Source organism: Gouania willdenowi, chromosome 13 (genome assembly GCF_900634775.1).
Source record: "Gouania willdenowi chromosome 13, fGouWil2.1, whole genome shotgun sequence".
Taxonomy (NCBI): Eukaryota; Metazoa; Chordata; class Actinopteri; order Blenniiformes; family Gobiesocidae; genus Gouania; species Gouania willdenowi.
Window position 1 is genome coordinate 14996245 of NC_041056.1, and position 288358 is coordinate 15284602.

The following is a 288358-nucleotide window of genomic DNA, read 5'->3' on the forward strand; positions in this document are numbered from 1 at the left end:
TTATGATAGCCATATCTCAGAAAAAAAAATTAAAAAAAATGTATGCCTTACTAGCCTTACCTCAAAAAAAAAAATAAAAAATTCAATATTCTTATTAGCCTTACGTCCGTTTTTATTTTGGGTGTTTGTCATATTTTTGCCATTTTCATTTTTGATACATTATATATATTAAGACTATTATTATATGTATTCAAACTTACATATATATTGGATATATTTAAACCTTCAAACATGCATAATTAATAATACTGAGGCTTTTTTTTTTAAATTTTACATAGACATTCAGACTTTCATTATATGTATTTAAACATATATATATATATATATATATATATATATATAATCAGACTTTTATTACATATCTAAAATACCATTTAGATATTCAGACTTCCATTTTATATAATTAAACATTCTTATATATACTGTACTCAGACTTTTATTATATATTTCATCTTCATGTGTCATGTCATAGGAACATGTTGTATGTAAATGTGTATGAAATAAAGTTCACACAACATCAAAAAATTCAGACAATCTTTACTTAAAAAATGAAAAACAAGTATTCAACCGAGAAAAATGAGCGAACATGTCAATACAATTCAACAGCAAGGCAACGAGCTGAGTGATCAACATGGAAACACTTTGTATGTGCTTTCATTTAACCTGATTCTTCAGACTTTCAATGTTTCATGGTAATAAACTAAGAGCTTGAGCTAAATGAGAGGGATTCGTTTCAAATTTGAAGTTTATGAGAAAAACAAAAGGTTGTTTTAATAGTTTGTTGGTTGCATGTGATTCAGACTTGACCAGAGACAACTGTTCTAATGGTGGGGGCCACAGAAATGTGATTATTGATCCGAGGGCCATATTATCATTTAGAATAATGAGCAGTCCGAGCATTAATATGGGACAGTACAAAAGGTTTGTGTTTTTGTTTTGTACTTGTCTTGCATGTTTTTGTTGTCACTTTGTGCATTTTTGTTGTCATTTAGATTGTATTTTTGAGTCATTTTGTATACTTCTGTAAAACTCCCTGTTTTTTGTGTATTTTTAGTCATCTTTTCTATGTGTTTTTTTTTTTTTTGGTTAATTTTGCATATTTCTGTTGCCATTATCTATATTTTTGTTGTTCTTTAATATTTGTTTGATGTTTATATTGTCCTTTTGTGTATTTATTTTTTTATTTTTGCAAATCTATGTTTTTTTGTGTGTTTTTTTTCTTTTCTCCACTGACTTTGGGGGCTGTTACCCTAGTCTGGACACTATTGAAACATATTAGAACACTGGCAGTGTTAGAAACCTTCATATCAAAACAAAGACACTGGTGGCTGCTTGTCACAAGCACTCACGTTTAATCTATGACTATTATTCTCTTGCACTAAATGTGCAGCTTAAAGCATCAGGCCAAATATAAACAGCATTTTCCCTCCACTATGAGTACACCATCGACAGTGTAATGATCTCAGAAGCAACATCAGCACAGCTAACTTTATTTTGCAGTCTTCACTTTTTCACAACAGAATTCAAAACAACACTTTACAGAGAACCAGACCATGCGGGGCCTCAAACCAGGGTAGGGGTCAATTATATTTTTCAGTTACAATTACAATTACAATTACCCATGTTCAATTACAATTACAGTGACCAGCATTTTTTCCCAATTACAAATAAATGACAATTATTTGTATCCTCAGCAAGTCAATTACAAGTGCATTCTCAATTACTAAAGTTCAATTATTATATATCTAATAATAACGGGTCTGTAAAAATACACTAAAAACAAATATCTACTAATTTCTTTTCTAACTATTGGTTACCTTGTTAGGCTTTCTAATCAATGAAAATATAGGTTTTAATATTTTTGGTGTGGGCGACAGCTTTTTTTACCCAATTTTTTTAAATGATAAAATGTGGGGGATGCTTGATATGAAACATATTGTTAAGTACATATGTGTAGAACTGTACATAGAACTGTAAAATGGTTCCCCGGTTTTGGGTTAAAATTACAACTGACAATTTTAATAGAATTTTCATGGCAATTAGAATTACAAAGTCAATTATCTGAACTCAATTACAATTTAATTACGATTACGACAGCAACAGATTTTTAAAATTACAATTATGATTACGCCATAATGGTAATTAATTATCAATCATGCGATCACAATTATAATTGACCCCAACCCTGCCTCAAACAGAGGTAGAACATAAAAAAAGGATAAAGTAAATAAATAACCATAAATTCAACCAGAGAACAGATAATTCATCAGTCAATATAACTGTACAACAAAAAATCGACACCTTTTACTAACTTTGTCATTTGGAATGTATTAGTATAGCATTACACAGAGTTTTAGTAACTTTTTCATCCAAGAAATATCACATCTTTGACGACACAGATAAAGTTTTCCGCACCACGACTTTACAAAGAAGCAACTCATGCGAGAACACCTCTGGCCTTGTGTACACACACTCTGCTCAACACATACTGCATTCACTAAAAACGGGGAATTGAACATGTGTGCAATTTGTGAGTTTGTGCTCTTGCTGTGGTTTTTCAGCTGAGGCTCAGCCCAGGGTTCCTCCTACGATGGAAGCGACCACAACTCCCAGCACCACACAGCATATAATAATCATGATTTTCTTCTACAACATCCAGAGCAGCAGGAACAGGAAGCAGAGGAAAACAAATAGCATTAGAGACTTAATCTCAGATAAAAGAGTGTTTGGGATGGAAGGATGAGGAGAAGAGCAGCTGAATCAAGTGAGGCGATGAAGCATTAAAACACTTTTTAACCCTCCCATCCTTAGGGTCAATTTGACCCCATTTAACATTTATCATTCAAAAAATAATCATTGATTTTATTATTTTTTTTGCTTCATATTTCTTGACAATTCCTAATCTGATGGGTAAAATTGATTAAGCATAAAATTATCATGATGATTTTTTTCCAACATGCTGAACACATATTGGTGTTCCTCTGGGGTCAATTTGACCCCCAGCTGTTTTAGCTGTCAAGTAAAAATTGTTAGTAATATTTGAGGATAATAGGAGGATTAATCAAACTAGAGCCGGTGTCCGTTTTAGCCCCCGTGCTGCATAAACTCGCCCTTTTATATGTAATGTGCCAACATGCAGATTACCTGAGTATCAATATAAAACATAACTAACAAGTGTTTGGTTAAAAGAATCACATCAGCTTTGGCTGCAGTCTGGTGAAGGTCAGAAATTAAGGAAACCCTCGGCTACAACTAAGGATTCCACAGGACTTTTTGACTGAGTGCATTTGAAAAAGTTAAGCTATGCTAACCAAGGCTAATACATTTAACAAAGAGGATTTCATTTGTTATGAATTTATAGCATTTCATTTTCTGTCATGTATGATACCTCAGTGATAAGTTGATACAATCGTTTTTCTTTTACTTCATTAAGGAAAACAATGTTTCTCATTTCAGGTTATTAGAATTATATTCTATATTTTTAATCATAATTTTTATTTAGGTCTACATTACATGTATTGTGTAAACTCTGATGGGAGTCAGAATACTCACATTATTTACACATGTTCACCTTTGCTACACTGTCTGTTACAGCAGTTTATTTTACATAAGCAATAATAATGAAGATGAAGTAGATAAACCCACGTTTATCACCCAATTAGCTCCACCCCCATTACTTCAGTATTATTCTGAGCCTTTTTGGCTGCCCTGCCTTTGGCTAATCAGCTTTATTAATCAAAGCCACAACTCAGTAAACAGGCGACCAGACCTAACCAATAACTGTGACTCCTTTAAGGACTTAAGATGGGAAAAAAACTGTGCGCTGGATGTGTATGCAATGAAAATAAAGATTAAATTGATCCAAATAATTTATTTGAAATATTTAGATAATTAGCTGCTGTTCTTTGTTTGGAAAAAAAAAACTCACGTGCAAAGCTTCTCAATAATGCAATTCATGCACATGTAAAAAAAACAAACAACAACAAACAGATGGAAAAGAAACGGGAAACACAGAGGTGTGTCAATAACATTCATGCGCTCTTACAGTACTGACATCACATCCCAGAGCCCAGTGAAACAGTGTACACAGACAGTTATTATTCTATTCTTTGAACTGTTTCTAAGTGATGACGCTAACTGAGGCCCACAGCGAGCGAAACAATGAGGACGACCACACACGCTGCAACACAACCTCCTATCAGCATCACCTTCTGTATAAGAAAACCACAAGAGCAAAGAGTCACACATCTAATCAGTGAATGTTAGAGAGCAATAATAAGTGAGTGTGAGAGAGAGAGAGAGAGAGAGAGATAGAGATAGAGATAGAGATAGAGATAGAGAAAGAAAGAAAGAAAGAATTTCTAATATTAGCTAAGCTAATATGAAACTTCATGTGCAAAGAGCTCTAAATAGCAAAGGTATCAAAGGATATAAGTTACAGATAAATCAAATCAAATATTTCTGTGGATTATTAAAATGTTTGATATTTATTCAAATATTTCACTATCAGATTTGGAAATTTCCAGGTCTTTGATCTTTGTGAAATGTGTGAAGCATCAGTAATGTTGCATCACAGCCACTAGATGGCGGACTTGTTCCACCAGGTGAAATGAACATCTCCATGACTGCAAGAACTGTAATAACTAAGATATAAATAAAACAAAGGTTGACATATTTACAGGTACATTGTGTGGACAAATGCCACATCTTTACAGTCCTGTGTTTATGTGCTTGTTACAATCTGTGGAATTAATAAACTACTAAATTGTCTTCATTTTGGCTCTTTGTGCTGTACAGACTGTTATAGGAATTGGGTTTGATCCCAGATCCTCAAATTAAATCTGATTTCAAACACTACATTTAATAAGTAGGGGTAGAGGTGGGACAATATTTAAAATTCACGAGATGAGACAATATACGATACTGGGCTTATGGTATTGATAAAAGATGATATTTTGGAAAAAAAAAAAGAAAAGAATTGTGGTTGGAAAAAAAAAATTATGCTTTCATTTGATTTCAACTCTGATCATACTTACATATTTACACTGGGTATGACCTTTAAATATAACTTTGAATATAAAATAAGCACTAACATAACTAAGACCAACTTATTTCGCATTTAAAGTGCAAAAAGTGCTACTCTGCAAATCAAGACATTCTCCAATAAATATTCCTGTACATCTGAGCAGAAGCTTTGCAGAACACATTCTTTAAAACATAATTTTAATTTCGCAATATCATAATATATCATCCCACCCTTATTAATAGGACATAAAATCCTCACATGCTGATGTGGCCTCAGAGATACAGTGGGGCAAAAAAGTATTTAATCAGCCACCAATTGTGCAAGTTCTCCCACTTAAAAAGATGAGAGATTCCTGTAATTTTCATCATATGTATACCTCAACTATGAGAGACAAAATGAGAAAAAAAATCACATTGTAGGATTTTTAATGAATTAATTGTTAAATCCCTCAGTAAAATAAGTATTTGGTCACCTACACACAAGCAAGATTTCTGGCTCTCACAGACCTGTAACTTCTTCTTTAAGAGGCTCCTCTGTCCTCCACTCGTTACCTGTATTAATGGCACCTGTTTGAAGTCGTTATCAGTATAAAAGACACCTGTCCACAACCTCAAACAGTCACACTCCAAACTCCACTATGGCCAAGACCAAAAAGCTGTTAAAGGACATCAGAAACAAAATTGTCAACCTGAACAAGGCTGGGAAGACTGAATCTGCAATAGGTAAGCAGCTTGGTGTGAAGAAATCAACTGTGGGAGAAAATGAAAGACATACAAGACCACTGATAATCTCCCTCGATCTGGGGCTCCATGCAAGATATCACCCCGTGGGGTCAGAATGATCACAAGAATGGTGAGCAAAAATCCCAGAACCACAAGGGGGGGCCTAGTGAATGACCTACAGAGAGCTGGGACCAAAGTAACAAAAGCTACCATCAGTAACACACTACACCGCCAGGGACTCAAATCCTGCAGTGCCAGACGTGTCCCCCTGCTTAAGCCAGTACATGTCCGGGCCCGTCTAAAGTTTGATAGAGAGCATTTAGATGATCCAGAAAAGGATCGGGCGATTGTCATATGGTTAGATGAAACCAAAATAGAACTTTTAGGTAAAAACTCAACTCGTCGTGTTTGGAGGAGAAAGAACACCATACCTACTGTAAAGCATGGGGGTGGTAACATCATGCTTTGGGGCTGTTTCTCTGCAAAGGCACCAGGTCGACTGATTTGTGTTAAGGAGAGAATGAATGGGGCCATGTATTGTGAGAATTTGAGAGAAAACCTTCCATCAGCAAGGGCATTGAGGATGAAACATGGCTGGGTCTTTCAGCACGACAATGATCCCAAACACACCGCCCGGGCAACGGAGTGGCTTCGTAAGAAGCATTTCAAGGTCCTGGAGTGGCCTAGCTAGTCTCCAGAACTCAACCCCATAGAAAATCTTTGGAGGGAGTTAAAAGTATGCTCTAGAGGAGATCTGCATGGAGGAATGGGCCAAAATACCAGCAACAGTGTGTGAAAACTTTGTGAAGACTTACAGAAAACGTTTGACCTCTGTCATTGCCAACAAAGGGTATATTACAAAGTATTGAGATTAACTTTTGTTATTGACCAAATACTTATTTTCCACCATAATTTGCAAATAAATTCATTAAAAATCCTACAATGTCATTATCTGGATTTTTTTTCTCATTTGTCTCTCATAGTTGAGGTATACCTATGATGAAAATTACAGGCCTTTCTCATCTCTTTAAGTGGGAGAACTTGCACTGACTAAATACTTTTTTGCCCCACTGTACACAAAACACTGAAAGCAGATGGTCCACACATTATCACAGGCTTGTTTGTGATATAAAAATGAATACATCACATACCAATAAATATAAATTAATGGGAAAGGGCAAACCATGCACACACTTACTACACTCCACTGTAAAGCAGCAAGCATTGGAAGCTGTGCACCATGTGCTGATGCCTTGTTTTTAAACACTCACCCTTTTGGCTTTTCTCTGGAATTTCACAGCCTTCTTAGTGTCTGACACCGCTCTCTCCACATAGTCTACTGAGTGCTCCACATTGTACTCAATGCGGTCTATCATTTCACCCTTTGGAAAGGTTTGGTTGGAGAGGAGTGGATGAAGAGGGTGAGAGAGGTGGGAGGAAAAGGAGAGGAGAAAAGGGAGAAAGAACAGGAGTGTTTAGGTCACCCGTCTGCTGGACTTTTTGAACTTTTTGCATTTGGGGATTTGCTCTTTAGCTTTGTCCACATAATCCTGGGCATCCAAAACGCTTCGCTCAATGTTGTTCACCAGCTCACCCTGCATGGGAGAATAAAGTGTAGAGTGGAGAGGTGATTAAAGCAGGAATCTGACTAAACACTAACACTCCTCACTACATGCATTCACAAAAATGTATTTCTTCAGTCTATAAAATGTAATCCCATTCTTGGTTTTTTACTGTATGGCTGTGTTCGAAATGGCATACTCTGTATTCTGCACTACAAACTCACGAGTATATACTGTCTACTATATACTAAGTATGTTAGTACGATTAGGATGGTGACCATTCTCACTGAAGTATACTGCAATGTTTCCCAAGATGCATTTCGAACCTACAATGACAAAAACCTGAAGCACACTGAGGCTAAATATCTCTGTTGATTCTCCACATTTGAAAGTCCTGAAAGCATTTTAAGTGAGAAAGTGACCGAGTAGAATATCAACATGTGGTCATTTGATCAATAAACCTTGCAGAAAACACATTTCATACCGACATTTCGGAGATTTTCGGAGACCTGCCATTGTGCTACAAACAAAACTTCTGGTTAACTTCAAAACAAGAGCCCTTTTTACAAAAGTGTTAAAAAATACTAATGGAAGACAAGAATAGATGCTTTTATTTTGTTTTGTTAGATTTTTTGCTTGAAGCCAGGCCCAAGACTATTTTAAGTTCCGCTCGTAATGCATCATGGAGTGGTTGAGTATGAGTAGTGTGCCTACCGTGCATATTTAAAAATGTCCTGATATAGTGCACATCCGGGTATTTCTCGCGTACTCAATCTTTGCATACGATCTAATGTGAATGCACTACATAGTCATTTTGACATCAGAAATGGTATGATTAATACTAATTTTGAACACAGCCATTGTATCGCACAGAAAAGTCTATTTCCTGCATTAAGGCTTTGCCTTTTGGCGATTTTTGACCAAAAATCCCAGACCTAAGGATTACAACTAAAGCCAGCTTTTAAACTATCCACAGTGACAAAGATTAGCCAAGGTTTGCAAATGATCAAGTGAGAGATTAAGGGTGAATTACCTTGTAGTGTTTAAGGAGAGCAGCGATCTCTGTTCATCAGAGCTTAGAAGAGGCAGTGATAGGGACAGAAAACAGAAAAACAAGGCAAGAAAAGCTGAGCGGGGAAGAATTAACGAGTTGATGTGGTACTGAGAAAGCAACAGAAGGGTTAGTTCACAAAATATTTGGGGGGAAATATGTACGGGGGGAAAAGAAAATACACAATTATAACTTTGTAGTGGTACTGCTGCATGTTCCCATTATATCCCAGATCAGTTGTTGGAAGTCCTTCTGTCATGTGAGTGTTTGTGAAATCACTTACAGCAACTCATTTACCTGGAACTGTGTGTTTTACTGGGGGGGATTGCAAAATCTGAATAAATGTTTTTGGTGAATAATATAAAATATTATAATTTCTCGACCCAAAATCTAACATTAATGTAAGGCTAACGTATATTGTTTGGTTGTGACAAGATTTTCTGGATGAATCGCCAACTTGAAATACCAAGTTGTTGCTCCAAAACTGTGCATTGTTGATCAGAAACTCCAAAGCTAAAAATAAGCTCTTGCCCTTTTAATAAATAAATGTTTGCATCAAGATATCTAGATGGTAAATAAATGGAAAAAAAAGGAAGAGTGAGCTGATTTTGGAGAAGCAGCAGCAATGACAGCTGCCTGATAAAGTAGTTAATGATTGGACTTTTGTAAACATTACGCTGATAAACCTCTGTAGCTTTTTAAGCCTTTGTTCTGCAAGCAAACATGTGTTTTATCGAGTGAACAGTGGGTGAAACTATCAGGTTGTTCCTCACCTGGCTCTCCACCAGCCTGGCCATGTCCATGAACATGTCGTGAAGCTCTCTGATGCTGTTCTCCAGTTTTATGATCTCAGTGTGCCGCGTCTCAATCTCATTCATCGCTTGCTCGGTGATATTATCCATAATTATCTAGTAAAGTGTGATTAAACATGAGTTTAGAGAAGGGAAAACTGTACTCTAAATCATGTTTGGCCTCCAGGTTTCAGTTACTCACCCCAGAGGTAAATATAGCTGGGTTATCACTCTCTAACATGCTCTCCAGCTCCTCATTTGTTGTGTTTCTCCCAGCTAAGAGGAAACACACACACATACACGGACTTCATCATTAACCATAGTAGAGTTAATATATAGGGATGGCAGCCTACGCACATGTAACTTTTCATTTAAGGCATTCCATTTCATAGGATTTCAGGTTGAAAAATGATGAGCAAGTTAAAGGTGGAGTCGACAATCCTGTTCAGAAATGTGTGGTCATACATATGTGCTCAGAAAAAAGAACAAAAATACTCAGAGCTACTGTATGTAGCAGCAGAAATCCTGTCATTCGGTCCAAATGGAAAGAACAATCAGACACCTTTATGTCTTGTCCTTCCCATGCCCACCTTTATAGTTCTTCTCCTACATGTACACTCATTTAGTGACACCGTTCTTGGAAATATTGAGCATAAATGAGGATGTGAAGTGCCAGAAAAGTGATGTGGAGGTTTCTGTTTGTCTATTGGACAGCTCTGTATTCGTTTTGCTTTGGGGGTTTTGTAATTTTTTATATCAGATGCACACATACGAGAGGGGGTGGAGCTGAGATGAGGTCAGATCATGCTAGCTTTTCAACGTTACAGACTGCATATATAGATAATTAATTTATTTGCATCACATAATTTGCACACACCTACAATATAATCGAGGTAATGATTGCTGAGCTTGTCTGCAGAGCTGCTCCATTACTGCCCACTGATACTCGAGTCAATGTCTGAGGTCATCAGCATCATCTCCAGTCTTCTCTCTGCACATTTCAAAAGGCTGCACAATGTGATGACATTAGCGTGTATCACTCGTGGCATTGAGGGCAAACATTAAAAAAACAACAGGGAGACAATAATGAGTCAAGTATTAAATTCCAGCAGATGAATAAGAGCATTTTCGCTTTCATTAAATAATAATTATAGGAATGCGTTACATTTATAAAGTACTTTACTTTCAAAGATATCTCAAATCTCTAAGGTACATAAAACATTTGGAATGATGGTTAAAAAAAAAAAAAAAAAAACTTAAACGTTATATATTTTTAATTTTTATTACAGTGTTTTTATTTCTTTTAAAGGCTGAAGCCAGTGGCACTATTTGATCAGTTTTAGATGAGATCAGAAGGACATTTTTATTAATGAGGAGCTGAACACAACACCCATTGTGAGGAGTTTAATCCTCAGCGTGAGGAGAAAGGATGAGTTGTTGGAGCGTACTGAGGTGTGAGGGGTGAGCTGTTGTTTAAGACAGGCAGATTTTATATTGAATTCTTGCTGAAATGAGGAGCAGCAGAAAGGAACAGAAGAAGACTGTGAATTTTCCCTTAGATTTTACCTATGAGACAAACACATATTGTAACCATTGATAATAAAAAATTGCCATCAATGCACGGTCTCTGTTCAGGACACAACAGAGAAATTCCTTCAGTTTTAGATCAGAGAACACACAACAAACCCTAATCTGTAATGTTTAAAACAATTTTAGAGTTATATGAAACTTTGAGATGATTTAACCCAATAATGCAATTATTGATTGTTAAAAGCACATGTAACAATGTTGAACAATAAGCTTTTAATAAGCATGTTACAGGTGGAAACCAATAAGTAAATAGGACTAAAGGTTATGTTGTGGTAAACAGATACTAGTAACAGCATAAAAACCCAGGTTTGACTGGAAACTATTTCTTATTCTGAGTTTCCGTATTCTCAGTGTACCTGGGTTTGATTTCTCTGGTTTCCTCCAAGAGGGGAATTAAAATGCGTTATTCCAAGGAAAGAACTGGAGAATTTAGCTATCACTGATTAATTGACATTGACATTAGTCAGTAATATAGCCCAGGCCTCCAATATGTAACATTTTTGCTGTTTGGAGATTTTATTTCTCTGTGTTGAGCTTTCGGCTTTATGAGATGACACTTTAGAATCAGCAGTAGTGATTATAAAACAACAACACTGGGATAAGTATACAGGTTAATTGTTTACAGTTACATTTAGCCTTTACTTAATTATCCATGTTTACTGTTTGACATTTGAACAACTTTATTTTTGAATATTTATTTATAGAGTTTGCACAAGTTTGCTTTTTCTTATTTCTCGCTGGCTTTAGAGTTCTTATGTTTACGATTACTAATTAAACTTATTATAGTAGTGTTTTGCTTCTTTTTCTTGAATAATATTTTGGAATAAGAGTTTAATATATATCCTGTGTATAACAATGTTCTTCTTTCATATATTAGTAATATATTTGCTCTCTTATTCTACTAGTTAGAATAATTTGAGACACATTTCACGTTAACCGCTCCAAAGCACAGAGCAAAGATCAGTATAAATGGAGGCATAAACAGGTCCTCAAAATGATTGTAGAGACAAGCAGAAAGGGGATCAGGGACGGTTTATGCACCTTGGCTAAAGCCATTGTCAGAACTTCTACACTGTGGCTTAACACCACAAAGCAACTGATCCTGGTGGAGCCAACCATTCCCTTAGAAAAGAGATGAATCCTACAAAGATAAATGAAAAGCTGGTGGAGGATTACAGGAGGAACCACTGGAGAATCAGGTGTATGAACTGGGCTCAACAGGCACAAGTAGAAGAGCCACTGGCAAAAAATGGAGGCTGCAAAGAAAGCATCCAGATTGCTCTGGGGCGAGAGGGGAGCACACAATCCTAAAACACATCTCTGTGTCTGACCAACCTCAGCAGAGTCGCTTGCATTAAGGTATTTTTTCTAACACTGGAAAGATCCAGTGAATCCAGGAAATAATGAATGTGTCCAAGTCTGAGCATGAGAGTGTAAATAGAGAGGAGGGATCATTTGATAAAGTGCTTTAGATGTTATTAAATTCTATCTAAAATATAAGCTTTTAAGAATGCTAAAACAAAGTATATAAGTATATTTATCCTTTAGAAAACAAGTAAAATAAACAAATACAAAAAGGTTTTGTGATTAATGTAAATTGTCCGCTTGTTCTATGTTACAAATGAAAATACACGACAATAAATAGTCATAGGAGGTTTTGAGTAATTCTGTCAGTATAAATAGGTTTTCTGAGGAAACTATTCTGACCTACACTTCAAACTTTATCAAGCTGAGCTTTTTTTTTTACATCCAGCTGTGCCTCCTGCAGCTGTGGCTCATATACTTTTAGAGGTAACTAAAGGAGATGTATTCATGACCTAATCAGCATGTGTGTGACGGATCCCAGTGGTTGGTTGAGGACAACCTGATGCTGAACACTAACTTTTCCCACAAAAAGAACATTATCCCATGTTTCTACAGGATATGTGGGAGCTTGTTAATGCACTTCAAAAAAACCTAAAACACACAGATAATCTTTGATAAAAACAAATTTGCAAAGCAAATAAAATGAATACATTTTCTTTCTGATCAAAATGTCCATGAGGTTTATTCTTCAGGCTTTACAATCCTCTGGTGTCCAGCAGTGACATTTAGTTTGACAAATGAGAGGATGAGACGAGCACACTGATCAATGTCCTCTCCTCCTGCCCTCGCTGTGAAAACCACAACAATGAAGAGAGTCAGAGTGGAGCATCACAGAGCAGCCACAATGACTCACAAACACAAACAGGGTGCCACCCTACCCTGTTTATCTCACGTCCCACACACGCACACACACACACACACACGCACGCACTCTTTTTTTTAAGCCATGACAGGCTCTGAGGGTGGCTCTTATTTGTTACCATGGAGACCCAAACCCTGAGAAACCACCAACGAAGCCTGGTCGGCTCCCTCCACCCACATCGTTTACTGGTTTTAAATCTGTAATACCACATTTCCAAACTCAGGTTAACTGAAAACAAATAACTTAAGACAGAAAACACCATAGAATCCTCATGTGTGTACATATCAAACCAAAACAGTTGATTATTCTGAGTTTGATCATTCTTCTTCACACTGAAGTCATGCTAAAGTGACTAAGTCCATCTGCTTTGTTTTACTGTCAGAAAATGTTTTTTTTTTTTTTTTTTTTTACATCAGAGTGTCCAGTGCAGGTCCTGGAGAGCCCTGTCAGATTCTGAGTATAGCTAGAATGTTAGCTTCTAACCTGAACGCTGGTGTAGAATCATTATTGGGGAAACTAGAATTAGTAAACACCCACACACCGTAAAAGGAGTCGACAAGAGATAAAGACAAGGATTGTTGGAACAAGAACTAGAAGAGAACAAAGCCCTGGAAGACACCACCATCATGCTGTTATCACAAGACCAGCAAATGGTAAAGAGTGGGGTGTCAAACCCCCACCTCTGGACTCTGAACTGTATGTGGAAAAGCACCAGAGGAACAAGGGAGTCAGTTAGAGTAAGAGGTCTTTGACATTCAGAGCAGTCTGCTGTAAAGGAAGCAGAGAACCTCGAATGAGCTTGTAATTTTACATGTGTCAGGGTTAGTAATTTTAACATGTATCAGGGTTACTGATTATGTTAATAAATCAACAGCAGCATTAAAAGTTCTACGCTGACAGCCCCTATCCAGCATGTGTAAGATGCTGCCTTGGTGCACCACAAGTACAGTATGTACCAGATGTAAAGGGCAGCTCAATCTAAGGCTTTCTGTGGAGCTGCATTAGATAGATAGATAGATAGATAGATAGATAGATAGATAGATAGATAGATAGATAGATAGATAGATAGATAATTTGTACTTAAATTTGTATTAGGAATTAAGTGTTTACTGTTGCGTGTGGCAGGCTGCTGTGTTTCCTCTCTCTCTGGTCTCCCTCCTCCCTCTACCTGAGTGGCTGCAGCACACCTGATTGCTGTTGGCACTCAGGGTGAGGGAGATTATATAGGTTGGCAGCAGAGCAGAGAGTTCCTTTTCCCCCTTTTATTATTTTTTTTTCCACGTATGTTAAGATTGCTGGGTTTTGTTATTTTAGCTTGGCTGTAGTCATCAGTGGTCCTGTTTTCCAGGTTTTGTTTCTTGGTTGATTAGTTTGTTTTGGCTGAGGTCGCTTTAGCCGGGGTGGTGGTTGATCCGATGGCCCATGGAGCGGTTAGTGATGTCCTTCACCCCTCTTTTGAGTCTTTGGCTGGTGCCTGCAGCCATTTTAATTTTGTCGGTTTATGTTTTGATTAATTTTTGGTTCTTTAGCAATAAATCTTGGAAACACAAAAAACATTTTTCTGTGTCCTTTTGTATATGTTAGTGGTCTCTTTTGATTGAGCCTTATCTTCCTGAAGAGACCGTAATATTACAAGATCAGTTTAAAGAGGAATTAACTTTTATTCTGAATTAAAGAGGAATTACAGTTTCCATGTAAACATGGCCCATGTGACGTATGACGATCCAAATGCTACCAAATTGCAAAGTGTATTAACAGCAGATGATTTCCTGAGTAGTTCTTTAGACATTGGATGAGATATTACTGCTTAACAAAACAAGCAGACGTTCAAGTGACCAACACATGGTGAGAAAATATTCTGAGAAAATGCTCCTTAGTTTTGGCAAAAGCTGGTTGAACAGATTTTACTCAAAAAGACACAAAAACGCATCAACACTTCCTGTGAACATTTTAGCTTTGATTTTAGAGTTAACTATTCAGCTTCTGACACCTGCATTATCCCCAATGATTTAAATAAGAAACTCTGTTGTATCAAAAAAAAATAAGTGTCATTTTGAATCTATGCAGTGTTGACACCGTGAGGATCTGTGGTGTGTTTCGTCTCCCAGGTTCTACTCACTGATTTCCAGCTGTCTCTGGATGCGCCCCTTGCAGCGCTCCCTGTAGTCCGACTGGGTCGTGTTGTACTCCGACATCACTTCAACAAACTTGCGGGACAGTGTGGAGTGCTGGAGCAAAAAACAATGGAAAAATTGACTTTTAATGGTTTGATCTGTGTGTGCACATTGAGCTATCAGAGAAAAAATGATTTATTAATAATTTACGTATTTACATTAAATAAAAGAGGAGGCTGTTTAGTGCAGACACGGACAAGAAACGGTGACTGTTCGCTGTTTAAACCCAAATCACAGGAATATGTTCCCTTAAGTTAAGTTTTATTAAATCGTGGGTTTCATTATTTCAAATACTACCTTATATCCCACTATACAGTTAGTGGTCATTATCAATTCAGCTACTAATATTAGATCTGTACCTGTGTTTTACGTATCCTTAAGTCAGCTGAGGACCTGTTCTGTGACTCCTCCTGCTCAATAGTATGCTGGATACCTGAAAAAACATGCATGCACAGAAAAGACCCACAAAAACATATACATAACATTTGATTACTATGAAGATTAAAAAGAAGAAAAAAAAACTCATCCAGGTTTTTTAACCGTAGGAGGAAACTCAAGAGATTTAAGCAAAGTCCATCCATTTCATTTTTTACTTCTTTTTTTTTTTTTTTTACTAAAATCAGTTATGAGGTATGTTAAACAAGTTAAAGTCAAATTTTGATGTTCAAAAAAGCTCTGGTACAGACCCACTCTTCTAGTGCAGAGGATGGATGTGTAATTTAATGCTAATCAGTAGATGTCAAACAGGGAATCAAATCTCTTGACTCCTTGAGAGACAGGTTGTTCACCTTGTCAGCCTTTAAGACGTCACGCTAATTCATCTCCTGCTATGAGCCTGATAGAAATAATGGGTCATCAGTCACTCTCTCTGATGAAAAGGCAGTAAATGGCATTCCTGACTGTTTTATCAATGACCACACTTTTTTTTTTCTTTATATCCTTTCAATTCTCTTGAAAAGTAAAACTACAATGTCACCACTTTGAAAAGGTATTTCGAGCTATATGATGTATTTGAAGGCAGCGTACAATGACATGCTCAACAGATTGCTACTGTTTTTGACATAAAAGACAATCCAATGTGCCATTTCATGTGTGAATAAAAACTGGCAGTTCAAGATTCAAGTTCAACGCTCTCGAGAAACTAGAAGATTTTTACATCATCATTATCTACCACTGTTTAACAATCCACATTCCAACAGAGTAACACTCAGACATTTACAAACATCAAATCATTTGGAAGTCACTGACAATTTCAACATGTTTTAGGACCTTCAAAGGAAAATGAAGTACCTTAGTAATTACTACAAATGGCAAACTAGAGTGAAGGGGTATGAATACTTCTGTGTGACACACTTTTCAGTTTTTTCTGTAATAAAAAACCAAATGAAAACTATGTATCATTTTTATTGTGTTGATCTGTTGTGGAGAAGTGACAGAAGAATGAATACTTCTGCAAGCCAATGACTGTGACCTCTAAATTAGCAAAAACCTTCATACAGAGTCAGACATTTAGTATTTTTATGTTTATTTATGTAGTAGAGAATGGCAGTAAACCAGGGTCCCCATAAAACCCAGTGTTTTTAGTATTCTATTCTTCTATTCTTTAATCTTTTGAGATTAAAACATTCCAAATGATGTTGCTCCTACAACAACTCTCTCAGGACAGTGGGCAATTTCATAAAAATCTAGAGTCACATACCAAAACTGAAACCCAGACACATGCCATAAATAACATGAAGTGCGTCAACACAGCTAGAGGCAGGGCCCATGTTAGGCCTGAGAGTACTTGAGTGTGTGTGTATGTTGTAGACGTTCAGGGGTTTAGCTTTGAGCTTATTGTCATGAGACATGTGTAACACAATGTTTAATCACTGGCCTTTACTCTAAGTAGCAGGAGAAAGACAGGTATAGGACAGCTTTATCTGGACCTGTTAAAGGCACAGTGGAGATAGAGACACAGAGTTCCTCTTATAGTCCAGAAATATGTACTGTATATTAGCATAATTATCTGTCTTTGGGGTGGACTGTATGGGGACCTGCCCAGGACTTACTGAGTCTCTGTACAGGATAAATGGGCAGAGAAGGCAGGACAAAAAGGCTGCGTACACTCATGTATTCCAGTCACAGCCACCACCTCAGCTGTGAGTGACACTAATCACGGCCCACCTCACAGCAGACAATCTCCCAGTGTCAATAGAGCTGCCAGAGGCCTTAGGTTTCACTGTCCCTCTCGTCACTAAGCTAACCTCCTCACACACAACACTGATTTACTTTAAGAATTGACTTTAAAAATAAAAAATAAAAATAACAGTTCTATTAAACTTAGGGGGTTTTCCAAATAATATATCGACATGTATCATGCATTAGTTAAGGCTTTAAATGCTATTGATTATGAAACAAAAGCTTATCAATAATTTTTAAACTATATCCAAAGCTTCGAAAACATGAGCTGATAAATTACTTCATGTTTAGCTTCCCTGTCTGATCATTACCTGCGGACGAGGTCATATTTTCTCCAGCTTTTATTTATTTTTTTGTTTGTTTGTCTGTTAACTGGATTATGTCAAAAGCACTTAATTTTGACAAAATATTTACCAAAGATAGACCATCGAAGATACCTTTCAATTTTGGAGGGGATCTGGATCAATATACTGATTCTGGATCAGATTCAATCATCAAAAAATCCCTATCTCTCATCATTGACAAAATTAAAAAAATCAATATCTTGCTTCGCAATTGACCGATCTTATAAAATCTGACTCAGCTATGTCGGGCTGGTTTCTCAATTACTCCATAGAGTTTCATCCAGGTGAGGTCGGATCCAGATTGTGCATTTAATCTAATTTTTATTATTTTTAAATAGGGGATGCGAATACATTTGGTCCTACTGTATCATTATTATTGGGGATATGCATTTTTTACAAGTCATTAAAGTGTTCATGGTACCATGATCAGGATCGCTGATCCAGATAACTGTGCATATCTGGCAAAGAGGATATTTTGCGCTTGGCATAGGTTTGTGCTCTTGTTTCACTTTAAGAAGCCTGGGGCTGAATGCGTGTCGTCTGTACTGTAACATAAATATGCAGTTTTCTCGTTTTAATAAGAGAAACATAAAAACTGGAAGCTGGTAATAATAATTGGCTGCTGCTAATGAGGATATGTGTCAATGTACACATTTTCCCAGCACGTAATTAGTCGAACCAAAACTGGAACAGACTGTTATTAAGAAGAATTGCTGACTTTGGATAAACGAAAGGAAAATAGTCACACTTACACTTTAGTTTAGAGCGTACTTTGTTGGCCAACTTCTTGATGTCTGCCATTAGATCTTCAAGCTCAGCTTTAGTTTCTGGGTAAAGGAGAGAATTTAAATGAAGTCAGTATATTTAATTACACTTCATCTGATCAATGTTTTGCTTTTGATTTGGACATAAAAACAGAATAAACACAGTTACTTTCCTTAACAACAAAACACTTCAACAGACAAAATGCACAAACCTTAAATCTCAGCTTTGCCTTTTGTTTTTTAGTTGTTTTTTTTTTTACATAGTTTTTACTTCAGTTTTGAAGCACATACACAATGTACAGTATGAAGCATTTATACTTTTTGCTGAAAACAATGAGCCGAGAAAGGAGAATATAAATCATCACAAAATCTATCTGGAAGACACAAGATACACTGAAATACAGATGTTTAAGGTAATAAAGAATAAAACTGATTTAACAAAAATATAATGAATATACTAAATTACATATGTACAAATTTAAGAAAGGTAGGTAAAAGAAAAAAAAATGTAATGAAGTGAAAAAAAAACAAAAGTTAAATCAAATTTAAGGTATAAAGGAGGATTTTCCCGAAGTTTAGAAAAGAAACGCCATTTCCACTTTTTGAAAAAATGCACATGCGCAACACTCTACCTGCTCCCAAGAGGGAACGCCTATTAAACGTGCGCGAGAGAGCGTGCACGAGCCCAGCTTTCCTTGTGCACAGCTCTGTTTACGAGTTGGTGTCGGCATCGCTCATACAAGCTTACTTTCCAAAAGATTTGCTTTTTTCCCACTATGTCAGTCTCAACACCGGTAAGTGAAAAGTGAGAACGGCGAGCTTCAATGAGTGGCTGAAACCGTAGCTCATGAGACACATCAACACTTGAATGATTGACAATTACGAGGACCAATAGTCTTGATGATCCACCCGGAATTTGAAGCCAAAATATCATCCTCCTCAATACCTTTAGGAGGTATGCTACGAATCTAGATGACCTCTTATTGCGCTAATTTCCGGGATTTAATCAGTGTGTGCTGAACTACAAAGCTCGTTGGAGTTAATCGCTATGGCAATAATTGCTGAGTGGCTAAACTAGTCGCGACTAGGTTTTCTCTGGCTTGGATGTTAGCAAGTCCTAAAGCTCCACCTCCTGACCAATCAGATATCTTATTAAACGACCTGCCCATTATTAGATGATCCTGGTTGGTGCAGATCTGACAGCTGTGTTTAGGAAAGAAGATCATTAATGATAAATGAAATCATTTCATTTACCGATGACATCCTTTAGGAAAGATATAGATTTATATCTAATGGACTGATTTACAGTCAGCTGATGAAGCCTGTGTGTCGATCCGTGTGCGTGGACGGCTGAAGTCTTTAATTAGTTAATTCATTCATTCATACGCTGGGTTGACATTATCAGCAGGAACATGCACAATGTGCTCTCATCCCAGTGTGTGTGATAGAGGTCTACTTGAATAGAAACACGCGTGTGCTGTAATAAAGTTTAACTGCAGAAAGCTGTCTGTTTATCATCCAATAGATTAATATAATAAATAATCTTTCACTTTTACGCATTCACAGTGTCAGCAACTTCCTGCTTGAGTTCTCTCGTACCTGCTTTCTCTGTAACAACAGGGTTGTCTTTGGTCTGAATTATGGAATTTAATTAATCATCATTTTAAACTTCAGCAACCTGATCGGTGCCAAGTTATGAAGTGAATCAGATCTGAGCGAGTATAAAAGCTCCTGCTGCTTCCTGCTGTGCGCTGCAGTAACAGTGTTACTCTTCACTGTCATAATGGATTTATATTCATTGTATTTGTTGAACATCATAAGCTGTTCATTCATTGTAAAGACGCTCGGTCTGCCAGTTCTCTCCATTGATTGGTCAGATGCTGCAATCTCCACCCCTTTCATGTGCACACGCACGTGGCAGGGCCGTAATCACTTGGCTTAAATTAGCGTGTTGTGATCGACGTTCATAAGACAGCTCCTGTCTGACAGGGAATGTTTGGCTAGTTGAAGCCAGCTAACGAAGATGAAACCAATCTAGATTTGTAACATAGGTACCCTTAATGAATCAGGTAATACTTAAAAAACACATTAAAAAAATGAAAATTCATTCATTCATTCATATATACATTAATCAATTAATTTTTGATAATTAATATTAGAAATATGTGAGGCGTTGTGGATGTGAGTAAGAAGATTAATTAGTTTTTAATGTAATATATGGATTACATATATTCGCTTTAATTTTTTTTAAAAAGAACATGGCAGGGTTTAATCTTTTAATGAATATTTCATTCTGGATTCTTTTAGAATGTGATTTTTCTAAACTTCCTACTGTGTGAAATATAGACATTGAGGCAGTAGTGGGAGGACTCCATTGATTCGTGATTCTTAAACATGATCAACGATCTCCGTGTCAAATATTGTCTCCAGTCAATACAAGCTTCGCCAAAGTGAAAACATTTATCCTCAAGTTATTTCAGTCCATACAAAGCGACACGCTGGCAGCAAAAATCAATGCGGTTACTTAAGCTCCACACCAACTCACAGCTGGATACACTAACTCTAACAGGCCTGTGTGTAGACTTCCACACAGACGGAATCAATAATGACAACCCCAAGGAAAGAATAGAGTGTCACTTTCAACAAGCCACAGCAACACATGTGATCCTATGCTCTCTTTGTGTAATACAGATAGTACCAGCATCATCCTTCATTGCTCTTTACCCGTCCTCTGTGATCTGTCCACACCGGTCTCCTCAGAGAAACATGATACATCATTGGGAAACAAACAATAAACAGATGTGGATGGATGGATGGCAAAGGAGGATATGCTATTTTGGTGAGCACAGCGGGAAATTAAATCATGGCTTTGACAAGGAACAGAGTTGATTTACCAGATGATGGAGCTTGGCATAGGTGCTCATTAACATTAGGATATCTTAGTGTGCCATGCAAACAAATTTCAAAATAATTATCTCTCAAAACTACTTTTTTCTAAATGAGTTACTAAAGAATACAGATAAAAATGTCCTTTCATCTGTTGTTCCAACATCTCATGCCTGGGGACCAAGACTGACACTTTTTTTGTTAATTTTCCTCTCTCTCAAGTACCCCCCTGTAGTGGCACTGTGTACTCCTAGGGGTATACCTACCCCAATTTGAAAAACATTGCCATAGATAATACACTTTGTAAATCCTATCAAACTCTCGACAAGAATGTCCCTTTAACTTTCCTTTTGTACTGTCACATATACATTCATCACGCAGGCAAGTCTGCAGAATCATCATGTTATGAAGCATTAAAAAGCCAGTACTTTACACAAAGTGTGAGAATAGGATTAAATGACAATGTGTTTAGATTCTTTATTTTCACTTACAGGTCTACTTGATTTATTAAAGGGTACCTGTTCATGTAAATCTATTATGAAATATGTGCACATTCATTAAAAAACACCTTAAAACTACTTTCCTGAACAGTTTTATTACATCCAGAACTGTAAAATACACCCCTTAATTCCACAAGGAAAAAGACAGTGATCTTTCTGTAGGTTTACATAGTTTCAGGAGTAATAAATATGGCTGTAACTGTGAAGAAATTGGGGTAAATTGGTTTATATTTGTGCCAGAAGGCAATGAATCACATTCTAGTGATTCCGAGGAGGAAAATTTACAAAATGTGTGATGGCAGATTTAATGTAGCGGTCTGATGGGGGCTATGCTTCGTCATTAGAACTGAGAAGGAGTCTCACTGAAAACATTACAGTTCACTGTAGGTTTATGGGATTTCTTGAATTAACATGAGAAACATTGATTTATAGCAGATGCGGTGGCACAAAGCTAAAACACCTTTTAATTATCTAGTGACTCATCCAAAGAATATATATTGCGTTTTAAATAACTGAATGTGTGCCAGTGATTAAAATATTCCTAATGCTGTGTTAATAATTATACACAGACTCTCTGTAAGTGGGTGCAGATGTTTGCAGAGCTGCATGCAACCAACTAATATGATTCTGTTTTTACATATTTGAAGCAGCAGAACATAATCATGACAATGAAATACCAAAAACTGTATGTTTACCTCCAATTTTCCGTGAACGCAAAAAACAGACGGAAAAATTAATCTGACACGGATTCTTGATGTATTAGTTTAACATGTGACCATTTTACCCGACGACACGTCATTGAAGATCACATGGCTGCACAGGGTTTCATGCAAAACGTGACAGTGATTCACCTAAAGGTTTAACAAGTGTCCGTATCAGATTTCCATGGTATTTTTCCCATTAAACGGGGTTGAGGGTCTAGCGTTGTGGCTAACGTTACTCTTGTGTTTTTGTAAATTATCTGAAGCATAAAAATTGTAAAAAAAAAAAAAAAAAAAATAATAATAATAATAACAGTAATTGACTGTATAAACCCTATTTATCATGTTTGGTATGATGTCAAGAAGTGTAATAGCAAGTAAAGTCATCTCAACAGGAAAAGGTGATGAAACGGAAACAAAACAGAAAAAGTGTAATGCAACGTAAATTTGAAACGGAAAATCAGAAAAAATAAAAGACACGACCGACATTAGAGACATTAAGTACTTATTCATTTTCAACCAGCTGTCGACCCACCTGGTACATTTCCGTTTTTTCTGTTAGTGATTCCGAGAGAAATAATTCTATTGTGTCTTTTGTTAGGTGTCTGTTTTTTAATAATTTTCTGATATGTTGTGCAGTTTTTTTTTAATGTACATTGTCAATTGTTATTTATGTCTTGTTTCTGTTGAGCCTGAAGACAATTAGAGTATGAAAAACGATAATCATCTTCATTTAAAAGCCGACATATCTTGTATCTAAAAAACTGTTTCACAATATTGAAACAAAGGTTTATCTTTTCACCTCAATTCCCATTTTTCTCAGCAACGAACATTTTAAATTTACCAGGCATGATTAATGAAGGGATAGCATCACCAAGAGGAAAGCATTTATCTATAATTGACTTAAACAGGATGACAGTGTTCCTTTAAATTCTTGAAAACTGCCATCATTTGTTTGTCAAAGACAAGGAGCAATTACAGATAATTATACTACTATCTACAGCATTTATTACAATACCTATTGAGGAGCAGTTTACCCGCCCCAAAGCAATGTGGGATTGTGATACAGGTCATTAATAGAGGGGCCCCAACAAACCTGTTGGATACATTCCTTATTAACAAAAACCATCTCTGAAATAATGTGAATTTAACCATTTTATGATAGAATGAAGAAATAGCTAAAAAGCTAGCATCACAAGAGAGGTCAGAGTTTAATCACAGCCTATAAAGGTGAACTGAAGTACTACTTCTTTGTTAATAATGGGTGTTTGGAATGACTTATTGTTCAAATTTGTCAAGAACATCACTTGTAGGCACCATACAGTTACTGAACTTGGATGTCATTATTCATTTTATATACTGGTAGTCTGCTTAGTTTATTCAGCCACTATAAATACATGTAAAATAAACATGTTGTGATATATAATGTTTAACTAATGTTTATTGACATAGTTAAATTTAGTGACCAAAAGTAGCACCTAGGTCTGCTTGTGATAAAATTATTCATTTTTTAGGACAGAATTTTGCTTTTGTTGATTTTATTGTTGCAGTTATAAAATCTGTTTTCTGCATTTATAAACCCGTCTTCTTCCTTTTATGGCTACTTAACTGATTTTCTAACTTTCCTTTCATGAATTTGATTGTCCTTTAGGTTACTTCGTCCATGCAGTTTTTTCTTTATTTTTTATTATTAAATCTCCTTTAAATGTGTTGTATAGCTTTAGTTGCCCTAGAAATCCTCCTGTCAGCATTGAGTGCTGAATAGTGTGCTTGATAGAGTCTGAAATTCTGCTGTTACGTTTCGATAATGATGGAAACTTTCTCACTACTATGACGTTCCAAAATGTTCATGGGGAGTATCATCATCAAGTCTGCTGTGAAGATATGGAGTGATAAAAAAATAGATGATAAAACAGTGCAGCAGCTGACATGTAAAACAAAAATCCTTAATTATATACAGTACAATAAAAATTATCCTAACTTTAAAAAATGCTTCTCATTTCTACCACTGCAATTGTCATTGCAAACATTTTTCACCATCCCTCTATTCTTGGTGTGTGTATTTGAATAAAACATTATTTTTGTTGCCTGTGGACAAATGTATAAACTGTACATCGTATGGTGAGTGAGTAAAGCACATTGGTAAGCTTAGACGCCCTGGACCACAACAAATAAATCTCCTCAGCTATAGTGTGTGAATATATGTCTGCATATGAGCAAGAGTAAGCAGTTGTGTGTGCGTATAAGAATATTGTGGTTTTAGGTCACCATTACTGGATATCACCAGAAAATCGTTGCATTCCGTCAGGGAAAGTGCTTTCTTTCTATTATAAATGTGAACTAAGTCGATCAGCAGCACAGCCATCATCATTAAATCACATTTCACACCCCCACCCCCGACTGTTCTTACCATTAAAAAAATAACACATTTAGAAGTGCAGTTAACTGCACGAGTGCAGGTGATTGGATGTCAGTCATTATTGGGATTTTGACAAAATTTAATGTACAAAAAAAAATCCATTTCTACTTAAAGGATGGACAGGAAAGCAAAAACATTCCTAAAATATATAAAATACATACATCAAAACTAACAGAACTGATGGGATCTCAGAGGCAAGAATCCATATGTTGATCAGCTGATTGTTTCTCATCATGGGCAGAAACATTTTAAAGTATATCTTAAGTATTGCAGAACATAAACTGCTGTCAGTCTTATTTTGATTCAATTTCTTACCATGTGGGTATTATGTGCCGTTGTCCTTCTCTTAATTGTATGTGTGTGGGTTTGTGTGATATTGTTGGGGTTTCTTGTGAATTGTTTGAGTGGGGTATTTCTTAACCTACGTATGTAAAATTTCAATGATGTAAAGCACGTTGAAGTATATTTCATATACGAAAAGCATTCTATAAATAAAGTTTGATTTTATTTGATTTGATGTGAACAAATTCTCTGTTCTTGAGAGACATTGAATAAAAACTGGTGTCTTGCGTCCGGTGCTCGACAGCCGCGGTGAAGCGGTGAGCTGTGCCGAAAACAAGTGTGTCAGCGGCTCTCAATGGCGTCGAAGTAGTGTAATTCCGAGCGAGGAGGCGAGGAAAACACTGGTCGACCTGGTGTGGTTGAAAATACAGAGAAAGGATATCGACAGCAGCATCCGGCGACATATTCCACTCCACTTGTGGACAGTTAAGCTGCTGCGACGCAAGATAGCTCTGAGTGAGAAGAGGTTTTTGAATGCCGCTGTATTCCCCGCCCACTCTTCTTATAGTAGGCAGGACTACCTGCGGTGGATTAATACATTTCACCAGCCAATCATGATTGGCGTAATGAGATAGGGCTACTGAGATGAATATTTCATTGTGAGACGTCGAAAGAAATGATGTGAAAGAGAACCTTCAATTTTCCTCAAAATATGAAATATTTCTGCTAACTAAATAGAAATTGGTCACAAAATCTAGGAATTTTAAAAGTGAAGATCCTGTTGGGACTGATATCTTTAATGCTCGGATATTGTCAGTTTCTTACATATTTTGTATTTTATGGATACATAGAAGTGTAAACTAGGATGAAATAATGTTGAAATTACTCATTGGTGGCCCACTTGAGACCACACTGCTCCGTCTTTGGCCCCTACACTAAATTGAGTTTGACACCATATGTTAAGTGGGGAGAAATTGTGTAGTAGCAAGAAAAATCCCAGCATTATTGAGCCAATACTTTAAAAACTTGGCTTTGTAAGCTATACGCAGGAGTCTGTATGCCTTGTGTATGTGTGTGGATGGGTGTTAAGGAGTTAGATTAGATTTCCCAATTGTGGTTTTCAAGCAGTGAACGCCAAAGTATACGATCGAGTGTCTGTTCTGCTTCATTATTGGTCGTGTGAAAAGAGCGTGTGCAGCCACTGGTTAATAAGAAGGAAGCAAATTAGAGGGCAAAACTGAGGAGTCAATTGAGCTCTCTCAGGCGCTCTCGAGTGAAATCCTCAGGTCACGCTTGTTGCCATCATTAGGACTGTGTTGCTATGGCGATATGTGCAGTGGGTCCTCTTGCCGGATTCAGATTGTTTCAAATTGGTGAGAGTGAGATCGAGATGAAATGAGGGTGGAGAGAAGGCAGAAAAGAAATGAAAGAATGTGAAAGCTGGAAGAGGAACAGTTCAAAAACTAAGCATGCAATGAAATAAGATTTTTCTTTCAGGTAAGAATGTTTGTTCTAATGCAGGAATTAAAATGTGACAAATTAAAAAAAGATGTGAAAGCTAAGACGTAAATAAAAACTGCTGGACACTACTACACCTCCAATTCATGTTGGATAAAATGAGTTTGAAAAACCTCCTCAAAGACTGCCAGAGTTTTCAGGAAAACAAAACAATATTTATCCCCAACATAAGGCCAAGAACATGAACATTACATTGTTGCGGTTATATGTTGTATAAAGAAGTGAATTAAAAAAATTAAATGTAAATATATATAATGTTGATTCTTTATTCTTTGACTCAAACTTCACAACAGAATCAATATCAAAACAATAAAAACAAAACATTGAATACATATGTTCTAATCACTATACAGCAAAAAACAAACAATAAATAGATTTAACACAAATTGTACATACTGTATGTATCCTCCAGTTTGAGAAGGGGGCAGGATGAAGCAAAAGCTTCACAAGAGAAGTGGATTTAGATCTTGAAATAAAATAAATGAAATATTAGCAAATTATTTAATTTTTTAAATTGAAGCAAGATTATCACTTTTTTCGAGAAAAATCTTCCAATATTATTCAGTCAGATGAAGAGAGCTTTATTTTCTCCTGTTGACATATTTTTCTGTCTTAGACTTTCCTTATCTGGTACTTGGTTAAATCAATACATTTTAAAGTACAGTATCTTGCGTAAGAAGAGACACATACATAATGGATAATCTCTGAGTTATTGCAAAATGACTTCTTTAAAGGTCCCATATCATGCATTTTTCACCCATCTCCATTTGTTTGAAGAACCCCAAAAACATAGTATTTGAGGTTTATTTTCCCAAACTCGTCTGTTTTCCAGAGTTTTAGTCCTTTAAAAAGTGACTTTCTGACCAACGGGTGGTTTGCTGCCTGCTTATGCATATTCATGATTGGGCGTGCCTATAGGTTTGCCTGCATGACTCGCTCTGAGGCAGATCAGTGATCACCAAAGCAATTTTATTTTGCCATCCACACACTGTTATTGCTTTCAGCCAAAAAACTGCACATTACAGTAAAACACATGGATATTTAAGCGGCTATTGTGCGAGTCTGACTCTACGCTGTGTGTGTTCATCCAGCAGCAGCAACAGCTTCAAACACTCACCAGAGTTTTAAGCTGCTAAATCACTTTCTTCTCCTCATCATCTTTATTAAATACAGGAATAGTGCATTTAAGGTGATAATTTGTTTGTCACTTCAACCGTTGCGTCGCATTGGGTCACAAACACGTCAGATCAAGTCAAAGGCCATACGATGTCTGCTCCCTGGGTGACCATACTGCAATGTTCACTGTGGAGGCGTGGCACCAGCAGCAGGGTTAACATGAATTAACATTGTAAAACCATTGAGACTGTCATACATCCAACCACCTCCTAACACTTGTTATTGTAGTCTAAACCAAGGCTATAACTTCTCGCCCCAACAGTGACCACAGCCTCAGGAGTCAAAGAAGCGGAGGCAGTTGATTTATTCCTGCATCAATCAGGAAAGTGACCTCAATAGTGTCTGTGCACGCCCTCAGCTGTTGATATCATCATAATAGATGTTTCCATACAACAGTAAAAAAGGCATATCTTTAATAGCCACAACCAGCAAGCATATAATGAGTAAGATAAAAAAAAAAAAAAAAGGGTAGGAGAGATTTGGAGCCGACTGAGGAGGAGTAAGAAAGAGAAAACAAATAACTTATGAATCTTTAAAATCTTAGAGGAGTTTTTGCAAACAGAACTGATGTGGATGTACGCTTAGCTGAAAGCTAACACCAGGAATAGAAACACTCAGGCCACAATTAAAACAAGCGTCTCCAGTGCTATGATTAAAATATTTTTAAAGCCAGAGAAATTATGCTCTTTAGAAACAAGAGAATATTAGATCAGTTGTTTCCATGTACCCCCTTTACATTTTGGTCAAATCATGTGTACCCCCTCTTCATTCCATAATTTCATATGATGTTTCAATTGTGTATCTTCGTAACTCCTTCCCGTGTCTTCAACATTAGTTTCCTAAGGCTTAATCACAAATGTCAAAATAATAAATGTATTTCAATAGTAAGTAAATACTGTCTCCTTTGTAAATTGTTGTTAACTAATTATTGTCTCCTAATGTTAGAAAAGTACAGCATGAATCAATACCGTTTCAATATATACGAGAAAATACAGGATTTTTTTTAGGAAAATTATTGTTCTTTTGTGGTTAATTTGCCCAAAAATTATAATTCTACAACTTTATTTCATTTAGCAGACGCTTTAATTTAAAGTGACGTAGAACACGAGCAGTTAGGGTTAAGTGATTTGCTCGACATCCCACTGTGATAACCCAGGTTGGATTCAAACCATTGATCCTCCAATTACAAGCCCTCTTACTTAACCAATACGCCGCCACAGCAATTAGCCTAAAAGGAACTGGTAAGTTTCATTTTTTACATTCATTCATACATATTTCTGAGTACCCCATTCAATATGCTCCTGTACCCCTAGGGGTATGCATACTTCTGGTTGGGAATCACTGCATTTGAGGATGGAAATATATGAATAACCAAGTTAGTGTGTAAAAGGAAAAGGTATTTGCATTCTGTCATTTTGTTTCGTGTAAAACTGATGTGTTGAGTTATTATATTGTTAAGATGTTTCAGTTTGTCTGTTTAAAATGCTCATTAAATAGCAAGGAGTGAAAAAAAAAAAACCTAACACCCATATCACAAATGTATCAGAGCGTTAATGGATTTCCATTTTCCATCTCTAAGCAGTCAAACTTATCAGATGTTAGGCTTAGAAGCAAACGCAGAAAAGGTGACTAATTACCGAGATAACAACTTGTTTAATTTCATATCAACGTCATAGTCTCCTGGGAAGAGCTGAGTATAAAAGCCCCTGATGCTGTATTAGAAAAAAAGAATCATCGCTGACCTTTGAACTATCATTAAAAACGCCTCCAGGAGCTGTCTCATCGATCAAGATAATGAGAAATCTATGCAGCAGAAGAGATAACCAACAACATCCCACATGACAACAAATAACAGTCAGTGTGTACAAGCTGATGATTGTAAATAATAAAAATCTTGTAGTTCACACAAAAAGACACATTTTTACACAAATTCAAACTTATTTCCTCAAATGCTGGTAAGAATTACCTATGCTTCATTTACAGTCGTAGATATAAACAGTGTTGGGATGACAATGATGGAATCATGTTCAGTGCATGAATGAGAGAAGAGTGCCAGTGTGTGTAAGCCACACACTGTGTTTGCATATTCTTGTGAGGCACAGCAAATGTGCTGAAATTGTAAGGAATAACACTAAAAATGGAAGCAGTGAGCACAAAAACAAAGAAGGGAGGAAGACTGAAAGCTCAAGGTTGTGAAGCTGGTGGGGTGTTAAACAGCTGGGGAGGTGTGATGCTGATTTATGTAACGTAAATAGGAATACATACAACTTCACAATGTTGTCAATGTAACAAGAGGTGACAAAAACACATGGGTGACAATCTGACATGTTACTCACACACCGCACCTACACCACAGTGTTACATTACATTTGTATACCACTCTAAATTCAAATCATACAAGAACCTAGTAGGAGTGAGCACTAAAGATAGGGGGAAAATACAAAAAACTGCTTCTGCAAACACAAAGCAAAGAATATGTTACTCATGGAAGTTTAGAATCTTGTATTATGGTACTGAGAAGCTTTAAATACTGAAAACAATAATAAATGACTTTGTTAGTATAGTTTTAAATGCGCAGAAGCAATTGTACAACAACAATTAAAGTGTAGGCCATGTAAAAAACAACAAAAACAACAACAAAAAAAACATCAGCGTGGATGTTGAGACCAACTTTGTTCAAATTTCGTTCAGAGTCAATAGCTACAAGCCTCCAATATATCATCAGATAAACTCAAGAACACAGTTTATAAATGGTAAATGGACTTGATTTATATAGCGCTTTATCCCCACACTGAAGCAGTCTCAAAGCGCTTTACATATCAGCTCATTCACCCAATCACGCTCACATTCACACACCAGTGGGACAGGACTGCCATGCAAGGCGCTAGTCGACCACTGGGAGCAACTTAAAGTTCAGTGTCTTGCCCAAGGACACTTTGACACATACAGTAGTCAGGTACTGGGATCGAACCCCCAACCTCTCGATAAATATAAAGATTGGGTTTCTTTTCTGCATTGACTTGACCCCATCACAATAGGGTGAAACACAACACAGTGGATCCTCCAGAGGTGTTCTAAAGAATTAGAAAACAATGTATTTGCTCATGCTATCTGGCAGTGAGGGGACAAAATCACAAAAGCCAAAATCCCAAACACTGAATGAAAAAGTTGACGAAAACCACTTTGACAATGAAGTCTGGATTTGGCAGTTACCAGGAAGAGGGAATATGCAGAGTGTAAATCCTGAGAAGATTATGATGATGATGTCTGGCTTGGGAGACCTGTTTTTGCCCACCTACTTTCTTGGACAATTTTAAAGCCAGTTGCATCAACTAAGCCATCAGAAACAACATGACTAAGAACCTTCACAAACATGTTGGACAATTTCCTACTCCTGATTTTTGACAGAGTTTGGGAATGGCCTGTCACTGTTTGAACATGATTGTGTAGCAGTGCACAAACTAAGAGATGTTCAGGCTAAAGCACAGGCAAAAAAGTACTGAACTTAATAGATGAAAATGATAAATAAATAACCATCCTTGCTTTATTTCTTATTAAAAGCAACAGTCCTGAAATCCCAACGTTTCCTACATTCTGCTTTAAAATGTCATTCTGCTCCAAGTTTTGATGACACACTGCAGTGAGTAAAGAACAGAAATGTCAGCACCACAAACTGTTACCACAGCAGTCAGAGAGAGTCACATACTAGCGAAATAGAAATAAAAAAAACTGAATGGATTTAAGAAGGCTTTTGCCAGCTGAATAACATTTCAAACAAAACTAAAGTGTTTTAATCATAATACTGTTTTTTTTTTTATTTAATCTGTTTGACCTTTCTCTTTCTGAGCATCAGCAGAAGTTATTGGCTCCCAGGTTTTTTAAAAGATATGGATTCAGACAGGGGTAAGGCACTTATTAAAAAAAACTCAAAATCCAGAAAGAACAAAACTAAAACAAATCAAAAGAAGCCTCAAAAACCAAAATACTTACACACAAACCAACAGAACTCAAATTCCATTAATGGACAACAGAAACTGTGGTGCACAGACAGCAACAGACAATGCAACAACACTCACTTAATGTTCAACCACACCTTAAATATGCAAGTAAGGCCATCAGGAGATCAGGAACACCTGAGTGGAAACAGGGGGGTCTACTCACTCTCTCACACAAACAAAAACACATCAATTGCATACTAACGTACTACTCATACTAAGTCTGACGTCAAAATGAGTACGTAGCACATTCACATTAGATAGTATGGAAAGATTGAGTATGCGAGAAATACCTCAATGTATACTATATCGGGACATTTCCCATGATGCATTGCAAGTGGAACATAAAATCGTCCAGGGACCGGCTTCAAGCAAAAAATCAAACATCCCCTTTTCAAAACAAAAGCATCTCTTTTTGTCTTCAATTAGTTTTTGGTTTTTTTTTTTACATTTTTTAAATAGGGCTCTTGTTTTTAAATTAACTAGTGGTTTTGTCAGTAGCACAATGGCAGGTCTCCGAAAATCTCAGAAATGTCGACATTAAATGTGTTTCCACTGGTTTTATGAATCAAATGACCACATGTTGATATTCTACTTGGTCACTTTCTTGCTTAAAATGCTTTCAGAACTTTCAAAGGTGGAGAAACAACAGAGATATTTAGCCTCAGTGTGATTCTGGTTTTTGTTCGAAATGCATCTTGGGAAACTTGGAAGTATACATCAGTGGGGATGGTCATCATCCTAATCCTCCTAACCATACTGATAGTAAATAGTAGACAGTATATACTCATTGAGTTTGTAGTGCATAGTACGGAGTGTGCCATTTCAAACACAGCCAGGAATCCATGTCCACTCAATTAAACTGAGAACTAAAAACATACAGAACACGACAGAAATCCAACCATTGAACAAACTGATCCCAATTGGAGAACAAGACACAAAAACACACCATAAACCCCAAATCATGAAAACCACATACACTCATTTATTTAATTTCAACTTTATCAGTGTACTATCTTTTATTTCTTTTACTCAAATCAACTCATTGATATATCATTATTTTGTGCTGCTGAGTATTGCTACAGTAATGGTTTATAATTGTGGATCTTTGTTATTGTCCAGCTACTTTTTTAGCGTTTTTAATGTAATTAATTACATTAATGTGTTGAATTGACGCCCAATTGTGCATGCACACCTCTATACATGCTGACTTCCATGTAATGAATGACCCTGACATTTCCTTCAGTGGATGACTGATGTCACTTTTCGTATAAGATACATATATTACATGCACATACACACATACGCACACACTGGTTTTGTTGCTCTGCTTGGTGTTCATGTGCACGCCGTGCTTGTTAAAGGGCTTATTTGATGTGAAGCCTGCTGTTGCCAGCAGATCAATGGTCTTTCAGGTAGGTCAGAGGTAAGGAATAAGCAGGGAAATGGGAATTGGGGATGTTATGAGTACCACTTTTACTCATATTTACTCAGATCTTACTCAAATTAATGCTTTAAGTTGTAACTTTCCATTCCTGTCTTTGTCGTCTTTTTCGCAGGAAGGTCAGTTGGCTCACACTCCCATAACACAGCTCTATCTGAAGGCCAGACACACACACACCCTTCACACACACACACTTCACATAGAAGACATTGAACTGTGACAGAGGTTTAGAAAGTCAAAACAAAAAAACAATCGGATGATAGAGCTTTAATCCAACAAAAGCGTGAAGTGAAATGCGTTGTTTGAGAGAAACAGGTTCATTTAAAAAAGATTAACAAAAAGCTAAAAATATTTAACTGTAAGGTATAAATACATAATAAAGACAGAAAATATGGTATTTTATGACACATAATGGCATGATTTTAAGCTTTAAGGTTTTAGAGTCAGACATTATTTTCTGCTTTTATGTAAAGTATTGGATTATTTTTGTGTCCATAAGAACATTTACTAAACAATTTTAAAAATCACATTTTAAAAATGAGACTTACTTTCATCTGGGTTGGGTGAGGCCAGAATAGCACTGTGCTTCCTTTTCACCTCTTCAACTTTTTCCGCCAGAGACTCGATGAACACTCGGATCTCTTCTACCTGTCGGGTAAGAGTGAAAGATGATGTTTACTCTCACACTGCTGCTGACAGACGCTCTAATGCAGTGGTTCCAAAACTTTTCACAGTCCCGTACCCCTTCCGACATTTAACCTGAAGCCATGTATCCCCTACTCCTGCACACTTAAAAAATATAATAAGGTAGCCCTACAGTGAATTTTACCTATCCTATTGAGTAATAATATATAATAATAATATGAATATCTAGAATATTTGCCTTTCCTGAAGAAAATGCAAGTGAGGATGCAGGTGCTGGCCCGCGTTGCACTGCATTAGCTTATCGTGAGCATTAGCAATAGCATTAACCAAGCATCAACATTAGCATAACAACAGCATTAGCCTAACATTAAAATTAGCCTAGCATTAGAATTGACCTAGTATTAGCTTTAACATAGTAATATCATTAGCGTAGCAATAGCAATAACCTAGCATTAACATTAACAAAAAATAAGCCTATATAAGCCAAACATTAACATAGCATTAGCTTTAACCTAGCATTACCCTAGTGATAACAATAACCTGAGCATGAGCATTCACCTAGCACTAGCATTAACATCGTAATAGCATAGCATTAGCATTAACATTAACTGCTCTATTTATATTCTAGTTTCCAATATTGTCATTGTTTTTAATTTTCATTCACGTACCCGTACCCCACTTTGGGAACGGCTCTAACGTATGTCACTCATTCAACTTAAAGACAGAAAGACATGATAAAGAATTCCATGTGGAGAAACTCAGAAATTATAACATTGTTTTTTTAGTAGTTAACATTTCAGATAGAAACAAATAAAAATACTGTTAATTGAATAAGGATTAAATACACATGCACACAGTCCAGTAAAAAATAATACAAATATATAGTGATGCTACAATAGTCACATATTATCAGAATCAGAAACAACTTTATTGACCAAGTAATGTATGTTATACACATGAGGAATTTGACTTGGTGAACTGTGCTCTCTCTAATAGTGTAAACATTAAATAATAACAACCAACTAGAAAAAATAAATAAAAAATAAATATAAACATAAATATAAACAGTATTTAGACTAATATGTGCAGAACTAAATAAAATAACAAGATAATAATATAATAATAATTAAAAAAAATAAAAATAAAAATAATAAAACAATAATAAGATAATAGTGCAGTAGTGCATTGATGAGTAGTGCAGGTGAGCATTTAAATTAAAATTAAATTAAATTATTATATATTATAATATATATCTGTTATTATTATCTTATATATCATGTCTACACCACTAAATTTACTGAAGTCTGACAATGCCATCAATTAATTTCCCAATTTTTCATCCATCATTAGAAATTTAGGAGGTCACTCGTAACGTATTAGAAATAAAATCCAAAGCAAAAAGAGAATAAATTCCTTTTACTGAAAGTGTTTCAAATGATTTATAAAAAGTCAGTGACCCTTGAAGTGAACTCTGCATCATCTGCCACTGTGATCCAGCGCTGACATTCAGACAAACTACCTCCCTCCTACTTCCTGCTGTCTCATCCCCAGCTGTGCTGCCTCTGACTTGTGGCAACAGCTGGATGAACAACAGGTCACATCTGGCACAAACGTTCTCACATTCTGCTTTCATCTCTGTTTGTCAGACCACAGATCGATCTCTTTCTTCTGTAGCACTGCTACAGTCATCTTCTCTGCCACACTTTGGGCATCATTACTTCCTGCTGTTCTCTGGCCGGTTCTTAACCACGCGCACACTGTTGCTTATTGTAGCTTCAGCTGTGCTTTCTGCTTCTCAGCCTGGTTTCTTATTCTCCAATTATCTATTTAATTAGCTGATGATTTAATCTACTTTAACAACAATATAAATGTATCTGAACCATTACTGGGATATGAGAGAAAGTGCCACTGAGGTGAACAATGCCTTAATAAATGTGCAACAGAGGAGGAGAGATCATGACATAGAGCAGACATGGGCAACAGGCGGCCCGGGGGCCACATGTGGCCCTCAGTCTCATTTTGTGGGTCCCCCAAAACAAATCCCCAAAAATTGCATTTCAAGAAGTTAGAAGGAACATAAAGCCGACATAATACATAAAATAATTCCCAAAACACACAATTCGACAGCAAAATGCACAAAGTACACAAAGAATTAAAAAAACACACAAAATGACTCATAAAACATAAAATGACAACAAAGACAGACACAAATATCACTTATACAAACAAAATACAACACAAAATTGCAGAAAATGACAGAAAAATACAGAAAATGACAACACGAGCACACAAAAGAACAAAAACACTCATAATGACTCCAAAAACACACATGACTAAAAACTGACAAAACAACAAAACTATTAACAAAAACAAAAAAGACAAAACCTTTTCCCCCCCTGTATTAATGCTCAGATCAGTCTTTATTCTAATGTTGATCATGTGGCCCTTGGCTTAGATACAATCACATCTGCTGTAATAAAGTTGCCCATCCCTCACATAGAGTAATAGAATAAGAGAAAAAGTACATCAACATACTGAATAGTTTTTCTACTTTACCATTCATTTATGCTTCCTTATGCCCATTATGCACACCCTGGATATGTTGCTGTCTATTAAACTGGACATTATGTTTTAATCATGATATCAATCCCACTCAACATTTATATAATCTATATTTATGACTTATTTTAAACAATTTTTTGTGTTCTTCGGGTGGAACATGCATACAAGACCCAGAATCAAAGATAGTCTCCATTGCTGTTATTTACTTCATTCATCATCAAATGAATGATTTTAAAGGTACAAGAAAAAGATGTCCTCACTTTCTTTGTCACATTACAAGAAGTGCACAATGTGGCTTTGAATTTGTTGTAAGCTTCGGTAAATGTGCACATTTGCATGTTAACCATTAAAGTTTCATCCACTGTTAAAAATGAGTTGGGGTAACATTGTGTTTATTCATTAGCTCTGTGATGACTGGGGGACATGTGCTGCATGAAATATTACCGCTACAAAATTGAATGTTAGAAAAGGCTCAGAGGGACAGAAAGGAAATAGAGTGTTTGACCTGATTGATTATTCAAGATTAAGCACTTTCAGCAAAATGACACAATATTTATATTATCTTAAAATTAATATCTCAAATATCCTCAGTAAATTTTGCTGCATTATGTTTGTGAAAAATGTCTTTTTGACAAAAAAAATATATTTGATGGTCTTTTTTTTTTAGAAACCAAGCACTTTGCAATATATTATACACTACATGGCTGCGTTCATATAGATTTATAGAAAATCATTAAAATGAGTAAAAAACCACAAGCTTTGTATTGTTTTCTATTGCACTTTTTAATCATGTTAAGCACAATGAAGTGCCTTGTGTATGAAATTTGCCGTGCCTCACACGGGTTGCCTAAAATTTCCAGACTAAGGACAATCATGGCTTTATCTTACAAGCTATTATTAATATCATCAGTCATTATTCAACAGTTTGAGTTGGTTAATTTTGTTATAAAATCATTGCATTTTTAAATTCTCCTCCCTGCTGACCCTGTTGTCTTTACCCCTGTATTTAACTTTATTTCTGAATGATTTTTCGGTCACTGCCGACTGCTGTAATGGTAACCCGTGGACACCAGACAGAGACATCTCTGGGTAAAGATGTGATGCTTTTGTTTTTCTCATTGTTTGAACGATGTTAACATCAAGTGACACCAGTAAGGGAAAATCAGATAGAGCCGAATGTGAAAAAAGAGGCCCTGAAGGTCATGTTTGGTGTGCATGTGTGTGTGCGTGAGTGTGTATGTGTGTGTGAGGACAGACAATTGCAGTGCTCTCCTCGCTGTCTGCCATCCCCTGTGATCAACAGAGGAAGTTTAATTAACACATTCAGTGAGAGTGAGAGGTCCCATACTCCTGCTGTCCCTCTGCTCCCAGTTCCACCACTATCCAAGACGCCCTCTGTTGCATGTTAATTTTATTTTTGTACACCGTTCTGTTCAAATCCCATCACCACTTTTTATTTCCTCAAGTAGAAGGTCAAACTGATCTGCAGAACTCTTTATCTACTAAAACTTTTTTTTTTTTAAGGCTAAGCTCCCAAAATGTCAGACTATAACACTTAGATGTGATGTATAATAAAGTAAAATGTCCAAAGAAAAGCGTAGTCCTGCATAGAGTACATGGTATGAACTTCAACAAAAATGATCTGTCATTGTTCTTTCTAACGCATGTTTCTGAGTCACTGCGCCAAATCAAATGTCCTTTAAGTGTGGATAAAACTAAAGCTATTTTTCTAAATAAATATATATACAGTATGTCTGCTTTTCAGGCGAGGTAACATATATTTAACATTATACAAAATGTTTCTCTCACAACTCTTTTATAAGAACATTTACTAAGTGGATGGATGGTCGGATGGTCAGTTAAAAAACAGTAGTGTTATTTCGGTATTCGCCTTATTTTACACTGTGTATCAAATACATGCATGCCTGAAAAATTATTGGATGCACCAATTATTATTATTGTTTAAATCTGTCATTTCAAGTCAAACATCATAAATTAAATTTTTCTTATTAGAAAAAAAATCTTGTTTTTTTTCCCCCCCAGAATTTCTATCTATACTTGTGCCCATTTATGTCTCCTTATTTATGATCCTTCAGTTTATTTCGTGAAGTTGGGAAAAAAAAAAAAAAAAACACTTTACATTGAGAACTTTAAATCTAAAAAAACAGTGTGGAGTATTTTGGTGAACAAGCTGAGAATGAAAACAAAGAAAAGTACATAAGAATTTAGTCAAAAGTCAGGGTAGAGTGGGAGCCAGATTCAGGTTCAAATGTTAGACATTACCACTCGGCCGGTGGTCAGTGAGGAGAGGAATGAGTCACTGTTGCCAGTCACTTAATGTCAGCCATGACGTCAGTGACTAACATTTAACAACAGTGAGCTGCAGGTGAGAAAGAATGTAGCATTTGGGTTTTCTCCATTTAAATCAGAGCTGGCAACAAGACAAAGATTCTTATTCCCAGTAATCTTTTATACTGGTGGCATGTGAAATATTTTTTAAGTTGAACTAAATCTTCACAACATGTTATGTATTGTCAAAGGTTTAAAAAAAAAAAAAAAACATCCAAAACACCTGTCTATTAGTGTGTTCTTAAGCTTCACCTCTAAATAACTGACATCCACACTCATCATGTATTAATATTTTATTACATATTATTCTCAGATCTTAACAAGATACTTTTCCCACAGTACTGTTAAATGTTAATAAGTGCATAATAATAACTATTAATTTTTAAGAAGCACTGTTTCCACTTTAGATCCAGTAGCTGCATGTTTTTTACTATTTCGATGCAGATACAGAAGATCAAGCTTTTCTATTTTTTGCTTCGCAGCAAATCCCTCAAATGTCTACACTACCTGATGCTAATGCTGCACTTTTTAAATGCAGTTGAGCTGTAAATTTGAGCTTTTTAGAGACATACAATGATATTTTGCAGCAAATGTTTATTATTGGCGGTGTATAAACGAGCATATTATGGCTACTCAGATTTTCTTGGGGTTTTCGTGGTTTGAATGGTTGAGTGTGATTAGGATAATAAAACCGATTTCTTCCAACTGTAACAGCATGCTCTAGTTGAGAACTAAAACGATACCTTAAAACTAAGAATCAGGGGTGGTGTGTAGCTCAGTGGGTTGAGCGCCCGCCCCATGTACAGAGGCTATAGTTCCTCACCTGCAGCGGGTCCAGGTTCGATTCCCGGCCTGGGACCCTTTCCTGCGTGTCATTCCCTGCTCTCTCCAACCCCCTTCCTGTCAAGCAACTGTCATATAAAGGCCACTAGAGCCCAAAAAATCCTTAAAAAAAAAAAAAAAAAAAAACTAAGAATCAATAGGGTAAATAAAAAAATGTGAAAAACCACTAACAGGATGAAAAACTGATTTACTTTCCAGTGATGCTGTTCTTCAAGTGTTCGTGTTTCATGTGCACAAAACTCATATCAAATTGCTTGGTGGACCTCTTTCATCCATTGCAAATGTTGCAAACTCAATAAAGCTCACCTTTGTATAGCAACATTTGCATTTGTATTTAATGACCTTCAAAGCTGGGGCCACCATGCACAAAAAAACAGCTAACCAAAAATGAAGTATACTGGAAGTGTACTTTTTAAACCTTCATCATTTTTTTATCTTTTACGTTGAATCATCCGATTTTCCCTACTGAAGCCCCCAGGTCAAATAAATAAGCATTGCAGAGGCCTCTTTACTAGAAAGATGTCACACAGAGTATAGACAGGCTGGCTCCATGTGACTGATGATGCACAGCAGGTCTCTATCTCTCAGGGGAGGAGATGTAAATTTAGTTTACACTGAAATGAGGGCCCTCCTCTGAGAGCCTTAGTAACGTTCAGTTCATGTGCCCAGCATGTAGAGGGAAAAATGAACTGAATAATGCACTTTGAATAGAAGCTCCTGCTCACATGCTTGGCATGTGCTCTCTTGGTTTGACAGAAAGAAGGACACGGATGAAATGTGTGGAAATAATGATGTTTGTTTTCAGAGCTGGACTGAGAATGCACATTTTTTTCAAGCAGTAAATGCCTTTAAAATGTAACTAACAACACAAAAATCCACACAGAACAAGTAACATATACATTATTAGTGTATTTGCTCACAGAAGACAACAGACATCACGAGACTAATGAAAGCAGAGAGCGGTACGTTAAGATAGGATAATATAGAGGCACATGATATGTCTTTAAATTAAGGATGGCAACTTTATAATCTGCCATGAAAATGTCACTATTCAAAAATAATAATAATAATTATGAGTGGGAACAACAGACAATGTGGATAAGCAAAGGATGAAGTTATAATGGAAGACAAACCTGTTCAAAGAATTCATCCATGAAGCCTTTATCCATCCCCACAGCAACTTCATCCTCTTCCTCTGCTGCCTCTTTGCCCTACATGAACACAAGCAGCATCAATATTACAAGAAAATGAAATACAATATAAAACTATCTTTAATATAAACAGCACTGGAGTGGTGACATCCTAAGTTTAAATCAAGGTTAATTGAAAGCATATAATCCACAAAGTGATTAGAGACAAAGAGTACTCAAGCACACGTGCAATTACAACCACAGTGATTTACAAGGTATTATTAAATTAATACCCAGAGAATAACAGAACATTGAGTCAAACAAGTGGAGAACATGTCAGCTCAGATAACAGAATTCAATAAAAAAATCTTGATTTTATAAAACTCAAATACAATCATTAATATGTCATCAAATCCTGGAAGAGGTTGGTTAAAGACTTGCGTAAAAAACACATACTGGGTTAACCAGCTGGTGTGTTACTAGTCTAAAGTCACAAAATTCCACGACCGGCATCCAGAAATCTCTGCAGCGTGTTACATCTGTTCAGTTAAATCTGCACAAAATACAGCAAGCTTCATCGTACTCTCACTCTCCAAGCAGGTCCACAAATAAACATTCAAATGCCAATTCCAGCCTTAAACTGCAGCTGATTACAAAGGCAAGCTGCCCATCATCTTTACTGTACTTTCCTGCTTTTTAAACCTTTCTATGCTTCTGCTCTTATAACTGACAAATAAATGCATTTATCTGTGATTACATATGAGCCATTACACAGCATGAACCCCCACAGCTTTTTCTTTTTTTTTTGAATGTCGCAGTCAAAAATGTCATTTTTCACAGGCTTCAGCCAGTAACAGCAACAGGGCCTTTGATTTTCCGTGATCACGGATAAAATTGGAGTAGTGATCCTATGATTAAAAATGCATGCAGAGCTTCATCTGAGGTGTGTTTTTAATATTTTGTGATGAACAAGCAAACAATTATGACTGCATTAAAATCTGAAAAGGCACTGGTTCAAAGACAGGTTTAGCTGTTGGTGTATTAGCTGAACTGGTGGTTATTCTACCTGGTGATGTGTCACCGCAGAAACATCTACAATTGCACGGCACACGGTTGTGCGGGGCTTTGTGCAAAGCGTGAGGGTGATTCGCCGGTTGCCAGTAGTTAGGTAATTAAATGTTTCACAGATAATGTTGGCAGTGGCTATCTGTACGGTTGTCGTATCAATATACCGACATTCTATCCGTACGCAGCACCCCTATTTGGCCAGTTTAGGTCATTTGATAGGTCAGTCATTGGCCAGTTTAGGTGACGTGACTAAGACCTAACCCTAACCCTACCCCTAAATCTAATCCTAACCGTAAGACGTTACAAGCGTACGTGTATTTCGGTAAACATATTAATAGCACCGGGGGTTGTCCGTATGGCTACCGTGCGAATAGACACTTTTGATAATGTTTTAGGACTCTATTAACCCTGTTTAACCTGTTTGGCATGATTTTTGAAAGTTTAAGCGGTTAAGGACGCTGGGCTTGTAATCGGAGGGTTGCCGGTTCAAGCCTCACCTGGGCCATCACTGTGGGATGTTGAGCATCCAAACCCCAAACTGCTCCCCAGGCGCCGCAAAAATGGCTGCCCACTGCTCCTCAGGGATGGGTTAAATGCAGAGGACAAATTCCATGTATGCAATAACATTACATGGCCAATTAAAGGCGAAAACCCCGATTGAAACTTTTAAATTTGTATACCCTGAAACAGAATTTGGTGAAAATCAATGGTCAGTATGACATTTAGCCAATCATCATTGAGAGGACATTTTCCATGTAACTCTGCCTTAAAAGACTGATATCGGAAGTCCTGTGCATTGAAAATGTAATGCACACATAAATAAACATAGATTTATAAACCACATACAAAGAATATTCAGATTTAATGTGCTACATAAATGTGACCAGTTGCACAGCATTGAGTAAAATAGCATATGTGCACCAGTGGTGCATAAATAATTTATAAAAAAAACCATCATTTGAAAAGAGCGAGCAATTATTCAAAGGAAAATCTTCTCTACCTGCTTGTTCTGCCTACCATAACTAAGTGAAGGTGTAAACCAGGTGCACAGTCTATCAGTAGGGCAACACATGATAGACTGTGGCTCAGGACGTAACATTTGCCATAAAAGAAACTACTGTTGAATACAGGCATTGGTAGGCTGTTTTTTCTATATTTAAATAGTACAGTAATTAAATAAAACTTAAAATAACATTTATACTATGAAATCTAAAGAAAAAAAATACTAAACATTAGATTAACAAAACCTGTAACTATTTGGCAGTTAATATACAATAATGTGCTGGTGGTGCAAAGAAAAAAAACTGGGAAAACAGAAAGAAAAACATATTCCTGAGAAATTGGAACAGATTTTAGTGAGAGGAATCCTGAGCTTTTGCATTCCTGCTATTATTATCCAAACCCACTCAAACCAAAATCAGTCAAACTAAGCTCCTATTGTCTTCTTTCAGTTTAAATAATTTGTCTTTACAAAAAAAAATTCTCACAAAAACTTTTATCCTCTGCCAAGATTTAAGTTTTGGTAATCGGTGTTATCAGCTGTCAGTAAAATAAAAATTGTGCATGTGGTTGAGATGTATCTCGGCTTGACAGACATTCAAAGCAGAGAACAGCAAGGCAGCAGCAGGAAGCAGAAGAGGTCTTCAAGAAATAATCCAAAATAGGCCCAGAGAGCACTGGCAGTGTGCTCAAACTTCAGGGTGAGAAGCAGTATCTCCTGGTTTTGGTCCAGGCACACTATAGAGTGGTGAAGAGGCGTGAAGCATGACTATTACAACCCCAACCCAGAGCTGAAGCTCCTGCTGAGCCATAAAGAGACTGGCACTGGCCTTTAGCAAAGCAGTCTTGACTCAATCTCTCGAGATTACTTACCACACACAACAGATGCTCCAAGTCATGCACACAAACACCTCTACATATGGTCACCGATAAAAGAATGGGAAACTGAGCGTTTGATCCCCAAAAAGAATTAAGTCCCATCAAACTGTAACATTACAATGCAGCCTGTATTTAGGTTGCGCTCGAGTGACCTGGTCATAGAGTTTACCTGATTAGAGAGTTGTTCTAGGCATCACACCAGCATAAAGCCTCTCTCAAAAGACTTGAGTGCCTGTGCATCCAGTGTGCACACAAAAGGAGGACGTACAAGCTAAAACAGCAATTACTGAGAGACGCTGTTTTGTACAAGGAAAGAAGTTGAAAGGAGATTCTTGTAAAAAACAAAACAATCATGCTTGCAATCTGAGACCACTCAGACACCTCAAGGTTTTAAGTGAGAATGAGCTTGAGAAGTAAAGTGAGAGACCGTCAAGCGGATATAAAAACCTGTGTGGGCGACACATTGCTGGGCTTTTGTTTCCGTAATAAAGCAGACCTGTATCCTGGGCCGAGTCAGACGTGACTCAGAAAGAATCAGCTGCACCAAGAAGCTCTGTGAGCATAACCATATTAGTAGCACCAACATCTCAATGGACAAAAGCTCAACCCCTCATTAGAATAATGGACACAATCTGAGCCGGTCAGACAGACTCGTGTGTAAATAAAAATTTATGAGACAACCGCGAAACAACTCCGCTCTGGGTTATTTTGAGTTGACTTTGGTTACTGAAGCATGAAGTTCTGTTCTTTATGACTTCAACTAGCATATTTTGCAAAAAAAAAAAAAAAAAAAAAAAAGAAAAAGAAAATTACAATTTTCTCAGAAAACAAAGGTTTTGTGCTTTTTCTTCTTTTCTCTCAAGCCGACTTGTTCCTGAGTTTCTCATGGCGCGTCAAAATGAAGTTATGGTTATAGTTAGGCATTTGATAAATAGACAAATAATTAAAACTGGGATTTAGTCCACCTTCCTAATTAGAGGTTGACATTATATCTGTTGGGATTTAGTCAGGGATTCATAAAAGCTGAATGCTGCCTGTGGAAAAAGGTTAACCTTCTCAGTGAAGAAGCTTTCACATCTTGATTGTAGGAAAGTTGTGTGTTGTCAAATGTCACAGAGCTTTGTCAATATCGATTTGTTCTGTGTCAAGTTAAACAAATAATTTCAATATAGGAAATACAACCTCTTTAAGTACTTTTAACTAATTTTACTTTGTTTCTATTTTTACTGGTTAACTCTTTGAGGTCATCCAACCTTAAAAAGATTAAAGAAACAGTGGCTGAATACAGCTTCTTGCTACTTGAGCCAATGTTAGTGATGTCTTCATTATCAGTTGACTATGAGCACAGGGCGAGTTTGATGAGAACTACAAATGGCACCTGGTGCCAGAAAATTCGAAAATATGTAAGAGTAACGTTACAGATGGGGTACTTTTTATTGGCAGACTACGCTGTTAAAAGAAAAGCCTTGTAAAAATTGGCAAATCAGATGAAAGTGGTTTTGGGGATGGAGTGCTTTGAAAAGCCAGAAACTAAATCGTCTTGTAAGACATGACATGAGGGGCTGAGCTGAAGGGCTGCTGTCATAAATGTTCGTGTTTGTTATGATGAACGAAAGAAACTGATTGTGATTTTTTTTTAAAAGTTTTAGACAGTTGTTTGAGGAAAAAAAAGATATTTGGCAAGTAAAAAAAACTATAAAGGCCCTTTCTAATCTGTTTAACATTTAATAATAATAATAATAATAATAATAATAATAATAATAATACATTTTATTTGCATAATGCTTTTACAGTGCTCAAAGACGCTTTACAGGGATAAACAATAAGTAAAAAACAGAGGCATAGGCTTAAGTAAAAACAAAATGTAATAAACAAGATAGACTACAAGATAAAATGGCTATACATTAAAAGCAGTCCAGAATAAGTGGGTTTTGAGGTGTTTTTTGAAGGCGAGAAGGTCAGCACAAACACAACCCCAATCACAAATAAAAGCCATAACCCTGTCCCCATGTATACATAATTAGAAATTACATTAGATTACAAATGCAACAACACTAAGCTAGTGACCATGAAGATTGAAGCTAAATGGTTTCAGTAAATTGCTTGTGTACACACCAAAAACCTGCTATGTTTACAGAGTTAGGAATACGTGGTGTAGAACGGGATGTAGAGTTTTCTGTTCTTTGGTTGATTATACCCACTTTAGTCATGATGCTGTAGGTTTAGGCTGCTGGAACACCTTGTGAGTTGATTTTTTTTTTACTATTCTTTAGCCTTTGCTTCGCTCTCAACCAATCTTCTCTATGTCTGCTTTGGCTTTCCAACTATTCTCTTTACTTGACGGTTTCAGTTGAGTGCTTTTTTGGCAATGATGCTATCTGGTCTGTATAGGGTATGACCAATTCACCCCTACTGGCTGGTGTTGGGACCTAGTCGGGCCATCTGATGTTCAGGAAGTAGTGTTGGCATCTGTTGGCGAAGGTCGGGAGCTTGTTGGTATTAATCACTCTCTAGGTCTTCCCAGTTCTGATCTGATTCACTTGTCCAAGGCATCTTTTATTCCATCAAGCATCATTCTGGTCAGGAGATCGCTTGGGATAGACAGCAGCAAAATCCCTTGCCAATTGTTGCACTGGGAGCAGTCTCCTTTCTTAAGGAATTTGACCATGTAACCTCATATCCAGTCTGTGAAGATTTTCTCCATTACCCAGCTCTTCTATGTTACAAGTTGTAGCATCTCTGTTGTTGCTGCTGGGTCTGCCTTAAGTGCTTCAGGGGTATGCCGTCGGAGCCTGCAGCCTTGCCGTTCTTCAAGCTCTTTATGGCTGTGGTGATTTCCAGTTTGGTAGGTTTATCTTCTGTTTGAGATTGTTCCTAGCAACTGTCTTTTTTCTTGACAACTATCTTGGTCCAGGTCTCTAAAGTCATCCATTCTGAAAGCTCTTTTTCTCTTTTTCCCAGGACTTTAACACAAGTTGTTGTCCATGTTTATTAGAGCACTTACCAGTGATTTTTTTTCTTTTTATTATTTCTTCATTATGTTCTGTAAGGGGCCTCAAATCTGTTATTTACTAAGCTTTATTTTCTCTTTCTTCAGATACTGGATGTTTACCTTGCGCTGTGGTTTGCCAGAAGACTAAGCTGTAAACTTAGGCTTGTAGCTTGCTTCAACTAGCTGTTAATCTGAAGGAGCATCTGCTCCCTGTCTAATTACATCTTGTAGACTCTAAACTTCATGTGTGGGATGTGGTCAATCTGGTTTTTGGTTTTGCCGCTGTACGAGGTGGGGTGGCTAACCCTATGCATAACTATCCACCTTTATTGAGGCTTTGGACTGGCAGGATGTTCCCTGAATGATGGATCCAGGCAGAGGTTCCTTTGGCTCTTCTCAAATCTTAGTTTTTTTTGCAGACTATGGCATGCTCTATTATTGTTTTTAATAATAATTTGTAATAAAAGCCTTTTTCTATATTTGTAAATCAGCATTAGTGATAATGTGAACTAAATGTGAACGTCAAAAAATCAACGAGGACCAATTAGCAACAACTTCTTTTAGTTTGAGCATTGAACATTTCTCCACATCTTTCATGTTAGGTGAAGTGAAATCTCCAAATTACCAACGACAGAGTAAAAGCATGTCTGCCAGCAATAGTCTGGACCACATAAGACTGTATTGGCATTTTTTTAATCCAACCCATTTTATTGTTTTAGTTTCCTTTTGGTTAGAATGGATTGTATTTGTTCCTAAAGCTCAGATGTTTTGCATTTCATTTAACATATATCTCACGGAGGATAACGAGCAGATTTTATCAAGCCTGCCCTCAGCATGCAGAGTTCAGTAGTTTCAAAAGAAAAATAATGTGGGTGAGAAAGGAGATGAAGATGAAGCGCTGCCACCACCACGGCAGCATGTGCATGCACAACAATTCCCTTCTCCTAACAATCCTGCTCAATGTCCACCCCCTTTAATCATCTCCCTGCTTTTCTTTTGTCTGTCAACTTCTTGCGTTTCCATGCTTCTTTTTCAAGAATAGAGCTTCACCACAAAATCACGACATCTCCAACCCCACACAACACAGTCTCAGCTGCTTATGGCTGCTCATCCTCCATGCACCATGCACTCTACCTTAAAGACATAAAAACCTACAGCATGCCTTCAAGATAAATAAATCAAAAGTATTTATTCTAAAAAAATTAGATAATTCACTCAATGGTTGAAAATTGCTGCTTGGAAGTTTGTTTTTAACTCCACCAATAACAATGGTTATTTGGTGAAATAGTCATGTGACTCAAACTTTATAAGGTGTTTTGCGCATGGCATTGGTAGATTTGGAGGCCCCTCATAGAATGCAATGAAGTGGAAAAGTGGTTCCTCGTCAGACACGCTTGACATCACTTTTGTCCTGCTTTGTTTATGGTTTTCCCTGTGATATTACTTTGGCCGTGTTTGTGTATTTCCATGAAAAACCAAAATATCAACATCCACTATTGCTTTGCTTTGGTTTTCATAGCAAAAAGCACCAGAAATATCACTTTGGCAATGTTTTTGGGGTCACACTGGCATCAGTAGTGGATGAGGACAACTTTTGGATGACATACAGGTACACTTTAAAAATGTTATTTATGCTTCCTCACAGCCTAGTCTCCTGACTTTTTCTTAAATTATTCATTAAAGACATGGCATTTAAGCACTATTTGCTAATGCCACATTGTAAATAGGTAAACACACAACTCTCTGGTCTTCGAAGAGAGCAGACGGGTTTTCACTCGCTCCGATAACACGACCTTGGGAGATTAACAGCTCACAGCTACAGCTGAACAGCCTGAGAAAAGAAAACTTGGGCCCAAGACGTAAAGAAAAATGGTTAAAAAAACGCATGGAGGCCCTCCAGAACCTGATCTGGGTTTGGAAGAGGTCAAGGAGATGACACGAAACCTCAAAGACGATCTATCTGCCGAGATAAAGTCTTTGGAAAACGATCTATCTGCCGAAATAAAGTCGTTGGAAAAGACACTGGAAAAATCATTGGAAAGCCTTCAAAGTGAAGTAAAGGTAACAACAGAATGTAATGAATGCTGAAGAGATAAAACTGCTGAACGCGAGGGTTGAAGAGCTGGAACAAAAGGAAAGAGAGAAAGATGTCATCATTACAGGCCTAAAGATAACACCCAGGAGTTACGCGAGTGCGTTGAGATGGACAACGGAACCAAGTGACGAAGACACAAAATCGATTGAACAATAGGTCATTGATTACTTGGAATTGAAGGACATTGTCTTGAACCCTGACAACATCAACTCCTGCCAACTCCTGCCAAAGCGTAATGACACCAGAGCTGTAAAAATCACCTTCACGAATGTGAAATTTAAAGCAACGAGATGGAACTTAACTGGTCATTGAACACAATCGACTCAATCTTCACGAACAGAAGATCCCTACAACATGAACCAGCGTGTCCAAAAGAGACATTCCCGAGTGGTTACGTCATGGATGGAAAGGGAAAAACCCAAATGCTGTGCCTCTCAATCCTCTCAGTGGAAGATGTGGAGGACCTCTACCTGTTAGGGGTCATGATCATTGGCCTGCTAATGATGGGGGTATGTGCCTTTCTAATCCTTCGTATGCTAAGAAAACTTTCTGAAGATATCAAGGTACTTTGAAAGAAGATGAACTTTTCTTTTGAACTGGAGGAACGCAAACAATGTCTGGGAATGAAATGCGCAGGGAACAAGGCCGACACGAACAACGATAGAGAGGAGGAATAAGAAAAGACAACACTGACTACAGATGACAATAAATCCTACACAAAAAAGGACAAAAAAAAAAAAAATGAAATCGTGTTCAGCGCAACCTAAGAGTGTTTGACCAGAGAGACAAGCTTTGATGTAAATTTTCTGTGTTCAAAACAGGGGACGGGACTTAGATAAGCAAACTGCTTCTCTAGTCTCTTTTTTCGGCATGTACAAAAAAAAAAAAAAAACTGAATAAATAAATAAAATAAAAATAAAACAGCCTTGGAATGGAAAAATAAGCCAACGTTGTAAAAATCCAATTAAATACACTCCAGGTCAGAAAATGAAAGTCTGCAGCCTTAACACCATCAGATACTGTATCTAACTCTGCCACTATAGACTGACCTGAGGTTGGTGACATTTTAAACTAACTTGACTTGTTCACTTTAGTTATAACTAGGCAGCAGGGATAAATATAAGTCCAAAAACAACTCAGGTGTATGCGTGTAGTTGGCAGCAGTTCATGTGTTTCCCAGTTGCTTCAAATTAATGACAACATGTTATAGAGTTTGATAGTGCAAAGTCTTAACATCTGTGTGTTTAAACTCTTTCCTTTTATAATGAATTGTTGGGAAAAAATTTTATACTCGTCACTCACTGCCATTGACGTAAAAATACGTCATTTCAAATCCAAACACTCGCTGCCATTGGCGTAAAAATACGTCAATTGTGTTTTCCGATGGGGGTTGCTAATGCAGAAATTGGGGCTACAAGGGAAGATTGTGAAGCTACCAGTAGCTCAAAGCAGCTCACACTCGACCAGGGCATGTGTGGAACTAAGTGGACTATTGAGAGTGTTGTGATGAGAGAGAACAATCAACAAAGAGGTAAAACTCGGCATGTCCGGGAGGAGGAGGAAGTTGCGTGTGTGGGAAGAGACTTGGAGGAAGGCCAAATTACAGTAAGTAAACCATACAACTCTGACCCAGATAGCAAAATAATAATAATTTTGCCATTAAAAGCCCGGTCTCAGTGTTGTTTTTGTTGTAGAAGAAAACCAATGTTGAGGTGTCGCTAAATTAAAAAAAAAATGTTTCAAAGTCACTGAAACAAGCTAAAAACAAAAACAAAAATTCTGATGAAAGTAGAGACTCTAGTCTTTCAGAATCTAGTTAGATTAGTTTAGATTTCAGATTGTCATAGCACAAAATATTCTGTGGGTCTTTAAAAATCAAAATGCTGGAATGAGGGAGGTAGTCGTTCTGAAAACGGCTGGCAGTGAATGAGTTAAATTAATTAACAGAGAAAAATGAACAAAAAGTTAACGCTGTGATATTCAAAGGCCTTGTGATAAGTTGACAACAGTTTAAGCAGAGAAGTGTTGACGCTCAAGACCCAGAAAAATCAAAGACTGGCACCCATTGACTTTTACATTCATCCCATTAGTTAATGTGTCACTCTAATGCCAAACAAACAGCAGCGAGTAACCCCAGCAGGCACACAAAGAGTGACCTAAACCAGCAACAGCATTGACAAACAGACCTGCACAGAGCAGATAAAGTAAAGGAAAATATTCTGCAAGGGCTGACAAGAATCTGTCAGATAGAGCACTGATAAGAAAATGACTAGAACTGATAAATTAAAAAATCACTGCTTAAAGAGGAACAAAGGGTTACTGTTAAAGAAGCAAAGATAATTTTAAAAACAAAGAACAAACACAATTATGATTAAAAAAATAAAATGAAAAAAATAAAAAAAAACTGGTACAGCTGATTCTTGTGTAGCTGATCTAAATGAATACATCTCTGTCTCCACTATATAAACAATACTATTTGATTGATAACAGTCCTCGTGGTGTGTGGAATATGGAACGATCTCATTACTTTATTTACCCCTTGGGCGTCAAAGCCTGACAAGGCTGACAAATACATAATGTCTGTGCCATCTGTCACCAAACCACAGCTGGTCTAACTGGGATTGATGGGACGAGGTGGTAGGAAAGAAGCCTCTGTGTGAGCTCCTTTACATTATAGAGTGTGGCATTCGTATGCAGGTAGAGAACTTACACAGAACATCATGCACGTTGGGCACTGAACGTGCGTTCACAGAAATATGAGCAAAACGGCGCTTTCTGCCAAAATGACACATGAACACATTGGTGATTAAATCTACAATGTGACTCAACAGCAACAAACACAGCAGCACATAAGCAACAAAACCTGCAACGCTCTTCTTGCTGTGAAAAAACATATTGGTTTCCATGCAATTTGATGCTTACGTAACTGCTTTCTAGAGTCTTCTATGAGAATGAAATATTAAATGTGCCTGAGTCTGAATTAAAAAAAGCAAGCATGGTAACACTTTATTTTAAGTTTTATACATAAGGCTGATGTTACGCTGTCATTAGCATGAATTAGTGTCACAAAGGCTGTCATTAAGTGTCGTTCGCTAAATTATGGCACCTATGGAGCTATGTTGGCCTTTTTTCGGTTAGGTGGAGGGATCTAGTGAGGTTAGGTAGGGTTAGGGTTATGGGTTAGGGTTAGGATTAAGGTTAGGGTAACGAACAACACTTTATGACAGCATTCATGACACCTTATTCATGCTAATGATAGGTGTCATCATATCATGATAATGTCAGCCTTTATGTATAAAACTTCAAGTAAAGTGTTATAGAGAGAATTGTTGTAAGAACATGTTTATTTCAAATAAAGGTACTATTATTTAGTAATTACAGTTTTGGATTTGTTCCAACAGCATTGTGTCAATGCCAATATTCAAATACGGCCACCACAAAGAACCGCAGGTTGCAGACCATGGCTTCAAAACTGAATCTACAAACAGGTGCTATTAACAAGTAAAGCATCCCCTCAAGCACCATGATTTAAGACATAGATGCAACTCCCCATCTAATCAAATCAGTTTTAAATTAAATTGCACCTGGGGCGCTGAATACTCTCAATATCCAATCAAAATCCAGTAGCAATTCTCAAAGGAAATTTTAAAATCCCCAAATCTCATCAGAAGGTATTACAGCTCCCAGAACAAAAAATGGAAACAAAGCCAAGATCTAAAGCAGTAAGAGGAAGTTGACACAAATTAATCTTCACGGCTTTGAATATGTCTCTGTGTGATGGACTTTGAACCTTTGGATAGATGGATGAAAGGATGGATGGTGGGTCAGCCAGGTCATGTGACCACCAAAAGATAAATAAATAAAAAACCCATTTCATTGTGTTCCCTTTCACACTCTCCAAAGTTCTTATATAAAGCGCACAGACATCATCCAATATGATGCTGTGATTTCCCTCCAAGGCCTTAACCTTTACAAAGTGGAAAGTGGAAAAGCAGATTAACTTGGGAGAGTAACTGGAAAACAATATTAATCAATTACTGAAGGGAAATAACTGTCTGTGACTTGCTGTTTGCTCAAGTGCTTATTTTCTTCTCCGTAATGCCTGAGACAGGAAGGGTAGCTCTGACTGCTATTACTCAGACACAACAACATGGTCAAAAATAATAAAAAAAAAGAAGTGGCCTTTGTGTCAAGTCCTCATGGTTTTCCCTGAATATTGAAGCCTCCCACTGGGGCATTTTCTTCCTCTGCCTCTCTATTGCACTGGAAGCAGGAGGAAGATACAGTACATCTCTGTATTACAACATTACCAACATGAATACAAGCACATCCATGGACACACTTCCAGCTACTGGCAAAGAAACACAAATTCACACAGCCATCAAACCAAAAAGCAGTATTGCTGATGCACTGCCTCTTAGTCTTTTTACATAAAAATACTTTAATTCCTAGTTTAGTCCATTGCACACGATCACAGCATCTTATTCAGCCACTGCTCAACACCTCAGAAACTGTCCACCTCCCAACGATAGGAACTTGGACTCCTTCCCAGACTTCAATGTTAAGTACAGAATCAAGACTCCTTACAGTTTTGTAATGGTAGCTTTAACTTACACATTGCTTTTAGTTCTTAAGGCACATAATAATAATAGTACAACTGTTATGTACGATTTCCCAATCCAATATTGATATGGGATGTTCTAATTTATTTTTTCATTCATTTTTATTCAACTGTAGAATATTCTTATGTTTAAAGTTAAAACGGATGCAACCCATTGATTAATAATAAACAAGCCTTTTTCTAACATTTCACATTACAAAATAACTGATAAAAAAATGTATGATTCATGCTAATATCTTATAGGATCAATATCGGTATCGGTCAACAATCAAGGCTGCACTACTGGTATCGTATTGAAAGTGAAAATGTTGTATTGGGGAACCCCTAACTATTAAAGCTGATATACTGAGTTTCTGAGAGGACGTCTTGATGTCCTGCCTTCAACAGCCTCACTTCCTCCCCCTGCCTCTGCAATCTACAAGAAGCCACGCCTCTACTTTTCTGCAAGCGCATCACGGAACATAACAAGGTTACATCAGGTCGCATTGATATAAGTCTATGGGTCAGGTATAAGCCAAAATCATATTTACCTGTTTTTTCGCATTTCAAAAGAATCATACATACGTAAACATAGATTTCTCAGAAACTCCGGATATCAGTTTTAATATCATTCATCTCCTCAAAAGGCTTTGAAGAGATTACTACATTTAAGTTCAAATATGACCAAACTGTTGATCCTACGTTTGTTACTTGGGTCTTTAGAAGTTGAAACCATAGAGTTTCATGCTTTTTCCAAAGGGAGATTTAGAAGGAAAACAATACAAATAAGGCCAAAAAATGACACAATCTGTTTTTCACATTTTTTTATTGGAGTTTTAAGATATCATGCCCTAAACATCATTAACATAATTCCTAGTAATCACATAATCAGATATTTACTTTCTCTTAGTTCTGCATTATGTGGGTTGGAGTGTGATGGGACTGAATGCAAGCACACATGGCAGGTGTGAAGTAATCTCTTCAGGTGGGCACTAGGGCTGGGTGATTTTGCCTACAATAAAAAAATCTCAGATTTTTTAAAGAAAAATTCGAGTTTCGTTTCGATTCGATTTTTTTCAATGCACTTAAAAATGGCTGCAGACATCAGACATATTGTCAAAAGTACAACTTTATTGCTGTGACTGTCCTCAAGAGTTAAAATGCATAGAACAATCCCAAACTAAAAAGTAAATGAGACTGTCATTCAACAATTTCAAGCTTTAAGCAAAAGCGCAACAGCAACTTCACAGTAGCTTCAATATTCTGGGCGAAATTGCCCAGCCCTAAGCTACAGTATATGTACAAAAAGGCAAGGCAATATTAATTACCTGGAATTATTGGTAAACTGCCTAGTGTACACACACACATACACAGCCATGGTTCTCTGTGTGGGAGGAGAAGGGGATTGATGAACACCTCCAGTGGCATGTAGAGGGCACACAGAATCCTCACGAGTGTTAACACGCCCTTAGCTAAAGCCAGATCGATAATAGGCCACTGTCAGAAAATAAATAAATAAATCCTCCTCCTGCACATTTAAAGTCAAACTCCTGCTGGGTGCCTTTTAGAAGAGGCTGCAAGAAGTATGAAATATGGCTGACACTTCAGTAGAAGGGATAAATACTCAGAGCGGGACGATATATCATGCAACAATATCATATCACAATATTAAAACGTCACAAGATATATTGTTGGTAGTACGAGTGGTGGTGGTATCTGCTAAATCTGTCCCAGGAAATGTAGACATGCTAATATTGTTGAAAAAGAACATGTATAAATCTTAAATCTGGCCTGTGTAGACCTCATGTGTCAAACGCAAGAGAGGGCCAAATCTGGCCATTTAAAGCGTCCAATTCGGCCTGCAGTAGAAAGCAAAAAAGTCAGAGAAACCATGAATCCTTGTGTGAATTACCAACTAATTCAAATGTAGTTATCTTCAAATTAATACACAAATTCAATGAAACTGCTCACTATTTGCAGGGCTCACATTTTCCCACGCTTATATCACACATGGAAGACATTTTTGATCTCGTATTTTTAAAAGAACTCTCAATTTTTGCAAAATCCTGCAATTTTCTTCAAATGACACCACAAAATTTCCCCAAATTACATAAAAATGGGTCAAAAAATCAAATAAATTGAAAGTGAAGATTCTACAGGGACTGAAATCTGTGACTTATGGCTTTTATATTATTAGTGCGGTACATAATTTATTTTATCATTTATTTAAACGTGGAAGTGATAACTAGAGCACAGTAATGATTAAGTTACTAATTTCTAGGGGTGTCTCGATCCGATATTGATATCGGATATCAGTCCGATATCAGTTAGAAAACGAATATTTTTTATAGGAGTGGATCTAAAATCTCCGATATAATATATATTGTTTTTCTTTATTTCTTTTTTCGATATCTTCTATTTTATTTATTTTATTCAATCATATAATATTCTTATTCTAAAAAAGTTAATTATCCATTAATCCATTGGTTTATAATAAATTAGTGGTTTTTTCCAATAATCAAGCCTTTTCTAACATTCCACACGACAAAATAAGTAATAAAAGTGTGTATGATTCGTGCTGATATCGTATCGGATCGATATCGGCAAATACTCAAGGCTGCAATATCAGTAGGGTTACGCACCGAGAACCGGTTCCTAACCTCCGGATCCGGAACCGTTACAAGATGTTTGCATTTCGATTGTTTTTTTCGATTCCTAAATGCCCACACTAGTTTATTTCCACGACTTGCTTGTTTGTTTACGAGGGGTTTGTATAAGGTGCGTTCAGAACGCGACTGTAGTGTGTGTCTCTCTTTTCATTATATCTATGTCTTTTAAGGTACTTATTAAATAGTCTCGGCTGGAGTCCGGGCCGCCGCCATCTTGGATTATGTCGTCACCAGCGCAAGTCGCACAAGCGCAGAATGACAAGAATTAACTTAATCTTTCTCAACTGGAACTGTTGATCAATTTGTCACATGACTGCTCCAGGGATTGAGTTTGTTTTATCTAGTTTCACATCTATCTGGGCTGTAGCTCTTTGTTTTTTAGACTGCTGACAACTTGTTTGTAGTGTTATTTCAGCAAGTTTCAGTTTTACACTTACAGTTGGGGACCTTTGTAATTGAATACCCTAATTACAGTACAGCAACCAAATTAACCTGTATCAACTAAGTGAATTAATAAAAATGGCCTGTGTAAAGGCTTTTTCAAATGAAAAAAATATCCTGTGAAATCTGTGATCTGTTGACCTGCACAACTCAAAGAATCGGAATTGAGAATCGTTTAGAACAGGAATCGAAATTGAGAATCGGAATCAGAATCGTTAAAATCCTGTTCAACTCTAAAATCGGTATTATATTGGAAGTAAAAAAGTTGTATCGGGACATCCCTGCCTAAAATTGGCCCACGTCAGATAAACTGCTCCATATTTGGCCCCTGAACTAAAATGAGTTCGACACCCCTGGTGTAGACTGTTTCAATATATTTATTTATTTATTTATTTATTTAAACATGCTATGCTAAATTCATGCACAAAGAGGAATCTTTTTTTTGAAGACTGTAATGATGATGACATGATTTGTTTTTAATTTTAGACTGGGATCAGTCTCTGTTTTCCTGTTCTATTTGCAGAGTGGCACTTATAGCACAAATTGGTCTTGCTTATGTTATTGTTTATTTTATATACAATTGAATTTAAAACGTTATACGCAGAGTATATGTAGGTATGCCCAGAGATAAAGTCGAATAAAAATCACGGTTATTTATTCAAAATGTTTTGGTTTTTTTGGGGGGTTTTTTCCCCAAAAGTATCGTATTGTATATCGTCTTGTCTCGTGAACTTTGAATATTGTCCTACCTCTAATACACACCATTGACTAAAGCTCTGCTGTCTATCAAGCGGCCTAATGAACAACTGCAGGTTGATGCATGTGTAAAAGTACAGACTAATTAAGTGTTTCATCCCCACACAGCTGACTTTTAGCACCTGTTACTTATGACAAGTGATTAAAAACACCAACACAGCGCCAGAAAGCACTAAAATCCACAACTTACCTGTCGAAGTTCCTGCATTCGGTCCTTCATGGCTGCTCTGGTTGTGTGTGATGGTGGAGATGAAGATGACGGTGTGAGGATAGTTTTCCTCGAGGCTGCTGAGAACACTTCACGGTACCGGGTGACGCGCGAGGAAAGGTGAGGCAGAGCCCTCCAGTTTTAACCCGTTACACACATGAGGTCTCCTCTAAGGTCCACAATCCACATGAATTCATTTTAAAATCATGGGTGCTCCGGTTAAGTCATGTGAAGGCTTGTTGAGACATAATGTGACTGTAGCACAGAGAACAGTGAGTGAGAATGAGTGAAAGTCGCCTGTAGCTCAAACACAGTCACAGTGCGTTCATCGACTTCACTGATAACGCCCTGATACTGTGTAGCAGCGGAAACAGCGCCCTCTGCTGGAGAACCCCAAGATTGCTTCTCAAGGCAACTACCGTACACGGAACAAAAATACATTTTAATTCCTACATTAAAGCTGCAGTCTGCAACTCTCATGAAAGTGACTTTTTGTCATATTTGCTAAAGCTGTCACTATGTAAGGACAGCTTTACCTGAAACCAGTAGTTTGTGTGAAAAAAAAAAAATCAGGCTCATTGAGTCCCACCTGTTGCTCCTGCAGCCTTTGTCAAAATGCCAGAATCCACCACGACTGAGAAAAAAGAACCAATCAGAGCTAGGATTTTATTTGATGGGCTGTCTGACAGCTGTTGCTCACAGTCCCCGCCCCTTTCCCGGGGCTGGAGCGCCGTCTTTTCTACAGTGTATGGTCTGGAGGAGTAGAACATGGAATTAGCCACTTTTCTGCTTAAAAGGTAATTACTGCTGCTTTATTTACATTATGTTTGATCTGTAATTGTCACACTAGAACTCTGTAGTCAGTGCATGTGTTCATGTGCGCACAGCAGCCTCCGTGTGGGCTGCTGTAAGTGACACTGTGTTGTTGCTGCTGCTGCTGAGGTGTGTACACATAGACAAGCGCTGGAGTAATATGCTTTTAACAGTGCATGTTACATTACTGTGATGTGGCTGTCGGACTAACGTTAGCTTGTTAGCTCCTCTGAGGGAGGGACTATGAAAAGTTTGGAGGTAGGGCAAGAGAGCAGCTGGAGGAGAGAGGGATCTGAAGTCGTGGACTGCACCTTTAAGTCTCACAGATGTAAAGGAAAAACGTGAATGTCAATGAAAAGCCTAAATTCTGAAGTTAGACATTCCAACTTGTCTGACACCATCAAACCACAACCTAAATCTGGGAAATTGTTCAGAAAATAAACCATGGCCCACAGTGTTTTTCAACCTTTTTTGAGCCAAGGCACATCTTTTCATTTCACTGAAACAACTTCTTTGCAGCCTATATTACCAGTATACAGTCATTCTTATCAAAGTGTTTTGAATGCAAATCAAACAAAAAACTTTTTATTATCTTTCATACTTTGCATACCTGATCCACGTCATGGGAGGGATAAAGGTAAGTTTGTATATACATATTTTTTTTAAATTATATAATTTAATATTACCTGTATATAATGTATAAAATATAAATATTTTATTCTTACTGTCTGTGCACTTCGGGACAGGGAGGGGCTCGCTGCCGTACAATGGCATTTTTGACAATAATTAATTTTTCAAAAATATTTTTCAGATCACTTAGGTGAAATTGAAACTCTGAGTTAAGAACCTAAGTACTGAGAATCAGAATAATAGTGGCTGTAAAAAACTAGAGGAAAATAATTAATAATACAGTTAAAACAAACTAAGTTTAAAATATTTCCTACTGAGTTAAATGCACCTTAAGTAATTAAAAATATGATAAAGTCGAAAGTTCATGAAGTGTAATTAGTAGATTTCTTCAGACTTATTGTCTGGCCAAAGAACTAAAGAACTTTCACTTCCAATTCATTATCCAATCAAACGGTCCGTCCATGACCAACAAACTTCACATATTGACAATGACAAAGTGCATGTTTGTGGCTGTAGTTGGCTGTCATCCTGTAGGACATCTTCCTAATAAGGGCACACATGCTTGATCAAGTAACACAGATTTGAAAATTGTTTATTAAACTTACAGATTAGAGTGGTGGGATGAAATTAACCAGTATCACTAAACAACTAAACATCAACTTTTTAAATAAAGACAAGTAGTTACATTTCAATACTGTGTTGGTAACTATGCACTACAGAAATCAAATATCCTATTCATACAGATGGAGGTCAGCTATATTTGTAGCCACAGCTGCCCGTGGGATGGTTCAATCCAGGTGAAAATGGATGATTTTCTTAATTTTTTTTAAAAATGACAACACAAAGCTACACCAGCAACAATTTGTTGTTTTATTTTGAGTACATCACACAACAAACAGTTGATTTGGCATTAGTAATGGTACAGCCCATAATATAACAACATTGTTTTATTCCTGACTGTGACGCTGCTGGAAATCTGCTTTCCCTGTGTTGTGTGCCACCAGCGGGCTATAGTGAGCCAAGCTGAACACAAAGTGCACACTCACCCCAACATGCTGCCATATGCAGATGAGGAGTAAAAGCCTTCCTCACATTTGCAGCATTTCAATGTTTTAGCAAAGATTGAAAACTTCAAAAAAAAAGAAAAGTCCAACCTCCCGCAGAGGTGAGGGTCTGTGTGTGAGAGCTGCTGGTGCCGGATGATGCTAATGAAGGCGCAGCTGCATGAGTCCAAACTAGAAATGAGGTCTCCTCTGACGTCCTGTGTATTTGGTATCAGCTCTCACCTCTCTGTGTGTCAACAAACCAAGCAATGACAGGAACGGACGTCAGTGACTAATAAATACATTTCCACTGTTTAAGAAGCTTGAATTTAAGAGATTTCAAAACAAAGTCATTACCGTCCCTGTCGTCTTCTTCTCTCCTTCTTTTCTAGAATCCAGTCACGTCCCTTCTTGCCAGACTTCCCTTTCATGTTTTTAAAACGGCACCTTCACACAGACAAAGTGGACCAGGTCGGTTGTTTCAAAGTATTTTATGTATGAGGGAGGAAAACCTGCCTGACGGGCGTTTCAGTCAGGCAGGACGACGGCCCTTTGAAAATTAATGTTGGTCATCAGGCCTCATCAAGACAGGTAAGAGTGAACCTGCATGTCGTAAGGTCGAGACCAGCACTGGATTAAAAGACACCATTTAACTTTATATCAAACCTGCATCCATACATTTCAAATACTGTAGATAAATGTATTAATGTGATGCACTTTTGAAGACACATTAAATCTAAGATGTCAGACAACATTTTAACAATGACCTTAAAAAATGACTGTCTTACCTTCTCAAATACTAGGGGTGTGCATTGCCATGAATCTGACGATACGATGTGAATCATGATTTGCATGTCATAATACAATATATCCTGACACTAAACAATACGATATACAATATAATAAATTTCATCTTTACAAGTACAAAATGGTATCAAAATACAATTTATTTCATTTTTTTTTTTAAACTTGCGAGAACAAGTAAATGGTAACTACCTGTAACTCAAGTACCAATATCAAAAACAAGTGGTATATGTTTGTCAAACTGTCAAATTCCATTTTTCAGAAAAGTTTAACTCTTGCTTCTACAACAGATTCTGTTAAGTTCTTAAGAAGAAATAGCCACATATATCTATAAAAGTGCCCAGTATGTTTTATGTACATAAGCTAAAATGCATTGAGGGGTGAGGCAGTTAACACGGTTTGATGTGGTTCACTGACACCTAGTGACCAGGCATTTACGTACTATGCATATGTTTGCGAAATTAAATGGGTTTTTTTTGTTAAAAACACAATTAAAAACATTAATTTTGACATTTTTTGGATGAATACGATAGTTGGGCGGTGAAATATCGCTAAATCATTTTTTTCTTACACCCTTATCAAATAAGGTAAAGATTGTCCAGCAGATTTGTCAAGAATTGGATGTATTACTTACTTGCAAAGCAACCTCATAAAACGAAAAACAAAAAGTACATTTTGAGACAGAAAAACTTGGCAAAGTCCATAAATACACAAAAGCTTAAAGCAATTAGTTTACAAACCCTAAAAACAACTTTCTACTCATTAGTTTAAGACACATGACATGATTTACTTGCATTTTATCGGCTACAATGAACACAAGTCAGAAAACTGAGTCAAGTGAGCTAAAAATGTGAATTTTTATCATCTGTGAACTATATTTACCGTTGTCCTGAGAACTGGACCTGGTTTGGGATGGTTCTCTCTGAGGTTTCTGATCCCAAACCCTGAAAAACACAAAACATGAACACAGGGATCATCATGAGGCAAAAATAACAACATCAACACCAACTGTAAACATCTGCGCTTCTTACTTTGGGAAGGACTCCTGACATTCCAGCAAACAGACACAAGAAGAACCTGGAAATAAGCAGGAAGATGGCTGCATTAAACACTATATAACACATCGTCATCATCCTGCTGTAATCAGCCCATGTGTTAGGGACACACTGCAGCTGATAAGAAAAATGAAGACACAGACAGGCTGAACTCCAAGAAATAAAACCATCCTGCCTTCACTGTACACTGACTTTTTTGCTTTGCTGCTGTTGGGATAATCCACCACCATTCCTCCACTGAAACCTGCCTTCATGGCCTGCGTTGTGATCAACTCCAGCTTTGGAGAATAAACAGGAAACCTCACAGTTAACGCCAAAATCTAGCAAAACAATCACATCCTTTATCCACTGGTAGACACTACAGTTTGATTTTACCTGCTCTGAGTTTTCAGGATACAGCTGGAAAACTGCACGAGAGCCTCTGGACTGCAAAGAATCAAAGTGTCTATCACAAAGTCTTATTAATTGTATCAGGCTTATAATCATAAAACCAGCTAATGATATAATCTTACCAAAGAGGAATACAGAGTACTAAAGAAGGTATACAGTCTCTTTGGAGGGCTGTGTGTCCTTTTGTCTGCGTTACAGAGCCACTGCAGAGCCGATATGCTGATTGGACAAACACAAGAAACCAGAGTTTGTTTTGGGGAACTATTGAAATGTTAAATATTTAGTGTTTATTATCACTAATACTTTGCTTTGTTTTCACCTGATGCAGCCGTCGAAGGTGCCGGGTCGAAAAGGCATCCCGTGGCCCATGTCTCCCAGTACGAGGTCCCCTTCTACCTCTCTGTCCAGGGCCACATCTGATACACAATCAACAGTGTGAAAAAATTAAGAATGACAAATAACAACAACCTGAAAGCATTCCTTTAGTGAAGTGAAAAACACATGCTTACTGTTCATAGTTAATTTTATTTTGGGTATGTGTGTGTATTTATATAAAGTTTAGGTTGCTTGGCCTGCCTGTACAGCATGTATTATGTTTTTATGTTCTCTACTTTAAAAAATAAAAACAAATAAAAGTGTTGCTTATATTTAATCAAACAAAATGATAGGATTGTTTTAGTTCTAGCACAATTTAAATCAAACTGCGTGAAGGTGGCCATGATGTTGAAAAAAAAATGGATTAGCCGATATATTACGTCGCGCGATTCTCGGATCGATTCAAAATGCATCCATATCGATTTTTTTTTTTTTTTTTTTTTTTGCCTGGGCATGTTGACCATCTTGTTTTTTCAAAAAAATCTAAAAAGAAAGAATTAACTTTTTGCATTTATTTGTTGTTCTAGGCATATACCTCAGTTAAGTTGCACTAAAGTCAAAGTTGGTTTAAAAGCCACAGGCAGATTGTTATTGTTATTTCTTTATTTTAAGTTGTTGGCACATGACATGTTAAAGCCAATGTTTTGAGTGTAAAATATGCCAATAAAATATGTTTCATACATAATGTTCTCATGAAGGTGTACACATTTACAGAATAGTTGTTTCTAAAGTCATATATATTTATAAAAAAACACTTTAATATTATTATCGTGACCTATGTATCTGGATATGAATCGTATCGCCAGTTGTCAGACAGTACACACCCCTAAACTACAATGAGTTTTCTACTCCTGGCTCGACTAATGTTTAAATGTTTGATGAAAGTTTCAGTTTTGCAGGTTAAACTGGATGATCTGATGGGTTCGACTCTTTGGTCTACTCTACACCATCTGATCCTAATAGAGTTTCACATTTATTAAGGTTATAAACATTAATAGTATTATTATTATAAAAGGTTATAGACATTTTATTGATTGTAGCCAAACAACATAAATTCTGAGGTAAAAAAAAGAAGAAGCATGTTTCAGGGTTAATTATTTCAATGGAGTTCTTGATGAAACTGACCCAGCATTGCAGTGCTAATGTCGACACCAACCCAGTAGTGTCCCTCCTCTGACAGATAGTCTCCACTGAGACCAGAGCCACACCTAGAGGTAGTGGAGGACAGTAAGCAGAGGGTTTAGTCATGGTAGACGCAAAAATTAACAAATTTACAACGTACATCAAAAACAACACCTTAAATATTCACTTTTTTATAGAAAATGTTTACCACAGCCAAAGGATCATTACACAGTGTGACTGTGAGTTTAGGTTTAACTCTGACTGTAAGTACACTCATTAATTCTATCTTACCCAACATCCAGCAGGAAACAGGGCTGACCCTCGGGAAGGTTCAGAAGCTCCACAGCTCTCTCTGACATCTGAGTCTGGATCTCAATCATCCGGGAGCTGCAGACAAACAAAATTACATTTTAAAAAAACACAACAGACTGCAAATAATTTTACAAAAAATATATAAATATGCAATATTGTGTCTAAGGTTGTGAGTCTTACACGAGATAAGACAGTTTTGCGCCACGGTTCATATGTTTAGCACAACTGTTCTGAAAGGTTACGTCCACCATTTTTTAATCGAAGTATCTATTGATACGGAAACGTATCAATAGCCTCCGAGACTATGGGTACGTTTTCCGGACATGTGCCTGTTTTTTACAGGAATGGCGAGTGGTCTAAGGCGCAGCACTCAAAGATCCTTCCTTCCGCTAACGTGGGTTCAAATCCCACTTTTGTCATATATATTTTTTCATTTTAACATATTTAACATGGCAAATTCCACATTTAAAAATACATATTCATTAAAAAAAAATTAAAAAAAAACATTTTAGGATATTTCCTGGGTTAGGGTTAAGGTTAGGGCTACAATAAAAGGATTAGCGGGGTAGCTAAAAAAAAAAAATGAGCTAAAATAAAACTAATGGAATGTTAAGTCACGTGGTGCACCAATCACGTCACCTGAACTGGCCAATGAGGGACGCTCCGTGCGAATACACTGGCAGGCTATTCGTTCGTTTCCGTATCAATAGCCACAACGTTTTTTAATCACAGAGTAGTCAGGTTTTTTTTCAAAAGTGAATGATTATATTAAAGCAGAAAGACATTTGAATCAAGACGGAAAACTAAACCAAGATTAGATTTGCCTGAATAACCTGCACTATCAGAGAAGTCAGACTTACACAATATACTTACTTTTGAGAGTACTTCTTTGCTTCATCTTCATTATAAAACTGCAAAAAAATAAAAACAACGTTCAACACAAAGCGATGAACAAAGCCTAGTATTTTAAAAAAGTTGAATACTGTAATAAAGGTTCCTGAATATATTTATTAGTTGTTTTCAAATCTTGATTTGGTCTCATTTTTGTCTCAATCTGTCTCGCACAGCCTTAATCCTGGCACTGTGTATGAAGAACACTGAACAGATAAACACTGAATATGGTTCATCACTGAATAAAAAGGTTTGCATGATTGTTGGCAGGTCAATAACAAAATAAAATACATAATGTTCTGATGTCATTAAAAACAATTTTACATCAAGCAGAAAAATAATGTGTAAATTTGGTTTAAATCCGCTGTGTAGCTTTAGAATACACGACTAAATCAAGTTTATCAAAACTAATATAAATGGATAAAGTAACAATTAGCTTTGCTACTCGTTTTACCGATTATGACCGGGCATCGATTTGTTTGGTCTAAAATAACAGGTATAAAGTAATGAAAAGCAGCGTCTGTAAACACTACAGACCAACTGACCACATCTGGAGGGGCTGAGTGTTCCGGTCGTCGACAGCTGGAGGCCATAATATTCCTGATAACGGGTTTACTTCTTCATGAAAAGAAATATTTACTCCAAACACGTGAAACAAGTGACGTAATTTTCAGGCGACAGCAAAAAAAATCTTCTTCTATGACAATATTGTGTGTAAGGACGTATATATCGCCCTCTAGCGTCCATTTTACAACATTGAAACAAGTTGAAAAGAAACAACCAGCAAAAATGTTAATATTTTGCAAAAAAATACGAAAACTTATGAAGAAACGAAACAGTTTATTTTCTATTTAAAAGTAATAAATTAATTTATAAACTAGTTAGTTATTTATTGGTATATTTCTAAATTGCCAACACACTACACAACAAAAATCTACAGATTGTATATGAAGATCTATGTAAAACATGGTACAAAAATCTACAGTTCTAATAGCTTTTTTGGTAGTTATTTATTGATGTGGTGTATTGTTTCATTTTGGCTTTAAACATTAGAACGGCAGGTTATACTCTAATTTTGATTTATAAATGTATTGTAAATGTTAAATTTAGAGGTAGTTATTATTTAATTATTAATGTAATAGTGATTTTTTTTAATTAAATTAGTTTTATGATGAATACGTCAAAATATGACAGGGAAACTTCTGAAAATATTATAAAATATTTATTTCCAAAAAGCTGAAGAGTATGTTCAAACCTAAAAATGTCTGGTGAGTATTTTCAGGACCCTGTTCATCAGAATCAGTTTTATTGCCAAGTGGAGTTTTTATACAATATAAGGAATTTAACTTGATGAATGCGAAAAAACAAAAACAAACCAGAAATAGTATATTTATAATAATTATTATTATAATAATAATTTTTCTTATTATTATTATTATAAATGTGAAGGATGAATATAAATATTAACACATATACAAGTAGTGCATGCAATATTGGTATTGAACAGTTCACATTTATTTATCTTTTATTTTCTTATCTTTGTAGTAACGTGCTGAAGAGAAATAAAATGAATAAATATTATTAACCTCGATGCTACTCAGTATAAGCCTTTTCACACTCTCGCTCTGCTTCAGTTCTCGCGCATGAGGTCAAAGGTAAAATATGTGTAATATTATTAATATGAACACTAATGAAACACGAACAGAGTGTTGTAATAACATTACAAACGCTTTTCGGTTGGAAATATCATCAGAATGAATGAGCTTGTTTACGTGTTTCTACCTCTCGACCTACTCCCCTCGTCCCCACTCAGGTCGCGCATGCGCAGTTTCAGAGTGTGAAAAGGCTTATCACGTAACATTGTCATTTGACCTGCACTTACCCTGTCAACATGCAGGAAGTGACGTGGTAAATCCCGCCCCCGTCCTCAAAATGGCGGAGGTCGGTCATAAGCTCTGTGGAGGAGCCTGCCGGTTGTCCGCTGTCATTAGCAGCCAGAGCCGCCCGGTGAACACCGGAGGAGACCCCGGCTCGCTCACGGTAGCATGTGCCTCCGTTAGAGACGGGACTGCGTGGTATCGACAAGACGAGTTTGTGTCTCCATTTCGAGCAGCAAAACACAAGGTAAACAGCGTCAGAGGAAGTGGGCGTCAGCTGGAAGAGGTGCTGTTACTCTGCACACCTGTAAACACACAGTTACATTGTGTTTTAGGGAAGCGTCCACCTGCTCAAAAATCCTCAGTTTGGACCAGAAAAGATGTTTCCGATCCCTCTGTCTCCTTCACAAACCACCAGCAGCTCAGATCCTTGTGCACCGTGGTCCTGATCCAGAGGCCAAGCTGTGGATGGAAACATCTGGTGGTGAACCCAGTCTCTCCTGCAGCATCCAGGACCTACAGCTGGAGCTCAGTAGATGCTGCTCTGCTGCACCGGAGCAGGACGGCCTACTACGACATCCTCAGAGTGTCCCCCACTGCCACCCAGTCCCAGATCAAAACGGCCTACTACAAGCAGTCCTTCATCTACCACCCCGACAAGAACCCGAGCAACACAGAGGCCACGCTGCGCTTCTCTGAGATCAGTGAGGCCTACACGGTGCTGGGAAACATCAGCCTGAGGAGAAAGTACGACCGTGGGATCCTCAGTCAGTCTGATGTCCACAGTGCAGGGAGACCTTCCTCCAAAGAGGCCAGTAGTAGACCCAAAGGACCTCTACATCAGCAGCAGAAAGCTCACCGATTTACCCAACCTGGAGGAAAGCCTATTTTCGACTTTGACGCCTTCTATCAGGGTCACTACGGCGAGCAGTTGCAGAGAGAAAAGGTGATAAGAGCCAGGAAACAGCAGATGGAGGAGATGCAGAAGAAGAAGCAGAGAAGGTGGAGTGAGGAGAAACGGATGGAGTTTGCTGTGGCCATGGCAGTGACCATGGGGGGGCTGATAATCCTCAGCCTCAGCAAAATCTGAGAGCAGACGAGCAGGACTGCCTCAGATTATTCTGCAAACGATGCACTTTATCCTGACATTTTAAGATTTACAGTTTGCTGTTTGACACAAATGGCTTATTTTAAGAGAACACTCAGCCTTATCATTGGTCACAAACACACTGTATTGAAGTCGCAGGTTAAAGCAACTTTCTTTGATCTTGTGCTGGTATTTCAGCTACGTGTGCATTTTAGCAATATTTGTTATTTCAATTGTCATCTAAAGACATCAGAAAAATTTTCATGTGGTTTGAAATTCCTAAAGTAAAATTGTATGATTCAAATAATTAATTTCATTACAAAATCAAAACAGTTCAAAGGGAAATTCTTGCTTTCGCTTTTAGGAAAATAGTAAATGACACACAAACAAAACCTTAATAATTCAAATTTTAACAGCAAACAGTCAACACACAACATGTAGGGAAATGCTAATATTACTTATAACTTTAAACTTGAAAAAGAAAAAAAAGGTTGGCATTTTTCATCATGCATAAGATTATATTTAGCCTTCTCATTACACTCATCCAGCTCAATAACCTTCATACAAATATACAATTTTAATTAAAAAACCTTCACTGCTTTAAAGTGGGTTTACATCTGCATTGTTCTGCACACTACACTGCATTACTAATCAACATTATGTGAAAACTCTTAATAACAGACAAAACAAAGCCAAAATAAGATGAACTTATTTAGCCTTTTTTATCAGCCGTCTGTACCATCTCTAGGGTTGTGTGTCCAATTCCCTCTGATGAGGATAACGTGGCTGAGGCAGGAGTTAAAGGAGCTCATTGACACACTACACAGGGAGAATACAGCAGCTTTAGTGTACTTGGTGTTAGGGCTGAACGATTTTGGAAAATAATGAAATTGCGATTTTTTTTCCCCCTCAATCTTGCGATTTAATATGCAATTATTTTTTCAAGGGCCTCTTGTCATGTATTTTTCAATGTACACGAGCAATAAATCAATCTGTTTCATAATAAACACTTTCAGATTTATTTAAACTTTAAATAAATATAAAATATACAATTTAAAGCACAGATTACAACAATAAAGCAACAGAATCTGTGGCTTTACCTCTTCAACATATCTCACTTCACTTTTCATGAAACATGTAAACTGCACTTCTTATACACTCTCTGAACCTAACAGGACAAGAAAAAATAAAAATTGCAGCCTTTGTGATTAGAAAATCGTGTTTTATGATATCGCGACATCGCAAATGCAGTTAATCGTTCAGCCCTACTTGGGGGTCTCAATTAGTCTTTATGTAATCAGACTATTTTTGCTCAATACCATCTTTACCTAAAGTTACCCATAGCAACATTATAGTTTTTCAGCAGGGTAAAGCAAATCATTGAGCTGCAACATGTGGCCAGAATCAAACGAGGAATCCCAGAAGCCACAAATTGATCGGACAAACAGTATGTGTGACATGCAACTGAACCAGTTAGGGCTCTAGACTGGGGTAACACTCACTATTGTGCAAATCTGCAATCTCTTGGCTGAGCTGTGTGTTGTGTGCATTTGATTTTCCCCATCATTATACAGAGCAGGACAACATGAATAAACATTAAAAACGTTCTAGTGTATCTCCATCTATCCCAGATGGTTTACAAAAAAACAAACTGCTTAAAGGGTACCTATAGTGGAAATGTGTTTTATGCATTACCAATAATCAAAATAAATGCTTTTTTTAATCTTATAATTTCAAGTTACACACATGATGGTTTAAGTAAGACAATATATTTACACTCAAGTAAAAATTATTGTCTTTTAAATCAGAGATGATGATGAAAAAAGCATTAACGTAAACACAGGAATGAAACTGCACTTGTGTTTTTATTAATCTTCACACACCCATAGATGCAAATATATCAATACTGTCCTAATAAGTTACATTTGAATAGACAGGATTGCATTAGTTTATCTGGTACATCAACAAACCAAGAGGATGACGTGAAGATGTTTGAAATGAATACCTGATGGATGGTGCGTGCAAACTGCAAATGTCAGTTTACCCTCAAAGGAGCTTTTAATAAATAAAAGTTAAGAGCAAAGAGATACAAATGTAACATCTCTAAACAAAGGGATTTTTTTTTAACTCATGAGGGCTAGATCATTACAAATCATACGATGCTACAAGCAAAGTCTTTAGACTACTGTAAATATTACAGGATTAATATCTTACACCAGAGGAATCGAGATGTGCCATTCTGTAGAAAAATAAAATCACTTCTTTACATCCAGCCCAGGACTGGGAGCTCTGCTGAGAGCACAGGATGAGACCAGACAAAGGAAAGGGAGTGTCCTGGATCTAGATCCATAATGTCAGAAACACAGGCAACATGTCACATGCGCACACATACACACAGTTCCTCCTTCAGGAAGAAAAGCATGCAAATACAGCACAGGAATAAAAAATGTCAGAAACTTCCATCACTCAGATTTCTTCAATTTCCCCATTAATTGTTTATTTTTTTTTTTTTGCACCAAAGATCTGTTGGTCATTTTAAGTCTCTACAGCTTAGAGCGTAAATTAAAGAAACACTGAAAAGTTGCTGGTTTAAAAGTCACAATAATCCTGTAGCACCGAGGTACTGAAAATGTCATGGCAGATGATCAATTCATTCAGCTGCTTTGCTATTAAAGGATCAGTGGAGATAAACAGATACCTGGTACCATCCAAATATAGATTGAAGTAACCCAGGAAGATCAGGATTGTTGCGGTTAAACCAAAACTTCAATTTATTTTTTAGAAATAAATACATTTAAAATAAATAAAGTTGGAGTGCTCCTCGACTTCATTATCTAAGGTGACCAATGGTATAATAAATGGTTAGATATTTTAATAAAATACACAGAATGTGCTTTATAGTTTATACTAGTCTAGAATAAAATAAGTTTGTTTATTTCTTAGATAACAGGTTTGTTTAAATACTTTGGACATAAGTATTGATTGAAATCCAATTCATTAGCATTCTAATGATTAATATATGAAGCCAGTGGGTGGAGCAGAGGCTTCAACTGGAAAAGAAAAAAAAAAAGCCCATAACAGTCTTTAAAACAACAACCTTCTTTGAGTGATGTAATAAAATTCAAACAGACATCCTTCACCCACTCTGGTAAACTCTTTTTATGGACACAACAAAGATGGCTGAAGGGGAAACAGAAAAGGGAGATGATGGATGTGCATCAGCGGAGAAATGTAACCATTATCCAGCAAAAACCTGTGGTTGTAGCGGCGGGGGAAGCAGCTCATTCTCAACATTATCCGAGTCAATCGCTGAAGAAGCTGCTGTAGGAGTTGTTCCACTATCCGTCGTAACTGGGAGCTCTGGCGTCCCCGCTGGCAAACTATCCAGGACGCTCTGCACCTTCTGCTCCACCTCGTCCGTCCAGTCGATCAGGTCGCTCTCCATCTGCCGAGCTTTCTCCAGGACCCGCTCCTGCCTCACCCCGAGGCCCGTCAGCAGGTCCATGCTCTGGTTTACCTGAGTGAGTGCCGCGCTGCCCGTAGCGCTGGAGCACGCCGCAGTGGGCGGTGGCCAGTGAGGAGAGGCCTGGCCGGACATGTAGAGCTCAAACTCCTCAGGGCTGAGGTTCAGGGACGGACCATCCAACTTCTCAATGAAGGCCACGGCGCAGCACTGCAGAGAAGGAACCAGCAGCAGCCGTCAGACCAAAAACAATAACCACCACTTCACTACAAAGCTTTGAAATGCTTCAGCTGCTATTTACATTAGAGCTGGGAATCCAAATATCAACCCCAACATCTAACTAAATCTTTGATCTGTACTTTTGAAAGTATTAATTAATTAAATAAATTACAATGTAAATTTGGGACGTAACAGTTATGGTTTGCGGTGCCATTGAGTTGAAAGGGTCATACTCAGAGTAAGTATGTCTAGAGTTAAATTCAAATATAAAGCACGCACAAGCAGCCCTCGGCCTAATTTTGTGCAGCCCTCAAAGTTAATGAGAAAGATTACTCCAAAAACACATAAAATGATAAAACAAAATACAAAAACAGCAAAAAAAAAAAAAAACACAAAGTGACTCCAAAAAACATACAAAGTTACAGAATAATGTCCAAAAAGGACAACACACAAGATAACTACAAATGAATTAATGAAAAAAATATACATAGCAGCTTCAAAAATGACTCCTAAACACACAAAACACTAAAAGCCCACAAAACAATAACAATACATGAAACAACAACAAAGAGATACAAAACTAACAGAAAAGTATTAATGTATTAATGCTTAACCCAAGGCTACTAGAAAGAATGCTAGCCTGTAATGAAAACAATTCATTATCACCAATTGGCCTCCCCCAACACGCCAACTCAAGGATGCGTCTAATCTCACCGGGATGTTAACAGATCTGACTCTCAGTCCCCCCCCTTCCTATCCCCAACTACAAGCTGAACTCTCAGCTCTGAACCATAACATCTGATTGTATCAGAGGAGAGCAAAGCTTATTGAGTCTACGTCTTCTCTGCTTTGGTCTTCCCCGGCCTTCTACCCACCCCTCTCTCCTCCAGCTCATGAAGGTGTGGAGAAGCGCCCACTGGCTGCACACTGTGCCCACCAGCGGCTGGATATCCTCTACCCCTCTTCGCCGAACTCCCCTGTACTTTGTTCTCCTTTAGGGAATGCAGTTCTTAATCTGCCTTTTTCCCCTTCACCTCCCCTCATGTAGTTTTTCCCATTCTTCATCTAAATATGGGGCGCCTTGGCCCTTGGCAACCCACAGTTCTCCCGTTCCTGTCTCCAATGTTATTTGTGACTGTTCTTCCATGTTCTCTTTAGATGGGATGACACTGAAATTTTCTGTAAAGCACTTTGTGGTTTTTACCTGTGAAAAGCGCTCTATAAATAAAGATTACTTACTTACTACTGCTCAGATTTGTCCCTGTTCTAAACAATGATATGAATGTTGATAATTAGTTTGTAGTGCTAGTGCATCAAATTATCCCCGTTACCAACAACACATTTGTCCTCACCAGGTTGGTGAAATAATAACCGTCCTCTCCCGTCATGAGGCGGCTGGGGTTGCAGAAGCGCGTGATGTACTGGATGTTGGACTGCAGCCGCGGTGGGTTGGCTTTCAGCACGATGTAAATGAGCGTGGGCAGGAAGTCGTCTGCGGACGCAGCCTCTTTGGTGCTGACTTTGATGGCGTTGAAGATGTGTTTGCTGCAGCGGGTGACGCAGGCCAGCTTGTCTTTGGGAACTCGCTTGGAATCCATTTCAATCACATCTGGAACATGACAGGAGTGTGAGGGGAAAGGCAAGATAAGAATGACCTCTGCCAGCTTACCTGTGATGGCTTTAACAACACTGTCTGAGACCTCAGGGATCTCCTCATCCACAGGAACACACAGCATCTCGATGGTGACCCAGTGCAAAGATCTGGAGCAAAACAACAATTAATAACTTTGTACCACACTGTTAAACATAGCATTATGTTTGTGCTACAACAATGATCAATTTCAGATTTTGTCAGAGCTAGTTGAAGTTTTTGAGCACTAAAACATATATTAAGTACATTATGTACTGACAATAAGTCATTTGTATGTTTATTACTACCCTTGACCTTCATTGGAGGCGAATCAATTAATATTCAAAGAAACGTTAGTGGCACATTCATACTGTTGTGTATTGCTTTGAGAAAAAGGAAACTTTGGAACAAATATTACACCATATGAATTATGCTTTAACTCAGGGGTGTCAAACTCATTTTAATTCAGGGTCCAAATATAAAGCAGTTTGGTCTCAAGTGGGCCACATATTTTATGCAGGAAAAAGAGTAATATCAACTTTATTTTGCCCTAGTTTGCACTTCTACGTATAAATAAAATACAAAATATGTAAAAAACCAACAATACCCAAGCAATAAGTAATAAATATCAGTCTCAACAGGATCATTACTTTAAATTTCCTAGATTTTGTGACCAATTTCTATTTCATTAAAGAAAATATTGTGTAATAATTTGAGGAAAATTGAAGAATTTTGTAAAAATTTAGTTCTTTCAACTGCAATCATGTGATATAAGCGCTGGGAAAACTGTGTATTGTTGAATTTTATTAAATAGTGATTCATGTTTTCTCATTTTTACTTTCTCCTGTGGGCCAAAGTGGATGCTCAAAGGGGCCGGATTTGGCCCCCGGGCCATGAGTTTGACGCGTGATTTAGATGATATTTACTCTATTACATTCGCAACATCATGGATTATCCAGTCACATATAAGAAACGGACAATATCAGATAGCCTCAACAGGGTCTTCAGTTTAAATTTCCTTGATTTTGTAACAAATTTATATTTAATTGTTATGTATTTAATTGTATTTGTAAGAGTTTTGATTTTTTTTTTCTCCCACAGTTTGACATTAAAAATGTTTACCATAAGCAGTGTGAGGCCCTGCAAATATTGTTTTGTTTAATTCACACAATGATTCATGTTTTCTTTGTCATTTTTACGTTCTGCTGCGGGCCAAATTGGATGCTCCAGAGGGCCAGATTTGGCCCCTGACTAATTGAGTGCTGACCTAATCCGCTTCTGAATTGCGAGGTCTTTCTTCTCATCGTCTGTAGTCTCAGGACAGAAGACATCTTTGTACAGACGGATCATTATGTACTTTTCAACCTCATCCATGACGCTCTCTACGTGTTCTGAAGAACCTGAGAACATGCAAAACAAAATCAAATTATGTTTTTCTCCACCATTCATTACAGCGGATTCCCTTCATTTAGGCCTGAAGTGATACCTTTAAACTGGGTCAGGAGACGATCGGAGAGGTTCTGGTAGAAGTCTTGCACGCACTCCGAAAACTCGTCTACTTCGATATCCTAGCAAATAGTTACAAGATATTGCATTGCTAATAAAAAACACAATTTTATCAGTTAACATGTTTTGTTGTTTGTGGTAATAGTTCATTTTGGTCTCCATAACATTTTGTATGATCTCTCACAGCCAGCCCCATCAGGACACCAAACAAAGCATGATGATGAGTAGTAGCATGTTTCCCAAATGTTTAAATGAGTACAGAAAAAATAATTGCAGCACAATTAAAGTAACAAAAGCTGGTGTGAAATGAACTAAATTATAGTTTCATCATCATGATAGGAAGACTTCTGTTAAAGCTGCAAAAGATGGAATTTTTTTGTAGGCCTCACACATCAATAACTCAAAAATCCTTTGCTCAAAACAGAGATGTAAAAGGTTGAAATTGTCGCTCGAAAATTTGTTTTTACCTCCACTGTAAACACTGTTTATTGACATTGTCAGAAAGTTTTCGCACATTGCATTGTGGGATGTGGAGTCCCATAGACATGCATTTAAGTGTTTTTACTTCGTTCTTACAGGGATTTCTTGTGTTGGCCCCAAAAAACTCTGCCAGAGTGACTTTCCAACACATTTCCATTTTTTCCACAGAATAAAAGTTGGTGCAAAACAATGGCAGATGTTTATTTTGAGGCTTACACAAAAAAAACCGAACCTGGCTAAAATTGAATGTCTCGAGGAGTGAGGTGATATCACAGGAAACATCAGGAACAAAATAGAATAAAAATGGTGTTAAATAAATTATTGTTCTCTTTGTCTTGTAAAGAAACATCAAATCATGGTAAGAATAAAGTTAAAAAAAACAAACTTCTATGTTTCCGTTTCCGGGAGCTGAGCGTGGAGGTTCTGCAGCTGGACCCTCTTGCCCTCTTGAGAAACTTGGAGATTAAAATTAACATTCAAGGAGCAATTTCCACTTTTTGTTTTTGTTTTCGAGCTAATGATCATTGATTTATTAATCTATGAGTCCTTCACATCTCTATGTGAAAATAAACTATCATCTCTAGCAGCTTTCATACTACTCGACCTCGAATACATCTCAAATAAAAGCTAAATAAACCAATACAAGCTAGCAAAATGGCAGTGGTTATTATTACCCGCTTGTAGATCATGCTCTCAGTGAAGGCTCTGCACTGTTTGAAAATCTCCCGGCCAGACTTTAGAGGTTTGAGAAAGTCAATGAACTCTTTAGTTGTGATGTCGCTGTCTGCAGATGAATGTCGACCAGTTGAGGAACTGGGACTCGGACTGGAGTGTGCATCAAAGGAAACATCTGTGATGTGAGAGGACATGTATTGTTACTGGAGGCCGAGGCACAAACAAAAACAGACTTTCCCCGTCATAATTGTATGATGAGCAACATGCATTACTCAAACTGGGATTCAATAGATACACACATGCTGTGACATATTGCATTACAAACCACTCTCCAATTTCCCTTTGTAGCTTCACTCAAACCCAAAACACTGAATCAATGCTCAGCCTTAAAATGGATTATGATAAGGTTTTCATTTATTCAGACAATTGTTTTTCAGGAAATGTACTTTCATCTCCTGACATGTTTTGACTGTCAACTGCCAGTCTTCTTCAGAGGCGTCTGCTGATCACTTTGATGTGGCCTCGACTTCCGCGTAATCATTCCAGCAAGTCATTTTTGTTTTCTCTTTTGAATATGTCAAGGTTTCATTTTTGATGTGAAAGAACTTGTCGGAATTATTACGCAGAAGTCAAGGACACATCAAAGCGATCAGCAGACGCCTCTGAAGAAGACTGGCAGTTGACAGTTGAAACATGTCAGGAGATTAAAGTACATTTCCTTAAAAACAATTGTCTGAATAAATTAAATTTTAACATTATTTAAAAAGAAGACAAAATGAACTTGCTGGGATTACTTAAAATGGATTGGATATATGGAAACAAGCCTAAACAACACATAAGATTACAAATACATTTTCTAAAAAATATTGTGTCATTGTGGTACCCCTGAATCACTCATGAGTTTCTTCTGGATAACAATTAAGAAAAAAATTTGAATATAGTTTTGTTTGTGTTTGTCTCTAGAAACCTCACTGCAGAAGCAGGAGAAGTTACTATATTTGATCAGTTTGTCTAAAATTTATCCTAATTATTATTATTCCTAATATCCAGAATGTAAATAGTTGACCAATTTACAACAAATCTCACTTTACCAATACATTTGTGGGTTTTAATTGATATATATATATTTTTTTTTTTTTAAGTGTCTGGAGGAACGTTAAATGTAGCCATAGCCTCCTGGACTATAGGTATGTTTCCAGAGCTTTTCTACATAATGCGTTGCACTCACCACTATCGTGAGTTGGAATCCCACATTTGCCAAATAATTTTTTTTTATTTTAACATATTTAACATGGCAAATTCCAACTTTAAAAATACATATCAGACAAAAATAAACATCTTAGGGTTACGAATAAAGTTAAAGTTAGGGTTAGAGTTACAGTTTAGGGTTATAAATAGAGTTACAGTTACAGTTTAGGGTTAGAAATAGAGTTACAGTTACAGTTTAGGGCTAAAATAAAAGGGTTAGTGAGGTAGCTCAAAAATAAATATGAGCTTAAATACAAATTACGGAAATTTAAGTCACGTGGTGCACCTATCACGTGACCTAAACTGGCCAATGAGGGGCGCTGCATATCCACAGAGTGGCGGTCTACGAATATGTTTAACGTACCTGTAGCCACTGCCTTTTTTTTAGGCCAAAAGTGTGAGTGATACAAGACACCTGATCTAAGTTTCAGAAGCTTTGAGTAACAGGTATGGTTTTCACTCCAAACAAAAACAGAATGTTTTTTGTACCTTTTTTTGAGGGTGTTTTTGCAGTAAATAACTTTGTGACTGAGTTGACTCTGCTTGGCTTTTCTTTAGTTTTTCTTTCCTCCAACTTGCTCAAGGGTTTGATAGGAGTCGAGTGGGGCTGGGTCCTCTGCTGTCTGTATGCATAGGCTTCCTCTTCCTCCCTCTGCAGCCTGAAGGAACAGGAGTATATTATTAGTATCAGACTGCTGAGTTGGACAGAAAGGTAACAGACTTAGAGAAACAAAAGAAGGTAAGAGAGCGAATACTAAACGGCATCGTTCATAATTGATCAAAGTGTGCTGAAGGGAGACAGCAGAGAAACAGACCTCTCAGCAAGTGCCCAGTCCTCTTGTATCTGCTTTTGCTTCTCTCGTTGATTTTCATCTCGCCAACATTTCGAGCACAGGCCTTGCCAGGCAGCGTTTCCATAAAAACCACAGCCTTTTGTGCAAAGCAGCTCAGATGGGTCCACGTGGATCGCACGTCGTTGACTCATCGTCCTTTAACTCTTAATCAGAATAAGACAGAGCAGAATGTCTTGAAAATGATAGAAGACAAGGTGAATGGAATACAGAAATGTCTCAAGACATTACAGCATACGGTTGTCAAACCAAAAGGCTCCCAACAGTTCAATTGTAACATGAAAACACTTGTTCATATTGCCCCTCAAATGAATGCCTCCATGTTTTTCAAACATTTTCTAACCCTCAGAGCTGAATAATTATGATAACTGTTTTTAGTTATTCCAGCAAGTTATTTTTGTTTTCTTTTAATAAGGTTTCGTTTATTTAGACAACTGTTTTTCAGGAAATTTACTTTGATCTCCTGACATTTTTCAACCGTCAACTGCCAGTCTTCTACAGATACATCTGCTCTCTGCTGATCTCTTTGATGTTTCCTTCCTTGACTTTCGCAAAATAATTCCAGCAAATTATTTTTGTCTTCTTTATGCATTTGTTAAGTTTCGTTTATTCAGACAACTGCTTTTCAGGAAATTTACTTTGATCTCCTGACATGTTTCAATTGTTAAATAGAATAGAATTCAATAAGTTTAAGACTGGTCAGTATGGGTTGCATTATTTATTTGTATCAAATGCTCCATAAATTATAATCCCGGATTCTTGGGAATACAATTGCTTCAGGGATATGGAAAGCTTTAGATTCTCAATCACTAATTTATCTGAATAAGTGTTGCTGGGATAGTTACCTTAATATCATGACTGCATGTTTATTCAAATTTACAATAAAAGCCTATTCTATTCTATTGTAAAAGATAGATTGACATGTTATATGTAATTAAATCATCACTGACATTGTGCAACTGTGCTAATAGAAAATCCATGGTGTATGGATAGCAAACAACTGTGTCTAATGTTTTGTTTTTGCTCATGAGGCATCTTAAAAAGAAAGTGTCTAATTGTACAATTGTCGTACGGACAACCCCCTGTGCTATTCAAATGTTTACCGAAGTACAAATACTTAGCGTCTTAGGGTTAGGTTACGTATGAATATCACAACAATTCAAAAATACGTAGCATGTCCTTAACATACAGAAGTACAAGTACGTACCGTCTTCGTCACGTGACCTAAACTCACCAATGACGGGCGCTACGTACGGATATAATGTTGGTATACTGATACGGCTACCGTGCAAATAGACACTTTCTAAAAAGAATGGACTGTCTATTCATACGGAAACATATCCATAGACCCTGGGACTATTGACACGGAAATGTACATTTTCCAGACCTTTTCTACATAAGCATAATGTGCCTGTGTGTTTCCACTGTGCCAGGATGGCTGAGTGGTCTAAGCGCCTCACTAAAAAATTCTTCTGTGAATTCAAATCCTGCTTTTGTCATAAATATTTTTTCATTTTAACATATTTAACACGGCAAATTCCACCTTTACATATGCAAAAAATATTTACATTTTAGGGTATTTCCTGGTTTAGGGTTAGGAATAAGGTTAGGGCTGAAATAAAAGTTAGCAGGGTAGCTAAAAATAAATATTAACTAAAATGAAACTGAAGGTACTTTAAGTCACGTGGTGCACCTATCGCGTCACCTAAGATGGCCAATAAGGAGGCGCTCCGTACGGATAGAGGAGGAGTAAATTGATATGTTTCCGTACGAATAGCCATGGCCTTCTTTTTAAAATGCCTCGTGAGCAAAAAAACAAAACATTAGACACCGCTGTTTGCTATCCATACACAAAGGATTTTCTATTGGTGCAGTTGCACAATGTCAGTGATTATTTAATTACATAATACATGTCAATAACATATCACTCTTAAAAAAAATTTGTATTGCTATACAAACATTTAAATTAACATAAAATGCATTTAACAAGGTTTTTAGAGTAAAACTCTAGAGACCTCGGAGTGATCGTGTTTGATGCTTTCAAATCCAGAAGGATTCCCACAGAGTTAACTTGGTTTGAAGTCCGTTGAAATAGTCTCCCAGTAGCAGATTAGCATTAGCACCCACCCATAACGTTATAATAAGGTTATCAACCTTTAACTGGGCCTGACAGGCTTTTCCTATTATCACCAAACCTTTACTGCTGTGTTTCCTTTAGATGGTTACACTCTGAAGTCTTTGTCGCCGTTAGAAATTAGAAAAGACAACAATTACAAGCTAGTCTGAAGCTAGCGCACGTCAGCGTACTGCCGAAGAAACTCAACTGTTTTAATTCACAGCACACATGGAATGTCCTTTATTCATATAATGATGTCACTAACATCTCCATACCTGTTAATGTGTCCCAGGAAGGCTGGTGTTCTCTCTATGTCCTTTTATCGTTTCGAATGTTTACATTAGCTGGTTAGCTAACAACTCCCTGGCAAAGGATGCTGACTTTAAAGGAAGTCACACGGCGGAAGTTTGTCGTCACCTAGCGTCACAACGTCATAACTACGAATTTACTGACGCTTTCCAACTATAGTTTAAATATTAGAGATGTAACAATTCACTCAACTCCCGATACGATTCGATTCACGATACTGGGTTCACGATACAATTTATTTTACAAAATGGGAATGTAGACAAAAAAAATTTTGGGAAAAAAATAGAAAATACTGTATTATTTTCCTTTTATATTTCATTGTCAAAAGAATCCCTTGATAAACTATTCAAAACAATGCAATTTAACTAAAAATAAATCTTGAATGAAATAAATAAAGGAATAATAGAAATGAAAATGAAGCCTATTAATTTAAATTCTGGTTCTATAATAAACAATGCAAAACTGCATAATAGTTCTTTTTCTTTTTAAAAGTGCAACTGAAAATGTATTTTGTGCCTTAACAATTGGACTTTAAAAAAAAAAACCGTGATTACACTGATTTACGTAATATTTGTTTGGACCAGCAGAGGGCGCTGGTAACACAGTGGTCGGTTGGCATGCAAAAATTCTTGCAGTGAAGAAGAGAAGCTCCGCTAGCAGACAGAGCTAATAGAAAAACGTGACTTTTACAGATATTCAAGTAATATTACAGATATTCTTTCGGTGCTAAAGGGGCAATTAATCATTTATTAACATATTTAAGAGTAGAAGGCGGCCAGAAAGAAAGTATTAGCAGACTCCGCCCGCCGCCTACACTTGTACAGTTGCCCTCTGCTGGTTAAAAAAAGTACTGCGATTCAATTTTCAGAAAATTGATAACAACCGTGATACCTATGAATCGATTTTTAACTGCCTTACGATTAATCATTACATCCCTATTAAATATAGTTATAAATGAAGGAAATGCCATGTGTTTCTACACTAGAGCTTTAAAACAAACCAGCTTGCCAATAACACACTAGCTCATTTATCTAAACCAGGGGTCACCAACATTGTGCACGTGGACACCAGGTAGCCCACATGAACCCTGTGAGGGGCCCTGAGGCCTGTTCAAACAGGAGTCACCAATGAGCTCCATCTAAAATGTTGTTGAGGATGCTGCAAATTTGGGGTTTGGACTGTGACAGAAGACGTTTAGAAAAAAAAAAAACCTGCAAAGTTTATTTTGATAAAATAATACAAAATTGTAAATGAAATTGTATTTGTTTTAAGGTTAGTGAAAAGTTGCTAATTAAAAAAAGCACATGATGATTTCCTGTTAAATGTAATGAAAATGAAACAATTGCATGAATTAAGAAAAATAAATGTTTGCGTGTTGAGACATTTTTAAGTTATCTTACCCTTTAATTAAAGCTCTGAAAATGTAGTATTTAAGAAGTGTAAATCAAACCTGTAACTCTATGGGTGATTCAGTACCTTTGAATCAGCTCAGCTTCAGAAAGGTTGGTGATCTAAACACTTTTGACGAGGGTCACTTAATTAGGAAAATTAAACCACTGAATGTAAAGCACGCAGTCGTTGCTCATTTGAATGCATTTACCTTTACTTCAACTCATATTATTGCATCACCAAAAACAACATGACACAACATTGCAATTTCAGAAATCTGTGGTCATGCTCTGTACAATATAAGAGACTATTGTCTTAATCAGAATCAGAATCAGAATTCCTTTATTAATCCCAGGGGGAAATTGCCTTTGTTACAGCCACATAAGAAAAAATCACAAATTAAAAAATAACGTTAAACAAAGACAAAAGAAAGGATAAACGTTAAATAAGTGTATAATTAAGTAAAAGACTGTTCAAATAAGGATTAGATACACATACACTTTACAGTAGTAAGAAATAAAGTAAAGTATGATAGATAATAATAATAACAATAATAATAATAATGATAATACAAATATACAAATTTGTATACAAATATGATTCAGATATTTACAACAATAATAATACAAATATTATACAGATGTTTACAACAATAATGATATAAATATACAAATATGATACAGATAATTACAACAATAATAATACAAATATACAAATATGATACAGATAATTACAAAAATAATAATACAAATACACAGATATAATACAGATATTTACAACAATCAAGCTGTGAGGTTACAGTAATGAATTATACAGTTTGATTGCCACAGGCAGGAATGATTTCCTGTGGGGTTCTGTGGAGCACCGTGGTAAGATCAACCTGGTAATGAAGGTGTGTCTGTGACTCACCAGCACATCATGGAGTGGATAGGACTCATTGACCAAGATGGCCTTCACCTTGGACAGGCTCCTCCTCTCTGTCACTACTGTCAGAGAGTCCAGTTTAATCCCCACAACGTCACTGGTGCTGCTGATGAGTCTGTTGGTGTCTGCGACCCTCAGTCTGCTCCCCCAGCAAACAATAGCGTAGAGGATCGCAACAGGATCTTCACTTTAAATGTAATAGATTTTGTGACCGGTTTCAATTTAATTAAGGGAAATATTATGTCAATTAGAGGAAAATGTAAGGATTTTGTGAGAAATTTGAGTTTTCTCAACAGTTTAACACAAAAAAATGACAGCGATCATCTGATATAAGTGCCAAGAAAACTTTTAACCCCTGAAAATATTGTTGAGTATCATTTACACTATGATTCATGTTTTTTCTATCATTTCTTTTTTTATTTATTTATTTTTCAATTAAGTTTTTTTTTATTGAACATTTTCTTGGTACATTACAAAATCACAATCCACACTCAATAAGGCGGCTGTACATATGCATAGATACATTCATGGATGAGGGCTTTTGTACAAGGTAAAAATAATAAAATAATAATAAATCACTATACTAATGGGCGTAATTAAGCAGATATGGAATCTGTCTCATCCTGACTTGTGTTTATAGTAATGTAGGACCAAAATGTGTCCCAAGTTGATGTGCTGTCCTTATTTTTTAATTTATTTAGCATGCATTCATATGAGGCCATTTTTGTTATCATGTTTGCCCATTCCTTAATATGTGGGGTGCCACTGATACCCCAACCATAATAATTGAAAATTTCTCTATTGATATATTAGTTATCCTCCCTTTATCACCCAGTAAACAAAATCCAGGACAAAGTGGTACAGGCTTTCCCAACCATTCACTAAGGACATGGATGACCTCCACGCCAAAAGCGTTGAATAATTGTTCATTCCCACAAACAATGCATAAGGGTACCAGTTTCATTCTGACATTTCCAACACAACGCATTGTTCATAAGACTACCCTATGTAATCTCACTGGAGTTCAATAATACCTTTGCAATATCTTATATTGTGTAAGTTTACTTTTACATTCTCTCACAAATTTTCCATTTTCTGATAGAATCTTTAGCCATTCATTATCCCCAAATGTAACCCCTATATCCTTTTCCCATAAACCCTTCAGTGCTTTACAGTCCTCACAAATTACATCACTGATTCTTCTGTAGAATACCGAAGCTCGATGATGGTGGGATGGTAGGGTCAAATACTCCAGAATGTGGTTCACTCCTGCATGCTGGGGCAATGGCATAACACAACTCCTTATCTGAAGATATTTCCAAAAATGTCCATTCTCACACAGGTTATATCTGTTCATTATATCATTGTATGACATAAATATGCCGTCCTTATAAAGATCATCCAATGAACATATTTCATGATCATACCAACTTTTCCAATAGACCGGTGCTTTTCCAACACACATAGCAGGGTTCTGCCACAAGGAGGAGTAAGATTGTTTACAATGTGGTAATTTAAACATCTTGTGGACCTTCATCCAGATTTCCTTTGAATGCAATATAATAGGATTGGAATTTTTATTCGAAATCTGGGAGAGACACTCTATAGGTGTGAAGGGGTGGGATAACGATTTCTCAATAATTTCCAGTCGAATTGATCATGTCCTGTCCAATGTAGGACAATTTTTGCCATTTCAAAGGAGATGTAATATAATTTGGGGTTCGGTAAACTCAATCCTCCTTTTTCCCTAGGTACACATAGTTTAGATAACTTGATTCTTGGCCTTTTCCCTTCACAAAGAAAATGTTTATCCATCACATCATATTGGTTAAATATGGACGATGGTACAGTGATCAGCAGCATCATAAGGGGATAATTGAACTGTGGTGAAACAACCATTTTGATTACATTCACTTTTCCCCAAATTGTCAGCTTGAGTCTTTCCCATTTGTCAAGATTAACTTTAATCTTTTGCAAAATTGGCTCTGAATTTAGTGTTGGCATTTTTTCCAGCTCCCTACTCAATTTAATACCCAGATAATTCATTCCATTCGGAATCCATTTAAACCCAAATTTTCCCGTTACGTTTCCACTATAAATTCCTGTTATCGGCATTGCCTCTGATTTGGCCCAATTGATTTTGTATCCTGAAACTTTGGAATAAGATTGTATTATATTCATTAAATGAGATATTGAGTGACTTGGGTCCTCCAATAGGACTAAAATATAATCTGTGTAAAGCAGCATCTTGTGTTGTTTACCACCTCCTTCTAATCCCTTTATATCTAAATTTACTCTTATGACAATAGCCAGTGGTTCCTTTGGTACAACTGTAATTAAAGCCTCATCAAAAGTTGGGGGAAGACATTGCAATCCAAAGGCTTCATTAAATACCGCTTATAATACTGGAGCTAAGACATCTATGAATCTTTTATAGTATTCTATAGAAAATCCGTCAAGCCCTGGTGACTTTTCATTTTTCATAACGGCTACAGATTGGCGAATTTCATCCTCCGTAACCGGCCATCCAAGAGCTTAGCCTGATCAGGTGACAACTTGGGCATATCAACATGAGTAAAGAAGTTCTCTATCATTTTTACTTTCTCCTGCGGGCCAAATTGGATGGTCTAAAGGGCCGGATTTGGCCCCCTGGCCTTGCGTTTGACACTTGTGCTGTAGAGGGAGTCAGTGCTCTTACCCCAGTCCAGTGTATTGTCAATCACCACTCCCAAGTATTTGTACTCCTCCACACTGTCCACACTGAGCCCCTGGATGGAGACAGGGCTGACTGGCCTCTTGGTTCTCCTCAGGTCCACAATCAGCTCTTAATTGTGAATATTGGTCACATGTGATGTGACACACACCTTCACAAACAGTCCTGAATAGAAATTCACAATATTGGAATTTTGGCCTATAACCGATACCGATATTTTATAAAATTGTTGGATTTTGGAAGAATTGAGACTTCTTCTTACAATTTGTGATTAAAAATTGTTTTGACCTTTGTAGTGTTGACCTTCAACAGCATGTGCAGACAAAAGAAAAAATGACTGCTATAATGTGATATAAGCACAGAGAAACTGTGAGCCCTGGCAAATATCATGGCGTTTCATTTAATTTGTCTATTTGGTGGGGATGAGATATCTACATCTGAAATAGTTGACCATTTACGCAATGATTCATGCATGCTCTCTTAATTTTTAGTTTCTCCTGCTGGCCAAATTGGAAGCTCTTAAGGGCCGAATTTGGCCTCCGGACCTTTAGTTTGATACACGTGGACTACAATCGGGGGTGTTCAGCACTTTTTTTGGCCACATCAGTTAATAATATTTTACCTCCAATATTGTAGACATACATTTTCTTTACATTACAGACCAAAATGTCAGGAATGTATTATTGATTTTATTATTAGGTTAATTAATTGCTCTATTATCAATCACTTTCTAAAAAAAAAAAAAACACAACTTTGTTGTTTTAGTGTATCGTCTTTTTCCAACAAGGCTCAAATTGGGAGAAGAGAACTTTTGAATAAAAATGTTATTTTTGTGTACACAAATGCACGCTGTATACTTACTGAGCCCTTTCATGAGTATTGACAGGGATTTATAGTTCAAATACTATGTAACTGATGTTAGGTGCGTTAAATATATTTTCAAGTGGAATTAAAAAGTTCTTGAAAAGTATTGAATTTTACATATTATAAAACATTAGATTCACCAGGGGAAAAAAAGAAAAACAATCTGCAGGAAACGAAGTACACTATACGGAAAATGGAAGAAAAAAAAACACAGCTTTTATTATTATTATTATGTAATGTCATTACAACACAGTTGGGAGTTTCCCTGTAATGTGCATAAAAACTTGATGTTTACTTGATTAAAAAAAGGAAGTATGCAGTGTTGTGTAAAAATGAAAATGCTTTCACTTCCTTTTAATTGAAACAAAATAAAGTCTTCACAGTTTGTTAGTTGTCACAAACAGCGAAACCACCAACAATGGACATGCTCGTTGGCGTCCTTGGTAAGTTCATGTTTTTCTACTTAAATATTCATGTATCATTTTGCATATGTCTTCATTTAACTTTTATACAATATTCTTGAAATATCACTAATTATATACAGTAGAGACACATCTATCTTCAAATTACCTGATTTACATTTGACCACTGTGTGTCCATCCGTTAATTAATTTGTATATATATCATTTTTACAGCTCTGTCAATCCTACCAGGATTAGTGGCAACTGAAGGTATGTGTAGCGTATTTATATCAATTTTCATATCTTTGGAAACACAAAAGGCACTCTAAGAAATACAAAGAGGCCATTAAGAACATAGAAAAAGCACATTTTGTTCTAAGTCATATAATATAAAAATGGAAGAGCAAAATCACATGACTTTGTTGAAAGAAAATCTGTAACTATTTGTCTCTGCAATAAAAAATAAATGTGGGAAAAAAAGAAAAAGCACATAGCCAATATAAGGGGGACAGTTTTTTAACTACACCTGTTCACAGTTACAAATGTACACATCTCCATAATAAAAAAAAAAAAACCCTGTTATTTTTTATTGTTTCACTCACAGTTTAAAAAAATACTGATGTTTCAAGTTTCTTTTTTTTTTTTATTCCCACAGGTGATGATATCTTATTCGGTGCCACCGTTGAAATCGTGCCAAATCTTTCGAGGAAATTCCCTGGGGAGAGTTTCCAGCTGAGATGCCATATTCTTGATGAGGATAACGAGTTTGACTGGCACTACATTTGGTTTAATGAGACGGGGCGGCTCAACCCCACTGAGAAGGAACTCAATCTGCTGAATGTCAAAGTTGGAGATGGTGGAAATTATTCTTGCCAAGGAGTAACGAATCCCCTGATGGGAAAAATGTACTCGATGAAGAGTCCTCCCACAGAGATCTTTGTAGATGGTATGCTTTTTGTTGTTGTTTAGGACCATCTTTTCTTTTCATTTATTTATGTTTTGGGATTTTTCCTGATTTAAAATGTTTTCTTCTATAAGGACTGTAACTTTGTCTAACTGGGATTCTGGTGTGGCTATGTCTCATTGCTGTGATTTAGTCTTCTAAAAATCTTTAAAATAAGCATTTTTTTTCTGTTCCTCAGGCGGGCAGGCTATTCTCCAAGTGCCACCCAACAAATGTCTGGTTGGGGAAACTGTGACATTAACCTGTCGCATTCGAAATAAGCATCCTGTCCATGAGTTCATTTTATTCAAAGATGGCATTGAAGTGAACAGAAAAAATGGTGTTGAACCATATTTTAATTTGCCCAACGTGACCCTCAACGATCAAGGCATGTATTCTTGTCGGGCTTCATGGGATTCAAAGATTAGCACTCACTCTGTGGTTTCAGCTGCCACTTCCCTGAAGATATTGGGTGAGTTTTGAGATATTCTATGTCGTTAATCACTCCAGGAATTTCCATTCCATAGGATCAAAACTAACCTGTCTTCTTCTTTTGTTTTTATTTCACAGAGGTTATGACTCAACCAATTTTGGTCATAAATGACTCAAGGGTATTTGAAGATAGAGTGATGCTCACTTGTCATGTACAGTACAATGCACATGTTCCTGCCCCTCCCATACATTTCTACTTCTACAGGGATAGCGAGCGCCTTGGACCAGCAAAATCTCAAGGTTCTTACTTCGCCAATCGGCTATCAGGCAAGTACAGCTGCAGGGCCAAAGTGCCACAGCTGGGCCTCACAAAGTGGAGTGAGCCTCAACAGTTTGTGAAAAGAAGAACAAAAGGATAAAAGGAATGCAACAGTATGCTATACATATCAAAAGTGTGAAGCTTTGGTCAGTGTTGGTTTCATTGTGTTGAGTTGACATATGATTGTTACAAAATGCAAATAAAGACAGAAACACAAAGGCCATGTTTCTTTCATTTTTATTTAGAGTGTTAAAAAAAAGGGATAATACAAAATATACAAAACAGCTTATAAGAAGCTCATAGCTATACTGTAGCACCGTTTGTGATAGCCTCTTCACAGATGTGGTAGATTTGGAGCTTTACAGTCAACGAAGAAACAGTCATGTCAGCACAAGAAGGTTTCATGCCTTGTCATAGTAAAGCAGAAACCCAGAGAAGATGCTGTCATCCTCACTGCTAGCATACACCCCATTCCAGTCTCTGAGAGTCTCCATCCACACCTGATCCCCGACTGCAAGCCGCAGCACCACCAGAGAGGATGCCTGATCGATATCTTGACCATACAAGGAATCTCGTGTCCTCACTCGCCGTGATCCATTAACTACTAGTGAGGCTCGCAGTGGCTGATTCCGCACCGTAATATGAAATGAGAAGACATAAACCCCAGGATGGACACATGTAAAGCTGTTCGATGTCAAGTTAAAGTGATTCTCTTCATTGTAGAAGACTTTGTCGAAGCGAATTGGGAAACCAGAAGGTGGGAAGGACTTTTTTGGTGAGATACCCACGCTGAAGGCAGAACGTTTCAGAGGAAGCCCTGACCCTTTAGCTCCTTTAGGTCCACGGAAGCCCCTGTCACCTCTCATCCCTGGGTAACCTCTATCTCCTTTTGGCCCAGGAAACCCTCTTATGCCGTGAGGTCCCTGAGGCCCTGTCATCCCAGATCCTCCTGGTGGTCCCACAGGCCCCTGATCCCCTCGGATGCCTACTGGACCTGGCGCACCATGCTTTCCATTTATCCCTGGGATTCCCATCCCTCCTGGGATCCCAGGGGCTCCGGTATCCCCTCTTTCACCTTTGGGTCCTCTTTCCCCAAAAAGGGCACACTCACCTTTGTCCCCTTTTTCTCCCTTTGGACCAAGCTCAACGGGTAGGCCAGGAGGTCCTGCGGGTCCTTCTTTTCCTGGTTCTCCTTTTCCCCCAACAGTACCGTTCTGGCCAGGCTCTCCTTTCTCGCCACTGTTACCTTTGAAACCTTGTGACCCTGTTTCACCTTTCTCACCTTTGAGGCCAACATCACCTGCAAGTTCAAACATGTTCATAATTTAAACATTCAAGTCAATAGCTCAATATATTCCATGTACGTGTTGCATCTGGTGGTGCGGATGGTGATAACAAAAAGGGTGGTGTAGAAGAAATCTTCGGGACGACTGAATTGCAAATATTATGACATTTATTGTACAATCAGAGTCCAAAAACAGGGTGTCACAACCTGCTGAGAGCTGCTGGCCAGATCATTGCAAACACAGAAATCTCTGCAAACTCTAAAACATTTCCCAGCAAGCTAGTGCCTATATAGACAAGAGAAAGGTCATCCTACAGGGTCATGTCTCTAACCTTAGCTCATCACCATATATAGAATAACCTTGCTCTAGAAATAGTTGGAGACAAAGACAACCTATAAATCAGTGAAACGGGGAGATTGTTGTTTGACCCTGTAGGGTCTCAATGGTACACTAACTCTAAAATGAAGGCCTCTAAGCTCTTTGCTGTGATGTATTGAAAACAGTTAACCTTTGTTCAAAAGAGTATAAACCTTATAATACCGAGATGTTAAATACTTTGATACACTTAACACTTTATTCATATTAAAGTTACAAGAACAAGCCCCATTCCCAGGTTTCAAAAGATAAAAATCTGAAAATATGATATAGTCAGTGTCCAATGTTATTGAGTCTTTGCACACCTTATGTAAACTCCCACATAACCGTATTAAACAATTTACCCCTCCCAAATAAAGCCTGATTGTGTGCAAAGTTGAGCCAAGCAGTGATTATGAAGTGTGTTTAATCACTACTTTAAGCAAGAATGTTGCATGTCTGTGATGATGTGTACAATGTTAAACCAGTGGTCAATGCAGTAATTAACTATGTGTAGTTATGTAATACCTTTTTGTCCTGGTTTCCCTAAAACTCCTGGTGGCCCTGATGTCCCAGTGTTTCCTCTGTCGCCCTTGTCTCCTGAGAAAAATGCACAATAATTAATTTCCTAATTTAGAAGACCAAATGCATTTTTGATTTTTCTATAAAGGTCTGTGGCTCCAATGACAACTGCCAGTATAACTTAACAATTTAAAATCTGTTATACCTACAAATAAAATGTAGGTATTTACTTTCAATTCATTGTTCAGTGACAATAAACAGGAGTAGGCAACCAAAATAAAAAAAAGATGTGTACTATGTTGTACCGCACCTAAGATTTGGGAATGGATTGTAGTGAAAAATAGGAGTCGTCTCTTGATTGGCAGCTGATTTGTTTTTAAAATTTTTTTTCGCTATTTGGGATTAGTGAACATGTATCTCTGTCCATCTGGAGAGGGGTGGGGCTAGAGACACAGCAGCACCATGAGCACATGAGCAGCAAGAAGGAAGAAAAGACAGAACAAGTTATTCAGACGACACAGTGAAAAGTGAGAGAAATCAGTGAAGGAAAACAAAGTAGTTTGAACACATAATAATGTGATGGACAGATCCAGAGCTGAGACAGGGCCATCCAAACATTTCATATCACAGGCTTCCCATTCAACCTGAGTGCAGTCTATCCACAAGTTACTCTAACTGAACCTTTACTATTTTATAACTTATTATTGTTGCACTCTATTTGATGTTGAGTACAAAAATAAAACCTTAATAATATTTAATCTTGATATATTTCAGGATTTTTTTTATTTTATTTTTTTTTACTTTTGTTAAAATAGATGAATTAGAAATAATCAATGTAGGCTACAACAGAGCTGAGAAGACACTTGGGACCTGAAAGAGCAGGCTCTTAAAAGGTGAGCTGAAATTCACACTTTTAATAGATTTGTCCTCAAACAGTAGTGTAGAGCATGAACCATTGTTTTTAGAACATTGTCTAAATTTCAAAGACGCTCCATTTGGCATTTATGTGGTGTACATCCACATCCTCTGTTTCTGAAATAGATAAAGACTGTCAGGAAAGTGATAATGATGATGATGATGATGATGATGATAACAATGACATTATGTAGGATTACAGAACCTTCAGTGCCCTAAAATAGTAATTGTAAGTACTTAAAAAAGCTGTCCTTTCATTTGGTCTTCAAATATTTCTTCATTTAGTTTTTAGTCTTTTCATAAGAAAACTTGATATTCAGTGAGGCTTTAAAGAACAAACATAATGCTGTGCTCTTCCCCATTTTTTTCAGTTTAAACTAAAGATGGCAGTGCTTGGGTGATGAGCAGTTTATATATGATGTACTGTATATGGGTTGATCAAGGAGGCAAAGCCTGTTATTTCATCGGTTACATACCAATATTGACTGATACCGATAATATTGTACATCACTAGAACAAAGGTATTGCTGTGCCATTTCTACCGATAATTCCATGTTATCCATGCATCCCTCTTTTCTGTTCCTCCTGAGAGGTGGTTATGGAAAACATGTATTTAAAATGACAGCACCCCTGATAATAAAGCACTTTTGCTTTTACCTAATCATTCCTAACACTCAATATTCTTAACTGTATTCATTTTGATGCTTTTTGATCCTCATTCACTCTGTCATGTCTAAGTCTGTTGGATGGGGCTCAACTATCCAGAAGTAATACCGTAAATACAGCAAAGTGAAAGAATCAGGAACATGGAACATGTTTTACACTTTTCAAGTTGTTCATAAAAATTGTTTTATGTCATTGATTCCCCTAATTAAAAAAAACTAATTGATACACAAAGAGAAGTATGGTGGTGATCCAGAACAAGAGGTGTCCTGAGGTACAACCTTCCTTTTAACTCCATATGATGTGTTTTTTATCATAGTGGTATTTTCAAATGATATTATACTGATTCAACACTTCTCACCTTTGTCCCCTTTTGATCCCTTTGGTCCATTCCCACCAAGAGGTCCTGACAAACCAGCAGTTCCCGGAAGGCCTTTTTCACCAGGTGGTCCTTGATGATGAGGATAAACGATAATCAGGATACTGAAACTAAACACTATATTTATACGTTATCAGTGCAGTTGATACCTGACAAGCCTCTGTCTCCCTTTGGGCCCCTGGGGCCCCTTTCAGGTGGACAGCACTCACAGAAGTTGAAGTAACACTCGCTGTAGTCCAGGGTGTAGTTCTCATACCCAACGTTAGGTGGCTCAGTGTTTTCACTGTAGTAGCCCATGGGTTTAGGGTAGACGGGCTTCTCTGTCAGGGGCTCAGGATGTGGCTGCACAGGATTTACTGTCCCCACGATCTTGCCAGTCTTGGCCATACTGGTGGTGGGAACTGGTTTGTGAATTGTAATCGGGTAGACTGGTTTCTTGGTGTACTGGTACTTTGGTTTGGGTGTGGTCTTAGATTCAGCACTGGACACCATGAAAAGAATCACCACTGTGACAGCCATGGAAGTCAAGTGACGAGAGATAATCCTCATGGTTGACTGAGATCTGAGAACACAGCAGGACAGTGTTTCTAATAGTGTCTATTCTCTCCTTTCATTTCATTTGCTTTGAAAGCACGAATCTGATCTAAAAAAACTAATCCCACACAAGGTTTATCGCTCTATTCTCCAATCTGCATACTTTTCCTTTTTGATTAATCTGACTTACATCTCTTTCACAGCCATGCAGGTAAAAACTACATCCCTTTTTCCACTTTTTGCTCTGATTTTGTTCCTTGTTAGATTTATGATTGAGGTAGTTTACTATGATAATGTCACAATGGCAGGTTTACCTTTCGAGACACTACTGCATATATATATGATATATTATGATTTGTAGGTTATATAAAAGGATTTAGGAGATTTTTAAAAAAATGAAAAAAAAAAAAAACATCACTTACCCAGTTATGCATAAGTAGTAAGGTCATTTATCCTCTCTTGACAAGACTTGGAGGCAGCTCTTTGGGCTCCAGGTCTCTCCAACGTCTCTGCAAGACTGTGGTAGAAGTACATCTCCACCAATGAGCGTGTTTGCTTGAAACGTGGGGGGAGGTCTGAAATCTCACCATGGTAGGCTGGAGCTGACCCAAGGAGAACCACTGTGCTGTGGCCCATTCTCTGTACCCCAGTGGTGTAGAAAGGTGCTTTTGTGACACAGAATACTACGCCGCTAGCCAGAAGCACTCTCCTGCTTCAAGCGAGGCAAGAAGCAAGGGCTTTGGGGCCATGGGTCACCTGATATGGAAGGCATCTCCTCAAAACGCAAGCCTCTGCCCAAGCTCTTACAGTTTGACCATGGCAACAAAAAAGGAGTCTTCAGGAATATACTGATACTGAGTATCTCAAGGAAAGGTTTAGTCTATTGAGAACTGCTAATCACTCATGGGCAACCAATCCTAAATTGATTGTTAAAAGAACAAACTAATCTTTCTTAGATCAACACAAATGCAACAAACTCCCAATCTCGGTGACACACTCTCTGCACACAAGCCCCCAAACTGGCTGGCAGTCTCATGTGGTATCTATGATTTATACTGAGTGGCAGGACAATGATTCCCTCTCATGAAGTAACTAGATCACTTTTGTAAAGCAGTGATTTACTGGTAGCTGTCTAGTCGATACTCACTACCTGCCCGTGACAAAGGATGTCTGAACAGTGGATATGCCTGAGTTGCCAAAGACCTCGTGTCCTTAGAGAGATCCATGACCAGCTATGAGTGAGCAGGAAGGAGGGAAATGAAATTTGGAGAGCTGAGAGGATTTAGGGTAGGATAAAAAAAAAAAGAACTAATCAAAAAGAGAAAAATGATCTTTTATTGTAAATTCTTGGTTTGAATAAAAAACTATTCAGATCGTTTTATTTATCTTTAACACTAACGTAAGCTTGTGAGGCATCCATTTGCCTTATATTTTTTTTCTAGTAATGCACATTTTCTAGTGTTATCGGGTTTTGTCTCACTAGGTGCGTTCTCACATATCTTTGTTTCACTGTTTTGCAGCAGCTCAAAAAATCTGCCCCAGGCTTGCTCTTCCATTAACAGATGGACTGTGTGATACGCAGCTTAGTCCTGAGAGAGTGCAGGGTTCCTTTGGGGTTTTCTCTGCATTACCTCAGCAACATTGTTTTTCAGATCCATTCAGACCACACACACAACAGCAACGGTTAGTTTACAGATGTTTAGAAAGGACCCCAATGTCACTCACCCGCCCCCTTATTTAGCAGTGACTTCAGCCCCGCCCTCTATGCCATCAAAGCATAAAGCCAAGGATGGGGACGAGCTAAATGAGCTTGTGCAGCCAAGCAGAAAGAGCACCAATGATAACTTGGACGTATGGAAACGTATTGCCTTACGATAGATAGCCCTATTCATGGGAAGGAGTTCCCCGAAGTCAATACAGAACAAGTTAGACGACCCGTTGCAGAAATAGCATGGATTGATTTTTGCATTGGCATCTCAGAAGCACTTCCTCACAGCTAAGGCTATTTGTTTGTACACCTTTAAATAGATGGGTTACAGACATGTAAGGAAATGATATTGGCGTTTTGTTCTTTCCATGTGCATATTGAATTTCTCTGGATTCTCTAGTTTCGTCTACTAGGGGAAGTAGCCTATACTTGTTGGTTTTTATAGAGGCTTTACCTGGAATGTCTGTGTGAGTTAGCCCTGCTACAGACTGCCAATTTTATTTAGGAAGCAACCGATCATGCTTGATTATCAGTAGTCATTTGGGATTGGCTTCAAAGCCTGGTAACATCCCTGAGCTAGATAAGTAGGGACTAAAGTCTGGCAGATTGGAATTTGCAATAGGTTATAATACTACTTCTTCTTTGTATTTCTCAGGTGCAAACAATCATCAAATTCTGGACAAAGACCTGGTCCCATGCCAGTTAATCTGTTTCATAAAGCGGTCCATCATCCGAAACCAAAATGTAGCCCAAATACTGAAGAAACTGCGGTACATTTAACCCTATTGCATTTTATGAAGACCATCACTCTGTTTTTATTGAAAACTGTAAAACTTGTGAAACCTCCCACAATTTTTACTCGATTGACACCAAACTTGCTACAGCACTTCAGACTGTCCTACACAAACATTACACACAGATTTTTGATTTATCATCAACAATACCATTCTGCCCAAACCAAAACTTTAATGTCCACTTTTTTGGCTGATGATTCCTCATAAGCACAAGCCTTGACTCATCTACAGACTGCTTTCAATTCCCTACAACTGCATTTTCACAACCATAGATTAATCTTGAATGCAGAAAAAAAAACAACACCGACTTTGACACCCAGCTATCACTAGAAGAGGAAATACTCGCCTTGTGTAATTCATCTACTAAACACTTCTTAATAAACTTTGAAATTACGTCACTTCGCTTCTCTCACTAAAACCTTACAACTTCAACATACTATCTAACCTTTGACATTACATTTACATGCACAAACATGAACCAGCTTCACCTAATATGCTCTATTTGAATGTAGTGAAATACAATCTGCCCTCTGACTCGAGTCCCTAATTCACTGTGGAGAGTTTAAATCTCTATTAACTGATTATTATTCAAATTTCTGAAACTGTCTCTGTTAAGTTCAGTTAATTCTGGTTCCTGTCTACTATATGTTGGTTATTCTCTCTCTTTTAAAAGAGATCTCGATCTCAACGAAGCTGTCTGGCTTAAAAAAAAATGAAAAAAAAAATAATAATAATAAAAAAAAATATATATATATATATATATATATATTGTTTAAACCTTACATAAAATATGATCTTATTTGTGAGCCACTAAAGCCGAAAGCCAAGCAGACAGCAGACAAGCACCAGCAGACAGGTCATGTGAACTTTGTTCTGCAACCCGACTTTTTACATGTAAAAAGTCTGTATCTGCCAGATACAAGATAATGACTAATTCAGCTACGTTCCACTAATCCTTGACTGCTAACTTCTCATCAGAGCACACCTGATCGGCTCTATGAACCTGTGTCTCAGAGTGGTTTATGTGGCTCTCTCACAAACATTCTTGGTTCACAGTCAAACATTCCTTCACAGGAGCATGACTCTTTATCCTGCAAAGATACTGAGTACCAAACTCCCACTTGCACAGATACAACTAGGTCATTAGGAGACAAACCATTATCTATGCTTACCCACTTCAAAATTACACTTTTTTTTTTTTTGCAGCAATACCAACATGGCGGCCATATTTGCACCTTTATGCATTTAGTGCTATATTTGCATTCACCAACTCAATACTTAGTTCTTGGATGTCCTGCAAAACAAGGAAAATTAATGAATAAATGTGTGTACACATGTGTACCTTTTTAAACAAAGTGGTTGGCTCAGCCAGCAGGACCATTGGCTGTACTTTGCCACTGCTGGAGGCCACACATAAAGCCAGACTCTTAAATCGAGCTTTACAAATAGTGAATGATGCCTCAGGGCACCCTTCCAGGGCCATCTTTGTTTCCTTCAGGGAAAAGGTATCGCTCCATCAAATGTTCTACTGCTCGCCATTTGAACAGTTTCTTCCCACAAGCTGTGATGACTCTAAACAAGGCATTTTAATTTTCTATGGACTTTTTATTGTACAGAATCGACCCAATAGTATTTTATGTGGTTTTATGTGACTCTTTAGTGTACAGTATTTTACATTATAGTATTTTTAGTGGCATTGATTGATTGATTGTTGGTTGTTTGTTTTTTGTTGTGAAATGACTTTTTAAATGTTGACTGCACTTTGAGCTCCTTGCACATTGTCTTCCAATGTGGTTTTACTGCAAATGGTTAATAAACTGAACTGAACTGAACTGATGATGATCGCCGCAGAGTGATTCTGTGAATTCAGGAATTGTATTGGTCCAGCCACTCCTATGTTTACATTTAACGATGCCTGACAAGGACATGCACAGCTAAAGTGTGAGCTCACTGAACTGTATCATCCCGGGTCAATAAAGACAGTGAATGATTGCTCAATAATGCTAAATACCTACTGGTCAAAGTGCACAGTCTGTGTGCAGGGTGGAATAAAACTCTCAATTAAAGCTCCCATGAAAACTCGGTCATTAGAGATATGATGTATTTTCACATTGTAGTGAAAAGATTTAGTGGCTTTGAAAAAGTATTTTTTCCATCTAAAATTTTCCTAATTTTCTCATAGTAGGAACTTCACAAAACCATGCTTTAAATCAGTGTGTTTTTACATCTGAATGAGTTACTATTTGGCTCAGTGTTAGAAAATTTGCAACAAAAATAACTAAAATATGGGGTAAAATTAAATAGATGTATTTTTCAAATACTATTTAAAAAAGCTATGAAAAGTGCTTTTTCTGGGCAAAATGCATAGAAAACTGTACATTTCAAGTCATATACAGCGAGACCCAAGCAACAGCGGAGGCTTGTATTAATCTTTCAAATCTATCTTAGGTTCCTCTAATTCAGACCTGGTTGTTGGAAGCAGTGTTGTTATAGGTGCGTGTTTTTGCTTGGGTGTCATTTTCCTTTTTGTCTGCGCACCAACCAGTTGCTAGGATTTCCCTTTGTTTTAATTGGGTGAAACAGTCAAGCCACGTGAGACAATACACCTGCACTGGAGGGTGGTTGGAGTCTTTGTTTACTACGTGTCATTATGGCGATGACCTCCAACCTCCTTCTAATGGCATTCAACTTTATGCGTAGTGCAAAAAGAGGTCAGTTTTCCAGTGGTTTGAAAATGGGATGAGGAGACGTGAGGGAGTTAATTGAAATAAACAGGAACCTGCACTAGTATTTTTGGATATGTGTTTACAGGTTGCCAAATGAAGGTGTTAACGGTATTGCATTACAGCATCCTAAAGATAAAAACAAGGTGCACGTATTCAGTTACAGCTAACAATTACCCCATCCACCCATAACGCTACAGCAACCTGGCTTTTACAATAATCAGCTATCAAACCACATCACAGAAATGTCTGGAACTAAATCTTAATCCGCATGGTTTTAGTCCATTGTGTTTCCTTTGACAAAGAGGGTGGGTGATTTGTAGGCTTCAGGTCAGCAGTGCTTTGTTGGCATGGGCGGGTTAACTTGTATGTATCTGTGGTGAAGAAAACAAAGCCTATGGGCATTTATTCCTGCCCTCAAACAGGTTTGGTGACTCTGCCTCCTATTGTAAGAGTTCACAGTATGTGATGCACTGTGTGGATCAGAAATTCACTGCCAGAGGCTTTTTTTATAAACCGCTACAAAGAAACTGGGCCATTATTTTAGATGCTTGTCTTGTTTTTATGTGTTTACAATGGGAGTGGGACAGGAATCTATCCCACATCAGTCAGGCAGGAAGGCGTGGTACATGATGTGTTCATCAGTGTTAAAGCTGAATAAATATAAATATACATGACATATTGATATGAGATATAAGCTCGTTTAGTCATTCTTTTGTAATTTACTCACATTACATGTACATTCATTGATACATTACTGTATATCAATTTTAGGATCAAAGCTAAAGTTTATGAAAAAATAAATAAATAAAAAATATAGGTTCAATTAGGGCTGGGTAATATTGACTAAAATTCATATAAATATGTTTTTTATTTTTACCTCAAAATGGCGATTAACTATATAAATCTTGATATTTTTAACTCAATAAAGTCTTACCAGAAAGATGATTTTGGATTAAATTTGCTGATGCAAAATGCCACACAGGCACATTTATTCACAAACAGTTGCACAATATGTGTCACTTTAGGCTTTTTCTCCTCAAAGGGACAGCATGTGTGAGTGAGTTCTGTAGAGTGGCTTGTTTAGTGGAAGGTCTGAGTTAGGATGAACTCAGCAATCAATCTAACTGTGTTTTGCAGGCTTCAACAACTACTAAAACAAGTATTGTATTTTTAATACAAAAATAGACTATAAAATAAAAAAAATATTGATATAAGCAATATTGGGATTTTTTATATTGCCAAAATAGAAAATTCGATATATCTTGAATCTCCATATATTGCCCAGGTCTAGGTACAAGGAGGAGCAATGTTTAGCATCATTGCCCCACATTGTGCATATTATGGGATAAAGCGACAACTGTTTTTTTTTTACCATTGCAGACTAATGTGCCAGGAGACCATTGTGTCCATTTACCATGTAAAACTGTCAAATTTCCATTATTTTGTTCAAAGTTTTTGTTCGAGGCAGAATATTCTTCATGACATTATCTGGCAGTAAATTCAAGAATGTGCCACATGTTTTTTTTTTCATTGCATAACCAAAGCTTGGAAAACGACGCTCCACAAAGACTCGAAGAGAACAAAAGATGAGACAGGATTTTTTTTAAGAAGATACAAAGGTGGACGAAAATCTTTGTTTTTTAATTACATGATAAAAATGTTTAAAAAAAAATCTACGTACACACAAGATTGGTATTTGACATTGTAACCAGCCAAGCATTTACCACTGTGTATAAATATATTACTTTATATAAATAAAGGTAATTAGAGGTCATAGTGAAACTGTTAGCAGTGCTTCCTTAAACTGAACTCAAGCGCGATGTTCATCACAACAACCTAATCTACAACGATTCACTCTCCAATAAGTCGTAAGCTGTGTTCGAAATCACATACTCATAATAGTGCATTCACATTAGATAGTACAGAAAGACTGAGTGCACTAGAAATACCTGGATGTATACTATATCGGGACATTTTTGAAGTATGCACAGTGGGCATACTAGTCATACTCAACTGCCCCATGATGCATTACGAGCGGAAGGTAAAATCGTCCTGGGACAGGCTTCAAGCTAATAGTCAAACATCCCCTTTGCAAAACAAAAACATATTTTCTTGTCTTCCATTAGTTCTTTTAACCCTTTTGTAAATCGGGCTCTTGTTTTGAAGTTTACCAGAAGTTTTGTCAGTAGCACAATGGCAGATCTCGGAGAAGTTTCATGGATCAAATGACCACATGTTGATATTCTACTTGGTCAATTTCTCTCTTAAAATGCTTCCAGAACTTGTGGCAAATGGTGGCAAATCAACAGAGATATTTAGCCTCAGTGTGTTACAGGTTTTTGTAGGTTCTAAATGCATGTTGGTAAAGTTAAGTATACTTCAGTGGGAATGCTCATCATCCTAATCATCTGAACCCATACTTGTAGTATATAGTAGACAGTAGGGCTGGGCAAAAAATCGATTTAATCGATTTTTTCAAATTTAAAAACGTTTTTTTTATTTTGCATATATATATATATATATTTATTTTGCATATATATATATTTATTTTGAATATATATATTTATTTTGCATAAATATATATACAGTATATACCGTAGCACGATGTGAGCCAGCCCCCTCTTTGTTTACATTTGTTTACCCTTTGAGTAGGCTATATGTCTGCCACAAGCATGTTTAATTTTTTATTCTCACTATGCTGAGATGCAAAGGGAAGAGTTTATTATTTTTTTTAATTGTAATGTTAAATGTTAAAAAATATGTAGATATTTGATTTCTTAATCAGAAAATTTAAGCGACTGTGAAGTTGCTGTTGCACTTCTGCTTAAACCTGAGTTAAAGCTTGAAATTGTTGAATGACAGACCCTCATTTACTGTTTTATTTTAGGATTGTTCTATGCATTTTAACTCTTGAGGACAATCACAGCAATAAAGTTGCACTTTTGACAATATATCTGATGTCTGCAGTCACTTTTAAGTGCATTGGAAAACAACCAAAAAATCGAATTAAAACTCAAATTTTTCTTTAAAAAAAATTTTAGGCAAAATCGCCCAGCCTTAGTAAACAGTACTCATTGAGTTTGTCGTGCATAGTACAGAGTATGCCATTTTGAACACAGCCATAGTCTCTATAGATCAACTATAGTTTTGCAGCTCAGCCAGCCTGGGTTTGATTTCATAGCTCAATTTGCATACAGTATCTGTAAAGTATGAAGGCAAAAGCAAACAGTTCTTGTTGCGTAAAGCTGCCATTTACAAAGCCAAGCCTAAAACACAAAGGTGTGTGGAATCAATATTTGCTCATGCTCGGTGCTCAGCAAGCCTTGCGAACATACCAGGATTATTTATCTTCTCGATGAAGGAAGGGCTAGGCACATTTCTGCCATTATTGTTGTTTTATTGCTCACTTTGACCAGTAAATCAGTAAATATAGACTGGTGATAGAAGTGTCAAATCCCTGATTGTGACCATTTTCACATGTATTTCAAAGCTGGGCTTTTCCTTTTTCTCTCTTTAAGCTCAACAACGACACACTCCACATCTGTTAGACAGCTGTTCACAATCAGTGATAACGAGACATCATCGAAACAACAACAAAGAGATACTCCACCAACCAAAGTCACAGAGTCCTGTCAAAAGGTGTTTGATATCTGTTCAGTCTCTGAAATGAGAGAGCAAATGTTATGAACATCCGAAAATACTTCAATTCATTATTGTCACCTTGTTAAAACAATGGGCTTTGTGATTTTAAACAAACAAACAAAAAACATGTTTCATTTCATTTAAAATCATAATCCAATTATGGTCTTTTTTGATGTATTTCTTTGGCATTAAATTTTAAATCTGGATGATTTACTTTCTTGAAATATTTCTAAAAGATCATAAAAAGTCACAGAGGCCAACATTTTTAAAAAAGGTGTTGGAATTATATCTAACAAACACCAAGCTAAAAAAAAATGGGGACATTAAATGTAATACAATGTCTGATTTTCAGAGTTAAGTTAAATGATCTTGTAAGGATGGTTTAGTTTAAAGGCTTAAACTAGACATTTATCCATTTATTTTGCTACATAAACACAACATAGTGCTTTCTTTTGACACAACTTTTTGTCATTAGGAATTTGACCATATAAGTACACTGTGTAGTTGGAAAGGTAATATTGCACCAAATGTTGACTTTTTTAGACCCATTCGGGGTGAAAACATTGTTGTCATTCATATTAATCTCATTTCAGACTTCATTTGCTCTATTCCTGGTTTTTACTTTTGAATTATTGCTTAAAATGCTGGAATGTCTTCTAAGGTTTGTGGCTGAAATGTAAAGACAGAAAGAAATGAGTCACTTAGTATTTGGTCATGAGGCAAGCATGCAAATCTGTTACACATGTATGACCCTATCATGCAAAACCAACAGGTGGGAATGCACTCACACAGGTCACACAGGAATAAAAGTTAAAAAAGAAAAAGAAAAAAGAGCAACAAGGACAGACAACGTCTCACAAGGCAATTCACAAAGAGGGTGTAAAAGTGATGCACGGGTTGTGTGTCTAATACCGAGGGGTGAGGCCAGAAGGTTTGGGTTGTAAAGAAGATAGAAACAATCTGATTTCCAGATCATTCCATTAGGATCTTCGTGTTTTCAGTCTGGAGTTGCTTAGAGACGACTGGCTGCTGTGGTTCAGAATGATGGGAGGAAGGACCAAGGACTCGGGACTCATCCCGACAGCCAACGCCATCCATGATTTCATGGTTTAGGTCATAAGTGTCATTGTGCTCTCTGGCTGTCCACCAAACATTCTGGTGAAAAACTCCAAGGCAAGCCGCACGTGGATGGGTACAAAGACGTATGAGGTGTAGATCACCATGGCGATGACGGAGAAGAGGATAGAGTTGAAGATGGACTTTTCCCAGGGTTCAAGGACATAGATGCCAGTGATGAGGAGGTACTGGTAGTACAGCCAAGCCAGGTATTCTCTCAGGTTTTTGAAGTTCATTATGCAGTCTAAGGGAAGAAAACATGAAAAGGGTTGCATGGTGATGGTTCCACTAGGATTGGAAATACCACAAGAAATGTTGAAGAGCTATTACCAATTCAATTGAGCCTCGACCTCATTTCAGCAGAAAGACACTCATCACACCTATTACCAGTGCTATCGGGCTGATTTAGCACGCGTTACATATCAATGGGCCATGTCTCCTAGCAACGATCTGGTTTCTACCGTATTGGTCAGTTACTTTCTAGCAACTGTATGCTGTATTTTTTTACTGACATGAACATCAATCTAAAAAGTAGATGTTGAAAACATGCACATATAATCTTTTTTGTTTTGTTTTTTAAACATAAATCTACATTATATATATGTATATATACATAGTATATATATTTCCTGTGCAACATGGATTTCACATTATGCCCGTGTCACGGTCTGAGTTCACATCGGTCTGAGATCGGTTATGAGCGTGCGCAATGAATTTATGCTACTTCCGCTTAGCTTTTATCTACTTCCGCCGTGCTGAGATTAAAAAAAATGTAATTTCAAAGCTAAGGTTCAAAGCTAATGTTATTTGACGGGTGCTGAATGGCTGCTTTTCTTGTACAAAAATGTACAACTGCTCAAATGTGTTTTATAATTTATCAATGCAGTTTTTATTATTAATACTTGTATTCTGTTTGGATAAAAATAAAGCACATGTTGGAAAAAACAAGATTATAATAAAACTTCATACAAAAAATAAATCATTTATTTTCCAAAAAGAACATGTTTATAATATACATTGCAGTAAAAAAAAAAACAGTTAACTTAATGTAACTTAATTTGTTTAAATCAGTATAACCCAGTACGGGTACATCTCAGTGCGTTGCAGTCACGTACTGAGATTTTAAGAGGAACTCAATACGATGTGAACTCAGACCCTGACACCTGTCAAAAGAAGAAGAAAAAAAATTTCAAAATAAAAGACAATTTTCAACATGAGAGACATTAAGAATGTATTTATGTATGTCCAGCTGTCCGTGACCGTTGTTTCAATCAATTGCTAGACATTTCAGGCGACCCCATTTAAAATCCAGGCGACCCTAAATGGGGTCACGACCCGAAGGTTGAAAAACCTTGACATAAGTGTATTTAGACTCACCTGAGCAGACAGAGCCCTCCTTGGTACCAGGTAATGACCGAGCCTCAGCCCCGCGTCCCTGAGTCGCTGCTGCTTTGTGTATAAATGGAAAAAGCTGCCTCTCCAGTTTGTCTCTGGTCTATAAACAAACACACACACACACACACACACACACACGCACACACACACACACACACACGCACACACACACGCACACACACACGCACACACACACACACACACAGGGAGAAAAACACCACACCCACCCGCTAACACACCGCTCACCTGGCTCATGAATAATAATAATAATAATACAGTAAACGCACAGGGCGTGTGTACGTGCGTGTACTGTCTGTGCGCAGGAGAAAAACAACTAAAGAGGGTTAGAGGCTATATTTAACCTCACCTGACTCCAGCTGTGTCTCAGGTCATCTCAGGAGCGACGTTCATCTCTAATAAACTTTGTTGAGCGCGTGCTGCATCCTGCTCTCCCCTGTCCTCGTGCCGCAGTGTCACCTATGACGTAGCATCTTGTTTTCCACACCGTGTCTCACTGATGCACTTGTTATTTGGTAGAGAGGCATTACCTGCATCTTTAATCGTGACAAAGCAGTTTCTACACGTTCAGATATCAATCAATGGAAGGATAACCAATAACATCAACAAAAATATGCCATTCTCTGGAGGGAGATTTGTGTTTTTATTTTTCAATAATATATATATATATATTAAAAAAAAACATTTTCAATATTTATTTATTTATTTTACTTAAATTAAAAAATATATATTTTCAAATAAAGAAAAAAGTGTTCAATGCAAAAAAAAAAAAAAAAAAAAAAAAAAAAATTGAGACCCAAATAATTGCATTTGAAGTTTTTAAAATTTGATTGAAAATGTTTTTTTTTTTTTTTTTTTTTTTTATTGAAGTGACTTTTTTATTGAAAAGTAATTTTTGAATATTGAATAATAAAGACACAAATCCACCTCCATACCATTCATCCCAAATGGGATTAAGTTGAATAAGTTGAATAAAGAAACAAAACTATCTTCACCTACAAGGAAATTTGTGTCAGTTTATCTTGTCAGTGAAAGCTAATCAAGAGCAGGGTGTATGTGCAACACGAGCAGATGTACAGCCTCTAGGGTTGGGACAATATACAATGTTCCCAATATGTATCATACGATATATGATACAGAGCTCACAATAACAATACAATATTTTGGAAAGGGGAGAAAAGACCAAAAAATAGCAGTTGATGCCTTTATTTGACTTTAACCGTGGACATACTTACGAAGATAAACAAGATCAAGTGGCACTCATACTGAAAATTTACGCCAGTCAAAAATTAAAACCAAATAATGTCATCATCACGACATTCTTCTTTTTCAACCACTTTTGCATGTCTACGTTTATGGCCCGCAGTCAAAAAGACTTGCTTCCGAAAGATGTGTCAGTGATACAAGGATAAAACATCATGTATTGTGACGTTTTGATATCACGGTTTATTTTCATTTATACTTTATTTTATTTTATTCTTTATTTCAGTGTTTCCCAAACCGGGGGTACGTGTACCCCGAGGGGTACGTGAGCACATTGCAGAGGGTACGTGGAAAAATTAAGAATTTATTTCCAAGATAATGAAAAATATTCTCAGTCATTTCATAAGTCCGTCAATAAAATGGTACGTGTGCGCTATGACTTGTTTTCAAAGTTTAAATGCCTGTTTAAAGGGGACACATTCAAAGAAGCTCCTTTTGTGGTAAATGTCATAAAAGTTATATATAACACAGGCAGGTTAATTATTTGTTTTGTATTTATTTATTTATATGACTTATTATTTTGATTTATTCTTTTTTTTTCTAATTTCAACTGAATTATTTTTCTTTAATAACAATATAATAATAATATATTGGTATTAATAATACAATATTAATAATACAAACGTTAACTATAACGAATATTATTTCTTATATTTATCATTTTATGTTTAATTTGAGTTAAATAAGACGATAATGCCTGAATATTCATTGTTCAATTTAAGAAGATGAAATAAAATGACTTGCGTTGAATATTCAGTTGTGTTACTTTTGGAGAATCATGAACACGAATGAGTGAGGGGGTACTCATGGTATGACAAAAAGGCACAAGGGGTACACAAGACAAGAAAGGTTGGGAACCACTGCTTTATTTAACCAGGAAAGTCATTGCAAACAAGCCAACGGACTTGTAATTAAATGACGTGGATATTAGTTTAAAAATATATATTTCATGGACCCCAAAAGTTGAGGACCAGGCTCTGGGGTTCCTTGGACCACAGTTTGAGAACCACTGCTCTACAAAACATGATAAACACACCCACACACACATCAGCTCAAGAGTTACTTTAACATTTGGAGTGAAAATATTGTGTCACAAGTCGTCAGAGCTCACGACGAGTTGTTTTAATACATGGAGAAGTGCTTAAATGCAAGAATATACATTTTCCCATTTGTGTTAATTAAAAACCAGCACACAAGACTCTACACACTAGAGTTGACATTAGACTCATTAGACATGTGTTTGTTTGCTCAGACCTAATTTAACCTCTGGGAGAGAAGTAGACTTCCTGCTTAGAGGAAAAGTGCAGTTAGTTAACTCTGCCACCTGAAAGTGAAAGAGTGTGTTTTATAATGAGGTCAAAGGGCATCTAACATCTTTACAGGCTTTCAGCTAATCTATTTCTTATTAATAAAATAAAATAAAAAGAAATGATGGTTAAGTCCATTGTTAACTAGACTTAGCCCAGAGGTCTGCAACCTTTACTCTACAAGGAGCCATTTTGCCTCATCTCACCTGAATTAAAGTCCTCCTGGAGCCAAAAAAATACCTTCTCAATGAAGACAATACAGTGTATTAACTTATTTATTGTTAAAAATATATAGAATAATGTTTGATTTAATTTGATTTGCTTTGATTTATATTGATCATGTAAATGGCAACTTAAAAACAGTTTAAAATAAAACAAGGAAAGTTAATGGTCTGTAGATGTTGCAGGAGGTGAAGTAGAAAGGTTTTGGTTAACAAATTATTATATCCTGATTTTATTTGTCATTAATCATTAACAGCCTCTGTAAAAAAACAAAACTATTTATTTCAATAGTTTTTTATTATAACTATAGGGAGCCATTGCAAAAAAGGCAAAGAGCCATATTAGGCTCCAGAGCCGCAGTAGCAGACCGCTGACTTAGCCTAACCTTCCTGCATAAACAGGACTGAATCATAACTCACTAGTGCCAACATGGGCTCATCTGTGAACGGTCGCATTTACTGGTTCAATAAAAAGAGATTAAAATTCTGATGTAGCTGGTTATGATTTACAGTCTGCATAAACAGGACTGAATCATATAGCATAACCTAACCACTAGAGCGGACATGGGCTCGTCGGGGAACGGTCGCATTTACAGACCTTGGAGTCACTGTTAGCTTACCAATAAACGGAAAGAGATTCATCACCTTTATAATAAGTGTTGACTAGGCTACACGTTTTTCTGCAGTCAGTGCCTTCTCCTCGCCCTTCTCTCTCTGCTCTGTTTCAGGTGTCGTGAAGCTGATGGTGCAGGCAGTTCCTGATCTGTGGTTCACGGCTCAACTAGTCTGGGACACTCTGATGTTCTATCTCTCCATCTTGTTCTGTCCCCCCTGTCCACTAACCCCAACCAGTCGAGGCAGATGGATGCCACCTCTGAACCTGGTTCTGCTGGAGATTTCTTCCCACTGTCGCTGTTTTATATTTTGATACGTGCTTTTGTTGCTTTGTTGTAAATTGCGCTATACAAGTAAAGTTGAGTTAAATTGAATATGACACTTTATAAATACTGCTTCTGATAAATGTAAGTGTTGGCTTATTAGTAATTTAGGGACTGTTCAATTGGGAACCATGATTCTGTTGATCACAGCCAATACTGCAGGTGTTTGTTAATTAAATAGTTAGACGGATAGATGATAACTCACTATATAAGTCCACGCTTTTGTTTTTAAGTGTTTTGTAAATAGGCTTTAGAAATAAAAACAGATTTATTATCACATTGTATTTTGTCACATGATTAAATTAAAGGCTGTTTAAAATTCCATTTTTTTTTTTTTTGTTGAAGGCCATTGCAACCAGGGTTTAAGTTCATTTCCACATGTTTCTGTGTCTATCCTTTGTATATGTGTAAATATTAACATAATACTATTTTTTTTTTTTTTTTTTTTTTAAAAAAAGAAGAGTTAAAATATTGTATTGTATTTGATTTCACATTAAGATTGAAAAGCCAAACAGGGCCAATAGTTCCCAAAGACACACCTGACTGTGTTCGAACCTGAAACAAGTCTGACAAACACTCATGGGAAAAAAAAAGGATGTTATCTTTGTGTTTTTGACACACTCAGAAATAAAAGAGGAACCTTATCTCCTAATCCTGAGATTTGCTGAGCTGTATAGTTTTTTCACCGAACTACTGATGTGAAAACAAAGGCATCGTTGTAAGTTAGTGTCAGAAACATAAAAACTGGTTCGAAAAGTCTATTATGCCTTAAACACCCAACAGTGATTTAATGACTTGATTTATTGCCTGGAGTTCTACTGTTACAATTAGTCAAGCACTTTGGGTTAGTTGTGTTTCAAAGTGAGGAAACGGAGATTTTTAAACAAAACCAAAGCTCCAAAAAAACAATCTGATCAAAAAAAAAAAAAAAAAAGTGCTTGTAAAGCATTTAGTTTGTGTATGCAAAAGTGGTAATAAAAGCAGGCACACACAGAGCTAGAGAGGGGATTCACTTCATTCGCTTTCCCAAGTAGATCTGATTACCGTTAACAACCAGCTCAGGTTGGTGAAAAACAAACCTGGCCCTCCTCCCACCTTTCCTCAGTCAGTCAGTATGAGAGACATGTTGCTCACACTGCCTGTTCTCAATGAGTTCACCCACACACATTAATCCAGCTGCACAACTCCTTGTATTAACTCAACACTTACAAAACCATTTTATGCTTCAACAAAGTGCCAACACTATTTGTCTTACTGTCTGGGCTGCATGCAGGGAAATCTGATACTGTTGTACCAATGCTCAAATAATACATGTTTCTAATCAAAGTATGGCAAACACTACAAAAAAGAAGAGTGTGGCTTCGATGCAGTGGTAATCACTGCATGTTTTAATTCTAAATTCTTTATATACATTATGATGACCTTTTTGCTATATGGTTTAATTCAGGCCTTTCAGTGTACGTCTCAAAAGGTATTTTAAAATAAATTGGTAGACATTAATGACTATTGACACCAAGGTCTACCAAACAGTACTAATCTTGTGATATTTCTGACTCACTCCTGAGTTTTAATCATTAAAATGTGTTAAAAAAAACCCAACCTCTTTCATTGTTCTCTGCAGTTTAAACAAAAATGGGAACACACCTCCAACATGACTGCAAAAGTACCTGATCATAAACTCAGTAAACACCTCTGGGATGATTCAAAGCAAACACACCCCTAGACTGTGTGGATGAGTAGACGTAATAGTGGTAAACAGTGTACATCAACACTTTCACATTGAAACAAGATGTTCATTTATGTAAAAGAAACTTAATTTGTCACAATGTGATGTATTTTGGCAGGCCCTTTGCCTCCCAGCAAAGGGCCTGGGTTCAACTCCCAATCTGTCCCATGTGCAGTTTGCATGTTCCCTTTCTGGCTGTGTGGGTTTTTGTTTTTTAACCACATACTCTTGCTTTCTCCCCAGCCTAAAAAAAATATTGTTGGGTTGATTTAGTCTCTTAATTTGTCAATAGCAGCGAAAGGGTGAGTGAATGTCTGCCTCTGTGTGGTGGCCCTGCAACAGTCAACCTCACCTAGTCCCCGATAGAAGCTGAATTTTTTGCACCAACAGACCCCAACAACACTAAAAAAATACGAGGAAATGGATTCTGAGCCTTGTTGCCCAGGGTGAGTCACTGTGCCCTTTGCCCAAAGTAGGCAAGAAATGAGGAACCAGTGTCACAAGAATACTTTAATACTTTTTAATGTGAACTTTACACCTCATTAAGTTATTTTAACCTATCGATATGTTTAACCAAAATTAAACCAAATCAGACTTTACAGCAAAATTGTAGACAATTTGAATGCATTGTTTCCATTTGTTTTATGCATACAGTGCCATCTGGTGAATGTTTCTCGTGATACACTGAAATAAAAAGGCCCAGAACCTTGAAAAAGAGAGGATTGAAGATCAAACATTTATTTAGATTCACTAAACGGTCACATAGAATCATTTAGAACAGAAGTTCAGTCCAAATGCTAAACTGGAATCTAGCTCTGTTATCTGCAGGTGGTTAAATCAGTCTCGAGTATGCAGCAAATGAGTTGAATAAATGCATGAGTCTGCCATCCACAGACAGCAGCAGCACTTTATTCTGTCAGCATGTCAGCCCCCTCTCCCCCAGTGGCATCTGAGAGGCTCAGCTCCTCCAGCATCTCCATCAGAGAAATGCGTGGCGCTCCATCATCATCTGTGTCACTCTCCACAGGAATCTTTGACGTATCTGAGGAAGGGAAAAAAAAAAATTAAAAATTCAGCATTCACTTGTTATCCCAGTAACAGGTCTTTGATGGTTAACTGTTTGAAATGTGCGTCATCGGAAACAAGCTGCTGATTAAAAACAAGCAGTGAATGTATGTAGCTGCTCACCTTTGTAAATGTTGACATTCTTCCTCAGTGCCTCATCCTCCTCCAAGTCCTCCAGGAAGTCCTGATATTGTCTGGAGGCAGAAAATACAGTGAAGCACATCTCAACAACAACTTTCTCTGCCACTCTATATCCCTCACATTTCCTTTAATAGCTTATACTCACTTTCTAGTAAAAAAGTCCCTAATTTAATTCATACTTCTGCACTATACCAGTCATATTTATATCTGCACACGGTACATATTGTAAATACTTGTTGTTCCGTCATAATTTATATATCCTACATTTGTTTGTTTTTCGTGTTTGTAAAATTTCAATTTTCTGCATGTTTTGTACATATATTAGAGTTGACATTAAAGCTGACTTTGACTAAAATTAGATCTACAATTACGAACCTTTAACCATTGCTCCTGAATTTTAGAAACAATCATTAATAATGATGCATAATCAGAAACAAACTAAAATAATTAACGAGTGACTGGAAGAACTATGAAAACAAAACAAACCTAAACTGTGTCAGAAAGTTAATGAAGTATATAATTATTAATTTACAGAGAGAGACAAAACTGCAGTAAATAATGAAATAACATCTTATTGCAAGGCTGTGACCTCATGTTCTTTGTTAAAGCCATAAATAACAAGATGATTGATTAATGTTTAAGTTTATACGTCTTCCTACTGTTTCGTTCATGTAAACTGAGATGCCCAAGTTTGGTCATTTTATTTTAAACTGTTTAAGTTGTCATTCATATGATCGAAATAAAGAAATCAGACACTTACCTCTCATCTGTGTCCATTCCTTCACGGTCTCGGTCCATCTCTTGTAGTCTCCAGTTCCTGCGCTTCATCCTTCTGCTGCGGTCGTAGCTCTTTTTGATCAGTACCTTAGAGCAGTCAACACAAGCGGTACTTGAGTTCACTTTTATAAACCATAGAAAACAGTTTGTCAATTCATTTTTGTCACTAGGGGTCAGTATTATTCCAGTGCAAAAAAAAAGCCATCTCAGGTTTCTGTTCTCAGGAAAGCATCTCACCACATCTGGGACGTGATGAGGGTTCATCTTATTCAGGTACTCGTCATTGACGTTGGAGTTGGCAAAATCAAATCTGTAAGATGTGAAGGAGTCGCAGCATTAAGCTTCAGTGTTGACTGAGACAAAAACCTGAAGGCTCGTTCATTCACACTCACCCTAACACCAGGTCTCCGATGTTGAGCAGGTGACCGAGGAAAGTGCGGCAGTGATACTGCTGACTGGTGTTCATCTCTGATGTTTTCTGAACCCACACTTCGGCCAAGGTGTGCTGTTACAAACGCACAAAAAACACAATCAGAAGAACATACAAACAACTAAAGTCCAATAAACAACAAGCATTCCTCGATGTTTCCATTGCAGCAACTCCAGATTTCATTACGTAATGGTTCACTATTGATTTCCACCCCAGGGGGAGCGCAATGTTCTCCTATAATGCAATTTGTTCTGCACCAACAAACACGCACACATGCACCTTTACCTTGTTGGACCTCACACCAGCTCCAGCACCCAACTTCTGCTCTCTGATCATGTCGATGTCCATTACAATAAACTCCTCCAGCTGACGTGGGATACAAAGACTGTTGAACGGGAAACGCCAGTATGTGTTTCCATCCACCTCAGCAACTAATGGGAAATATACCATGTTTTATTACAATGGTGAGAGCAGCAATCATTTAAAAGCTTTGTAGTTCTCACTTCAGTAACAGGTGAGTTAGTGAAGCTGATAAAAAGGTGTAAATATATAGTTTATCACAGTTTGCTGTGAATGGGGCAACATAAACACAGACTACTCAAGATGCCAAAGGTGCCCACCAATTTATACATGCTTTTAAGAATCTATTAGAGATGGGCGATATATCGAGATTCATATTTTGGTGATAAAGAAAATTACAATATCGCCTATATTGATATTTATATATTAGGCTTCTCAGCAGGAATTTTTTACAGCATAGGGGGATCGCGTGGCATCGCAGAATTTTCAAGATAAAGTTGGGGTTTTCGTTTTGTTTTTTTCAATCTTTGTTCCTGCCTTACTTTAAAGCTAAAAGTTCATTGTTGAACTGGTGAAGGGAGAGTTACTAATGCTCGGTATAGATCCTCCATTAATAAATACTCAGACACTGTATAAACAAAAAATAACATTGTTTTCAAAAGACTGATTCGAAGATGCGCTTTTCAAATTTAAATGAGGTAATATGTGAAACCTGCTGTAATATTGGAACACACTTGGAGGATACACACACACGCACAAAAACACAAATACACGCAGAGGACGCATGCGTGGAGGGCGAAGGTGCACACACGTGGAAAAAAAACAACAGAAAACTTCCTACGTTGATGAAAACGGAAAGTTGTGGGCACCATCGCTCCGTAGAGGAGCAAAATTAGTCAAGGGCACCTACACTTAACAGTGGTGGCGAGAACCTGTATATAAATATACACACACATGTGCGTGTGTGTATATTTGTTTTAAAATACTTGTTTTAGGACTGCTTTCACTACTTCTCAAAAGCACAAAAAGCACAGTCGAGTGTGTCCTAACCTAAATCTTCCACTAAAGCCACACTACAAAATAGACATGAGTTTTGCTCCATATTGCCCAGCTTTATCTATCTATCCTATCTACAATTATCCAAACTAATAATTATTTAAGCCATATTCCATTCATTCATTTATTCATTCCCTTGTTTGTATCAAGGCAACAGGCTTTATTTCTCCTGAAAATGTCTCAAAGAAAGCAAACTTTTAGTCTCTGTAGCAAACACTTTGGTGCAGCATAAAAACAGACATTCATATTTCTGTTGGGTGACTTAATTGGCTCCTGCCACTGAATGTGCAAAACAGCCTTGAGGCCATTTCTGCATTTCAGGCAGCCCAGAAAAATCACTTTTTTCCCTTTAAAAACACGAATGCCTTCTCTTTGAAGAGCGATTAAAAACATGTGTTCAACTTCAAAGCATCAGAATATTTCCATAGAAGCGTTTCATCCTCCCACAAGGACTGGATATTGGCCAGGAGATTTCAGACATTCCTTTAAGATCTATATGGATCATATACACACATATACATATATATAATATATATATATATATATATATATAAACACATAAGCAGGTATGATGTCACGGGTGAAGCCAATAAGCTGCAGTGAAGTTAGCCGACAGAGATGAAAGCATCAATCATTAACTCCATCAGTGAAGGGTGGCCAGGCAATTAAAGCTTTGCAGCGATCATGCTACAAGTGCCTTTGATGTTATCCACACCAAAGCCAACATGACACCAGATGGTTTGTTATTCAAACACATCTGAGGACTGATTGGAAAACATTTGGAAACATTTAGGCATTTGGCAGGTTGAATAAATGAACTTCCAATATTTTCCATGAGCTCGTTGAATCCAATCAGATGAATTAGTCCTACAATAACCACCAGTGTATGATATTTGAACGAGAAAGCAATGTAGCAACAATCAAAAGATTGGTCCGAGGCATCTCTGTCTTGGCGTCCATGGAGCGGTTTGACCAAGTGGCTACTCCCGTCTGATTGGACTGTCTAAAATGATGTATTCAAATTTGTTTGGAGTCCATAAATTAACTACAGACCATTGACAGTGATACAACCAAAGAGAACTACTCACTCTGCAGGGTGCTGGGATCAATTAGGTGGATGGTGCTGGTCACACGGGTACACACACAGACCTGACCCATGTTGCCCAGGCTCTGTGCCAGCCGCGGTGAAAGGCACACCACACTGTCCTGAAAACCACACACAACCAGAGCAGCAGAGGTCAAACCAAGGCATCATTCAAAAATATTTGTTTTACAATTTAAAACACACAAATTAGGCTACATGTCAGGATTACACAGCAACAGACAACAAAGACATACTTGGCAAGAACATCAATTGTTACCCTACATTTACTGCTTAACTGTGATTTTTCACTTTCTCCAAAAAGCTGCTGCTCTTACCACCCTCTGCCATTGTGAAAGGCATCATATTGCAGGGTGGTGCGTGAGCGAGCGCTGCCGCACAGAACATTTTGAAATGTATAACTCTTTGAGGGCCAAAATTAGTGAAGTAAAGCTATTGTTGTTCTTTTAATCTTAATTACTGCCTTATTTGGGTGTGCCATCTAAGGGACCTCACGATTCGATTTCATTTCAGGGTGCTAAGATTCAATTAATCAACGATTATCACGGTTTTTTTATGCATCTTTTTTTTACTTTTCCTCACTTTGTGGCCATTTCATACTTTTAAACAAGGTATGTGTGTTGGTATCCATTTATTAAAATAACCAAACCAATGTATCACTATTATCTTTTTATCAAATCCAACAGTAATCATATTACAAAATAAATAAATATATATATAAAACTAAAATATTAGCTTGTTCAGCTAATTCAACCTGATCTCAAAAAGCTTATTCAGTAAAATAAAGACTTCCAAACAAAACTTAAATGAGCAGCATAAATCCCACAAGAAACATTTTGTTTGAGCCTCCGGGCACAGCGGAGTCCGGACTGTCTGCACTCCTTGGAGCTTAAATACGCAGATGATTATTACGGTTACGTAAGCAGAGGATGCAATGGACACAGGCAGCATCGAGAGCAGCTAAAGAGCTGCAGAGGTCCTCAGGTAAAGACGGAAGGGTCCGAGCCAATCGCCTGTATTAAATAGGTGTGGCTAATAAATGTGTTTCTGGGTTATTCAGATTAAAGATGGAGTTAAAATAACCTGTGCACACCTGGAAGTCCAGCAATTATTATGGCGGTACCGATTACGAAAGGAAAAAGCAACAGAAAATCCCCCCCAACGTTACTGAAAACTGGGAGCGCCATTGCTCGGTAGGGGAGAAAAATTACACCGTCTGGGGGCCCTACGCTCAACAGCGCTGGAGAGAACCCTGGATTACATGACACATTTTGAATCTAACTTGCTTCCACTTTCGATACAAACATTTCCCAATTCCGTTTCAGAGTGTATTTATTTACATGCCATATTTATGTAACTTTACACATTTCTGTTTTATTACCATTTCATTGGCTTTCCCCAAATAGATGGAATTACAGGCAATTATGTTATGTTAAGGTTTCATTTGTTCAGACAAAGTTTGCAGGAAACTGTCAGTCTTCGTCAGAGGAGTTAAGCTGACCGCCACTGATGCTTCCTCTGAAGTATCAATGGGAAACATGTCAGGAGATATACATTTCCTGAAAAACCTTGACTGAATAAACAAAAACTTATTTTAACATACCATTCAAAAAGAAGACAAAATTAATCTTGCTGGAACTATTACAGGGAATTAACTCCCGCCATTTATGCAAAACATGCTTAATGGCATAATCAATTTTCATTAATTTCATATTTTAACACAATAGAAATGCACACTAAAGCTAGGTTTACAGCAAAAAATATTGTGGAAATGTATGACATTTAGGGGATGATACACTGAGTTTAAGATACTATACAGTACAATACACGATAATGGGCTCACTATAAGGATGACCACATTTTTTGGAAGGGGAAAAAAACAAAAAATTTCACTGTTGTAAAGATGTCCATGCATTTCTTTGAGTTAAACTTAGGACATACTTAATCTGGGAAATGACCTTCAAATCAAATGGAATGTAAAAAATAAAAACAAACCGTAAAATCTGGTGTGTAGTAGATAACGATGATTTGATCTATAAATTTGTTATTTAGAATATTCTCCAAATGAAATTGTTCACAGACACAAACCTCTAGTTAATATCCTCCTTTTATTACCACAACTGACATGTTTTAGTTTATAATAAGGTGCAATGTTAACAGACATACCTTGCAGACGGGTACAATTTCCATAGAGAAGGTGCTCTTATAGTTGAATGTGTTTGAGTGGATGTCGTGAGAAATGAGCCGCTGAGACGTCTTTGACCTTTTAAAACAGAAAAGATCACAATATTGATTAAAGGAGGCAAGTTACTAGTTGGACCACTTGGATTATAATGACTAAATGTTTCACAGATGCAAAAAAAAAAAAAAAAAAAAAAAAAAAACAGTGCTAAACATTTAGGGACCGATACCTAGAAGTATCCTTTGAACAGGCAATGATACACCAAATTGAAGTTGGACCATCACTACATATTAAGGCCTGTTCTTACATTTGTGGGCCAATTTGGAAAAAACACAGTGTCTAAAGTTTGTGATGTTTAATTCAGTCGTCCCACAAAAAGAGACAAACTGCTCACCTGCACGGCACGGTGCACTGCAAAAAGTCCACCATCTTCTGAGCGTGCTGTTTGGAGCCGTAATAGAAATCAATTCCCTCTGGGTGAGAAAAGCAACATCATGAAACAATGTTCACTAGTAAATTCACCACAGATGCACATCATAGGTCATCACCAACGCACATGGAGGAGGAGAAATCTGGCAGCCGCATGATTGTAAAGCTTTTATGTCCTGCTGTGATATGGAGATGATTTCTATGATACTAACAGGCCAGCGTCCACTGCACAGTCCTATTCCAGAGCATGGAGATCTGCAGCTCAGCTGTCATTCAATGCACAGTGTGCATGACTCAGTATGTGATCACAAAAATTCAGTTAGGCACTTCACATTGTCGGGCAAGCACCGAGACCTGCTGCTAAACACCTGCTCTGAATCAAACACACAGATTACATCTATGACGTGCCCTGCTGAGGTCCGCTTTAGAACAGCTGTTTAACTTGATTAGAGTCTAAAACGAGCACATGGCTTGCGTTCTAGTAGAAGAGATAATTAACACTCAGCAAATCAATACGTTTCATTACATCCTGATTTACAAAACTGGAATTGCTTCTTTTTAGTTTGAATAAAGGTCCTAAAATGGAAAGAGGAAACCAAATTTAGGCCTTTGTCCTGATGTAAACACTAAAATAAAATGCATTATTTTTATTATTATACATCAGTGCCTTTCAAGTCACCGAAGGTCACTTAACATTACATCATAAAACCACAATCAAATTTAGGCTAAAACAGTGTAAAAACAACAGTAAAAGTTAAGCTAAAACACAGAGACCGAGCAGGTGGGAAATGCTGTTTTAAATAAGTTTGTTTTGAGTCCGGCTTAGAATTGTGAGAATGTGTCCATGTTCCTGACATCCAGAGGTAGTGAGTTCCAGAGCCGAGGAGCACAGCGGCTGAAAGGTCTGCTCCCCATGGTGGTAAGGCGGGCTGGGGGAGTGGACAGAGGAATGGAGGAAGAGGATCTGAGAAAGCGAGATGGAGTGTAAACGGGGATGAGATCAGTCAGGTAAGGGGGGGCAGTGTGGTGAAAGTTGATGTAGAATTGAATGGGGAGCCAGTGGAGCTAGTGGAAAACATGAGTGATGTGGGAGATAGAGGGGGTTTTGGTGATGATGCGGGCAGCTGAGTTCTAGACTAACTGGAGTTTATGGAGGCATTTGCTGGGGAGATTAAAGAGAAGGGAATTGCAGTAATCAAGCTGGGAAGTGACAAGACTGTGGACAAGGATAGCAGCAGGGTGAGGGAGGAGTGGAGGTGATTAACGAGGGGGTATTGTGCTTTTTACAATCACATAGTACCATACTATAGCACACTACAATGATGACCCAACCTTATGTTGGTCTGTAAATGCAGTAAATTAAAATAACTGCCTTGAATAAATTTGCTCTCGCATCATGGCTATATCAAACTCCTTGAAATAGGCCTCTGTTTCTTTAAGAAACTCCAACCCGTTCCGACACGCCCCTTCATCACGCTGTCTGTGGCGTCATCTCAACACTACTGCATCTATTGATGAGAGACCTCTGCCAGGGTGTTTTCTAGTAATCCCCGTGAAAAAATGCAAATGACGAGATATCTCGTCAATGGCACTGAGCTTTTGGATTTGAAATGACGAGATATCTCGTCAATGGCACAAAGTGAGTTAATGTTACACATATGCGGACTGGGTGATATTATTGAAGTGGGATTTGTAAGATAGAGTGCTGTCGAGGATGACACACAACTTAACCTGTGTGTGAGGGGGATGGAGGAGTTGTCAATTTGGATAGAGAAACTATTGGATTTGGAGAGTGTTGATTTCTTTCCAATGAGGAGAACCTCTGTTTTGTCACTATTGACTTCTAGGATATTATGATTTAACTTCTGTGATACAGTTGGTAAGAGATGGGGGGGAGGGTAGGAGATGGTTTACTGGTGAGGTAGAGCTTGGTGTCATCCGCGTAACAGCGTATCAGCTGCCATGAGGAGGTCATTGGTGATTTTTACGAGTGCTGTATCTGTGCTATACAGGAGGTGGAACCCCCCCCCCCGATGTAAAAGGACTTATGATGATCATTAAAATAAATTTAGTGCGTCAATCATTTAGCGTTATTGATGAATAACTCAGCATATTTTTACAATTTAAACAGTCATTTGATTTTGCCCATTATTTTGGGTTGTCCACGTTAAAAAGCTTGAATAACAACATGGTTTAAGTTTAAAGCAAATAATTAATAAACAGAATAAATTAATTAGTGCGAAAACAGGAAATATCTCTACTGACCATGGATTTCTTTGATGTTGAGAGCGTTCTGGTGGAGCTTGTGTTTGAGAATGAGCTGCTCTAAATAGTAGAATGTCTTTTTATGAACAGTCTGAAAAAGAAAAAAACAAAAGATCCCGTTTGACCCCTCTTTAAGACCTCACATTCATTTTTATATGCATATTACATAAAAAAAGAAGAAAACAGAATACTGAAGGAAAAAGAAAAAATTAAAAACCCTTTTAACTATTTTATGAAACCTTCCTATAAAATAAAGAATATAGAAAGCTTTTGTCCAGCTAGTATGTGATTAAAATAATTAATTTGATTGGGCAAAGGTAACAAGAAGGTGGAATAGTTTATTACTGAGATGTCTCTGATAACAAGTGTTGAGAAATATAAATATTTATTTGGATGCACCCACATTTACATATAGAAAAATTGATTTTACAAGAAAGGAAAAAAAAATCTTATAAATGAAGAAAACACAAATTCACAATTGCTTCCATATGCCATATGGTAAAACCGCCTATGCACTCACCTTTTGCCTGACCTGAACCACAGCTTTCCAGAAGTCTTTGGCTTCCACACGATGGCAGTCTTCGCACATCTGGTACTGGACGACAAACTCTACAACAAACACCTGCTGCAGGATTGCACCGTTCATCACCTAAAAGAGCAACAAGGGTAGTGAGTTTCCCATAATGGTCTGAATGAAGTTTCAGGATGCTATGAGCTGTGACAACATTATAAAAGCCCTCTAACAGCACAAATAATAGGCTGGGGTTAAGCCGACTAAGGCTCAAGTTCTCACTAAAGGTCAGGGGGATGAGATGTCAGCCAAAGACCCCGGACACAGACACACACACACACACATAATATGTTCATGAGCACACATGTCTGAAAGTCTCATCTGTGGTAAAATACAAAATACAAGCTTAATTCTGGTTTTAAGGAAAGCATCAAAACAACAACAACAACAACAAACATATTACTCATCTTTTACCTCTTTCTGAATGGTCAGTTTCAACTTAATTCTTTTGGAGTGTGGTTCTGTCCACAGGAAGCCAGCATCAATGAGACGCACCTGTGAAGAAATACATGTTGCTCAGATCTGGACGTAGCCTCAACTTTCAACTTAATCACAACCACAGTGGGCATGATCACATGAAAGAAAAAGACTATATTCTTTAAGGATATGACTACGTTTTATTTTTTTGTCAAAATATTCTTTATAGGAGTCGTTTTGCTGCTTCTCCCATCTGCCTCTCACACAAACTCTGCACGGCTCTAAGCACAAAAGCTCCGCCCTCATTTACTCACTGTCACAAGTTGAAAGTCAACCAGACAACGAACACAAACTGCAGAGTTTTGTTAACTTTCACTGAATGCCTGGCTGACTGTAGTCAGAGACACAGTCAGCCATTTAAAAAAAAAATACACAGATATGACTTATGACTGGTCCATATCGCCCAGCCCTAGAAGAGATCAACATTTTCTATTTGAAACACTAAACTTTCTCGTCTCCTTGAATTTGAACTTTACATGTAAATATTAGGAATGTCACGGTATTGACAATAGCGCAGTATTAAAAGTGCCTCAATATGGCAGTGGTTATGTCACGGTATAAAATAATGAGCCGTTGCGCTTAAAATTAAATTTTTTGGTTGGCCGTAGCAGACGGCCAACTACCATGTACCATAATGCATTGCGGCATCGTCATAGGTTACAGGTAGTTGAACCAACGGCGTTCGACAGTGCAAGGTCAGAGGGGATAAGAAACATGGCGGATAATGGCAGCAGCAGAGCGACGTAGAAACAGAGGAGTTTAAAGATGTTGTGCATGTTGCAGCGGCTACAAGTCAGTGGTGTGGAAACATTTTGGTTTCACCGCATCAACAAAACCATAAAGGCGAAAAGGTGGACAATAAGATACGTTGCGTAGGTACACCCGTACATCTGTTGTTATTGTGGGATTAGACCGTTGAGACAGGTTAGTTTTACCCTACTGATGATGTGTGGTTGCAATAATCTACATGTAAATAGCTGTGTGTGTGAGAGAGAGAGAACGTTTTATAATCTTTGTATTGTGGATGGGTGAGTTTTATTTTATTGACTGTATTCCACTGTAATAAAAAGGCTCAACCAGGGACAAAAGTTTAAAGTTTTATGTGCATCACATCAGATGCACACTTATTTTGTATCTATGTTGAATTGCATTGTCCCTGTCAAATAAATAAATGTTGACAACGAGGGCACTTTTAGCTCTAACCTCAAAGGTTGACTTGTTCATCTTTCTCTATAAAAAACTCAAATTAAGCTAAAGAGAATATGGAAGTTTGCACTACTTTGATTTATTTGACTGATTTTAAATTACTATTATTTTATCTATTGTTAATAGACTGTTTCTATACCTGTGTTGCCTTTAAGAGTGTTCCTGACTCGATTTGAATTTTCACACTTTATCGAAAGAATCTGTATCTGTTAGTAGGCAGTAATCAGTTTCTGATGTTATGAATGTAAAAGTCTGACAATAAATACTGTCAAAATGGTGAACAGACAATCTTGTTAGCATTGCTGTAAACCGTGAGCTTTCCTACAATACCGCAATAATTATCGTACTGTGAGGTTAATACCGTGATCATACCGAACCATGAGATTTAGATATCGTTACACCCCTAGTAATTACACATCAAACGCCCCACAGCTATCTTCTTGACCATCAGACTTGACTAATAAAATTAACGAACACAAGTACAGGTAGTATGGTTTATAGTAACTGCTTACATGGAAGAATAACTACATAAATAATGGCAAAAAATCTGCATTAAACTGACTTTGGTCATGGAGCTCTTCAGCTTTTTCAGACAAAGAGCCAGAAGTTCCCGGGACTCAAGCCCACACTGCATCCAAGTGGCTGGAGGTTGCAGGTATCTGCATGTAAAAAGAGTAAATTGGAATTTATTTCAAACCAGCATTGTTAACCACCACTTCATATTAGACAATAGCTGTGATTAGAAATGTGTTATCCAGTTATAAAAGGCCTAAAACTCAAGGCACATCCAGCATGCCTCACAGACTAACCGTTCACACTGCTTGCAGAAGTGCACTGTGACTTGTTTAGGAATCCCCTCAGAGATGTCGACCTGGGTGCGAAGGCATGCCACACACATGTTGGCTGGGTTAGGAGGAATGGGGACCCCACAGGTGCAGCACAGGCTAAAGAGCAGATTCGAATTAAAAAGGAAATTTCATAGCTGTTATTAACAACTAGAGATGTAAAGATGAATCGTGAGGCAGTTAAAAATTGATTCAAAGGGGTCACAGTTCACATCGATACTCTGAAATTGAATCGCAGTACTTTTAACAGCAGAGGACGCTATCTATTTAGAATGTGAAATTCAGGACGCACCACTGTGTTTTAAATCAAAAGTGTGGAAGCATTTTGGCTTGCTCAAGACAAAATGTGAAATCCAAGGTCAGAGGGGCACAGAGAGGAAAGGGAGAAACAAGAGAGAGAATGAAAGCCATAGTTTATTTATATTATTTATTTGATATGGGATTTGTTTTAGGGTGTACTCACACTGGCAACCAGGGCCGTTCCTAACCAGCTCTGTGCAAAATGTGATGACGTTGGTACCGCGCGACGCTTTACGGCACATAAACATCCGCATTCCGCAATGATAGCGGTGTCAGAAGTGCTCGTTAGCCGATGAAAAGTTCAGAGTTGGCATTACCTGATATATATGAATAACACCACAGAGAACTCATGGAGGAAGAGGACAACATGACCGTCAGGACTTCTCTTTGTTCAGCCGACAGCGGGACAGTAATGGAGTGTAGCAGCTCATCATCAGGTCTGGGTATTTCCGAGGGTTTAAACATACATATACACACAAATTACTGGTATATTAACCCATATAAACCAAAAAATATGGAAATGGGACATTTTACTGCTGCAAATGTGTAACATATTACTGGTATTTTGTGGACAGGACACATGTGGTTGGCTATTTTATAACCCAGAAAAAAATGGAAATTGGACATTGTACTGCTGCTAATGTATAAATAATATATATATATATATATATATATATATATATATATATATATATATATATGGTGTTTCAGTGTTCTGGGACACATACTCAAACTCTGTAGAATGAAAACAAAGTGTCTTGGGGAGCAAAGTGTAGTGTATTAATTTATTCATCTAAATGTAACCAAAAACAGAACATCACAAATACAAGCCCAAATAAATGAAATGTCTGAAAGAAAGGGTAATAATTTTCAGCCAGAAATAAAGTGCAACCTTTTGCAAAATGAAACATGAACCTTAAAAACAAAACATTTAAACATTGGAAGTACAAGGACGGGAATATTATGACAGCAGAACCTGGAACAATACTGCAAATTATTGCAACTATTTATTTATTTTTAATCTTATTTTAGTTCTCTTCTTAGGTCGTGTCGTGTTAGTGCACATGTGGCAATACCAATTTTCAGTATGTGGAGTTCCTGTTAGTCCTCCACAACTATAATGAATTGCTCAGAAATCTACAAGTGTCCTGTTCTCAAAATACCAGTAATATGTTACACATTTGCAGTCGTAAAATGTCCCATTTCTATATCTTTTGGTTTATATGGGTTAATATACCAGTAATGTGTTTATATGCATGTTTATACCCTCAAAATTACCATGGAATTTTGGGTTTTACTCGGACCCCTCATCACGTCTCTGCAGAAGACGACCCTCCGCTGCACCTCAGCACTTTAACAACTCACTAATTTCATAATTTAAAACCACTATTTCTACCTTTGTTTTTCTGTTTGCATGTCGTTTGCTTTGTATTTAATAAAATGGTTTCTCAAACAGTTGGTTAAATCTACACATTTATACTGTATATAATGCACATGCAGGATGATGTGTAACAATAATCAGTAAAATTAGCTGTAAACACATTTTGTAGAACTAAATATAAAGTTATGATGTGAACAGAAAGAAAGGAAGACGAGCCAGATAATTCTAAACTTTAGAATATAATACAATCATAACTTTTAATCATAAATATGACTCCTCAAAACAACAAACTTTGATATCTTTGTCACACAATATCTAAGCTTCCAGTGAATAATTTACACAAAAAAAAAAAAGTTCACTGATGGTGACATTAAGATCTCAATGTCACCATCAGTGAACTTTTTTTTTTATTTGTAAATTATTCACTGGAAGCTTCTCTGGTGGCATGTGCAGTGGTTGTTATTATTATTGTATGAAGCCAAGATTACTGCAGCTCTGCACATCATTGTTGTCCTGTTAAAGTATTTTTATACAAAGACTTAAAAACAATCTGAAATGAGTGATGACTCAGGTAAATCACCTTTATTATGCATTATAACAATCTGTTCCTTAAGTCTCTAAATTATTGAAACAATTAAAAACATCTAAAAAATAAAATTAAATAATCATTTAATATACATTTCAATAAATAAGTGCATCCCATGTTGACTGAGCTTTATTCTGTCTGTTGTCTGTAGAAGTGATGGGTCTAAAACAGATGATGGAAACTAGGATCAGCTCATGGTTTTAATGTCCAGGGAGGGGCGTGTCCACTCTGCATGGACTTAAAGAAAGAAGAGTTAGATAATGTCATGTTCATCAAAAGAAAAACTGAAAGTGATGGAGATAAATATGCTCAGATGGACACAGACACACACACAAAGTTTAAACAAACACACAAATACTCTGTCCTAAATTTTCTCACACATTAAAAGCATCTATTTACACTTATATTAATGTACACAAAGACTAGCTCCACAAAATCAGAACGACATTTATTGATCCAGAAATGAAACTGATCTTACCTTTATAGGCTCAGTTTCCTCCTTTGTTTTCAAATCCATTTGAACCTCCATTCATGGTGGTTTTTTACCGTCAGAGTCTTTCATTTTTAATAAATCCACCGTTATTTGGTATGTTTTAATCTCTCTTTCTTTCTCACTCACTTGGTTCTCTCTGTTCCTTGTGTCGATTTCGTCAAAACAAAGCAGCATCTTTAATGTTTCCGTTACGTGTGAGTAAAATTACCGCAATGTACCGACACTGGCTGTAAAGAGCAACTTATTATCTTTCATAAACTGGTGGAATTTCTCCGATAGATAATATGAGCAGAGTTACAGTCATTTAAATTAACGTGATGCGTTCAGGGGCCCTGGGTAACCCAGTCCGTGAAAAGAGCACATGTCTGGGTAAATCTTGGTTTATAGTTACCCTACGCAACAGAAAATATGAAATTAACAGAATGTACTGTCAACAACAAACCCAGAGTCGCTTAATGGTGACGTAACGCCATACGTGTGTCATAAATTAACGTGATGATGTGTTTCTCTGTGGGAACCGAGTTGAGCTGGTGATCACGTCCGTTCTACCGTGTCAGAAAAGGGACAGGGAGGGGGGGTTCCTGCTGTGAGCTTGGAACGGCCCCAGTTGCCAGTGTGAGTACACCCTTAAAGTCCAATTGTTAAAGCACAAAATACATTTTCAGTTGCACTTTTAAAAAGAAAAGGAACTATTATGCAGTTTTGCATAGTTTATTGTAGAGCCAGAATTTAAATGAACAGCCTTCTTCTGCATTTGTACCATTTCTTTATTTATTTCATTGAGTATTTATTTTTAATTAAATTGCATTGTTTTGAAGTTTATAAAGGAATTCTTTAAAATAGTACAGCATTTCCTTTTTTTTCAAAGAAAAAAAAACAACAATATTTTTCAGTCATTTGTCTACAGTCTCATTTTGTAAAATAAATCGTGAGAGAATCACATCGGGAGTTGAGTGAATTGTTACATCCTCATTAATAACCTCTTTAATTTTAGATGGTGATGTTTCTTTATATAATTAACTGATATTTGACGATATTTGCAACAACCTTTGACTCAAGAGTAATTTTGTAAAACTGTATTCACTAGTTATTGTATAATATGTAGTAGTGTATAAACACACATGCACTGTACTTACATGTTACCCTGGCTGGTCTGTGCAGGAGCCTGCATGTACTCCATGACTGTCAATCTGATGCTCGGTGAACTCTAGGATCACCTAGATGTAAATCAGGTAAGCATGTGAGCGTTACAGGTTGGAAAATAATTAAACTTTTTTTCTTTTCTTTTTAATTCACCTTCAGACAATAACATAGCTTGAAATCTTAGGTAATAAAATGAGGTAAGACTGAGCTATACAATGGGCCCACAGTGGGGGGGAATATGCTTTTGCAGTTAAACACCATACATTTACATTTTGCTGCAGTGTAAAATTAAATATACACACATAGGGCATCAACAGATAACCGAGAATAATACTGAACAAAAAAGTTAGATAACAACGCTGTTCGTCAGCTCATTTTCCTGCCAGTCTGCTGCACAAGGATAAATTACCGTTGTTATGAGAGTATAGATGGACAAATGTGGCTGTTTTATTTAGCTCTCAAAGTATTTCTAACTTTGACAAAAACAAAACGCAATTGTTAGATTATCAACTACAGTTCGTACACCACAGCGATAAGGCACACTTTGGAATAGCTGTCATTGTTTACGAAGGTTGGATATAATAAACTGTGCAGCCGAGGCTATGCTAACAGTAGTCATGCTTAAGAAGAGCCTATTAGCATCAGAGGCTAAAATTTCGGTTCTAAATAACAATTACCAGATTTACTACATCAAAAACATCTGTAGTATCAGTTTAAAGTACCGTGTTGATAAGGCGCACATAAACTAGCAAACTCACAGATGACATTAAATGGTAAACTTACCGTTGACAGTCACGTTTAGCTCCCCACGTTTTCCTCTGGTGGATGACGTCAGCTACATTTCAAGACCCCCGCGGCTGCCTGTGTGTGCCTGAGCACAATTATCAGAACTATTTCAACTTTATTATTACTTTATGAGAAAAAACAATTTTTGATTGATATGTCTTTGGTAATATTCTCGTCCAAAACTATAGTGCAAAAAGCATCTGTGGACCTAATAAAAGCATAGGAGCGTTGAGAGTGGAATTGTTTGTGGCACTCCATGAGGAAGACAGGCACAGTAAGGTGAGTTTTTACAGTTATGAGATGAAGACACTTCGCTATGGCTGAAAAACATGAACTAAGGATATCAGGAATGTGTTGCCAAGAACATTGTTTTATGCAGGTAAAGTTGACATTTGTTGTGAGTGTAAATAGGAGGGGTACACTGCACTGTAGAGGGATGGAAGTCAGCAGAAGCAAGACATAATCTCAGGGTGAGACAGGTTTATTGTCAAGATGTAAGGTTAAACACAGAAACCTGCAGTGTTTCATTTCTAGACTTCTGATTTACTGGATGTTCCTGTCTATACTTTAAAAGTTCAGCTGTGAGTTCAGCTATCTGTAGAACCAGTTTCCATACAGGAGGCCTGCACTCTCTTTACTGTAATCCTGATCCTCTTTCTAGTTATGCTGCGATAGGTTTAGGCTACGGGGGAATTTTAATCTGGCATTTCATGGTCCGTTGTTTTCAATGCTGTAAATATATTCTACTTATTAGAAGACAGTTTTCCCCTCTTCATTGCTGCTTAGACTTGGTCATGTGAAATTGATGTTTGTTTGTTTGTTTGTTTTAATTAAAACTGTAAATAAATAAAATTGATTTAATGTGAATAAATTGATTAAGTGAGATAAAAAAAAAATGTGCAAGCTGCAATAATTTACAGTGGCTCGTAAAAGAGACAGGATGCTGTAGTTGAGTTGCTCGGGTTGAACATGTATTTATTCATTCATCTTCCGGACATGCTTTGACCTGTAACAAGTTTTAATACCTCTGCCAGGAACAATTACCTCACGATAGACAAATTGCAAGATACGCCTAATGTACAGAAAGACAACAAAGTCAGACTAACTGTACGCACTCCTACACCTTACCAACTTTAAACTCCAAATATCCTTAATCAGCCTGTTTTTAACATTGAAAATTAGAGTGGCCATGAAAACTTTGTCTACTTCTTGAAAGAAAAAAATGTCACCTCACCTGTATGTATGATTGATGCAACAATAATGTAAGAAATGTACAAGTTATTGGTTCCCAACATTTTTTTGGGTCGTGACCCCAATTGGTATCACAAATTTCTGTTTTTTCCTAGTATTACTTTTTGATCACATTTGTTACACAGTGTTACAAATACAGAGTAGCCACGATTAGTGGCCAAAGTGCAAAGATGTGCCAGCTCATATATTTTCAGGCTGCATTTTGTTTGAACTAGATTTATACTTAAGAAAAGTGAATGCATATATATATACAGTTGTTTAAGATTGTGTGTGTGTGGTGTTTTTATCTGAAAAAGACTATCTATCCATTCATTTTTTGACCTGCTTGCTCCTTTTTTTCAGGATCGCAGGGGTTTGCTGGTGCTTATCTCCAGCCCTCTTAGGGCATTAGGCAGGGGTACACCCTGGACAGGGCGCCAGTCCATCACCGGGCAACACGCAGACAGACAAACACAGACAGAAGAGTTCACCAAGTCAAATTCCTCGTGTGTATAACATACATTACATGGCCAATAAAGTTGATTCTATTCTATTCTATTCTAAACAACCACTCACATTCACTCCTATGGGCAATTCAGAGACTCCAATCAACCTAACAGTTATGTTTTGGGATTATATGAGAAAGCCAGAGTACCTGGAGAAAACCCACACAATACTGGGAAAACATGCAACGTCCACACAGAAAGCATCCAAGTGTCCACCCCAGGGCTTGAACCTAGGACCTTCTTGCTGTGAAGCATACTATTTAAACAATACATTTTATTATTATTATTATTATTATTATTATTATTATTATTATTATTATTATTATTATTATTATTATTATTATTATTATTATTTCTAACATTTCAGGCGACCTCACATGGAGTCACGAACCCACAGTTGAAAGACACCCCCCTAAGTTAATGTACCTAACTACTAGTCTACCATTACTATTTGATGTGGATGATACTACTACTACTCCTACTACTACTACTAATAATAATAATAATGTTTTAGATGTAATTCAGCGAACTGTGTGTGTGCGTGTGTGTGTGTGTGTGTGTGTGTGTGTGTGTGTGTGTGTGTGTGTGTGTGTGTGTGTGTGTGTGTGTGTGTGTGTGTGTGTGTGCGTGTGTGTGTGTGTGTGTGTGTGTGTGTGTGTGCGTGGTGTTACGAGCTGCACCTGAAGGCATCTCGACCCTGTAGAGAATCAGCGGCTCAGGCACAGGCAGTGTGTGGCAGCTGGGAATGTGCTGAGGGCTTACGGCGAACTGAGCTCACCGCTATTTGTAGGAGTCGGACAGTCTTAAAGGGCTGTTAACGGACACACACAGACCCACTTTAGTTTGAGCAGGAGCGGTGTTTCTGCTGCCCGGTGTGTCGGTGGTGCGCTCGGACCGCAGTGGATGGTCACCGGGCGACGTGTTGGCTGAGCTCACTGCGGGGCTGAACGTCACAGGGACCGGTGTTTGGAGGCTTGACAACGATGCCTCTCACTCTGCTTTAAAAATGCAGTGAAGTGCTTGCGGTTCCTCTGTGTTTTCCGTGTGTTTTTCTCTGTCAAACGCGTTTTATTTAGCAACACGAGACGCGGCGATGGAGTGAAATCTGCAGCGGCGGTGAGCGACGCACAACCTGCCGCGAGTTCCTGCGCGTAAACAAATAGATGATAGAGGATACCATGACCCTGCTGTCTCTGTTAGGCCGGATCATGCGTTATTTTCTGCTGAGACCGGAGACCCTGTTCCTGCTGTGCATCAGCCTGGCCCTGTGGAGTTACTTCTTCCACACGGACGAGGTGAAGACCATCGTCAAGTCGAGCCGGGACGCGGTGAAGATGGTGAAAGGGAAAGTGGCTGAGATGATGCAGAACGAGCGCTTCGGTGGGCTGGACGTCCTGGACGCGGAGTTCTCCAAGACCTGGGAGTTCAAGAGCAACAACGTTGCTGTGTACTCCATCCAAGGCCGGAGAGACCACATGGAGGACAGGTTCGAGGTGCTCACCGACGTCGTCAACAAGAGCCACACGTCGATATTTGGGATTTTTGACGGCCATGGAGGAGAGGTGAGTCAGTGTGTGGAGGGACGCGTGTATGGTGTGTAGGTGCCATTAGCGCCATCAATAACTTTGAACATTTCATCCCAACTTATCCTGAAGTGGTGCTTGTGTTTGTCTTGTCACATTTACAACATGGTTGTCAAACATGCAATAAACTGGTCACTCATGAAGCCTCAACATCATGCGTGTTAAACTCAAGGACCAGGGGCCAAGTCCGGCCAATTAGAGCATCCAATTCGGCCCACAGCAGCAAGCAAACAAGAAACAGATGAATCATTGTGTGAATTACTAACTAATTCAGTTGTAGATATCTCCAAATTTAATGCAACTCCACAATCCTAGCAGGGCTCATATTTCCACCACATTTATATCACATGATGGCAGTCATTTTTAAACTCAAATTATTAAAAGAATTCTAAAAAAAAAAAAAAATACAAATCCTACAATTTTCTTCAAATTATTCCAAATAATGTCCCCAAATTACATAAAAATGGGTAATAAAGTCAAATAAATTGAAAGTGAAGACTGATATTTGTCACTTATTGCTTTGATATTATCATTGCTGTACATATTATATCATTTATTTATTTATGGAAGTGCAAACCAGAGCACAATAATGATTAAATTACTAATTTCCCCACCGAAATTCTGCGGCACTGATAAACTGCTCCGTATTTGGCCCCTGAACTGAAATGAGTTTGACACCCCTGCTTTTCATAATCATCATGTACATGAAGACATGTGGCCTACATGAGATAATGTTACTGAAAGTTGCTGAATAACATACCTAAAATAATAATCTATCTATCTATAAAGCAAAAAAGGTCTGCGTGTGTGTTTGTGGAGCGAATTTCTCCCCAACGCAGTATTTGTTCAATCTGAAACTTTGTCAACGGCTTCCAAATATCCAGAGTTTGTGAGTCCGTTATTTTGGAGTAATTTGGTAATTTCAAAACATTTATTTTCACATTTGTTTGACCGTTGGCTGTTTAGACTGGACGGACGGGGCGGGCCAATGGCCGTGGCTGTGTTGGAATCGAACATTTATGAACAGCTTGCACATAGCCCGTGTGTGCATGCGTCATTTTTTACTTATTTGGTCTTTTCAAAATGCTTATTTGTTTGACCTTTCGCTGTTCAGACCAGACGGATGGGACCCGGAAGTGATTGGCGGGCAATGGCCGCAGCTGTGTTGAAAGCGAACAGCGCAGATACGGCATTATAAATGCGAATATTTTCACCATGTGCCCTATAACCAAATGCGCACCTCGGATATATGTGCTGAACGCACACAGAGCCGTTTAGAGAGAGAGTTGCGACAACTCTCTACACATACATTTCAACAACCTGTGACGGAGTATGTGCATGCACGCGGCTAATGCGCGTGCGTGTGTGAGAGAGAACCCACGGAGGAGATAGAGAGAGTTCCACAAGGCGACATAGGTATGGCAGGTATGGCACACACATCTCAAAAAGTACACAAAATGACAACAGAAATGCAGAAACATATACAAAAAGGCTCCAAAAACACACAAAACATACAAAATGACTCCAAAAAACATATATTACAGATAAACACCAAATGACAACAAAAATATGAAAATGGCTCAAAATACACAAAACTAAATATTTATGCTGTATCTACAAAAATACACAAAATGACAACAGAAATGCACTACAATGTCAACAAAAAACAATAATTATACAAAAAATGCACAAAAAGACAACAGAAAGATACAAAAATACACATAATGACTTAAAAAAAACAACATTACAAAAAACACACCAAACGAAAAATATATAAAAATTAGTATAAAAAAAAAAAACGCATTTATCATGCGCAAGTCCCAAATAACGAAACTGAAAATCGCACATGCTATTTTACTTTGCACCTGCAAATAAACCCCTTTATAACACTACAGAGTACAGAGAATGTCCACCTCTTTGTACATCCAACCTTCAAACATATACTCATTTGACCATAATTGACAACTCTACTTAAGCTCCCACAAGAATACATACTTCCCTGTACTAGTAATAATAATAATAATATAATAACTTTAATTTGTAAAGCACTTTACATTAAGCAATCTCAAAGTGCTACAGAAATCAAGGGCAGAAAAAAAAATCAACAGATAAAAGCAGTCATAAAACCAACAGTGAATAAAATCAATAAAAAAAAATAATTAAAATAATGCTCTTGTAAAAAGATTGATTTTTAGGCCTTGTTGAAAAACAGCAATACATTATCAGTCAAGTATAACAAGGACAAGAACAGCAATCAAGTTGAATTTTAGAATTCAAAATTATTTTAAATTGCATTTCACCCCCTCCCACTAGCATAGAGCCCAGAACAAAAGATCATAATATTATCAGTACAACATGGGGGAAAAGAGAACAAAAATAATAAAAATAAAACCACTCTGAAAGATTTATCTCAATTGCTCTTTTCAAATGAAAATCAGTAAATGGAATATAAAACCAAACTAGTGTGCACTTTAAATTCCTTTATATTCATGTTTTTCACCTGCTGTTCGTTCTCTTAATAGGTTGCAGATATCTCGACATTAGATTTTGCTCAGACCCAGAGAAAAGTTATACATTCACAGGGAGAACATGCAAACTCCACAAAGAATGTTCCAAAGTGCCCACTGTTGGGCTTTACCTGGGAGCTGCTGGCTGTGAGGCAGACGTGTTAACCATTAGCTCACCATGCTGTCTTCAATAGTAAAATATTGGAATGTTTAGAGTCAATCATCTCTCAGTCATTACACACATTAAAGCTGCAGTATGTACGGTGTTTTTTGGTGTCATTTGGTCAAAAACCATAATAACCCTTCAGCATGTTATAATTCAGTTCTCTGAGAGGATACTGGACCTCTAGGCCTTCTCCTGGCTCTGGTATCAAGCTTTAGAAATCAAGGACACTCTTTTACAGCCAATCAGAGATCTGTATCTTGCAAACAAAGTGCTCCATGAGCGGTTTTGGCCGTTACTATTGGCTGCTCAACAAAATTGGATGCGTGTTCACTTCCTATCGGTAGTGAAGGTGCAATGGCAAGTGTTTCAGCAGGAAAAACCCCATTGCAGCATTATACACAACGGCTTACACTGCAAAGCAAGTAAAAAAAACTCACTCAGGCGGAACATGCTCATGCACATAAGATGAGCTGAAAATTATTTTGATACAGGGGCTCTCTGAACATGATTTTACATTCATATCTGTCAGCAAAGACACAGTGTGATGTTAATACATGATACCTGCCCACACATATAAATCTACAATAACACGACGTGCCATAGCAATCAAAGAAGGTTGGTACTTGTTATTTGCAGCTTCAACCCTCAATTGTTATTGATTATTGTTGTGAAGCTTGAGATATCGGAGCTGTGATTGAAATAATAATAATAATGCAATGGATTTTATATAGCGTCTTTCATAGACACTGAAAGTGCTTTACATTGCATTATTCTTTTACTCAACACACAGTGGTGATAAGCTACTAGGGTAGCCACAGTTACACTGGGGCAGACTGACAGAAGTGAGGCTGCCATAGTAAATGGTAAATGGTAAATGGACTTGATTTATATAGCGCTTTATCACCACACTGAAGCAGTCTCAAAGCGCTTTACATATCAGCTCATTCACCCGATCACTCTCACATTCACACACCAATGGGACAGACTGCCATGCAAGGCGCTAGTCAACCACTGGGAGCAACTTAGGGTTCAGTGTCTTGCCCAAGGACACTTCGACACATAGTCAGGAACTGGGATCGAACCCCCAACCTCTCGATCAGAAGACGACCCACTACCACCTGAGCCACAGTGCGCCATCAGCCCCTCCGATCCGTTCTCAGCAATTAGTTTAACAAAGAAGACGCCACAAATGAAGCCATCTGTTACAGGGACAAAGTGCATTTGAGGTGACACCACCAAGGTTGGACAGGAACATAAAAACAGTGATATATTATTAAGTCATAGCATGCTTCTGCAGTTGCTGTGTTTTTTAGGAACTAAGATGACAGATAGTTCAACATGCCTCTTCTTCTCTTCTCTTCTAACTCTGTTTGACTGCTGTGGTCAGATTGAAGCTGAAAACCACCTTGCTTAAAATAGATTTCCAAATTAGTTTATAGATGTTGTTCAAGGGCTGGCTGCTGCTGTTTTTGACCAAAAGTGGTCATAGATTGTTTTGCCTGTTGGCCTTATTGGTCTTCATTTCTCTTCTCTCTGTGGATTTCTGTTTTAGAAATACATATCCTAACCTCGCTTTCCCACCAACACTTATGATTTAGTCTATTGAGAAAATTATCTGTAAACTTGAGACATATGTCTGTATATTACAGGAAATTAGAAAAAAAGTGTCAGAGCAGAGAGAGAAGGTTAACATATCTTTCTCTGTGTGTGAGTCAGTTTTATTGCTGCATATTCATGGGCAGCAGTCAATTCTGTTTTCATCCTGCCACCCTCTTTTAAAGTGTGTGAAATTATTGCCAGACAGCAGCCTGCAGAAGAAGACATTCTCTGTGAAGTTATATTTGTCCTTTATTAGGCCACGGGGCATTTAAAAAAGCGAAATGATACTGTGTTGCCCAAAGCAACATCGGGGACACTGGATTCTGCTGCTGCTGGCTAGGTAGCAAGGCACAGATGTTCTCCACATGGTAATTATAGTCAATACCCATCCAGCTTCTTCGACTTTACATGAAAATAAACATTGCCTGGATGTTGTTTACAAAACCTGCGATGGACAGGATTGTAAAGTACTTTTTACAGGGACGTGAGCATTCTCTGTAATTAGAGGAGTGATTAAAAATTAGCCTTAAGGGGAAAGGTAATGAATCAGACTCTAATTAGAGCTTCAAAGACAGACTTTTTCAAACATTAATGAATCTTTCTTTAGTTTTATTATTTACTGCTATTTGAGGTTAATCGTTGACAAGTGACGACAACCATCACCTGACTTCAACATAAACTGCGATATTGGAGGTACTATATAGGTATGACTTATAGGTAGCCATGAATTAATTCACAAAATTAACACTAGACTCCACACAATCACTGCTATATACATGAGTTTTAAAGGTCCCCATGTCATGCTATTTTTCACCCATCTCCATTTGTTCTAAGAACCCCAAAAACATAGTATTTGAGGTTGATTTTCCCAAACTCGCCTTTTTTCCAGAGTTTTAGCCTCTGAAAAGTCACTTTCTGAGCAACTCTACACAAACGGGCTGATTTGCGGCCTACTTATGCATATTCATGATTGGGCGTGTCTATAAACGGGAAACTGACTTCCTCCTCCCCGCATGGTGGGCCAGAGGACGGCCCGCCCTCCTCCCACCCACTCCGTAGCAGAGCTCATGCTGCTTTATAAACACGAGACAGAGTGTGGGGGCGGGGCGTTCACCGGTACATACATAGACTGTAGAAAATACATACATAGCACTGTGCGAAGGACGCTGAAATGCTCACCTTTGTGGGCGTGATTGTTTACATGTCAATCACGGCAGAGAGCTCCTGGAGGCGTGGCTTCTCCAGCTCAGTGCCGCGTCAAATTTGTCATTAAAGTGGGAACACGTCATCAAGTTGGAGGTGTTTGGGCTCACCCTGCAGTAAGAAAGGAGCAAATCACCCTCTAACTAACCATTGAGGGAATCAATTTAAAAAACACTTTGGACATGTGTATGAAACCCAAATAGAACTTTATGATGTTTAAAGCACAGAAAAGTTGATGTAGCTTAACATGGGCCCTTTAAGAGACAACAAGCTTCTGACACTCATCTACATTAAAATATTTTTTTTACATTTTATGAAGTTAAAGGAAAGGACATGTTCTACATTCTGAACTTACTGAAGTTTCAACAATTACACTTTACATTGCAATGACTTCACCCTCTAAATCAGATGTTTGGGATATTTTAGAACAGAGTCTATCCTTTATTCCTATTCTCTCAATCACTAACACAGAGACGCCAACATCTGACCTGAATTACACTCAATTACCTTCACACACCATTGACTTTCTACAACATATGTACATTATACAGTATGATTAAGCCAAACCAGGGAATGATCCATGCAGGTATTTTGGATACTCAAACCGAAAACAATAGTAAACATACAAGAATCTTGACTTACCGGTTGTTCCTCACAGTCATACAAACAAACAATATTCTCCTTTTGTGTCTTTTATGTGTAAAAATGTGTCACTTGTCACTGCCAGAAACATGGACTTCAAAGAGCAGAAATCCTATACTGATCAATGGAGCTGATGATTAATTCTTATGTTTTTTGTGGGTGCTGAGCTGACTGAAGAATGAGCTCATCATAAAAAGTTCTGGTTGCATTTTCCTCTTCACACCCTCAACATCCATGATCTCAAAGCTGCTGCAGGAGGACAAATATTTAGCTCAATGAAACCCAGAATCACTTAAAAGTTGCGACAATTAGTCTACATCTATTCTATAAACCCTTTTTATTTGTGTTTCGTGTAGTTATGATTAATTTAGGGCGATTTTGATGAATTGCTAATTTCCGTAATCGAGTCGTGGGGGCAGGATCCTTAGCAGCGAGGCCCAGACTTCCCTCTTCTCAGCCACTTCGTTAATTATTTATTCAGTTAAACTATGACACTCTTCTGCCTCGTCACTGGAGTCGAACCTGATTGAGGCTCTATCTATATTTATCTCTATTTAAGGCAGAAGACAGAACGACAGATAGGGGCAAGAAGAAAGGAGGAGGGCTGGCAGTATTTGTGACTGGGACAGTAAAATACTGGACTTGTTGTATGCCAACACTAAAGAGGCGTACAACTTAACATTTCTCCTTCCCGTAAGAAGATCAGACCACTGGTCACATTTTTGAAGGTGTATGCACACGCTCCACCAAAACAGGTGAACATCCAAGCTAACATCCATGATGGACAATGACTCCGATCACCTGCGAGAGACTCTGACCGATCTAGAGAGTTTTTTATTGGCTGACATCTCCATCTAAAGCGTGTGAAAACTAGGCTTTAGATGATCAGGATTTTTCCGCTGATCACCAATCAGTGAATTAAAAAAAAAAAGATCACCGATCCCATCATATGAAATTCCTTTGGTACTACCTGATACAGATTCACAGAAAATCAAACGGTACCATGTTTCTGGACCTAAACGCATCCTTGTGACTGTGAGGGAATGGAAAAGTTGTCGAATTTCCATGCAGGACCTGAACATAACATTTGTTGTCAGAGTGCGTGTGGGTGCGTGGCCCTTTAACTGCGAATGAATGCGCTGGTTGCTCGACCAGTGTACGGAGTGAGGGAGGGTGTGTGAATGGAGCAGATTGATTAGAAGCTGTATGCCGTTTTTGAGTGATTGCAAAATAAACGTTGCAGCTGGTAACATTAACCAGAGTCCCATGTCATACTCCATGACTGCTGTGAAACAACTACAAGAGAGTTGGAGATGAAGCTGTGGAGGCAGACCACACTGGAACTACATGAAGCCTCCGTCAGCATTAGCATTAGGAGCAAAGACATATTTCCTGACTGTAGCATTGCAAAACCTGCTGTTGCTTATTGTCCGTATTTACAGGTGCACAGCGGAGGTGGGGCACACACGTGCGCTTCTGTGTCCACCACTGCCCTGAAAAGGACAGAAGTCTCCGGTATGAAAGCAAAAGTAAATGGGAACACATCGTTCCGCTCTAGGACTCTCCATTTTAATTAGGGGTGTCCCGATCCAATATTGATGTCGAATATCAGCCAGAAAACAAATATTGGATTTTATCTGACTGCATCTAAAATCTCCGATATAAGCGCTCCGATAAGTTTTTGTTGTTTTTGTCCCCGCCCTCAGTTGTTCCCACCATTTACTGACAGTAAAAAATAACTGACGTGAACTTGAATTATTGACTATTGTTCTCTGTTTGAGTCACTTGATCAAGCCTTTTCTAACATTCCACACTACAAAATAAGCAATAAAAGTATGTATGATTCCTGCTGATATCGTATCGGATCAATATCGGTATCGGTCAATATGCAAGGCTGCAATATCGGTATCGTATCGGAAGTGCAAATGTTGTATCGGAACATCCCTAAATTTAACATACATTATAAAAAAACAAGAGCGCACACACATACAAACACACACACACAGACACTAACAGCCCCCTCTCTCAGAACCAGTCGACTGGGGAAGAAGTCCAGCGCTCAGCTGTTCGTTTTTGCCGTTTGCTCATAGGTTTTCACCTTTGTGCATGAATGCGAGTGAAATAAAGCTGTGTCATGTAAAGCGAACAACTCTTCGGTGTAAATGAGCGATAAAGCGATGCAATGGGAGCATCTACAGAAAGTTTCATCACGACAATGATGTCATTGATCAGATCGTTGTAAAGCCTAGTGAAAACCCTTGTTATTCATGTTTATTTATTTATATCCAATGTGTGAAGTTTGGTTTTCTTTTACTCTTCTTGTTGCTGTAACAAACTAAATTTCCCCACTGGGACAAATAAACATCTATGTAACTGTACAGTACGATGAACTTGTTTCCTGTGGGTGATTTAATAATAATCCTTGACAAGAGGCTTTTCCTGGTTTCAGAGATTTTATGTGACAGGTCCCATCAAATTGATTTTAACAGGGCTTTTTAATGCTATTTTGATGAGAATTGTTTTAACGACAATCATAAAGACGAAAGGAATACATACAGCAGGAATAAAATGACCACCAAAGTGACCATCTTTAGAAGACTTTGTCTCTATGAAGCTGTTACCTTGTCCTCAGCTCACCTTGGTTTATATGCAAGATTAATAACCATTTCTGATTCAACTTTATTCATTTCTTGAAGTGCAGAGTGGCTATGCAGTTAATGTTCACTGAGGACATTTTATACTGGGTCGTTTGAAATGTCAGAGTTATACATACATATATAAATATATATATATATGTATACAGTGTATATATATATATATATATATATACACACAAGTGTATGTTTGTGTTATAGTGCCTCAAGCCCAGGGTTGGTCTTGTAGTTTAGATAGCAAGCCGTCTGAATTCCTCCTGAGCACATGCACACTGCAGAGATGAAAGAAAGCCCCGGCATGTGACTACAGAAAATGCACTGTTGGTATCACAAGACTTAAGAGGGAGTGAGCAAATAAGAAAGTGGGAAGACCAAGGACAGCAGTATGTATGCTGGAGACCCTCAACATTTACCTATATTTATATTTACACATATATAGATATTCATACATTTGTTTGTCCATTATTGATGTTTATTCATGGGCAGGGACAGTTTGAATTAAAGGGAAATATTTAGAGCACATTTAATACACAAGGCAATTTCATTTACATTACATGATTAAAAATGCAACATTTAGAAAATAGTGTACAAGAGGTTATTCAGACAACTTCAGTGTGAGAGTCAAATGTCAATAGCCCATCACAAGCATTTATAAATGAATTCATTAAGTTTGGCATTTGACAAAATGCAACAATAAACATAACTGCAGTATTAGTGTAGCACTACTTTCCTGGCAGCGTCAACAGTTTAATCTTTAAATTGACAGAAATGACAGAAAAGAAATAAAGAAAAAGACAATTTTCTCTAATGAGGAGCTCACATGTTGTTCATATTGACAGATATTGTCATGTACCAACTTCATTTCACTTTTCATTCAGAGTGAATTGAAGCAAAAAGTAGAGAGGGCATGGGAAGTCATGTTGGAAAATCTCTAGAGAGCTCTAGCGAAAAACATCATCTGACCTTTTTGGTAACTTTGAGCAGCGAGTGGTCTGTGGAGGGTAAATGTATGCAGTGAAACACAGCAAGTCAATTATTCAATGTGGCTAGTGGTTGTCAAGTAACCTAGAAGTTTAGCTAATCATCTGAAAACCTTTCCACTGTAATCCGTTTGAAAGAAAGCAGTGTGTTTTCTGAAGTGGTCTTCCCATATTGTTAGTATATTTGTCTCTTTTGTGTTCATTCTTCCATTCCATAGTCATATAATGTATGTTGCTTCTCTCCCAAACATCCTGATGACATATTTCCCCATCTCTTTGTCCTCTGTCCCTCCAGTTTTATAGAATGTGCTGATTTAATACAAGAGCTGTTCAGCTGTTCCCCTAAACCACATGTGTCAAACTGAAGGCTCGGAGGCCAAATCCGGCCCTTTAGACCATCCAATTTGGCCTGCAAGAGAAAATAAAAAAAGACAGAAAAAACATTAATTATTGTATAAATTACTAAATAATTAAGTTGTAGATCTCCCAGCCCTTCTAAATACACACATTCAATCAAACTCCACAATATTTAGAGAATGGCAATTTTCCCATGCATGACTGCAGTCATTTTAAATCTTAAATTGTTCAAAGAACTCAATTTTCCTCAAATTATTTCACATAATTACCCCCAAATTGAATAAAAACTGGTCACAAAATCATTGAAATTTAAAAGAGAAAATCCTGCAGAGAGTGTTATCTGTCATTTATTGCCTGGATGTTGTCGGTGCCTTACATACTTTATGTATCATTTATACGTGGAAGTGCAAACTTGGGGAAATTAATGTTGAATCTGTGGACCACTTTAGGTATAGATGAGGATTTTCCTGAAGTTTAGAAAAGAAACACCCTCTCTACTTTTTGAAAAAATGCACATGCGCAACACTCTACCTGCTCCCAAGAGGGAACGCCTATGAAACGTGTGCAAGAGAGCGTGCACGAGCCGGTGCGTGGCTTGTGCCAGGACTGGCATTGCAAATCATAGCTTACTTCTCTGCTAATACTAAGTCGATTATTGTCATATCTGAACTTGTATCTGGCTTTTTTTAGCTCGAGGTATACCGTGTATTTTGTTTGCAGGTGTGTGTGTGTTTGCTCATAAATTAGTGCCAGAGAGGAGTGCCTTCTCTGTCTCAGCGTGTTCTCCATCCCTCCTGGCAATAACTGTTGAAAAATTAACACCCTTTTGTTAAAACACATGTCGTAAATGTCTCATATACACATCCTTCTCAAAGGTAAAAGGTTGTGTTTATCTCTGTTACACACTCATAACATCACACTCTGTTTGTTTTCCAATCAGTTTGTGGGGTTCAAGCTAATTTTTTTCCTCCTCCACTCGTCGCCCAGCAGGAGTGTTTAAAACAGACGTATAGCTGGCGGTACGGCTTGGTAACGATGCTGTTGTGTTTGGTAACCAAACCCTTACCCTCATCACCCCCATTTTCTTTTCACCCACGTTCCCCTCCTTTCCTCTCTTTCATAGGAGGCTGGCAGAGAATGAATAGAGCCTGAAACGTCCATCTTTAAGGCCATGTCAACCTGCTTTCCCATCTACACTGTGGGGGTTCTTTATCGCCCGCTCTGTGCAAACTACATAAGCTCTTGTGAAAACAGTACCGTGCCCCCCCTTGAATTTTAATTAGCTAATAAAATATTACTAAGAAACCAACCAATTTGCTATTTTATCTCCAAAGTTACAGTAATATATCACAGTGACAAATCCTAAGCTGATAAAATAATTTTAGTCAGAATGAATTAAAGAGGAGGCTTCAAGTAGCTCATACTCCCCCCAAAAAATCTATTTTTGGCTAAGAAAAACTAAACACAGTGTGACATCTTAAAGCTTTTACTCAATAGCCTACACTATCTTTTTTAGAAAGAAAAATCTGCTGTTAAGGGCAGTTGCCTTTTTTCTGTGATCTTAAACTAATCATCATAGCACCTTTTTCTTGTAACAATTGCTGAATTCTAGTCCTCTCTTATAACATGGCAAACAGGCTGAACCTGTGGCACTAAAAAGACACACTGTTCAATGAGGTTATTTTCAGTAAAAAACTATTATTTGCATGACTGTGTCGGTGGTAGGTGGTAATAATGCTCTGTTGTTGGACTCGTGTTTTTTTTTTTTTGCACAAAATTATAAATCTTCCACTGCTAGCCCTATAATCATAATACGAAAGTTCATTTGAATGTATTTGACATTCTTCAAAGCACAATATAGCATTAACAATACAAAGCTCTGCTTCCAAATTCAAATATTCTATCAAATTATCTTAAATATTTTTCATCCAGAAAATGAAAAACAAGTTAAAAAGAAAAAAAAAAAAAACTTCAGAAAGAACTAAAGCAAGGTATGCCATTCCATCAGAAACTACCAGTATAACAAAATGAATAATAAATGTCCTATATTTTTATCAAAAGATAATTTTGAGCTCTCTGATCATACCTTCAAAGTTGCTTTGAAGGTTTAGCCATTTCACAAAAATTCAATGGACTTTTGCTCTTCCTATCAGCAGTATATTTTAACATGTACGATCCTCTCAGAATGTAACTATATTCCATATAAATTTTCAATACAAAGCCAGTATTAGACTTACGCACCCATGCATGGCTTAGGCTGTAGCTAATTATAAGTTCTCTAAATGTAATCACATGTTTGAGGAAGTGACAGAGCTGCAGCTTGACATGCACTACACTGAGTTTAAAACAAAGGAGCATGATTTAATTTTATTCAAGTTTTAAAATAAAAGAAAGTCCCGGTGGTATCATCTGAAATTGGAGCCACACCTCCAAGAGCTGAGGTCCGTATGCACTTTGCAAGCACCAGCTCCACAGTTGTCTGTTTGTCTGGTGTGTGATTGGAAAATGGATGAGTTTAGTTAGAGTTGGCCTACTCGCTGTCTTGGCAGTAGAAGCAGTGAGTCGCAGCTGTTCAGAGTTAGCAACATTGGTGTGATTGTGTACACAAGAAGAGCAAACCATTGTGTTGCATTGCTTGTAGTCGGGCCTCTATTCACACTGGCCAGGATGAGCCCTCGAGCAGCACAGGTGCCTGGTAAACAGAAACAGCCCTTTTGTCCTATTTTGCCCTGTACATGATAAAAACAAGAGATAACACTTAGTTAAAGTCCTATACATAAGGCTGATATTTGATAAAGTGTCATTAAGCTGTCATTAAGTGTTGTTTGCAAAATTATGACCATTTTTGCTAAATTATGACACCTTTGGAGCTGTGTTGGCATATTGGGGTTAAGTGGAGGGATCTAGTGGGATTAGGTAGGGTTAGTGGTAAGGGGTTAGGGTGACGAAGGGTTAGGGTTAGGATAACACTTAATGACAGCCTTCATGACAACTTATTCATGACAGCGCAGTGTCAGCCTTTCAGTACAGTATAAAACTCAAAAGTGTTACCAAACAAGATTAAAAAATAAAAAGGTACAACATAGGAGTATAATGGATAATGGCCTATCAGAATCAACATATTCATCAATAATAATAATAATAATGCATCAATTTTATATAGCTCTTTTTTGGACACTCAAAGTCACTTTACAGAATTAAGGATTATTCTTTCACGCCACACTTAGTGGTGTTAAACTACTATTGTAGCCACAGCTGCTCTGGTGCAGACTGACGGAAGCAAGGCTGCCAAAGTGCGCCATCGGCCCCTCCAACCACCACCAACACTCACACACACTAAATTTATACTAGGCATTGTGGGTGAAGTGCCTTGCCCAAGGACACACTTACAGATACCACAGACAAGCTCAGTCCTGAAGGGCCACCAATCTGAGTTTTAGATGTTTCTGAGCTCTCTGCAAGGCTGCAATACATCAGTGTGTTGGAGCATCTACATTCTGTCCTCAAGGGCAGACTTTGGACCAGTGGACAAAGTCAAAGACAAAGTTTTTTTATCGTCTGCCTTACCTAAACCTGCTTTGGGCACTCCTGCTTTCTTAATCAAATGTTTTCTCTTTGCACCAATGGCAGTTCTTTTAAACCTCTGTCATGCCCACATGTGGCTGTGTACAATTTTTTGTTGGTATGCTATTGGTCTGCCACGCACATGTGCTGAGCAGCCCTCCAGACATAGATGCAAGGAATGCAGCTAATATGAATGTTGAACAGTTGCATTTGGTTTTTATTCACATGAAGAATTGTGAGCTACAGCCCTTCAAACAATTTCTGCACCAATCCTGAGCCAGGGTGTCTCTAATTTGGGCCATGACCAGTGTTGGGAACGTTACTTTAAAAAAGTAATTAGTTATAGTTACTCACTACTTGTTCAAAAAAGTAACTGCATTAGTAACTAAATTACTCTATAATAATAGTAACTCATTACCAAGGAAAGTAACTATTTGCGTTACTATTAAAAAAAAAAAAGTTGCTTTATGTCAAATAATTCACATTTTTTAGATGCGTGTGTCGTGAGGTACTTCATTAAATTTGAGTTGCTTACAACGGATGTCGACAAAGTCTTCTCTCCTGGATATAATGAACACTTCACTTACACGTTCTTGCCTTTGATCACAATTAATTTAAAGTAGTGTTTGTATCCTTAAAAATGTCAACTTTTCATCAGACTGCTCCACGCTCACCATCTCTGCTGCTTCATCCAATCTGCTCTGTCTGTGTGTGTGCGTGTGTGTGTGTGTGTGTGTGTGTGTGTGTGTGTGTGTGTGTGTGTGTGTGTGTGTGTGTGTGTGTGTGTGTGTGTGTGTGTGTGTGTGTGCGCGTGCGTGCGTGCGTGTTGCCTGTGTTGGCACGTCGCCTTAGCCAATCATAATCGCTCACCTTGTTTTTAACCCTCCTCCTCTTGCTGCCACATGTGTAAAAACACTGGCTCTGATTGGCTACCATGAAACATGACACCGCCTTAGCCAATCATAATCGCTCACGTCGTTTTTAACCCGCCTCCTCACAACAGCGGAGTCAGAAGCCGGAGATGCTTTCGGATAACAGTTTATTTAATCAATGCATGTAACGCACCGCATTTAACATTCAGTAACGATAACGGTGTTGTAACGACGTAAAAAGTAATTAGTTAGATTACCCAGTTACTAAAAAACAAACGCCGTTACATAACGCTGTTATTTTAAATGCCGTTATTCCAAACACTGAAAGATCAAACTCCACAGAATGTTCATTAATTATTGCTTGCGATTCAAATTTGACAGCTCATAGATCTCATGACGATTATAGTGTTTTGAAATGTACGATCATAAAGGGGTTTTGCTCTCGCGTTTCTTGATCAATACCCTGTTTTTCAGGTGATGTCATGGGGGGAGTATGACATCCCTCATGTCATAGGGACAATCTAGCACTGTTGAGGTTTTAGATGAAGACATTCGTCCTGAGAAGAAAACAGATTAGGATGAGAAATGGAAGAGATACGGGGGAAAAAGTAATGATCTCAGAGTTATTTGTCAACAGATTGAAGACACACTTACTTAAGTACTTAATCTTTCAATGGGATTTCAAGTTGATTACAATCTAGATTTGTGTGACCTTTTTTGTAATCCAAATGTTGTCAGTCAGGACTGAAGTGCTCAGAAAGTTGACTGTCTGTAACAAAGATATCTGGTGGATTATCCAATAGTTGTTGTTTTTTTTTTAAAGCCAAATGGGATATTTAAGGCCTTTTGATGCGCTCAAGCACTACAACATAACCTGGTTTATATAGTGGTACTAAGTATATGCCACTTCGTTGACCAGTGGAAAGCATTGCCTTCAATGGTGGGTGTGAACTGGTCTTTCTGTGTTGGGTTTGCACTTTCTTCTTGAGCATGGAATTACATCCAAAAACCTTTGTGTTAGATTCATTAAAGGAATTATATTAACCTCTAATAGACGCAATTTATTGAATGAGTCTAGATGTGGTCAAAGAGACTTTTGATGACAACTGAGTGATTTCGTGCAATGAACTATTTTTGAGATTTTACCAATGATGATTAATAGAGATTTTTCGATTTTTTTAAACTGATCCAGAATCAGTCTATTGATCTGAATCCCCTCCAAAATGTAATGGAATCTTCCATTGAGTCTATCTTTGTTTAAAGTTTTTAAATATTTTTAGGTACTTTTTATGTAACCCTGCTGCCAAACAAACATAGGTGGAAATATGACCTCCTTGATGGAGCTAAAAATCATTAATAATAAAAATGACATTATGGCAATATTTCAGATATTGCCATCAACAAATGTAAAATAAACCACAAAAACAATTAAATACCCTTCAGGAAATGTTGAACTCACCTTTAAAGGGCCCGTGTTAAGCTACATCAACTTTTCTGTGCTTTAAACATCATAAAAGTTCTATTTGGGTTTCATACACATGCCCAAAGTGTTTATTCATTGATTCCCTCAATCGTTAGTTAGAGGGTGATTTGCTCCTTTCTTACTGCAGGGTGAGCCCAAACACCTCGCTCCAATTTGATGACGTGTTCCCACTTTGATGACAAATTTGACGCATCACTGAGCTGGAGAAGCGCCTCCAGGAAGCTCTCTATCGTGATTGACATGTAAACAGACACGCCCATGAAGGTGAGCATTTCAGCGTCCTTCACGCAGTGCTATGTATGTGTTTTCTACAGTCTATGTATTTATCGACGAACGCCCCGCCCCCACGCTCTGTCTCATGTTTATAAAGCAGCATGAGCTCTGCTACGGAGAGGGTGGGAGGAGGGCGGGGCGTTCGTCGGTAAATACATAGACCTACGTCACCGTGCGGGGAGGGGGAAGTCAGTGTCCCGTTTATAGACACGCCCACTCATGACTATGCATAAGTAGGCCACAAATCAGCCTGTTTGTGTAGAGTTCCTCAGAAAGTGACTGAAAAACAGGTGAGTTTGGGAAAATAAACCTCAAATACTATGTTTTTGGGGTTCTTAAAACAAATAGAGATGGGTAAAAAATAGCATGACATGGGATCTTTAATAAAAAATAAATAAATAAATCCCAAAAAATAATATATGCTTTCTCCATGTGTTATTTTTAAAAGCATTCAAAATTCAGGATTTTAAAAAACTATTTGCATTTCACACCTAGATTGTTTAGCCTGTATTGTATTTAATTTAGCGCGGTGTCAAACTTTACTGCATATGTACAGTGAGGTCATGGTTTTATAATAGTGTTGGATAGGTGGGAAGAAGGAAGATAAGCAGAGCTGATAATTGATTAGTGTGGTTCAGAGGAAGCTTTCAGTGATATGAGCTGAGCTATCAGCTCAAGGCTGGTAGGATTCCCACTCTCTCCCTGGAAGTGCCACTAAGCTCCGGCTATGAGCAATGCAGGAGACTGTGGAGCAAGTTAGATTTACACTAATCCCACTGGGGAGATTGGGACTAAATTCCTTTTATGGATTTGTTGCCTTTTCACATTGCATCCTGTCATCTGCATACATTTAATTCTCCGTCTTTCTTTTTCTGCCGGACCATCCTTTATATTTTTAGATTTCTTTGCATTGCAAGCTTCCAGTACTTGCATCTCCTTCTCAGTTTGTTTGTTGAGCTTATCCAACAGATGAACTGGCATCTGAACTAATGCAGCTTTGAAGAGGAGAGAGATGTGTTATTGAAGTGGGAGGAGTGGGAAATGATGGTATGACTGAGAAGCACCCCAGTAGAAAGAGGAAAGAGGTGGAGGAGGGGGTATGCTAAGATGAGAGAGACTTGCAGAGCAACTGCAAAAAATGCTGAAGGCTTAGAGAAGTGTAATGGAAGATTGTGAAATTGGAGCTTAAAGCTGATGTTTGGAGGTGGGGAAAGAGGCGGGGAAGATGCTATTCCTTTTTATAGGAGACGATGGAATGCTGAGAAGCAACATTTTTTTTAACTTTTCAGGGGCTGCAGAATGACCTCTGTTCGAAAGCATCGTGCTTGTGTAGGATGGAAGACCACATTAAGCTGAGGCTAAAAATAGTTATCTGCACAACTCGGTGTGAGTTAAATTGTCTACTAAGTGAACCAGTGAAGCTTCACTGTCTTTTGATCATGAACCCAGCAGACGGGATTAGATGCAGCCAACGTAGGGCAGCTCCTCCTCTGAGAGACCATGACATAGTTTTCTACCTCTTTCTCATGGTTTTCATCTTCTCTCTAACACTCGCTCTCTGTCTTTGCTGACCTTTGCCTACACACTTGTCTCTGTGTTTGCTCCCTGAAGTCTCCACCCTCTTATCTCCCACTCCCTTCTCCCCCCCCTTTCCATTCCACCTAATGTGAAGGAAAAAGGTTTTCCTCCATCAACCTCTAACTGACTTACATTCTTATTACCTGTGTTAAACAGCATTTCTTGGTTTTTTCCCCCTTGTTGCTTTATTAATCTTTCTTCATCTTCAGATATTGGTTTCTGTCATTTTCTTTCAACCTTTCAACTGCTGTCTTCATCCTCCCCCCCTCACCCATACCCGCGGAGTCACCTTATCTCTCTGCAGTCTGTCTGACTTATTTATCACTGCTCTGAAATATTAAAGAGTCTCCTGCCTCCCATCCTGCAGGGAGTCTACAGCTTTTAACTTTTTCTAAAGCATCCATAGACACACCATTCTGTCCTCTGATAATGGCACATACTGAACCTGTAACAGAGAGCAAAATCTGTTCCATTGGGACACTGTGAGAATATGTAAAGGCCCCGCAGCTTTTTTGAGTGACTATCCGCAACTATGATACACACGTAGGACAATATGTGATCCGATCTTGTCGAATCGCTTTGACTCTCTTCGGGAACTGTTGCTGCTATTGACACAAAAATCAAAATACATATCCAAGGAAAATCCTCAACCCTATTTTAGATTGACCTTGATTTATTTAACAAAAAATAAAGAAGTCAGTTGGCACATGCAGATCCTAAACATGCTCGTCCTCTTCAAGGCTGTACAAAAACCTGGTATTACACTCATTTACTCCAGGATCAACAAACATGCTTTTGACCGTGACAAGAAACTGCACTGAAAAACAGAAACATCTTTATTGAGAAGGGTCAATTAGCAACAAATAAAGAATAGAGGCTATAAGTTAGAATATCATTGTCAAAAAAGTTTTTTTGACTTTATTCAAAATAAAATGTTCTGCATTCACTCTCCATCTCTGGTATCAATGATCGATGTTTGACAGTACACTCATTACACTGCAATAATTGTGACTTATTTCATTGTCAACAGTCTTCTGCTTCTCTGTTATCTCATATTACACTGGTACCTTGCGACTACCTTGATACTTTACAGTATGTGACCTTCACGTTTTGAAGTTTTCTTATTTTCTTACACCATTGAGTCATTATTTTGTACTCATCAGATCAGCCCATGAAATACGGGTTTGAGACACAGATATTAGCTAAAGAATATATGAATGATATTTATGTGAATCCCTTGATAAGATTTGTTAATTGGTCTGTCACGTAGTAAAATATTAGATAACCTTTTCCAAAGACTGATATAAAAGTCTTCACTGCTTTGAGTCAATCACACCTGTAGAAACACCTCTATGGGGCTTCTGTTCATGTTTTACCACATTGTGTAGTTTAAATCCTTTGCACTCTGCCAGTTTGAGGATTTTCACAGTTTTAACACACACACACACACACACACACACAGAAATACAGACTCAGGAGGAACTGCTGATTTCTACATAGAGCAGCCAGTTTCACTGAAGCAGGGATATCGGAGGCAGGAAATGTAGTTTGAGTGAAGTGAGTCCGATTAGCGTGTACATTGTTGAGATTGTTGGCTGGAGTCCTGCTAGTGACCCCAAACTTGTCTCTGTCATGCCCTGCGACAGACTGGCGTCTTTTCCACATTGTTTACTCGGCCTTACACCTAATGTCAGCTGGGATAGACTCCATTAACCCCTGTGATCCTCTACAACAGGGGTGTCAAACGCATTTTAGTTCAGGGGCCAAATACGGATCAGTTTGATCTCAAGTGGGCCACAGATTTTATGCAGGAAAACCAGTAAAATCAACATTATTGTGTCCTATTGTTTGCACGTCTATGTACACTTATACATAAAATACAAATTATGTAAGAAACCGACAATATCAAAACAATAAGTGATAGATATCAGTCCTAACAGGGTCTTCACTTTTACATTTCCTTGATTTTATTTAGAAATGTTGAGGAAAATCAAAGGATATTGTAAAAATTTTGAATTTTTTTCAACAGTTTAACTCATTCACTGCCATCCCTTTTCAGAGCAGCCAACCCCATGTTGCCAGGCATTTTGGATTATTTTCACTGATATTTTAAGACCCACAGAATATTTTGTACTATGAAAATCTGAAATCTTATTCTGAAAGGTTAGACTCTATAGTTCCATCAGAAAAAATAATTTTGTTTCTAGCTTGTTTTGTTCTTCCGTAATCTGCAGTTGAATAGAGGCAAGTTTCACACAAATTGCCAATTTGTCACAAAAAGCTGAGAAAAACATCTTTTTTTGAAAAAACCTATTAATGACTTTGAAGCAATTTTTTTTTTTTCTTAGCTTCAGTGACACCTCAACATTTGTTTCCTTCTATAAAACTACAAAAACAACACTGACGTCTTTAGACGTCTTTGACAGTCAATGAGTTAACATTCAAAACAACATGTTTTTTCATTGATTACACCATGTGATATAAGCACCAGGAAAAAGTGTGAGCCCCTGCAAATATTGTTGACTTTCATTGACACAATTATTTTTCTGTAATTTTTGCGTTCTCTTACGGGCCGAATTGATTAATCCAAAGGACCGGATTTTGCCCCCGGGCCTTGAGTTTCACACATATGCTCTACAGGTAAAGCAGGCACAGATGACGAATACAGAAAAACTATCATCAGTGGCAGTTTGTGTCTCATTTCAGAACACACAAGAATCCTAAATCAGTCTGTATCTGCTGTGCCAGTGTGTGGGAAGCAATGTTCTCTCACACACACACACACACACGCACACACACACACACACACACACACACTCAAACACTGATATGATGCAGGATCCAGGGCCACCCCAGTGCTTGTATCTGGCCTGTTTCACATGCCAAAAGTAGTTGCTTCGTTTCAGTTTCATCTTATTAATACCTTTCACTCACACACAATTTTTTGTCATTATGCAAGCTCTTGTCCTGGTGGTGCACACTTAACTGCTTTCATAACCAGAGTCTGTTGTTGCTGTTTCATTCTGATTCATGGAGGGCGTTACCTCTCAGTGCAATGCATAGAGTGCTTACACGAAGGCTTTTATTTGTGTCAACAAGCTTTATGAGAGCAGCAGCAGATGGAGCAGCTGACTATTGATTTTTATAAATGCCTGTATGTCTATCAGCTTGTGTAGCTCTTTTCCAGTGGCACACAAACAGGCTGCGGGAATGTGTGTGTCTATTCTCCAACTCGAAGAAAAACTCCACATCGTCTTGAAAATTGATTGGACTACTTTTTTTTAGAATTCAACCAACCAAATTTAGTTTTTCAAAAATAGCTGTTGCATTTCACAGCACATCTGTCAAAAGAAAGGTTCTTTTCAAAATAAAAGACAAGTTCAACATGAGAGACATTAGGTATTTATTTATTTTTGACCAGCTACACGTGACCCACCCTGGACATGTTCATGACCCACTTTAGGGTCCCGACCCACCAGTTGAGAATCGCTGCTTTAGAGCGTCCAATTTGGCCCGCAGAAGAAAGTAAGAATGACAGAGAAAACATGAATTATTGTGTAAATTGCCTAAAGAAAAATCCAGTTGTAGATATCTCAAATTCACCAATTTAATGAAACTTAGGGGCTTGCATTTTTCCTTTGTTTATGTTACATTAATGCAGTCATTTTTAATTGCCAATTGTGGAACGAACTCTCCATATTTCACACAAATCTTGCAATTTCTCACAGACAATTGCACAAAATTCCTCAAAATTACACAAAAATTACTAACAAAATATTTTTTTTTAGGTGAATTGAACTGATATTGAACTGAACTAAAATGAGTTTGACACCCCTGAAACAACAGAAGGGTCTGTTATAACTCTTGCATTTACACATAATTTATTTCTGAGGGACTAATCGCAGTGGGATAAATGAGGCTGGTAGTTTATAATTAAAGTGATAGATGTACAGGAGCAGCTGTTTCCAGAGTGACGACTGGAAAAGGTGAATAAGGTTAAGAAGGATAAAGCGGACATAGATTAAATGAGATAGTGTAGAGAGAGAAAGGAGATTAAAAAAAACAAAAACTACACTTTAATCACACGTGTCAGAAATTTAAGTTTTTTTCTTTTTTTTTTTAATTGATGTCCCAATCATTGAGCCGCTGCCTGCTGCTTCTCAACGGGTCGTGTGTGAGTAAGTGTGTAAGTAACGCATATGTGCACCTGAAATATGGATCAGCAGTTTGGTGCCATATGCTCACTTTCTGATTACCGTTTCGTGACTGCTGTGTTGTTAAATTATAGAAGTGGCTCCACACAGCGGCTTTAGAAGCCAGCTGTATGGAGATGAGATCCATTATGAATAGGTGGACACAGGAAGCAGGGGCTAGAGTCCAGGAAGCTGTTGAGCCAGGATGGCGGAAGCAGCTTTTGGCGCTCGCTGTGACTCACAATGTGCCTTTTTGTGTCACTTGGTGGCACATTTTCAGGATTAAAAAGTCAATAAATTGATCTGTATTTCATTAATTAAGTAGGAGATTAGCAATGCTAATTCACAGCTAAAGTTTGTACCCTTTGTGTGTAATTATTGAACTTGCATGAGGAGTATTTTGTCTTGTTGTGTGACTTTATTGCATTTCATACTCAAGTTTTACTGGAATAAAATCATATTGGCAACACTCTTACTGATAATATCACCTAACACGTTTCTACTAATCTACCAACAAGATACTGAGACACATTCCATACAAATGTTTCTTGTCTTTTACTTTGAAATAGGAAAACACATGTAGAAAACTACCATCATCAAGCCTGGAACAATTCCAGACTCTGTACCAGCGACTGAGATCTAGCTGCAATACAGATAGATTTCTGTCTGGATTTCCAGGCTAACATCATCTAAACCTAAACCATTATTTACCAATAATTCCTGCCTATTTATTTTCAATCACATCACATTAATGTAGTTTTAAAGATATGTATGATGCTGAATAATAACTTTGTGGTCATTTTATATCAACTTTTAGCCTTCAAATACGCGTAATATGCCTTCATATTGCCAATGTGTGAATAGCATTTTAAACCAATGTTTCAGCACTTAGTTACAGTTCGTCCAGTTCCTTGCACATTATGACTTTAATCTTAAAATAACCAGGAGATACAGTAACAGTGGACTGATTTTGACATTGCAGTAACACGGACTTCCTTCAGTAACCACAGTCTGTCCAACATGTCAACCTCCACAAAAGCTTTAACTTTATCTGCAGCTTCTAAATTTCCCCTCATTACTACTAGTAAAGTTCACTGATAGTCTTTCAGTTTAGCTGTCTTTCTACGTTTAAAGCAGGGGTGTCAAACTCATTTTAGTTCAGGGGCCAGATATGGAGCAGTTTGATCTTAAGTTGGTCACAGATTTTATGCTGAAAAAAGAGTAATTTCAACATTATTGCCGTAGTTTGCACTTAGTATCATAAAATATGTAAGAAACCGACAATATCCAAGAAATAAGTCATAGATTTTAAATTTCTTTGATTTTGTGACCAATTTCCATTTAATTAAGTGACATGTTATGTAGTAATTTGAGAAAAATTAGAGGATATTATAAGAATTTTAGTTTTGTTTTTCAACAGTTTAACATTAAAAATGACTGCCATCATGCGATATAAGCACCAAGCAAACCGTGAGCCCCTGCAAATATTGTTGGGTTTTATTTACACAATGATTGACGTGTTTCCTGTTATTTTTGCTGTCTCCTGCAGGCTGATTTGGATGATTTAAAGGGCCGAGTTTGGCCCTCGGGCCTTGAGTTTGACACATATGCTTTAAAGAGTACACGGCAGTCATCATAGGATAGGCTAAAATGAATGCTTTATACTGTATCTCAGAATAATCTGACAGCGGTGTTAAGGCATTTGATTGAATGATCAACTTTTGAGACTATAGTGTTGTCATTAGACAACCTGAGATTTAGAGTTCAGGGTGTGTGAACACCATTATGAAAACCTCGAGTGTTCAGTTTTAGATCTGTACTCAGGTTGATAGATGGAGCTCATCTCAGAAGAAACTATAAAGAAGGAGCTGAAGATGCCATCAGCTGTTGTGTTTACCTTATATAAACAAGTCCATTCTCCCATTCCTTTGATGTTTCCTCATGACTCGCATTAAACGCATTGTTTTGTGATAATACATTTGTCTAACAGTGGTGGTGATGATCTGTGAACACATGTATTCATTTTTTTGCAGCCTTTTTATCTGTCTGTTCATCTGTTTGTTTTTTAATCTCAAAATCTTTTGATATCCTCCTCTGTGAATGGGAAAGTGAAGGCATGTTTTGTGTTTATTTTCCCTTTACTTTTCGAACATTGCTTTGGTGCTTTGTCATGAGCAGAGAACCATATTTTATGATCGTATTCACAAATGTGGTGAAGTGTGTGTTGCTTGCTGTGAATTTGAGATAAATGCAAATTGAATTTTCAAATCCGAGAAGCTGAATAGTGAGGGGAGGAAAAAAAAAGGGAAAGCGTAGAAGCAATGAGCCATGAAGACGTTGGAGAGAAAGGTGTTGGAGACGATGTTGGCATTGAGTCGTGTTCACGGCTTCGCAACAGAATCATTTCAAATGAGTCTGGTGCACGGTTTCATATGACGTTACAAGTTGAGTCCAAGGCAAGTTTTTATGGACGCTGCGTCCTCGTACAACAATTGCATGCCATCCTAATTGGATGTTTCAATATCAAACTGTGTTTCATCACATGGCTTCAGTGGCTGAAAAAGGCAGCTGAGGACAGACTGTCACTCGCTGTGCTTTGCAGGCAGATGTTTGAGATGTCTTAGTGAGGCTTATCAAACATAAAAAGCTTGACAGAGATGCTAATAATCTGCCAGGAGATCTGCTTCACCATTTAATCAAGCAGGAAATGATTGATAAGGACTTCAATCACACGTCTTAGACATCCTGTGTGTGTGTGTGTGCCTGTGTGTGCGCGCGTGTGCTGATAGACAGTGACATGGTTCATTAGCTGATGATGAAAGACCCCACCGTGGCAGCCCAGTGTTCACGCTCTGAATGTGCATGCAGAGGGTTTGCATTGTTTGGTGACGCATCGACGCGTTGTAGGAGAGGAGTCTAAGCGAGTCAGCAAGAAGAGAGGGGGCTGATGAGGCTTGCCACCCTGAATGGTGTATGAATATTTATGAAATTGATATATCAGTGCCTGCCAGAGAACACAGGCCCCAGAGTGAAGGGATACAAATAGGAACAGTTGCCAAGTGTGTGTTGGTTTAAAGTGTGTGGGCTCTGGTTAGATATTGGTCCAGTCCGGGCATAAATCAGCAAGTAGGTTAGTATGGGATTGAAATAGGTGTGTGTGTGTGTGCCTTTTGATGTGTGTGTGTGTGTGTGTGTGTGTGGGTGTGTCAGAAGGAGAAAGAAAAGCGAGGCTGACATTTACTTAGCTCTTTTCCTCGAGGCCTTTTGTGCCCCACATTGAAAGAAGGGAGAACACACTCTCTTTTTTTTGGAAACTTTACATCACATCCTCCCTCACTGTGTGTTCCATACAAAAGGATGCTATGCACTCTTACTTACTTTGAAAGCAACAATTTCTGGTATATCATATGAAAAAGCTGATTTTTTAGGGCCCGAGCACCGAAGGCCCTATTGTTCTCGTACAAATTCTTCTTAATCTTCTTCTTCTTCACTTGACTTGGATTTTTGAGTCCCTTCCCGGGGGTGCAATTTTATGAAATTTGGCAGGACGGCATAGTTTTTCTTATTCAATTTCTGCACTCGTTAGCGCCACCTAGCGTTTGTAGCTTTCCAGTGGTGTGAATTAGCTTGATGACATTCGGTAGGTACTGTATATGCAGTGGACCGTGACTTGCAAAAATGTAATTTGTACCTAAATTCAACAGGAAGTCTGCAATTTTGAATTTAGTTTTTTAGTTTCTGTCTTCTAACATTTCATTTTGTTTTTAGAAACAGAAAAATAAAATCAACCCGTTTTTAAAGTTTAGATTTGCCCTTCTTTACCATATTAATAAATTTATTTCAAAATGAAAATTAAATGACCAGTCATTTATGTCTTTATTCTAAATTCAAAATTCCAATGTCCAAAACATACACTGACATTGATTGCAGAAAAATCTCCTCCCCACTTTGGTGGGATATACGTGCAGATATTTCTGCAGATGACAAACCTTGTTTTGCCATGTCCAAAATCACGTCAGATTAAGGTCCAAAAGACATTTGATCTGGGTTAGGGAAACCATTGCTAGAAGTCATACATTTTTGACTCTTGCAAGCAACATTGCACTGTCCTATACATGCTCTTACTTTGAAAAAAACCCCCAGCAACTTCCGGTTTCACCATTAAAAAAAAATGTTTTGTCTTGGGTTGTTTTGTTTTCCTGCATTTCAATTTTTTGTTTTTAGAAATAAAATGAAATCAACTGTTTTTTAAAGTTGGGTTTATTCCTTCTTGACCCTGATTTAAGAAAAATAATGCCTTGAGTTTCAATCTTATTTTTTGTTTTTTTCAATATGTTATTCTGAACGGAAAATCCGACGCCCAAAACGTCCAGTGACTGACTCGTTATATGTAATCATTTTTTTAATTTAATTTACATGTATAAACATTTTAACATCCACAGAAAGAGAACTTGATAACAAATTAACTTAGTGATTAACAAAATAAATTACCAGCAAAAAAAACATAAAAATTGAAAAGAAGAGAAAGCTTTTGGACTCAGATCAGTCAGAGTCACACACACACACACACACGCGCACACACACACACACACACACACACACACACACACACACACACACACACACACACACACACCCTACAGAGTCGTGTATATAAATAGATCAGAGGTAGGTGTTAGGGTCTGAAGGACAAATGCTATTCTAATAGATGTCAAAGGACCGGCCCATGGAGGTATACAGCATCTATATTTGATAAGTGTCCTCCTCTCTTCTCTCATTAGACCCCATCTTTAGAACCAGTATGAACACTTTTGTACTACAAAGAAGAGTGTTTTGCAAACTTCTATCAGTTCTGGCTCTGTCCTCCGTACAAGGGCACCTGTGAGCTGATGGATATCTGAGAAGTGCTTAGCCAAACCCTTTGGGTCCCCATAGAAGCAGGAGGCATCACTGCAGTGCTGCATCTGTTACATCGGAAAAACCTGCAAATGTGCAGTATTTTACTCATCTGAGGCTCATGTACTTTATCTGCATTATAAGTGGAAACTACATAGTTACAGAATACTATCATCATTTTTTTTATTACAGTCTGAAATCGTATTGAGTCTGAGTTGGTATCTTCTACTCTTACTTTGATTGAATTAAATATCTTACTATTTACATTTTTCTAAACCTACTGTATTTGTTTACCTGTTTCATTCCAGTTTTAATCTAGAGGAAATACAAAGGAGAGAAATGCAGCAAATCATATATGAGTCAGTGAAACCAATTATGTTGTTGATTATTTATATTTAAATGTCATTCACAACCTTTTAGTGGTTTAGCACAAAAATAGCTTCAGGTCAGAAGAAATCCAATCATCATATAATAACATTTTAATGACATTGAATAAAAAACAGATGCAAATTAAATATTCAGCTTTACCTAGCATGTTGTTTGTTTGGTTTTTATATGTGCAAAGTGTCATCTTTGTTCAATTCAACTTTATTTATATAGCGCAAGTTACAACAAAGTCATCTCAAAGCACTTAACAAAAAAAAAAAAATAGAGTCCATAGTAAGAAAGAAAGAACCCAATAAGATACACATGAACAAGCATTTAGCGACAGTGGGAAGAAAAAACTCCCTCTTTTTTATAGAAAGAAATCTCCAGCGGAACCAGGTTCAGAAATGGCAGCTACCCGCTTTGACTGGTTGGGGTTAGTGAAGAGAAGGGCAAACAGAATAGGATAGAAGGATAGACCATCCGAGTGTTCCAGACTAGTACTGCTGCCCTTTGCTTACTGGATTGTCTCCACAACACGTGTTACTAAAACTAAAACAGTCTAAATGTATTTTTAGATAAGATTTCTGACCCCTGGGGAGTTGTCTGTGCAAGTGGTGCAGGATGTTCAACGCTCCACTGAGAGCTAAGAAGCACAAGGCTCACCTGTACTGCCTTCACACAATAAATATTGCTACACACGGCAGCAGATGGTGACACTTGCAATTAACTTGTATATATCTCTTTTTCATGGTGTGACTGTTTACTGTAGTTACCCTAAGTTTAACATTGTGTGACAAAGAATGAGAGAACCACACCTTTATGTTAGTGATATCCACTAATTACGTGGGAAAAGTTTCCCACCAGTCCTCTTCTATTGTGTTTTTCCAGTTACTTTGATGTTCCGACCAGTCATCACCACACCACACCCCAACAGTCTTTCTGGGCAAGGAGAGGATCTATCCTGTTGTACAAGATTCTTTCATTCAGTCACATAATTATTGTGTAATTATTCCTAAAGACAAGTTTAAGAACCTCCTGTACCCAATAAGATAAGACCAAACTTTCTGGTGTTTAATGCCTAAATTGTACTTTAAACGTTGATAGATTCTTTTGCAACTGAGATCATTTATAGCAGTGGAAAATTTGGTGACTTTAAATTCAGTTGCCTTCTCCCATTTCAATTATTATGAAAAGACTTCCCTAAAGAGACTCAGGAAAAAATGAAGCGTGGGAAGACATACTTACTTAGGAATGTGTAATGTTGATTCAGATTTATCATTTGTTTTCTCCCATCAGTGCCACCAAAGGCGTGGGATTATGTGCACTTTGTGCTCGCTGTTGGTAATAATAGACCCACTCCAGGTGGAGAATGAAAAAGTTTCCAAAGCTTTTGTGAGAAAGCAACCACATGTTAAAAAAAAAAACTCCTTTGCACAGCCGCTCTGTCGCAGCTGAAGAGTTTTCGACACCAGTTTACTTGTTTAGTCTATTTGTATTAAGAATACAAGTGGTAAATGATAGAATAACGAAGCCTTCAAAAACAAAGACATGCCAAAAACATACAGAAAAGCCTGTTTGGTTCATTAGTTTAACTATTAACAGAGGTTAAAGTAATGGAAGTACTCACATTGCTTTTATGTGTACTTTTTTGGGTATATTTGAAAACAGTAATTTTACTTGTACTTAAGTTCGTTTTAAAAGAAGTAAAGTAATTTGTTACGTTTCTACACCCAAACTTTACTGAGTAAATTATGTTTTTTTCTGTTGATCAACGGACATTGTGAAACTACAAAAAATGAAATGACTAGACAACAATCAAATGCATCACAACATAGCCGACAAATCAAATTAACCGTAATGCACTGCAACAAAACAGCATTGAGTGTCGGTTATTTTCTCAGTTTTAGAGTTCATAAATGTTGCTATACAAACCTTTTATTTTATAAAAGGCATCTGTTTGTGGGGGGAAAAAAATTAAGTTCCAATTGTGCAAGATTTGGTCTCGTCCTTTTTCAGTTTATACATGAGATGTTTACTGTATGTACGGGAATTATGGCAAGATTTGTTACCAACATTATACATAAGGGGTAAAAGTAACTATTTAATTGAGCTACTTTTTACTTGTACTTAACTATTTTTTGTATGACTATTTGTACTTGAGTACAGTTTCAATGAAGTAACAGTACTTCTACTTGAGTAGAATATATCAGCACTCTTTACACCTCTGACTGTTAGGTTTAAATTAAATGAAGTCTTAAAAATGAGTTTCCAGTTGAAAGCGGCTTTATTCCCACTCTTTCTTGTTTTAGCCTTTCTCGCCTGCATGCTTTTTCACATTCGCCTCCTCATTTCTTTTTTGCCTCCATCGCTCTCACACCCTCACTGTGGTGTTTATGGCCCGTACTGATTAATGCCAGTTGGAGTCGCTCTAATTGCAACCTCTTTGCTCAGTGAGACAAGCAGGTGGGTTTAGAAGCGCCAAGGCCAAAGGTATCAACAACTTATCTCTATCTGGGACACACACAGGTCCAGACATTGGCACACACACACACATGCGCACACGATGTGAGACTACGCCTCTGCCATGCTGCTGCTGCTTAGCACCCATGGCCTGTGTTGATTATTACTAAAGGAAGAAATGACAGGGCTGCAGTGTGGAGTGGCTGGCATTACATTTCGCAGGTGCCATATTTACACTGTGGCAGCTTTGTGCATGTGCGATGCAAAGGATATGCTGCACGTACGCTAAAGGCAGCAGGGAAAGATGAAAGGTAAATATTATTTACTGCCATGCCTGAGATTTTTCAACATTAACACCTCTCAACACTGCTGCGCCTTTTGATCAAATAGGTTTTTTCATTTTCTGTACAACAGCCAGGTTGAGTTTTCCTGCTGATGTCTGGGAAATCCTAAAGGAAAATACACACTTCGGTGTACAAAACAGGGGACGGAACCTAGATAAGCAAACTGCTTCTCTTGTCTCCTTTTTTCGGAGACAAGAGAAGCAGTTTGTCGGAAATAAACTGAATAAATAAATTGTTAAAATGGATATATAAGATGCCAGGAGTGTGTTTTAAGACATTTAATAAAACATTGTTATTGTTCTAAGCTCTGCTAATCCAGTCTATAAATATTAGGCATTATTATCACTGGATGAAAGATGGTTAGCTATTGTAAAGAAAGTGTTTGCATTTTCTTAGTACTTTGTTTCCATGACAACTAAATAAATAGTTATTTACTTTTTTGCATGTTCTCTCTAGTGGTGTATAGGTTTCTCCACATGCTCAGACTTTGTTTTACAGTCAAAATATATTCATCATAAAGTCTCTTTGAGGCTATTTTTTTTTTTTACTAATGTAGGATTAGTAAAGTTTTTCTTACCATTCAGCACACTAGGGATCAGTATATTCAGATATTTTCTGCATCAGCGTATCCTCTCCATGGTAGTAGTATCCATGGCGAATAGATGGAAGACAGGGACTTCATTCCATCAAATATACCCATTCTCTCCTTTAACCTGACGTACTGTATGTCTTTTGGGCGATACCTAGAGTCGCCCTAGTAGATTGCCATAGATGGGGTTTTTTCCACCACAATATACAGTATATAATTTGTCGATCAACCATGATGGCCTTCTACTAGATTTTTTAATCAGCTACAGTACAGACCAGATCGTTATGATTTGTTTTTATTTCTCATATTCCTATATACCTAATTGTTTACTTTCAACAGCATTTTTTGGGGGTCTTTTTTGCATTTCCAAAAATATTGTGTCTCTATCACGAGCCCATTATCTTCTATCGTATTGTGAACTCAGTATATTGTATCACCCCTACCTTTAGCTGACAGATGGCCTTGATTTGATGTGTTTACACCCCCTCTACTAGTCCAGGCTTTTTAAAGCTGAGTTCTTACCCTGCATTGTGTATTTATTTAGAGACTGTGGCTTCACTCCCAGAATGTGAATCACATCTTCTGTGGTTTGCTTCCCTTAATGTGCAAGATCTGCCTCTGTTTGTGTGGCTGTGTGCAAATTTAGATGTCTGGTGTCGTTTGAAGTGAATTTCAGAAGTGAACGATAGTTTCTGAACAGATAAAGATACGTTCTTTGAATCAAAGATCTTAGAACTCATGTCGGGGCTGGACTTTGTGTGCACTGCTGCATACTGGAGATCAAACACCTCTTAATGGGACGTACAGTATGCTGAGTCAATTTGAGGCTTTGGCACCTGTAGTAGGTCTACCTACAGTATACTTACCAGAAGTTGCCATTTGTGCACATCTGTATAAGAGGCAGAATTTCTGTGTGAGTGTGAAAGCTGAAGGCGCTCAAGCTTTACATGCTACTTTTATTGCATTTTTTAATTATCCAACAATCAGCCACTTTTATTATTCTTTTATTACTCTGCCTTTTGTCGCCAAAGTCCTCACTCACTCACTCACTCACTCTAAGGTAGCCAAGGGAACAGACTGCTGGCCACTACACACACTTTCTGAAATGTGAACCTGAGTGTTTCTCTCAGCGGGTGTTTTCAAAGGTTTCCTAACATCTGCAAGTATTTACTGACTTTTCTAAGAGTGCATTTACTGAGACCTGTTGGTCACTAAAGGTAGACAAAAAACGGCTCCACAATGGGTGCGGAGATGAAATTGGTTGGTGTTTCTAAGGCCGGATTTCAACCCGTGCTGTTTAGATCATGCTTTTCCTTTTGCTTGTAACCTCAGAGCTGCTAACATTCCTTTTCAACACAAATGAGAGGGTTTCTATTTGTGTTACCCGGCAAAGTTCTCCTCAACCATTACTTGCACACTCGCAATAGAAATCTGCATCTGGCAAAAGTGTGACACATGCAGAGCTTAGGTGTGAGGGAGTGAGGTTAGGCTTTGTGATGTCACATAGACTGGCTAGGCTATCTGTACAAGCTGCACTACTATAATGAACATTGATAATCTTGCATAGCAGAAGCCCTGATACCCTAAATTTGAGGTCTGTTTATCTATCCTCCTTCAGTACCTATACATAGAATACTTGACGCCATTGCTTTCATTGGGGTTCCCGTCTGGTAACAAGTAATTTCACTTCCTAAGTTTCTTGCTACAGTCTAAAAAAGGTACCAGTAATTTGTTTTAATTAGCTAATAAACTGCTTACTTCAGTCTAGGGGTGTCCAAATGCCACTTTTTTTTTTACTTTTGGTGCTATACTTATTTTGCAGCCTTGTGTATTGGCCGATACTAATATCCGTCCGATGCTATATCACCCTAAATCCTACATACTATACTTTTCTTACTTGTTTTGTAGTGCGCTATGTTAGAAAAGGCATGATCAAGTGTTATTCCTCAAACAGAGAACAAGTAGGTATGACAAAAACTAACCCATTTATTGTTAGCCAATGTGTTACATACATTTTAACCTTATACATAAAAATATTCTACAACCGAATAAAGAAAAAATATAAGACCTTGAAAAATAACGCCATTAAATCAAATAAAAACAATATATATTATATAGCAGATTTTAGATGCAGGCTGATATAATCTGACACTCATTCTTTTTGTTGATGTTGGACTGATATTTGATTTCAATATCGGTTCGATTCGGAACACCCTTACTTCAGTTTACATCTTTTTAAGGTTTTGGAGTTATCAAGTTGTATTATTATTATTATTATTTGATAACTTGTCTCTCCTCAGCCATAGACTTTTATCATCAAGGTAGGGGAACAACAAAAAATAAAAATACTGTGTGAAGCGTTCGCTTCAGGCCTCAGTCACATATCTGAAGCGCTGTATTACCAAAGGATCCTCTGCTTTCTTTTCATTTTTATTGGCATGCTTCAGTTAATGTTTCTTACTCTGCTCCTATGTTTCTCCTCATGTGTCCCCCTTTTTTCATTCCTGCTTGATCGGTCAGAGATGGAAATTTCTTTTCATCAGTTTTAAATAGCCTCAGGGTGATTCTGAAGGAAAACTCAACTCAACTTTCCTCATTTCTTTAGGCCTTCGTGCAATGGTTGGAAAGATTTAAAAGACTTTTGGGGGTGTGTTAATGAAAGAATTTAGCAGTCAGGTGAGACTTTTTGATCAAAGTGTTAACAATGCAAAGTTTGTGCAATGTGACACACAGACACACACACAAGAAGTGTTGCTGGGGAAGCCGTGTGTGCTCTCCGAGCAGACAGTTACAGGGATCAGTAATTCTCACTGTGGAACTCTCACAAAGACTTCCTATTCTGTTGATGACCTTTGAACTCTTACTCTAGCATGGTAACCACAGGATGAAGGTATTTCAACACTGATTGTTCGCCGACGACAGAAAAAAGACAGAAACAGTTCTTAGTGATGAGTAGTGACTTTGAACTATTACTATGGGAGGAGACTGAGTCCTGGACCAGTCTGTGGATTCAATGAGAGAAAAGAAAACAATCCTACTCATCCATTTTTGAAACAGAGGGAAGCTTTTGTTTTTAATTGTACAGGTTGAACAAAAATAGACACAGTGTACAACGGAAACCTTTTGAAATCCTAACATGATCCAACAACGGAACAGTAGATTTATTGTTCCTGTGCACAGGAAAGAGAGATCGAAGGAACATCTGAGTTCGCCAGACATTTTTCAGAAAGAATAAGATCTAGATGGAGATGATGGTAATATAGCAGTGCCAAAGAAGAGCACTTGAGACTCCAGATTCATTGGTGGGTCTCTATTTTAAGATCTTAAGCTATTATATTCAGTGCCAGACAAAATATGACTGTCAGACCTCCCACAAGTGAAAGCTGTGTTTGAAACAAGAGCTCTAAGAGCCTGAGATGATGTGGACATCAGCGATAGGTGTGCAAAATATTATCTTTCCTCTGTGCTTTGACCTTGAGTTTGGTGGACTTGCAGGAAATTATATTTCCTGTAAAGTTTACTGTAAAGTCAGCTTCAGAATAAATGTTGACTTTACAGTAAACTGGGCCAGCATGGGGATATTGCTTAGCTTTGTTGTAAAGAATCAACCTGTGCGCATTTTCCTTTACTGCTGTTTATTTGCCGTTATTCAGGACTGACCCCTTTTGTTTTGTATTTAGCCATTTTAAAGCATTTTTTGGAAAAGAGAAGCTTTAGACTTGATGGTTACACTTTGTAGAGGCAGGTTTGTTTTATTTGTGCTTTTTCACTTTTGAATATACACTAACAGCTTGTTTGATAAAAAAAAATGAAGTTTGATGACTGTTTGCTGGTGCCTATCCCCATCTCTGAATGGGGAAAATATGCAAACTCCCCTGGGAATGACCAACTTGAACCCAGGACCTTCTTGCTATTGTAGACGTGCTTAACTAATAAACCACCACACTGCCTGAAAACCTTTTTGAGTAAATGTAAAATGTGAAAATAAGTGATCAGATGATTACTTTAAAGTCCAGATGTTTGTTTATTAAAAGTATGCTAATGAAAAAATGTGATGTCGGTTGTTTCCGTTCACATCGGCATGATGACATTACTTTAATGTTGTATGCTCGGAAATAAAGTTTTTGAACATTCACTCTCAGGATACCATTCTGCTTTTTATTCATTACATTTCTAAATGAAGCTAAATTTTAAAATTCTATTATCTGACATTTCTTTTTTTTTCTTCTTATTCCCCTCTGCTTTCTTTTATCAGGCTGCTGCTGACTTTGCTAAGGCCCATCTGCCGGAGTCTCTACGCCAGCAGCTACTGATCTATGAACGAGAGAAAGAGCGGGACAGGGAAAAAGACAAAGAGAAAGACGAGAAAAGGGAGAGGGTCAGCCTTTCTCATCCATCCATTCTAGAGCAGCAGATACTGACGCTGGACAGAGCAATGCTGGACAAGCTCTCTGCATCCTTCAACGAAGCAGGTGTGTAGCCTATAACGACTTCTTTCAAGAATGACATTTAAGTCTCATCATAAATATAAACACTTTCTCCTCGTGTTCTAATAACATTCAAGTCAGTTTTATTGTGTTACCATTCAGAATTACGCCTTGAGTGTTTAACTCAGCTGGAGATCTAAATGTCAGCAATGTCTTTTGTTTTTTTATCACTTACGTAATGGTGCACGCAACTGTTATTTTCTTCATCACTATTTTCATTTGACAGCGGTTGAATAGGGACTGTCAGCAGCCCAAGGCCTTGCTTATTCAGCTGTTTAAATACAACAGGATCCTCGAAAGACTTGTAGTAATTATCTGTGAAGGAATGAGAGTCGGGGGTAATGTGAGAGAGAGAGAGAGTGATGGGTCGAGAAAGGTGAAAAGGTCAGAGGGAAGAAAGCATTTGGTAAGAGGGCAGTTTGGCTGGTTGGAGCTTAACGGTAAAGAAAGGTGAGAGACCAGTACAACAATAAATGTGAGCTAAGCAGCAAATATCCTTATCAGTGATCCAGGTCATGGTACCATGACCATTCACACTTTAAAGGCTTGCAAGAAATGTATATCCCATTAAAAAGAATACAGTAGGTCCAAATGTATGGGCACCCACAATTTATTTCTTTTAAAATGTGATGAATGGAGCGCAATCTAGATCCGCGGTGGGATAATTGTGGAACCAATCTGACATACTGTAACTCATGTCATAACGATCGGTCAATTATGAACCAAGATCTGAATATTTTAAATTTCACCAATTATGAGTGAGAAAGATTTTTAGATTTTTTTAAAAACTGATCCAGAATCAGTACAGATATATGATATATCGTTTTGGATTCCCTCTAAAATGTAAAAGAATCTTTCATTGCGTTAAGTCTAATGTAAGGACTTTTGACGTAATCCTGCTAACAGACAAACTAGCAAACAAATGCCGGTGAAAATATAATGTAATATAATGTAAAGATGCATTAGTTTGGTCACAGTTCCTTTAATGCAACCTCGATACTGCAAACTACAGATCTAAACCAGCGATTCTCAACTGAAATAAATCTCAAATAAATAAATACTTAAAGTCTGTGTAAAGCAGAAATACATTTGTGTCATGAGTTTGTCACACCACAGAATAGTGTGTCATTGACCACTGAGCCAAATTTGAAAGATATAAAATTAGGTCTCAAAATCATGGAAAAACTAGCTCTTCTTTCTGCTCTTAAATGTTGGGGGCATGTGAGTTAGAGGCGCTGGAAGCACGCAGGGAAGGGCGCCGCCTCCGTGTATTAACCCAAACCCTATGGGAGAGAGCAGTGTGAAACTAAAAAACTTAGGAAAAATCGAAAAATGTTTGGATCGGGCCAAACAGGTGTCAGCGGAAAGGTCTTATCTGTGCATCTCTCCGGGTAGAGACAGAACTGTGGTGCAAAAAAAGTGCTCATTTCATGGAAAATGTGATGTTTTAGTCCCCTGAGACCGAATATGTGTGTTTTCAACAGATATTTTTGAAAAACTAAATTTGGTTGGTTTCATTCCCAGGGTGAGACCAGTTGGGAACCACGGACATAAACCATATAGTAGAGCTAAAACTAGACACCAGGTTCCTCCTAATTAATCAAATTTTCACTATTCAGCATACTGAATTCTACTTCAACAGTTATTTGTAATGCACATACACGTACTCATACTCCTGTCATCGATGGGTTGAGTTTAAGAAAAAAAAATCTGTTCTGCATTGGTTCTAAGTATTTTCTGTTGTTCTTCTTCCCTGTGAATCCCCAAAATAAGCAGATACTGACACAGAATGAGCAGCACACGTCTCACTGCAGCCACAGTAACACTGCCAACATCAGGCCTGCAGTGAGAGAACTCCCCCCACATCAGACTTACATTACACGACACAATCACGTAAGCTTCATTCATTAAAACATTTCACTTGCGTTCAGCCCCCATAGTACGACAAATTAATGGAGGCTGGTAACATATGTTAACACCATACAGGGGATCATTATTGGCTTATTGAACATGTAAGGGAAGGAGAGCTCAAATGTAGATAGTAAGATCATTACACGGTCCAACAGAGGTGACAAGCCAATAACTCCTGTCACAGCGTTCCTGTGGGAAGATCACTGTTTACTGGGTGGTTGAATACCACAAATGTATCCATGGACCATAACCATAAGTGTAATTTGCTGTACTGTGCGATGTTTCTCAGCCTCAGTGGAAGGCAGAGTTCCTTCAACTCAATATTTACAAAAACACAAAATCATTGTACAGTCATTTAAAAACAGAAAAGCAAATACATGACATACATCTGTTTGTGCAGATGTTAACGTACAGTTTCCACCACTAAACAAATCATATCAAATCTTTCTCCGCAGCCTGCACTCCATTTAACGCAGTCACAATCCTAACAGATTGTGGAAAACCACAAATACTTAATTTTGCACAATAATTATTAGAGTTATGACATAAAGTAAAGATAGATACAAACGATAGTCCAAAAAGGAGTACTGCCCACTTTTGAATGCTACCCATTTGTTTATTCAATACATGATAGAGCTTGTGTTCACATTAATAATGATAATTAAGTATATAAATGAATTGGGATTGTTGTCTGTTAATCACATCACTCCTCATACCTGATGATCAAAGAGAGAATACAGCTGCTCAACTCTCTTTCTTGTTTCTTGTAAATCATTGGTTCCCAACCAGGGGTACGTGTAACCCCTAGGGGTACTTGAAAATGTGACAGGGGGTACTTGGAAACATAATGAGTAATTTCATATTCTTTTTCAGACACTGTATGTGTCCACAAGACAGTTTTTCCAACTACTGACATTACATTATGTGGCATCAATGGAAAATATAATAATTTTCATACATTTTTCTAAAAAATCCTTTCTACTATGTTGAAGGTTATCAAAGTACCAAAAATTCAAGCAAATCTATTCCTAGACATAAAATATATATAAATGCATGCAAGGAAAAATGTCATTAATAAGTAGGTTTTTGCTTCTCTGGCAAAGATGTAAACAACATGTAAATAAAACAAGAATTCAACTAAATGAGTGACAGGGGGTACTTTTCATTTAAAGAGAAGCTTGGGGGGTACACCGTTCATATACAGGAAAGGATGGAAAACACTACCATTATTCACCAAAACGCTAAAAATCCCATGTACCTTTCGTTCTTTGGTTATTTCGTTTCAAAACCAAATTAAAAAATTAATAATTTGAAACCAGAAACAGGAAAACTGAAAAACCAAAAACCAAACAAGCAGCGTTTTTCCGTTTCAAAATTAAATTTGGTTCTGTATGTGTGATATTTAAATATTTACGGGGAAACTAGGACAAGAGCTTCATGTTTTAATCTCACCACACAGAGGGGACACACAGACGGACTTTTACTCTGCTGCGTTTGATAAAAAATGATCTTGTATTATGTTGTCCACCTCACACTGATGGCAGAGGCGTAACTTGTGTGTCGATGATGAGTTATTGATGCTGGAAGTCTGAATCTGTGAATATCTGCCAACTTTACCAAACATTGTTACGGTGCAAATAGTATCCAGATAAACTGGTGACTGGGCGGACTTTTGCTCCCGGTCTGGACACAAAAAGAATCACCGCATAAGTCACATCACTGGTGAATTGAAACGTTAATAATACATAAATAAATCAAGACCAAAAAATGGATGTTACGTGAAACATAATGAATCTACTGGTGCTCCTCGTTTCTTGTGATCAACTTTCGTGTGTGTTGACGGCTGCTGTTAGCGGTATTTATAATGTGCAAAATATTTTTTTTTTACTGCCTTCAAAAAAGCTGTAATTGTTTTTGCAAAAGTGTCAAATGGTAGAACTTCTAACGTCTATTGTTCCTCACAGTTGATAGTCAGTCACCAGTTTATGTGGATGCTATTTGGACTTTAACACCGTGAAACAAAACATAAATGTGAGCAGCTTTTTACGAGCTAAAACATCCACAGACTGAATGAAAACACCAGAAACCTGCTGAAATACATCTTAAACAGTCATATTGTGTGAGGAGACCTGGTCCAGAACCTGGAATGATATCCAAATATCGCCCAAACAGAACAAGTTTTTAAAAATTAAAAAGAAATACAGAAAAACGCTGCTTATCTGTTTTTTCGTTTTTAATCAGTAAAACAAAATAACCACACCGCTTATTTCATGGATTGATAAATAAGTTTATATTACGTTTTCAATTCTTGGAAATTCTCTAACCAAATCCACAACATTCTTTTTTAACTAGGAGCTAGAAAGCTCCTCCTCACGAATATTCTTATACTACTTTTTTTTTAATGCAAGTGTACCTATATCGAAAATTTTGCTTTGATAAAAATAAAAGCTAATAGCTAATGATTGACGCCTATTATTATTTGCTGGCATTGTGCTGCATAAATACATCCTTTTCAACATACCAAGGCAACTTCTCGTTGTTAATCCACTAAAAACTGTTCTGTGGCCCACTTTTAGTTTCTGGTCACTGGGTTGAGGACATTTGGTGGAGATAAATGCTGTAACACACAAGTATGGCATACAATCAAAAGTCTGAACAATGTGTGGCTTGAGAACCTGCAAAGTGTTTACATGTGACTTTCATGTATGTGGTGCATGGGTCACAGGAATAAAAGAGCCTTTGAGAAAGCTTTCCATCCATGAGACTGGTGAGTCACACGATACATTGATTTGTTAAAGAAGAGAATTACGTAAAGGCTGCAGGCTTGCAGCGCCACAACCGATCATGAGTAAAGGTTGATCTGCTGCATCTTTTGTCACACTCACCTGCTCCTCATTGACTTTTAAGCTTATTGTCGTCTCCTTTAGAGCCTCTAGAGCAGCAGATAAGCATCAGCTTTCAGATCTATATTCTATGAAAACAGATACCAAGTAAATCCTTTCTAATCCATTCGACCTCTTCTGTTCTGAAGCTACGCAACGTGTTGCATCCAAACATTTTTCCTTCTTTTTGGTTTTACGTTTTAACACAAAATAAAGACTTAACACCCATATCTTGAATTGTTTTGGATTCTTTCTCGTGCAATTGATCCAACAATCACCTCCTTTACGGTGTACAGCTCGCTCCTTTCTGTTGTAATCAGGTCCTAAATTTGGCTGGCAGGGATGGGAATTCGTGGGGGGGCGATAATAATTACTCTGTCAGTTGAGTTCAGCATATCAGATTTATCCCTTGTTCGTTCATCCCCCTGTTGTTTATCAGCAGAAAGAAAAAAGATTTGAAAGAAAGATAGGGGATATGGGATTTGTATGTAATGCCCAAGAGCTTAAAGTCTATTATGGAAACAGTCTTAGGTGTGGTATTCATGAAGAGTTGACCTTCACGATGCTCTGTATCATATCACATGCTTGCATTTATTCAGGACTGTACGGTGGTGATTTAGTCCAATTATTAGCGCAAAACAAAGACCAGGATGACAAGTAATCATATGGTTAGGGTTAGGGTTAGGGTTAGATCGCTTTGGGTTTTATCTACGAATACATTCACCCAGGTAATTATTTTACAATGGGGGCCCAAACGGAAAGAGAAAAAATAAATGTTGAAGCACTACTAGTTAACTCTTTGAGGCCCCACATTACAACTTCCTATAATAACAGCTACCCTATATGCATGCTATCCAAATGTAGGCATGTTTTTTTTTTCATGTACAGGTATTTTGTCTTCCTCCCACAGTCCAAAACCACTTATGTCAGGATATTTGGAGTGTCCGATTTGCCCTTTTAGTGAATGGACACGTAAGCGTGTTTTGTGTTGACCATGTGATGTTGAGGGTTGAGAGCGCACCCTGTCTTAAGCGCGATGTGAGCTTTTGGAAAGGCAATAGATTCAAGATTCCCACAATCCTGTACAGGATAAAATGGGTGTAGAAGAGGAATTAAATAAAAAAACTAAATAAAGACACGAACATTTAGAAATCAAATAACTTAGACGGTTGACAGTGCAATGATATGATTAAAATCAGCTGCTTTTTTCAGGGCACATTTTCTTTGTGTGGAAAATTGGCTTCACATCAATTCATTAACTTCAGTTTTTGAAAATTGTCTGAAGTTGGATGCATTTTTGTGCTTTGAAGCTGCAACTGAAGTCATCCCTGTGGTACAATTGTTATTTAGCATAGCCCAACCACCCCGTCAACATAAGTGTATATGAGTTGCATAAAAATCCAATATCTTTGGATCTGCTGTAGACAGTTGAATCCTTCTTTACTGCTGTCTAAAGTGTCAGTTGAGATCAGAAATAATTTGGCTGAGACATTTTTTTTTTTTTTTTTTATGAAGTACTTCTTGGCCAGCAAAAAAAATGGTTCCTAAATTCTTTAACATGTCAAGTCAATGTTGTGGTTGTTAAAATATGCACTCTTCCCTAAAAATAACACATTTAAAGGGGAAAAGATGGTCAAAGAAGTAGGCCTTGATAAATATGAATGCTCAAATCAGGCCAATCGTTATTGAAAAAAAAAGCTGCAAAAAAGGTTTGACCAGTTAAAAATATGGACTCATCTGCTATAAGGCTTATCCTTAGGGGCCTGTACTACAAAGCTGGATAAATACATCTGGATATCTCCCAGAGCAGCTGTACTACGAAGCTGGTTATCTCGATGATTTAGACCTGGCTGCGTGCGCGCTCACATAAAACTTGAGATTGCAGCGTCTGGCCAATCACAAATACTAAGAAACCGAGCAGAGCAACTTACGTCACCATGAGGAAAAATTCTTAAAAACATAAAGAATTAAAACCCATAATTCAGAACAAAAACAACACTGTTGCTGCGGAAAAAGCACGAAGGAAGGAATGCAGGTGGATAATTGGTTTTTCACTTTATTATACAGTATAGACGACAACTTCTTTCTAACCACGTATTCGCCTCATTTTGAGTGCAGTCTGTAACATTTTACTGGACTGAGACTGTCACTGGCGCCAACAGCGTATAGAATTTATCGGTCAGAGAGCAACATGTAAAGAGAATGACCCCCCCCCCCCTCCCCGTTTTTGAGCTGGTCATTTTCCACCAGAGCACTCAGAGAGTTCAAATCTCCACCAAGTTTAGAAGAGTAGAACCAACCTAACATCCACATTATGCTCCAAAATTTGTTGTGGATAATGTATAAACAATACCTGCCAGATCATCTCCAAAATCAAACCTGTTCTTCATTTTGACTTTATCTATCAGCTCACCAAACTGCAGTGGCGTGCCGTGCATTTCACACCTAGGCCTTCAGTGATGTCCTACACTGAATGAATCCACCTCTTAATACCATCATTATGACGTCATGTCTCTCGAAACCATACATTTATACAGAAACAAACATAGTCGAGTACAACTACTTTATTTACGGAGCATTTAAAATCAATACATCCGTATTAACAATTAAGAGTAGTAAAGTAAAAGTTATATGATCGCTTGGATACTGTCACAACTTAAAAATAAAAGGCAATTAGTCTACAAAAGTCCACTAAACATTCATTTCCGACAGTGGTGAAATGGTGTAGCCTACTCCTTGAACGTTTGATATAGACTAAAGCGAAACAATTCAGTCCCTTCACTGAAGTCACAGATGCGCCAGGTACCGGCACATTATGGGCTCTGTCCCGATGGTAAAGCGCAGGCTGCGCCCAGCGCGGCACGGCGTAGACCGTACCGCCTGACCGTCAAGACAGGGCTTACGAAATAAAATCACAAAAATATAGAAAAAAAAGAAGATAAAAAAGCTTTTACTCACCAAAACGACTATCCCCACTTATTTGAACACAAAATCCATCCTCCTTTCTTTCCTCAAGAAGACTTCAATGACTGTTGTACAGTTTATCTGTCCGTCTCAGTTCCACCAATAAGTCCTTTTCTATCGACATGGAGGCTAGTACTGAAAGCCGAGTCTCTCTGAACCTGTGAGCCAGGGATACCGCTCGTAGCTGCTGCTTTGAAAGTGGCGCACAAACCCTTTTCCCGGCTGGGACAGGTTAGCTAGCGCGGGGGTTGGACGACCTATCCCCACAATATCAAGTTTTTCTTGAAAGGTCCATCTTGAAAATGGCGTTGCATGTATATCAGCGACCAGGTCCATCTCTTCTCCTCCTTCAGCCATTGTGGGTTGAAAAAAACACTATTAACGTTTTAGCTCGTTCGAGTCGCTAACGAGACACCAGCTTCCATTTGGTCAACGTCACTCTACTTTGCACTACTAGTGCGTATCCAAGCAGAGGACTTGAACGTCAGAAGGTGTCACGTTCAACGTGAGACCTGCTAGCTGGCCCTGATGTCACCAACTCGAAATCTGATTGGTTATCACAATCTGTCTGTTTCAGTTCATTTAAGTGTACAGGGGCCCCCACTGTTAACTCTGCAGGCCTCGGGAAGATTTCGTGGAGCCTGGCAACACGTGACAGCTCAAATATGATTGGATGAAAGCTATAAGATAAATATACATTCCTGGAAGCAGCGCAACCAAGAGGAAAGCTATGAAATGAAGAGAAAAGACTATGAGGAATAATTTAATACATATTTATGAAAAAAATATATTAAAATTAAATTTATTTTCTGATTATGTTTAGGCCAGCAGAGAAGGCCTTGCTGGCCCTGACGGCCCACCACTGCAAAACTGAGTTTAAATCTGTTCAGAACATTTTAAGATATCCTGCTTAAAATCCTCTATATTAACAGACAGATAGACAGACGGACAAACGGCGGTAAAAACATTACCTACTTAACGGAGGTAAAGAGAACTGATTGGTCAGGATACAGGGGCTGATTAGACCCTGGGCAGGAAACCAGTCTGTTGCTTTGCTAACACATAGAGACATATAACTCATGGGAGAAAATTAGCAATTTCAATCAAACTAACCTAGTTGGAGTACCAGAGAAACCCCACTCAGGGACGGGGGAGAATATGTAAGGTCCCAGGTCTTCTGATATTCTTTGACTTTAAAGGAGACAATAAGCATTGAATATCATGAATTCAGGAGCAGTGATTTATTGGGTTGATAAAGTCTTAACAGAGTCAAGGTATTAGTACCTGGCAAGATCCAGATTGATGTGTAGCCCTCCCTCTAACTCCAGTTCTCCACATCGATCTGGGTCTGTTTCTGGCAAATCCTTTCGGAACCAGGGAGGGACATGAACAGAATGCTTGAAGCTGATTGGGAGAAACGCCTGTCCACCATGATTTGTTTTACTCAATTACACGGTAACACATGATGATGTCATCATCGGCATGCGACGCAGAGACGCTGCTACAACAACAACAAGGCTCTGCTGGTGAAAACTTTATTTTGGGATAGTAATGCTGCGGTCATTATGTCGTTGAGTGACTTTTGCCCTTTTTGCAACATGAGTATGCGAGTTAAGGGCACGTAAGCCATCCCCCTGAGTTGGCATCTTTCTATTTTGATTCGGAGCTATGCTAATAGCGGTAGCCCAGCTAGTTCCTCTCCTCACAACTGCGCATGCACCACTTTTGCTTTGGTGCTTCTACCTTCGTCACACCCGGATGTCCCGCCCAAAACCACAACACTGCCTCATGATTGGTTCAAATTGGTTCGATTTGCCTTTGAAAGGCAAAGGTGGGAACAGCACAAGATGGATTTTGGTGTTTGTGAACACCGGGATAATCCATCTTGCAGGCAAGGTTAAGATATTAGTGCATTTAATGCCGATTGGAGGTGGAGACTTTGATGTTAATGTGATTGGAGTGTTGAAGCTGTGCCTGGCCAAACTAAGGCAGTAATTAGCATGAGTGCAGTATGCATGTGAGGCAGGACTGGGTGTCATTTTATTAAGGAGTGCTGAATGTATGGCGAGGCTAATTGGGAGAGGGGCTGCTAGGAAAGGCACCTCGGTCCATTATCCCGATCACCATGGGAACTAGATAAGAATAATTAGTGTAGTAGTACAGCGGCCGCCATGGAAGCCAACAATACAGATTGAGGATCCGTACAATGATAAGACTAATTGAAATTGATTTTTTTTTTTACAAACCATGTGAAAGATTTAGAAAGTCTTAAGTACAAATAAATGGCATCAGAATCCGTCCCATCGTAGCTCTCCGCTGCTGCTCCTTGTCCCAATTACTTTCTCATTTTGTTCAGTTCTGCTTTTTTCTCCCAGCCAAAAATAACATGGGAATAATAAAGTCATTGTGCTGCTGATAAGAAATCTTTGCCTAATTCTCTCCCCTCTTAGTTCTCCACCCTTCCTGCACACTCACTTCTCATCTCAGCTGTGTCCACTCTCTCGCTCTCTCTCTCTCTGTTCTTCCCATCTCATTCTTCACATACTGACGGCATTAAACTTGATGACCATTCATGAAGGAATGGATTTATAAGCTTCAGCTTAATGTGAAACACCTCGAGTATAAACAACAGGCCAAAGTGGCAGCAAACTGTAAAACTTTGAATGGAGTTAGAGAAATCAGCATTTCAGGTCTTATTGTACAGAGTAGTGATATATCCTACTCAAGTAGAAGTACTGTTAATTGATTGAAATTATACTGAAGTACAAGTATAAAGTCGCTCAATTAAATAGTACTGAAAGGAAAAGTTACTAGTTACTTTCACTCTCCACATACTGTATATTGTTGGTAATAAATCTTGCCACGGTTCCCTTGCATACAGTAAACATCTCATATATAAACTTAAAAATGAAGAGACCAAATCTTGCACAATTTGATCTTAATTTATTTCCCGCAAAGGCATCTGTATAAAATAAAGTTCTCAGTTAATTCAACTCAAAATAAATAAATTCTCAGGCTCTAAGTATAGCTACATTTATGAACTCTAAAACTGAGAAATAACCGGCATTCAATTTCATTTTGGCACTGTGCGTTACGCTTCATCTGGTTGGTCGGCTATAATGTGATGCATTTGTATTTTGTCTGGTCATTTAATTTTTTTCATTTTTACAATGTCCGTTGATCATTTTAAAATATATATTATTTTTTTTACTCAGTATCGGTTGGGTGTGGAATTGTAATTAATTATTTTACTACTTTTAAAACATACTTTACTGTTTACTTTAACATTAAGTACAAGTAAAATTACTGATTTGGAAATATAGTAAAAAAAAAAAAGTACAAGTACCTATAAAAGCTACTCAATTACAGTAACTTGAGTACTCATATTCCGTTACTTTCACCTCTGCATTTAACTCTTTTATATTTTCCTAATGCACTTAAAACTTCATTCAAGTTTATTAAGTGTCCATTTTAGGACTTTTTCCTCTCATTTTAATCTTTTTTTTTTACTCTGTTTTGAGGACCAGTAGCCATAATATTTCCCATTTTTCCTTCATTCTTTTATCCCTCTCTCCACAACGCTGTCTTTACTCTGTCTCTGTGTGAGCAGATGGCTGAACCGGCCAATCAGTTCTTCCTCTGCAGGACTTTGGATTTCAGACAATAAGCTCTCAGATCCCGCATCCGTCTACTCTCTTTTCTGCCGGGCTGGGAAGCTGAACAAAGAGAGGAAGGATGAGGAGAATATGAAAGTATTTTGGAAAGTGGTGTTGGGAAGAAAAAAGTTACATTAAACAGTGTTTGTATTATTTGCAGATGGCTTCATAAACCTCGTCTTAAGCAGGATGGAAGTGTGTGCTTTGGAAGTGTACCAAAGTTTCACACCATGATTCTCTCAAGAGTCGTCGAGTTAATCTTAAATGGGAAGGATGAAGGAAAGGAGCACAGAGAGAATCCAACACAAATCTTCTGGGCACAATTTGCCAGTTTTAGCCATATCCATCGTTTAGCACCATAGCTGTGTGTCTGAGTCCTTTGATGATAGTTTATGCAACCATGTGGTAACATGGTTGGAGAAGTTAGTAAAAAGAATGCTGGGTGTGGTTCAAGTGGTAAAGTTCTTTATCCTGCGACATACGCCGAATTTGCGCCGGGGGTTGGGGTATGGTACTGCAGCAAAAACGAAGCAGAAAGCAGCCGCCGGTAACGACACAGTCAGCCTCACAGAACTAAAAAAGTGAGAAGAAATCAGGGCTTTCTTCTTGCAAATAGGACATTACATTTGATTTTTTACAGCAGTTTTACTATGTTTTGCACTAAATGCGAGGATTCATTGGATTTTTTAATGTTCTTGGAAGATTTTGAGACCACTTTTGATGGAGTACATCGATAGCTTAGCTTTAAAGGTGAGGAGTGCTGGCTTGTTTACGTCACCCTTTTTTTCCAAGTTTGACAAAATAATTGAGCGTGAATGAGTGAGAAGATGCATTTCGACCCGTATTCGGTACGGTGGATATTACGACGCATTGACGCAAATATTTGATGTCAACACTATCAATTATGTTTTTAATCCTTTTTGCATTATTGTATATGTTACACACATTGTGGTTGGCGCAAATCTCGAGATGGTCTATATATTTCATTGTATTTTTTTTTTTGCCCCCCTGGCAAGAATCTCAAACTGCATCTATGTCCTGCAACGACAAGAAAAAGCAGTTTAGTCTTTAGTATTAATTATCCATGTGTGAGAGTTAGGGGTGTCCCGATATCAGTTATCAGCCAGAAAACTAATATTGGATTTCATTGGACTGCATCTAAAATCTTCGATATATATTATATTGTATTTATTCAATTGAAGAAGACTGTAGATATTATGTTCAAGGTCAAAATGTATGTAACCAATTGGTTAATAATAAAAGGGTCAGTTTTTCTTATACCTGCTGTTGTTGACTATTATTTTCTGTTTGAGTAACATCACTTGATCAAGCCTTTTCTAACGTTCCACACTACAAAATAAGTAATAAAAGTATGTATGATTTGTGCTGATATCGTATCGGATCGATATCGGCCAATAATCGAGGCTGCAATATCGGTATCGTATCGGAAGTGAAAAAGTTGTATCGGGACTTCCCTCGTGAGAGGGCACTTAAAGCCTGGGTTAATCACATACATTTCTCTAAGATAGTAGAATTGTTTCTATTCTCTTTGTTTTGTTGTGATAAAAACAACTCCACACAGTCATGAAACTTGTATGAGGTGTCATTGATTATCCTTTAATGTTCTGACCCACTGCTGCTCCACCTTTCTGTCTCCACCTCACACTATCTTCTCTTGCTCTTTGTTCCAGGCACTACATGCCTGGTGGCTCTGCTGTCTGATAAGGAGCTGACGGTGGCAAATGTCGGAGACTCCCGAGGAGTTCTTTGTGATAAAGACGGAAACGCCATCCCTCTATCATATGACCACAAACCTTACCAGCTCAAAGAACGCAAAAGAATCAAGAAGGCTGGTGAGAAAAAATAAAAATAAAATAGCTGCAGTCTAGTCTGATTCACTAAGCTTGCAGCTATTAACTTGTTTTTTTTTTTTCCTATTCTTGTTTCAAACCCTTCTGAGTGATCACACAGTCTGCTCACAGCATCAGCTTATCAAACAGTCAGACCGTGCACACTGCTTTAGGTATATTAGAAGTCATTATTCTCCCTCCAACCCAGACTGGACGTGTGTTTAACAGTAGACAGATTAGTCATTGTTAGCACAGCACACCATCCCCATCTAGTGGTATCCTTTTATACAGTCAACACAAACGTACATGACTTTAGCTTTAGTTGACTGTTCTTTTTCTCATACAACAGGTTTGTGTTCACTGTTTTACAAATGCTTGGATATTGTTATTATTATCTACCTTCAGTGAGCAGCTGATTATATTGTTTAACTCAAAAGAATAATTTATATTTAAAAAACTATTTTATGTGAATAATAAGTGCACGTTCGAAAAAAGCCCTCCCTCTTATAAAACTGTCTATTCTCTCCCTTTTGTGATAAATCCTTTTGAACACAGACATATAAAGAAATCCACACACAGTTGATAGACAGAGGGACCGTGATAGAGATTATTTAGAATATAATTCAACTAAAAGGTGACATAGCTGTGTTGCTTAAAGTTACTTTTCAACATTTTGCTTTAGGTACTTACTGTTTTAATAATAATATTACTGATACTTAATTTGATTAAATTAATATATAATAATAATTAATATTATTAATAATTATTAATTAATCATTTATAATAATATTTATATATTACTTACTAATTTCTATACACATTTTATTATTTTATTTTGAAATGATATACCTTACTATTATTGTTAATATTACCCAGGTTTTATTATTAATGTTAATAACTATTTATTATATATACTCAAAAAACTGCATAAAATGCATTGTGCATTTTTTGGGAAATTTAACCCCAACTTCTGCAAACATTTTATATTATAAAGTGCTAAACATGTCGGCCATTGAAGATGCTTTCCTGGTATTGTTTTCTTTAACAATTGTATTCCTAAAGTATTCTGTTTTTCACATAGCCTCATTTGTTCCTGACTTTCTATTTATGTAACTTATACAGAATTTAATATTTATTAGTACTACCATGGTGTGCAACTATACACCTTTGCAACCTGTGTAACACTGTAATTACTACACCCCGAATCATTTTTTACTGTTTATCAATTAATAAATCTCAAATAAGTTGGTCTACTGCTAAATATGCCCAATTACTCCTATATTAAAAAAAAAATATTGAATCGATTGTATTGGCTATTTATGTCTTTTATTCTATAATGTAGAATTAATAAATATTTGTTCAAGCTGTAAAGGAAAATTACTGCCCTTTAAAGAAAAATATTATACATAATAAGATATTATTTTTAGTGTGAAACCAAATTCATACAGTTTGTCTGTCAGGCCTTACCTTTAAGTAATGCTTTTGCTTTGAACTGTTCAAGCCTTAGAAGACACACAGTTGAATTGGCAGGATATAAATGAATGTATTTGTACACATTTCAATGTATAAATTAATATGTGTTCAGTGAGCTGAGCTGATTTAATCACGTTAAGGCATCACTCCTCTTTATTCACTTCAATTCAATGAACTTTATTTATATAGCGCAGATTACAACAAAGTCATCCTGAAGCGCTTAACAAAACATAGAGTCCATAGTAAGAAAGAAAGAACCCAACAAGATCCACATGAACAAGCATTTAGCGACAGTGGGAAGAAAAAACTCCCTCCTTTTTAAAGGCAGAAATCTCCAGCGGAACCAGGTTCAGAGGTGGCAGCTACCCGCTTTGACTGGTTGGGGTTAGTGAACAGAAGAGCAAACAGAATAGGATAGAAGAATAGTCCATCCAAGTGTTCCAGACCAGTTAAGCTGTGAACCATTGATCAGTCCATCCAAGTGTCCCAGACTAGTTGAGCCGCGAACCATTGATCAGTCCATCCGAGAGTCCTAGAATAGTTGAGCCGTGAACCATTGATCAATCTTCCAAGTGTTCCAGACTAGTTGAGCCGCAAACCATTGATTAGTCCATCCGAGTGTCCCAGACTAGTTGAGCCGCAAACCAATGATCTGTCCATCAAAGTGTCCCAGACTAGTTGAGTTGCAAACCATCGAGCCATCAGGAACCACCAGCTCCAGTATCAAGACACCTGAAACTTAAAAGAGGGTGAGGAGAAGGCACATACTGCAGGAAAAACATGATACACTTTGATGCACTCGTTCCTAGTGGTTAGGTTAACATTAAACATCTTGCAGCATCTTCTATGCTCTGAAATGCTACCACTACCGAAGAGGTTTCGTCTTGTACTGGTCGCACATAATGATATATGGGGTGGACATCAGTGTAAATGGTGTGAAGCAGTCTGAGCAGTATTAGCAGCTTTAGTTCATCAATTGTCACATGTTTGTGATTTGGTGGGTTATTGGTTTGTAGAATGTTTTTCTGCTTTTCTTCTCATCTGTGTCTTCTTTTTGCCTTATTTGATTTCATACTCCCTCCACACCCTGTATTTTCCATCCTCAGGTGGATTCATCAGTTTCAACGGCTCGTGGCGTGTCCAAGGCATCCTGGCCATGTCCCGCTCTCTGGGCGATTACCCTCTAAAAAACCTCAACGTGGTCATCCCCGATCCCGACATCATGTCCTTCGACCTGGATAAGCTCCAGCCTGAGTTTATGATCCTGGCCTCTGATGGCCTGTGGGACACCTTCAGCAATGAGGAAGCAGTTCGCTTCATCAGGGAACGCCTGAATGAGCCTCATTTTGGTGCCAAGAGCATCGTCCTCCAGTCTTACTACCGCGGCTGCCCCGATAACATCACTGTCATGGTGGTCAAGTTAAAAAGCAAGTCCAGTGAAAAGTAGTCCACACAAAGCAACCTGAATGATGTAATGTTAAAAGTAAGTGATTTTTCAAAAATGTTGTGGCCCCAAACTATGTCTTTAACAGATATCATGGTACTCACCTACTTATTTCAATTGAGAAATATAAAGGCATCCTTTCTGTGTGATAAAGAGCCGGGTCACTGTTATGCAAAGAAGATTAATATTATTAATACCAGGATTCTACACAGGTCATTTCATTGTACATGTATGTTTGCGTGCTTTATAAGAAAACAATCTGTATGTAATATGTTTTATTTTATTCAAGGATACCAATAAAATACTTACTATAGTTTGAGAAACTACCCCGTAATCAGATTTCCATGCATTATTAATTGCTATCGTCATCTTGTGACGTCGATCTGTGAGTCTATTGATAATGGCAGATTGCTGTTATATTTGAACCTGTAAACCAGTGGTTCCCAAACGTTTTGTGCCCAAGGCACAAAACGTTTTGGTTTTGTACACCAAAGGACAAGTAAAAATCTGAAGGCACACCTATTGTGCAAAATGTGCATAATTATATACTAATGCCAAATAAAATGTGACAAAGACAACTATATTACTCATGAAATATTTATTAACAAAATATTTCAAAAAAGAGATGTTTGCCTCTGTATTATGAAATTAAATTAAAATTAAATTAATTAAATCGGGGCTTTCGCCTTTAATTGGCCATGTAATGTTACTACATTAATGGAATTTGTCCTCTGCATTTAACCCATCCCTGAGGAACAGTGGGCAGCCATTTTGCGGCACCTGGGGAGCAGTTCGGGGTAAAGGGACTTGCTCAACATGCCACAGTGATGGCCCAGGTGAGGTTTGAACCGGCAACCCTCCGATTACAAGCCCAGCATCCTTAACCACTCTGCCACCACTCCCCATTCATAGTACATACATAGTAGTAAATTAAAAAAAAAAAAAAAACTGTTATTTTTTGCATAGTTGCAAATGTATGGTTGTAACAAAACTCCACGGCACACCCGGACACCAGTGTGCCGCGGCACACCGTTTGGGAACCCCTGCTGTAAACTTTTCAACCTCAAAGAGAGAGAAACCTCCTTCATTTAAATCTTATCCACAAACTGTTTATATCTTTGGGACTGAAATATCTCAGAAGCCTTTGAATGAATTTAGTAAATATTGCCTTATGTTCATTTTACCGTCTTGATGCCGACTGTACTTGTTTTGGATGAAAAGCTGTGGACCATGCCATGCACAATGCATGATCTCAGTGTCACAACGTGTTAGTTCAATTGTAGAATAACGTTGTTTCAGAAATTGTCTCTTAGAGACATGAAGTATAAGACGAATGTACATATTGTCCTGATGCCAGTGTCTCACCTGTTTAACTTAACCATGAGATGTGTTTCAGATGAAGCTGTTTGTGCTTTTACATTTCTCTGTAGTCTGTTCTGAGTCTGACAATGTATGTCACAAAATGTTTGTGTGTCATTCTTTCCTCATTTTTCTGTGGATTTTAATGAACTGTCTAAAAAAGATCTGATTTTTGAAATGTAAATAACAAAATTTAAATCACTTCATTCTTTGTAATGAATAGATATCACAGAAAATCTGAATTCTACTTGTATAAAGTCTACACATCAGTGACGATTTCATGCACAGAGAAAAGAAACTATACTCGCACAATATTATAATTTACAACAATCATTAATATTTTAATAATGACTGTGGTACACACTTGTAAGTGCATACTGCTCAGACATTAACAGATTATGACCTGAATATCTTTATTTCACATTTGTTTATTTATTCCAAAGCATTATTTTGTTAAACTGACCCAAAATGAGCCCTGGTTAGTACAATATACTATGAAGACCGTGGGGCAAGTACTGACATAAGCAACCAAACGCTAACAGATCATCAATAAATACAGAACAACTGGAATCATGTACTGTATAACCCTGATATAATCCTCAACAATGAATCAGATTGTTTAAATGACCAAGATAGCTAACACAGTGTTAGAATATAAATGTATGTTAGCAGCCAAAGTGGTTAGCAACTCTGCCTTGTTTTGATAAAGTTGTAATTTTCTACTGCATCATGCATGTTTTTACTGAACATACTTTATGTCCAATTAGAAAACCAATATGTGTGATTTATTTTTCTCAATTTATTGTGAAATCCGTTTAGTAAGAAGACGGACACAGACGTCAAGGGTCTGTGTTTGCATTTACAGGTCAAATACTTTAACACAGTGTTTTTCAACTTTGGGGTCGTGACCCCATAGGAGGTTGGCTGGAATAAAAATAGGGTCGCCTGAAATGTCTAGTATTTGATTTTTTTTTTAAATGCTTTTGGAAATGATTATTCTTGTTCAAATTAAAACACCCCACACAATCTCAAACAGCTGTTTTTTTCTACTTTCTTAAAAATAGATAGTTCAAATCAAATTAAGTATAAAAATATCTTAGCTAGCGCATCTTGTCACTTTGTACACAATTCTAGCTACTCTGTATTTGTAACAGTAAAGCAAACATGATCAAAAATTAATTCTAGAGATAAAATATGTCTATGGTCCCCAGAGATTAGTGATATAAAAATGGGGTCACGGCCAGAAAAAGGTTGGGAACCACTTCTTTAAAGTTTATTCTCATTTAGGATGAGTGAGCTTTGGGAAGTAGCATTGGGAGCAGACATTTTGATCTAAATGTAAAACCACATTAAAACTTTAATCAGACAGTCACCCTAAATGTATCTGTGGCGTCAGTGTTATGAGGCACCAAGCCAATAGAAACACTGACTTCCTGGTGTCTGTGATGATCTAGAGCAGGTGTGATGTGGATTTACTGACTGACTTTACTGTGGGAACTTGAGAAGTTTCCTGACTGAGTTGCATCGTCACTGTAGATATGAATAGCTTTACTGAAAGCTGCGTAGGGACAGAAGGCCTCCTGTCACAGCAGAGGGGAGGGACTTGGTCTTCATAAGCAACTGGAGCCTACAAAGCTCACACAGCATTGACACAGACTGCATATATTTACATGCTCAACCAGGAGGAAGAAGCCAAACTATAAGCAGTGCTATTTCAACATGGGTGTGCCTGGATCTAAGCCTGGAAAACAAGCCCAGGTCCTGATGCTGGGCCTGGACGGCTCAGGAAAAACAACCCTCCTTTACAAGCTGAAATACAACGAGAGTGTGGAGACAGTGCCAACAGTGGGGTTCAACATAGAGACCGTGGAAACAGAAAGGGGCAGCCCAGGGCTGACGGTGTGGGATGTGGGGGGCCAGAGGAAGATGAGGCCTCACTGGAAGCATCACTACACTGACACAGCTGGACTGCTGTTTGTGGTGGACAGCTGTGCTCTGAAACGCATGGACGAGGCACGCAAAGAGCTTCAAAGGGTAAGTGAATCAGAAGTTAGAAATCCATCGAAAAAAAACTTTATATTTAGTGTGGACTTAGAAATCTCTTCTTTGGCTCACAGAGCAGACTGATGTGAGCCAGCTTGACCTCTAAACTCTACAGCAACATTCATACAGTATATAACAACAGCAAACAAGTTCATCTTTAATCTGATGTTAAAACAATCAACAATAAAATGTGATTAAATAAAACAATCGTGACCCCATTTTTAGATACAAAATTTCTGGCGGCCCCAAATATATATATATATATTTTTTTTTTTGAGATTTTGTTTTAGATCATGTTTGTTATACAGGTATAGCATACGGTTGTTTAAGATTGTGTGTTGGGTTTTAATTTGAAAAGGAATAATAATTAAAAAAAACATTTTTTTCAATCTTTAATTCTTTTTAACACATTCCAGTCGACCCCACATGAGGTCACGACCAAAAGGTTGAAAAACACTGATAAACAGCTTTACTAACTTGAAAAGACAACGCCCTCCAAGGTTTTAGCATCATATCTAAAAAAAATTGAAAATTGTATTAACCTTTGTAATAGATTTACCTAAGACCTCACACAGTTAAGAATATCATTTTAAAAGAATTCACCAAAATAAAATGCATGCTTGTATTAGATTGCAAATGAGAGTTTATAATTTAACAGTAATATTATTATGAGGACATTTAATATCGCTATTGTCAGATTCTGTACTCCTGATTGCTTGTGTAGAATCATTATTGGGGAACTAGACTTGATAAATGTGTAACATAGACACACACACACACACAGCATCAGGGGGTCGACAAAGAGGTAAAGACAATGATTCTTAAAACAGGAAGCAAAAGAGAACAAAGGCTTAGGAAGTCATGCTGCTGTTGATCACAGGACCAGGAAATGGAGAAGTGGGAACTCTGAACTGAAGGCGAAAAAGCACCAGAAGGGCAAAAGAGTCAGACAGAAGGATATATAGGGCAGGGGTGCCCAATCCTGGTCCTCGAGGGCCACTATCCAGCATGTTTTAGTTGTTTCCTTCTTCCAACACACCTTATTCAAATGATTAGGATCGTTATCAGGCTTCTGCAGAGCTTGATGATGAGTTGATCATTTGAATCAGGTGTGTTGGAAGAGGGAAAAATCTAAAACATGCTGGATAGTGGCCCTTGAGGACCAGGATTGGGCACCCCTGATATAGGGAGTCAGAGAGTGTAACATGTATTTTGGCCTCTGGAGAAGTCTGCTGTGAAGGAAGCAGAGAACCTCGGTCAAGCTTGTAACTTTAAATGTATCAGGGTTATTGATGACGACATGTATCAGGGTTATTGATTACGACATGTATCAGGGTTATTGATCACGACATGTATCGGGGTTATTGATTATGTTAATAAATCTAGTCATCTGTGTGAGGTGATGAAAGAAAGAAATTGACTGATGTCCAGGTCATTTGAAACACCAGCATTAAAAGATCTACGCTGACACATTCCTCAGACATTTTTAAAGATGTACAAAGAAAATCAAGTTATTTATTTTAATACTGTTGTCCTGCACTGTTTCTAGTTTGACATCCTGTACAGGATCTTATTCTTCTATGACCACTTAAGCCAGAACAATATTTAATCAGCCAACTTCTCATCAAAGTTTTTTTCTTTTTTTTTAATGTCTAGGTCTTGAAGTACGAAAGTCTCAAAGGAGTTCCTCTGGTGGTCCTGGCCAACAAGCAGGACCTCCCAGGAGCTCTGAACGTGGAGGATGTGTGTGTGATGCTGGACCTGATGAGAGTGTGTGGGGAGAGCAGAGCCTGGTTCATTCAGCCCTGCTCAGCCACCACAGGGATGGGCCTGGAGGAAGGATTCAGGAGGATTGTTTATCTGATGAAGACCCCCCTGAAACAGACTCAGGAAGACATTCGAGTTAAAATGAGATCGAAAGGCTTCAGCCTCACAGCAGCCAAACAAATCATTCTCTGTGGCAGTTGATGGATGACCTTATTTATGCATTAACATACCAAGTACAGAGTACCTCCTCACGGCCTCTGGAAGGGTTTTGATAGGCAAGTTTGGCATGCAGTGGCCTAAGTTGTGATTATCTGTGCAGTACAACTTGTGATGAGTTGTGGGTACAACACAGTTTTCTTAGATGGTGAAGCAAGCCAAAATGTTCGCTGAAGGCTTGGGTTGGAATGGATTGTTGTAGCAGTTTTTATTATTGGAGAAGCTAAGAAAAATGGGGTGAATCTGAACAATGTGTTACTGACAGAAATGTATTGTTTTTAAATTTAACATTTGTTTTAATTAATGACAAAATGTTAAAATTTCAAAACATTTGCTTTAAAGGTTTTTCAAAAAAAGATTTAAAATCTGTTGTTGCTGATTACTGTTGGTATTAATAATTACAATTTTGTACCAGTGTTTATTATTCAGTCTGATGAGTTGCACACAGGCTTTTTGGATAGTGACCCTCTGTAGATTCTGAGATAAACTCCCACTCTCCCGGGAGGGGGGGGGCAAGAGCTCTGTAAAATTTAGATCCTCCAGCCCTGCAGGTCGACATAGGAGGATCCACAGTTGATTATCAATAATCTGATTTGATTCTGAAATAAAAATGTATCTGCTTTTGATGTACAAAAATTTTGCAAGTTAGTACAATTAGTTTGGCATTTGATTACTCTCATCGTTGCGTTAGACAAGATCAACTACAATATAGCCGCAAGCAGAAATAAACGGCTCTCGCCTTTGCCACGCCGTTTTGCCGTGTCGTTTTGCAGTGTTGCCTTTGCCGCGCTGCCTTCACCAAACTGCACCGCCTTCGGCAATCTAATACTGTTTTGAACAGTTTGAGAGTCTTTCAGAGCCAAAGGTGTGTGTACATATAATACATAAAATAAGAGTGTTTGGCTTCAATTTTCACAGAATGGATGTAATAGCAGGATACAATAAATAATAAATAAATAAAAGCATTTTTTATAATCTTCTCATTAAAGATACTCATGTTCAAAAGGCGTAAGAAGAAGGGTAAAACTTTTCTAGTTCTACCCACTTGTATTAATTATTTAATAGTGGAGTGAAAGTAAAAAGTGTCCCCCAAATATAATACTCAAGTACAGATACTACAAAATATTACTTTATCAATAATATCAATCACAAAAACGTATTCCCTGAAGAAAATGCAAGTGAGGATGCAGGTGCTGGCCATTGCATTAGGTTAGCATTAGCAATAGCTTTAGCAATAGCATTAATCTAGTGTTAGTATTAGCTTAGCATTACCATTAACCTAGTGTTAGCCTTAGCCTTGGCAACGTCGGATTTGTTTTGACTGCAATGATACCGTTTATTTATTATTTCATAAAATTTTCCACCGGGAGCTTTGCAGAACAGCTCAATGTTGACAGGTAGTTATGGTAACTTGCAGTCGGGTAGAATCCATGAAAGTTGCATTGTACAATGTGTATGTTAGAGCGGCTACTGTTCTTTTCTTTTTTTAAATATGGTTATGTTTAAAATACATAACATTCATCCTTAATGAATATATATATATATAAATATCTGAGAGACCTGCTGGGTTCTGACTAACAGACTTGCTTTTAACTGCTAAAACTACCACTACAACCACTTAAATTATTACATGTAATATTTTCTTTTGAAAAGCACTATATAAAAATAAAGATTATTATCTCGCTGATTTGATTCTGGACCAAACCCATTCATAGATTAACACACCAGCAGCATTTGAAGTGTATTCTGAGCCTAGAACTAATATAGGCCTTCTATTTACCACAATTGTGTTTGTTTTAGCAGATGAATACCAGCAGTGATAGAGCATTCCATTAGAGAAAGAGCTCTGCAGAGTTGAAGAGGCAGTTACAAGTCCTTTATTGTGTCTCAGTTCATTATATGGCCGCTTCCTTAACTGTGGAAGTGCATCATAATGGCTAATATCGTGTGTGTGCGTGTTGTACACGCAGACCAATGAGAGCGAGGGGGGTTTCCCTCCCTACGCACAGGGACTGCCCCCCCTCCACCACCGGCATTCCCAGTATGCACCGCGGACTGAGCAGTAAAAAATAGTCCGCTAACGCGAGCTTGTAGAGGAACCAGAAACAAGAGGCCATTAACAACGAAACCCACTGCATCTTCCCAACCTCGTGTCCACAGATCCGCTAACATGGCTGACAACGAGAAACTGGACAACCAGCGGCTGAAGAATTTCAAGAATAAAGGTCGTGATTTGGAGGTAAAACTTGTGCCTTTCGGTCCTTGGCTTTCCTGTGACGTCGTTTCTAATTCCGACCGCTGTGAACCCCGTCCCGAAGCCCAACTGTGTCCTGTGGGGGGCTCTGGGTGTAGGGCGGGTGGTTGGGCTTGGAATTGAGCCGGCTTGGTCCCGCCGCGGCGGTAAAACACGTTATTGAAGCTGATCCCAGTTCACCACCGCCTCCCTGCTAGCCTGCTTAGTTAGGCCTACAAGGGGCGAGCTAGTTAACGAACCCGGTACATCACCACGAAGATCGGCTTAGCTCGGATATTTAGCCGATTAATGTGATCCTGAGTGGTTAGCACCACACATTTGCGTTAATGTATCTTGAAGGTGATATTTTCAGGTTGTTAAGCCTATTTTGATGGTGCCGAGCTAACAGCCTGTTAGCATGCTAAAGGGTGCTGGTGCTAGTGGCCGCAGGTCCACCCATCCCCCGTCTGTATAATAAAAAAAAAAACAATGGCGGATTTTTTTTTAGCTACTTAGCTGGCAAATCGTCATCGACCTAAGCAGAATAGTTTTGATTTAGAAAACGTAATAATGCTTTATTAAAATTTCACGCGCCCGACAGCAGCGCAGCCATTTAACGCCGTTGCTTGACAGACGGAAGCTACACGTTAGCATGATCGGCCCCAGCGTCTGTGGATCAGGTGATCTGAGATCAACGTGTCGGTGCTGTCTGTGCCCGGGCCTGCCACACACGCACGCACACACTGCTGGGTCTTTAGTTTAGCAACCATTGAAACCTGGAGGTCCGTGTGTAACGTGGGATCAATGTGACTACAGGTTTTCACTTAATAAATACATCTAAAATAAGCTAACACTGTACAGGAAGAGGTATCAAAGCTGCCCGTGGCGGGAAAAGTAAGAATGATTGACAAATACTTTGCTGAGTTTGCCCCAAATGACTTGAGGATCCACGCCCCCTTTCATTTTTCTGATGTCCAAGAATTCATTGACACTGTTAAAAATCAAATCCAATAAGAGGGAAAACTGATAAAAGGGCTACTCCTGTCCCAGAGGTGGATTATATTGATATAGTGTCAATATTTATGGTGTCTGCTGCTGATGATGAATGTGCAGGTTTCAATTACAAAATGCCATTGCAGTTTTTAAATTATTTATGACATCTCAAACACTTTGTAGAGTAATGTAAATAAATGCACAACGGACGAATAATGAGTGTATGGATTCAGATTTGGAAGTAAATCATGGAAAATAGTTTCAGGATTGGACATTATTTATGTAATGATATTAGTCACATAACTTCCATTATGCTAGTCGTTGGCTGTTTTGCTAAAATTACATGTCATCCAAAATATGAATGTTTTCAGTATTTAAAAATGTATTGCACAATTATTTGGGCCGTCACATTCCAAGTAACTTAGATTTGCTGTTTAGTAAATTGTTTAACCCTTTGGTCTTGTGGAATGGTGTAGTCCTTATTTGGTTTTAGATGGATTTGCATACTTTAGATTAGAGATTTACACAAATGAAAATTCTGGATAGAAAGTGAGGAAATTGAGACCAAAAACTGCAACAGTGAAAGAAATTATTATGCCTACAATTATGCCTTGACTGTCTACTAATATCACTAAAATCAAGGCAATGAAATTTCATAAATTAATATGAACGCTTCAAACAAGTATGAAAATAATTATTTAGCACTTACATTTTAATAATGCACAATATAAAATAAATAAGTTCTACTTGAACCCAGTCATGTGTACATTAAATAATAATGTGTAGGCCTATAACTGACTTTAGAATTATTTCTCCTCTTGGATCACTGATCTGTTAAGTTATTATTTAGCTAAATAAATACATGTTTTTAATCTATGTAAAGTTTAATGCATTTTAAATTTTAGTTTATATATGCAAAGCACTTTATAAATACAGTTTGATTTGATTTAGATAATAATTTGGGAATTATTTTCTATCTATTAATAGAATTTGGAATAGCTTTCCATCACCAGTCAACACTTAAGATCACAGTACCTTGTTAGTGAAAACCACATCAGTATGTAGGCGTGTACAATATTGGTAAGGAAAAAATAAGCACTGTATTTTCAGTTGGTCTGAGTTTTCCTGATGTGCCAGAAAATCTTGTAGTCTCGAAACTCCTTTGGTTTTATTACGATTGCCATCACTCATCACGGCTCACTTTTTTCAGAGGGTAAATCGTTATTTATTTTTTATTAACATTATTCTGATGTTGTTTCCACAGACGATGCGTAGACAGAGGACGGAGGTGGTTGTCGAGCTCCGAAAGGTAATCACATTTGTTTTTTTTTTAATGTTGTATAATTTCCTCAAAATGAAATTGTGGATTCCAAATTTTATTGTGGTATTTAGCTCAATTTTGAATTGAATGTACCAAAATATGCAGCGTTTCCTGTGCATTTGTGAGCCTGGTGTTTCTGTTCCTTCTTTATCAGAACAAGCGAGATGAACATCTTCTGAAGAGGAGAAATGTGCCCAATGAGGATATCTGTGAGGACTCGGATGTTGATGGAGACTTCAGATCAGTAAGATTGATTTAACTTTGACCTAAAGATTGTGTACAGTACAGGGCTGCAACAATTCCTGGAATATTGCGATTACTAAAAATGAGCGATGAATTTCCTCTGCTTTGAAGCTTTGGTTATTTAAAAATGCAATAACAAATTACCATGCGTACATTCTTGATCTAGGTTAACACTGCCTGTTGTGGAATGTTTTCATGACAAATATAGGTATTAAGTGATCAGCCTTATTATTTGTTTTTTATTTAAAATTGAGCTTTCGATAAGCAGAAGTTTGTTTTATCTGATTACTCAAATAATCAATATAATACTTGATAACCAAAATGTTCGATAGCTGTAGCCCTAGTACGTGTTTGGGTGGTAAATTTTAGGAATAATATGTTAGGGTTTTATTTATTCAGACAATTTGACACTGATTGATTTCCTGACATGTTTTGACTGTCAGTCTTCCGTAGAGGCATCTAGTGATTGCTTTGATGTATGCCTATTAGTTATTTCATCAGTAAAGCACCAACAAAGCATCTACTGATCGTGTTCATGAGTTCTTTCTGGGCGTGGCCAACCTGCAAGTTCTCTCAGGCTGGCCACGCCCCCGGTCACCCAATGATCTCTGGAGAAGAGAGTCCCAGGTGTGGGAGAGTAAAAATGTTCCCTCATCACTGTTGATGTTAAAGCTCTGTTTCCTGATCTCGATGGGTTTTTTTTTTTTTAAAGAACTCTTGGGTTGGCCACACCCAGGAAGAACTCAAAGACACTAGAAAGTGATCAGTAGATACTTTGTTGATGCTTTCCTTATGAAAGAACACATAGGGATACATCAAAGCAATCACTAGATGCCTCTGAGGAAGACTGACAGTTGGCAGTCAAAACATGTCAGGAGATCTAATTTCCTGAAAAACAGTTGTCTAAATAAATGAAACCTTAACATATTATGTCTATAAAGAACACAAAATAAACTTGCTGGCATGTTTTAGGTGTAGACTATGATAAAGTTTCTCTGTGATGACCCTGAAGCCGTGGGAGTGTTCTGGTGTGGCTGTTTTTCATAGGGTGTTTCTACATCCATTTTTATTCTACAAGTTACAATCTAGAGCTGGAGTGTCCACTCCAAACCTTTACAAAATCGGCCTCGTGGAATTGTTTTTGAAGGGCCATGCATTCCCAAATTCAGATTATTATTATTCATTTTATTATATCACCTGACAGACAAAATCACAAAAGATACACTGTGTCTCATGAAACCAAGGCAAAAAGAAATACAAAAACACAGCTCTTCCTGCCTCTAAAAGACCAAATCAAGCCCCCCCTTCAAAACTTTATACACGAAGAGTGTCAACTAATCAACAAACATTTGCGCACAATCGGGTTACATCCATCTGTAAACCAGAGAAGGTAATAATGAACATTTTAAATAAAGTAAAGAAAAGGAGCCACCTAGTAGATTGTGAGACAAGATATATTGCAAAAGTTAAGGGAAACTTGAATGCATATATATATATACTGTACACACACATTGAAATTCAGAATACAAAGACAAGCAGTGGATCTTACCTACAAAGAAAATGCGAGCTTGTCTGTAGCTCGGTGTGTCTGTTATCACTGTGTACCATTTGTAACAATGGTACACATTTTTATGAAATGCTGCTGTAATAGGCAGGTAGATGCACACAATACACAGATGATTCAAAGTCCTGTCTACAAAACCTTCTCCCTGACTGCACCTAGGGGTGAGTATTGGCATGGATGTTGCAATACGATACGTATTGCGATATGATATCGCGATATTCTACCCAGTTAATATCAAAATTAAACATAGAGACGAAAAATCAAGTTTCTTTATATGTTCATCAGAAGATATTAATCATTCAGAGGACAATATGAGTCAAAACTATTTGTTTCAAAACATCCCATTTATTATTTATTTATAGTGGTTTTTGCACATTTTCACTGAAAAAAGAAATATTGCACAAATACACAAATATTGATTAAAAAAATAATAAATTACATTTTTAAAGTTAAAAAACGGTCTAAAATCGGCACCCATAAAATCATGATATATCGTGAAATCAATTTTTTTTTTTTTCACACCCCTAACTGCTTCCCAGTTTTTGAACACATTCAAGACAATTCTGCCTCACTAAAGACTTGTGGATTCTGTGGCATTGCTTCATTTTAAAGGCCACTCAGCAGTTTAGAGGTTCAGTCACAGTAACAAGCTGGCCATCTGTAAATGGGCTGCTTAGCAGTAAATCAACAATGACATGCTGTTTGACTCAGAGGGGGCCGTGTGTGTTAAGCACACCGGCCAATCCAGTTTAACTACTGAATTAACCAGCCACTGCTGTGTGCTTTCTAATGTGACACATTTGACTGTGTTGCCGTGAGGTGGTTTCTCCTCTTAGCGCTCTGTTTTGCAAGTAAATGTTTTAGGCTGCTGTGTCAGCCTGTTGATGCATGTTTTTCATGTAAATTATGGCAATTATCATATTTTTTTTCAGTTCTTCTCAGTCAGTTTGCTTCTTGATTGGCTACATTCAGTTCCACGTCACAAATCGCACGGTCATGATTCAGGAGTCGTCTGCTTTCCCTCACACACGAGGAGTTTTGGTCGTAAAAATCTTGAATATATTTACGATTGTTGTTATTTTAGAGCCGATTATGAGGACACATTTACTCTTAAAACACCTCAGACCACAGGTTAATGTTACAGGATAATCTTAAAAAAACACAAGGTAATCTGTTTGTCGTCCTTGGTCGGGAAGGGGGAAATCAGGATAAAAACAGCCCGATTGTCTTTGGGTGTGTACCCAGCTTTACAACACATCATGACAGAACTTTTTTAAACCAACAATATTAATGTGCTGAACTTTGCACAGCTGATTTTTAATTTTTGTTAGATCACTTTTTATAGAAAAACATTTGCGTACTTGGGACACAGGTTTGCATTTTTTTTCCTTGACGGTGACGGCAGTCATGATCACTGTATTGAGAGGGATGGTCAGTTCACACTCAGCTCTCATACTGCAGAAGCCATTGAGGAAGTCTGCTCTTGGCAAACTGTCCTGTTATGTGCTCTTGTAGCGCTGTTAAGAGCCACTGTCCTCATTTTGACTTTTGTAGCATTTCTGAATTCTTCATTTCTCACCCTTTGCATTTACATACACACTGCACATGGTACAAATGGCATCTGTATTAGACTGTCACATTTTACTGCTACTTTTTTGCCCAAATGTTGTGACTTCATTGGCTGTTTAATCTGCTATTAGTACATTTTAACACGGATGACTTGAGAGCTAATTAATTCTTAATATTTCTTTTCAGCAAAACACCTCTCTTGAAGCAATAGTACAAGTGAGTAAAACCTTTGTTTTTTTTTTTTTATCATTTATGACTAATCAGGAACTACTTGATATCCTGTTAGGTGTATTTCGTGTTCAATACAAAGAGAAAAAGGACAATGTTTTTAAAGACTGGTGTGAAATGCACATTAATTTAAATGTTTAATTTGTTGATTTGTAGAATGCCACAAGTGATAACCAAGGAGTACAGCTGAGTGCTGTGCAAGCTGCAAGGTAAAGAGTTACACATTTTTCCAAAGCAGACACTCAATCAATATTATGTGTCTACTCTTAGTCGACATGGTGTTTTTTTTTTGTTTTTTTTTTAAATATGAGCTATATTTACCTTGAGTATTTGTGTTACACAATGGCTTTGCATATTGATCTATTTTTCATACAGAGCATTTTTAAAACCATATTGATGCTGACCATGTGGGCCTTTTCTAACAGTGTCACTTCGTGTTATATGGGGTTATTTTTGTTTGGTACTTTTAAATGTTATTGGATTTGAATTCAGTTTTAAATTGATTGCTTTTTCCAAACCACTTTGCTTTTTTTAACCATATAAGTGATGACTTACATCATTTGCATTTTGACGTGGCTGACTTTATTTAACATTCACAGTACATAGCTCAGTCATGCACTCTAGCTGCATATTGGTACCTTGTGTTATTTTCTTTGCAACACTCGACCAGGTGTCATTTACTGTGGCGGGTGTTAGGGGATTAAGATTGAAATAGGGCTGGGCAAAAAAAAATCGATTTATAGAATTTGTTAATAAAAACCATTTTTATTTTGCAATTTCGAGTTTTAAAATTTTTTTTTTTTTTTTTTTTTTTTTCCATCACAGTTTTTTCTGACTTTTTTGCGTTCCATCCTTGTGGGTGATGTGAGCCATCCCCCTCTTTGTTTACCTATTGAGTAGGCTATATGTGTGCCACAGGCATGCTGAGATGCTAAGGGAAGAGTTTATTATTTTTTTAATTGTAATATTATATGTAGTTATCTGATTTCAATCAGAAATGTAAGCTTGCTTAAGCTTGCTTAAACCTGGGTTAAAGCTTGAAATTGTTGAATGACAGAGCCTCATTTACTGTTTATTTTGAGATTGTTTTATGCATTTTAACTCTTGAAGACAAGCACAGCAATAAAGTTGTACTTTTGACAATATATCTGATGTCTGCAGTCACTTTTAAGCACATTGGGGGAAAAAATAGAAAATCGAATCGAAACTCAAATTTTCCTTTAAAAAATCAGAGATTATTTTTGTAGGCAAAATAGCCCAGCCCTAGATTGATATGTACTGTGTAAATGTTTCACATTCTTGAGCTGTTCCTGCGTGGGTGTTTTTTGTCTGCGAAGGTGTGTGTGTTCGTGAGTGATGTTTGTTGTTGTGTTTTCCGCCTCCCCACATTCACAGGAAGCTGCTGTCCAGTGACCGTAACCCTCCCATAGATGACCTGATTAAGTCTGGGATCCTTCCTATACTGGTCCACTGCCTGGACAGAGATGACAAGTAAGCAGGCTGTTTTTTTGTGCTGCTGTAAAACATTATTTTTGAAGGTAGTTAATTATTGCATAAGTTGGCCTTGGTGATCCTGTGGGGTTATGTACATATCAAAGGTATGCTAATGACTCAGCAGGGTTCAGCTCTAAATCCAAGCTGTATTGGAAGTTATGTAAATGCCTTTGAGTTTTCACCGTCCAGAGAAGAATGATTCTTCAGAGGCTTTTTTTTTTTTTTTTTTTTTTAAAGCTACAGCTTTAATCATGCTGTCTTTTCTACTGCTTCCTTTAATTCCTCTCCTCTGCAGCCCATCTCTCCAGTTTGAAGCAGCCTGGGCTTTAACAAACATTGCTTCAGGAACCTCAGAGCAGACCCAGGCTGTGGTCCAGTCCAGTAAGTTTTACACTATCACTTTCCACCACTACAGACTACAGTCATTTGACACTTTGTATTTAAAAAAAAAAAAAAAATCTTCGAAATGTCTCTTTTTGATATCTTAGTTTATTTTACTTATTTTACTTATTTCTTACTTTAACTTAAGTTGCTGAGACTGTTTCATGCTATTCATTATTCAATCTTTCATTCATTGACATTTCCAAAGTACTCTATTTTTTACTCATTTTCAAACTTCGCAACTTTTCATTCTAAAGGAAACACAATTTACCAATCTATGATTAAATACTTGATGAAATGATCAAAGTTCAATAATCTCATTTTAAATGTAAATGTTCCAATTTATTAGCTGTTTTAACTTTTAAAATGACAATCTTCAGCAAATTTTTTTTCCAATTTCAGAAATTTTGGATTGTGTCTCACAATATTATGCACTGTGACATATTCTATGGCAAACGTTTATTCACTCAATTCATGGACACCACGTCTACTATGTCCACGTTTGCTACTGTCATAACTTTATGGCTTTTCTATGAAAACAAATGCAGCAAAAATGGGGTTTCATGGATAATGTCATTGTTGATCACTGCTCAGTGTTTTATAGGTCAACTACAAAAGCAGCACAATGATGATGCTCATTTTAAACTTGACTTAAATCTTTCACTTTGCAAAAGGCAAAACGACACATTTTTTCTTTGCTGGTAAAGCAGTCCGAACAGATATTTGAATGTACATGTTTTATTAGATGTTGTCTAACTACTGCACTGGTGTGTTTCTTTTGTGCAGATGCTGTTCCTTTGTTTTTGAGACTGCTTCACTCCCCTCACCAGAATGTGTGTGAACAGGCAGTTTGGGCTTTGGGCAACATTATTGGTGAGTTTGTTTCGGCTTGTCTTAATCTGTCACCTGAATGTTTTTTTTTTTTTTTTTGGGTATGTGAAGTTAAATTTCCATCTTAACAGTCTAATGCACATTGTGATCTTTATATACAGTACATGCTTGCTGCATGCACAAAAACTAAAGGACAGTTTTCTGCCTGAAACTTTACAGTGATGTAATCTGCTATGGTGTTTTGGCTGAACAAAGTGACACTTTGGCTGCTGCATGCAATACTGTTTTTTTTTTTTAATTGTAAATATGGCACTTTTGCATCTTAAAAATGTTGGTCTTGCAGACTGTTTTTTGAAATTGTTCGAATTAAAAATTATATGGAAGCAGGATCACTTCTAAGAGTTGTGCAGTTACTTATTTTTGAGAGCAGAGTAAAAGTTAATCGAACGGTATTCTACAATTGAATAAATTTAATATAATATATCGGAGATTTTAGATCCAGTCCAATAAAATCCGATATTCGTTATCGGCTGATATCGAACCGATATCAATATTGGATCGGGACACCTCTATTAAGCAATACCAAAGACTTCAGGTAAAAAAACTACAGCTAACATTGGCTTGCTTTTTGTTTTCAGGCGACGGCCCACAGTGCAGAGACTACGTGATTAGCTTAGGCGTGGTCAAGCCCCTCCTCTCTTTCATCAGCCCCTCCATCCCAATCACCTTCCTTCGCAATGTCACCTGGGTCATGGTCAATCTGTGCCGCCACAAGGACCCTCCACCACCCATGGAGACCATCCAAGAGGTGTGTGCGCAACAATTTCCATTTAAAGTTTTGTTGAGAGTGCAGTTTTTAGCTTTAGCTGACTGACCTGGTGACAAATTTGAACTGTAAACAAAGAAAATAGTGTCTGCTAATTATTAGAATCATTCCTCACATGCTTACTGCAGATTGACAAATGTACTCACTCAAAAGGAATGCTGCAATGAAAGCAATGTTATCAGACATGTTGAAAAATAGTTTGTTGTAGATCCTACAAAGGAATTTTGAAAATGGAAGTGTTAGATTTTTCCAACTAAATACTTTCATGCTTCTTTCCATCGCAAAAAGGAGACATTAGCTTAATAGATTGAAGATTTTTGCAGATTTCTGTAGATATGATCAATACTCTTTAAATCACCACAAACTAAATGATGCCATCTGCTTTTTGTTTCTTTAGATTCTGCCAGCACTTTGTGTGCTCATCCACCACACTGATGTCAGCGTGAGTACTGGGATCAGTGTTGATCATATTTTTCTATTTCCTAGATGAGTTTGTTCTTTTGGATTTTATTTAAATCATGATATGCAGAAGTTTAACATTTATGAGATTTTTTTTTTGTCTGTTATGGCCCGCAGATCTTGGTGGACACAGTTTGGGCTCTGTCCTACCTGACAGATGCTGGGAATGAGCAGATCCAAATGGTGATCGACTCAGGCATCGTACCACATCTGGTCCCTCTGCTCAGTCACCAGGAGGTCAAAGTTCAGGTATGGGAAGCTTTTTTTAAATCGTATTTATCTTTAATTGACCAACTTTTTTGTTTTGAGTGATACATCATCTTTCTTCCGATCATAGACTGCTGCCCTGAGAGCTGTTGGGAACATTGTGACTGGCACGGATGAACAAACCCAGGTGGTGCTCAACTGTGATGCTCTCAGTCATTTCCCTGCACTTCTCACTCACCCCAAGGAGAAAATCAACAAGGTATCATTATCTATTCTTCCCCAGGACACACTTTGTTTTTTTTTTTTAAAGATGTCGAGCAGTTTCTGGAAGTGATGAAATGGGAGATTCGGTGCTAATGTGAATGCTGCGTAAAAGGTGGTAATAAGGACAGAAATCTAGCAGTGATAGAAAATCTCACCATGGAAACCGTGGAGAATGAAGAAGAGGATATCATTTGCTGTGTCTATTCAGTTAGTGATTTAGGGGAGGGGGAGAGATTGTATGTGTGGATGTGAGAGTGTGTGGACTTGTGGGTTGGAGAAATAAAGGGTTCTGAAGGCCTTGTGTCTCTGCTGACATCGGAGTGCATCTGAGTCCCTCACCTATACTAAGAGGCTTTTTTGGTGACTAGACGATGATTAAAGCCTCAACGTCGCCCTCGCTCCACCCACCACACCTTGTTCTCCACCAGAGTTTAACTCTCCCAGTGGACCTCTGGACTCTGATCCATTAGTCATTCTGTGTTTAATAACATGCAAATGTTGTTTTGGAAAACGCATGATGTGATATACGTGTTGACCTCAAGTATCTGCATGTTGTCACTTTTTGTCCTGTAGGAGGCAGTGTGGTTCCTGTCCAACATCACTGCAGGTAACCAGCAACAGGTGCAGGCTGTCATTGATGCCAAGCTCGTCCCCATGATTATTCACCTGCTTGATAAGGTTTCTATCCTCTTCACATTAATCATAAATGAAGAATTATTTCAAGACGATAACAGAATAAATGTGTTAATATCTGGAATGTAAATATTTCAGGGTGACTTTGGCACTCAGAAGGAAGCGGCCTGGGCCATCAGTAACCTGACAATAAGTGGGAGAAAAGATCAGGTATGTGTATATACACGTTACTTTAAAAATTACAAACTTGGAGTTATGAAAGTTGTTAAAAATGCACACAACCATGTGAAATGGTAATACAGGAAAAAGAAACATTCAATAATACCAGATTGATAGATTTCAAGGTTGAATAAAAGATATGCCTTTCAACTTTGTAGAAACTCTTTAACATTCTAATATTAAATTAATTGAAAATAGGAGTAAATATGGATTAGAGAACTGCTAAATAGGTTGCTTGTGACTAAACATGATTTTAGAAACTACTATAAAGCCTAAAGTTGATAATGCATCTATTAAACTGAAATTGGGATTAAGCATTATGCATGGTACCACATTAAGGTCCTTTAAAGATATCTTATATTAAGGCTTGAGTAGTTCCCGTTTTTTGAACTTAAAGCTGCAGTTTGTAGAATCCTCTCTCCGTTTTGTTTTGAAACCGAAACTGAACCTCCCTTATCGGTATATTTTCTGATCACTCTTAGCGACTTTTTTCTCAACATAGACATAGTGACAAATGTATGAACTTTATCTTGTGTTATTGGAGATTTTTCTGGTGTTTTAGAGACTGACATGAACGCACGTATCACAGAGGTGGCTGTGATCCCTGTTTACTGACAACCATCACTCCGCTTCCAGACTATAGAATTAATTCACCTTGAATAAGCTTCTCTTGGTTTACATGCGTCTGTTATCACTTTCGCTCACTGACGCCAGTGTGTGTGTGTGTGTGGGGCGGACCCTGCACTGTCACGGGGATCCGTGAGGACACAAAGCAATCCGTTCCTCCTCAATGTGTTTGTGGCTTTAAACTGTTGCTTCTCCACCTCTGTCTGTGTTTTTCCTCTTGATTTGCTGTGTAACTGTTGTCTAACTCTGTTATGGAGACTTTGCTGGGACGTCCGTCTTTAGACTTTTACTACTGAGGGCACCTAAACGCCCCTCGACTTCAGTCGAGCAGCCAATAGTAACTCCAAAAACAGCTCATGGAGCACACGTGTTTGTAGAAAGCACTCTGATTGGCTGAAGTCCAGCGTCACGCTCCTGGATTTATAAATGTCATTTTACAGAGCCAGCCGATGGAGAATAACTTCACTGTCCACTCAGAACACTTTGATTACAGTATGCTAGAAGATGATTATAGATTTTTAATTAAATGATGCCAAAAAAGTTACAAATTGTAGCTTTAAGTAGAATTTATGGCAGAAAAACAATAAACCATGAATGTTTTTTTAAAAACAGTAACTCTCACTGACTTAAAAACCTTCAAATAATTGTGAAGCAAGTTTATTTGTTTTCATAACTTAGATTTTGCAGCTTTGGCATTGGGCTTCTTCCTGTCCCATTAACTTGATCTGTTGAACTGTTTGTTCCTTCGTGATAATGTATTGCTACTGCTGTGTTTTTTACAGGTGGCTCACCTTATTGAAAAGCAGGTGATTCCCCCATTCTGCAACCTGCTCACAGTGAAGGATGCTCAAGTGGTGCAGGTTGTGCTCGACGGCCTCAGCAATATCTTAAAGATGGCCGACGATGAAGCTGAAACTATTGCCAATCTCATTGAAGAATGTGGAGGTAGGTTACAACTTTGGCGCTCGACATGAAATACAATTCTGAAGTATGAAAAACAAACTTTTGGTGATGTAACAAAAAGAATACAACAAGAGAGAGATGAAAACTACTACTGCAGCTTTCAGCTAAAGATACGACTGGAATAGAAGCACATTTATTTTAGCTTGTTTTTTTTCTCTCTTTCAGGTTTGGAAAAGGTGGAGCAGCTGCAAAATCATGAAAATGAAGATATCTACAAATTGGCATATGAAATTATTGATCAGTTCTTCTCATCTGATGATGTAAGTCAAACTTCAGTTATCTCTTAAATTATGTGAATTGAATGATGAATGTGAACATTAAAGCAACAATAAACCAGCAGCAAACCAATCAGCGGGGAATGTGATGAATATTGACCATTTTCACAAAGTTAGAGAGCTCTGTTGCTTTGAATAAAAGTAAAAAAGACCCTGAAATGCACTTAAATTAGGCTAGAACTAAGCTTTTGAATGCACGTTTAATGTTGTTTAACCTTTCAGTACTTATTGTATATGATGCTGTCTTCACACATTTTAATTAACCACATAATTAAAGTGGCTAAAACCGTCTTTTTAATTATACTGATTGATTAATATATGTATTTATTTCGAACAAGTAAAATGATAACAGAACAATAGTTTAAAAAACCAAAAATAAGAAATGATGAATTACAATGTAGAAATAGACAATTGTTTTGATCCACAAACACTTAAACCTCTCAATTTACATGTGTGAAAAGGAGTAGGAAGAAGTGTTAACTCGTTTAATCCTACCCTTTTATTCACTACCGCACCAATGTCTTCTTTTTTTTTTCTTCTTTTTTTTTAAATACAGCTAACAATACGGTTAATTACCCATAAATCATCATACTGTTAATATTTTAAATTTATGGGCCCTGCTTAGAAATTCAACAAAAGTCAGTAAAACATTTATTCAGTTGGCTTTTGGTTCAGTAAATAAACACAAAATTAAAAGTGTTGTAGATGCTTCTGCTGTGATGTCACCAGGTAAATTGACCACCAGTTTAACTAATACACCATCAGCTAAACCTGTTTTTATACCCGAGCCTTTTCAGATTTGAATATAGTCATAATAATCTGAACCACTTGTTCATCACTTCCCATTAAAACACGCTTCAGATGAAGCTCTGAGTCTGCATGCATTTTCAATCACAGGATACCATGATTACTAGTCGATCCATTACCTGTAGTGCAAGTATTTGAAAGGAATTATCATTTGTTGCACTTTGTTGAAATAAAATTACCTGTTTTTCATTGAAAAATAGTGTGTAAATGCACAATAATGTCCCAAAAACATGCATGTGATGCATTCCTGTCATGTTTAAAGATGGCTTCCTTTATTTTTTACTGTAGTTTAGGCACTATTGGGTACAACTGTTTGTTTGACTGGCCTGTCTGCTGACTCTAGTACATTGTCTGTCCCACAGATTGATGAAGACACCAGCCTGGTCCCAGACGCTATCCAGGGCGGGACTTATGGCTTTAATTCCGCCAATGTGCCAACTGAGGGATTCAAGTTCTAGACGGCATGTGGGTTATTCTGGAGTTTTGTTCACGATGCAGCCCTCTGTTCAACATAAAACAAAAATTAGGAGAGAAAGAGCGAAAGAGTGTGAGAAATTTGATCCATTGTGCTTGGCTCGTGGGATCCATGGCTGCATCTTATCTGAGAGAAAAATATGTGGATTTCATTTGGCATTCCGGGGGAAGCAGCCCAAATGAAGTTTGAGATGGCGAGTGGGTGCGAGTGAGAATGAGTGGCTACATGTTGCAATATAAGCAAAACATCTACATCGAATGCGTTGACAGTCATGCCGATATAACGTCCATGTTTTTGGAGCAGTCGCTTTTGGAAACCGACTTCTAACAACAACAACAACAACAAATGAACGCAATGTCTACCCAGGGAGAACCAAGGACATTCACAACCAAGAGATTTTGAAACACGACACAACAAAGTGCAGAAACCAACGTGACTATGATTATGAATTAAGAACAATGAACCACAATCCATCAGAAATCTGCGGTCCTCGGACTCAACGGGGGCTCCACCCTCAACGTGCCCCTCCCCCCCAATCGGCCACACCTTCAGACATGAGTGTGAATGGACCCATTGTGTTTGAATGTCTGGACTCACTGCTGAGGAGCCAGGTTCATCTCCTCCAAGACACCTCCACCTGTACGGGGCACCATCCTCTCCTCCTCCTCCTCCCTGGTGGGCGGGGCCAGGAGTCTGGCTGAGCGTGTCGGTGTGCGATAGAATGGACGGATGCGTTGTGTGTTTGCTTGGCTGTGTGCGTGAGTGGGCGAATGTAAGACTGCGTGAGAACGCATGCAGAGACGGGGGAAAATTATTCTAGTAACATCTGAAGAGAAACAAACAAAAAAATTTAAAAAAAAGAGAAACGCAACAATGAGGTAAAAAATGTTTCAGGAAATAGAAATATTGCCTTTGAAAGAAGCTGATGCTCAAAACTGAAAGGAAGAACTTTGAATATGGGGAAAAAAAAGATCTTCATCGGGATTTTTTTTTTGTTCTGAAATCTAGTTAAGTTAGTATTACATGACACTGGACAATGTTGTTGGTAGGTGCGGAGCAGCAGTGCATTGTATAAAGATGCATTTGGTGGCTTTGGGGCTTTTCTTGCCTCCAGTGTGTTTCTTTAAGATTTTTTTCTTTTTAGCTTTTATTTTGTTGCTTCAGTGCAGGTGATGATGATGATGATCGTACTTCCATCGTCTCACCACCACCACCACCACTCCCCTAACCCCGACACCAGAAATGGGCTTGACGCTGTGAAATTCTAACACCATCACAACACTATAATCAACCAAATCACCCCATTCCCTCTTTTTTTCCCACCTTAAATTTTTTAACACAATCACTGCGTTGCAGTGTTGTTGCCATGGCTTTGATTATCACCAAGCGATAAGAGAAGTGTCTCCATTTCACGTAGGATTGTAAACCATAACCTTTGCATGTACTAAACTATAGCACAGTTACTTTTAGGGTCTTTTAGTTTCTTTAGGCTGTGGATACAGTGTATTTTTATTTTAAGTAAAACTGTGCTTAAATGTTACATGTTCCCCTTTCTCCTTTGCTCTTCACTAGTGTCCAAATTTGCTAAATATATATATTTTGGACACTTATTGCAGTGAGACCTGAAGTCACATGTCATAATACAGCAAGGTCTCAACTTTTTTTCTGATGTGTCGCCAGGTTTCATAGGTTTTAACCAGCCGACAATATGCATCACTTAACACAATCGTGGCTGTTTTTTCTAGAGAAATCAATGACCTTTTGAAGGTTACTTAAAACATGACTTTATTTCAGGGGAGGTTCAGCAGTACTAAATATGCTTACTTGCCTCAGACTAAGAGGCAATTTAATTTCCTTTTTTACAAGGTGAGGGTGTGTTGACCACGGAATTTGTTCTTAATCGGGTTTGTCAGAGTATAAAATAAACCCATGAACAAAATTTGCTGTAACTTTATTATCTTGCAGAGTTCTTAGCCCCTTTTCCTTCTACCAGCTTAGGTGTAAATCTTACCCGCTTTCATTTTTGTGTTGACTTCAAACACTGTAGTAATGATTACACATTGTGCTCATAAACCTTCTGTTGAACATAGGGTTCTTTTTTGCAGCATTCCTTGTTAGCAATGTGGTTTCAAATATGAAGTTATAACAGAACGGGAAAGATTGGTGGTTTGCCCCCCAAAAACAATACATTTTTGGGGAGTTGGGCTAAAGGAAAGGTTTGCTTTGACAAAATAAATAGTGAAACCCAAATGCTACTGTGTATGTTTGGTTTTATTCAACTTTTTTTGAACTATTGGTGCAGCCTGATTGAAAAGAACTGCAAGTTAAAACACAATATTTAAGTAGAGATGTCACAAAGAAAGATGAGATTTTTGACAAAATGTTGAGATAATGGAAGCAACAAGTGTGATCTTTGCAATTCTCTGAATGTTGCACCATCCTTTTCATCATCTAACATCTTAAGTTTGATGCACGTTGACTTTTAATACACACTTAAGTTTAAGTAAATGTTACTACTGATGTGCTTATGTGTCAAGCTTTTTCTACCACCTTGTTCTGCTATAAGAAGCACTTGCTGTAAGTTGACAAGTGCGTTAATTAAAAAACCATTAAACACAAAGACAACAGAACAATCAAACAAGTGAACATTAAATGATAGGTGGAAAATCAAACCTATTACAAGCTGAAACCTTTTTAATTGCTATTTGTTTCTCTTTCTTCTTCCACCTTGTCTGCACATGCTGTCAAAGCTCAACTCTACATGTAGTGCACTCTATGACAGCTATGCATGTTTTATTATTGCAGTGAAATAAGTACATTTATTGTATAATTGTGACCATCACTAACCCTCCCGTAAGGGTGTGAGAGAAAGAGAGGGCAGTGTTATGTTACACACCTGGGTGAGGGGGGGAATGAACAGGGGGGATGGAGTTAGGGTGGGAAAGTGCTGCTGTCCTAGAGACCCCAGGCCGAGAAGTTGCACCCATCCCACAACACACTCGAGGAAGCAACGCCGGCCCGACTCCCCACCTTGAGGCTTTCTGCCAGCGCCCAACACCGGCCAAGCCCGGGTATCTGATGGCATTAATGTATTGCCTGAACTAAATTCGAAAAGTGCAAGTTTTTTGCCTGAAAATGTATACCGACGTCTCATAAGGTCCGAACAACTAATATGGCGATGGTGGAGGGAACAGCGATAAAACCATCTCATATTATCTTTGTTTTAAAAAAAAAAAAAGTGGGCAGATAAATATAAGAATATTATTCTTCCATCTGCTCCTTTCTGATCATGCAAATTTATGAAACACTTAAAGTGTGAACCGTATGTAGCTTGCACAACTACGCATTTTCGTGAAAGGAATAAAATAAATGTATGAATGGACAATAACACTGATAGCAAAAGAATTCAGAATAAACAAATAAAAGTGAGCCCAATAGTTCTGTTACCAGCAATTCCTTCTTGGGTATTGGCAGAGGCAATTAGCATTATTACAGTTATGTACAGATTTACACAGGTGCATCAAAAAGTTCAGCAGCTAGAAAAGGGGAACCATTTGTCATTCCAGAATGTAATGTTAGAGTAGCAATAAGGGTCAGTGAGAGGGTCTCAGTATATACAGGAGAAATGACAGATGGCTCAGACTCTATTTCATCAATATCAACTTTACAATGTGGTTCTTTAGGAAGGTATGTATGCCAGCACACAGTGTGATAAAAGGAAATGAATGAGTAAGAATGCAAAAGAGGTGACAACAGTAGGAGTGTGACAATATCTTGATACAGCGATATATCGCGATTTTTTTTGCACGATCGATGCTCGCCCTAAATATCGATTTAAAAAAATAAATAAATAAAAAATTCAAAACCTTTTCTGCTTTTTCACTAAAATGTGCAGGTACGTCTTCACAGAAATTGTGTCACTGTTTGTTGAAGGAACCAATATATTGTTTACTGGAATATTGCACCATAATGGTGTCACTGGTAAGAAAGACCCTATTTTTTGTTTACAGAAAGCACTATTGGAGATACTTATTCGTTCACATTGGTATGTTGACACTTAGTTACAGAAATGTTGCACTAAAATGGTGTCACTGTTCATAGGACACTTTTTCAATTTATTGTCTTTCAGAGATATATAATAAAAAATGTCCTTTTCACTCAATCATTTTTTTGTCATAGGTTATCGTAGATTGATTTCTGGCAAATATATCGGTAATCGCAGCACAGTCATATCGTGAGCTTTATATCGTGTATCGTATCGTGAGGTACCCAGAGGTTCCCACCCCTAGACAACAGGTATATAGTAATATTGATTTGATAATTCAGCTCAGCAAAACAGAAATAATGGGTTATTATCAAACAGGGGGAAAAGGAGCGGTGGCAAAAGCAATGGGAGGAAGAGATAAGCGCATTGAGATGGCTTTGTTGTAAATTGCGTTATACAAATAAAGTTGAATTGAATTGAAATTGAAAAGAAGATGGTACTGCAGAATACAAACAAGGGGAAATGAGGAGAGCCGGAAGAAATAGAAGTGAATAAGGAATAATGGCAAGAATGAGGTTTAGACACACGACTGAACAGCACATTATTTAAAATAGGGAAGCACGAGATGAGCAGATAGTTGTGGAAAATTGGAGACAGTTGTTGTAAGGTGGTCAAATATTTTAAAATTACGTCAATTTAGTTGAGAACGTTCAGAAAGAAAAGAGTAAAATATTATATTTAAGTTTCTGAGGGAAATTGATGTTATGAATATGTTTTTTTACTTTTTAATTTAGAATGAGTCAGACTCTAAATCCACGTGTCACATCCGCTGGAGGCGGTAATGCGCCTATTTTGTATTTGCCTACAGCATAATAATCCATAGAAGAAGAAGATCCTAACGCGAGATTACAGAACAGACGGGATTTGAAAAAGATTCTCGGCGTTTCCATTCGTTGGTCGAAGGTGAGTGCATGGCTAACATTGTACTAATAGTCGCACATTTGACATATAAACCCTTTTCAAAGCTTTTGTATGCTGCTCCATAGCTCCCCCGCTTTGTATGGATGGCAATAAAAGTAACATTGAACCTTAGATTATGTAAATTAAAGAACAAGCTGCGCTAATATTAGCTACCGTCTAATCTATTAGCAGTTAGCATTCGAGCTAGCGGAAACCGCGTTGTTTGAACATGCCGTTTGTTAGCATTGTTAATGGTCAGATTGGATAAATGCCTGATCTTATTAAGTTTAAATCTCCTACAGCAGGTGAAACAATGACTACTCCGGAGGTTCGGCTTAATCATACGATCTACATCAACAACTTAAATGAGAAAATAAAGAAAGATGGTGAGTGTTTGAATCCCTTTTTTATTACTTTTAAGCCCTGTAAGTATCATAACCAGAGCTCATCTGTTTGTGTTTCAGAGTTGAAGAAGTCTCTGTACGCCATCTTCTCTCAGTTTGGACAGATTTTAGACATATTGGTGGCTCGAAACCTAAAGATGAAGGGCCAGGCCTTTGTTATCTTTAAAGAGGTCAACAGCGCCTCCAACGCCCTCAGATCCATGCAGGGCTTCCCGTTCTATGACAAACCTATGGTAAGTCGAACACAGGCTAAAACACAGCACTATTAACAGACTTCATCAGCACTAAACCACAATGTGTGTCCCTCTGAAGCGAATCCAGTATGCCAAGCAGGACTCTGACATTATAGCTAAGATGAAGGGTACCTTTGTGGAGCGTGACCGTAAAAAGGAGAAAAGGGTTAAAAAACCTGAGGGAAGCTCTAAGAAGGGTGGACAAGCTGCTGCCATGGTTGGTGGAGTCCCTTCTGCCATGTCTGTGAGTGGACGTACCATGTGATGATAAATGATGATATATTAGTGTAGGTGAATGTGTTTATACCTGTTTACTTAATTTGTATCCTAACCTCTTCAGGGAATGCCTCCAATGAGTCAGGCACCACGCATGATGCACATGCCAGGCCAGCCGCCTTACATGCCCCCTCCGGGCATGATGCCTCCTCCTGGAATGGCCCCTGGACAGATGCCCCCTGGTGGCATGCCTCCTGGTCAGATGATGCCTGGACAAATGCCCCAGCAGGTATTGAACTTCTCCATTACTAAGGCAGATTTGTAAAATTATATTCAGGATTAGGCCTGGGCAGTACAATATATCGAGATTTCTATTTTGGTGATGTAGACAATTACAATATCGCCTATAACAAAATATTTTTATTTTATATCTTATTAGTATTAAAATACTGGTTTTAGGAGTAGTTTCTTTCTCTACTTATCAAAACAACATGTAAAGCACAGTTAGATGATCACTGAGTGCATCCTAACACAGACCTTCATCTGAACAAGCAACACTACAGAACTTACTCACATGTGCTGTCCCTTAGAGGAGAAAAAGCCTCAAATGGAACATAATGTGCAGCTGTTTGTTAATAAATGTGTCTTTGGGACATTTTTCGTCAGCAATTGTAACCCAGAATTATCTTTCTGGTAGGAATTTATTGAGTTAAAAATGTATATCGTATATTGACATTTTGAGGAAAAAAACATTATCCTATTCAGGGTATTTTTGTGTTTTTGTTTAATTTGTTTCTACTTGAGAATTCCTGTTTTGCACTAAAGTTATTTAAATATTGACCTCTGGTGTTTTCTTTACAGATTTCAGAAAATCCACCAAATCACATCCTCTTCCTTACCAACCTGCCAGAGGAGACCAACGAGCTTATGCTCTCCATGCTCTTTAACCAGTCAGTAGCATCACATGTTCTGCCTCTAGTGGTGTTCGTTTTTAGTTGTTCACATTGTTTGTTGCTGTGTTGTTTAGGTTCCCAGGGTTCAAAGAAGTGCGTCTGGTCCCAGGACGCCACGACATTGCATTTGTGGAGTTTGATAATGAGGTGCAGGCTGGTGCTGCACGAGACGCACTACAGGGCTTCAAGATCACACAGACCAACGCTATGAAGATTTCATTTGCCAAGAAATAACTTTTTTAAATATTGGGTCCTCCGAGAAACATTTTTTAAATTGGAATTTTTGTGAATAGTTACTTTTTTCCAGGCTCACAAGTAAGTATGCACAAAGTTGATTTGGGTTGTCACAGACAATTCACAGCGTTGTGTATTTTGTTTGTGTCATAAAGCATTGCACTCAGAGTCTGTTTTAGCAGACATTGCATCTGGAGCTTTTTCTTTTTACAATAAATGTTCTTACTTGCAATTGCTTCTTTATTACGTTGTCATTTTGTGCCAGTGTATAACAGCGTTTGACCTGATTTTGAAACATTTTCATCTTCGCCTTGAACGTTTGATTTGTTTTGGAAAATGTAATGGATGCATAAAAGGGATTTGGTTTATTTTAAAATATCTGAAATTAAATTATCAGTTTTTGTCTCTTGAGGTTTGGTAGGACAAAACCGATAGGCACCTTTTTAGATATTTAATTTTTCTACATATTTTTTTTAATACAAAGCATTTCAAGTTATTTAGTCAGAGCCCATTATGGGGAATATATTTGGCTTGTGCCTAATCAACATGTTGTTGGGTAAACTGGGTAAGTCAAGCCACAGCAACCTGCCTACAAAGAATTTGACAAAAAATGTGTAGCTGTCATCACTTTGACCAATAAAACATTTTGAGACACCTCAAACAGTAGTTTTGTAAAGAATGTACAATAATTTGAACGCGTTATGATTTTATAGTAAGTCAGGTTTCAAACTTAAGCCATATCAGGCTCCCAAAAAAAAAACATCTGTCCAAATGTGCCTACAGCAGTTTTTCAAACTTGAGGTTCACCTGGAATTTAAATGGGGTTCCCTGAAATGTCTAAGAATTGTCAAAAATAAATAAATTACTGATTAAATTTATATTTATCATTTTTTTAAATTTACACGTTATGGATGTCTTCCAAGCATGCACTATAAGTTTGATGAAATAGTCAAAATATAAGGGTAAAAAAAAAAGAACTGGGGAGAAGGCTGCAATTGGTTAATCACATAACAGAGGAGAAGGGACACCTGCATGAGCTTTGTTATGGGATAGTCTGGCACTGAGAGAATCTCTGTGGGAACAAGACATATTGTGAACTTGCCTGAGGAATACATACCATAGGAGAAATGGAGCTTTGACATGAAGGGAGGAGGAAATATACATATATCAGTATCTATAAGCTCACAATTATAATTTGCACACATCACACACACAAATATCAAACAACAGTTATATACTTAAATATAAATCTTGTTTAAATTAAATGCAGAACAAAAATATATAATCACTTTGTGCACTAATCCTACCTACTCTGCATTTGTAACACACTTTTACACGTAATCAAAAACTAATTCTAGAGAAATAAAATGTCCCTGGGGTCGCCAGAAATTTATGGCATCAAAATGGAGTCATGACCTGGAAAATCTTTGGAACTTCTGACCTACAGGGATATTTTTTTTTTTTGCTTTGTTTTGAAATTAGGACCGTTTTGCTCAAATACATCTTTAGAAGTTTTTGAAATCTTTTCCTTATAATGAATTTTATATTTTAATAGCACTATGAGATGACTTTTGTTGTAATCTGCGCTATATAAATAAAGATTGATTGATTGTTTCTTTAAATCTGCTTTTTGGCTTGGAAACAGTAAGTCAGTAACTGAATATGTACTGATGGAAGTGAACTAATAAGTAGTGTGTCTTCAATCAACATTTGGGGACCCTAATGATAGACATGCAGACCTCTTCTTTAAAGGAAAGATTGAGTCCTTTGCTGTTTACACCATTAATTAGTGAATACCAGGAGCTCCAGTGTCTCCAGTACTAATTAGTACATTCCTCTGTGTTGTGCAGCTTTTACTGTATCTTCTGATGCTTCTGTCTACTCTGCAGAGTAATTATTACATGCCATTGCCAATAAGGACCAGCACCTCCTCTCCTTTTCAAAGACTAAATTCACCAGCCTTAAACAGAGCGATGTGTGAATTAAGGCCTAAAAACTAATTTTAGTCGGGTGCTATCAACTGCTCACTGCACACAAGGCCTCACTGTTGTGGGCTTCAACTGTGTACACAGAAATTCACATTCTTCTGCTGTTTTCCCCTGCCTGTCCACATTCCCCCATTCTTTGTGTGTGTGTGTGTGTGTGTGTGTGTGTGTGTGTGTGTGTGTGTGTGTGGTCTTAGCTCTGTGCTAGCAGCACCATAATCCACCTGTTGCAGGGACACACAAAAATGAACCAGTGTTAAGATTATAAATATTTGTGTTATTTTATTAAACCGTTAGCTCACACTTAACAAGTAGACTTAACTTGATATATGACAGTGTTTTTCAAACTTGGTTTTGAATTGGGGTCACCTGGAATTTAAATAGGGTTGCCTGAAATGTCTACTAATTGATTAAAAGAATAATTACTGATTATTTATACATATATATATTAAGTTATTTATTCTAAATATTTATCCAAATATACTGTTCTCGTAGGAGTTCTTATTAATTGTAGGAGTTCGTATTGTTATTTTTATTCCGCAACTTGCTTCGTTCTAGAATTCCTCCTAGACTATTAACTCACTCAGTGCCATTGATGAGAAAACTCGTCATTTGCGTTTTATCACGGAGATTACTATAAAACACCTTGGCGGAGGTCCCTCATCAATATCTAAACTGTAGTGATGTAGTGACCAACTGTGCCCTGAAGGTGGCAGCAGCGCACCTTTGGATGATAGATTAGCCACTGATGCTACCATTAGCTAAGGGGGGAGAACTACGGTGGCTGGGAAGTGTCAAGTGAATGCATTTACAGAAACGAACACAAATGCAAACAGGTCACAACACGAATGCAAACAGGTCACAACACGAATGCAAACCGGCCACAATGGAAGTGTTTCCGACGGACCGGTATTACAGTCGGACAGTCGGACGGGTATTATGATATGATAGCCTGATGTGAAAAATATAAGAGTATCCTAATCAACTTTCACTTACATTCATACGCGTTTCAATGTCTTCTTCTTGTTCTTAACTGTTCTGGTGGGTTAAAAACATCCGCCAGAAACGTGTCCGTCTGTAATACCGGTCCGTCGGAAACACTTCCGTTGCGGAAACCCGGTGGCCGGGAAGTGTCAGGTGAATGCATTTAAAGAAATGAACACAAATGCAAAAAGGTCACAACACAAATGCAAAATGGCCACGGGGGCCCCACCCCCATGTCCGGTAATTTCCAAATTTATGGGACCATAGTCGTGTGATACAGCATTTCAAAAGTAATTCAATGTAGATTACAATTAGTCCTCCCTCATTTTGTTTAGGGGCTCACCCCCCCTTTTTTAGGCAATTTCCATTAAAGTCGTTTTCTCATTTATTTGTGAGTCAAATATTGAATTAGGCTGTAATTTGACATGGATATTCTATGAGCGGATGTCAAGAGCCTCTCAGAGACCTTTTTGAAAGGGGGAGCCCACCCCTTTTTCCGGTAATTTCTAAATTTATTGGAACAGAGTCGTGTGATAAATCGTTTCAATGGTAATTCAACATAGATTAGGATTTTATGTTGCACAATTTAATTTGTTTTACTTGGTGGAACCGAGTTATTTCACTGAATTCTCCGGAACGTGGTACGTGCTATTTGGCGTGGAGACGTTCCGCGGGCCCGGCCATAGATCATCAGAACTTGTTTTTTAAATCCCCCCTCCTAATACCAATTGTACACTAGTAACGATACATCTTGTTGTGACGTTTTAATATTGCAATGTCTTGTTGCACGATGTACTGTATCATCCCACCTTTTAACACAGTGACTAATGGCATATTTAGAAACTCTAATGAACCTAACAATCAGCCAGTCAACCTTACAGAAGCAGGAAACAGAAATGATCAGGATTGCAGGTTCTCCTCTTGTCTATTGTGCCAAACACTTTTGTCATTTTCCTGTATCAGAAACGCCTCAGCAAATCTAAACACCTAAAGTGGTCTCAACCTGGGACCCACATTTTGCCATGGTCATTAAATCGTGACCCACTTTTTTTTTCTTTTTTTTTAATTCAATCAATGAAATTGAGTTTAAAAAAATAGCTGTTGAAACACATATATTATCTTTTTTTTAAAAAAATAAATAAATCTATATATTTTCCTGTGCTACACGCATTTCACAGCATGCCTGTCAAAATAAGAGTTTCTTTCAAAATAAAAGACAAGTCCAACATGAGAGACACTAAGTATTTTTTTTTTTTTTGACCAGCTGTCCGTGACCCACTTTTGGGCCCCGACCCACAAGTTGAGAATTGCTGCTGTAGGTTAACCCACATATGCTTGGGGAGAACCTGCAAACTCTACACAGAGATTAGGGCTTTTAGAAAGCAACGCTAACCATTGTAACGTATTAACATGATTAATAGTGTCATTATTAGTATATTCATAATTTTCACTGCATTCTGAAACTTCTAAACCAAACAATTTGACAAAAACCTTCTTACCAAAAAACCCGGATGTGGCCTCTAGATGGCGCCAAAAGCACAGCTCTCTGACAGCTTTATAAAACAAAGAGTTCTGGTTGAAGCACACTTTAGTGACTCTTCCTAAGGTGAAGCACCGTTCCATTGACCCCAGTTTGAATGGTTTAATATTCACACTGTGTTCAGAGGTCAATGTTTATATGCAAATCAACACTACTCAAAGCCCCTTGTCCTGTTCTAACCCTGGGGGTCACTGCGGAAACACCGACGGTTGTCTGGGAGGCTCAGAAGCATCAAGCTCATGGTAGGCCCTAAACATGGAGGAGGGGGTAGGAATTTAATTACATTCCCCCCCAATAAAGGAGGAACATTGTGTGGAGGTCAGATGTGGAAAATATGCCATGTGGTCTGTGCCAATATTCAAATGAAGTCTTTACACCTTACAATCCTCTCTTCTATTAAAGCTCTCAGTCAGCGGCTTCTTCAAACCAAACCATGAATGGACAATGTTCACACCAAGTGTCATGACATATGTCTTTGATTCTTTCATTTCTTGGACATTTTTGGACTTGTTTAAATCCCAACTGCAGCAATTCAAGGAAAGGCATTGAGAAAGGAAGAAATAGCTAAACCAGATGTTTGAAATAATAAACATTAAGGAATCAATGTAGATCCCGTAGCCTCTATTCTCCTTCATCTTCTGTTGTGCTATAATTCCTACAGTGTATTGCTCTATTTTAGTTCAGGGGCCACACACAGGCCAACTGGGTCTCAACTAGGGGTGTTCTGCCATGAATCTGACGATATGATACAATTTACGATTTGCATGTCACCATAAAATATACAGTATTCTGATACTAAACAATATGATATACATTGCGATATATCACGATATCAATAAATACAAATTTCACCTTTAATAGTACAAAATGGGATGAAATACAATTCATTTCATTTTTTTTTTACTCTTGCAAGATCGAGTAAATGGTAGCTAACTGTAATTTGGTACCACTATAAAAAACAAGTGGTATGTTTATCAAGCTGTCAAATTGCATTTTTCAAGTTTAACTTTTGCTTAACAGATTCTGATTCTGTAAAGTTCTTAAATTCTTTATAGAAGAGAACCACATACATCTATACAAGTGCCCAGTATGTTTTAAGAAAATAAAGTGCAGTCCAAGCTAAAATGCATTGAGGAGTGAAGTGTTCTGATAACGTCTGATGTGGTTCACTGACGCCATAGTGACGGGATGATTATGTGCTATGCTTATGTTAGCACAATTAAATGATTTTATTCTTTCATTAAAAACATGCTTAAATAATCTATTTGGACATTTTTTGTATCGATACAATAATTGCCCTGTGAAATATCGCTGAATCAATTTTGTCTTACACCCTTTCAGCTGAACCACACCTGAGAAATCCTTGTTTTTTGTAAAAATTGCATTATTCTTTGACTCCACACACAGTGGTGGTAAGCTACTATAGCCACAGCTGCCTTGAGGCAGACTGACAGAAGCAAGGCTGCCATAGTGCACTATTGGCCCCTCTGACCACCACCAACAGTCACTCACACACCACATTCAGGTAATGTGGATGAACTGTATTGTCTTAGGACACAATGACAGATACCACCAGAGCAACCGCCACCCCACTGTGGCACCTGGAGTTGTCAGTGGCCTCCCATCCAACTACTAACCAGGCCTGGTTATATCTTCCAACATCGGGCAATGACAGGCAGGTATGGCCTATCTTAAATACTGTATGCTCACCTATCAAGGTTTTCAACAGTGTGAAATGGTCAGTTAAACTAAAGATATTGTGATGTACCTAATAATTAACAAAAGATGCATGACCACCCACTAATAATTTTAAAGTTGGCTGCCACTGACATTTTGTCTGTTCTCCTCTTTTCTGATTTCAATAGTTTTATATTTGGTAAGGGTCGGTGTCACTGTCGCTACTGGCTGCATGGTGCAGTACCTGCACCCTATGAAGGTTTAGGTAAAGTTCAACTTCTATAAGATGGCACATTATGTATACCATTCCCTAAATGTTTGCTGTGGTGGCTCTCAGCAGAGTTTCAAGAGCATGAAGAATCCGAATCCAGGCAACAGTCATTATAGGAGAGCTGGAGAATGCTGTAGAAGGTCCTCAACTCTTCACAAAGACCAGTGTTGGCTCCAGGTTGAGCACCACCAGAGCTGGTGCTGGTGCTGCAGTGTGTCCTGAGTTCCTCAGTGAATGACAATGCTGGGCCTCACGTGGTGAGAGATCATTGAGGTTGAAGGAACTGATACCATTGGCTAAAACGTTCGCTGACTTCAATCCAAAAGAACACCTCTGGGACTTTATGTCACTGGTCCATCTGCTACGGGTGGCCCCTCAGACTGCAGGAGCTTATTGAGGCTGTGGTCTGGAGCAGATCCAGGAGCCTTGTCAGGCATACAAAGCATTTGGAGACGATACAAACTACCATTTTTAGTTGCTTTTTATTTATTTTGGCATATATCTCCAGCTTACTGCTTCTGCATCATTTATTCACTTTATATTGAGACATTATAGGTTAAAATTCCATCAATGATGTGCTACCTTTGTTCCCAACACATTTCCCAGTCCATATTTGGAAAGATATTATTCATGATTTTTTTTTGTTTTGTTTTTGCTGTGCAAATAATAATAATAATAATAATTATAAAATCAACATTATTAATTGATTATATAACAGTACACTTTGCAGTTTGCTTTGTAGCCAACATCGAAATCCTCAAGCAATCATATTTCAATGTTATTGTTTTTTTTTTCTTCTTCTTTTTCTTTAATTTCTGAGGACAGCTAATAAAATCTTAATTATGAAGGCTTCACAGTGACAGAGCTTTGATAGTTCCCCATTGAGAGGCCACCCGAGATGGCCGGAGCCGATCCTGCACGGTTAATGGGCATGGCGGAGCTTTGAAGTGCCATGTGAATCTCAGAGGGACTGAAATTAGAGGAGGAACCATTGATGTGCAACAAAAGACCAAAAAGAAACTTAAAACCCAGAGAGGAGAATTGATATTCAGGGTAATCCCATGTGTAAAAAAGTTTGGGATGGGCCTGCCCTTAAAGACGGAAGAGTAGAATGGGATGTGGGCACTTTGCGCATGGGAACCAAGAAGGCGGACACTCCCTGCCTGAGGACACACCCTCTTTCTCTCTCTCTCTCTCTCCCTCTCATTGTTTCCCACAGTGACTGTCTCGGGTTGACAGATCACCATCGGCCACTGGGGTGAGAAGTGCGCAGTGACAAGTTCATTCCACGCGGCTGCGCCCCCATCGGATGAGGAAACGTGTGGATTTTGTTTTGTTTGTGAACGTGGAAAAGCCTGAAGGTATAGGTCAGGGATGAAGAAGAGAGAGTATCCGCTAATTGGGATGAGAGTTTAAGTGAAGTGAGCAGGCAAATGTAAGCCTCTTATCACGGCTCAGGCAAAGGAGCGCATGTTTAGACTGGATGTATGTTTGTGTGTTTGTGTGCCAGAGTGCAGATCCACAGTGGAATAAGGCGCGCAGTGGAGAAAAGGTGCGTGAGTTTGTGTGTGTGTGTATGTGTGGGCGCGGGTGCGTGGGCTGGAGTGTGAAAGGGTTAAATCCAACTGGAGACGGAGATGATCCGGGTTTCTTCCACGCGGACACTATGAAGCAGCTTTGCAGGACTTTGTCGGTTTAAAACCCAGAGAATCAGGGCTGGGCGCACCGAGGACCCTTTAACCAACACCACCACTGCTGTTCACCGCGCACCCCAAGGCCCCCAACCCTTTAACGAAGGGATGGAGAGCCCCGGAATGCACGGAATGACCCGGCTCAGTCCCACTAACTCGTGCGTAAAGATGGACAGTGCGCCGGGCGTGAGCGCAGGAACACACCGTGGGAACCTCCTCCTCCTGCAACGGGTTGTGATTTTTCTCCTTACGCTTTCAATACAACAGCAGGTAAAGCATGCACTGATTTTTATTCTCATGGTTATTTCTCCCTTAAACGTCTAAAGATAATTCAAGATGATGGCTTCAGAAAGTCTGAGTCCTGCACTCATGCTGTCTTTGTGCTGCGCCCACCTGTTGTTCCAGCACCACTGCCGCTGCTGTCCATCACCACAGCATGGCACAGAGCTACTGTAAAGACACTCAAAAAGCGTGGGAGGGAAACGTAAAGTTAATCGTTTGTGGTTATTTTTAGGTGGCCTGTGCATGCAGGGAGACAATTATTGTGTGTCCTACTGTATCAGCCGGTCACTGTGGGGATATTTAGATATTTTATGGATTATGAGGAGCTTTGTTATCACTACATGAATGAATGTGTGGCTAAATATGCAGACAACATGATCCTTAATGTAAAGATACATCTATTTTAGCCAAGGATATAAGACTACAGAGATTTATGCACACAAAAAATCTTGGAAGTTTAACAATGTTTCTCTATCATGTTCATTATGATTACATGTTTTTTTTTCTTTTCTTATGACAGCATGCAGTGACATATTTCTGTATATAAATATCCCTCCCAAGGCCAAGGGCACAGCTTTTTCTGACAGGAAAATATGCCATTGAGGAGCAGAAAGTGCTATTCCTCTTGCTGGTGAGCTGTCAGGTGGTTTGAGATGTGTGACAGCACTAACATTATTCTCCTTCTCCCTCTCTTCTCTCTGTTCATTCAACATCAGTGGTGTGGGTGGAAGTATAGTGAAGTCAGTGGGGCAAGAGTAAAGAACATTTCGGGGCACATCTGCAGCTGCTGTCAGCTGAGGAACCAAACGCTTATATTCTCTGACTTCACTGCAGTGTAGAGGCACATACTAGGGATGTAACGATTCACTCAACTCCCAATACGATTCGATTCACGATACTGGGTTCACGATACGATTTTCTCACGATTTATTTTACAAAATGGGACTGTTGACAAATGACTGAAAAATATTCCTTTATTTTTTTGGGGAAAATACTATACTATTTTCCTTTTATTTTTCATTGTCAAAAGAATCCCTTGATAAACTATTCAAAATGATGCATTTTGACAAAAAATAAATCTTGAATGAAATAAATAAAGGAATAATACAAATGAAGAAGAAACCTATTAATTTAAATTCTGGTTCTATAGTAAACAATTCAAAACTGCATAATAGTTCTTTTTCTTTTTAAAAGTTCTACTGAAAATTTATTTTGTGCCTTAATAATTGGACTTTAAAAAAAAACAAAAAAAAAAAAACAGTCATTTTACTGTATTTACGTCAGATATTTGTTTAGACCAGCAGAGGGCGCTAGTAACCAAGTGGTCGGTTAGCATGCAGTTATTCCACCAGTGAAGAAGAGAAGCTATGCTAGCAGACAGAGCTAATAGAAAAACATGACTTTTACAGATATTCGCGTAATATTACAGATATTCTTTCGGTGCTAAAGGAGTAAAGAATCATTTATGAGCATGTTTAACAGTAAATGGCGGCCAGAAAGAAAATAGTAGCAGATTCCGCCCGTCACGTCCGCTTCTGGAAGGATTAATATATAGCGCCCTCTGCTGGTTAAAAAAGTACTGCGATTCAATTTTCAGAGCATCGATGTGAACCGCGGTACCTATGAATCGATTTTTAACTGCCTTACGATTAATCGTTACATCCCTAGCACATACCTCTGCAGAAGTGTACTGCTTCATGAAATGCACCATAGTTTACACATATGGCATCTATCGCCATCCTATAATGGTTACACACAGAGAAAAAAACAACCATCTCAGACCAGAACAATTCTCCCTACGTCCAAATGGATTTAAGGTATGCTATTATTTCCATGATGGTGAAAATGTTGCTGGAGTACAGATGATAGTTTTGGTTGAATCCTATGAGGACCAAGATTAACGCACCTCTAAATAAAATCGACTGCACCTTTACTTTACCATTCTTTACTACTCTCTATTGGCACATTTAAAAACAAACCAGGTTTGACCAAAGTACTGCAGAATAAAAAATAAAACTCAGATATACAACAATGTGAAATACCAATATTAAAAGAACATTTTGAAGAAAAACAAGACATCGACTCACATGGTGTTAAAAGCCACAGCAAATAGATGTGTTTTTAAAAGAGTTTTGTTCCAGCTAAAAATGAATGAATAAAAATACTTAAAGCTATCCATGTAGATGTAACACAGAGGGATCCTCTAGTGAAGCCTTTTTGTGGAGCGTTAGGACTGGTCCTGATTACTTATTATTCTATATTTATTATTAATTCCAATACGTTGTTTTCTCTTGTTCTGTATAGTCATGCTGTTCTCATCTGTTCGATGCTTTGACAGTGTCTTGAGTTCCCTCCTTAAAGCTGAGCGGCTGCTGACAGACAGGTGGACTTTACTACATGTCTTACCTGCCTTTAATGGTCAGTTAGTGAGTCTTCAATGTCACGCTTTAAAGGTGAGGATTTGTTTGGAGACAAGCTGAGTTTTGCCTGCAGTGAAGTTTTAACTAGAGCTCTGCTGTAGCGTTAAGCTGTGGCTCAGACCCTCTGTCTGCGTCTGTCTGTACCTTTGTCAGTGTCTGTACCTCTGTCAGCGTCTATGTCTGTACCTCTGTCTGCGTCTATGTCTGCCCCCCCCCCCCCCCCCCAATTAAAGTGAATTATGTTTTGGTGATTCAAACCAGTGAAGATTGATTTAAAACCTCTCTTTCTTCATCTGTGATTTGTCTCCTTCTCTTTCCTCTTTGCTTTCTCTCTCTTTTTCTCTCCCATTGTCTGGCTGTGTTTGAAATCACATACTAACGTGCTACTCATGCTATGTCTGATGTCAAGATGAGTATAGAGTGCGTTCACATTAGATTAGGGCTGTAACGATTCACTCAACTCCCGATACGATTCGATTCACGATATTGGGTTCGCGATAAGATTCTCTCATGATTTATTTTACAAAATAGGACTGTAGACAAATTTTTTTTTTGGGAAAAAAACTAGAAAATACTGCACTATTTTCCTTTTATTTTTCATTGTCAAAAGAATTCCTTGATAAACTATTCAAAACAATGCAATTTAACTAAAAATAAATCTTGAATGAAATAAATAAAGGAATAATACAAATTAAAATGAAGCCTATTAATTTAAATTTTGGTTCTATAATAAACATAGTTTATTATAGTCCTATTTCTTTTAAAAGTGCAACTGAAAATGTATTTTGTGCCTTAACAATTGGACTTTAAAAAAAAACAAACCGTGATTGCACTGATTTACGTCATATTTGTTTAGACCAGCAGAGGGCGCTGGTAACACAGTGGTCGGTTGGCATGCAGATATCTTGCAGTGAAGAAGAGAAGCTATGCTAGCAGACAGAGCTAATAGAAAAACGTGACTTTTACAGATATTCAAGTAATATTACAGATATTCTTTCGGTGCTAAAGGGGTAAGGAATCATTTATTAACATATTTAAGAGTAGAAGGCGGCCAGAAAGAGTATTAGCAGAGTCCGCCCGCCGCCAACACTTCCGGATAGCGCCCTCTGCTGGTTAAAAAAAGTACTGCGATTCAATTTTCAGAAAATCGATATCAACCGTGATACTTATGAATCGATTTTTAACTGCCTTACGATTAATCGTTACATTCCTACATTAGATAGTACAGAAAGACTGAGTGCACTAGAAATACCTGGATGTAAACTATATCGGGACATTTTTGAAGTATGCACCGTGGGCACACTAGTCATACTCAACTGCCCCATGATGCATTGGGAGCGGAATGTAAAATCATCCTGGGACAAGCTTCAAGCTAAAAGTCAAAGATTACCTTTTTAAAACAAAAGCATCTCTTCTTGTCTTTCATTCGTTTTTTTTTTTTTTACACTTTTGTAAATCAGCTTCTTGTTTTGAAGTTATTCTGAAGATTTGTCTGTAGCGAATCTCCAAAATGTTGGCATGGATTGTGTTTCAGTGAGTTTTTATGGATCAAATGTGTTAGAGTTATGAGATACCGTACTCTAGTATTCAGTAGCTGAGATTGCATGCAGAGAGACATAGTCAGAGGCTTTGCTTAGTTGAATCAATCAATCAATCAATTTCTGACAGAAAATGAATCAACAGCAATATCAAGTCGATATGAGATCATGTAAAACACAGCTGTGGGCCTCAGGGTCGGTTCACTCCTGGGTCTCGATCGTAGTTTTTCCAGCATTTTTATTCTATTTTGTTATCTAGTGTTTCTCCTCCCTTGGCTGGTGCATGGCTGGGACATGTGTCTTCTTTTGTTATGATTTTATGACATTTGTGATCGTCAGGGTCAAACATGAGCTCATCAAAGATAAAGACGCACACAAATTATATAGATCAAAGCCTAGATTTTAAAAGTTTATATCTAACAGTATTCTTTTATCTTGAACATAATTGGTATTGCTTTATATCAGCAGTAAGGGGTCTATTGTGTCTGTTTATTTGATGTATTAGGTATATGCATTTGAGTTGTTTAATGTGCATTAAGTTTAATATTTAAAATAGAATTATTCTTATTTGTTAATAATTTAGATTTTGTGCATTTTAGTGTTAATCTGACTGTCCCATTTATTTATATCTGATTTGTCTCATCGCTTGCATACTTGCTTGTGTTATTGTTAGATTTCGACTAAGTTGAAATCAGATGTTATGAAAGTGTTTGTTCCAAACAATAGGCTGTGATAAAGTTGTCCTGAATATATTTTATTATGGGTAAATAGGAGCTATTGGACATTTAATTATAGTATGTTAAAAAAGAAACCATAAGAATCCATATTTTCAGTCCCTCTCTTCACACTGTTTAACAGTGTGACTAAACTATATGAAATTATGAATAAGACAATATTTAACTCAGATGATGTTTTAATATATTACATTAACGCTATTTGCACATTATAATATCAGGTTACTTGTTAATTTATTTTAACGTTATTTTATCCTTTAATTTTATTTCAAGTTATATTCCTATTGTGTTTACTATTATTAAAGTGGGCCCAAGACTTTTATTTGACGTTATTACATTTATTTGGATTCACTGTTATGACTGTTTTATTATAAGAAAAAGTTATGAACAGAACAGAATTAAAATTAGCCACTTATATTAATAAATACAAACAATAACTGGAACACCTGCTCATCAGAATCAATGTTACATGGAAAACATCACATGACTACAAAAGGTGTCGTAAGAATTATTCAATACAGATTTTACAATTTATTTATTCACATACAAACACAGATAGGGTGGTGAGTCTATGATGGTTATGTAGTATATTTGTTTTTGTTTTTTTAACCATATATCAGGTCTTTTTCCATGTGAATATAAAAAAACCCACAGCAGCCTTAACTGATTGATTGATTCATTCATTCTTATTTCTTTGTGAGGAAAAATATCATTCATGGTTCCGCCTGCCCGCAGCAACCAGTCAGGAAATGACTTTCGAAAATTACTATGAACCTTTATCAAGTGTATATGGAAACTGTTGAAGCACAAACAACAAAAACACGTGATCACCCTTTAATATAAACTCTACAGAAATGTCTATCAATATCATATATAAACTTTTACCACATGTTGATTTTCTACTTGGTCACTTTCTTGCTTAAAATGTTTTCAGAACTTTCAAAGATGGAGGATCATACGGAGATATTTAGCCTCAGTGTGCTTCAGGTTTTTATTGTTGTAGGTTCGAAATGCATCTTGGAAAACTTGGAAGTAAACTTCAGTGGGAACGGTCATCATCCTAATCCTCCTAAGCATACTTATATTTAGGGGTGTTGAAAAAAATCAATTCGGTGATATAACGCGATATTACGTCGCGCGATTCTCGGATCGATTCAAAATGCATCCATATCAATTTTTTTTTACCTTTATTTAACCAGGAAAGTCTTTTCCACTTCAGAAGACATTCACACAAAGAAGTGCACTGAAACCTGGGCATGTTGACCAACTTGTGTTTTTTCAAAAATATCTAAAAAGAAAGTCCTAACTTTCTGCATTTATTTGTTGTTCTAGACATATACCGCAGTTAAGTTGCACTAAAGTTAGGAGTGTGACAATATCTCGATGCGGCGATATATCGCAGTATTTTTCCACATGATTGATTATCGATATGCTCTCGCTATCGACTTTTTTCATAATTTTTCTGCTATTTAACTAAAATGTACAGGTACGTCTTCACAGAAATTTTGTCACTGTTTGTTGAAGGAACCAATATGTTGTTTACTGGAATATTGCGCTATAATGGTGTCACTGGTAAGAAAGACCCTATTTATTGTTTACAGAAAGCCCTATTGGAGATACTTATTTGTTTACATTGGTATGTTGACAATTATTTACAGAAATGTTGCACTAAAATAGTTCATCACTGTTCATAGGACACTTTTTCAATTTATTGTCTTTCAGAGATATAAAAAAAAAATTGTATTTTTTCACAAAATCTTTTTTTTCTTGTTATGTCATAGATTATCGTAGATTGATTTCTGACCAATGTAACGATAATTGCAGTATCGTCATATTGTGAGATAATCGTTATCGTGAGCTTTGTATCACGTATCGTATCGTGAGGTACCCAGAGGTTCCCACCCCTAATTAAACTCATGTTGCACTAAAGTCAAAGTTGGTTTAAAAGCCACAGGCAGATTGTTATTTTTTTATTTTAAATTGTTGGCACATGGCATGTTAAAGCCAATTTTTTGAGTGTAAAATATGCCAATAAAATATATTTCATACATAATGTTCTCATGAAGTGAAAAAAAATCACAATAATCACCTTATACTTTAATATTGAGATATATTGTACTGTATCGTGACCTACGTATCGGGATATGAATCGCATTGCTTGATGCCAGGCAATACACACCTCTACTTATAGTATATACTCATTGAGTTTGTAGTGCGTAGTACGGAATATGCCATTTCTAACACAGCCTTTGTCTCTATTTGGCACGCCCTATCCTCACGTCTCTTTCTTCTACTTTCGTTACTTTGTGTCTCCATCTGTTTTTTTTCCTCTTTTTCTGTGATATTTTCTGTTTTTCTCCTTTTGTCTTTCCCTGTCTCTCTCTCTGTCTGTCTCTCTCTCTGTCTCTGGGTCTTTGGTCAGGGTGCTGAAATGCTGGTATGCAGGGAATGGCTTAGGCAGCGAGCAGAGCAAAGGAAGAAAGGACGATGGAGAGTGATGAGCGCCACTGTATCTCCACAGGCCTTTTGATGTGGACCAGTTTAGCCCCCCCTCTCTCACAGCAGGGACGGGGTGCAGGAGAGGGACATGCAACCAAAACAATGGGGCCAACTGAGAAGGCGGGCCATTGTTGAGTAGCTCAGTGAAAGCAGTCACAGATCTTGTTGGTTTTGTTGATTACCGTTTACGACTGAGTGCACAACACCTCAGGGGGATACACGCGGTTCTGCTTTTTGGATTTAATGAGCTGTCATTGAATCATCGACTGTTTTCCGAAGCTTTAACAGTAATGAGTTATTCATAATAATCAGCATTGGTTTATAAAATGATGTGGTGGTAGCAGCAGATCCATGATGGTGTTTAATGTAGTTGTCAACAAAGGCTGGAGCCCAGATACGTGTGTGTGCACATGTCTGACCCCAGTGCCCAGTGACTCTCAGGGGGTCTTGTTAACTATCTGTGTGTCCCCCTCTACTCTCCCCTTAATAGGGACAGAACATGGATAAATGAGAGGGCGGTGGATGAAAGGAAGGCAGCAGTAATATAATAAAAAAAAAAGGGAAGGGAAGAAGTAAGAGTAGCGTTAAAGATTGCTCCCAGAAAGAAAAAAAGACAAGCAGGAGGAGGGCGATCAGGGTCCCAGAGTCATCCCCTCTGGGAGGGCAAAGTGTGAAAATGGAGGGAGTGGCTGTGACACAAAGAAACCAAGAGGAGACCAGGAAAACAAGAGGAAGTTCAGACATAAACAGTTAGAGGATTATTAGGCAGATGTGTCCGCAAATCCACGTCTAATTTATCATGAGGCTTATTCTTACTTCTGTGTCAGAGGTCAGATGAAGTTGTGGGAATCTGAATCATGTCCTCATCTCCTCTTCCTCCCCTTCCTATCACTGTTGTTTTCTAACATACAGATGAACAGATAATCCTGCATGTTTTCAGACAGTGGAGACTTTAAAACACGACCCAAAGTTGTGAAGGTTTCTTTCTATGTTAGCTGCTGCTTGGATGATAACAAAACATTGAGACTTTATAGTTGCTTCATTGGTTTTTCTCATATTGAATCTGACCCACCATTAGAAATACACTATGATTCTGCACACTGTTCCTCAGCAGTTGGTCAGTGTTTTCAGGCTGTGCTTCCTTGTGTTGACAGAGATCAGAGATGATAATAGTCGGAGAGCCCGTATAGTGGTTATATCTGTTTGTGATCAACAGTGGCTTTTGTGGTGGAGATAGGGGAGCGACACAAACATTGAAGATAGCTGAAAACGTTACAGTTACTGAGTGTTTTTCTTGAATGGCTTCAGAAAGTCAGTGATGCACTTTTAACTTGAAGGTCATTGAGTATACCTCCTTTGGAAGGTTGAAGGCTTTGGTGTTGTCAGGGTATATTTTTCCTAAAGGTACTCACATTTTTTTCACTCTCAGTCCCCCTAGCTGCTCTTGCCCCTGCATATAAAAAAATCCAGCTTAATCAATGAGATTATTGAAATAAAAAGACTTAAAATAATAAATGAACAGCTTTTTCTTTGAAGTGAACGACAGTTTACTGACATTGTACGAACGATTCAACCCTCAACATTTCTGAGGCACGTTTTTCAGGTGTAATGAGAAGAACACATTTTGCTTGAAGGGATACAATTTCATTATAGTGAGAATTTAAATGGCCCATCAATTCAAACAGGTGTATTCGTGAGCGCTACAGCAACATAGAGAACTCTCTCATTCTCAACTGCAATTTTCATTGTTTGTTTGTACTAAACAAAATTATCCAGAACTTGTACTTCTGCATAATGGATCCCCTTTACAACCAATTTGTTTAAGTGTTATAAAAAATAGAAGAAACATTTAACCTAAATATCTTTACCCTCATAGCAAAGCAAAAGTAAGTAATTTTTTGGCCATTTTGAGCGTTTATACCTATCTCATTTATGTAAAACTGCCTAAGTCATTGTAAACTTCCTGAGGCATGTGACCCACAATAGTCACTTTTGCCTAAGTCTGTGTTGTGGTTTAGGCAAATTTCATTTCTGACATTGGCAATTTACTAGTGACTTAGGCATTTTTTATCACCCTAGTTATGTTGAGTTTTGCCTAAATCACTTTTGATTTTTGCTTAAAGCTGCTGCCCATGATCATTTTTCACAGTGTATGCTTAATGAACTGAAGCTGATTATTTACTACAAAAAGAAAGGTTGAATTTGCCGCTGTAAAGTTTGTATTGATCTCCACTGTAAACACTATTGACATTTTTGGAAAAGTTACACACATTAAATTGTGGGATGTCGAGTCACGTAATTTGTTCTAAGAACCCCAAAAACATAGTGTTTGAGCTTGATTTTCTCAAATTCTCTTGTTTTCCAGAGTTTTAGCCTCTGAAAAGTCACTTTCTGAGCAATTCTACACAAACAGAATGATTTGCTGCCTACTTATAAATATTCATGAGTGGGCGTGTCTATAGACGGGACACTGACTTCCTCCTCCCACCCACTCCATAGCTGAGCTCATGCTTTATCAACACGAGATTGAGCGTGGGTGCGGGTTGTTGATCGGTGCATACATAGACTGTAGAAAATACATACAGTACATAGCACTGCACGAAGGACGCTGAGATGCTCACCTTCGTGGGCGTGTCTGTTTACATGTCATATCATGGCTTAGAGCTTCCTGGAGGTGTGGCTTCTCCAGCTCAGTGATGCGTCAAATTCGTCATCAAAGTGGGAACGCGTCATAAAATTGGAGCGAGGTGTTTGGGCTCACCCTGCAGTAATAAAGGAGCAAATCACCCTCTAACTAACGATTGAGGGAATCAATGAAAAAACACTTTGGACATGTGTATGAAGCCCAAATAGCACTTTATGATGTTTAAAGCACAGAAAAGTTGATTTAGCTTAACATGGGCACTTTAATTCTTACCATGATTTCTTTGCCAGACAAAGAGGAAAGTGATTGAATCCGTGTATCATTCGTTCATTCGTTTTTCATTATGTAACAAAAACATGAAAAACGAAAAAAACACTCATTATTTGATTTGTTTCCAAAACCAAAATAAAAAAACGGAAAATGCCTTGTTTTTCAAATTCAAGCTCTTTTGCTTCGGTACAGAAAACGAAAAATGGAAAACGCACACCTTAATTCGTTTTCTCCATTACGGATTTGGGGGGTTCTTGTGTTGTGGTTACTTCTTTGTACAGATTTCAACGGATGGACAGATTCACTGTGTCCATGGCCTGTTTGTGGCTTGCTGGCACACCTGGTGACCTTGGTTTGGTGTCTGTGTGGAAGCTGCTGAGATTGCTGAAATGAGCTTTGCATATGCTAGGTTTACCTATACGCACACACACCTCAAAACATTCAGTCTTTCCCCAGCTGCTTCTGTCATAACCTATAAATGTTAACGTTAAAGGTCCAGCAATAAGCTATTCTTCACCCATTTCCATTTTTTTCTAAGAACCCCAAAAACATAGTATTTGAGGTTTATTTTCCCAAACTCGCCTGTTTTTCAGAGCTTTAGCCCTCTGAAAAGTGACTTCCTGAGCAGTTCTAAAAACGGGCTGTTTAGTGCCTACTTATGCATATTCACGAGTAGGCTTGTCTGTAGATGCTTCTACAAATTGGATTTTCTTTTCTAAAACTTAATTTTTTAATTCCTAAAATGACCTAAGGAGAGTCTTTATTCCATGTGTAATTAAAAGCATTCGATAAATAATATTCTTTTTACTCTGAGTGACAACAAATTAACTGCTTGTTATTAATGTAACTTTGCTTTGTCCTTTGCTGCAGGTTGTGTGTGCAGTCGGCATGTTTGAACTTCAGATCCGTCACTTCCAGAACCCACATGGACTCCTGCAGAATGGAGACTGCTGCGACCTCCAGGTTGGCAGTGGACCACGCTGCTCCTCCATGGACCAGTGTGACACTTTTTTCAAAGCCTGCCTTAAGGAGTACCAGGCCCGGGTGGTGGCAACCGGAACCTGCACTTTTGGCTCAGGAAGCACAGGAATACTAGGAGGAAACTCCCAGTCACTCCACCACCATGGTCACGATGGAGGAGGAGAAGAAGGGACTAATGGACACATTGTCATTCCCTTCAAATACGCCTGGCCGGTAAGTACAGGGACAGTGATAGTTACTACTGTGGACTGGTTACCAAGGGAACGCATCAAGATTCAAGTGCAAAATAACACACTCAAAGGAAGACTAGAGGGGAATAACAATGACAACGAGGCTGAGTTCAAGATCACGTGCTTTTATCACATCCATGTCCATCACATCCTTAGCCACAAAATATTTTTATTAAAAGCTTTTTAGGACATAAAAATTAAAACAAGGTAACACTGAAGCAATGAGAGGATTTCTCGAGGATTTTTTTGCGTTTGCTTCACAGGGCAATGAGGTTGATGGTAATTGGTGGGTCTGAATGGACCAAAAGAGTGACAGTTTGAAGGGGTAAATGATACTCTGTGATGAAATTGATGTCTGAGTAAATACATCCTTGCAGGCTAAGACAGGCTTGTTTCTCTGGTCAGTAATATAAACATTATAGAGACATTGAATATCAAATTATTATTATTTTTGGTAAACTGGAGTGGTTGGAGAAAGGCCACTCATGCACTAAGAGAACATGCAAAGTCCTCATTGACAGATTCCAGGTCTATGTGAGTTGAACTCAGAGCTTTCTTTGTGTGGTACAGAGATGCTAATACTGCACCTCGTGCTGCTCTTGTGTTCTTTCACAATGGTTCATAACTAAATGTTACGTAGTGCTTGGTGTTGGTTTTAGGTCTTGAGCCAAAAAGGTTTGAAACTGCTGCTTTGGATAGCTTGAATAGGTTTCAGCCAAAAACAGGATAACATACAGTATGTTAGTATCAAAGATGCTTAAATATTCAAATACTAAAATGAAACTCTTGCGAGTGTATCAGGGGATTACTTTGTGTCATTTGAGATGCACAAATGATTCGTTTTGTTGTAATGAAGTGGTTAGTGAAACAACTCGGCTCTATTGTCCTGTTTAATACAGTTTTTGCCCATTGCTTGAACACATTTTTGCAAAACTTGGCTCATTGTGTCAAAACTCTAAACACAAGCAAATAAGACACAACACTGAAAAATAAACAATTCACATCAATGTCAAATTGAAACTCTGCTGCCATAACCTAACAATCCTTTGTCACAATGTCACTGTAATGATAATATGATACCCACTTCTATCATATGAATACATTTTAAACACACTAGTCTACTTTATATAAAACACTGCAGTCTTTTATTTTCACTGTTTTTATTCAGTTCCACAGAAGGAACGTTTTCACATCAACCAAAAAATTAAATACTCAATTCAAAATCATTACAGTAATGTATTTTACAGTACAGTGCATTCAGTTAAAGCAGAAATAAAACAAACAGTACACTAGTATAAACACCAAAAAACACAATTGTGCTCAAGTGGGCTTATGGATCCTGCCCTCTCATCAACATCCCAAGCAATGTCTTCTTTTGTTTAGCATCGGGGAAAATATACCTTTTGTGGGAAAAAAAAATGATTCAGATTTGGTGAGTGAGGGGGCAAGTACACAACTTCCACTTGATCATGGTTGGTGAACCAGTTCTGGACCAGAGCAGCTCGATGGAAACCAACATTATCCCTGACAACAACAAACCTGGTTCTGCTCTGGTCTATGTTGTTCCACTGCATCATGAAGTTAATCTAGAAATGTGATTATTTTCCCTCATAGTCAGACAATGGTTTATGACATGGTCCACTAAAGTTATCTTATGTCATCTGAAGTAATTGTTCTTGCATGGCCTCTACGAACATGTCCTCCTCTCTCTCTGTCTTCCTCTACCTCTCCCTGCCTCCATGCTTGCAAAGTTCTCAAAATGGCTTAACTGGGGCCTTTTTGTAACCGGCTGATTGGTGTTTAACTTTGTCAGTAAGTATTTTCAATTACCCAGTGTGTGTTGTGTTTTGAATAGATATGTTTTCCCAATGGTACCCTGAGATTTTGTTTTTGAACAAAGTGGCTATGTATAAAATAGTGTGTAGTGTGCAGGATTAAGTGTGTTGCAGAATTGCAACTAAAGCGCAAATCAGCATTTTGTTTAAAGCTGATATCCTGAGTTTCTGAGAAACATCTTGATGTCCCGCCCTAAACAGCCTCACTTCCTCCCACTGCCTCTGCCAAACTACCAGAAGCCACGCCTCTACTTTTTTGCACGCGCATCGCAGAACATACCAAGGTCGCATCGGGTCGCATTAATATAGGTCTATGGGTCAGGTAAGAGCCAAAATCATATTTACCTGTTTGCTGTTATGATGCGCGGCCTTGTTTCCGTGCACAGTTCCACATTCATTTTGATTGACAGTCTCAAAAATAGTTAGTAGAAGCCTATTGGTTGGGCGCACTCTGCGATCGTTTCCATTTGTATAGGGGTCTATAGGAGGGACTTATATACATTAATGTATATGAATGACCACCGGCAGTAGACCAGAGTAAAAGACTAGTTATGTATTTTTTTGCATTTCAAAAGAATCATACATAAACATAGATTTCTCAGAAACTCCAGATATCAGCTTGAAGGTATAGTAACAACAACTTTGAGTTATGTTACTTTGGTTTTAGCATGTGTCTTTAGTGTTCAGCCAGTAGGTAAAAACTGTAATCATATAGTGTAAATCTTTGTCAAATTGGTTCTTTACACTCTGAGGGGATGATTATTGTGATTGCTTTGTTTTTATTACTGATGGAGATGACCACAGTTTCAAAGACCCTCAAGGAGTGCAGGACTGTTACACATAGTGGGTTTAGGTTTGTTCTTCATTAGTATCAGTCCATTTTACCAGTGAGACTCTCTGTCCCAGAGCCAATTACCTGCCTTATCTGTGTACAGCATTAATCCTCTGTGTGTGCCGCACTTTCTTTGACTTTGCTTCTTCCTGGCTGTACACTGGGGAGGTGTGTGATTGGCAGGTAGGAGTGTGAGAAAGTTCTCCATTAGAAAGCTTACCTGGATCAGTTTCAGGACCGGGCTGCAGGGGAGAGAGAGCTGGGACACTTTGTTGCAGCGTCGGTGAGCTTTCCTCCTCTGAAAGGCCTGCTTTATCTGCCCAGCTCTGCATGGAGGTGGAGGCTGGTGCTGTGCAGGCAAAGGTGGGAGAGCGATGGGTTGGGGGAGGGGTGGAGCTGAGTGGTAGAGAGTGATCCCACCGCCCCAGGTGAAGGGATGAACAGGTGAGCACAGTCATTATGAGGAAAGCTGAGATCTCCCCTTCCCCTGCCCTCCTGCACTTGTTCCATCTCCCTTTCTAGTGTGTGTGTGTGTAATCCCTCATGAATGTGAGCATAGTTTCGCTGTGTAATTCACTGTATAGTGTGTAATCTTATAGAAATTGCCAGCAGGGGTTTGTTGATGTTTGGTAGCAGTGAATAAAACTGTATGTTATGTATATACTGTATTTACCCGTTTACTTGCCGATTAGTTACAATGGCCGTTCCTAAATCCATTCCATCATGAGCTGGTGCAGGTTTTAATCCCACAGTTTGATGACATGCTTTGAACTGATCTAAATTGGATGGTTAAGGTTAAGAAAGAGGGATCAGGTGTTAATTCCTTGAGATCACAGCAAGAATGTCCTGGGTTTTGATTCCCTAGATGACATTTGTGTGCTTGCATGAGCACTTTGGTTTACTTTACTATCACAAAAACACATTCAATCTCCATGAAAAAGGTTGAAAGTGTATGATTGTTTGATAAATCCAGATTGTATGATTGGTTTATGACTTTTATCTCTCATTTGACACTCAAACAACTATATCTCAATCAATGCAAACCACCACAAAAATATAAGTAAGCTGTTTAAAAGCATTTATTTGTTAATATTTGTAAGAAAATATTGCTACTTATATTATTTGAGCACTGCTGACTTGGTGTCATTAACCAAATTGTTTATGAAAAACCCTGCTGTGGAGTTTTATTTTTAATTTGCTTAAATTATTATGTTTTTAAAGAAATTAACCATAACAATACAAGTGTTTCTATCATTGTTTTAACTGCACAACAGATTTAAAAGGCATAGAAAATGGTCAAGAGCTTTGAGAAATACCTTTACACAAACATAGGCGGCGGAAGGGAGCAGAATTGGTATATTATTATTTACCAACTACTAACCCAGTGAGTTGCATGCAAATATTAGACTGGGAAAACACCATCACTCACTACTAACACAATACTAAAAAATGAAGACAGAAAAAAATAAAAATAAAAATTTACAGAAAATCTTTTGAACAGGACTCAAACTCACAACCCTGGGAATGCAAACCTAAAGTACCACCATGTGCCACACATGAACAATGGACCCAAAATCATTGAAAATGTGGTGATGTATTGATGCCATTAGCAGACAGATATAGAATTATAGTTTTTAGCTGAAGCTACGGATATTTCTATGCAGGGAAATGCTGACAAAATACAAACACAATATCTAAGTGTTTATCATCTATACTTGGGCCAGCTATTCAATACATAATCTTATATACATATACCAAACAGGCGACCATGGATCAGGTGGTGGAGGGGTCATCTCATGATTGAGAGGTTGGGAGTTTGATCCCAAGACTATACCTGTCTATTTGTTGAAGTGCCCTACGGCAACACACATGCTACCAGTGGTTGAGTAGCACTTTGCACGGCAGCTCTGGTCCTTTGGTGTGTGAATGTGAGTGTGAATGAGCTGATTTTGTAAAGTATTTTGGGATCACTTCAGTCGTAAAAATTGCGCTGTTTAAAAGAAGTCCATGTATCGTGTCATATCATCCTTGATCAAATTTTTGGAGGGTTTTGTCCCCCCAATAGTCATTTCTGCAACGCATATGATGAAGAGCTATTCATCTTAAATGACTGAGGCTAAAACTGTAATACATCGCAATTAAAGTATCAATGCAGTCCAGACACAAGTCAGAAAAGACTACATAATCACTTTTATTCTTTGTTTTAAATCCTGTCCATCTCTATTACTCTACTAGTGTCTGTGGATGTACTTAAGTGACGGATGCACTTTGCCTGTCTCTGACATTGTGTACGGGGTGAGTCACAGGTGCGTGTGATGGGATTCTGAGATGAACCAAAGTGCCATGTTTGTTCACTGTTAACGCTCTGGCTTTATCTCTATTCTTTGAGTTGTGCCAGTTTCATTGTTCAGTGAGGAAACTAAAAAAGAATGTTTTTCCAATGCACTGCAAGGCTTTCCCGGAATCTTGGATGGGAAGTTCACATTCTGGTCTTTCTCCATCATAAATTCTTGACACGTTTTTTTTTTTGCAGAAGCTCAACGATACCAGATATTTCATCTAAGTGTTTTTGGTGATGCCATACACAGGGCTTCCATCACCCAATCTGCTTTCAAGAAGAAAGGAAACACAACAACAACAATGAGAGGGGGTTAAGCTGCTTCTGAGGGAGTTGGTTTATTTGGCAAAGGTGTGAATGAACAATAGGTTAAAATGATAAAGGTAAAAAGGAAGCCAGTTGTCAGAGAGAGACTGTAAATAGAGCTGGAGTTCAAAAGCACCTCTCTCCAGACAAAAAGGGAAGTGAATCTGTTGTTTCGTCACCTTTTGTCCTGACTGCTCATTTATCAGGGTCTTGTTAACGTGGCCTTTTGTTGGAATGTTTGGTGACAGATTACAACATGCCATAGAAATACTGTTTAGATGAAGTGAATGGAGTGAAGTCCCCTCCATTTGTAATCCTGACGTGGAGAGTTTAAACTCTTTAGTGGTCAGATTCACAGCTAGAGGCAATACTTGTACGTTCCTGGGAAAACTCAGCTTAGCGTGTGTGTGTGTGTGTGTGTTTAGTGCATGTACTCTTTCTGTTGCTGTTGTCTTCCATTACAAAAACACCACTTCATGTGTTTTGCAAATTCTGTCTTTGTCAAAGAGTTCTTGGGCTCCCAGTGGAAGATTTTGTGCTACTTGATGTTCTATAATTTTGTTTATTATGTGTTTCTGTGGTAAGAGGTTTGGAAGTGCTTAACATTAAAATCAGTTACATCTGTAGCAAGTATTTTCTCATAGTTACAGTATATCTTAAATCTGATATCTGGAGTTTCTCAGAAACGTCTCGATGTCCCGCCCTAAACCGCTCCACTTCCTCCCACTGCCTCTGCCAATCTACCAGAAGCCACACCTCTACCTTTCTGCAAGCGCATTGCGGAACTTGACAAGATTGCATCAGGTCCTGCATAAAAAAAACGTCCTTTCCCTCATGGTGACGGCGTTTAAACTCGATTCTGTCCATTTCAGCGTTCAACAGTAGATTCTGTTTTCATTGTCCGATTCCGTGATTCTTTCAACGTGGATTTAATAGGGCCCTAGTGTAGTTGTTAGCGCACTCAGAGACTCGCTGTAGCGCATACAAGCATGTGTCCTGTAACCATCTCTGATTGGCCAGCAGCCCAGGAAGGCGGTTCTCGGCAGTTCTGATTGGTGAACATACTGTATATATATCACTCAAATGATGGAGACGGGAAAAAAAAAAAACCTCCAGCGTCTGAGGTTACGTTATCGCAGTAGTGAAAACCTTAATATCGATGCGATTAAGGTTAATCATTCAGCCTTAGTTCCCGTGCACTGTTCCGCATTCACTTTGATTGACAGTCTCAAAAACAGGAAGTTGAAGCCTATTGGCTATGTGCAGTCGGCGATCGTTTCCATTTGTATAGGGGTCTATAGGACAAAAGTGATACTTATATACATGACTGTATATGAATGACCATAGGGAGTAAACCATAGTAAAAGACTAGTTAGGTATTTTTTGCATTTCAAAAGAATCATACATAAACAGATTTCTCAGAAACTCCGGATGTCAGCTTTAAGTTTTCTCAGTAGTTGGCAATCTTGATGGTAAATGTCCAACACTCACTATGTTTTGACAAGACACATTTTAGGTCTCTTGAGTCTATATCTATATCTTTATTTATTTCCCTTTAAATTGTACTCTCTATGACCTCGACCACATTTTCTTTGTGCTCCCATGCGTGACAAACAAAGCTTGGTAAATATAAAGCAAGTGCACAGCAACGGGACAAAAGATAGAGCTGCATAGAAAGTGGGTGCTGTCGTGACAGGAAACTGCAGGACATTCTCTTCAGAGCAACATGCAAAGTGTGGCTGTGATGCAAATGTGTCCACCTGTTCACCTTTTCAATGGTTGTACTCCTCTGCTTCGGCTGTCATTCATAACAACCTTTAGAGCGTCATTGTTGCATATTATTGTTGAGTTTTCAGCTGCAGGTTTGTGGTCATCAGTTGTATGATATTCATTCCATCATATATTTTCATCAGGACTATCTCTGCTTATGCAGAGTTTGCATATTCAGCTGATCCTGAACTCCGCTTTAAGCAGAAAATAAGAATGAAGGAAAGAATGAATGAATGAACTCAACACTGATGATGACTGGTACTATTTATAGCTCCGGACACTAAGAAGGAATTCCTTTAGCTAGCACATCTCTATATATTTCTATATTTGCAGAAACCCTTGAGCGATGTTTGTGTGTTTATATTTACCTTGGCCAAGGATGTAATATTTCCCCTGGCGTTTATTTGTTTGTTTGTTTGTCTTTAGCGGGGTAGCAGTGGATTATATTGCCCCTATGCACCCTGAAAGATGTGAAACTCCATGTTACAAACAATATGTCATCTAACTGTTTACTACTTGTTGAATTACAGTATAATACAGTGAACAAACATTGGTTTAACACTGATAAAGTGTGTATATGTGGCCACTTTTTTGAAAGTTTAAAAACTGTAACACTGAGTCTGAATTGATTTAGACTTATTGTCAATGTAACACTGGGAGTGTAACATTGTTTTCAATCACTATAATTTACACACATTGCAATGAACTCTACTATAACAGCAATTTACAACAAAGTCATCTCAATGCGCTTATCAAAATATAAAATTCATAATAAGAAAGAAAAAACCCAACAAGATCCACACGAACAAGTGTTTAGCCATCTAACAAAATCAACATTGTAAAACACCATTAAAGAAACATAAGCAATTATTTAATATAGCCTCCATACTCTCCCAACAAAAAATATCTCATGACACGGCAATGCATCCGTTGTTTGTGTTGGAAACACAGAAACATGGAGAAAATGACAACAACAACAACAACTCGGAACAGCCTCAGTGAGGCACATCCACAAAGCCAATCCTTCCTTTCACTGTAGAAAATACGAACAACGTTGTGACCTTATCTTTGCTGAAGGTCTGGTAACTCAGGTGTTGGTCTCCCATCTTTTAAAAGCTGTTGTTTTTCCTCAAAAGATTTTCTCTATCGTCTCTAGCGCTGTCATCCTGACTGTAGTGTTATTCCGCCCACTAGCTAGAGAACGTAACAGCAGCGGTCACGTGATATCAATTCACTAATGCACTGTGAACTTACGTATAGCATTTAACATAGCATGGTTACGTCCAAAGGCAGCGTAGAGAGCCGCCCATTTACGTAAATGGATATCATCTTGGGGAACTGACACATGCGCAAACACATAAAAACACGCTATGGGACCAGAGGCAGAGCAGACGTGTGCTTTTGGGAGGGGGCGTGGCCTGAGTGAGACTGCAGCCGTTCCAGGAAATAGCGCTGTTTAGTAATTTGGGCTATGAAACGCACAAAATGCGAACACTTTCAAACTTATACGTACTGTAGGTGATGGAAATGGAAAAATAAATAATTTATAATTATGTAATAATTAAAACAAATAATCAAAATATCAATTCACCCTTGGGTAGGCACTGCCTACCTTGCCTACCCTGACTGCACGTCACTGAATACAATAGAATAGAATATAATTTGGATAGGGATGATAAAATTATAAATACTCTAGTTCAAATACAATGAATACAAGCAACTGAGTTTTTCATTTTTGCTAATTCCCAACTTTTGTCCCTAGTTGGGCTTTTACATAAGAAATCAAAATACATTGTCTTACATACATATCAACCATAACTCTCTACAGTCAAATACGATTTTCCATCAAAATGTTAAGTTAATGGATGCTGCTTTGATTTGCTTTTATTCAGCACTTAAAGCTGCAGTTTATAGAACCGTGAAGCCCCTTCCCCTCATGAAAATCTTTCCGGTCTTCTTGGGAACGCTTGCGTGTACGCGCAAACTCTGGAACTCTTTGCGACTGTTTTCTCCATAGAGACTAGTAACAAATGTCGGGACTTTATCTTGCGTTATTGGAGAATATGCTGATGTTTTAGAGACATAAAAGCACATATCACTCACTGCTGTGAGGACAGTAAGAGGCTCAGAGCCGCTCCTCACACACAAACAGCTGCAGCCGAGCCCAGCTGATCAAAGCAGGCACACTCTGTCCACACTGCAAATGAAATGCGTTTGTTCTCTTCACCTTAGATAATGTTTATCTTAGCTATTTATTCTGTCTGTTATCACTATCTCTCTCTGACTCGGGGCAGACTGTGCACGGACTGAGTCAGAGGAACCTCCACGAACTCTGTTCCTCCTGAACATGTTTGTGCCTTTATTTTGTTGCTTCTCTACCTCAGTCTTCCTTTTTCCTCTTGCTTTGCCGTGTAGCCGCTGTGCCAAAAGCCACCTTAGAGACGTCAGCTTGAATATATTGCCATGGGATTTTCCCTACTCTCAGATCGGGAATGCACGTTGACTTTTGACGAGCAGCTCGAGCAGCCAATAGTAACGCTTAAAACAGCTCATGGGATCGTCCTGTTGGTAGAAAGGTCTCTGATTGGCTGAAGTCCAGCGTCACGCTCCTGTATTTCCAAAACTCATTTACGGAGCCAGGAGAATAGATTCACTGTCTACTCAGAACACTTTGGATCACAATATGCTCAAAGGTGATTATGGATTTTTGACCAAATGACACCAAAAATAAAAATGTACATATTGCTGCTTTAACCTTTAATGTAAACACTTTTATATCTGGAATTTCATTTAATTTCAAGAGAAAGCAGAATTGGCTCCCAAATGTTGTTTTACAATGTGGTGTTCTACAGTTACCATTAACCATCACTCTATTAATTACATCTAGATTGTTTTAGCACTACAGATGATTTTTCTGTTACATTGCTTTGTTGCTCCCAGGTATCATAAGTGTAATATATCAATAATCTACTCTCTCACTTTATAATAATAATAAGAAGAAGAGACTGTTGTGGATTTTCTCTCTATACCCTCAAAGTAATGCTACTTGTTGCCTGGCAACAGACAGAAAAAGACCTACGTATTCCTGTCTATTATTTCACTCTACAGTTGTTTTATGCAAATAAAACAGAGAGCATGAAGCATTAATAAGTGATGTAATGGGGATTAGGTTTCCTTTGGTGTGGGCAGACTGACAGTTTTCCCTCTGTTTAATCAAGTGTTACATTAAGTGGAATATAAACTGCACGCCCTTGACATTTGATGTTTTGCATGAAGAAAATCAAGTATCTCATAAATGCAAATAAAGAGTCTAGACTAGAGTTTTTCAATCTTGGGGTCGGGTGGAATATGTTAAAAAAAAAATGCTGATTAAAAATATATTTTTAAATTTCTTTAAATTCTTATTCAAATTCAAACACAACACACAATGTTAAACAACTGTATTCTATAGTTTCACTTTATCAAATATGAATTGAGTTCAAATAAAATGCAGTGTAAAGAAAATAAGAAAGAGAGAAGGGAAGAAAAAGAAAAACAGGATAAAATTATCTGACTTTGTCACTCTGTGCACTAGTTATGGCTACTCTGTATTTGCATTTTTAATATATGTTTAAAAAGTAATTCTATAAAAAAATATTTGGGGTCACCAGACATTTGTGGTGTAAAAATGGGGTCATGATCCAAAAAAGGATGGGAACTGCATTGAGTAAGTCTACTTAGTTTTTTGGTTAAATTTAACCTTGAAAGTAGCCATTCTTTGTGTCATCACATGGGAAACACGGAGCGTTGTACTCTGCACATTCCTGATGTGTGAGAGCCGAGCAGAGGCAGGTCAGTGATGGGAAACTTAAGGAGAGGAGCATAGTCAAAGCTTTCTTTCTCTCTTCAGTCTCCCTTTCACTCTTTCCCCGCCTTTCATTTGTGCTTTCTTCTCTTTTGTCCCCTAATTGACTCTCCACAACCGCCGAGCATACAGCCGTGCACACAGATACTGTTGTACACACCTGCAGCCACACACACACACACACACACACACACACACATCTTGCAGACACACAGAAGAAAAACCAGGTAGTGAACACACACATAAAACAATGAGGTGGACTGCATCAGGATTCACCGCTCATGTTTCTAAGAGATAAGTTAATAGCTCTGGGGTAAAAGACTCAAGGGGAGCGTGTTTTAATGATTTTATTTGTGTGCAAATTGGATTGAGAGTTGGAATCTCGTTAGTATTGGAATGGAGGTAAAAGAACCTTGATTTTTGTGATCTTGGTAAAATAACTGTTTCCTCGTTGCAGGATGGGACATTGTGTGACACTGAATAGAGATCAGAGACAGTCGATATTTTTAAATCAACAAACAGGTGTAGTTACAAAGAAACAGCTAACAGTGCCTTTCTGTCACAATGTTATCAGTAGAGTTACAGTAAATAGAAACAATCTATTCCACCTTGTACTTCATTCAGTGTGCCAATCATCTACCTGGATAGCAAGAAATAATGTTTAATGCATGTAGCTTCTTCTTCTTCTTCTTTTTCTTTTTTTTTTCTTTTTCTTCTTTTCTTTTTTTTGCACTTTTTCTTTTTCTTTTTCTTTTTCTTTTTTTTTTTTTTTTTTTTTTTCTTTTTTTCTTTTTTCTTTTTTTTTCTTTTTTTTTTTTTTTTTTTTCTTTTTTTTTTTTTTCTTTTTCTTTTTTTTTTTTTTTTTTTTTTTTTTTTTTTCTTTTTCTTTTTTTTTTCTTTCTTTTTTTTTCTTTCCTTTTCTCTTCTTTTTTTTTTTTTTTTTTCTTTTTTTCTTTTTTTTTTTTTCTTTTTTTTTTTTTTTCTTTTTTTTCTTTTTTCTCTTTTTTTTCTTTTTTTTTTTTATCTTTTTTTTTTTTTCTTTTTTCTTTTTTGCTTTTCTTCGTTTTTTTTTCTTTCTTTTTCTCCTTTTTTTTTTCTTTTTTTCTTTTTTTTTCCTTTTCTCTTCTCCATTTCTTTCTTCTTTCTCCTTTTCCATCTTTTCCATTTCCTTTCCTTCTTCTCATTTCCTTCTCCTTCTAACTCAACAAACTTAAAATTCAGAGAACATGTAAACCACACAGTGTTCTCATTCAGAAATATTTAAATCTGGCTTATTTTGTAGTAAAAATATAAGAGTGACTGTTTTCTTGCTTTTGGCTGGTCACTATTGGCTCGGCCCCTCCTATAAAAACTAGCACTTCTGGGTGGAAGGAGAGAATTGTGAATAGAGAGGTATCATGACTATTGAGTAGATAGTTAGACTAGCAGAGATTATTTGTATATTTTCAAATCCACTTTATCTATATAGTGCAAATTAAAACAGTCATCTCAAAGTGCTTAACAAAAACTATAGAGTCCATAGTAAGAAAGAAAGAACCCAACATGATCCACATGAACAAGCATTTAGCGACAGTGGGAAGAGAAGGATAGTCCATCTGAGTGTTCCAGACTATTTGATCTGTGAACCATTGATAGTATAGAATTTAATTTCAGTGTTTCAAAGGGATTTTAAACTATTTGCAGTGATCCGTGTTTTTTCTATCATTTTTGTGCAATGACTCCAATTATTACTGTGAATTTAGGAGGTTTCTAATTTGAGAATATTTTAACCTCTGGTGTGACCATTTAATAAAATCTAAAGAGCGTTTTTGACAAAAGCTAAGAAAGACAAAAGTTGATCATCCATACAGTCGCTCATTTTCAATGTGAACTGAATCATATTACCTAACACACCTAATTATGGAAGAGATTAAATGAGGAGTGAATATGTGGACGCATCCGGTCATCCTGCTTTGAAACCTTGGTAAGATGGTAAGGGCTGTATGTAGCTCCCTTTTGGGATAAGCATGTATGAAATATGGATTGAGGATCTGCACAGATGCTTCCCACTGGTAGACCTAGAAATTGTAACTGAAAATGTTAGTCTCTACATGAAAAAGATAATCCATCTAGTTTGACATGTATTTATTTAAAAATAATTAAAAAAAAAAAAAAAAAAAAAAGCCCCAAATCCCTATTCAAAATATCAAAAATGGAATTGTAAGTGCGTATTTTTGTAGCCTAGTTAGATTATAGTGTTGACCTTCGACAGCATGTGCAGACAAATTAAAAAAATAAAATAAAAAAGAAAGCATTTTGATTGTTTCAAATTAAAAACCCTCGCTTCTTTTGAAAAGTGGTGTTAATCTAAATAAGACTCATGTGAAAAAATAAAGGATATATAAGTACAGTAAAAACAAAAACTACATTTTAAATAGAAAAGTTTCTATACAGACTTAATAAATGTATGTACCAAAATATATTTTAAATGTTTAAATATAAATGTATTTGTCTAATAAATAAGGACAATTTGATTTTATTGATACTTTATTTTTGGTCTCTAGCTGACAGGAGAAGATACTACTGAATGAGACAACACTCATTTTCAACAGGTATATGTTCAAAATCATATCCACCATTTGTATTGCCTGACCAATGATCAATGAAAAACATCATTTGTCCCTGTGGGAAATATAAATAGAAGATGTTCATAAATGTCAGATAAGAAGTTTTTTTTTTTTTTTAAATTCAATATTTCATCACCTGAAATGTCATTGTTCACATTGTTCACTCTGTGACTTAAATTACTTTAGTTGTAGTCTGTAGTGTGGCTGTACACTGCTCCATATTGATTGGTTAGATACAGTATAGAGCAGTGTTTCTTAAATGGAGGTACGTGTACCCTTAGGGGTACGCAATTGCACTACAGAGGGTACTTGAGAGAGAAAATCAAAAATTAACAAATGAAAGCTTTAAAAATACAGGGTTTTATCGTGTTTATTTTTAGTTAAAAATGATAATCATAATATTGATGATGAAAATGATGTTGATTTGAACATGAGCGGAAAATACAAGGCTCAGTCTTGGTCTCACACCAGTCGGCAGATGACCGGAACTGATAAAAACTATAGAAATAAATCTATTCAGGAGGCACTAAATACTGTATCTTTCGACTTATTTACAAAATGAGATTCTTTAAAATGTGTGTTATCACTCATTCATTCAATCATTGTGCTCTATAGTTGTTTTTTCATAGTATTCTGAGCAAAATGTCGTAGTGGAACATAAAGGGGTACTTGGATTCAAAAACAAGATAAAGGGGGTACTGGAGCCAAAAAAGTTTGAGAACCACTGATATAGAGCAGTTATTCTCAAATGGGGGTATGTGTACACCTAGGGGTACGCTATGGCACTACAGGGAAATCTCTGAATTATTAAAATAGATTTTTGAATTTTTAAAATCATTATTCTTTTTTAATTAAAACAACACACAACTGCATTTTTATATTATACTCAGTTTGTGAAATGTAAATCTAGTTCAACTAAAATGCAGTAAAAAAAAGAAAAAAAAAGAGCTCAAACGTGATCAAAAACAAATTTTAGAAGAAAAAAGTCTTCGGGAACAACAGAAATTCTTGATGTCAAAACGAGGTCAAGCTCCAAAAAAGGATAGGAACCACTTCACAAAATAGTGTTTCTTTTCACTTATTTATAAAATGAGATTCTTTAAAATGTGTGTTATCACTTGTTCATTCCAGCATTATGCTCTATGGTTGTTTTTAACTAGTTTTCTAATCCAAATGTTGTAGTTGGACAAAGGAAGTACTTGGATTCAATAATTAGAGAGAGGGGTATTTGAGCCAAAAAAAGTTTGAGAACCACTGATATAGAGTATAAACTTGTGTACGTAGCCAATAATGAAACCTAATCCAAGGAAAAGTACAGTTAAAGTCAGGTAGTCTAGTTAGTTAGACTCGTAGGATGAGTCTCTTCCACTAATACCATGCACCACTCCCAGAGTCATCCTGTTTGCCCTCTCATGGTGCGGCTAGACGATGTAATTTCCTGCGGAAGTGGGAAGCTAAAGTAGGGAGTGTTGGGAGTTGATGAGGGCAGCCAGTCTGGCCCACCATGTCGGACATAGGGGAGGGACGGCTGGCGTCAGAGTGCGTTAGGACTAACTGCTGAAAGGGTAAAGTGGATGCCGGCGCTGCCAGAGAGCTAGGAGATAGAGGTGAGGAAGAGGAAGTGATAACTATGAGGGCAGTGGGTGATTTAGTGAGTGATCCTGCAGGTGTGTCGGGTGGAGAAAAGACTTAGTGACACTGATGAGAGAATCATAAGCAGCAGGAGATGAGGGTAGGAGGGTGATGAGCCCAAGAATGAAGATGTGACATTGAAGATAAAGGCACATTGTGTCAGGAGTCCCTGTTGTTCCACAGCTTTAAAGCAGACGCATAGTTTTATTTAATCCAATTAACCCCACAGTAATGCTGCTGTCTGACAGCGAGGGTCGAGCGAGGGCCAGAGAGGAACTGCAAGGCTGTGCAGCACCTTAAGGAAGTCTGAAGGACGTCAAGGTGGAGACGCGATGTGCGGGGGGGGGGGGGGAGATAAAAGTCGAAACTAATTATGTCTGCAATGGAAGAAAAATACAGGCGATGTGGAGAATGTGAGAACAGAAACGTGTAATTACAGAGACAGGGTCAGGAGAGCAGGGTGGGTGGATAGCTGCACCCACGGGGTCTAATAGTTCCTCTCTAATATGTGAGGGTGTTTTCCAACCTGAGGGCAGAGAATGGTAGAACCTAGAGTATATTAATGCAAGCTTTTAAAGTTTTCCAATTAGCTTGTGTGAGATCACATCTGGGACCTTTCAGTGAGTGGGAGGTTAGTGCAGGTCAGTCATGGTTTTCACAATTCTAGATTCTGAATCCAGTTTATTTTTATGCAGGCTAATAACAGTTCTATTTTACATAAAAACATTTAGTATTACCTTTTTGTTGAATAAATTTGTAACATGCACAAATGTATGCAAATATTTCTAAATTTTTATTAATAAAAAAAAAATAAGTCAACATCTCTATCAGAAGTGGGCAACTAGCGGTCAGGGTTCACATTCAGCCCTCGGTCAATTTTGTGCAGCCCCCAAAGTAACTGCACAAAAGAACTAAACAAAACACACAAAATGATGGAAAAATAAACAAATGAATTAAAAAAAAAATAAACAAAATGACTCCCAAAAACACACAAAACTGCAAAAAAGAGAGACTTAGAACAACAAAAATACAAAATAACTCCAAAAACACACAAAATGGCAACAACAACACACAGTGTGACCCTAAAACAAAACAAACATTAAAGATATCTCTTTTTAAAGATTATATTCTTAAAAACCAAACAGATCGATACACTCACCGTTGAATACGATTAAGGTCGCTTATTCAGCGTCCATCCATTGATTTAATTCGGGACTTTTGTGCCGGTTCACGGTAGGAGCTTAACACAAGTGCGGCTGGGTTGCCAATCACCCGGAACTTAAAACAACCTTGACCCCATCTTAGAGGCGGAAAATAGTGGTGTGGCCGGAAGGTTTTCAAAATAAAAGCAGTTTAAGTAATGTATTTTTTCCGTAATTTTCCCCCCTTAGGCCATGGCGCTCTTAGCATTTGCCTAAACTGCCTATTGGCCGAGCCGGCCCTTCTTGATTATATAAATGAAGAAATATATGAATGAATGAGGCTCCATTAGCTGACAAAAGTGTAACAGTCCATCAGATGAAAATCTATATATTTCCAATGTTTTTGGGTAAATGGAAAGGATTGCATCCATTCATAAAGATTCTTTCTCTCCTGTCACATGTCAGATCCGATCCACGGAACTCTTGTTGTGTTGTTCCACAAAGGAGATTCATGTCCTGGTGCATGCAGGAGTTTTTGGATCGTACTATGAACACCTTCAGCTGATCAGCTGTTCTCTGTCTGCCCTCTGGTTTCACATTTGAATCTCGGTTATTTTTATTGTTTCTGTTTATTTTATTGTTTCTAAATCACATTTGTTCACGTGGAGGTAAAATACGTCACCACTACTTCTCCAGGAAATGCATGTGATGAAACCTCATTTTTGGGTCACCACCCCCACAGCTGCCCACTGCACTTACTACTTGCAGGATGTGTACATGCATCGTAAAGTAACCTGCTCTGGGAATGCTTTTTATTTTTGCGTTACGGCTTTTATTGTGAAAAGACAGTCAATCACCGACCTGGCCGAGCTCGGACATGAGCGTTAAGTGTTTATTTTAGCGCGACAAAGATGCAGAAAATCAATACTATGGTATGCAGAGGTGAAACACTGCTTTTTTTGGCCAGATTGTGTCCCCCGGTGTGACCGGAATCATCAATTAGTCTGGTTACAAACTGTGCCACTACAGCCAGTACGACTTTTCCAAACTAAATATCTGCAAACGTGTCTCACAAATGGAAGTGTTAATTTATCTCATGCTGCTCTAGAAGGACTTTTAAAGAATGCTCTACTATCATTTATGATTTTAGATGGAGCAAAATATGTACAATTTAGCAAAATCCATGAATATTCCTTCATTAAAAAGATTCTTGAAGAAGTACCATTTATTTTGGGATTTCAATTTATTTTTTAGTTTATTTTTATATATAAAAAAATATCTAATGATTATCATTTTAAGGAAGAAATAAAATATCAGGACATAAATCTACCTATATCGTGATATAAAATAATATAAGCACTAAAATCAGGTATTGTTCGTTAATCAGCAAAACAACAGCTCACGTTAAATAAGTGAACCACTACTGAATTAGTTTTTAATGTATTTCTCATCCAAAGGATGGAGAAAAGTGAGAGCTGGATATTTTCCACAGTCTGACCTTTTATGACAACTTTTGCACTTTGAACTACATCGATGTGCACTCTTTGCATCTTCAAGTGATGTCAACCCCCTTTGATCTGCTGCTGGAATAGTAATGGCCGTTACTGTGGCTACCTCTGCTGCAGGTGAGCTGTCAAATGTCCAATCCAGCCTCAGCTCTGCTGCTGTCATGGCAACCCTTTGCATGTTTGTGGACGACTTCTCTAATTAAATTGGCAGTAAGGGAGCACCAAAGATGTGAAGCGAATAAACAAATATTAGTTGCTTCCCTGACACAAAAAACACATTCCCTGACCATAAAACTCCTTCTGCTGCCTATAATGGGCACATGTTGAACTGTCACTGAGTGTCCATGATGGTATGTTATGTTTTCTGTACAAAAAACAAGCATTTCCTTGCATGCATTAACCAAGCGTTTGTAATGGGTTCATGAGACAGAAACATTATCATGTAAAACATAATTTAATATATTCATTCCAACGTTGTTTTTTGGAATCAGGAAATGAGGCTTTAATATGTACCTTGATTATTATTATCATTATTATTACTGCAGTGACAAAAAAACAGTTTACACGAAAATGTTAACGAAGGTATTAGATAACAGCTCCCCATTGTTTGCCTTCTTCTGCTGACAGAATAAATCAGAGCCTAAAAGCAAACAGCCTCAATCTGAACCTAATTACTGCGACGGAGGATAAAGTGTCTTAAGAGGTGGAAACGCCACGGGAGAAAAATTTGATGTACATCAAGCATTGAATGTGTGCCAAGTTACACGGAAACAGAAAAATGTGGGTGACATTTCTCTGATTTTATAGTCTGTTTGTTTAGATGGTCTTTAACTTACTGTGTGTAGAGGAGTAAAGAAAAGTGGTTATTTTTCCAAAGATTTCAGGCAAAAGTAAATGTGACCTGGTTTGTTATGAAAGAGAAAAAGAGCAACTGTTTATTTGGCAATTTCTAGTTAATTAATTCTAGTTAATTACAAACAGATCAGCTCCTGCTAAGCTTGATAGGATGTGAATTGTTCCTGCAGGCACAATATTATCTCACCAATGACCAGTTAAATAAATAAAAAGTGTTCAAAATTATTTTCGTTTTTAGTGTTTACTGGTAAAATAATTTAGATTATTACATGCATAATTTTTTCATTCTCTCTCTCTCTGTGCAATCATATTGTACATAAGCACATCTTTTAATACTAACCATGTGCAATAGGGCTATGTGCAATATTATTAGCAGTTTATAAACACATGTTTTAATGCTAACTATGTGCAATTGGATTATGTACAATATTATTAGCAGTTTATAAACACATGTATTAATGCTAACTATGTGCAATAGGGCTATGTGCAATAATATGAGCACTTTAACTATAAACACATGTATTAATGCTAACCATGGGTAATAAGGCATGTGCAATAATAATAGCACTTTAACTATAAACACATGTATTAATGCTAACCATGGGTAATAAGGCATGTGCAATAATAATAGCACTTCAACTACAACAAACCAGCCCACGGGTGGTGTGTAATGAAGAGCGAAGTGCAATTTGTTATTTAAGACAAAATATTAGCACGTTTACACTTTGGCACTAAAGCACTTCATCATCTACGTAAAAAACAAACAAACTAAAACTCTAATATCTGACATTTCACAGTTTTTCATCCTTTACTTTTTGATGTTTTTTTTTTTGTTGCACACAAAATGCTTCTCATTTTAAAAGCTGATGCATAATTTCCAACCCATTAGAAACATTTGAGTGATTAATATTAGATATCCATCCAATATTATCAATCTCCATTATCCTGGTATTGTAATAGACTTGTATTTGTTGGCCTTACAGCAAGAAGGCATTGGGTTTTGGTCGTGTAGGGGAAATTCCTCTCTCAGGCCTGGGAGTCCTTCCTGTCGTAGAGCTCTGTTTGTACAGCCAGGCTTTGTCGGGATATCCTACCTTGCCCATGTCTGAGAGAGAAATAGGGAGAGCGGAGGAAGGAATGAAGGGGGCACTCATTAAGGGGTGTTTGACAGTGAGGGAGGAGGGCAGAGTGAAACCGTATAATTGCAGCTCTTTTAGGACTGGAAAAAAGTTTGGCCTTTTGAAGCCCCATTTTTATGAAATTCTGGCATGCACTGACGAATGTCTGCCCAGTGGTTTGAATTAGCCCAGTCCACTGTAATCTCCCATGTCAGACTAGTGTGAGGCGGTCGAAGAAGGGACGGGGCCTGTGACCAGACAGCCTCAAGCCTGGGGGAAGGAAAGATTTATCACCCCGACCCACTTCTCTGTTTTGATGGATTTTATTTTTTTTTGGTGGGAAAACTTTCCTCATTTCTCTCTCGCAATGTTATTATCTCAGACCACCTGCAGGGAATGACTGGCAGCAATCAGAGAAAGGCTGCATGAGATGCTTCTGTCCAGGGGCTCCGTCACTGTCTGTTCACTTTGAAATCAGCCTCAGATGTTGCAGAGAAGAAGATTTACAAAGTAATTAGCAGGAAAGATGTGACTGTACATCTAGTTGCTCCATTCTGTCTGTTGTGAGAGCTTGACTCAGACCAGAACAGAAATATATATTTGATGCTATATATATTATATTATGGCACCAAATTAATTCTTACAACCATCAATATGCATAAAAGATATATGTAAATATGCTAATATATTCCATTCAGTTGTCTGTTGATTGACCGGTTCTGGGTCGGTGGGACAGGATTCTCAGCAGAGAAGCCCAGACGGTCCTCATCCCGGCCACTTCCACCAGCCCCTCAATACAAAGGGATCCCCTCAGCATTCCATACCTATCATAGATATAATCATTCCAGTATGTCCTAGGCTGGCATTGCAGTCTCCCCCTTAGCTGGACTGGCCCAACACCCCTCCCTATGAAAACCCAGTGTCATTCCAAAAGGTGTAGTACCTACATCGGTCTACAGTGCAAAACGTAGCCATTTCACAAAGAATATTATTAAATTAAAATGCATATTTATTGCTAATTGTAATGTTATCGAAACAAAGCCAAAGCCACACGCTATCTTAAAATAAGGCAATTTACTGCAAAAATGAAAGGTATACGTTAGAGCTGGGCGATTTTACCAAAAAGAAAAATTTGAGTTTCGATTTTTTTTTTTTTCAATGCACTTAAAATGACTGCATACATCAAATATATTGTCAAAAGTGCTACTTTATTACTGTGGTTGTCCTCAAGAGTTAAAATGTATAAAACAATCCAAAAATAAAAAGTAAATGAGGCTCTGTCATTAAACAATTTCAAGCTTTAGGATTTAAGAGGACCAGCTAACTTGGAAAACAAAACAAAAAAAAAAAAACAATATTAAATAAGGGCTGGAGCAGCACAAGATAGATTCTGGTGTTTGTGAACACCAGCAGAATCCATCTTGCAGGCGAGGTTGAATGTTTTCCATTACCTCTCTCTCTTTTTTCCTCCTGCACTCTTTTCACTGCTTCAGCATAGCTGATGTCATTAACCCTTTTTACTTTCTTCACTTCCTCTGCTTTCTTCCTTATTTCACATTTTCTGTCCTTAACTCGGTGCTCCCCTCTACAGTTGCTACATTTGGGCTGCACACCGTCAATGCATTCCTCCAACTTGTGTTCCTCGCTGCAATCTGGACATCTCTTGCTAGGGTAACCCACAAGGACGGAACACAAAAAAGTAAAAAAAAAAAAAACTGTGGTGGAAAAGAAACCCCCAAAAAATTTGCAAAATAAAAATAGTTTTTAGCTACAAATTCGATAAATCGATGAAATCGTTTTTTGCCCAGGCCTAGTATATATATATCAATGATGCCATCATAGCATCATTGATGACTGAACCACCTCAGCTGGCTCCTCTTGACTTGGAACTCTTTAATGAAAGAGCATGTTTCTCACAGACAGCTCTACTGCCTAATCATTGTGCACTGTGTAACTGAATCATCATTAACGTTGGTATATTACTGTTATTGAATGCCACATATACAGATACAGTGCACACAATAGAAGAGACACAGAAAAGAGATAATGGGGGGGGGGGGAACACATCATTTTAACTGCTGCTGACGCTTGGACTTATTTTGTACATTTGTAACAGGTAATTATAAATCATTATATTGTGTTAGGGTTTTTGTTATGATGAGTCTGTTAGGTAACCAATCACACTCAGTGAAGAGGGAACAAGGTCTCAAAATGACATCATTGTCATTATTCAGAAAGTGTTTTTTCTTCATCCTGAAACAGTGAGAATCTGGTAATGTTCAGTGTTGCTGTAGCTTCTTTCCTCGCGACAGCAAGAATGAAAATAATCCTATTGAGTTATTTTTTATGAGCTGAGCTGGAGGTGGTGTTAATTCAGCTCTCTGGTCCAGGCAGATTAATTTCTGTTACTGGTGAATGCTATAAAAATGACATTCTTCTGCAGTTCAATAACTGAACTGAATGAATAATACTCTCATAAGGATCTCACCTCAAAAATCAATTCATCTGCTCTGCAGTGAGCAGAACCTTTCACAATGACTCAATGCTTAGATTTTAATGTTCTGCTTGGTTTCATTCAACCTTTAAACAGTACTAAAACACTGGAGCTGTAGACTACACATGCATAGTAATATCTACAGTCGATTAGAGACTCTGATTAACATAAAATGTCAGTTATTTGGACTGTGAAAGAAAATCTAAACTGCCCAGTTTGTAATCGTGTAGATTCTGGAGATGCTCTGGACCACAAAACCCAAGAATCACAGGAAACAAAAGATGAATAATAGAATAAAATAAAACCGTTCAACAGGAAATAAATGTCCTCTTGTCCTTTAGCTCAGTTTAAGACACCAATAACAAAATGATGACCCAAAGCGACCCAAACAGAAAATTGTCATGATTTGGAGAAATCTCATGTACACTCAGGGTTAGCATGCAAGTGTGGCATTGAAACGCAAGTCCTGGATTTGAAAGCATTACTTTTGAGCTGAGCAGCAGCAGCATCCCAAAAATAATTCTAGCAAATTTTAATTTGTCTTTTTTTGTGCTTTGTGCAATTTTTCTTATGCACACGCCAGAAATGTAAAGGAATAAGAAAAATGGATCCCTTTCACACACACACACACACACACACACACACACACACACACACACACACACACACACACACACACACACATACACACATTGTGTCCCTTCCTACATGTTTTCACTTTGCTTATTATCGCCACTGATAACACTTTAAAGTTGTTGATCTTGAAATAATAAATACAAATTGTTAACATTTTCTTTCACCAGATTTTAAACTTATCTGTCACTTGTTTGTGGCGTTGATTTTCCTCTTGAGTGTTGATTTAAAAGCACACACTCTGAGGTCATTTCATCTCACCTGACCCTCAACCTCCCTGACTACACAAACATTATTGTTCTCTGTGTGTGTGTGTGTGTGCGTGTGCTTGTGTGTACGGGTATGTACTTGTGCATGTTTTGGAAAGGTTGTCAGGAGTTGATGGCTGTGGGCACAAATTTCAGATTCAGTTCATGTTTTTGTTAAAATGTTAGTTTGACCCTTTTTGGTCGCCACAATAGACTCCAGCCTTACCAAGAGCACAGTTACACCCATCCTGCATCAATGAGTGCATTCAACCTACCTGTGAGGAGGCAAGGGGTGCAAGCATCAGTCAAACTAAATATACAGAGGTCAGGTTTGATGGGTGGGCGAAGAGCGAGAGGAGGTGAATGGAAGGAAGGGCGAGGTCTAAGGGAGGTCTGCAACAGTGAGGTAATGCTGTGTTTCCATTTTGTGGTATAGGCTGTGCTTTCTTCATAACTGACACAATTGTTCAAATAATGAACTGCTTGCTCCACTGTCTATGACTCATGTATTTTCTTGCTCTCCGTAGTACAGCTGATACAGTTGCAGACATACAGTAAATGGGTTATTTAATTTGATGAATTTATTCATTTTTAACCTATTCTCTAAAAAGGTCAGGGTCGATTTTGTTTGTGAAAAGTCAGTCAAGCCCCGACACTAAAACCTGTGTGTGCCAGCCTTGACAGTCATGATATGCTCTAATATTGAATAGTATGAAATCTGTGTGTTTGTGTGACAGAAACATATTTTGAATTCCTTAAAGACAAAATTGGGAATTTCATTCCAAGCCTGAGACCAGGCTTACTTCCAAGCCACGACGTAAAAGTTGGTCACAGTTCAGGCATGTGGCGTGAAAATGAGTCACTATATATTACATAGCCTACATGTTTTTTTTTCTGTCTCTTCTCAGCAAAATATAAACCACAATAGTATGAGTGAATACCATAGGGTTATGGCTGAAAAGTTGACTCAGCTGAATTTCAAAAGTATGTATAAAGTTCACAGAAATGCACCAAAAACTCTTCTGTCAGATGATCCTAGAGTTCCTTTACAAAAAAGATAAGTAGATTAATAGATAAGAATATATATATATGAATAGATAAGTGTATATAGATTAATAGTTAAGAATATATATATATAAACTAATAGATAGAATAATAGTACATATATATATAGATTAATAGATAAGAATATACAGTATACAGATCAGAATATATATATAAAGATGAATGGATAATAATATATGGATTTAATAATGGTAAATGGACTTGATTTATATAGCGCTTTATCACCACACTGAAGCAGTCTCAAAGTGCTTTACATATCAACTCATTCACTCAATCACTCTCACATTCACACACCAGTGGGACAGGACTGCCATGCAAGGCACTAGTCGACCACTGGGAGCAACTTAGGCTTCAGTGTCTTGCCCAAGGACACTTTGACACATAGTCAGGTACTGGGATCGAATCCCCAACCTCTCGATCAGAAGACGACCCTGTACCACCTGAGCCACGGTTATAATTAAACATTTTTTTAGGTATATTTTAATCAGTAATAATTTTTTAATTAATTACTAGACATTTTAGGCGATCCCATTTAAATTCCAGGGGTCACGTCCCTTAGGTTGAAAAACAAAGCAATTTTATTTCACTAATGTTGGTTTACAGCAGTTAACCACAGCCTATTACAGATCCATCCCAAAGTGCTATTAATATGATTGTCTAATGTAATCTAAACAGGCTCCAGGTGAGATTTACAGTGATATTTACAGAGATTTACAGTGAGATTTACAGTGAGATACAATGTGATGAATCCAGCTTGTGGGTTTCTCTGCCAACATTAATAAAGCGACTCCCTGAACCTCAGCAGCAGCACATCTCATTAGCACCTCACAGTCCAGTGTGTGGGAGTTATTCCCAGTTACATGTTCATCATTTTATTCCTTTTCCTTTATTCTCCTGTTCGTTCGACCTCTTTGATGCTCCGTGTGTCTGGATATCAGACAAACACTGGAATCTTACAAACATCTCCACCACAGCTATCATTTCCCTTTCACCGTCATGTGTCAGCTTTGATTTTCTCAGTTTTTCTAGAAGCTGTTTTTACCATTTTACATTCTCTCTCCCTCTGTAGAATCACTCAGTTCTGTGTTCCTACCGTCTCCTTATCTATAATGACACAGACACCCTGGTTGTGTCTTAAATTGCTGACTCTGGTTTTTTCCTGACACACAGTTTTCACAACCCTTCTTCTTCTCATTTATCTTTGTATTGAAGGGGTGTCAAAGTCATTTTAGTTCAGGGGCCAAATACGGAGCACTTTGACCTCAATTTTAGCAAGAAAACTAGTAATTTCATTATTAATCTGCCCTAGTTTACATTCCTACATATACATAGATTACAAAATATGTAAGAAACCGACAATAACCAAGCAATAAGTGATAGACATCAGTCAAAACAGGATCTTCTCTTTAAATTTCCTAGATTTAGCGACCAATTTTTATTTAATTAAGGAAAATGTTACGTCTTAATTTGAGCAAAAGTGAAAGATTTTGTAAGAATTTTGAGGTTTTTTTCAACTGTTTAACATAAAAAATGACTGCAGTCGTGCAATATAAGCAACGGGAAAACTGTCAGCCCCTGCAACTGTTGTTGAGTTTCATTTACACAATGATTCAAATTTTCTCTGTCATTTTGACTTTCTCCTGCAGGCCGAATTGGATTCAATTTATTTTAAATTTATTTGTATAGCGCAAATTACAACAAAGTTATCTCAATGCGCTTGTCAAAGTGTAAAATTCATGATAAAAACCCAACAAGATCCACATGAACAAGCATTTAGCTTGCCCTTTGGATGCTTCAAATGGCCGGATTTGGCCCCCGGGCCATGAGTTTGACACATGTGTATTGCATCCAGCTAACATGAATATTTTGGCTGACCTTCCAGCTCCATCCATGCTTTTCTTAACATCTCCTGCTCTTCCTGTACCCATCACTTGCCTCTCATCCAATTCTCCTCCCTCCTCAGCCGATCCTTGCTTCCTCTCTTCCCACTCATCCTCCTTTTGGCAGTGCCGCTTGTTCAGCAAAGACGTGACTACACATGTATGCAGCCGTTTAGGTGAAACTCACCCACGATGTTCAATTTGCATGGCAGGCGCTGCAACAATTTGCGGCGGGAGGGGCGGATGCAAGGATACAGAGTGATGGAGAAAGTTGGAAAAGAGAGAAAGGGAAAGAAGGAGATTCGGTGTGAATTATTCATCACAAATCTATAAGATGAGGTACACACAGGAAACAAGCATCTGTTGCCTGTTTTCTCTCCAGAGTGAGATATCACATTAAGCACAAAGTCCCTGTCTGAAGATTTCTCGGCTGTATCTTCTCTGCAGGAGAGCTGCACACACGCCACCTTCATCTTTGCTTTAGGCTGTGTTTTTTTTTACTCTGCACAGTCAGTCAGATACATCACCGAGAACAACTGGTCCTATCACTGCAAATTTGACCCGTGTGTGTAGAGACTGGAGGCTTACTGGGGCGTGAAAAAAGATACATTTACATGAAATATTTTGCATATATTAAACAGGCTTTTTCTTATAGGCACCGCAGGGATAACCATGTCACCTCTTCAAACAGCAGGCTTTATTCCAGCGGGAGAATAAAGCTTTAATTTAAACACAATTAGGGTTGTGCTTCTTGAATCTTTCAAAAATGACAGCAGTTTGGCTCGTGTGTGCGTTCAACAAATAATCAGTGAAAAGACAAAGCGAAACTACAAAGATATCCTGTTAAGTTACACATTGACAGATAAAAGAAGTTCAACCATGTGCAACCGTTCACATATCTGAACATGTAGAGGAAATATTTAGCTTTAAAATGATTCTGTCAATTTACCAAAAGAGGTCAGTGAGGATGCTTTTGTCCTGCTCCCTATGTTCCCTGGTTTTTAAGCAAAACCCACACGTGTACGTGAGCTTACCATATTGACATCATATTGGCTTTAAAGTATGTATCTTCATTTCCAGAAACTTTTGGATTTCTTCCAATAGGGCACATTTTGACAGAGATACAGTCATTTAAAGTGCTGCTTTGACATGTTAGGTGTCAAACCTGGACTTTTCAGAATCAGAATCAGAATTTTAAGGACAGTACAAGGAATTTGTCTTGGTAGTCTTGGCACAAAACAAAAACAAAACAAAAAACAAAAAAAAAAAACTAATTACAACCCAGCAACAATAATAACAATAATGACAAATATAAAGGATGAGGGATAAATAAAGGATAGATAGAGAATAAAGGATAAATAGGATAAATAAATATATATATATATATATACAGTGCAGCAGATAATGTCATCATGGAGGTGGTGATCGGGTGGGGGGGGGGGGTTCAGTGGGTGACTGGGGGTGTGTTCATGTGGATGGTGGCAGAGGGAAAGAAGCTGTTTTTGTGTCTGGAGGTTCTGGTCCTGATGGACCGAAACCTCCTTCCAGAAGGGAGAGATTGAAACAGTTTATGACCGGGGTGGGAGGGGTAGGCCACAATCTTTCCTGCACGCCTCAAAATCCTGGAGGCGTACAGGTCCTGGAGGGAGGGCAGATTGCAGCCATTGATTTAGTATCAAAATCTGTTCCTAATTCCACAGATTTTTGATAATCTATTTAATTATTCAGAGAAATAGTGTGTAAAGTGTGTACCTAATTTATTCATAAAGGGACGTGTGTCGTTCTGTGTTCAGGTACGGAACTAAATCTTTTTTGAAGAGACAATTGGCAGCCTTACCCCTATCCCAATGTACACACACATTTATGTACTTACAGAACAGACATTGATAATTCATGAGGATTGTTTTGTAGTATCAGCATCCTATAAATAAAGCCAGACTGATTTTTTTAAATATTGCATTTAGGACTTCCATTCACTCCAGTGAATAATCGAATCAAACAGGCAGAAAATTACAATTAAGCACTATTGTTTGATCACAGCAGTGGAGGACGTAACAGCTGATCGAAAACCTAAAATGTTACTTTATCTGAAATCTATTGCACACATTATATTTGAAAAGTAACAGATGATTACAGATACCCATGTGCGTTGTTCTTTTTGTTTTCCTTTTACAAAGTCTTAAAGATAAATTACTGCAATTAATCAATCAAGACTGTAAGGCATGTCATTCAATGGGACTCAATGCTTTTTGATTGCAATATAATCACGTTTGTAATGACTACTCCATGCTGTGATGAGGCCCTGATTTCTTACTGACTGAGGGAAGTTAAAATGCCACACAGAGATTCTTTTTGTTTTCTTCTCTTAAATGGCGAGCTGTTTAATTTATGTTTAATGTGTGTTTTTATTGTGTTCTCTCAACAGAAGTCCTTCTCTTTAGTTTTGGAGGCTTTGGACTTCGACAACGATACATCAGAGTCAGGTGATGCTGCATTTCTTTCTTTTTTAATTCCATGTGTGAAACCGTTGCAAACGGAATAATTGGAAATTATTCTTTTGTCAAAATGCCCTACAACCTCAATGAGTATTTACTGTCTGCTATATACTATACTAGTATAATTAGGAGGATTAGGATGATGACCGTTCCCACTGAAGTATACTTCCCAGTTTGCCAAGATGCATTTCAAACCTACGACGACAAAAACCAGAAGCACACTAAAGCTAAATAACTCTGTTGATTCTCCACCTTTGAAAGTTCTGAAAACATTTTAGGCGAGAAAGTAGAATATCCACATGTGCTCATTGGATCTATAAAACTCACGTATACACATTTCACGATGATATTTCATAGATTTTCAGAGACCCTCCATTGTGCTACTGACAAAACTTCCAGTTAATTTAAAAACAAGAGGCCTATTTACTAGGGGTGCCCCAATCCGATATTGGCTATTGGTCCGATATTAGCCTGAAAACGAATATCGGACTATATTGAAATTTCCGGATTTTCCCTTTTTTATTTTTTTTTATTTTATTCAATTGTGGAATACTGAAGATATTATGTTGAAGGTTAAAAATTATGTAACTAATTGGTTAATAATGAATGGGTCAGTTAATCTCATACCTACTGTTGCTGACTATTGTTCTCTGTTTGAGTGACATCACTTGATCAAGCCTTTTCTAACATTCCACACTACAAAATAAGCATTTATTTTTTTTATTGAAAAAAATAGAGAAAATAAATAAATAAATAAAATATCAATATCGGTATTGGCCGATACGCAAGGCTGCAATATTGATATCATATCAGGAAATTAAAAGTTGTATCGGGACATCCCTACTATTTACAAAAGCGTTAAAAAACTAATGGAGGACAAGAAGAGACGCTTTTGTTTTAAAATGGGGATGTTTGATTTTTAGCTTGAAGCCCGTCCCAGAATGATTTTAGGTTTGCGCTCGCAATGCATCATGGGGCGGTTAAGTATGACTAGTGTATCCACCCTGAATGCTTAAAAAATGTCCCAGTATAGTATTTATGGCGTACTCAATCTTTTCATACTATCTAATGTGAACGAACTACATATTCATTTTGACTCATTCAGACTTAGTATGAGTAGTACTTTAGTATGTGATTTCAAAAACAGCCATACTGACAAGAACGGGAGTAAAGACACAAGCAGGAATGCCTGAAAGCACAAAAATACACAAGAGCTAACAGAACAAAACATGACGTAGAAACCAAAAATCTACACAAATGTAAAATAAACAGGGACGACTTAGTAAAAAAGGACAAACACAACATCAAAGACAATGACATTATGTGCAGCCACCTCATCTATGGTCAAACAAATGTGTCACATGTGAAGTTTGGGCTCACATGTTTACTATTCCACAGAGGTTAGGACATTTTTAAAAGGTCACGTCTTAATGTCAGCATAAAGATCGATACTTACAACTGCATGACAGCATTTTAAGTATATGTACCATAACAATCAAGATGTTACACCTGCTTCTCGTGCCTTTCCTTCCACATCCCACCAAGGAAGCAGTTATTTATGGATTTCAACAAGCAATGTTTGCAATGAGCTAAAAAATAATTCAATCCTTATTTACTGCTGTTTATGGAGCGACATGATGAAATAATATGAAACTTATCTTTAGGAGAGGTGACAGAGACTTTTATCCAGACTCTTTAATTTCCTGCTCGTCTTTGTTGTTTCTCCTCATAATCAGGAAAAGCTCCATGACAGGGAATGTGAGCTGCATGCTATAAAAAACATACACACAGTCAGACACACTCACTCACTCACAGATGTTGTTCCTCATTCTTGTCATACCACAATCTTCCCTTTCATCCTCGCATCCTCTACCTCTCCGTCAGCCAGCAGAGGGAACGCCGTGGTATCTAAAAGATGGCAGAGATAATGATGAACTGAGACACTGAAGCTCAGATTCTTCTCCTTGTTTGTCTTTCGTCTTCTTCTCCATCTCTCCTTCCTTTTTGCCCTCCAGCACAGCTATTACTCCTTGTTTGCATTAGCTTGCTTCTCTACCTGAGCTCCTGAAAGCTTTTACATTGGGTTTAAAGCCTTTCTTTAGGCCGCCAGCTTAGTTCACCCCAAACACCGACGTCCCGTAGCAGTCTGTATGGACTTTCGGGGCCCTGCTGGTTATCAAAGAGGATTACTGAGCATGACTCAAAGATAGTCCTTGGAAATGGTGATAGAATATGACATTATATGAGCTGTCAGAATGACCTTTACTAAGTTGAGCTTTATAACTCAGTAAAACTCCCTGTGATGCACAGTTACCAAAACCTTCAGATCTGGCATTGTGATGACATTTATACAGCAGAATTACGATTCTGTAGTCAGTAATATTGTAGCCAAGAGTGTACAAACCTGAAGGTAAGAAATAGTTTATTCTCATTTCATAGGCTCCATTGACTGAATTGTTTAAATATGTTTCTTGTTTTTTTTTACCACTGCCAAGGAGGTTAATATTTTCACCAGCATATGTGTATGTATTTGTTTGTTTGTCTGTTTGCAGGATTTTAACCAAAGATAGACCATGCACAATGGAAGATTTCATTACATTTTGAAGGGAATCTGGATAAATATACTGATTCTGCATCAGTTTCAAAAAAATCTCTATCTGTCATCAAAATTCATATTTATATTTCAGTTCGACATTTACCGATTTCTATGAAGTTTGACACAGTTATGTCAGGCTGGTTCCTCTATCACTACACAAAGTTCCATCTGGGTCAGATTTGGATTGTGCATTTCATCATGGTATATAAAAAAGAAAAGGTTTGCCCATACATTTGTATTATTCTGTATTGTTATTAAATTGGGGGTAGAATGTCTTACAAGCCTTTAAAGTGTGAATGATCATGGTACCATAATCAGGATCATTGATCTAGAGAACTTCTTTCAAGCAGAGATCTCGTGTTTAAAATAGTTAGACTAGAATATTGTGTTTTTTTCTTCTGATTGATTCCCCAGAAGCTTTTTTGGTTGTTTAAACCATGTGTAAAACCTTCAAGACCCATACCGTAGTTTCTCTACCTGTCAAATGCTGAAAGGTTCACCGTAGGAAATAAAACCAGGTTGGCATTTCGTTACCATGCATCATCTTCAAAAACACACGAGCTGCATCCTACTATTCCAAGATTCTAAATCTTTGCCCTAGAGTCTCCAAAAACAAAGTTATTTTCATGTACAAGTTTATTGTGTTCCAACCAACGTTCCCTGAGTGTATCATTGTGGTCAAAGTAAATCACTGAATAAATCTTCCAGCTCATAAAACATTTGCTGGTGTGATTTTGAGAGCCGTTAGCTCCATCAGTGGAAAAGCTGGAAATCGCAGAGACACTTCTTAAGGACAGCACAGGCATGGACAAAATGATGACTAAATCTGGAAAACATTTTTTTTTCCACACAAGGCCATCCTAGCGTAGCAATAAACAGGAATAATCTCCAGTAGCAGCTGTCTCCTTTCTACTGGACTGTACCGTGGGCTCGCATAGACTTTGGGGGCATTTCGACGCAACATACTCGCTGCTGTGTAATGAATTCACATTAAAACTTGTTTAGATAAAGCGCTGAAAGCCACAAATCTGCCAACGCCAGAAGTTAACTATAACAAACATGGAAATCCAGACTAGTATGTCTGTGAAATTCAAAAAGAGTCAATTCTCAAAGGAGAACTTGCATGAGGAGAGACAGCACACTATCTGAACGCTCTATCGCCCTCCATACGTCTATTGATTCATTTGTGGGTGATGTGGAAGAGCCAGTTAAAGAGAAGTGTTTTTCAGTGTTTTCTTATTCACTGTCAAGGACAAGCACATTAAAGCCTGTGCCAGACAGTGTGTGTGTGTGTGTGTGGGGGGGGGTGACCACCAGGGACCAAGGATAGAGTTTCAAGTGTTTTTCCTTCCTTCAGGCAGAATCCTCAGATCTGTGTTAAGTTTTATTTTAAACGCTGTTCAGAGCTTCTTGTCAAGGCTGTTTGACTTTAAATATCTGAGCTCTTTATACTCAGCTTCCCTCAGGAACTAACGTACACTCACTACACTCACTTGTTCCTGTGCGATCTCATCTCCTCACACTACTGGACAGGGTTGCACACCTGACTGCACATCGGGTTGATAGTGGAGTCTAATGATGATAATGATGATGGCATGTCCAAGGCTAAGACACACACGCACGCACGCACGCACACACACGCACACGCACGCACACACACACACACACACACACACACACACACACACACACACACACACACACACACACACACACACACACACACACACACACACACACACGCACACACACACACACACACACACCACATTTGAAAACCAGAAAACCATTTCAATAAATCAAACTTGAGTTATGAAGTGCTTTTCATACAAACATACAATACAAATGGTTTACAGGTTAGAAACAATAGGAAAAAAGAGGTATAACAGAGACAACCCCCCCCCCTGCATATTGGCTCATGAATACCCGTACTTTAAACCCACCACTTCCAACCAAGTGTACTTCACTCCAAAATCTGAAAAAGGGACAATTGCCCACTGCTAAAATTTACAAAAATATTTACCGGTACTAACCCCAACCCTAATGTTGTACTTGGATTTACTGGGTTTTACTTCGTACAATATATTGGTGGTGGGAAGTTGTCCCTTTTTCCAACTTTTGGTTAATATCTTTGCTCCCTCTACACCCAACCCCCTCTGTAGACCCTAGTAGGACCCACAGCGTCCCATACACCCATATTGACTCATAGTCCAGTGCAGCACAGTTAAAATATCTGTGCGGTATATCAAATTTTATCAACCTATAACTCATATTTTCCATTTCAAATATCTCTGACAACCCAGCATGTATGTTATTACAGTAAGTGTTGTATTGACTTTGTGGTTTGATTGTGCAGTGTTTGGAGACAGACAGAAAAAAAGTAAGAACTACTGAAAACTATTTTATTATGTAGTAATGTGTTTGTAGAGAGACCATGTTTCTAGCTTTAACTATTTTCAACTTAAAGCTAATTTACATCTGCAGTCCCTTATTAAAGCAGTTTCATTCAAACCTGATACTGCAAATAGGGTGTTTTAATTGCTTTTATTTTGAAGGGGATTAATTTAAGCTGCACAGTGCCTTATTTTCACACTTCTAATAGCAGACAACAACAGTAACCTTTTTGGAGGTAAAAAACCTTTATTTTACTTTCCCTCTTTTTTAAAAATGGCCCTTTTACCTTCCATTAAAAGATCTTTGGTTTTATTGGTCATGTTATTTAAAGTAACTAATGTAGTCCCAGCACAGTGTGACAGACATACTGAAATTTTTACCTGCAGTGAGCTGTTGAGATATCATTTCGCTCACATATTCTCTATGTGTTGTGTTAACACCCTGTCAGTAAGAACTATAGCTGAGATGGAAATGATGACACCCTAAGGCAAAATCCCCTAAGGCAGCTGCCTCAGCACCAGTGCTTACTGGTCCTGTGTTGGATGGATGCTCCCTCTCACCTTTACAGACCCTCAAATATATTTTCTCAGGCAGTCAACTCCTGGTAAATTCACCTGACACTTCCCAGCCACCGTAGAAAACACTTTTCTTCATGAGTACAGACAGGTCTTATAACATGTTCCTTATCAAAAACTTTCAAAAAATAACTTAAATTCAATATGTGGAGGTAATGCCAGTATGGACACCAGTGGTGATAGCAAAAAGGTCACAACACGAATGCAAAATGGCCACAACGGAAGTCTTTCCACAACGGAAGTGTTTGCGACGGACCGGTATTATGATATGATAGCCTAATATGAAAAATATAAGAGTTTCCTAATCAACTTTCACTTACTTTCATACATGTTTCGATGTCTTCTTCTCTGTTTTTTTCTGTTCTGGCAGGTTAAAAACATCCACCAGAATCGTGTCCGTCTTTAATACCGGTCCGTCGGAAACACTTCCGTTGCAGAAACACTTCCGTTGCAGAAACACTTCCGTTGTGGCAAAATGGCCACAACACGAATGCAAAAAGCCAAGGTCACAACACGAATGCAAATTTGATGTACTGAAACCTTTCTGTGTTCTTTCAGGTCAGCTGATAGAGCGAGTACTCCTCTCCTCCATGTTGAACCCCGGGGATCAGTGGCAGATGTACCGTCATCACGGGCGTACCTTCAGCCTGGAGTATCGTCTTCGATTCCGCTGTGACTTCAACTACTACGGCCCATTCTGCAACAAGTTCTGCCGAGCCCGCGATGAGTTTTTTGGCCATTTTAATTGTGACTCCAGTGGCTACAAAATTTGTATGGATGGTTGGACAGGACCAGAGTGCATAGAAGGTATAGGACACCAAAGAGAGCTCAGGTGGTGCTTTTCATTAACAGAAAAAATGTGTCTTGGAAAAAAGATCAATTATTCACTACAACCTGAGGCTGTACTGAGTTGTTGTTCTGTATTTCTTTGGGGGTACACTATAAAAACCTCTCTGCAGATTTCCACCTCTGCTTATTTATTAATGATCACTTAAATAATATATCCATGTTAACTGTCCTTCAATGTTCCTAAAATTCAGCCCTTTGGTGATTGGAGTAATCAGCAATGACATTTACATAGATCTGGGAGTCCAGTGTCCAATGGATATTTTGACATTAGAACAGAGATTTGGCTTCCTCATGGTGGCATCTGGAATGAAATATATCTTCTGTTTTAAAAGTTTTATTTTGCAGAGAGATCAAACGGATGTAGGTAGAGAAAATAAAGAATTGAAAATTATTATTAATAGTAATAATAATAATAATAATAATAATAATACATCAAATTTATGTAGGGCTTTTTTGTGAACACAAATAAAGAAATAAAGATAATATAGCAATCTATCTATAATGCAAGAAAGGTCTGTGTGTGTGCCCGAGCAGCGAATATCTCCCCGACGCAGTGTCTGATCGACCTGAAACTTTGTCAACGGCTTCCAAATACCCCGAGTGTGTGCATCCGTAATTTTGCAGTGATTTGGTTGTTCCAAAACCAATTTAAAACCAATTTGAAATGACCAATCCACACTGTGGAACTCCAGTCAAACATTGTTTTAGAACACTGATGATGTCATCAACAGTGATGTCATCATTAGTGTTCTATTCTATGCTAATGCTAAGCTAATGCAATGCTGTCTGTACATGATAACTTGAAAAGTTAGAAACGGATTTTGATGAAATTTTCAGGAAATGTTGATAATGGGTCAAGGAACAGCTGATTAAATTTTGGTGATGTTCTGGCCACCAAAAGAAAACACACATATATATATATATATATATATATATATGTATAATATCCCATTTATTTCCCCATCCACACTGTGGAACTCCTGTTAATGTCAATATGAATACATACCTCCGACGGGCACTGTACTAGTATAATAAGCAAGTTTTAACAGATGGGTTTTGTGGAGTGTTTTAAAGTTCTGTAATGTTCTTATCCTCAAAATGTAATTACTTACATTGAGATGAATAGCAATCGATAATGTCAGCATAGATGCAAAACTGTACATCTGCAGCACAACCAACCCCAATGTTTCTTCAACACAGGGAAAATCAAGATGTTTCTACCCAGTTTCTAATATATGAATTTGCTTTTCCATTATTACACACCAGTATAACAGCAAATACACAAAACTTTAAAAAAAAAAAAATAAAAAAAACCTCACCAGCTGGACAAACTCAACCTGTGACTTCAGAAATCTACCATCATGTGATTAAATGGGAAACTGGAGTGGAAACACTGGCAACCCAGAAAAGTCATAGGACATCCTGCTGTTCTGCCAATCTCACTGCTGCTTCACTTTAGTCCCACTTCCTCCTCAGCATGGTGCTGATTGGTCTGCAGGAGAACAGGAAGCCTGAGAAATGAGCCTCTGTTACCCCCTGCAGGTTACTGACTGGGGTGGAGTTCATAGGATTGACTATCTCAGTAGCATAAGTGTGTTCAGGCTTAGTACAGTTTATTCTACCCCCCCTCGGCCCCCAAAACACATTGACTGAAGAGTCAAAATTCAAATAGTCAACATTCAAAGCCCTCATCTTTGCTTGTGAGCTTTAAGAAGTGAAATAGAGGCTTTTGTCATGCTTCTGAACATTCTTTTGTCCTTTATTTTTTGTTGTTCGCATTACACTGTTGTTTCCTCACTCTAAAGTACAATATTAGGCTTAGCTGATTTTATGCATTTTGGACTTATTTATAAAACCAACCTTGTGGCCATTCTGTGTACAATTTTTTTCAGTCCTTTTTTCACTCAGACTTTGTACAGTGAGCTGAGCACACATTGTCAAGTTGAAAACATCAGCCAGTCCTTTAGATGCCCTAAAAAGAGGTTTTTATAAAGGGGTGTTCTAACTCTACCTGATATATTTTCCCAATGTTTTATTCAATAATAAATGAAGTATTTTGTTTACAGCTGTGTGCCGGCAGGGTTGTCATCATGTCCATGGCTCCTGCACTGTACCTGGGGAATGCAAGTAAGTCCATGAACACCTCAAAGTAACTCAACATCATTAACAAGGTTCTGGCCAACGCGGTTGAGCGACGTAATTTTTATCCTTTACGTGATTTGCAGCATAGGGTGCTTTGCTGTTGTTTTTTAATCGGAACCGTCGTAATAATTGTTGCACACTTGGACACAGAAGGGACTTCCAGTCGTGCACGGGTTGTTTTAACTCTCTTTTTATTTTGAATAACCGAGAAACACATACATCAGCCACGCCATCTATTTAATTCAGGCGATTTGCTCGGATGTCCATAACAGTCCCAATATTACTGCAGGTCCTACATCATATCTCATCTAAATTTGAAAAGGAATCAGTCTTTTAAATAAAATGTCATTTTTTGTCTTTACAGTGTCTCTGTGTGTTTATTAGTGGAGGACCTATACCAAGCATGAGTAACTAACTACATTCATCGTGACCATTCACCAATTCAACAAATACATTTTTGCTTTAAAGTAAGACTGGAACAAAGACTTTAAAAAAAAAAACACATCAACTTTAGCTTTACTCCACTGAATTTGGCCCTCGGTGAGTTATATATTTCAAAATTTTCCACCCATTGGCGCTCCCTCGCTCACCCCGCAATCCACCTACACTGTGAAAAAGTCCTGGTGGGAACCCTGAACAAGATATGTTTACATATGTTTTTTAATAGTTGAATTTAAAGCTTTCTCTTTTAGTGCTGTAGTCTTATTAGGAGTGCAAAGGACATTGTTCAGGTTGTCTGAATGCAATCTTTTCCTAAATAAATGGTGATGTAAAGGATTTAAAGGAAAAGAATGACTTGAGACAGTTTCTCTTTTGCTCTCTTCCTCCTTGTAGGTGTCAATATGGCTGGACGGGTCCCCTGTGCGACCAGTGTGTGACATTTCCTGGCTGTGTGTATGGCAGCTGCACCAAGCCGTGGCAGTGTGTATGCGATATCAACTGGGGAGGACTGCTGTGTGATAAAGGTCTGATATGTGACTCCCTTTAGGTCTCGGCATGAATTTTCTTTACTTAAAAATACAGAACTGAGCCAGTGTATTGGAAGTTTCTAGAGTGCACAGTTAAAACTCAAAGTGTTCTTACCAAAAGGTAGCACAACAGACAAAAGTACCTCAACAATTTTGTTCTCCTGCAAAAGACACACCCAGATTACTCACCCCAATGCAAACAGTTCATACTAAATGGAATGGAGGGATTAATAATTAATAAAACCTAAACTTTAAACTGACTAATTGGCCTTCACTGTCTCAATGGAGCCAGAGATGAAAAATCATTGAAGCAAATGATGAAGCATTTATTAGATTTCTAAAGGCCATATTTTTTCATCTAATTTCTATATTCAAGAGCCTCGAGATACTCACTGAAGCAAAATAATTAAACAACAATCGAGCCCACGTTAAATCCTCTAAGCGTTCGATCCGCAGAGTCTCTCTACTTTTAAGACTCAACTGTTCAGGGAACACTTAATCTGAGCCTTCTTCTTTTTGTCTTTAGGGGTAGGATGAGTTAGATGGTCCAAGACCAGCTCTTAGTAAATATTTTAAATGATGAATGACATTGTTGTCATTGTTGAAAAAATGATTGATTACAGCACACTTGAAGCACTTGTTGCACTTACGGTACTAAGGGTTTTTTCTTCAGCCTAAATTCTTGCTTGTGTTGTACGTACCTTTAGACAAAAGCATCTACTGTATGAAATTGTAGAATTATAGAATCGTAACTGAAAAAAACAAAACAAAGCGCTCATAGGCAGATCTGTGGGGTTCTGACTTTTTAGTCATTAAACCAAGTCAAATACACAGTTCTTTTTACTACACAGTGTTTTCCTTGTGCACTCTCAGGGCTCATCTGTGCCTTATTTTGTGTGAAATTTGCATGTTCTCCTGGTGCTTGAATGGGTTTCCAGGCAATACTCTGCCCGCAGTCCAAAAACACATTAGGATCATAGGAGTTAATGTAGTTCATGTACATTTTTTTTTTTTTTTTAATTACAATTAAATTGCAATTGATTTTTACGCAGAAAGCCAATTACAATTACATTATCAATTACCAAAGTTCAATTACAATTAATCGCAATTACTGAGCTTGAAATAAATAACCTAATAAAAGTTAAAATTATCCTTTTGCGTTAGCTTTCTGCTAACATATCTTATGATAGTGGGTCCTAAATCAGCAGTAAAATACACTCAAAACAAATATTAATTTCTTTCCAGGAAGAAGGTAGAGAAAAACCTAACGCTGTACTATATTTTCTATTACATACTCGCAACATTTGTCCAACATTAGAAACACATCCCCTCACTATTTATTTATTTGTTCCTTTCATGAAAATGCAAACCAACATAGATTATTACATCGAATAATATCACAGTCCAAATGAAACATTTTCATGACTGAAAGGAGCAGTAAGAAGAATAAAATCATTATATTTTTACCCCTTGACTTAATAAATACATAATTAATGACCCCACCATCATTTTTTTAAATTGACAAATATTTGTACAAACCTTCAAATCATTTTGTTGAGCATTCCACAACCTTACACCGACAACAAATAAGCACATTGGTCTAATAATTCTGCCTAGAAATACTTAAGATTTAAGAAGTGCCAATAGGAGAAAGCATTGTGCAGGAAAAAATTATCACTTGTGTGGAATGTGAACAAAATATTGAGAGATATTGAGTCATTAAATGGTTGTGGTTTCAGATCTGAACTACTGTGGCACCCACCAGCCCTGTAGGAACGGGGGCACCTGCATCAATACAGAACCCAACGAATACCAGTGCGAGTGCCAGGAAGGTTATAGAGGACGCAACTGTAACATCGGTGAGTGAAAATGGGAAACCAGTTTGGTTTATCAACACAAATGACAGAAAGACAAAAAATTAAACGTGGGAAAATACGTGCCATCATGAATATTTGTTTACTTGTGCATATTTAGTTTTTTGTCTCTCATCGTCCTTTGCACCACCTTCCTCTCTCTTATGTCTCATCAGTGGAGCATGCTTGTTTGTCATCTCCATGTGTGAATGGAGCCACGTGTGTTGAGGACCCGACGGGCTTCAGCTGCCTCTGTGTGGAAGGCTGGACAGGACTGACCTGCACAGAGGGTGATTTTCTAAAGCTGAATGTGACTCATGAGACTGTTTGTCTGCGATTAGGTGGATCAAAGGGACCGTAATCAGTCAGACAGAGGAAGCTAAATCATCTGGAACACAAACATTATCAGCAGCAATCAGTGTGTGTACGTGTTAGTGCATGTGTGTGTGTGAGAATGCATTTCCAATAGTGTCATCTACTAAATTGATTGGTCACTTGTCTTTGATCCACTTAATCAGAGTTATTTCCACAACGATTAATCTAATTTACATGTTGGATTTTCTACCAGCAGTATTTAGCTTTGTTTGTCTTCATGCAGCCTTCAGAATAATTGACAAGCTCTGTTTAATCAAACTGAATAATACAGTGTAGAACATATTTAGAATAATTACTAATATTTAAATGTTAGTTCTGTTTTGTTAGATGACAACAACACAGTGAAAATAGAAGTGGTTTTGGTTTTATGAAAACACATTTTCAGCAGCTCCTCATATTCCTAATGTCTAAATGTCCAAATATTAAGCATTTACATCATTTCTAGTATATTTTGAGAGGGAATCTCTCAGTACAGTTACTGTTGTGATATAACTTTTACTTATAAATGGCCACGGTTACGTGATGTTTTTTTTAATTCGGAATTAGTTATTCCGAATTAAATCACTTGGAATTAAAGTGTTCTGCTTCATGTTTACATGGAAATAGTAATTCCCGAAATCAGGTTTACATGGAAAACCGGTTTATTTGGCTTTATTTAATTCCGTTTTAGGTCTGGGGGTTGGGAAGGCTCTGATTGGACAGTGGGCGAATGTGACGTAGCACGTCTATCAGGAAAAACACACAACAAACCTTTTATGTTTGCTTCTGTCAAATAGCTCTGTCACTCTCTTGTAAGCACACATCTACTCCCCCTGTTCACCCTTATCTTCATAGTATCTGAGCATTATACCAAAAAATTATTATTATAACAAATTATACCAATGTCATTTGACATCTTTTCTCAGAATAAAGTCTTGCTAAACCTTCCTTAGGGAGAGCTGGTGACGGTCACAGTTATGCAATATAATGAATTTAATCATTTGTTCTTTTGTCGTGAAAAGATTGCACTACATGTAGTGTCAACCTTAAACAACAAATGCATTATTTTTTAAGGATAGTAGCCTGTGAAAGCCTACAGGTGGTAAGTTTGGACGTCCTGGTCCTCGTCATGTGGCCTCAGTCGACCCAAGTATCAACAAGAACACAAAATCATCTCTGGAATATCTTTATGGAACAATTTGTGCCACTAATTCTTCTCAAACATCTCATTGTTGTCATAAACAAGTTACTGTTACTGTTAAAAAAAACAAAGTCCACATAATGAGACCTTTTTGCTAACCTTTAAACTACCAATCAGCACCCTTCTTTCTTTTTTAATCAAAGGGCTCATTATCAGCACATCAGTCACAAGACTGTGTATAAACGGAGCCATTTTAGGATAAATATTCACTGACAATAAAGAAAGGTTTTAACTATCTGCGAACTCAAACACATAAAAGCTGATTTTTTTGGTTTGGTATGCATATGGAAATATTCATTGAAATTTCATATATATACGAAAGAATCACATTATTATTAATAATAATAATAATAATAATAATAATAATAACAATACATTTTATTTAAAAGGGCTTTTCTAGACACTCAAAGACACTTTACGGCTCAAAAACAACAACAAGTTCAGTGAGTAAAGAAAATATGAATCAGAAAAAAAAAGAGTGAGTGGGTGGTTAAGCATTAAAAGCCGAGTGAAACAGGTGAGTTTTGAAAAGTGATTTGAAATAGTCTGCAGAGGAAGCATCTACAGTTCATAATAAAAAAACATGGAAACTGTCACTATAACAAAGTCATTGCTGACAGTGAAAGTACATTTTATTTATATTTGGGTTATTCTTTAACATGTGTTAATCCTTCTGTGGCATAATAATAATAAAAAGAACCTTTGTCAGGTTAGATACAGAGGTGCAGATTGAGATGTTTGGTAAATTTTCAGACGAGAGATAATGGCGAAAATATTATTAAAGACACTGGACATTGCAAATTAATGGACTAGTAAAGAGAAAATTATAGAAATTATAGAAGATGGAAATAGGACATAGGCAGGCGACTTACTCTGGCCATAACGCAACTTCATCCGATTTTTATTTACCCAATTGGTAAATATATTCTGAACATAAATAAACCATTTAGAACAGGAATGCTATGCTCTCAAGATCTTCTGTTCTGTAAACCATCAATACAAGTTAGACCAGTTGGGCACAAATTTGATAAATTAGAGAAACAATAAACAACAAATTGATCTGTAATCTGATCCAGGACACTTTGTCAGAATCAGAATCAACTTTATTGGCCATGTAATGTATGTTATACACACGAGAAATTTGACTTGGTGAACTGTGCTCTCTCTAAAAATGTAAACATTAAATTATAACAATCAACTAGAAAAAATATAAACATAAATATAAGCAGTAGTTAGACTAATATGTGCAAAACTAAATAAAATAATATAACAAGATAATAATAATAATAATAATAATAATAATAATAATAATAATAATAATAATAATAATAATAATAATAATAATGAAACATAATGCTGGACCATTTCAACTGAAATGTTGGCATTTTTAATTACTTTGAATATACGTTTTATACATATACATTCGATTCCCTCAGTGATAAAATAGAATGAAAACAAATGAACCCTCTTGCCTACAGCCATAGCCTATTAGAAAGTAAAATATCTGCTCTTTAATGTGTTGATCCATAATCTAAAGTTGAGATCATTGCTTGGAAGATTGTTGGTGTTGATTGTATCGGCAGGTGAGATTGGATCGCTCGGGCTACAGTTTATCAGACGTGTGTGTAAACAATACGCACTTCACATCCTCTGGTTTCGCATCCATCAGTATAAACAACTTTGTATGTCAGACGCTGGCACGTAAACACTTGAGCAAGAGGCCCTTTTCTCCCAGATGGAAAAGAAAAGGACAAACAACGAATGGAAATTTGGTTATTTTTTGTCTTGCCATTGGTTGCTTACTTGTTTACCATGCAGAAACCGTTTTGTCTGTGTATGGTAAGAGGAGGTTTGTCATCTTGACAAAATAAAATAAAACAATGATGAACTGAAGTAACAGTTTATTCATCCATTAAAATTACACGTGTTTTATTTCTAACTTGTTTCATTTTAGTTGTCATTTTAGTAAACCAGAAAGAGATATATTTGCAGACATTTTTGTTAAACTTTGGGCATCTTGTTTGTGTGTCAGACATGGCAAGTTTGCCCAAACTTTTGAAAACACTGCCTCTCCCTTTGCCAAACTCCACTGCACGTTACTGCTCTCTGTGGTGTAGACAGCCAGAGGATTGTCAGGCTTGTGCGGAATGACAAACAATACCACAAAACGTCTCTGTTGTTCTTAGACTGGATTCAAATATACAACCGATATGGACTGACTTCTTTTGTTTGTTATGAATCCTCTGTTTGAAGGCTGACATAAGAGAAAAGTGGTTGATGTGCAGGGTTAGATAAATAGGAGGGGTTATAAGAGAGATGTAGAGCTGCATAGTAGGAGATACAGTATATAGAGACATGTCATGTGTAATATCACATTATGCATGTTTAGTCCTGAGATACAGAGTATGGGGTGCCGATTGTAAAGTTGCACATGCTGAAATAAACAGCAACTTTTCGCAATATTTAGCAACAAACCACTCCGCGGATAGCACTCGTTCGCGTCAATGAGCTTTTATTTTTGTACTTCCGTTGAATTTGCGTATTAGCTAAATATTTAGTTTCACCTATGACATTTAGATTTATCATTTAAAATTTAGATTTAACATTTAACATTTACATTTAAGATTTGGATTTAGTTTGAGTTTTAAGATTTAAGATTTACATTTAAGATTTAAATCAGACATTTAGATTTAGATTTAACATTTAGATTTAGATTCAACATTTATATTTAAATCTAACATTTATATTTGATATTTAGATTTAGATTTAACGTTTAGATTTAATTCTAACATGCATATTAGCTAAAAAATAGTTTCACCTGTGACATTTAGATTTAACATTTAGGTTTAACAGTTAGATTTAGATTTAACATTCAATCTTTAGATTTAGATTTAATATTTAACATTTAGATTTAACATTTCAAATTTACATTTTATTTTTAAATCTAATGTTTAGATTTAACATTGACATATTTTTATGAGAAAAGTCACACAAATTTCACAAATATTGCTGTAAATCTGGTAAAAAGTAACAGAAAAAACGTACATTTTTTACACGTGGTTTGTTACTAAATGTTGCGAAAATTTGCTGTTTATATTTAGCAAGTGTAGCTTAACAATCGGCGCCCCATAGCGCTTCTTCTTATCCATGCTGGTTTTCTTCACAATGTTTTTTTTTTTTATCACTATTGAATCCAGTTACTATTTGAGTGGGACCATGCATGATGTAGTTTTCTTTTCTCTCCTTATCTTTTTCTATATTTCCATCAATTCTCGCTCTAACCTTCACTCTGGGATAACAAGAGAAAGTCACACATGATTGTATTCATCAGTGTTTGCACAGAAACCAGAGCGGCAGAATAAAATGAAAGGGAATGAAAAGACACACCAACAATAACATCCACAAACCCCATCACACATGTTCACATTGTAGTCAAACAGACATCCCCACCATGCACACCACCAGCTCACGTGCGATGTTGTGTGTTTTCAGTGGTGAGGCAGTGTGATCGCAGCCCATGTGGCCGTGGAGCGACGTGTCAGGAAGCTGCTGGTGGTTTTCGGTGCCTCTGTCCACCTGGATGGACTGGCAGGACGTGTCAGCTGGGTCAGTGGCTCTTCATCTAACTTTTCTAATCAATGCCTCATTTATAAGTACATAATTAATAAGTAGCTACAAAAATAATCTCTGATCAATCCTTTCATTTTTACATTCAAGAGTGCAATAGTATTCAATCAGAGAAAACACGTCACAATATTACATTAAGGAATAAAGGTATTTCATATTAGGCTGGATAACTAAAACATTTATTTGAGGTCTGTGAGTGTGTGGACAACTAGGAAAGCGTTTGTGTTTTAGTATGTGGAGTAACATTCTGGAACAGTATATTAATGGAAATTAAAGAGTGTACAAAAGGCAAGCAATTTATAAGACAATATTAACAACATGTCTTTTTGTTGTATTACAATTTTGAAAGTGTGTAATATGATTTTTTTTGTGTGTATTATAATCAAAATCATATTACGATGAGACAAAATTAATTTATTAACATCAGTGTTGGTTGGAAAACAGGATGCTGAAAATTTTATTATTTGTAATATAGGTAAAGGGGTGGGACTAACACAAAAAGTATGTGTATGCAGTAATAAATGTAATTATTGTTTTGTTTTGTTTTTCTTTTTTCTGGAGGGAAGCCATCTGCATCAAATCTTATGTTTATTGTAACATTGATTCTTGTATTATTGCATTTGCAATTTGTTCTAAATAAAACAGTATAATCATATGGAGTTTTAGATATTCTAATGTGATTGATGATGACATATAGGCCTTTTAATGCACTGTTCTTTTGGGGAAATCTCTGTATCATTTTACTATGTTCATTACTTTATTTCTGATCATTTCAAAATGAGTTCCTGGAGGGCTTCTGTCCTGCAAGTGTCAGTTGCTTCTAAACACTGGATTGAAATAAGTGGATCCTCTTCAAAACTGTTGTGAGAAGGCTCATTTCATCCACTTTTCAATAGATGCTAAGTTTGAACCTGAACATACATTCAAAGCACAAATCAAAGTGACCGTAACAGCCAACAGCATGTTAATAGTCCATCAGATTAACCTGACATTGAATCAGTATTCGATTAATGCACTGTCATGTCTTTTTGTGCAGTGCTCGCTCATATCGACAAGTGTGATCCCAGAGGGTTGCTGTGTTAGCTGCAAAGATATCGCATACTAGGACGAAGCCACACACACACACACGGACACACACACACACACACACACACACACACACACACACACGCTTTGGGGGTTATGAAGTATAAAGTAAAAAGACATATTTCAGGTTGACAGTCTCTCCTGCTCCTCTGTGTTACGGTGATATGTCACTCTGACACTTGATAATCCTCCATTGCTCCACATCATAGGCCAGTAACTCACTAGTTTAACACATTTATACACACACACACACACACACACAGACACACATATGGGGCTTTAATGCAAATAAGAGAAATCCTCCCAGCCAGTGGCAGTCCGCAAATCGTTAAAAAAAAAAATCTACTTTTATCAGTTTCACTCTTTATCAGCTGACTTTCTCCACAGAGATCACTTCGACTCACAAACTTGGACAGAAACTGAATGCTGATTCCTAATAGGCCGTCACTTGCTGCCTTTTAAAGTTCAGATTACCTATACCTGAGCGGCTATGTTTCCTTTTCACATCAAGCGTGTCCTCTAATCCTCTTGATCTGAACCCTAAGGGTTTTTAGCTCAACCAGTATAGCAGAGAAGAGAAATAAACAGTGACAGAAATAACTGTGCAGTGTTTCACGCCATAAATTGAAGAAGTGCTGCGCTATTAGGATTACAGGAGCCATCACCTGCAGGGATTTGGAGCCTGTCTCTTCCCATTCAGTGCAAACTCTGGATAGATTGTCAGTCCATTGATCAAACAACTGCTGACACACACTTTTACTCCTACTGTTAATTTAGAAACCACAACGAACCACACATACATACAGGAACCGAGAGAAAAAGAACACATGCACGCTTAAAGAGAGCATGCAAATGACACCCAGAAAGACCGCAGCCATCGTGGCTTAAAAAAACATATCTTTACTATGATGTACTACCAATCGCACCACTGGTTCCATAGATACTGTATATACAGGAAGATGGGAGGCATCAGTTTGGCATTGGTTGCTCAAAAGTGTCCAAATAATGACGCCATCTTGGTTGAGACTGACAGGAAGCAGAGAACCAGCTTCTGTTTATGTAAATAAACAGGACGACTATCAAAAATCAATCATATTAATGAACGCTTCTGTCACAATATTGAAGACTTAAAGCGTGGCACTAATTAAAAGAAAGTTTTATATTATCATAGTGCAATATCTATTTAATATTGAGAAAAATGGCGTCAAAGGCAGTGGTGTTCACCGTATAACCAATTAAAATCATAATTGACAATACATAATATGCATAATTTAGTGTATATACAGTATAGAAATATGTTCTGTATAGATAAACATCACTGCTTTTGGTGCTGTATTTTGAAATATAAGATATACACTGTTATCATGTAAATTAAACTACTAGACCAGTGTTTTTCAACAATGGGGTCGGTACCCCATGTGGGGTCACCTGGAATTAAAATGGGGTCTCCTGAAATATCTAGTAATTGGTTAAAAAAAAAAAAAAAAAAAACTTTGGTAAAAATACACATCACACAATAAATATCAAATAACTGAATTCTATACTAAAACTTTCTCAAATATAAATATTGTTCAAATAAAATACAGTATGAAAATATATTGTCTCTTTGTACACTAATCCTGGCTACTCCGTATTTGTAAAACACTTTAATAAATATGATCAAAAACTAATTCTAGAAAGAAAAATGTCTCTGGGGTCACCGGACATTTGTGATCAAAATGGGGTCATGACCCAAAAAAGGTTGAAAACCTCTGTATTCGACACTTTGATTTTATTCACTAAGACACTTCATGTCTTGCATATTGGTAAATTTCACAAAATGGTTCTTTATTTTGATGGATTTGATACTTGCCCTGATTATTTACATGTACAGAACCTGTTTCTATAGTCCTGAGTAGAATAGCAGCCAAAGTGAAGCCATTGTCATGTTAATTCTCTGGTGTAATGTGTGACTGCTCCATCTCTGTGTGGTTTTCCATGTGTGTCTTCACAAAAATACAAAGTGTGAATCACAGCTGCTCCTCTTTGTATCATTCGGCCTTGTCATAGCTATAAACCATTTTACAGCTCCGTTTACAGCTAAATTTTAATTGAACTTTGGTTTAACGATAGTTTGGGCTCAATGAGAAATGTGTTGTTTAATGAGAGTTCAGGGTTTTGTGGGGATGTGTGTTTCATAGATGAAAACATTTTGGCACACTCTCTTCATTGCAAAGGCTTATTTATTCACAGCTGTATTTTAATGAGCGTTTCTACAAAAAAAACAACTTCATTTGGTTACTTTGATTGTTTTTTGTTAAAGTGAAAAAACTATATCTGTTTCACTCTTGGTATTTTTCTTTGTGCACATGTGATAATCTTTCCACTCCAGACACAAGCTTGCTCTTTAAAACCATCCATTCATTGACTGAGGACATTTAATGTGGAACAGAATGTGACTATCAAACTGAATTGTCCTTGTTTTACTTTGATCTAAATAGATTATTGGGGCAGACTCCATTAAATACAGTATGTAACGTAATGCAAAAATGCTGCACATGATGGAAAAGTCAGATATGAGCTAATCAGATGACTTAAATTTCTCATCCAAAGTGTGGCAGATTTACAGTAGATTGAACAAGTTTCAAAGGAAACATTCAGTTTCTCATTTTAGATAAATGTCATCAGATCCATGTAAAAAGCCTTTCCAAACATAGATGTGGTCACCACAAAAAGTACCCTACCCTATCCGACTCCTTCATTTGTGTTCTTTGAAGGGTTTTTTTCTCTTTGTTTCCTTAGACACCAATGAATGTGAAATGAATATATGTGACCACGCCCGCTCCTGTCGCAACCTGATCGGCGGATACCTGTGTGACTGCCTTCCTGGGTGGACGGGAACCAACTGTGACATCAGTGAGTTTAAAAGAATCAAAGAAATAGCGTATGAAAGAAGTGGAGGAGGGGGTGATAAATAAATAGAAGAGGCAAGAAGTGATAGTGTGAAGTCTTCAAAAACAAAGCAGCATACCTGCAGTCCACAGTCCCAGTGGGCAGGAGATCCTTTTACTCCAAACCCAATTCCATCAATCATCTCCCACTAGCATGGGCTGAAATACACAATAAATGAAACTCTAACCAACAGGAGTTGGTGAGGCTATACTGTATTGTTCCGCTGATAAGCTTCCTGGTCTTTGATACCAAGCATGACCAGTCTAGCAGATTGTTTGTCACATTGTTTATGTTGTACAGCATCACAGACACCTTGTCTCTGTGTGATACTTGATGAAGGGGTTTTTGGTCTTTGATTTTCTCAGGAAACAGCAGCTGCCAGGGTTTGTGTCTAAACGGTGGTCGCTGTGAGGTAAGATATGTGTCTGAGCTGACTTTTCTCATCTGTCTACGTATCTACACTGCCTGTAGTCTCCGCAATCCTGACTTAATTCAGAGTAAAATGAGAGTTCTAATGACACTCTCCTGTTTTTTGGTTTCCTTCAACTTTAGACCATTTTATTTATTCAAAAATCCCACCTCATCCCAAATGAGTTTTTGTTTTTATTACTATTAATACAAATTATTTGTGTTTTACAAAAGAAGGGTTTATTGGGCCCCGCAACATTACAGTAACATCGAGTGGTTATCCATCTATTCCATATATGTCAAACTCAAGGCCCGGGGACCATATCCAGCCCTTTAGAGCATCAAATTTGGCCCATTTTGTAAATTACCAACTAATTCAGTTGTTTCAGCCCCTCCAAATACACAAATTCTATTATAATCCCTGATATTTGCAGAGCTCAGTTTTCAATTTCTTACTGTATATCATTTAACGGCGGCCATTTTTTAAATCTCAAATTGTTGAAAGAACTCTAAATTTTTGCCAAATCTGGCAATTTTACCTCAGATTATTCCACAGAATTTCCCTAAATCCCCAAAATCAGGGAAATTTAAGTGTAGATCCTGCAGGGACTGATTCACTTAATCATTTATATATCATTTATATGTGGAAGTGCCAACCAAGGAACATTAAAGATGAAATTTCTCTTTTTCCTTCCTAAAATCTGTGGCTCAAACTGGTCTGTATTTGTCTCCTAAACTAAAATGAGTTCGACACACCTGATTTGTTCATTTCTTTGCTGTTTCTGATTTGTGCATTTAAGATTATGTTGTTGACGTTAACATTATTTACATATGTATTTGTTCTCCAAAACAGGACCTGCCGTCGGATTCCAAGTGTGTGTGTCCACCTGGTTTCTCAGGAAAATATTGCCAAACTATTCTGAGTCTTTGTGAAAGCACCCCCTGTCTGCATGGTGGACATTGTGTGGAGGAGGATGGAAGAAATGTTACATGTAACTGTCTGCCAGGATATTCAGGATTCTTTTGTGAGGTTGGTTCGTTTATCAATACAAAAATGAGATTGTTTTAATGAAAAGATTTTCTAACAAAGACACATTTACTGTACATTATTTGCAAAAATGTTAAATAAGGTTTTATATAGACAGATCCTATTTTTACAAAAAAAAAAAAAAGTGCAGATTTGATCGTTTGGGCCATAGTCATCATCATTGTCCTCATGGGTGGGTGGATTGATTGAACATATAATTCAAGAATATATAAAATGATAATTAAATATGTGTAAAATATTGCACATCTATGTATATGAGATGTGAAGCAGTAGGTTTGACAGGGTACATACCCAGTTTAGTCTGGATATTTTAGAAATTCAAAGATTCTAAAAAAAAAACTTTATTCAATATGATTTTTTTTAAAAAACTGTAAAAAATATATGATTTTCTTTTGATCTGTCAAAACAATGAAATCATGTATGAAACCAAAACTCAAGTTTTAAGCAAACAAGAGGGACCAAAGTACACAAGATTTTCTAAACTCCATTAAAGATTTTTTTTAAATGACAAAAATCAATGTATAATACAGAAATACAATGTGCATTTAGCAAATCCAAGGCAAAACAAAGTGAAATGGTGGGTTTTCATAAGTGATTTAAAAACTGAAAGTGATGAATCCAACCTATTTTACAGCAGCAGCAGTTCATTCCACAGTTTAGGACTGACCTGAAGGAGAAAGTATTTTTTGAAAATGATTAGATTTGTATTCTTGTTATTGTTTTTGTTTTTTTTTTGTAACTTTATTTTTATTTGTATTTTCAGACAAAAGTATAAGAAAAAAACAAAACAGAATGAAACAAAGAGGAGGTTATTGAGTAGGTTGTAACCCAATTGTTAGAGTTAATAGAGAAATCACACAGGATAACCTGACTCTTAGCAGACTATCTCAGTTACAACTGAAAATAATAAAATAAGGACACACATAAGGCCTACTCATTGCACTCTTCCAATAGTATAAAAGTAGACAATTTGCTCTATATTTTTATCAAGTCTGGTATCTTTAATCTTAGAGAGTATGTGAGTTTCTCCATATGATAAATGTTCTGGACTATGTTGGTCCATTACTGTTGATTTAGAACATCAGGTTTAAGCCAAAGTCTGGTAATGGCCTTTCTGGCTGCTTTTCACTAAGTAACGGTCATCTTTTTGCATCATATCTCCAATGTTCCCAAGGTACAGCACACTGTAATTCGTAGGAATGTTGTATCCCAAAACCTTTCGTAAGGTATCACTAACCATAGTCCAAAAGGGTTTTATTTTCGTACAAGTCCAAAAAAATGTGAGTTGTTTGCTTCCACGTGACCACAGTTCCTCCATGTTTGCTGTATTCCAAGTTGCTTGCCTTTTATATGAGGGGTGATGAAGAACCTAATGTATGTAATGTAACAAAACTGAGCTGTAATCTTGTTAATTCTCTAAAGCAACTTTTTTTTGTCACTGACTATCTTTTAATCTTTATAATCATACATTTAAAAGGAATAACTTTTTGTTTTTATTCTATACTATAGAATATACCGTTGGATCCCTGCAGTCCCAACCCTTGCCTGCAGGGGGAGCAGTGTCACAGCACGGAGGGCCGGTACATGTGTGGTTGCCCTGATGGTTACTATGGAGACAAATGCATCAGCCTCAGAAATCCGTGCATTGGCCCACACTGTCCAGGTGAGTGTTGCAGTTTATGCATTTATTCAGGATGTTTAGATGCTACTTCCTGGTTTGATCACTGTGTGTCTTTGTCTGAAGGCTCCATGTCCAACACTTCCACTGGGAGCATCAGCTTCTACATGATCCTGGTGGGAATCCTAGCGTTTCTGACACTCTGTGGCTGTGTCACCTGTATTTTGGTTTTATCCCATTTCCATCGAAAGAGGATAAAGCAGCCGACTGTCCCTCAGGAAGAAGGCATAAACAACCAGAGAGAATATGTAAACCTCATCAGGAACGTGGACCCGGCCATGCCCCCCCCGCCTCCCGTTTCCCCGGTTACGAGTCACCCAGCCTCTAGCCCTGGCTCACATTGCTACGAAGAAATTGAACTCACCTTGCCGCCCTCACTGCCACCTCCACACCCTTCACCAGCACTAAAGCCGGCCCACCCCCCTAAAATAGACATTTCAAACCGAGAAAGGGAAAAGTTGAATCGCTTCCACCAAACAGACAACCAGGACCTGGAGGTTTGACCCCCATCTTGAAATTTTGTGCCTCTAAGAAGCTATTTTGACTTTGAAATGTGGACATGTGTCCTCAGTGCTGCTGAAGAGAAAAACAATGTCCGTTTGATTCTTTAAAGACTGAGGAGTCCATGCGCACACAGCAGGAGCAAAGGGCACACCGAGGAAGGTCTGAGTGTGTTTGTTGTGGGGTTTTTTTTTTTAAATGTGTGAGAAAAAGACTCAATGGTAAAGTACAGAACCATAAATACTGTCTGCAGTTTTTGAGAGACCATAAAGTCATCCTGCTGGTAGTCAGACCTTTAGTTTCCATCTCAGACTAAACTCAGGCACAGAGAACAATGAGTGGATGCCTATTTAAAACTTGGTGTGTTTTCTTGGTTGTTTGTACGTGAGTGTGTGCTTCAAAGTGTATGTGAGTGATTTGTATAAGAGTATAGCAGATCTAAGACACTGCAGAAACATTTTGTAAAAGAATAAACTGTCATAACATGTCTTAAGAGTGTGTATATGCCCAAAAGTGATTTCAAACTCTACACTGTTGTAAGTGATGTCTGTACTTTTTTTTTTTAAAGAATATGAATGAATTTTTTATACCATTGTGTGAAAATGTGTTTTTGTACATAAATAAACTGTAAATATGTCTTCCCTTTTGTACTGGGATTTGCTTTGGATGTGTCATTTTACCTCATTTCTCTCTACAACAGAACCAACAACACCATCATTCACCATCCTTTTATCCTGTAATCCTGTCTTCCCTATTAATAAAGGCGCTCCGGTCACTGTTATAAGAACACATCAGTGATGTTGCACTGAGATTTATAGTTGGGCAGTGCTTTGGAGTCTACAGGCCTCCTTGGCATTATCTTTATATGAAGTGCACTTTTGAGATGCAATTATTGTACTTTGTAAGGATTTATCACAGTCTCTTGAAGCCTTTATAGGCCCGATATGTATTCATTTTATGTATTTATATGTATAACAAGCTCAGAAACTGTTTGCTGGTGTGGTCATGTTTACAAAAGATGTGCACAGAGGAGTGAAACTTTATTCAATGTCCTCTATAGCAGTGGTTCCCAACCAGGGGTACGTGTACCCCTCAGAGTACTTGAACACATTGCAGGGAGTACTTGGAAACATTGATCAATCTATTTCCAACATGCCGAGTCATTTTTAAGGCAATTTCAGTCACTGTACATGATCATTCAACAGCTTTTCCACCCGTTAACTATAAACGCCTTAATATCCTACTAAATTGTTACTAACATGTTATGCACATTACTAAAAATTGAGGTCAATATATTCTCTGCTATACAATAATTGTAATGCACAAAATTGATATTTAGTGTGCGTTAAATGTACAGGTTGACATTTTCAAGCTGCAGGAGATTTCATAGGCCAACATGTTAACATGTAAATCATAAAGAAAGGTTATTAAATTGGAGTGACGAAGGGGTTCTCCTAATCTGACGAGAGGCCTTGGGGGGTACATGAGACAGAAAAGGTTGGGAAACACTGCTCTATAGGACAATGATTTTGGGAAAATTGAGGCTCAGGTGATTCGTCCTTGAGCAAAACATAGAACTGACGGTGTGTGTTAGATGTCAAGTTGTCTGGAAAACAACCAGTATGCAAGTCTAACTGTTGTTTTAAATAAATGCATTCTATATTTCAATTCATAAAATGTACTAATATTTAATTATTTAGGAACAGTAATTCATAACACTTGTAATAAAGGAAAAACAGTTACAGTGAGGGAAAGAATATGTATAATAAACACTGTATGCAGGCCACAGAGAACGGAAAAATCTCCAGGTTTCTGAGAGCTTCAAATCTCTGAATGTAATAATCTTCCAGTAGTGAAACACGTCAACACTGGCAAGTATTTAGCACTAAAGCAAATTTGGTGCAGAGCCAGGAAAAAAAATGCAGTAGCTCAGCCTTTCTGAATAATGACAGAGTGGAAAAGAGAAATTCTTCAGTGTTTGGAAAGTTGATAGACTAGGAATGGATTACAATAAGCTATGGCCTCTGGAAAGGGCAACGCCAAAGATTCTGACTTGAATGTTCCGAGTGTTGTTTAGAAAAAGTTTTCAGTTTGCAAATAAAGTGCATCCAGAGCATGGCTGTAATCAACAGCCTGCAGCACGTTCAAGTGATACAAGTCAGATGATTAATAACAGAATAAATAGCAAAGAAAAAAAAGCATAATGGCTTACTGTGAAAGGAAGAGTTTTGGGATGTGTGTGAAGTTACAACAAGGACAAACAAACAACAGAAAATGACTAAATGTATGTCACACACGTATGACCGACCCCAACAAACAGCAACAGGCCAGAAATAAACATAAGCACACATTTTTCTTAAAATTGTTAAATTATTTACATTTATGTTGAGAAACAGTCCTGTAAATCACTATTATAACTCTTTTAATCTTGAACTTAAAATAAATTTGAAAATATATTTCACCTGATTTTGTTACAATTATTTGGACAGGATATTTGTGTTTGCCGCTAGGCTAAAGAAATCAATTTTAAAATGTTAAATAACATTTACCTGTGTAATGATTTTTGTGATATTCATTGTGAGACTATTGAGCATGCACACAAAGACTTTTTGGATTTCTTTACACCGCTGGATTTCTGGTTTTCCATCACTTTTTGTACAACTTATTATACATTTTGGCAAAGTTTTTTCATTCATATAATGTAGATATTTAAAAACAGTAATTTTTTTTTTGATTGAGTTAAAAATCCATATTTCTAAAAATAATGTTAAGTTTGTGCCAATTAAATTGGCTGTTAAAATTCCCCAAAATGTTTGAAATGTGTCTTTTCAGTGAACTCTGATCTATTTTGGTTTTAGTGTTATTTTCTGCTTAGTTTTTGACTGTCAATATATGTGTATTGTGTTTTGATATTATTATTATTATCATTATTTGACTCTACTACTACAACTACAACAACAAAAAGTGTTAGAGCGACACCCTGTGGCCACAATTAAACGATTACAGTATGGGGAGGAGTTAATCATGAAGACATTTCTAAAGTTATGAGAGAACATTGGGTTTCTATGAGTTTAACCGGGATGTGATGGTGTTTTAAAAGGGAGATAATAATTAATACTTGTTGCGTATGGTTTTGTTAGGCGTTTTCTCCCAGTTAGATGACATACAGGTCCTCTCAGGAGCCCAGTTCACACTTGTAACCAGTGGGTGGCGGTAAGCGTAACATTCAAACGCAAACCGCCATGAAACAGCAAAAGAAGAAGTACTTCCTTCCCTGCAGCGCCTCCATCGAACAGAGGCGGTACTGCACGTTGTCAGTCGGTTAAACAGGAGAAGCGTGTGTTGCTTCTCTGCATAGGCGAAAATAACCCAGTTTCTGTTGGTGACCAGAAAAAACAGGTACACAGTGATGTAATGTATGCACTTGATACAAGGTGTTACCGTATCGGATGCTGTACTTGTGTTGCAAAGCTTCTCCTAAACGCTATTATTTCAGTAAATACTGAAAGCTAGGCTATGCTAGCGGTGATGCTAACGCTGTAGAGCAGTGTAAAGGCCCGGGCTACATGTGCCCTCAGCCGTTTGGGTAAATTACACTATCATCGATTACCAATGCAGTGAATGTATATTTATTATGTGGTTTAAATGACGCTGACGTAAACATAGGCGCTAAAACCTTTGAAATGTCGGAGCGAACATAATTGAACATGTCTTAACATGGCCGTGCTTTGCTTTAGCCAATAGCTAGCTCTCTAAGTTAGAACTATCACCAAACATTAATCATTGATAAAGCATAACTACAAGTCAGACATTCATCATAAAGGTGAAACCTGGAGATCCAGATTTTAGATTTTAACTCCTGCACTTGCGTAGAAGAGAGTGTTAGTTAGAGATTGGAATACAGGTAGTGTCAGGGGTGATGTTTGACGGAACCAGATTAAAAGAAAGATCGTAGATTGTGGCTGCCATGTTTTGATTGAGATACATTAGATCTAGCTTAACGGTCATGATGAAGATGCTGAGCTTTTCTTTGGTATACCTCATGACAACATTAATATAGAATACACAGTTCTGAGGACATACTAAAACATGAGTTTGTAGATTAAATCAAAGAGGACAGTATGAGATTTTACAACTGAAATGTCAGGGAAACCAAGGAAGATCTTAGAACTAAGTGAAGGATGGATGAAGATGATTTTGATCATCCTGCCGTTTTGCTGTTGTTTTAACCTGTAAACTGTCTGAGTTTCTTGAAGTGTTTTTAAAATTAAATGTATTATTATTATGTATATTTGGATTGATTAAGTAAATTGAGAGTGCTGGGTCAACCCCTAAAGGAAGCGATCAGAATTTGACAATGTACGTAGGGATACATCAAAACAATCACCTCTGAGGAAGGTGGGCAGTTAACAGTCGAAACATGTCAGGAGATAAAATTTCCTGGCAAACCTTGTCTGAATAAATGAAACCTTAACATACAGTATATTGGTGGATCTGATGAAGGATTCAGGTTTCGAGACTTGAAGACCAAATCCACACTATAATAAAACTGTATTGTGTTAATATTACTGTAGTTGTATTATTTACTCCC

The 288358-nt window shown here is 37.6% G+C and overlaps 14 protein-coding genes across 25 annotated transcripts in view; 8 read left to right on the top strand and 6 right to left on the bottom strand.

The window, feature by feature from the left end:
• Nucleotides 1-1162: 1162 nt before the first annotated feature.
• stx1a (syntaxin 1A (brain)) lies at nt 1163-57926 on the bottom strand. Of its 5 annotated transcripts, XM_028465234.1 has the most exons (11): nt 57572-57926; nt 40886-40963; nt 33902-34001; nt 18421-18495; nt 15503-15576; nt 15089-15197; nt 9355-9428; nt 9135-9269; nt 7233-7343; nt 7020-7130; nt 1163-2646 (listed from the first exon to the last, which is right to left on the bottom strand). In XM_028465234.1, the coding sequence occupies exons 1-11, from the start codon at nt 57599-57601 to the stop codon at nt 2569-2571; spliced, it is 975 nt and encodes a 324-aa protein (XP_028321035.1). In that variant the 5' UTR covers nt 57602-57926; the 3' UTR covers nt 1163-2568. The 5 variants fall into 5 exon arrangements, with proteins under 5 accessions (XP_028321035.1, XP_028321031.1, XP_028321032.1 ...); XM_028465230.1 differs by lacking the exon at nt 7233-7343; XM_028465231.1 differs by lacking the exons at nt 1163-2646; nt 7020-7130 and adding an exon at nt 4009-4211.
• A 1953-nt stretch (nt 57927-59879) lies between these two features.
• Nucleotides 59880-65725, bottom strand: bud23 (BUD23 rRNA methyltransferase and ribosome maturation factor). The gene is made up of 12 exons (XM_028464885.1): nt 65570-65725; nt 65007-65044; nt 64113-64208; nt 63825-63907; nt 62644-62740; nt 62447-62543; nt 62310-62360; nt 62127-62212; nt 61911-61956; nt 61762-61823; nt 60433-60522; nt 59880-60322 (listed from the first exon to the last, which is right to left on the bottom strand). The coding sequence occupies exons 1-12, from the start codon at nt 65615-65617 to the stop codon at nt 60268-60270; spliced, it is 849 nt and encodes a 282-aa protein (XP_028320686.1). The 5' UTR covers nt 65618-65725; the 3' UTR covers nt 59880-60267.
• A 1188-nt stretch (nt 65726-66913) lies between these two features.
• On the top strand, nt 66914-68964 carry dnajc30b (DnaJ (Hsp40) homolog, subfamily C, member 30b). The gene has a single exon (XM_028464347.1). It carries the CDS (start codon nt 66957-66959, stop codon nt 67989-67991), a length of 1035 nt encoding a protein of 344 aa, XP_028320148.1. The 5' UTR covers nt 66914-66956; the 3' UTR covers nt 67992-68964.
• An 870-nt stretch (nt 68965-69834) lies between these two features.
• On the bottom strand, nt 69835-80607 carry LOC114474209 (rab5 GDP/GTP exchange factor-like). Of its 3 annotated transcripts, XM_028464346.1 has the most exons (9): nt 80452-80607; nt 78025-78206; nt 77699-77868; nt 75961-76136; nt 74787-74868; nt 74568-74700; nt 73340-73431; nt 73023-73279; nt 69835-71661 (listed from the first exon to the last, which is right to left on the bottom strand). In XM_028464346.1, the coding sequence occupies exons 2-9, from the start codon at nt 78192-78194 to the stop codon at nt 71227-71229; spliced, it is 1515 nt and encodes a 504-aa protein (XP_028320147.1). In that variant the 5' UTR covers nt 78195-78206; nt 80452-80607; the 3' UTR covers nt 69835-71226. The 3 variants fall into 3 exon arrangements, with proteins under 3 accessions (XP_028320147.1, XP_028320145.1, XP_028320146.1); XM_028464344.1 differs by having other exon boundaries at nt 73023-73431; XM_028464345.1 differs by lacking the exon at nt 80452-80607 and adding an exon at nt 80256-80403 and having other exon boundaries at nt 73023-73431.
• Nucleotides 80608-86723: 6116 nt separating this feature from the next.
• On the top strand, nt 86724-88691 carry LOC114474488 (Fc receptor-like B). The gene is made up of 5 exons (XM_028464852.1): nt 86724-86818; nt 87011-87046; nt 87432-87722; nt 87919-88191; nt 88290-88691. Exons 1-5 carry the CDS (start codon nt 86794-86796, stop codon nt 88568-88570), a joined length of 906 nt encoding a protein of 301 aa, XP_028320653.1. The 5' UTR covers nt 86724-86793; the 3' UTR covers nt 88571-88691.
• otol1b (otolin 1b) lies at nt 88692-100400 on the bottom strand. Its single transcript, XM_028464851.1, has 5 exons — nt 93546-100400; nt 92739-93151; nt 92572-92661; nt 90639-90710; nt 88692-89770 (listed from the first exon to the last, which is right to left on the bottom strand). The coding sequence occupies exons 2-5, from the start codon at nt 93136-93138 to the stop codon at nt 88872-88874; spliced, it is 1461 nt and encodes a 486-aa protein (XP_028320652.1). The 5' UTR covers nt 93139-93151; nt 93546-100400; the 3' UTR covers nt 88692-88871.
• Nucleotides 100401-101356: 956 nt separating this feature from the next.
• sptssb (serine palmitoyltransferase, small subunit B) lies at nt 101357-104982 on the bottom strand. Of its 2 annotated transcripts, XR_003675378.1 has the most exons (3): nt 104487-104982; nt 102906-103353; nt 101357-102012 (listed from the first exon to the last, which is right to left on the bottom strand). XR_003675378.1 is itself a non-coding variant. In XM_028464972.1 (2 exons), exon 2 carries the CDS (start codon nt 103343-103345, stop codon nt 103103-103105), a length of 243 nt encoding a protein of 80 aa, XP_028320773.1. In that variant the 5' UTR covers nt 103346-103353; nt 104487-104982; the 3' UTR covers nt 102029-103102. The 2 variants fall into 2 exon arrangements, 1 of the variants encoding a protein (XP_028320773.1); XM_028464972.1 differs by lacking the exon at nt 101357-102012 and having other exon boundaries at nt 102029-103353.
• A 5706-nt stretch (nt 104983-110688) lies between these two features.
• nmd3 (NMD3 ribosome export adaptor) lies at nt 110689-127597 on the bottom strand. Its single transcript, XM_028463972.1, has 16 exons — nt 127510-127597; nt 126720-126800; nt 122788-122922; nt 122541-122637; nt 120710-120790; nt 120245-120373; nt 119725-119815; nt 117425-117503; nt 117015-117111; nt 114835-114952; nt 112676-112821; nt 112353-112465; nt 112198-112270; nt 111944-112047; nt 111166-111236; nt 110689-111019 (listed from the first exon to the last, which is right to left on the bottom strand). The coding sequence occupies exons 2-16, from the start codon at nt 126761-126763 to the stop codon at nt 110886-110888; spliced, it is 1512 nt and encodes a 503-aa protein (XP_028319773.1). The 5' UTR covers nt 126764-126800; nt 127510-127597; the 3' UTR covers nt 110689-110885.
• A 2340-nt stretch (nt 127598-129937) lies between these two features.
• On the top strand, nt 129938-182827 carry ppm1lb (protein phosphatase, Mg2+/Mn2+ dependent, 1Lb). The gene is made up of 4 exons (XM_028463974.1): nt 129938-130810; nt 165816-166032; nt 179152-179313; nt 181890-182827. Exons 1-4 carry the CDS (start codon nt 130412-130414, stop codon nt 182228-182230), a joined length of 1119 nt encoding a protein of 372 aa, XP_028319775.1. The 5' UTR covers nt 129938-130411; the 3' UTR covers nt 182231-182827.
• A 150-nt stretch (nt 182828-182977) lies between these two features.
• LOC114474060 (ADP-ribosylation factor-like protein 14) lies at nt 182978-188242 on the top strand. Its single transcript, XM_028463975.1, has 2 exons — nt 182978-185620; nt 187286-188242. Exons 1-2 carry the CDS (start codon nt 185306-185308, stop codon nt 187595-187597), a joined length of 627 nt encoding a protein of 208 aa, XP_028319776.1. The 5' UTR covers nt 182978-185305; the 3' UTR covers nt 187598-188242.
• Nucleotides 188243-189632: 1390 nt separating this feature from the next.
• On the top strand, nt 189633-206474 carry kpna4 (karyopherin alpha 4 (importin alpha 3)). Its single transcript, XM_028464257.1, has 17 exons — nt 189633-189851; nt 192103-192147; nt 192314-192403; nt 195722-195751; nt 195920-195972; nt 197159-197254; nt 197553-197638; nt 198425-198511; nt 199108-199277; nt 199693-199737; nt 199872-200003; nt 200092-200220; nt 200799-200903; nt 200997-201068; nt 202487-202649; nt 202833-202927; nt 204112-206474. Exons 1-17 carry the CDS (start codon nt 189783-189785, stop codon nt 204205-204207), a joined length of 1563 nt encoding a protein of 520 aa, XP_028320058.1. The 5' UTR covers nt 189633-189782; the 3' UTR covers nt 204208-206474.
• A 2635-nt stretch (nt 206475-209109) lies between these two features.
• snrpa (small nuclear ribonucleoprotein polypeptide A) lies at nt 209110-211452 on the top strand. 2 transcript variants are annotated; one of them, XM_028464822.1, is made up of 7 exons: nt 209110-209172; nt 209472-209555; nt 209634-209806; nt 209886-210050; nt 210147-210311; nt 210884-210972; nt 211050-211452. In XM_028464822.1, the coding sequence occupies exons 2-7, from the start codon at nt 209483-209485 to the stop codon at nt 211207-211209; spliced, it is 825 nt and encodes a 274-aa protein (XP_028320623.1). In that variant the 5' UTR covers nt 209110-209172; nt 209472-209482; the 3' UTR covers nt 211210-211452. The 2 variants fall into 2 exon arrangements, with proteins under 2 accessions (XP_028320623.1, XP_028320624.1); XM_028464823.1 differs by having other exon boundaries at nt 209142-209172; nt 209475-209555.
• Nucleotides 211453-218908: 7456 nt separating this feature from the next.
• Nucleotides 218909-285225, top strand: LOC114474969 (protein jagged-1b). Of its 2 annotated transcripts, XM_028465609.1 has the most exons (14): nt 218909-219627; nt 230615-230938; nt 259487-259544; nt 265680-265928; nt 268037-268097; nt 268947-269077; nt 270820-270939; nt 271110-271223; nt 275981-276094; nt 279983-280096; nt 280498-280544; nt 281394-281570; nt 283098-283251; nt 283333-285225. In XM_028465609.1, exons 1-14 carry the CDS (start codon nt 219466-219468, stop codon nt 283767-283769), a joined length of 2262 nt encoding a protein of 753 aa, XP_028321410.1. In that variant the 5' UTR covers nt 218909-219465; the 3' UTR covers nt 283770-285225. The 2 variants fall into 2 exon arrangements, with proteins under 2 accessions (XP_028321410.1, XP_028321411.1); XM_028465610.1 differs by lacking the exon at nt 271110-271223.
• A 1785-nt stretch (nt 285226-287010) lies between these two features.
• clasrp (CLK4-associating serine/arginine rich protein) overlaps nt 287011-288358 on the top strand; it is a 13211-nt gene continuing 11863 nt past the window's right edge. For all 3 annotated transcript variants that reach the window (XR_003675384.1, XM_028465077.1, XM_028465078.1), the window contains exon 1: nt 287011-287166. The gene's annotated coding sequence lies outside the window, so the exon portion shown is untranslated. The remainder of the gene's footprint in view (nt 287167-288358) is intronic.

Bases quoted from the DNA above. Each gene is read 5' to 3' on its own strand.
- stx1a (XM_028465234.1), bottom strand. From the start codon at position 57,601: ATGAAGGACCGAATGCAGGAACTTCGACAG. The intron at 34,002-40,885 runs GTTTGTCTTCCA...CTTACCCGACAG, and splicing joins TGGATGAATTCTTTGAACAG to GTAGAAGAGATCCGAGTGTT. The intron at 9,270-9,354 runs GTGAGTAACTGA...ACACTTTACTAG, and splicing joins CAGCTATATTTACCTCTGGG to ATAATTATGGATAATATCAC.
- bud23 (XM_028464885.1), bottom strand. From the start codon at position 65,617: ATGGCCTCCAGCTGTCGACGACCGGAACACTCAGCCCCTCCAGATGTG. The intron at 64,209-65,006 runs GTAAGTATATTG...GTTTGTCTGCAG, and splicing joins GCAAAGAAGTACTCTCAAAA to CTCCCGGATGATTGAGATCC. The intron at 62,544-62,643 runs GTGAAAACAAAG...TTGTCCAATCAG, and splicing joins ACCTTCGACGGCTGCATCAG to CATATCGGCTCTGCAGTGGC.
- dnajc30b (XM_028464347.1), top strand. From the start codon at position 66,957: ATGGCGGAGGTCGGTCATAAGCTCTGTGGAGGAGCCTGCCGGTTGTCC.
- LOC114474209 (XM_028464344.1), bottom strand. From the start codon at position 78,194: ATGAGTCAACGACGTGCGATCCACGTGGACCCATCTGAGCTGCTTTGC. The intron at 76,137-77,698 runs GTACAAAAAACA...CTCACATCACAG, and splicing joins AAAAACACCCTCAAAAAAAG to ATGTTTCCTTTGATGCACAC. The intron at 74,869-75,960 runs GTAATAATAACC...ACTATTTGCTAG, and splicing joins AGAGCATGATCTACAAGCGG to GATATCGAAGTAGACGAGTT.
- LOC114474488 (XM_028464852.1), top strand. From the start codon at position 86,794: ATGGACATGCTCGTTGGCGTCCTTG. The intron at 86,819-87,010 runs GTAAGTTCATGT...TCATTTTTACAG, and splicing joins CATGCTCGTTGGCGTCCTTG to CTCTGTCAATCCTACCAGGA. The intron at 87,723-87,918 runs GTATGCTTTTTG...TCTGTTCCTCAG, and splicing joins CACAGAGATCTTTGTAGATG to GCGGGCAGGCTATTCTCCAA.
- otol1b (XM_028464851.1), bottom strand. From the start codon at position 93,138: ATGAGGATTATCTCTCGTCACTTGACTTCCATGGCTGTCACAGTGGTG. The intron at 92,662-92,738 runs GTATCAACTGCA...CTCATCATCAAG, and splicing joins GGGAGACAGAGGCTTGTCAG to GACCACCTGGTGAAAAAGGC. The intron at 90,711-92,571 runs GTGAGAAGTGTT...CATTTTTCTCAG, and splicing joins GGGATCAAAAGGGGACAAAG to GAGACAAGGGCGACAGAGGA.
- sptssb (XM_028464972.1), bottom strand. From the start codon at position 103,345: ATGAACTTCAAAAACCTGAGAGAATACCTGGCTTGGCTGTACTACCAG.
- nmd3 (XM_028463972.1), bottom strand. From the start codon at position 126,763: ATGGAGTACATGCAGGCTCCTGCACAGACCAGCCAGGGTAACAT. The intron at 122,923-126,719 runs GTAAGTACAGTG...TCTGCTCTTTAG, and splicing joins CAGACCAGCCAGGGTAACAT to CCTGTGCTGCACCTGTGGGG. The intron at 111,020-111,165 runs GTGAGCAGCTAC...TCCCTTCCTCAG, and splicing joins GAATGTCAACATTTACAAAG to ATACGTCAAAGATTCCTGTG.
- ppm1lb (XM_028463974.1), top strand. From the start codon at position 130,412: ATGATAGAGGATACCATGACCCTGCTGTCTCTGTTAGGCCGGATCATG. The intron at 166,033-179,151 runs GTGTGTAGCCTA...TCTTTGTTCCAG, and splicing joins TGCATCCTTCAACGAAGCAG to GCACTACATGCCTGGTGGCT. The intron at 179,314-181,889 runs GTGAGAAAAAAT...TTCCATCCTCAG, and splicing joins CAAAAGAATCAAGAAGGCTG to GTGGATTCATCAGTTTCAAC.
- LOC114474060 (XM_028463975.1), top strand. From the start codon at position 185,306: ATGGGTGTGCCTGGATCTAAGCCTGGAAAACAAGCCCAGGTCCTGATG. The intron at 185,621-187,285 runs GTAAGTGAATCA...TTTAATGTCTAG, and splicing joins CACGCAAAGAGCTTCAAAGG to GTCTTGAAGTACGAAAGTCT.
- kpna4 (XM_028464257.1), top strand. From the start codon at position 189,783: ATGGCTGACAACGAGAAACTGGACAACCAGCGGCTGAAGAATTTCAAG. The intron at 195,752-195,919 runs GTGAGTAAAACC...GTTGATTTGTAG, and splicing joins CTCTTGAAGCAATAGTACAA to AATGCCACAAGTGATAACCA. The intron at 199,278-199,692 runs GTGTGTGCGCAA...TTGTTTCTTTAG, and splicing joins CCATGGAGACCATCCAAGAG to ATTCTGCCAGCACTTTGTGT.
- snrpa (XM_028464822.1), top strand. From the start codon at position 209,483: ATGACTACTCCGGAGGTTCGGCTTAATCATACGATCTACATCAACAAC. The intron at 210,312-210,883 runs GTATTGAACTTC...TTTTCTTTACAG, and splicing joins CTGGACAAATGCCCCAGCAG to ATTTCAGAAAATCCACCAAA. The intron at 210,973-211,049 runs GTCAGTAGCATC...TGTGTTGTTTAG, and splicing joins CTCTCCATGCTCTTTAACCA to GTTCCCAGGGTTCAAAGAAG.
- LOC114474969 (XM_028465609.1), top strand. From the start codon at position 219,466: ATGGAGAGCCCCGGAATGCACGGAATGACCCGGCTCAGTCCCACTAAC. The intron at 219,628-230,614 runs GTAAAGCATGCA...CCTTTGCTGCAG, and splicing joins CGCTTTCAATACAACAGCAG to GTTGTGTGTGCAGTCGGCAT. The intron at 269,078-270,819 runs GTCTGATATGTG...TTGTGGTTTCAG, and splicing joins AGGACTGCTGTGTGATAAAG to ATCTGAACTACTGTGGCACC.